The 288,358-nt window shown below is 41.2% G+C and overlaps 11 protein-coding genes across 18 annotated transcripts in view; 7 read left to right on the forward strand and 4 right to left on the reverse strand.

The window, feature by feature from the left end:
• The window catches only part of LOC310870622 (uncharacterized protein), a 441,780-nt gene extending 423,306 nt beyond the window's left edge, over positions 1–18,474 (reverse strand). Inside the window, exons 1-5 of one of the 3 annotated variants that reach the window (XR_014570249.1) lie at positions 18,206–18,474; positions 17,403–17,633; positions 16,190–16,384; positions 15,841–16,008; positions 14,247–15,670 (exon numbers count right to left, since the gene is read on the reverse strand). Coding sequence is in view for 2 of the 3 variants with exons in the window: in XM_083781881.1 (XP_083638007.1) it covers positions 14,543–15,670; positions 15,841–16,008; positions 16,190–16,384; positions 17,403–17,606 (1,695 nt within the window). In the remaining variant the exon portion in view is untranslated. Of the gene's footprint in view, positions 1–11,859; positions 15,671–15,840; positions 16,009–16,189; positions 16,385–17,402; positions 17,634–18,205 lie in introns of those variants that run through there. The other 2 variants (XM_083781881.1, XM_083781880.1) reach the window with 2 other exon arrangements.
• On the forward strand, positions 5,644–12,019 carry nelfe (negative elongation factor complex member E). 2 transcript variants are annotated; one of them, XM_083781904.1, is made up of 11 exons: positions 5,644–5,697; positions 6,539–6,623; positions 7,067–7,136; positions 7,616–7,761; positions 8,745–8,819; positions 8,911–8,948; positions 9,061–9,329; positions 10,029–10,173; positions 10,662–10,716; positions 11,377–11,479; positions 11,672–12,019. In XM_083781904.1, exons 2-11 carry the CDS (start codon positions 6,552–6,554, stop codon positions 11,749–11,751), a joined length of 1,053 nt encoding a protein of 350 aa, XP_083638030.1. In that variant the 5' UTR covers positions 5,644–5,697; positions 6,539–6,551; the 3' UTR covers positions 11,752–12,019. The 2 variants fall into 2 exon arrangements, with proteins under 2 accessions (XP_083638030.1, XP_083638031.1); XM_083781905.1 differs by having other exon boundaries at positions 5,666–5,693.
• Positions 18,475–28,113: 9,639 nt separating the features above from the next.
• Positions 28,114–57,017, forward strand: ehmt2 (euchromatic histone-lysine N-methyltransferase 2). 3 transcript variants are annotated; one of them, XM_083771705.1, is made up of 29 exons: positions 28,114–29,082; positions 30,062–30,207; positions 36,932–37,001; positions 37,674–37,832; positions 38,358–38,596; positions 39,435–39,519; positions 39,675–39,748; positions 40,012–40,155; positions 40,342–40,413; positions 41,188–41,299; positions 42,161–42,271; positions 42,882–43,018; positions 43,728–43,871; positions 44,083–44,390; positions 44,866–45,102; positions 45,630–45,712; positions 46,214–46,320; positions 47,096–47,218; positions 47,931–48,032; positions 48,790–48,894; positions 49,986–50,140; positions 51,297–51,464; positions 52,334–52,478; positions 52,619–52,696; positions 53,128–53,243; positions 53,407–53,493; positions 54,027–54,105; positions 54,669–54,844; positions 56,309–57,017. In XM_083771705.1, exons 1-29 carry the CDS (start codon positions 28,881–28,883, stop codon positions 56,487–56,489), a joined length of 3,945 nt encoding a protein of 1,314 aa, XP_083627831.1. In that variant the 5' UTR covers positions 28,114–28,880; the 3' UTR covers positions 56,490–57,017. The 3 variants fall into 3 exon arrangements, with proteins under 3 accessions (XP_083627831.1, XP_083627832.1, XP_083627833.1); XM_083771706.1 differs by lacking the exon at positions 40,012–40,155; XM_083771707.1 differs by lacking the exons at positions 28,114–29,082; positions 30,062–30,207 and adding an exon at positions 36,290–36,309.
• A 1,230-nt stretch (positions 57,018–58,247) lies between these two features.
• On the forward strand, positions 58,248–88,780 carry slc44a4 (solute carrier family 44 member 4). Its single transcript, XM_083788307.1, has 22 exons — positions 58,248–58,468; positions 65,094–65,142; positions 65,402–65,475; positions 67,947–68,025; positions 70,282–70,381; positions 70,679–70,819; positions 70,973–71,033; positions 71,451–71,577; positions 72,739–72,822; positions 74,010–74,122; positions 75,356–75,478; positions 76,373–76,472; positions 76,849–76,941; positions 77,539–77,641; positions 81,029–81,288; positions 83,429–83,523; positions 83,668–83,771; positions 84,807–84,880; positions 85,479–85,549; positions 85,904–85,998; positions 87,563–87,647; positions 88,463–88,780. Exons 1-22 carry the CDS (start codon positions 58,423–58,425, stop codon positions 88,579–88,581), a joined length of 2,196 nt encoding a protein of 731 aa, XP_083644433.1. The 5' UTR covers positions 58,248–58,422; the 3' UTR covers positions 88,582–88,780.
• A 1,842-nt stretch (positions 88,781–90,622) lies between these two features.
• Positions 90,623–102,047, reverse strand: rnf5 (ring finger protein 5). The gene is made up of 6 exons (XM_083780511.1): positions 101,605–102,047; positions 96,536–96,554; positions 94,398–94,510; positions 94,217–94,274; positions 93,995–94,106; positions 90,623–93,584 (listed from the first exon to the last, which is right to left on the reverse strand). The coding sequence occupies exons 1-6, from the start codon at positions 101,817–101,819 to the stop codon at positions 93,469–93,471; spliced, it is 633 nt and encodes a 210-aa protein (XP_083636637.1). The 5' UTR covers positions 101,820–102,047; the 3' UTR covers positions 90,623–93,468.
• A 24,359-nt stretch (positions 102,048–126,406) lies between these two features.
• Positions 126,407–132,307, forward strand: utp23 (UTP23 small subunit processome component). The gene is made up of 3 exons (XM_083764523.1): positions 126,407–126,807; positions 130,699–130,873; positions 131,777–132,307. Exons 1-3 carry the CDS (start codon positions 126,620–126,622, stop codon positions 132,167–132,169), a joined length of 756 nt encoding a protein of 251 aa, XP_083620649.1. The 5' UTR covers positions 126,407–126,619; the 3' UTR covers positions 132,170–132,307.
• A 1,865-nt stretch (positions 132,308–134,172) lies between these two features.
• Positions 134,173–145,557, reverse strand: rad21b (RAD21 cohesin complex component b). Its single transcript, XM_083764513.1, has 13 exons — positions 145,376–145,557; positions 144,586–144,715; positions 143,452–143,551; positions 142,623–142,729; positions 141,726–141,938; positions 140,887–141,009; positions 140,392–140,520; positions 139,802–140,025; positions 138,112–138,268; positions 137,392–137,537; positions 136,621–136,815; positions 136,445–136,528; positions 134,173–135,321 (listed from the first exon to the last, which is right to left on the reverse strand). Exons 1-13 carry the CDS (start codon positions 145,517–145,519, stop codon positions 135,130–135,132), a joined length of 1,944 nt encoding a protein of 647 aa, XP_083620639.1. The 5' UTR covers positions 145,520–145,557; the 3' UTR covers positions 134,173–135,129.
• A 7,214-nt stretch (positions 145,558–152,771) lies between these two features.
• On the forward strand, positions 152,772–154,267 carry aard (alanine and arginine rich domain containing protein). The gene is made up of 2 exons (XM_083788993.1): positions 152,772–153,277; positions 153,528–154,267. Exons 1-2 carry the CDS (start codon positions 153,056–153,058, stop codon positions 153,648–153,650), a joined length of 345 nt encoding a protein of 114 aa, XP_083645119.1. The 5' UTR covers positions 152,772–153,055; the 3' UTR covers positions 153,651–154,267.
• Positions 154,268–155,641: 1,374 nt separating this feature from the next.
• On the reverse strand, positions 155,642–159,290 carry LOC310875181 (uncharacterized protein; the record flags this gene model as incomplete). Its single annotated transcript, XM_083788317.1, has 2 exons — positions 159,060–159,290; positions 155,642–155,944 (listed from the first exon to the last, which is right to left on the reverse strand). Exons 1-2 carry the CDS (start codon positions 159,264–159,266, stop codon positions 155,642–155,644), a joined length of 510 nt encoding a protein of 169 aa, XP_083644443.1. The 5' UTR covers positions 159,267–159,290.
• A 3,535-nt stretch (positions 159,291–162,825) lies between these two features.
• slc30a8 (solute carrier family 30 member 8) lies at positions 162,826–169,808 on the forward strand. The gene is made up of 9 exons (XM_083773695.1): positions 162,826–162,942; positions 163,687–163,856; positions 164,774–164,920; positions 165,310–165,463; positions 166,309–166,475; positions 167,087–167,199; positions 168,386–168,491; positions 168,952–169,086; positions 169,280–169,808. The coding sequence occupies exons 1-9, from the start codon at positions 162,872–162,874 to the stop codon at positions 169,423–169,425; spliced, it is 1,209 nt and encodes a 402-aa protein (XP_083629821.1). The 5' UTR covers positions 162,826–162,871; the 3' UTR covers positions 169,426–169,808.
• Positions 169,809–172,691: 2,883 nt separating this feature from the next.
• On the forward strand, positions 172,692–227,083 carry med30 (mediator complex subunit 30). 3 transcript variants are annotated; one of them, XM_083765329.1, is made up of 5 exons: positions 173,776–173,915; positions 183,794–184,044; positions 185,835–185,993; positions 196,237–196,344; positions 226,172–227,083. In XM_083765329.1, exons 2-5 carry the CDS (start codon positions 183,871–183,873, stop codon positions 226,265–226,267), a joined length of 537 nt encoding a protein of 178 aa, XP_083621455.1. In that variant the 5' UTR covers positions 173,776–173,915; positions 183,794–183,870; the 3' UTR covers positions 226,268–227,083. The 3 variants fall into 3 exon arrangements, with proteins under 3 accessions (XP_083621453.1, XP_083621455.1, XP_083621454.1); XM_083765328.1 differs by lacking the exon at positions 173,776–173,915 and adding an exon at positions 178,823–178,956; XM_083765327.1 differs by lacking the exons at positions 183,794–184,044; positions 185,835–185,993; positions 196,237–196,344; positions 226,172–227,083 and adding exons at positions 172,692–172,808; positions 174,689–177,158 and having other exon boundaries at positions 173,765–173,915.
• Positions 227,084–288,358: the final 61,275 nt, after the last annotated feature.

Genomic DNA, 288,358 nt, shown 5'->3' on the forward strand with positions numbered 1-288,358 from the left:
ACATTTAATAAATAATTTGGTTTTGTGTTGTTTTTTTTTGTTCGCCTTTCAATACAGGTAGTCTTACTTGCATTACTCCATTCAAGGATATAGAAGTTTGGCCCTCACTATTTCTTTTCTGAGGGCTGTGGGCAGTTCATTAACCCGTCCACCAGTGACATCATCAATGTCAATCCAAGCTAATAGAAACAGCAGGCTTTATATTCCTGAAAAGTTGGAAGCGAAAATGGAAGACATCGTTCTCACGGTGATAAAAATCTAAAATTTTAAATCTTGTTTTAGAAATGAGTTGTTTACACTATAGATTGCCTAGTGTCTAAACCAGGACACAACAATGAAGGTGGGGACACTTTCAGTCAGTGCTTGGTAGACACTGCTCAGGATATTTCTTTCTTTCTGATGCTGACAATTATTTGCTGAGCATTTAGAATAGATCAACACTTAAACCATGAGAAGAAGGAGCACTTGTCTACCTCCTCCTGGCCATGCTGAAGACAAGTAGCTTGACACTCATGAAGTGGGCAAGTGGCACTGTGTCAGAATGATTTTTCAGAACATTATTCTTTTTAATGAGCGTGCTCAGCGTGGGCTGGAGCCAGGCTAGAAGTCAAGTGGCTTTGAAAACAAATGATTGTTCCCCAGGGGAAAATGTATGTGCCCAAGCAAAATGCATGGAGAACCAGCAGAGAAGACCAGATTTGATTTGAAGGGACATGGAGCATAGAGTTATAATTTAAGGCTTGGAGTTTGGGGTAGATTGGCATAGAAGAACTGAACCGTAGGCCCTATTATATTGTACGGCCAACAGGTGGCAGACATTCACCAAATACCAGTTGGCTTGACATGCGCGAATTAAACGTCCACCCGGAACACGGGAACAGTCATTTGTAATATCAGTCTTGTGTTTGCATTTGCAATGCATCATCTCACTCACATCACTCTTGCATTAGCCTCGATACCCAGGCTTTAATTTCGTCTGTGCGAAAAATGAAAACTCTTGCACTGAATGAATGATGTGTGCGTAGTTGGCAAGGAGAGGTTTTGGACATTTGAAATTACAGAAGATGATAATGCCTGACATAGAGACGTTAAGGATGTTCGTCAATCAACGATTAACTGCGGCTGCTGAGGAGATATTAGCTGTATTTGGTAGAACAATAGTACAGTACCAGCAAGAAATCGACCTTCAGCGCAGACAGATGGCTATCCTGAATGTGAATCCTGAAATGAAATGTCATTGTCAAGTATCAGGTTAGTTGATTGATTAATTGATTGATTGATTGATTGATTGATTGATTGATTGAAAATTGTATTAAGAGTTTGCAGAATGGATACAGTTCAAGGAAAGTACAGGTCAACAGTGTTGTCAAGTAACACGTAACTATATAGTAGCCGCTCTCAGAACCCTAGGTAAAGTTTGGAATCTGGAACCAATAATTCTATGCATATTTGATAAGTAATGTGTGCTCATCCTCATCCTGTATGTGGTCACCTACGTGGGTGTCGGCTTGAGACCCTCTTCTCAGGGTGATAGTTTGTTTATACTCCTGGAGCCGAATAACTGTGGCTAGGACTAGAGTTTGTTGACATGAAGAAACCACTAAAATGTGCCTTACCAACAGCTGTTAAAAACATGTGAATCCCTAGACTCCTTCAAGGCCTACTGAACATATTCTCCCTTATTTTCCAAACTGTGTATATGACGCTTTCCTTTTTTCCCTTTGTGTGACAACAAAGTCTAAAGAAACAAAGTCCGAACTGGATCAACACAATGAATATTTCTCATATTTTCTGTCCCTCATTATAAATTAGATTTCCTGCATCTCCCTGTCTGTGAAGAAGACCAGCCCCCTCCTGAACATCAGGACAGGAACCCTCGTCTGAGCCTGGATGTGCCAGAGCCACCACACATTAAACAGGAACATGGGCTTGGTCTAGAGGACGAGGCTCATGTCTCACAGCTAACATTACTGCAAGTGAAAAGTGAAAATGAAGAAGACACACATCAATCCTCACAGCTTCATCAAAGCCAATATTTGGACAACAGAGAAGCAGAGCCTCTTGCCAGTACCTCGTCGTCTGACTCTGATGAGTCTGATCAGATTAAAACTGAAGCTGGGGTAGAGTTTGGCAGGGTCTCAGCCTCTCGCTTGAATCCAGCTAGTGATTTGCTTCAAACTAGTGAGACCCAGCTTCTCTCCTCAGACTGTGGTGAAATTGAAGATTGTAGAATGACCATTGAAGCGCAGGCATATAATAGCAAAACGTCCAAAAGCTCTATAGAACTGTGCCAGGAATTGAAATCAACTGACATTTTATCCGCACCATGTTGCAAAGTGTGTAAACAATCATTTCCCAATAAGCATTCTTTAATGATGCATGTTAAAGTCCATTCAAGTGATTGCACTTTATGCGGAAAACATTTAGAGCTGACAGAGACCTTGGAATTGCACCTTCAAGTTCACCGGACATGTAAAGTTTGTGGTAAAACATTTCCACGAATTTGGGCCCTAGAAACGCATATGAGGTCCCATACCGGAGAGAGACCATTTATGTGTACAATTTGTGGCCAGTGTTTTGGTCAAAAAGGAACTCTGAAGATCCATATAAGAACTCATACAGGAGACAAACCATACAGCTGCTTAGTGTGTAGAAAGACCTTTTACCAAACAGGAGATCTAAATAGACACATGAGAACACATTCAGGTGAAAGGCCATACAGCTGCACAGTTTGTAGCAAGAGCTTTGGTCAAAAGGAACATCTCAAGACACACATGATTAGTCATACAAGGGCCAAACCGTTCAGTTGTTCAGTTTGTGACAAAAGCTTTGGGCTTAAAGAGAACCTCAAAGTGCACATGAGAACACAACATACCATACAGTTGCATGGCTTGACCTTAACTTTTTGAGGCAGTACATTTCCCATTCGCTTGTCTGGGCACAAAAGTAACTTGTCCGGAGTACGAGCACAGACAAATACATTTTAAATCTAAATAAGTTGGTTTTGTTGAATATTAGATGAATATTCTCAGTTTACAAATGAATAGCCCTAGGCTAGGCCTAGATTGTCTGTGATCTTAAATACATTCCATGTATTCCAAATACACAGCCATAGATCGGTCCTATCCACGCACAATTATCAGACTGACCTCGTCGGCATTTAAACTCACCCAATAATTAATTCCTAAGACTTGGAGTAGTTTTGGGGACTAGTTTCATATTAATTTGAAAGTTCTAGCAGAAAATGTGTATTTAGTCAAATATGTCCACTTTTCCACAAGCTGTACACGGATGACATTCTCTCTGGTGAGGGGCTTAGATGAGTGCAGGACTGAACACATCAAAACTTCTTTAGGAAGCACAAATGTATGGGGCCCACACAATAGGTGGTGTGATCAATTACACACCAATCGCAACACACCTGTCAATTGTGTGCCCCATACATCATGTATGCTTCCCAAACATCGACTGTTCCCAGTCCAGCTTTTCCTTGTGGAAAAGAGGCGATATTTTACACACGTTTTCTGCCAGAACTTTCAAATGGATATGAAACTAGAAGACAATATCTGACTCCAATCTTGGGAATTAATTACTGGTTTAGAAAGAAAGAGGGTAGTTGAGGCAGTGTTCCTGTCTGTCTTGGATTATGGGGACATAATCTATAGACATGCAGCAGCATCCACTCTTAAATCCACAGACTCTGTTTATCACTCCTCGATTCGATTTATTACAGGTGATATGGTATACTCACCAACAAGGTTGGATGGTCCTCCCTGACAGAGAGACGACAACTGCATTGGCACCTGTTCTTGTATAAAGCCATGCTTGGAGATTGTCCTAAATACATCTCATAATTTCTGAAATGGGACTCTGAACCCTACCACACCAGATCAAGTCATTTCCCCAAATTCAAGGTACCAAAAGTTAACTCTGAACTTGGTAGATCTGCTTTTAGCTTATGTGGCCCTAATACATGGTGTAACGGCTTGGCTTTGGGGAATGACCTGCAAACTACATTAAAAGTGACCACATTGGTACCCCTGAGTCGTTTTAAAACCTTGGTGAGCATACAGATCCCCACAATACAGTATGTAACTGTTTAGATCGTTTGTTTTAGCTTCTATTTATAATTATGTAATTCATATGTATACCTTTTGTTTTCGTTTTCCTGATCTTCTGATGTATTGTGATGTTTTTTTATATATTGTATTACTCAACGACACTGAAAATGAGTTTAATAGTGTAATTTCAAGAATAAATAAAACTTGAATGAATGGTTAGTAGTGGTTAGGAGTTTGTACTGCGTGTGTACCGTAGATTAAAATAAATGCCAATGTGGTCAGTCTGCCCATATGCAGCAATGCCCATAATGCTTCAGTGCACTTCCCCTCGTGGAGAGTGGGGAAGCTGCATGGAGGTGTGACTTTGTAGTCCAGGAAGGAAGTGAGACCATGTTCGTGACTAAAATATATATTAAAAAAAAAAAACATATTACACATAAAACCCCCAAGAAAGTGTCTGGCTCTGGTTTCAAAAGGGGTGAAGTTGCCCTTTAATGTCAAGCCCTGTAGTTGTGTAGTTTATGATAAAAGCTTTCGTTGGCAATTCAGTATGCAGAAACACATGAAAACTCTAAGTACTACTAAGCATTCACTTGAAGTATTATCCTGAAGCAGAACAACAAATCATAACATTGCTCATATGAATAATAAGAGTCACAAATACATTTGTACAAATACAAAATTAATCAGTAGGGCGAATATTGTCTTGTAATCATCCTTGACATGAAAGGTTTGAGAACTGCTAACTTTTGTTAATTTTATTTGTACTTTTTATATTGCTTTGTATTAATAAAAATGTGTTATTGAAGGGAGTGTAAGTGATATTCTTTTGTGAAAATAATAAATAGCTCTATATTCCTAGAGTGCAGTACAGAGGGAATGAGGGATCTCTGGTCAACCAACCAGACCAAGTGGCTTGAAGCAACAAGCAAGTATGATTTTTGATTGATTGATTGAAATATTTATTAACAGTTTGTAGAATTTACAGTACATTTTTAAGCACAAACTCAATACAAAGACTGTCAACTGTGAGTGGACGACCCAATTAAGCATTACACTTGTTTACAACAGGGTCCACATTGTTCAATTCATCAAAACATTTAAAGACATACAAACATTTAGAGACATACAAATAGACATTTCTATGTAGCTAAATTCATCATATGGGAAGCAAAAAAGGGAAAAGATACAATATACAGTGAGGGAAAATGGGGTGGGGGGGGTGGGGGGGATTCAGATTTTACAGAGGCCAGTTTCGAATTGCAGCCATCCGTAGGTGCCCTTTGAGAGCGGTTTTGAAGGAGTCAAGGGATTCACATGTCTTAATGACTGTTGGTATGCACTCGACAGAGTGCAGTTCTAGTTGAGGACTAAATTGGGGATAAAAAGGGGGTAATTCTAAAATGTACACTCATACCCTTGCTGGAGATTTATGGGGTTCTTCCAACTAAAAAGTCTGAGAACTTGAAGTGAGTACTTCAGCATCCGTCCATAGGACAACAGTACCCAAGACCAACAGCGAGAGGCAGCAATATGCCAACTATAGGCGTATAGTCTGCCGGAAACTCCAAAGAGGAGAATACTACGAAGAAGAAAGAGGAGGAGAGAGTTCCATCATCGGTGGCTGAGCTTGTGTGTAAGAACAGTCTAATATTAAGTTATAAAGTCCTGGTACCTTACGTGTTTTTGATACATCGTTAGAAGTTCTTTTTCGTTCTGGTTTAGAACATTTCAGCTGGTTTTTTTTCTTATTTTCTTCCCCGACTGTTTTAGTCTCAAACTAGCTAACGGTAGCTGGCTGGCTATGGGCTGCTCGAGTGTTGTTGTGGTTGGTGGTGGTTGGTCAACGTTATAAGCCCTGTTTGTTAAAATAAATAAACATTTCCCCTTTTCCGCCCAAACTAGTGATACTTAATTGAAAGTGATTAGTTTAGTGCTATTAATTTTGCTCGTTCTTCCAAATAATTACATTTATTTAAATCCAGGAATCCATGTACAGAATATTTGCATTCCTTTTTATAGTAGGTAAAGCATAGCCCTAGAGGGCCTAGAATGACTGTTAGGTTGCTGTAATTTCATGTAGCCTATAACATGTGCATGAAATGTTATGTAATAATCACAGCCATTCTAGGGCTAGGTAAAACATTAGGAAACCATGAAATGACTGTTCCAGTTCCACTGTGACTTGTTTACAAGAGATGCAATAACCACACCACACCAAATGATCACATCTGTGTCTGTATGTTCATATACTGTACATATTATATCATTACATAGCAAACATTGTTTTTTTCCAACATGGAGGATAAATAAATTGCATTCTATGAATGCAAGAATGCATTCTATGCATTCTGTGAAATGTCTCTATTATGCTCCATCCAACGACGATCTCACTTGGTGAAAAATAACTGATGTTAAGGCTTACAATGTGTTGACTCAGTCATACTAAGTATAAATTAGGCTCTACTCTTCACCAGAGGGATTGTCATCATGGCTTTCCCGAGCGCCTTGACGGAGGAAGAGGAGTCCCTGCAGAAGAAATATGCTAAACTCAAAAAGAAGGTATTGTTGCACTACACACTACCCTAATTGGACACTGTCTATCCATTAAGACCTGGAACGCATCTGTGTCACCTTAGCTTTTAACCACTTTAACTATTATTTTAAACTTTAGCTATTGAAAAATAGCAGATCTGTAAGCTCATAGCGCAGCACAGAATGCCACACTACGAGCTTGTAGATTTGCTATTTTTGAAAAATCATGAAAATGTGTGCAAATCTTTGAATATATATTCTTTAATAGCGAACATTTTTAACTAGAATGCTTCTGGGGGGTCGCTCAAAATATTTTGAGATGGGAGTCTGCGGCCAAATACATATAATTCCAAATACATTAAAAATCCTTGACATTAAATAGTTTGAGAACCAGTGAGAAAACTGTTTTAGAAGACATTTGTAGAATCGGGTGGTCTTTAGCATTCATTTTTGTCTTGTCCTTTGTTCAGAAAAAAGCCATTCAGGCTTTAAAGAAGCAGAGTTCAACCAACCAGAGCAACCAGAGTGGCTTGAAACGAAGTAAGAGGCAATACATTAAGTGAATTGGTTAAGTTGCTCAGCAATTTAACCCATTCTGACCGGGCACCCATTTGGTGTCATGTTATGCTTTAGCTATTGAAAAATAGCAGACCTACAAGCTCATATCGCGCCACCGAGTGGCGCGATACGAGCTTGTAGGTCTGCTATTTTTTGAAAAATCGAAGAACGACTGACATTTTTTAGAATCTGATCTCAGGTCAGAATGGGTTCATCAGACCAGTGTGTGTCCGGCGGAAACCTCGTATGAATCTGATCTCAGGTCAGAATGGGTTAATAAAAGAGACTTGTTGTACTATAATCTCATCCAGGTAATTGTGGTATTGTTAAATCATCATTAGAATGCTTTCTAGTGGGAGGATGAGTCCTAGTTTTCAGTTTTCCCATGACTTGCACTCTTGCAATTATAGCTTGTGTTTCCTTATTGACATGTTATTACATTAAATGTTCCTCCTTTGTAGCGTTGTCCGACCAGCCTGTGGTTGATACGGCAACGGCAACAGAGCAGGCGAAGATGCTCATCAAATCTGGGGCAATTAGTGCCATCAAGTCGGAGAACAAAAACTCTGGCTTTAAACGGTCTCGACAACTAGAGATCAAGCTCAAGGTGAGATTATTTCTGGATTTGTGTGGATTTTATATTCATATTCCATTGTAGGTTTGGGGAATCTATGTCTTGGTGAACTGCCACAAATATATGGATAGCAAATCTATAAAGATGAATAATACAAGTATTAATAATAATACAATAATACAAGCCCCTCCAATGCATGGCTTTTTAAGATTACGTCATAGCCAAATCTATGGGATTTGCTTAGAGCACTCATGACGTATATCGTTTGCCAGCCAAATCTATGGACTTTAATGTTTGTTTATGGCACTAAATGACGACGTACTGTAAGCCAATATAAATACAGTGGGCGACCTTACTTCACATGAGTGTGATTTTTGAGTGGCGCTAGCCCCTCCAAAAAGTGGTTTACATATCTTTTGAAGATTACGTCATTTGGCAGGCATTGGCAGCAAAGTCTATGAGATTTCTAATGTTTGTTTAGAGCACTTATGAGTTATGACGTAAATTGTTTTGCCAGCCAAGTCTATGGACTTTATTTTTTGTTTAGGGCCCTTATAATGTAAATCGTTTGCCAGCCAAGTCTTTAATGTTTGTTTAGGACACTAAATGACAATGTAAGACGTCACATGGCCGGAATAAAAAGTTGATGAGTTGATATGACCTAATTTCTCCTTTCATTGTCAATGGCAAATGTGAGACGTGTGGGGACAAAAGCTGTATATAGGAATCACACCCGTGTGAAGTGAGGGGTGCTCGCCTCTTACCATTATACAGATTCATCTCATGAAAAACTGAATTTGTATAATGACTACATATGACGTAAAGTTTCCCTTCATTGTCAATGGCATTTAATGTTTGTCATATTTGACATATGACCTAATTTCTCCTTTCATTGCCAATGGCAAATATGAGACGTGTGGGGACAAAAGCTTTATATAGGCTAGCGCCCTAATAAAAAAGGCACTTCACACAAGTGTGATTGTATTTGTACTCGCATGGCTCCGCATTCCCCACAGGACCCAGAGAAAGGCCAAGTTCCAGCTTTCCTACCATTCCAAAGGAGCATGTCTACAGATGAAGAACAAGCCGAGGTATGGTAGAACAAATGTAATGCAGCCTGAATAACTGCAGAATATATTGTCACTGCATAAACCAAGAACTTATATTTTTCCACATTTCTAGGCGATCAAGAGGGCCCATAGAAAATCGCTGTATGATAGGTAATGTATCAAATCTTCAATACATAATTGATCACGTTTCATATACCATCTGAAACAGTGTATACGCCTATACGGGTCACTTTATACCATCTCTCGTTTTGTGCTCCTGCAGCTTTGTAACCCCTGGTGAACGGGGTGAACGGCCTCGGGTGGAGGAGGAGGACGTAGGGGGAATGCCGCCCAGCCGTGAACCGGACAGAGACCGCGATAGGGACCGTGAGCGAGAGATGGACAGAGACAGAGAGCGGGATCGAGAGAGAGACCGTGACAGAGGCAGGGACAGGGACAGGGAGCGTGATCGGGAGAGAGGGGAGAGGGACCGCAGCCGAGACAGGGAACGCGAGCGGGACCGAGAAAGAGACAGAGATGGACCATTCAGACGTGAGTAGAATAGATATACACTGTAAAAAGCCTCTGTGTTAGTTTAGCTCTAGCCTGACCTAAGCAGAGACATTTCTGGCCTAGATGGGAGGGTCGCGCCTCAGAAAAACGCGCACCCTGATTGGATCTCATTGATCTGTCCGTCACCCCCGGCCCCTCCTCTCCCCCCTAGTGCAGCGCTACGTCACATCATTTAGAGCGACGCCCACCCGGAAGGGTTGACTCCCACTTTTAGACTGGTTCAGCCCACGGCTTTTTCCAGGCTTTCATCTTTCGCGCAGACGAAATGAAAGCCTGGGTATCGAGGCTAGTTTAGCTCTAACTTCGGATCCCAGACTTGTTGAAGAAAAAAGTGAATAGATAGTGTCTGGGTCACTGACTGAATGGGGCAGGCAGGAGCTGTTCACAAAGGGGAAAAACGACATATATTTTTAGTTACATCAAGGGTTTTGACCATAGGTTTCACTGCTAATGATCACAGAATGTCAGATTTTCTGCCACTCTCCCTTCTGTGTCTCTCCATCTCTAATGGTCTCCCACCCTCACCTAAGAAGTTTTTGTCTTGGAGTCAAAGGTCCAGTAACGTGCAATTGTGTGAATCAGGCATTACAAAACAAAGAGGATTAATATCCAGCAAGACCTTCGTGACTAAATAAAGGTTTTAAAAACGCTTGTCTTTCCCTTCCACTGTCTCTTTAGGGTCAGACTCGTTCCCGGAGCGGAGAGGGGCACGTAAGGGAAATACAGTGTATGTGTATGGCTCTGGGCTGGTGGAGGACAGCCTGCGATCTGCCTTCTCTCAACATGGCAACATCATTGACTTGAGAGTGGACAACCCACGCAAGTACATATCCATCAAAACCGAAAGCAACTGTTGCACATCTGTGATTGCAAATGCATTCATAATATTCACAACTAAATAATATTGCACTGTAAAATAAGATTGCAGACTGCAAAGAGTAATTTATACTCTGTTGCGCACCAGTGTTGGCTGATCTACAACCTCACAACATGTCACAATGCACCGTGAGCTTGGGTATTTTCTGTGAACGACACGCGCAGGCCCGGCGCCACGGGGGGGGGGGTTCACCTTTACCCCTAGTCAAGATTTGTTTTCAAAGGGCGCACGCCACTTACAGTAGCACAGAATGCACCACAGTGCACAGAGTCACAGAGCGCCCATAGGTATGCAAATGTATGGCTGCCCCCTCCCTATAGCATTGTCTCCTCCCACCGGGCCTGGACACGCATTGTGCAACCAAGTATAAATCAGGCAAGAATATCTACGTTTCTTGTATTTTACTTCATGACAATTCTGATTCTGTCTCCCAGCTGTGCATTCATCACCTTTGAGAAGATGGAGTCTGCTGACACAGCTGTAGCTGAGGTTGGTACAGTGGGGCCAGTTCAGCGCAAAGATTCATTCAGAGACAAAAGCGTTGTTGTAGAACATCACAGAGAATAAGTGAACCGTCTCAGAACATCTCATGCCGGGTCATGGTATCTCAACAGGAATATGCAGCCCATGTTGTTATGGCAGAAGTTTAACCCATTCTGACCTGAGATCAGATTCATACGAGGTTTTCCACTGGACACACGCTGGTCTGATGAACCCATTCTGACCCGAGATCAGATTCTAAAAATGTCAGTCATTCTTCGATTTTTCAAAAATAGCAGACCTACAAGCTCGTATCGCGCCACTCGGTGGCGCGATATGAGCTTGTAGATCTGCTATTTTTAAATAGCTAAAGCATAACATGATGCTGACACCAAAATGGGTGCCCGGCCAGAATGGTTTAATGCATGTGTGTAACACCTTTTCTGTTTTCTGCACCAATCTTAGATTTGAACAAGATAGTTTTAGAATGTTTACAATCACACATAAAAAAAAAGGGTTTGCAAGGACTCAGCAATTTCATTTCATGTTGTGACTCTTTGATATAAAATGGCCGTTAGTTACATTGTAAAACAAATGTTGCAAAAAAAATCATTGTGTGATTATGTTTTTGAATATAATAAATCTCTTCTACTTTTGTTTTTATTACAGTTGAATGGAACCACTGTTGGAGACATTCACATCAAAGTTAGCATCGCCAGGAAACAGCCTATGCTGGATGCAGCTACTGGAAAATCAGTGTGGGCTTCCTTAGGTAAAGAAAAGTCCATCAAATTATCATGTCATGTGACCAAACATGCTTAACTGAAAATCCGAATAGCATCAACTTGTTTTTCCAGTTGAATATACAGTACATTGATTTTGTGATACAGTCGTTAGACTATGTGTTAGTGTCACCGTACTTGCTGGTTTAACTTCTTTGCCTTCTTTTGTTTTGTTTTGACAGCTGTGCAGAACAGTGCCAAAGGCTCATATCGGGACAAGAGGAACCAAGTTGTATATAGTGAAGAGAACCTATTTCTATGAGAACCTAATGGTCAACTCGTCTTGTGTGGAATACAGGACATGGTTAAACACAACGACCCCCACCCCCGCATTTAAGTTTGTATACTATTGTGCTAGCTGAGTTAAACATTTTGTGACATTGTTTCATGAGAAATGCAAAATATCTCTGAGGTCCTTTTGGCTACTTTAAGTGACATGGTCAAATAACTGTAACTTTGTATATGATTGCTTTGTATTTGAAGCCAGATATTTTGATTTGTGGAGTCCACTAAAAAACATGTTTTACACACTTTTTTGTGAGACCTGAGAAAAACGCATAAATAGCAACTTACGTCTTACAAATGTAATGTCTCATTGCTTTAACATGTGTACAGCAACCATTTGTTTTCATGGGATACAGCATTCAACGATCTCAACAATTATATAACATGTCGAGTAGTTCTATACAACAACAGTATGTCTGGGAAGAACAAGTGTCATGCATCATTATGCCATCAGTCCAGGAGTATTCTCATAGAGTTGTAGTCTCTTGAGCCACATTGTTGACGGCTCCACACAATTTTCAAATGCTTCCATCTGTGCAACGGAACCGGCAATAATAAGTCTGGTATGACTTCTGTCATTTTGCCCTACTGTAAATAAATGTAGTCTAAGCATAATATAGCTTGCCTTGATGCTTAGCAGAAATGGAAATAAAAAATATATTTTGAAAGATTATAGATACATAGGACGGCTTCATTTCTCTGCTTTCAGGAGGTGTAGTTCCAGACTATATCGCATTCTAAAGATTGTAGGTGAGGTTTGTAGACAGCTTCTGACTCGAGGTTAATTCAGGGCAGATTCACACCGAGTGTTTGATTCAAACTGTTCCAGAATATGATTGTCTGGTCCCCACTGGCCATGATTCACATTAGCGTTGATTCTTCCGCACCCGAGTACACTTCATTCAACTGTATTCATATCCGAGTACACTTCAATCGGTCCCGGGAATGGTTGGGTGATCCACTCCAGGGAACGGTACGCAGCATGCCAAGTGCCGAGTGCCGAGTGCGCACCCGGGACCATATTGTGAATCTGCCCTAAGAATGCAACTGATGGAGGAAAAACCTCTCCTGACACAACAGGTTGGCACTTTACTTTTCTAGGTTCTGCCGTCTGTATACACTTGGCACAGTATAAATAAACACCCCTCACATTTGTCAAAATGGCCATATGGCAAATGTTAATTAATGAATAGTTGCTGTGTGTAGGCCATATGGCAAATGTTAATGAAGTTGCCGTGTACCCTCATGAGGTTTATGTAAAATATGTACACAGTATAGTTTAGACAAGCAGTTCCCAAAAAGATTACTCCAGTTATTTTATTTACACTTTTACATGAGGCACTTAAAAAAAAGATCTGCGCCATTTTAAGTTATTTTTACCCAAACTATGTATTGTCACTACTTGCCAGTCGGTAAGAAAGAGATTGACCTAAACATCTTGTATATTGTGTTTTTGTGACATTTCCAATATAGGACTGAGGATCGATATCTGGACTGACTTTCACTGGCAAAGAAACATGGGATTAACAAACTACTTACGTAAAATGCCAGCCTTGTGTACTGAAGTCTGTGCATCAACATCAAAACCTCTACTTTAGGCCCAAACCGCACCAATGCAACTGCAACAAAACCGTTTTTATTACATGTCATTGATGTCAATGGCAGTTGCAACTCCTTGCAACTGCCTTTGGGGATAATGTTTTCATGCAACTAGCGAATCTGGTGATCTGGTGCAGTTTGGGCCTTAGATTTTGTGTGGATGCCATACACACATTCTAATAGGTTTCTGATCATTTAAATTCCATGGTCCAAATGTATAGAACTTTATTACCTCCCCCAAGAAGGTCATGTATTGACACTTCTTCCAAATTTGTAATTAATTTAGACTATCATTGATTATGCAACGTCATGTTTGTTTTCAGTAACATGTTTCAAGTAGATTTGACTATTGTCTAGCATTTTGATTAGACTGAACCCCATGCTTCCCTGTCGTCACCAAATATATTATGTACACTTTTCAAATTGAATGAAGACTGACTTCAATACTATAAAGTTCATCAATGATAAACTTTATAGTCAATGTTTAGAAGTTGCTTCAGGCCGGGGAGGTAAAAAGTACAAGATATATCCCACTCCTTCAGCTGAAAATATGATCTCTGCTTCAGTGCTAATCCATCACGATTGGAAGTTTCATTCATTTCAAAAGATTTTAAGGTAACAACCTGAGAAGGCAGAAATATTTGACTGGAGGTAGGCAGGTACACTGTCACTGAACTCAATCTTTAGTGCTGCTCAGACCTCAAAGTAGCATTTTTAAGGGGCGCTAGCCCCTCCTATACACAGGTTTAATATTTGTCTTTAGTTCAAAGTTTGTTTTGTAAACGCATTGACAATGAAGGGAAGATTTACGTCATAATGTGTAGTGTACGTCATATTGTCTCTATTGTTAATGGCGTTTGTGTTTTACATCACCTAATCAACATGAGTTAGCACCCCTCACTTCACACGGGTGTCATGTATCGACTGGGTGGAGCTGGAGACTGGCTGCAAACACCCTTTCATGTAGAATAACCTTTATTTCTATTAAACATTTTAGAAGCCTTTTTAAAAGCTGTTCCCAGCACAGCTGTAGTTGATTTAGATTAAATGTCCACATAAATCCTCAGTTGTGGCTGCTTTCTGGTCTAGTCTGGAGTGTTCAAACATTTGGGGCATTCTATTGTATTCTTGTTCTCATTGACCTTCCAGTTGTCCAATGCCACCATGGACTATGATGTTTGCTCAGTGACCAGGCATTCTTGCTCTTCGTCTCTCACTCGCTGTGCAGCCTGTTCTCTTTCCCTCTCTTCCTGCTCGTGTAAGGAGTTCTGACCCGTGGTTTTCCCATGCTGCTCCTTGAGGTGGCGCCTCAAGGCTGGCTTGTGGGCGAACCGTGCGTGGCAGTAGGCGCAGTGGTGCGGGCGCTCGCCACTGTGCAGGTTCATGTGGTCGATCAGAGTGGACTTCTGGGTGAAGGTCTTGTAGCAGAGGGGGCACTGGTGGGACTTGCCGGCTCCGCGGTGGACGGCCATGTGCCGGGTGAGGTTGACAGAGTGGTGGAAGTGCTTGCCGCAGCAGGGGCAAGAATACAGCATGTGGGTGGCGCGAGAGTGTATGGCCAGGGAGCTCACGGAAGGGAACGTCATCCCACAGTGCTCGCAGATCACAGGCCCCGAAACGCTGGAGGTGGACCCCACCACCGCCACAGACTCGTCCCCTCCCTCATCTGTGGGACCCAGTCCAGAACTCCCCTCTCCGGCGTTACTGGACTCGTCCAAGGGGTACTGTCCCATACTGTTTGCAGCCAATGGCGTGACTTCCTCTCCCTGAGCCTCTCCCATACTGAAGTCCATCTGTGGGAGGTCGACCGATAGGTAATTACCCGTCTTTAGCCCTTCTTGGCTGTAGTCCAACCCGAAGCCACCTCCAATCCCGGAGGTGGCTAGGTGCCACATGTCCTGTTGGTTAGCGACGCCTTGAGGCCTCCTCTCCTGGGACGCGACCCACTTCCACCTCTTGAAACCCCTCCCCCTGCCTCTCCCGCGGGCAACTTTAGGCTCCGACGGTCGACGCCTGAAGGCACGAAGCCCTTCCATTGCGAATCCTCCCCTTGACAGACTCGTGTTATTAATATCATGTTCTGAGGGATTCAAGCCACATTCGCCCCCACCACCTCCTCCAACTAAGACGCCGTCTGTCTCCGAGTAACACGCACCCTGAGGCCCGTCCAAGGGACCCCCTCCTGGGTCTCTCCTGTTATCTGCTCTCTGCTCCTCCTCCTCCTCAGGGAGGTACACAGTGTACACGCCATACTCCTCCTGTCTGGAGGACTGCTCCTCCTCATCTGAGCCATTCACCTGGAACAGCATTTGACAATGAAGATGAGTGTGGAGGTTGTTGAGTATCCTCCTGATTCATGTCATCGTTAGAACAAACCACTAAAATAAGCATCGATAATGTTACATACAAAAAATAATCATGTTAATGACTACATTTTGGAATTTACCACCTGCCACACTTTACTTACCTTAATCGTTGTCTCATCCAGCAAGGGACTAGCACACTTGTCAGAGTTATCCTCTACATCCTGGGAACATAATACAGGGCTGTGTGGCTGCACAGAGGGTGGATGGCCAACAGGGGGCGCACTGCCACTAACAATCGCTGGGCGAGACTGGCTCTCTTCTGTCTTCACCTGGAAGAAAATAACACTACAATATTGTTGAATTGCAGTGATAAGCCCGTATCTGAACTGGAACCAAAACAAGGATTAGACAGAGATGTGCCTCGCGTGACATTATGGCACAATTTGTACAAAAATACAATACATTATATCAATACACACTTTTCCACTATTTAGTTAGATAGTGACTGACCCTTGGCAGATTGGGTGTCCTTGGTTGCATGTACTTTTTCAGGGCTCCTCTGCACCGCTCAACGATATGTTCCATCTGCAGATAGCTGGCAGCTGTCAGGTAGTTGACAATCTCCTCAGGGTTGAACTGCAGTACACCGGTGTAACAGGACTGGAGCAAGTCACAAACCACTGTGGAGCTATGCAGCATTGACACCTGTATGTACATATGAAATATGAAAAACATTAAAAAGACAAGTGAGAGGCAGAGGTATAAGACAGATAGATGTCCATCATGGTCTGGCTACATTATCTAATGACGTAACCAACATCAAAACTTGACCTCATACAAATGTCACTGTGGGTGTGTGTCCTGTCTGGTTGACAGGTAGGTATGCTTGGCATTCCTCATGGAAAGCCATTTTATTTCTCAGAGGCTGGTATGTATTATAAAAATGATAAAATACCCTTTTCAAAATTTGTACATTGAATATTAGAGATTACAATTGTCAATTTACAATGAAGGGATTTAGCAGACGCTCTTGATCCAGAGCGATTTACAGTAAGCAAGAACACTTGGTAATACATAAAAATTGTCATCAAGAATCATAAGGAAGCTAAGGGTAGAATATCTGTACAATGAAACTATGCATATACGCTATAGAGTGCTATGTCTACATAAAATGATATCTAAATTACATAAGTTGAACCTTTGCATGCACCTGAAGGTCGTCGAGGCCAGTGCAAGTGCTACGGCAAGTGCTGTGGGCTAAAATGGAACATGAAGAGGTGGTTTTCAGACTATGGCGGAAGATTGTGAGTGAGTCTGCAATTCTTATTGCAATGGGAAGTTCATTCCATAGTTTTGAAGCCAGAAGGGAGAAGAGTCTGGGACGTGTGGAGCGTTGTCCTGGCTTTTTAGTGAATGTTCTGCTTGAGATGCTGTTAACTTGTGACTGGACTGGTTAATCGCAGAGTAGAATATACAGTACATAACAGATGCATTCAACCCGAAAGCCTGAGTTACAGGGTGACAGACCCCCATTCAGAAACACCGCCATTCAGAAACCCGGTTAGGGTTAGGGTTCTGAATGGCGGTGTTTCTGAATGGCGGTGTGTAACCGAGTTACAGTATATCTAGTTGCATTCTTGCTTACCGCTTAGTATAGTTAGTTGCATCTTGTCTGGGGCACTATGCATACATAACATATTAACATATATTATATCATGCCCACCTGTAGCTTGGCAGCAGGGTTTAGCAGGAACTGGTCCCTTAGGAACGGTGAGCAGGCAGCCAGCACCACTTTATGACCTCTGAATGTCTGATTGTTGCTGGTGACAATGGTGACATCACAGAAATGCTGATGGGACCTCAGTGAATTCATGTGATTCAGGGTTGTGTCCCCGTGGCCGGGCAAGCGGAAGCACAGCATCTCCATCTTGTATCTCTATGACTTGGGGCACAACTACAAGAAACAGGTGTAGCAAGTTGGCCTCAGTGAATAAATTGGTAATGACATCAGAAAACCTAACAACACATGAACATCTTATTTATTAGCTGATTTGACGTGTGGGCTTGAGAGATAGTTATCGAGGACTAGTAAGCTAGCAATGTAAACGAAAGAATATCTCCAATGTGAAGTGATGCTGAACTCATGAACTGGACCAAAACAGATCTCAAGCATGCGGCTGACTGCTGGCAGTGCTGGGGTCTTTCCATGCTGATGATGAGACTAGCCCCAACAACACCTTCTGTGCTGCTGATGCTAGCCCAAAGCAAAGCCTCATTTCGAAAATAGGCTTAAATAGCCGATCTACAAACTCCACAACGCGTCGCATCGAGACCAATAATTGAAGACCATCGAGGCGCGTTGTGTGTCAACTTGTGTGAGCTTTTAGGCCGGCTGTTTAGTACAGTACGTTACGTTACTTGGCCCATTGAAGGTTAGCAATTAAGCTAGCTATTTTTTGTTGCTGAACTGCATGGCTGGCTGATTATGAGACAAGAGAAGAACAGTCACATTTTATATGCACTCACCGGCGGTGAACTCTCTCTGATGTGATGTTGTAAATTTATTTTTAAATGATCGACAGACAGCCTTCACCCTTTCAACACTTGGCTGTTAAAGAGTGGAACATCTTTAATACATAGCCGCCACACACCTATCTGTTTACTTCTGGCCCGTCTGGTTTGGTTCGCCTTCCGTCATCATAACACGCACACAACCAAAGGGTTCAGTCGCGACTCGCTGTCCGTCAACTGACTCGGAATCGGTTTTGTGAGCAGAGTCCTGCAACGGTCCCCTGAACAAAACACACGAGCAGACTGACTTCTGATCTGCCTGTCTGGTGTCGCCGTGCTTTCTGCAGTACCCGAGGAAAGCGATTCAATTCAAAATAGCTTTATTGGCATAAGAAAACATTGCCAAAGCAAGTGTCAAAAATATAATAAAACTGTTGAAAATGGGGTAAAGTATATACAGTTGGAGGGCGTCCCGCATTGTAGTGCATTGTATACGTGTGGTGGGGGCGGCTCAGAGTGCGTCCAATAGCGAAAGTAGGCTTTCTTCATCACAAACCCGTCTTTGTATTGGTGAGTATGGAAATCGTTCTTATTTATTTTTCGCAGAAGTCGAGAGACGTAGGCTACTGTGTTGCATGTCATGCGGCGGCAGGAAATGGAGAGTCCTATAGTCCCAGATCGCTACACCACCAAGTTACCCAATACCTTAGTCTAGACTCTAGACTCTAAGCCCAATACCCATGAACATGTACCTCTAAAAATAATGTCAAAGAAGTCCACACTCACAACACCAGAGGGAGTTCAACAAACCACGTGCCACCCAGATTCGGCTCAAACAAGGGATTCATTTCGCTCCTATGCCACTAAAGAACGCCCGTCGCCCTACCAACAACAGCGACATGTGAATCTTGTCACGGCTGGAATTCTAAACTGGCCCACGCACGTACAAAAAAGTCTGGGTCCCCCTACACCCTTTTTCTCCTTAAGGCTATGTACCAGAGCTAGTGTAAACAGAGCATTTGGGGACAAATAGCAGCATTTCTCCTCAAAACTATTTAAATATTATACAAACGAAAAAAGCCTCAAATTTAAAATGTGTGTAAAAGTAGCAGCTCTGCCTCTGTTTACACGTAGGCTACAGTAGACTGTAGAGCTGTCTAGAGGTCTACTCGATACACTGTTCACTGCTTAGTCAGTGCTCAGATCCGGTCTAGAGCCCGCCTACTGGTCACTGGTCACACACACAAGCACACACAGTAGACGTGTGTACTAGGTTGTTTCCGTATCTGCTCCAGACTGGATATGGAAACCGCAAAGTGAACTGAGCCCATAGCATAGAGCAGTGGTTTTATGTATATATGTATATTATTAACACATTTGCTGGGTACCCCCTTGACCTCCTCAAAGACCCCTGTGGGTCCCCGGAACCCACTTTAGTTTGAAAACCAGTTAACCAGTTAACCTGTGTGTATGTGTGTGTGTGTGTGTGTGTGTGTGTGTGTGTGTGTGCGTGTGACTGCGTGTGTGTGTGTGTGTGTGTGTGTGCGCGTGACTGTGTGTGTGTGTGTGTGTGTGTGTGTGTGTGTGTGTGTGTGTGTGTGTGAGTTTAGCAGGAGCTCAGTCAGACAGTCCAGACTCTGGCCCAACAGAGCCTCCATCAGCAATGGCTGACCAGACAGAACAGACCACACTGGTTCCCAACAAAAAGGAGGCCTTTGCACTGGAGCCCATCGACCTGGTCACAGGTCTGTGAGTCACTTTTTGAGCCTCCTCCTATACAGCTTTTGTCCCACCCACACATCTCAATATTAGCCATTGACAATGACAGGAGAAATTGGGTCAATTGTCCGCCAAATATGTGCACCGTGCATGCAGTCAGAGTGATATAGTGGGGGTTCAGAACTTCAGATACATACTGTAGATTAGTGATGGGCTTTTTCTTTTTTTTTCTATTATTAGTAGACAATTTTCAAGACATTACAAAGCTGAAAAGACACACAATTAAAGGACCACTTCACCACTTTACAACCTATCTTCATATAATAGGTCCTCAATAATAATCATGGTAAAATGGCACGATTTTTTTCTACTCAGTCTGTGTCTCATAGGAGAGGGCTGTGGGCAGTTTAGAAACAGTCTTCCAGTGACATCATCATTAGGCAGATATTTTTTAAAACAAGATTATTTTATAAAAATGTTTAGATTTGTATTATCGTGAGAACGATGGCTTCCATTTTCGCATTGCAACTTTTCAGGACTAGAAAGCCTGCAGTTTCTATTAGCTTGCATTCCCCATCGATGATGTCACTGGAAGACAGGTTTCTGAACTGCCCACAGCCCTCCTATGAGACGCAGACCGAGTAGAAGAAAATTGCGCCATTTCTTCATGATTATTAGTGGGGACCTATTATATGAATATAGGTTGAAAAGTGGTGAAGTAAATGATGGCTTCATGTCTGATAGTTCTGTCCAGTTCATCTTGTCGCTCCGTGGTTTTCTCCCCACACACACACACACAGTGAAGAAGAAGAAGGCGAGACAAAGAAGTAAGTGGAAGCTGATCGTGGACAGCGTGAAGGAGCTGGACACCAGGACCTTCCGAGCGCAGCTGTCCGACTACTCGGACATCGTCACCTCGCTGGACCTGGCCCCGCCCACCAAGAAGCTGATGATGTGGAAGGAGACGGGAGGCGCGGAGAAGCTCTTCTCTCTCCCCGCACAGCCGCTCTGGAACGGCAGGCTGCTCAAGGTCATTAACACACTAATTAACACAGCCGCTCTGGAACGGCAGGCTGCTCAAGGTCATTAACACACTAATTAACACAGCCGCTCTGGAACGGCAGGCTGCTCAAGGTCATTAACACACTAATTAACACAGCCGCTCTGGAACGGCAGGCTGCTCAAGGTCATTAACACACTAATTAACACAGCCGCTCTGGAACGGCAGGCTGCTCAAGGTCATTAACACACTAATTAACACAGCCGCTCTGGAACGCCAGGCTGCTCAAGGTCATTAACACACTAATTAACACAGCCGCTCTGGAACGCCAGGCTGCTCAAGGTCAATAACACACTAATTAACACAGCCGCTCTGGAACGCCAGGCTGCTCAAGGTCAATAACACACTAATTAACACAGCCGCTCTGGAACGGCAGGCTGCTCAAGGTCATTAACACACTAATTAACACAGCCGCTCTGGAACGGCAGGCTGCTCAAGGTCATTAACACACTAATTAACACAGCCGCTCTGGAACGCCAGGCTGCTCAAGGTCGTTAACACACTAATTAACACAGCCGCTCTGGAACGCCAGGCTGCTCAAGGTCGTTAACACACTAATTAACACAGCCGCTCTGGAACGGCAGGCTGCTCAAGGTCATTAACACACTAATTAACACAGCCGCTCTGGAACGGCAGGCTGCTCAAGGTCATTAACACACTAATTAACACAGCCGCTCTGGAACGCCAGGCTGCTCAAGGTCAATAACACACTAATTAACACAGCCGCTCTGGAACGGCAGGCTGCTCAAGGTCATTAACACACTAATTAACACAGCCGCTCTGGAACGCCAGGCTGCTCAAGGTCGTTAACACACTAATTAACACAGCCGCTCTGGAACGCCAGGCTGCTCAAGGTCGTTAACACACTAATTAACACAGCCGCTCTGGAACGGCAGGCTGCTCAAGGTCATTAACACACTAATTAACACAGCCGCTCTGGAACGGCAGGCTGCTCAAGGTCATTAACACACTAATTAACACAGCCGCTCTGGAACGCCAGGCTGCTCAAGGTCAATAACACACTAATTAACACAGCCGCTCTGGAACGGCAGGCTGCTCAAGGTCAATAACACACTAATTAACACAGCCGCTCTGGAACGGCAGGCTGCTCAAGGTCATTAACACACTAATTAACACAGCCGCTCTGGAACGCCAGACTGCTCAAGGTAATTAACCCACTAATTAAAGCAGCTGCTTTGGAACGCCAGGCTGCTCAAGGTAATTAACAAACTAATTAAACAGCCACTTTGGAACGCCAGGCTGCTCAAGGTCATTAACAGACTAATTAACACAGCCGCTCTGGAAAGCAAGGCTGCTCAAGGTAATTAACACAAACACTTTTCGTGATAAACGGACGGACGCAGGGTTCCAACCATAGACTGTAAAAAATATGGACAAAGCGTTCGCCGGGTCTAACATGGACGTAAAATGAAGCCTGTTATTCCTGCACTGTAAGTCGCCATCTTTCTAGATCCGTTTGGTACCAGCTGGCCATTGGCTGGCTCCGTTTTGGACCAGCTGGCCATTGGCTGCCCAGACAACGAGGCGGGACTTCCCCCCTTCTTCTCCGTTGGTTTTTATTTTGACTCGAGTGGGAGGGGAATCCCGATCATAGACTGTAACGGTAGCCACGCCCCTCAGAACATACGCGATGGTTTATTTTCTTTATGGTCATTTTTTTAATTAATGGGACCATAATTTTCCAAAAAGAATATTATGACATTAGAAATGAGACTTTAAACTAGTGACTGGAAGAAGAAAGTATTCATGACCATGTTTATTAAGGTAATACAGTCTAGGTGAAGTTGGGCCAAAATACATGGGCCTCTATGGAGCTATGGGGCTTTTTGGGTCCAGTCCAGCGCCACAACAGGCCATTATATGAACTACCGATTTCAAATGAGGCTTCACGAAATATCTGGCTGACTGCCCCCCTGGTTCCAACAGGTCAAGGGATATCTGAGATTTCAGGGAAGGTTTTTGTGTGTCTGTGCATAACTGTAGTCCCAGGTTTACAGGAGATGGCAGAGGTGGCAGATTTTCTTTCCCCCATAGCTTTGTTTGTTAGATTGGCTCAGCAGCAGGTTTTGTTCAAATCTGCCGCCGACTCTGAGCCAATCAAACAAAACTATGGGAAATTAATTTACTTATTTTACATCGGTCATGGAATATCTATATCTTTGATTCTTTTTTAAATGTTATAAAAAAAGGCTTTATACAGTATGTTATGTCTGGTTATGGCATATTTCACTCACAAAGATGAGAAGTAGGGAATGTACATTGGTCATGGAATATCTATATCTTTGATTCTTGTTTAAATGTTATAAAAAAAGGCTTTATATGTTATTTCTGGTTATGGCATATTTCACTCACAAAGATGAGAAGTAGGGAATGTACATTTGTCATGGAATATCTATATATTTGATTCTTTTTTTAAATGTTATAAAAAAAGGCTTTATATGTTATGTCTGGTTATGGCATATTTCACTCACAAAGATGAGAAGTAGGGAATGTACATTGGTCATGGAATATCTATATCTTTGATTCTTTTTTAGATGTTATAAAAAAAGGCTTTATATGTTATGTCTGGTTATGGCATATTTCACTCACAAAGATGAAGTAGGGAATGAGACATTACCCCTAGGGGTCTTGTTCACAACTAAGTGAGGGGAGGACGGAGAGGAAGAACAGCCGGAGAATCGGAGCGGCAGGGGCGGTATTCGCTCTGGATTAAGAGCGTCTGCTAAATGCCTAAATTGTAAATTGTAAATTGTATTGCAGTCACTGTACCGCACCGTTGTGTCGAAAAGAGAGCTGAGCCAGAAGGCAAATAAACCTCTCTGTCTACCAAGCAATCTTTGTTCCTACTCTCACCTGTACTGTGGTCATGAAGTGTGGGTCATGACCGAAAGAATACAAGTGGCCGTGGTTACTGTGGTCTACCTTCAAAAACATTTTGTCCCCCAACCCGACCCTTTGGTGTGGTTTGGGCTTAAGAGCTGACCACACCGTCACGGTTCTCATGGTATTGATAGTGGAATTTCACCTTGCATTTGGGAGCGAGAACCCTTTGTGTTGGCAATGTGCAGCTTTCATTTATTAATTTAACTCTTTCTGTCCCTCCCTACTAGATGTTCACACGGTATCAGTTAGCGTCACCCATAATCCATCTCTCCCTCGCTTTTTTTCCGCCAACCTCACGCCGACCGCTCGGTGCGCCGGTTCATGTATTCTTTATTTTGTTGTACTGAGAATAAAGTTGGAAATACGTTTATCGTTTAGGGTTAGGCATAGTTTTACTGGGGTTAAGTTTAGGAATAGGGTTGTTAGGCATAGTTTTAATAGGTTAAGGTTAGGAATAAGGTTAGGTTTAACCGTTTAAGCATAATTTACTTAGGTTACTTTAGGAATACAGGGCTGAGCAGTTCCGCCAACTGTACGCCCGGGGTGAGTTGGTAAATGGGCGCCACTGGTCCCAGACGAGCTGATTTAACTCTTTCTGTCCCTCCCTAGATGTTCACACGATGCCTGACGCCACTGGTCCCAGACGAGCTGAGGAAGAGGAGAAAAGGCGGTGAAGCCGACAGCCTGGACGAGTTCCTCAAGGACCTGGAGAACCCTGATGTACGAGAGGACAACATGAGCCAGCAGCAGCAAAACACCATTGGTAAGATGAGAGAGAGAGAGAGAGAGAGAGAGAGAGAGAGAGAGAGAGAGAGTGTGTGTGTGTGTGTGTGTGTGTGTGTGTGTGTGTGTGTGTACCTTCTTCATATATATCTATAAATAAATGCACCAAGTCTCTGTATATGTTCGTACGTCTGAAATCCACGTAACTCGGAAACCGGTCGCCCCACTGACTTCAAATTCGACACACACGTTCCACACCACCACAAGTCAGTCGGATCGCCGGTTGTCCAGAAGTTTTGGAAGTTTTGGACCACAGACAGGGCCCGAATCCAGATCACCCCTAGATCTCCATATATGGAGCTGGCCTGTTCTGACATCACAATAATGTTCTGACATCACAGTGTTGCACAACCTCGCCCTTTATTAGCCGATTGATCACACCTGATCACCCCCCAACGGACACTGTGTTCTAGTATCTTCTATCGATCTATCTATCCCACTGCATCCACCTGTGGGCTCTGTTTCCATTAAACCCTTCGGGGTCTGGCCATTTCATCCCCTCTAATATTTATTTTATTTGGCGGATAGCTATTTTAATGCTTACAGATAATTCATACGTGAGAAAGAGCCTTGAAGTTGATGCCAAACTTATGCTTAATAGATATCTATGTTCAAATAATAATATTTATGCTCAATAAATGTGTTGAATTCAGTCCCAATAGTTGTATGAGTCAACTGCTATTTATAGCCTACCAAAAATACCTGTACCTTGTTGGTACTTTCATTCGTTGACAATCCATATTTAAAATCACACTGTCATCTCTCCCCATCATCCTCGTTTCTTCCAATCAGCTTCATCCACCAACCCCCAGAAAGACCCCAACCTCAAGCCTGTCTATCCCCCTGGGGCCACTGGTCTCCCCTCGCCGGACAACATCCCCTCAGTGGCTGAAATAACCGCTTCCTTTGTGGCTCGCAAACAAGAGCATCTCAGACAGGAGTACGAGAAGAAAGAGGCAGAGAGAAGGGTGAGCACTTTCTAATTGTTTTATTAGAGGAGGAAGCAAGTCTATTAGCATTGTTGTACAATTATGACTTCCACATCTTTCTGCTGCAAGAAAACAAAAATGTATAAACATGTGAGAACAAGAGAGAACTGAACTTTTTCCAGCCATTATGCTTTAAAAACATACACATCAGCATGAACTTCCAAAAATCCACGGAACAAATATCGAATCACAACTTTATTCTTATTAACTTAATTATACCCGCTCAGTCAGGCCTCTTTCACGCGTATCAAACACCAATTAAACAAATGTTTGGTCGTTTCTTTGCTTTTTTTAGGCCACCACAATGCTTTTCCAATGGGAGTCACATGGTTTGACTAAACATTTGTGTTTCATTGCTGATTGCTGGTGGTGTTCTGCCCCTCCCCCCGATCAAACAAAAATGTTTGGTCAAACCATGTGACTCCCATTGGAAAAGCATTGTGGTAGCCTAAAAAAAGCAAAAAAGAATGTGTTTGATACGTGTGAATGAGGCCAGAGTCAGCTGAAAGCAACCAATAGTTGCATAATCAACTAAATTAGGATTCATGAACATACACATCTTATTGAATACAAAGGCCTCGGTACAGTTTCACTGTTTGTGTTTGTGACCTTGTCTCTGTAGACCAAGCTGAGTGAGGAGGAGCTGATGTGGGAGGATGCTGGGAAAGGTGGCGGGCCCAAACCAGCAGCCTGGGGAGGATCGTCAAAAGACGAGGAAGAGACCAAAGAAGAAGAGGCCACCACCGATGCCTGGGGCGCACGAGCCGAACTCACGGCCAAAGGCAGCAGCAACCCCTGGGGTGCTCCGGCCAAAACGACGGAAGATCCCTTTACGGCAGCAATGGACGAACCTGATCCGTTTAATGCACCAAAGGACGAAGGCGACCTGGTCCCGTTTGCACCGAAAAATTACTCTGATCCTTTCTGTGTGACTAAGGCTGACGCTTTCCATGCAGCCGAAGATGGTGCTGACCCGTTCGGAGCACCAGACAAGCTGGATCCGTTTGCTGCCCTGAAAGACAAAGCTGACCCCTTCAGTGCACCAAAGGTTGACCTGTGTAAAACCCCAAAGGATGATCCATTCAATACACCTAAAGATGATTCATTTAACACAGCTAAAGATGATTCATTTAACACAGCTGAAGATGATTCCTTTAACACAGCTACAGATGATTCATTTAATACAGCTAGAGATGATCCATTCAGTCGAATGGATCATCTTGTATGGAACGACGCGTTCAATACAACAAAAGATGACCCGTTCAATGCACCCACAACGCCACCTAAAGAAGACCCTTTTGCTGCACCCACTACAACAACACCTAAAGAAGACATGTTTGCGGCACCCACAACATCACCTAAAGAAGACCCATTCACTGCACCCACAACACCACCTAAAGGAGACCCATTCACTGCACCCACAACACCACCTAAAGAAGACCCATTCACTGCACCCACAACACCACCTAAAGCAGACCCATTCACTGCACCCACAACACCACCTAAAGAAGACCCTTTCTGTTCACCGTCAAATGTCCCTCAAGACGAGCCATTCAGTGCACCACTGACAACCAAACCGCTTAAGGAAGATCCCTTCGCGGTGCCGTCCATTCCGCCAAACGACGCCTCCCCGGACCAATTCAACGCGTCCATGGCCGCCTCTTTGTCAAAAGATGATTTTGGCACATGTGGTGGCCCGGCCAGCTCGCCCCCTGCTAGCTCCGACCCCTGGGGAGCGTCGTCGGGAGCGAAAGCACAGGGAGATCCTTGGGGCGACGGGGCCACAGCCGTCTCTCCTACCAACGCCGGTGGCGACCCGTTTGGGGCCACATCCAAACCAGATGGCGACCTGTGGGGTGCTACAGGTAAGAGTGATGAAGTCCCAGCAACAGAGAGAGTAGATGATCCATTCAGTACTCCAAAGAACGACCCATTCAATCCAACAAAAGATGACCCGTTCACCGCACCAGTAGCCAATGCTGATCCTTTTACTGAACCAGCATCAACACCACCCAAAGAAGATCAATTTGCTGCACCCACAAAACCACCTAAAGAAGACCCGTTCGCTGCACCCACAACACCACCTAAAGAAGACCCGTTCGCTGCACCTACTACAACACCACCTAAAGAAGACCTGTTCACTGCACCCACAAAACCACCTAAAGAAGACCCGTTAGCTGCACCTACTACATCACCACCTAAAGAAAACCCTCCCGCTGCACCCACAACACCAACTAAAGTAGACTCATTCGCTACACCTACTACATCACCACCTAAAGAAGACCTGTTCACTGCACCCACTACAACACCTAAAGAAGACCTGTTCACTGCACCCACAACACCACCTAAAGAAGACCCGTTAGCTGCACCTACTACAACACCACCTAAAGAAGACCTGTTCACTGCACCCACAACACCACCTAAAGAAGACCCGTTAGCTGCACCTACTACATCACCACCTAAAGAAGACCTGTTCACTGCACCCACAACACCACCTAAAGAAGACCCGTTCGCTGCACCCACAACACCACCTAAAGCAGACCTGTTCACTGCACCCACAACACCACCTAAAGAAGACCCGTTAGCTGCACCTACTACAACACCACCTAAAGAAGACCCGTTCGCTGCACCCACTACAACACCACCTAAAGAAGACCCGTTCGTTGCACCCACAACACCACCTAAAGAAGACGCGTTCACTGCACCCACAACACCACCTAAAGAAGACGCGTTCACTGCACCCACAACACCACCTAAAGAAGACGCGTTCACTACACCCACAACACCACCTAAAGAAGACGCGTTCACTGCACCCACTATATCACCACCTAAAGAAGAACCGTTCGCTGCACCCACAACACCACCTCAAGAAGACCTGTTCGCTGCACCCACAACACCACCTAAAGAAGACCCGTTTGCTGCACCCACAACACCACCTAAAGAAGCCACGTTAGCTGCACCTACTGCAACACCACCTAAAGAAGACCTGTTCACTGCACCCACTATATCACCACCTAAAGAAGACGCGTTCACTGCACCCACAACACCACCTAAAGAAGACGCGTTCACTGCACCCACAACACCACCTAAAGTAGACCCTTTTTGCTCACCGCCAAATGTCCCTCAAGACGAACCGTTCAGTGCACCACTGACAACCACACCGCCTAAGGAAGATTCCTTTGCGGTGCCGTCCAGTCTGCCCAAAGACGCCTCCTCTGACCCATTTAGCGCGTCCATGGCCGCCTCTTCGTCAAAAGACGATTTGGGCGCGTGGGGTGGCCCGGCCAGCTTGCCCAGCGTTAGCTCCGACCCCTGGGCCCCAGGCTGGGGAGCGCCGTCGGGGGCGAAAGCACAGGGAGATCCTTGGGGCGACGGGGCCACAGCCTCCTCTACCAACGCCTGTGGCGAACCGTTTGGGGCCACATCCAAACCAGACGGTAAAAATTGTATATATAAAATCAGAATTAGACGATCTACAAGCTCAGTGCATGCACTGTGAGCTCAATAATAATATATATATAATAATATTTGCTATTCGTGAAATGGGGCTTACAGCTGCAATCTGTAACTTCCATATCCTACCCGAGATTCGAACCCTGGTCCCCTGCACAAGTGTTTATGTTTCTACCACCGAGATCATCAAGCCCATCTTACTCCGGGTCAAATATAAAAAGAATTAATGGCCCGATACCATACCCATGTACTCGGTATCGGGCCTGATACCCTACCCATGTACTGGTATCGGCTCGATACCATACCCATGTACTGGTATCGGCTCGATACCATACCCATGTACTGGTATCGGGCCCGATACCCTACCCATGTACTCGGTATCGGTAAAGATCCCGACACTCTGACCCGATACCAAAACATTCAATTGATTGATTGATTGATTGATTGTACACACATGGCTGGTAAATTTCAGCAAATGAGTTTCTTTTGAAAGTAGTTGTAAATATTTAGAATCAATGTGTAGCCTATTGATATATGTATATGACAACACAAAATGCATCAAATTCTAAGTGAGTAGGCTATACGCAATATGGCCAATATATTGACATGCATAAACCCATACACATTACATTTACATTGTAATTATATTATCATTTAGAAATAAAATTATCCAAATAGGCTATGAAGCCTATTTCTTTTAAACAAAAACGTTAATTTCAAGCCCTGTAATTGAACATTACAGTATCATTACAAGTACAAGGCATAACTATGACATTAAATTGGTCAACAAAAACAAAGTACTCGTATCGATACTCGGTATCGGCGAGTACTCAAAATTTAATTGTGTCGGAGCATCTCTAATAAAGAGCAGAAAGATCCAATACGAAATACAACACCTGCGGTTGTGTTAGTTATATCTTACTAACATATCCTACCATAATTAAATTTTTTCCCCATCCTCAGACCAGACCATCATGGAGGAACCCAGTGTCCTGCAGGCTTCAGCGATGGAGGGAAGCAGGACCACTCTGGACGAGTCAGCCATGCCCCCTCCATCCACTCAGCGGGGTCTCAAACTCAAGGCCCAGGAAGCAGAGCCCGCCCTGCCTGTAAGTACAGTCATTGGGCCCAATTCATCAAGCAATTTACGCTCATATTTTGAGCGTACCGAGATTTCTGACCATTTCTACGTTACATGCGGGATTTATCATTTTCTTTTTTTTTACCGTGACATTGGGCGTACACTACGTGCATTCTCGATTCTCGCGTCCAGTGGTGTCATGTTCGTAGAACGCAGTACCAGTCATTTTTTTACATGTACGCGCAGGGACGGAATTGGGAGAAGATTACCTTAGGGTTTAGGGTTAGCGTTATAGGTTTATGGTTTAAGCCAGGACTTCAGTGTTTTGTACTATACAATTGTATAAGTACTGAAAACAATTAGTCTGAGTCTGAACAATTATTTTATGCCAGTGTTAAATTTGCCAGTGTAAATCAGAATTTGCTACTAAAAGTAAGACTTTCCAAGATGCACCAACTTCAACTTGTACAGGTCTAGGTTTACTGGGTCCCCCCCTATGGAGTTAGAACAGTCTCAAAAGGTTCACAGTAAATAACACAGATTTGTAACTCACAAGTTCAGATTTGCAACTCACGTGAGTGAATTTGTGTTTCACATTTGTGTTTTGTATCCACAAGTTCAGATTTGTGTTTTGTATCCGTGTTTCGTATCTGTGTTTCGCATCTGTGTTTTGTATTTGTGTTTTGTATTTGTGTTTTGTATCTGTAATTCGCATCTGTGTTTTGTAACTGTGTTTCGCATCTGTGTTTTGTATTTGCGTTTTGTATCTGTAATTTGCATCTGTTTTGTATCCGTGTTTCGCATCTGTGTTTTAAACACAAATAAAAAACACAGATGTGAAACACGGATACAAAACACAGATACAAAACACAGATGCAGATTACAGATACAAAACACAAATACAAAACACAAATACAAAACACAAATACAAAACACAGATGCAGATTACAGATACAAAACACAAATACAAAACACAAATACAAAACACAGATGCGAAACACGGATACAAAACACAAATCTGAACTTGTGGATACAAAACACAAATGTGAACCTGTGAGTTCACTCACGTGAGTTGCAAATCTGAACTTGTGAGTTACAAATCTGTGAGACTTTTGAGACTGTTTTTGAGACTCTTCTGACGTTGGGCGTTAACGAACGTCATCATTGGCTGAGGGAATCTGTCAATCATTCTGATTGACAGATTCCTCTGCCAATCAGATCGGTCCGCCTTCAGCCAATCCTATGGCTCCTTACATTGTAAGGGGGGGGGGGGGCTCCTTTTGCAAGACCCCCCAGTAACTCTGTCATTTCTCAACCGTTTTGGACGGGGGTGGGCTCGTTGGAATCATGTCGACCCCCTGGGGGTGTCTTTGGGGGTCTCAAAGATCGGGGACCCCCAGGGACCCCCTGGGACCCCCCGGGACCCCCAAATGGTAACTGTCATTTCTCAACCGTTTTGAACATGGGTGGGCTCATTTGAATTGTGTCGCCCCCCCTGGGGGCGTCTTTGGGGGTCTCAAGGTTCGGGACCCCCAGGGACCCCCCGGGACCCCCAAATGGTAACTGTCATTTCTCAACCGTTTTGAACGGGGGTGGGCTCATTTGAATTGTGTCGCCCCCCTGGGGGCGTCTTTGGGAGTCTCAAGGTTCGGGGACCCCCAGGGACCCCCCGGGACCCTCAAATGGTAACTGTCATTTCTCAACCGTTTTGGACGGGGATGGGCTCATTAGAATCGTGTCGCCCCCCTGGGGGCGTCTTTGGGGGTCTCAAGGTTCGGGGACCCCCAGGGACCCCTGGGACCCCCAAATGGTAACTGTCATTTCTCAACCGTTTTGGACGGGGGTGGGCTCATTTGAATCGTGTCGCCCCCCTGGGGGCGTCTTTGGGGGTCTCAAGGTTTGGGGACCCCCAAATGGTAACTCTGTCATTTCTAAACCGTTTTGGACGGGGGTGGGCTCGTTGGAATCATGTCGACCCCCTGGGGGTGTCTTTGAGGGTCTCAAAGTTCGGGGACCCCCACATGGTAACTCTTGACATTTTCATGATAGATCTTTATTGATGGGAGGGAGACAGAGAGAACCATTTATATTGATCTGCATATTCTTCTTACTATAGCTCTCTCTCTCTCACACACACTTTTCAGATATCACTTGATATGGACATTTAACCAAGCTATTTCCCTCTGACAAGGCTCGCCGTTACCCGACAAAACTGTGCAATTACTCAATTACTGTGTAATAAACACTCAAGCCACAACGAAAATGTATTTTGTTGCTTTTATATAAAAATAGAAATAAACACATACACTAATGTAAACTGTGGTTACAATAAACTAGACCAGTCCGTACGATGTGTGAGCTAACTAGCATGGTTCGGTTGTTAGCATTCCTCATTGAAGCATGCAGTAGTGCAAAGCAGGTACATTTTACTGTAAACACAAAAATAGACGAAACACACCATTAACAGCAGATATACCAGCCACAAAAGTCTCTGTGCATTTGCACACTTCTTTTTCAAGTCATGATTGATTGATTGGTTTATTAAGTTTGCAGAATTACAGTACATTTCAAGTACAACTCTAACAAAACGGTAGAGAAATGACAGAGTTACCATTTGGGGGTCCCTGGGGGTCCCTGAACCTTGAGACCCCCAAAGACGCCCCCAGGGGGGCGACAGGATTCAAATGAGCCCACCCCCGTCCAAAACGGTTGAGAAATGACAGTTACCATTTGGGGGTCCCTGGGGGTCCCCGAACCTTGAGACCCCCAAAGACGCCCCCAGGGGGGCGACACAATTCAAATGAGCCCACCCCCGTTCAAAACGGTTGAGAAATGACAGTTACCATTTGGGGGTCCCGGGGGGTCCCGAACCTTGAGACCCCCAAAGACGCCCCCAGGGGGGCGACACGATTCAAATGAGCCCACCCCCGTTCAAAACGGTAGAGAAATGACAGAGTTACCATTTGGGGGTCCCTGGGGGTCCCTGAACCTTGAGACCCCCAAAGACGCCCCCAGGGGGGCGACACGATTCAAATGAGCCCACCCCCATCCAAAACCGTTGAGAAATGACAGTTACCATTTGGGGGTCCCGGGGGTCCCTGGGGGTCCCCGAACCTTGAGACCCCCAAAGACGCCCCCAGGGGGGCGACACAATTCAAATGAGCCCACCCCCGTTCAAAACGGTTGAGAAATGACAGTTACCATTTGGGGGTCCCGGGGGGTCCCTGGGGGTCCCGAACCTTGAGACCCCCAAAGACGCCCCCAGGGGGGGCGACACAATTCAAATGAGCCCACCCATGTTCAAAACGGTTGAGAAATGACAGTTACCATTTGGGGGTCCCGGGGGGTCCCTGGGGGTCCCGAACCTTGAGACCCCCAAAGACGCCCCCAGGGGGGGCGACACAATTCAAATGAGCCCACCCATGTTCAAAACGGTTGAGAAATGACAGTTACCATTTGGGGGTCCCGGGGGGTCCCAGGGGGTCCCTGGGGGTCCCCGATCTTTGAGACCCCCAAAGACACCCCCAGGGGGTCGACATGATTCCAACGAGCCCACCCCCGTCCAAAACGGTTGAGAAATGACAGAGTTACTGGGGGGTCTTGCAAAAGGAGCCCCCCCCCCCCCTTACAATGTAAGGAGCCATAGGATTGGCTGAAGGCGGACCGATCTGATTGGCAGAGGAATCTGTCAATCAGAATGATTGACAGATTCCCTCAGCCAATGATGACGTTCGTTAACGCCCAACGTCAGAAGAGTCTCAAAAACAGTCTCAAAAGTCTCACAGATTTGTAACTCACAAGTTCAGATTTGCAACTCACGTGAGTGAACTCACAGGTTCACATTTGTGTTTTGTATCCACAAGTTCAGATTTGTGTTTTGTATCCGTGTTTCGCATCTGTGTTTTGTATTTGTGTTTTGTATTTGTGTTTTGTATTTGTGTTTTGTATCTGTAATCTGCATCTGTGTTTTGTATCCGTGTTTCACATCTGTGTTTTTTATTTGTGTTTAAAACACAGATGCGAAACACGGATACAAAACACAGATGCAAATTACAGATACAAAACGCAAATACAAAACACAGATGCGAAACACAGATACAAAACACAGATGCGAATTACAGATACAAAACACAAATACAAAACACAAATACAAAACACAAATACAAAACACAGATGCGAAACACAGATACGAAACACGGATACAAAACACAAATCTGAACTTGTGGATACAAAACACAAATGTGAAACACAAATTCACTCACGTGAGTTGCAAATCTGAACTTGTGAGTTACAAATCTGTGTTATTTACTGTGAACCTTTTGAGACTGTTCTAACTCCATACCCCCCTCCCTATTTTCACGCTGTGTCAAGTACCGTGCCTACTACTTTGCATAACAACAGGACAGCTGGACAGCTTTAACTGTTTATACCTGAGCGCACGGTAAGCATGCACACTTGCGACAGTAGGCTATGGCTCCAGTAGGCTACTGCTGCTGTGTGGTTACACAATGCCTCCTCCAGAACAGATTAATTTGTCCAAAGCTAACTTTTTTGTTTTGCTAGTGTGCAGTAAAGATGTTTGTCTGACTATTCTAAATCTACTTTTGTGTTTGTGTCTGAAACTCTCATACACTATTTAACAATAGGCTTAGGCTATATCAGCTGTTCTGTGTTCTGTGATGTGCACATGCACGTGCGTGCATGTGGCGTCATTAAAACGCTGTGGTACCAGTAAAAAAAAACACCATGACAGCACTGCTTGCGTCAGCTCCGAGGTTGACTTATCAAGGATCAAAGCTTCCGTAAATGTAATTAGAATGCTTTAGTCTTCATGCTGAATCACTTAAAACCTCAAATTAAATATTTAGGACAACAATGTTCTTCTGCCCCTAATATAGATACATGCAGTCACATGTTTATGAAATTTTACAGTATGCGCAGTTAGAGGGTCATGCCAAATAGCGCTGAACCAGTCTTACTCCAATTAGCAAAAGGGGGGGCTATTATTAGCATGGATTCACTGACGCTTATGTGGGAAGGAAATGTCAGTGAATCCACGCTATGAGTCTGGCCCCACCAGGCTAGTGGGCTATACTTTTTTTTTTTTAAACATATGTTTATTCATTTTCTTTACAGTACAAAAAAGTATTTTCAAAACAATTGACATATATTTTTCCCCCCACATCCCCATGGCAGCACAAATACAAACAAAATCTTATCACGAAATGTTTTGACAATAATAAATACAGAACAAAAATAAATAAATAATAACAAAACGAAAAATAAAACGAAAATAAAACACATTACATATAGTTAAACAAACAAATGCCCAATGTCCGTCACTGTCGTCACAGTTCCCTACCCCCACCCCACAGCTTGGCTAGTGGGCTATACTATAGCAATCGTTTGAAATGTTAAAATGAAACCTTTGAACAGGCATAACTCATGCCTCGTTTGGCCAAAAGCCATGGCACTTATGTGCCTTGCCCTTGACTCATGGGGGACACATCTGTCACTTTGACCAGTAAGCTCCGCCCTCCGATTTTCCACCATTTTGAGCAGTTTGAAAAACGCTTAAACTCCAAAATAATCTGAAAACTGTATGTATGTATATATATATATATATATATATATATATATATATACATATATATATATATATATATATATATATATATATATATATATATATATATTTATATATATATATATTTTAATGAGGACACCTCATATGGGGCCCCTTGACAGACTCTTGATGCCCTGCTAAAGTATGTTGGATTTTTTTAGGGGCCCAAAATAATCTGAAAGCTAGCTGTTTATATAAAACATCATACATTGGGCAGACTCTTTGCCTATATTGCCTTGCCTACAGCTAAGCACGGCCCTGGATCCGTGGATCAAATGCTGAATAAATAACGGACCTTGACATGAAAAGGGTTGACACCCACCGGAATAGAGTTATATTTTATAAATTAATAAAGGACCAGGACCAGGACCTTCTGATCTGCGGTTTCACGATCAAAGGGGGGCGGGGCCCAGCAAAAAACCAAACCACGCACGTTGATCACGTGTCATTACGCCGACGCTCGCTCATTGGAGAAACATGTCGGCATCCGAGACAACGACCAAGGTAGCTCTCTTATGCATCTTTATATTGGAATGTAAAGTACATTTGTGGATAATAATAACCACCACCCCCGGCCTTAATATCACAACATCAACACGGCAAGCGGATGGCAGTCTCTGTGGCAGATTGCGAAACACGTGGACGTTGTATTCTGTTGTAGTCGTTGGCGATTTGAATCTTCTAGCTCGGAAGCGAAGCTACCGTATGCTACAACCGCTAGCCTCTTTAACGTAAAGATGTGTTGAATCAATGGTGAACAAAAGGACATGGTTTTTCTTTACCCCCCGCAACTATTCTGTGCAGAAGCATGCTTGTAAACAGTGCTAGTTCTGGTTCATATCTCTAGTGCCTCTTAGAGCTATGGACATGAGCTACATGGCAAAACAACCAAAAAAGACAGATTTGCAGTTGTAGCTGTGTTTTTTCTTGCATGGACAGGGATTGAAACAACACTTGGAAGTATTTAATTAACTCTGTCTGAGATAAAAATGGCAATGCAAGCCCATGCAGTTAGTTACATTTGTACAAATGAATACATTAAATCATTAACGCTGAGGTTTTATTGTTGATAGCTTCTTTGTTGGATACCATTCCTGCCTGATGCATGCTTGTTTCATCTCATAAGGAGCCTCCTGATGGAAATTCATTGGAATTTCAGGCAGAGCTGATAGCCAGTCCAGGAAAAGTGAAGGAAGGTATGTATGTGTATGTTAGCCCCTTTCGGGACCCTCGGCTACCTTTTCTGAATTTTGGTACCTAGGGTCCCTCGTAGGTTATTCCACTCTAGTCTCCATAGGAGCTTTACCTACTGTTCTGTTCACGAATTTCACGGAGACCCGCGCGGTCGCTTGAGCGTTGATGAGATGTTTCAAAGATGCATACAACACAACAGCTATAGGAGACAGCGGGGCCAGGAACGTGTGCGAAAAGGCACTAATCGGAGTTGCCGTTATTTGAAGTTGTGGCTTCTCTGAAATTCTCTCTTCCTCACTTCACCCCAAGACACGACAGCATTAAAAACATCCTGCATGTCGGCCAATCAGAGGCAGTAACTAGGACGCGCAGCTAGCCAGTCGTCGCTCGGGAGGCGGTACAAGGAGGAGAGAGAAGTTCAGCGAAGCAACATTTCTAAAAAAGATTACAAATACTTAACCGCAACACCGATTAGCGCGAGTTCCCGCTGTCTCCTATAGCTAACTCAACATTTGACACATGAACGGCATATCCTCAGTTGACTGACGAGTAGAGAAGAGATATGGTGGCTGGTTGGAAAACCATTCATGTATGTTCCTGTGTATTTAGTTTGCACATCAACACAATTACCTTTCAATGAGCTGTGGATGTACATTATATTCTACGTATTTCAGGTTACCCCAATACAGTTACCAAGGAGACACATCGTCACATGGGCGGGCTCGCGTCGCGGTCGCTGTTTCAGCAGCCCGGTAAAGATGCTGTCAAAGCAGGAGGGGAGGGTGAGAAACGGCTGTCTCCTGCTGACCCACCACCAGGCAAAGCCGTTGCAGGTGATATTTCAGTCCATACTCCTTACAGAATGGACATTGTGTGGCTGTATGTTTGGCTATCTTCAATCCCATAGTCTCATCATGTAGTCGTGTCATCTTGCCACAGTGGATCATCTTGCCACAGTGCATTTATTTGAGTGCAGGTGATGTTTTGAGTGTCTGCTCTGCTGTCTAAGGATGTCTAAGCATGCGTCTGCCCCATACACACCCATTAATTTCCCCCCTCTCCCCCTCCCATTAATAGTTTGGGGGTGGTGTATGGGGCGGATGCATGCTGCACACAAATGTGTGAGTGTGGCCTAAGAGGGTGTATCCTGGAAATCCTCATCCTCATTTGATGTTAATCATATAAACTATGGACTATGGAAGCATGAACCAGTGTGCAGACTCTGTTTCTATTTTAAATGTGTTTTTCTGTGCAGCACATGTGATTATTTGCTTGTTTGGACAGTGTTTGCTTTGTGAACTTAACTTATTTTATGTAATCCACAGTCCTCTTGAATCTCTTCTGTCCCCTTCTTACAGGACACACAGCAAAGCCCCTTCCATCCTTTCCATCTACATCGTCCTCTTTGCTGTCCTCTCCATCCACTTCCTCAGCGTTGTCCCCTGTCCGAGCCAAGATGAGCGTGTCTGGTCCCGGTAGCAGCAAATTACAGTTGCCACCTGCACCTCTCTCCTCTTCTTCAGGTTCATCCACCTCCACTCCCCCACATAAGATCCACCGGGCCCGTAAGACCATGAATAGACCACCCCCAATGCAGGTAAGCCCGTTCTAGATTCTCAGCAGATCATATCTTCAATTAACAAAGGGGCAGTAATTAGTTGTGTGCCACTGCCAGTGCTGTCTTCTCCACTAGTTTAACCACATGAAAATGCATCCATATTTTGGAGTAAAAATAGCTTGATGATCACATCAGTGGTTTTTGTAAATGTCTGTGTCCACAGAAAGCACCTTTTATTGAGAGAAGGAGCACTGTGGATATCATGTCACATACTATAACGTTCATTTTAAGGCCGCAACATTCAAACCTATCAACCGTTGCTGTGCTCAAACGTCCTGTCGTCATCTGCGTTATTAGCACAAATACCTTCGCTGAAACAACTTTTTCATGGCCGTGGTAACGATTCAAGATCGGCTTGTAAATTACCGGGTTGTCAGACAAAATCAGGAGGATGAAATGCCAGACACTCCTCCAAAACTTGAACTATTGACTGCATGAAGCACACATGCTGCTCCGGCAGCAAAGCGATGGGCACAGAGAGTGCTGCAACGCGATGCTCAGGCGCTGGGAAGGAGGGGCACACCAGACCTGTGCGTCTTTACCATAGATGCATCATGACAGACGGCCACTGTCGGATAAAAAAAACATACTGTGTGAACACAGCCAGTGTTTATGCTGCATGTGTTTATGACAATTGACAATGCTTTGTAACTGTTAATTAACACATGATATGACTTTGTGCTATTCATGTTTGCATCATTCTAGGACATTTTGAAAATGCAATTAATCTACAAATGTATTGAACTAATTAACCTGACACTTTCTCCCCATGGCTGAAAAGTTTTGTAGATTTATTTTTGTTGTTTATGACTTACAGATAAGTCGGATTGAAGCAACACCGGCGATTGTACCCGTCATTCCGTCGGGGCCTTCTGCATGCCTTTCCTCGGACAGTGAAACAGGCGAGTGGCTAAATCTAATATACATGAATGTAATTGTAATATTTAAAGGTGTAATGTTTGTGTGGTTGTACATAACATAATAGGCACATACATCCCTATTTGGTATACCTTATATTGTATCGTTGAGTTTATTATGTTCTCTGTTTTCCTAACAGCAGCGAAAAGGCGAAAACTGGGCCTGTTATCTGACAGCGGTCCCGAGAAAAAAGAGAAAGTTTCAGCACTGAAGGTAATGTTACCTTGGTAATGATTGGGAATAGTGCCAGTGACACAACTCAGTCAACTCAATGATTACCGTAGTTTAATTTCAAAACAAGATTGAGTGGTGTTGTAAGAGATGCATATACAGTACCAGCAAAGTGATCTCTGGCACGATACTGATACATTTTGTGTACTTGTGGTACATTTTATTATTAATAACTATCAATCTCCTGTTCCATCTGAGATCATGAGTACATTTGCTTCTTGTTTGTGATTTATTACAAACCCCAGGCAGAAAGTATTTTCTGCAAGGAGGTGGTACCTATTACCAAGGCAACGCCAGTGAAGAGCAATAGTTGGCAGGGGAACTTGGAGGAGGAGACAGCTGAACAATGTCAGATCTTCAGTTCTCACGTTAGAGATTCAGCTCTCAAGGTCATAAGCTTTGATTGGTTTACTCTCCTTTAATTGACCATTATCAATCATATGCAATAGAAAAGCACTGGTGCACTTGTGCAAATTAACGCAAATGCTGATTGTTTTGTGAAAGCAACTATTTATTACGTTGGTGGTACATAAGTCAACTATAGCTGCATCTCTTCTTTGTTTAAAAATGTACAGCCTGAAGATGGTGGGGTTGAAGCAAGGCTGCATGCTAAAGAGACAGAGGAGTCTATGAACATGGAAGCTGTGGTGAGTTCTCTCAGTTCTTTGGTGCCTTAATGAATGGCAGTATCATAGCTGCAGTGTCTTAAAGGGACACTGCGTTGGTCTGCACCGGGATATTATATGTAGTTTTTGTGAATGGGCGAACAGTCTGGTGGTGAAGATAGCGATCTACAAAGTCAACAAGTTACCATGCGTTTTGTGAGCTTGGGCGAGATATGTCCATTCTTCCTTCGGTCGCCGTTCTGTTGTTTTTTGTACTGTTTTGTATGAGGACTTATTCACTACATTCTTACATAATGAATTACCACAGCAACCAATGCAGATAGGTTAGGTTGACGATGTGTGAATACACAAATCCGATGTGATCACTTACAAATTACAAGAGGTGGTCAAATACAGACCCCTGGGGGACCCCAGTCTACTAAGTACTGTATATATAGGGTGTCTGAGTGGTTATCGCTATGATGAACAGCAGTTGTGGGACAATGTGCTCTGGACAGATTTTAACTTGGGTCCGCAGGACTCACAAAGACCATGTGGTTACTTAGTGCAATAACTAGCTTTGGACACTCATTTAATTAATATTATTATTAATTAATAGACCAGTCGTTAATGTTGACATGAGTATTAATAGTTTTGCATAAATCTGTTGGGAAAAGAGCGGTTTCATGGGGTTACTTATTGTTTCCCAGCAGTTTATTTACAAATTACAACTAATTAAAAGGGGAAACAGGTCTTTGAGAGAGTTTTTTCTGCATAAAGCTTTATTGGGTTTAAACCAACCAATCTCCTTTGCAGAGGACTGATGCACAGAGCCAGGGCCAAGGTAAAATTGGGACCAGCGAGTTGCCGGGGACACAGAAACGGGACAATGAGAGAGACGCAGTCGATAGGGTGGAGACCATTGGTGGTGAGTGAGGCAACAGAAATATGGTACACTCAAGTCACAGTTCTAGGAAATATTTATAATTAATATTTGTAATCGTTCAAGTTAAACTGTGTACTTTGTCAGTGGTATGGAGAGCAAATCTTAATCAAGCCGTGAAGTAGAGAAAATGTCCTACAATCTATTAGGGATTTGCTTGGCTAGTTGGCTCTTCTTTTGCTGTCTTCGTGTTTGAACAAATACAGACAACACGGTTACGGTGTAACGGGGACGATGCTTGCCAATAAGCCTGATTAAAATAAGACTTAGAAAACATACCGGTATTGATTTCAGTTACATATAATCAACTAAGAAATTACAATGTGATTAGAAAAGAAAAATACTTAAGTCGTGACTTGAGAATTGCCACTAATGACTTGAAACAAGACATGTTAACGTCACACCATTTTAAATGCATGTACTCTAAATCTCAGATATTTCACATGTTTAGGTCATGGATTGTTTGGTGGTGGTTGAGGTAACACAAAAGCAACTACGGTAGACAATTGAATAGCTCTGCATAGCATTTTTTATGATTTACAATACATACTATATAATATATATCCATCCATATTATGGATAAAGATACAGTATGTATATGTAGGTATAAATATTATGTTTTTGGATGCTTAACAGGCCATTGAGTTATACAGCTTTTTTGGCTATATGATATCACTATAACTTCTGCAGCTTTGAACATAATTGCATTTCAATCCACAATGCCCAGACCCTTTGACATTGTTATTGTGAAATTGTGGGATGATATAAATTAGATTTTGTAATTCAGTGAATTCTGAGGCTGCATTGTATTCAGTTTAATTTGGGATACTATGTTTTGGACTGTAGAATTAACAGAAACGGCTGCTGCCTCAGGAAGGCCCAGTGAGTACACAGAGATCCCGTTGGGTGCTCTGGACATCGCTGCTGCAGACAGTCTCACACTCTCTCCTAACCACGGTAGGTGTTTGCATTGCTGCGTTCAACCTAGCGGCGACAAAGCAAAAGGCTACAAGTCATATTGCTTCAGGACTAGTCTCGCGTGGCCAGACTGCTGCCTCTCCCAATTTTCAAATGCTTCCTTCATACAGTCTGGAGCACAGAAGCTCTGATCATGAGTAAAATATGAAGCAGAAGTGAAGCCTCCTCCCAGTTCTGTTTCGTCTTTACAGTCGCGCACATTTATCCTAATATAAATCGAAATCATCTAAACATGTATAGCTTGCTGCTTAGCAGAAATGGAAATGAAATAATAAATGTGAACAGAAGTCATTCAGACTTGCTACGTGAGGCAGTGAAGCATCAATCAATCCTATGTTTTTGTTTCACTATCTCCACTCCCCTTCTCTCTCCCCGTAATTCCTGCTCTGTTCCTGAAAAGGAAGAAAAACGATTTACACTCAAAACAGCAAATCCTCAGCTTAAATGTTTTTTTATTGTGTGGGTGGTGGTTATTTATGGCTTTAGCATTTTGTATACCCTCAAACTATATGCAATTAGTATTCTTTGATAATGTAATGAGGTGTTTGACTGGAGTTGGATCTAATCTAGTCGTCTGTGTGTTTTGTAGAAGGAAGTGATGTAGGGGAGACGGACCGGCTAGAGGAGCTGCCTCTGTGCAGCTGCAGAATGGAGGCGCCCCGCGTCGACGGCACCGGTCAACACATCAGCAGGCAATGCATGGCCACTGAGAGCATCAATGGAGAGGTGTGTCAGTGTTGTGGTATTGTACTGGATTGTGAGGTTATACCGTATATATACATTCCTGTTTGAATCCTAATAACATGCAAGTAGAGCTGGGGCGGTATAAATGTTTTGTAATGCCGTAATTAATCACTGTTTGCGGTATTGAGCGACACCTCAAAAAAAAGTTGTTTTGAATTATTTATTTTTCTCAAAATAATAATGTAAGGGGAACGGTGGCCGAGTAAGTGGCCTGCTCACTCCTCATGCATTGAAGGAAGCATGAGCTCGGTTTGGGGCTTTCCTCAGGTTGGCAGAGGAAGAGTAGCGCCCACCGCTCAGGATTACAGCTTAGGCAATTGGCACCGCCACCGATAAAATAAAGTAAAATCACACCTGTTTGAAGTGAGTGGTGCAACTGTACCATGTCTGAAACGGCCGAGAAGTGACAGTAAAGGTGGTTGCACACTGGACACCAGTGTGCAACCACCTTTCCATGCTCGGACGGACACAGGGTCACAGGGACACAGGGACAGACATAGGGAAACACATAGCTGCGTAATGGAGCGGAGCCACCGCTCAAAAAATCACGGTTATGAACTCAATACCGCGGTATTGCGGTTATTGCACCCAGCCCTACATGCAAGTAATGTGTTCTAGTGTTTCTATTAATTGAACGCCAATTGAAGCCACCCGTCTCACCATCATTTTCTTCTGCGTTGTTTCTTCCCAGCTGAGAGGTTGTACCCACTCGACCGTGAAAGGGGAGACCATGCGGCCGTCCAGTCGTGTTCCGCTCATGCTGCTCTGTGACAACCATCGTTCGCACATGGTCAAACACCACTGCTGCCCTGGATGTGGATTCTTCTGCCTTGCAGTAAAGCCATTTTTACGCCATATCATTTAGTCATTAAAATGTAAAGACTTCCATGGTGTGGCTGAACATTCAAATATACTTGATGCGTGTCTATATTGCATAGCTGGCCATTTCCTTTTCACTATTTTGACTACGCAGCATGTTGACTTTACTCACACGTCCTTTCTCTCTCTCTCCGTCTCATCCTCATTTCCTCCCACCCTTCATTCAGGGCACCTTCCTGGAGTGTTGCCCTGACCAGCGCATCGCTCACCGCTTCCACCGCGGCTGCGTGACTGTGCTGGGCGGCAGCCGCAGCAGAGCGAACGGCGGCGGCATGCTCTTCTGCCCCCACTGTGGCGAGGACGCCTCCGAGGCGCAGGAGGTCACCATCCCCTCCATCGCTATGGTCATCACCATGACGGCCTCCTCCACCACCACTCCTTCCCTTCCTCCCCCCGTCCCGTTGAACTTGACACCCTCCCTCACTGCCTCCACGGGAGGGATGAAGAATGGAAAGAGGCCAGAGGGTCCTGTCAGGTAAAGAAAGCGGATAGAGAAATCCCCCAGAATGCTCTATTAGGTGTATCAAATGTGTACCTCTCTGAGGAAAGTCAATTTGCTTTCAAAAGTCAGTTCATTTGTAGTTTCCGTTGCATTATGTGTTGTTTCGCTGCTAGTGCTGCAAGTGTTGGATTGCGTTTGCTTATGGGTTGATTCGTTGTATTGTATGAGATGATCTCTTTCTGATGCAAACATGTAATTAGTTGACTTGAAGTTCAATAGAAAATGTACATGTACCGTACCTGCATAATCCCTTCCATGTCAGCACATTTCAGCTCTGAATGTAGCTTACGGTACTTTGAATGCTGCACAAGGTGTAAGCAATTGCATTACAGATTAAGTATGATTGTAAGAGAGGGGGTCAATGAGAGATGAAAGGGGGATGGAGACAGTGATTGTTAGGTAAGTTTACCTTACCTGTTACTCCTAAACACATTTTTCCCTCTATCAGTGCACGTATGCGCAGTCATGGCGTAGTGATTAGAGAAGCGGAGCAGCAACAGCAGACCCAGCCTGTGGCCTCGGCGGGGCCCCTGGGGGCCACCGTCCCCTCAGCGGAGGAGGGAGTGGACAGCGTGGGGCCCTCCCTGTGTCTGCCCAACGGGAAACACATCTGCCCAAGTGCACTTCCTCTAGGACCCAGCAGGGCAGCGCTACAGAAAGCCATTCTCACACAGGACAGCGAGAGGTGGGGGTTTTGAGTTGGAATTATATTGGCAGAATGGTAACTGAGGCCTCTAGTTTGATGGCATGTTTATTGGCAGTGTGATTGATTGGTTTGGAATTTTGACAATGCAGCAGTGGAATCTATAGTCGATTTTAACGGAACAAAAAAGGTGAGAACAGAACAAGAACACTGGCTTTTATCGCATTTGGTATCGCCATTTCTATTTTTTGTTCCTCACCCTGTACTGTCTACATACGTGGTTCTCTAAATACAGGGGCAGTGGGATTTAATTATGTTTGCCGGTTAAATCCACAGTGCCTGTGTCGAACTCTGGAAGAAAGTCTGCCCTCAAACTAGAATCCTGATCTAACCTGATTTCATCAAACGGAATAAAGCTGAGGTGTTAGATATTGTTTGTGGTAAAAGTTTTAATGTGTATTGGCTGATCCGCTGATCAGCCAATACAATTTAGCTGGACAATTTAGCTGTCATTATTTGAGAATGTAAGAACACCCATTCATTCCCCCTCATTTTTTACAATTATTCAGGAGAAAGAAATTAAGGTTCCATCCTCGCCAGCTCTACCCTGCTGCTAAGCAAGGCGAGGTTCAGAGAGTTCTGCTCATGCTGAGTGAGTTTTACATCAACTTTATTGTATACATTTTCTCATATTTAATCATACGTAGCTATGCGTATTCACTTACACCGACTATACCTTAAACCCAGTAAGACCTGGAACGCATCTGTGTCACCTTAGCTTTGAACTACTTTAACCATTATTTTAAACTTTAGCCATTGAAAAATAGCAGATATACAAGCTCATTCTTTGAATATAATATTCTTTCACAGCGTACGTTTTTAGGCGAATCTTAGCTTCTGGGAGGTCCCTGGAACAAAATGTCTTTAGATAGGGGTCGGCATATATACATATAATTTTGGGGGTCCTTGACATGAAAAGCTTTGAGAACCACTGACATAGAAATGTAGGTTTTTCAGAGAACTGTTAGGATATTAGAAGTTAGTAGAATCGTGACCTCAGGTCTTAATGGGTTAACAGAATTGCTTAGTACTTTTTAAGCACTATTTGTAGATCCGGCCTCAGGTTTTGATGGGTTGAAATGTTGTGTTCCAGTGGAAGGCATAGATGCCACCTACCAACCTGACTCCCAGAACAGACGCTCTGCTCTCCATGCTGCAGCGCAGAGAGGCCTGTTGGAGGTCTGTTACATGCTGGTACAGGTGAGAGATCTTCACTAAACGTTAGGCCTGTTGGAGGTCTGTTACATGCTGGTACAGGTGAGAGATCTTCACTATACGTTAAGCCTGTTGGAGGTCTGTTACATGCTGGTACAGGTGAGAGATCTTCACTAAACGTTAGGCCTGTTGGAGGTCTGTTACATGCTGGTACAGGTGAGAGATCTTCACTAAACGTTAGGCCTGTTGGAGGTCTGTTACATGCTGGTACAGGCGACAGATATTCACTATACGTTCGATGTTCTTTTTCCAAGAAGACTCATGAGACATCTGCCATTATTATTATTTTGCTTTATTTCCAAGATGGTTGAATGATGTGAGATGACAGTTTAAAAGGGGGAAGGGAAGGAAAACCGTATTCAGGCTCTTTCCTTATTGTACGCAAGCAGTTTCATAGGCAGTCTTCTTCGACAAAAGTGCTTTCATATTGGGCCTCCTCCTTGAAGCTGAGTTGTTAAAATCCCCCTACAAATCTCTCTTGTGACACCATGACCATGCTCTGCATAATCTAGTGCCATCATTAGGCCAAAATGTTAATTGCACACCAGATCCTATTGCGAGACAGATCTACAAATGTAATGGGGAGATGTCTTGAAACGAAAACGGCAGTGCATTCATGCGCCACTAAAGTTGGAACCTGCTGAATTTGTTGACCCCATGGAGCCTTTCCTCTAGCATCACCCGTTGGCCAAAAGTTAAGATATTGATGCCATGCACTAGAGTGCAGGAGTGAATATCATATCTTGTTTGGTATACACAGGCAGGTGCAAAATTGGATGCCCAAGACAAAGCCATGAGGACCCCTCTGCTGGAAGCCATCATCAACAACCATGTGGATGTGACCCGCTACCTGGTCCAGAGTGGTGCCTGCGTCTATCATACTGTGAGTATCAACCATGTGGATGTACATACTGCGAGTGTCTATGGAACTTTAAATTAATTCAATGTACAATCCATCACATTAATGTCGTCGTCGCACACTTCAGGAGGAGACGGGTAATTCCGACAATGTCCAAGTTACAATAAAGATGGCGGTGCATCTATCTAGTGTCCAAAACGGGCGCCATCTACTTAAAATAACTTTATTCGACATTGTCAACCAGGAGGTGTCCTTCCCCACACCAGGGTCAATATTTCTCAATGGAATAATAATGAAAATACCTCTGATCACTGCAGATATTCTATTTTTATTAACCCATTTAAACCTGTAAAACCTATACGTTGTTGGACCTTTCACAAGCCATATTTTAAACCCTAGCCAAGGTTAAATCATTCACTAATGAATTAACATTGCCGTTAATCAACTGAAAATATTGTTCTATTTCACTCCAGTGCTCTACAAAGAAACAAATAAGTCATTTCGGTGTAGCTGTCACATACTATCAGTCTTTGATGCTCATTAGCAGTGCTTTGACCATATTTACATGGTGTACATTTTGCTCAAACAGTTTACTGCTGTCCAAAGCTCCAGCAATGAATTTCATGAATCACTAATGAATTTCATAAACTAAACACAGCCAGAGGTTTTGCTGTGTGTTAACATTTACCATTGTGTGCTCGATGTCTCTTCCCTTTATTTCTTTATGTTCCACCAGGAAGATGATGGGTACACTGGTCTCCATCATGCAGCCAAGTTGGGAAACCTGGACATTGTTAAAATGCTACTGGAGACGGGGCAAGTGGATATCAATGCACAGGTGAGAGTCAGACCAGCCTGCTAAAGTGTGTGTGTGTGTGTGTGTGTGTGTGTGTGTGTGTGTGTGTGTGTGTGTGTGTGTGTGTGTGTGTGTGTGTGTGTGTGTGTGTGTGTGTGTGTGTGTGTGTGTGTGTGTGTGTGTGTGTGTGTGTGTGTGTGTGTGTGTGTGTGTGCGTGCGTGCTGGATTTCAGTGTCTGTAGACCACACCTCCTGTAAAGACCTTTTTGTTTTAGTTAGGGTTGTTTGTATGTTTTTTTTTTCTGCTAGTCTTTCTAGTCTATTTTTTTTTTTCTCTCTTTTTGTTTTGGTTGTATTTCTTTTTATTTTATTCAAATGTCTTATATAGCACTCTCAATGTTTAACAGGTTTATTTGTGCAAACCTGTCTTTCCTTGAATTTATTCTTCAGAAATAAATCCTTTTTCCTTGTTGTTCACCTTGACCTTGGTTATTTTGTATCAAATCCCTCATTAATAGCCTGTAGCGTTGCCTCAACTCCTCTGTGGCCATTTCAACAATAATTGACAATGCAATGGCGTGACTGCATTTACTTTTTTTTTTTTTTTTTTAGATATTTTTTTGCGGCTTACGCCTTTATTGATTTTTTAAGGGATAGAAAGTAGGCTGACAGGAAACGGGAGAGAGATGAACATGAGTTCTCTGACTTCAGTGCTTGCTTACTTATTTACTTAGTTTAGATCATTATTAGGGAATTTAACTCTGGACCATGTGTTTTGTGTTTGAAATTGCCATCTCAGGACACTGGCGGCTGGACGGCAATCATCTGGGCTGCAGAACACAAACATTTGGATGTGATCAGAGCACTGTTGAACCGAGGAGCTGATGTTACAATCAAGGATAAGGTCAGTACAATACTGCCCGTTGATGGATGCTGTATTAATTCTGATGTTTACAATCTAAGGATAATGTCTGCCAGAGGAGACTCCTTTTATTTGACCAATTTCTCCTGCGCTGCGCCAGCATTTCTCCTGCGTTTCTACTGCGTTTGGGGGATTTGACCCTTTTTGTGCGTGGTCAACCCGCTAATGTTACTCTTTTACTCTCGCTTTATGTATTTAATTCTGTCTCCAGCCCCACATACAGTGTACACATACACTCATCTGTCTCTAAATTGTAATTTAATGCAATTATAAAGAGATAGTCACTTAGTGTTTATTATTAAATAATAATAAAGATGGCTCTTTATTGCTTCAGTCGTCAAATCAATTTCTGTAGGCCTACTGTAATTTTATGATGGCTTTCCATCTAACCCAAATATCTTTACCAAAAATAGGCTATGTACAAGCTCACGACTTGTACATCGCCTATCTTTTTTTTCCCCAACTTACATTTTATTCATTTTTCATGAACAAGATATTACAGTATGTGTTGCCAACTCAGGAAATAAAAATAAAAGTAGTAGACAAATGCTATGATTGCAGGAGTTCACACACAGACAGGATAATAATAAAATGGAAACAATATGTGAGCGCGCGCGCGCGCGCACACACGCACACACACACACACACACACACACACACACACACACACACACACTGGGACAATAAAGTACCGTATATAAAGAAAATAGATAACAGTTACCATCCCATCTACTGGGTCACTCCCTAGAAATATAAGCATCTATGTATCATATAAACATGGGTAATTGTGTCAAGGATTCAAGCATCATACAACGCCTATCTTTATCTTTTGTTATTCATGTCCTCACTGTATTGCATTACTGTCGTTGCCTTGCTTTTCTTTTATTCTCCATTGTTCTGTAAAGCACTTTGAGCTGCATTTCATGTCATGAAAGGTGCTATACAAATAAAGTTTTATTATTTATTATTATTATCTTTAGTGCATATTTTTCAATTATTTGGCAGGTTTTTCAATCATACTGTAACCTATATATATATATATATATCTCTCCCTTCATCGTGCTTCCCTCCAGGAGACCAACGTATGTCTCCACTGGGCGTCGTTTGCTGGCAGTGTGGACATAGCTGAGCTGGTGTTGAACGCCGGCTGCTCCCTGGCCTCGGTCAACATGCACGGAGACACGCCCCTACACATCGCTGCTAGAGAGGGCTTCCTGGAATGTGTTACGTGAGTCAACCACGTTTGTCCCTGAATGTGCTTCATTACATTTCCATTTTCTTTCTAGTGTAAATATTTATGTTGTATTTATTTGATGACCACAGATTTGGGTATTTCAGGCTAGGGGTACAACGGTTAATTGAACTAATCGATTGTAATGATTATAAAATTAAATCGAGTAGATTCGTTTTTTAATAGTTGAATTTGGGGGACTTTTCTTTTTGCATTTTTCTTTTTTCATAACGTTTTGTATTTTTCAGTGGCAAAACTCTACAAGCTCAGAACGTCTCATCACGATTGCTATTTTTGTGCAACACTGTTGAACAATGAAGTATTAAATAAGGCTTATATGATTAATTGGGCTAATCAATGACGTTGATTAGATTAAAAAAAAAAGATTATCCTAAACTGACAGACCGAAGGACAAATTTGGGCCAAGCTCTTGCGAGGTGTTCATTTAAGCAATATTACAGGAGAGGGTGTGGGTTAACGTGATTATTGCCACGACAGTGATGCGGTCAGGAACGAGACGAAGTCAAGTTCCGCAAGCATCACTGAAATAATCACGTTAAACCACACCCTCGAGTGTAATATTGCAATTCTACAACAGTTACCCTTAAAACTAAGAAAATCGCTGAAAGAATATATATATATATATATATATATATATATATATATATTTTTTTAAAGATATTTTTATGCGGCTTACGCCTTTATTGATTTTTTAAGGGATAGACAGTAGGCTGACAGGAAACGGGAGAGAGATGGGGGGATGACATGCGGTAAAGGCCGTGTCCGGTCCGGGAGTCGAACCCGCGGCACACCGCGACTGGATCACCAGTCCGGTGCCCAGACCGTTACGCTACGGCCTGGGCCAGAATATATTTTTTTAATGACAGATGTAGTCACTACGACCACAAATGTCCCAAGAAACTAGCTAGCCTAGCCACCAAGTTTGCTAGCGCTCTGGGAGAACAGAGCAGCTGAATTCTTTGTTTTGATTAGGTGGTGAATGGTGCTGGTTTAACCCACGGCTAGAAGGCTGTTTCAACCAATCGGATTGCTTCCTCGAAACGACCTGTGGTAGAATGTTCATTCACTTCTCTACACTTTGATTGGTTCATTGTCATAATAAAACTTGTGTATCTGCTATTCTGGTTTCAAGGTTATTCCTCTCCAGAGGGGCAGACATTGACATCATGAACAGGGAAGGAGACACAGCCCTCACCCTGGCACGACCCGACACGCCCGTCTGGGTGGCACTCCAAATCAATAGGAAGCTGCGAAGGGGGGTAGCCAATCGGATGCTTCGAACAGAGAGAATCATTTGCAGGTTGGTCATTAGCGTACTTAGTGGCCGAGATGACGGCTGGTGAATTGCAAAGTGTACCAGCCCTGTCGAGTATTGTATTAACCCATTCTGACCTGAGATCAGATTCATACGAGGTTTCCGCTGGACACACACTGGTCTGATGAACCCATTCTGACCTGAGATCAGATTCTAAAAATGTCAGTCGTTCTTTGATTTTTTCCAAAAATAGCAGACCTACAAGCTCGTATCGCGCCACTCGGTGGCGCGATATGAGCATGTAGATCTGCTATTTTTCAATAGCTAAAGCATAACATGACATAACATGCTAACACCAAAACGGGTGCCCGTTCAGAATGGGTTAAGCAACCACATTTGTAGACTACAATACGACAATCCTAATGCGGTCTGGCTACCTTAAAGCGGACATGAAATAGGAATGTTTGCCTTGATTTGACAAGTGGATTTTTAAACTGCTACTTCTTGTGCTATGTTTGTATTTATGTCGTGCAGTGGTTTTCAACCAGTGGTCCTTGAGGGGGTTCCACTGTTCCAGGTGGTCCCCAGTTAAATGATGGAAAGTTGGTAACCAAATAGACCCTTCAACTCTTGACCGAGTGTAAAATGAAACCAAAGGGACCCTTACGGGTTTTAATTGGTTTATTTGATGGTACCAACATCAATACAGCATGGAATTGTGGACAGAATATTCTTACATTTTGGGTCTGATAGGCTACATTTCATGAAATGGTGGTCTGTGGCTCAAATGACGAATAAATGATGGACCTTGATATGAAAAGGGTTGAAAACCACTGATGTAGTGGAATGCTGCTTTTTGTTCTGATGTTTGACTCGTGGTTAGTTTATCTGAAACATTTCCTCTTGTGTTCCAGTGACATAGCACAGGGATATGAGAACGTCCCCATTCCTTGTGTCAATGCAGTGGACGACGAAGGCTGCCCCTCAGACTACAAATACGTGTCGGAGAACTGTGAAACTTCAGCAATGAACATAGACCGCAACATCACACACTTGCAGGTAGTCGGATGTCGATTGCTCTTCACTCTCTCCCTGATTCTTGACCTCTTTCTGTTTGTTTTTCCCCCTCCCTCCCCCTCTCTTTTGATGTGCAGGACACACACCGCACCTCTCACTCTGTCTTCTCTTCTTCCCCACAGCACTGTAGCTGTACAGATGACTGCTCGTCTAGTAACTGTCTATGTGGACAGCTCAGTATCCGCTGCTGGTACGACAAGGTGAATGAACACTAAATCTTATCTAACATGCCATAATCAGAATATTTGATTGATTTTATACAGGGAGGTTATTTTTACTGCATTACTAGTGGGGAAAAAAAAGTCTACTTCAAACTATTAAAATGTGATCTCAATGCAAGGCCCCCAGTACCTGCTCAGGGGCGCTCAGGTGTCATAGGAGATTAGGGGTTGCATCTGGCTCAGGGTGGGAATCCAGGTGGGGAGGGTGACGTCTGACAGGTTGGTCACTGAGAGTTGAACTGAGTAGAATAGTGTGTATCTGAGGAGACTCGTGCTCACCCTTCCCTAAGACCAAACACTAGGGGTCAGCAGCAACCATGGACTACACTACAAAGGGACTTGGGTATTGACAGAATTACTCAATTGGGAGAAAAGAAGGTCAAATTAATCTCACCACTCTCTCTCACCAGGATCAGCGGTTGCTTCAAGAGTTCAACAAGATTGAACCCCCGCTCATATTTGAATGTAATCTGGCGTGTGCCTGCTACCGGACATGCAAGAACAGAGTGGTACAGGCAGGCATCAAGTAAGAATTTGGCTCAAATGAAAGCACCATTGGCAAAACAAATAGAGACAGTGTTGCACATTGTAGAAGGCAAGGCTACAACTTGGTCATATTTTGAAACTTTTTTTTTTTTTTTTTTGGCTCTTCAAACTATAAACTTGAAATGTCCTGTGTTCTCATTCAGAGTTCGACTGCAGCTCTATAGAACAGAGAAGATGGGCTGGGGAGTAAGAGCCTTACAAGACATTCCCCAAGGCAGCTTCATTTGCGAGTAAGTGTGTGCGTGTGTGTGTGTGTGTGTGTTCTGTGCAAGTACATGTCTATTAGTTTGTCATGCATTAGTACTGAAGAAAATGTGCTCTAATGATGCAATCACACCCCACTATGCATGCAGACATGCACTGCAATTAAGACAAAGCTGTTAGGCTGTATTATAATATTTTTTTTCTGATATTGCTCCTTTGAGTCAAAATGGTTTTCAATCCAAAATGTAATGCTAACCTGTTCATTGGCTACATTGTTAAATGCATTTTTGTTGATTCATTGATAATTGGTATGGCCATTATTTTCAACAAATGTCTGGTAAAACTTAATAATTCCGGACTTTCTGGCCACTCGGCCAGCAGCTTAGAATTCTAGCATTACCGCTGATGCATATGTACTGTATATGTATGTGTTCATATTCACACGCTATTCTCAGTATTCTATCAAGCTAAAATGCAGTCATAGAATTATTACTATGTAAGTGAATTATTATATATGTAATTATTACTGTGTAAGTTTGATTTAACTCCTTTTACACAGATATGTGGGGGAGCTGATCTCTGATGCAGAAGCTGATGTGAGAGAAGATGACTCCTACCTGTTTGACCTGGACAACAAGGTAAGCAAAAGCAACTTCAGCCCCCTTCCTTTACTATAGGGGGACCTCAAAGTTTTTTTTGTTTTTGCTCCAAGAACCACTTTCATATAGTCTATATTTTCAAAAGAAATGTGGTGGTTGGAATGGGAGGTAATGTGCGATCTCCACTGACAGTGAAGCTATGTGATTGTTCCTGTTTGATGATGATGAATCTAACTCACTTTCCAGCTGCTATATTTGTATTAACATATATTAACATATAAACTGGAGTTTAGACACTGGATTGACTGGGAGGTTGTCATGCACAATTGTTTTCTTAAGTACCCAAAACAAAGAAGTAGCTAGATACTGGTCTGAGGGCAGCTGTTCTACAGATGCATCATTGTTGTGAATATTATTTACCAGTATAAAACTTTCCATGTGGTTTACTGTATATTCTATGGTTTCAGATGTTTTCATGAGACAGACAATTCAACAGTCAATTAAATAATGCACTACCATTCAGAGCTACTGGGTGTGTGTGTGTATGCGCCTTTAATTCACTTTATTCAGAGGCCGTTTCTGTTTGCTCCTGTCACTTCTAGGATGGGGAGGTGTACTGTATCGATGCCCGATACTATGGCAACATCAGCCGCTTCATCAACCACCTGTGCGACCCCAACCTCATCCCAGTGCGAGTGTTCATGTTGCACCAGGACTTGAGGTTTCCCCGCATTGCCTTCTTCAGCTCTAGGGATATCCTCACCGGACAGGAGCTAGGGTAAGAAAACACTGAAGTCTCCTACAATCAAGTTTTGTGAATACACCCTTAAAATGATCCCTGGTTAATAAGCCTTATCTTCTATCTATCTATAAATGCACCAAGTCTCTGTCTGTCTGTCTGTCTATACGTACGTGTGTAATCCACGTAACTCGAGAACCGTTCGCCCCACCGACTTCTATTTTTGACACACGCGTTCCACACCACCACAGGGGGTGCAGTGGTCGGTGTTGAATCGGTCTGACCCACGGGTTGGTCAGAACCGCCCCAAAAAGGCCTCTGCACGGGACTGGACAGGGCCCCTGCCCAGTGTCCATATATGGAGCCAGGCCTGTTCTGACATCATTCTGACGTCTGCATTGACTCCATACCTGCATGCCTGACAAAGAACTCCATATATGGGCATATAAGGGACACAGACAAAATATCTGGGTAGAGCATGCATATCCAACTGGCATCGTTCCAAGTAGGCCAGTCAGTGCCCAATGGGCACCGCTGTAGAGGCCAAATGGGCACCGCTCTAGTATATAGAAAAAGAAGAAAAAGGCAGCACACTCATAGCCACGATGCTGTTAACACAATCAGCCCCGGGATTCCTTCAAAATAGGAGCTCTGGGGTGCCGGGAAGACATGGCCGCTTTTACTCTGAATAAAAAAAGGAAAACATTCAGAATATTCTTCTCTCGTTTGATATCATTGAAGATGCGCTAGGAGGACGTGTACACGCGTCATTGCAACCCGTCGGTTGGATTGCTTATGATGTGTGGACACGTCGGATGGACGGAACGTTTTGTTTGTCTTATGATGTGTGGACACGTCGGATGGACGGAACGTTTTGTTTTTATGGGGACTGCTGATGTAAACTAGCATCTTTGCTATATCCAGTGTATTTATGTTGCATTCATATGTAATGTCCATTAATATGCAATGTCCCGTTTAAATAAAGTAAAGTAATTATGAATGATTTTTCCCACTCTTTACGGGAACAGTAAACAATCCTACTTAACCTAAATATAACAAAAGAAACGTAATACTTCCTATAAGGTTAACATACTTTTTTAAGGTTTTCTTTTTAAACTTCACTTTTTTGTGTTTTTTTAAGATTTTATTTTGAAGTTAAGTTTTTTCTTTTTCATTTTAAGTTAAGTTTTTTTTTTAAGTTAAGTTGTGTGTGTGTGTGTGTGTGTGTGTGTGTGTGTGTGTGTGTGTGTGTGTGTGAGAGAGTGCGTGCGTGTGTGTGTTTTGTGTGATACAGCTGCGCCCTCTGGTGGCGGGCGGGTGGTGTAACAGCGGGACACACACACACACACACACAGACATTCAGCCCTTGCTGTCATAGTTAGTGCTCACTGAATTCGCAATCACTGCGTTCGCAATCACTGCGTTCGCAAATACTGTATGTATTGTATACACACCACCAGGTATTTATGTTGAATATGACACCCTATTCGTTTTCTTCATCAGGTTTGACTATGGTGATCGCTTTTGGGACATCAAGAGCAAATATTTCACCTGTCAATGTGGGTCAGAGAAATGTAAACACTCGGCGGAGGCCATCGCCTTGGAGCAGAGCAGGCTCGCTCGGCTGGACGCCTGCCCAGAAGGAGGGCCTGATCTTGGGATGCCCATGCTAGGAAACTCTTAGGCCTTGATGGACTCTGGGTCTGAAACATTTTACATACACAAAGGACCATATCGGAAATAAACTGTCGGGGTGTATTGTGTCATCCTGACATGTTGTCTTTTGTCAATATATACAGTATCATTTTTTTATTACTATGTGGTGAATTCACTCAATCTTCAGTCAGTCTTTAAAATGTTGCATTGGATCGTAGCCCTTACAAGTTTTGTTCCTCTTTATATGATATTTTTTGTACTGTACAGTATGTGTTTACTGTAATGTCAACATTCTCTTTTGCCATAAAAGAAATAAATTATATGCACTAGGAATCAGCTGTGGAATTTCAACGGTACTCATTCATTGACTACTGTGCCAAGAAGAGACGGTTCATGTCAACAGGATAATAGGAATAGGTCAAACTGAAGAGGGTAGCATTCATATCTGAACCATGTTTTCTGTAAGCTTTGTTTTGTCTAACATTTATATACTGTAATTGTTCTGTTTAGCACATATTCGATTTAATAAATTTGTTCATGCTTTTTAGAATTATCAGTCCGAATTTTTCATTCTAATTTAAGAATCAAATTATTGCCCTTGTTGAAAAGTTTATTTTGGGCTTTCCACTAGATGGATAAAATAAGATATACTTTAAGTAAATCAGATAGGCGTATTGTCGGTTGGCAGCCAGTATCAGACTTTAATGCCCCCAAAGGAAAATTAGTTGTGGATTGTCGTACAAATCGTTTTTATGTAACTGTTTGCACACAAACACCTGACAATGGTGCCATATTACACAACCCTCGTGGCCAACATCTTACATTACCTGATACTGATGTAACATTACAAAACCCCCATGGCCATCAACCTACATTACGTGTTGTATTGAGATGCTAATTTACATGGACATGATTGAATATTTATAACCGTTCATTCTGTTCTGGGGAGCCCTGAATCTTCTACCACAGCAGCAATTCCCAACCTGGAATAGGCTACATGAAACCAAGGATGGGCTGTATCATCATCTGAGAACTTTGACAGGGTCAAAGGCTGGATAGCCGGAAATGCCTATGTGCAAATGGACTCCTTTGTCAAACAAAAATAATACTCAAAGATTTATCAAATGATAGGTTCTGTGACAGCTTTGATTTCTTATTTATTTTACATCAACATGGGGTCCGGAGACCCCCATAGGCCTTTGGGGGGTCCCCAGCTAAATTATTGATACTTATTGAAGGAACATATAAATTGACCCTTCGTTATATGTAGGCTATGTAACTCCCAAGAGTGTAGCCTTCAAATGGAACCGAAGGCAGGCACCCTTGGTGGGTTAATTTGTACACAGAGACACATGCACCTGCTGTAACTCCCAAGAGTGTACAAATGGAAACGCAAAATGGTTTATATGCATATACCATTTGGTTTTGTACACTCTCAGAGTTAAATTAACTGTGTAGATTGTTAAATGGTTCTTTTGTCTCAACTCTGTTCAGACACTTATGGGCCTGTATGAGTGTGGAAGATTGGGGTCCCAGAGACAAAAAGTGTATATAGTGGCCTAATGCAGTGGTTCCTTGGGGGGTGTTGGGGTTCCAAATGGACCCCGACCCTTTATAGTTCGAGGACCACTGGCCCATATCAAACTGGTGTTCGTTGAAGGAAAAGGAATCACAGACTGAGGCTGGGCGTGGTTTCAGAGCGCACAGCACAGGTGCCTCGTCCATCCATCCCCCAGCAGGTGCGTCTATGACGTCACCGCCTAGTAACAAACGCCAGGAAGAAAGATTGACGAAGTTTGTCCTCATGTCTGTACAGCAGCTCTGTTCATTGCGATAGCTGGTTTAAAATCAATAGCCGGGGTCGTAGCTACTCGTTTTTCAGTTTTAAAGAACGGTTTAGTCAAGGTTTTTTGTACATTTAGAAGTAATTAAGTAACGACGGTGGAGGGAAGCTGACAAACATGGGGAAAAAGAAGGAGGACACTAGTTCGGAATCGGGCGAATACGGTGAGTTTTGACAACCGTTACCTGGGCAAACTGTCCCCCCAGTAATTGTAATAGGTTAATTAATTACACAGTCATCATTCTCAAATGGTTCACTGGTAATTACGGGTATTTTTTGTCAAACGGTGAATTAGGACAAATAGGCTTGTTTTTAATGCGACGAACCTTGGTTTGATCATTTGGAATTATTTAAATTGTGTGTATTTATTAAGTGATGGTTGTAGCCTATCTGACTGCATCTGTTCTCGTCTCAGTAGGCCTACAAACTACATTTTCAGCATCCCATCTAATTTGTCAGCTAGCCAACCCATAGTAAACGGTAGCAGACCAGTCAACACAGACTAATCTACACCAGTTTTCAAATATTAATATTTTTTTCCGATTTTATTTTATCTTTTGTAAACTATTACAATCACAAACACTGAGGTATAGGCTATATAATATATTCAGGTCTCCATGTCATGTTATAGAGGCCCATGGTTCTTTAATGTTGTTGTTTACAGTTTTAATTTGCATGAACTTGAAGCAGACACTGTGTGGCCAGGCCTTGGTGGCTGGTTGCTGTTGTTTTTGCTGAACAAATCTACCTACATGAATTTGCATGTGCATGTATAGTTCAGCACTCAGCAGAATGTGCCATGTAAGGTCAGATCTCAGTCTTTGAGGATCCGAGACTGTACTGTTTGCTTTCTGACATTGTTGTACTGGCTTGAGCCACGAGTCTATTGACTGTCTGGGAGTTTTCGGGAGGCAAATGTGCACACGTCCTCACTCCTCCCCAGAGGTAAACAGCTTTACCATTGTATACAAGGGGGGTCCCCACCAGGACACGCTTCAAGCACACATTCGCAAGGATTAATTTAAAAAGCCTTTATTACTAGACAGGGCTATACATTTAAAAAATAATAATTATATAGCCATGTCTAGTAATAAAGGCTTTTTAAGTAAATCCTTGCAGGAGTGTGCTTGAAGCTTTCCCTGGTGGGACCCCCCTTCTCCACATATACAAGATGTTTTAACTTAAAGCATCCTCGTTATCACGGACTGGAGTCTTCATTTTTTGATATCTCGGCCTCTATTCCATGAATGAGCTATTCCATTGTCTTCTCAATACGTTGTAAATAAGAACAATGGGTTCAAAGACCACCACCAGTGTTTACATTTTTGACTAAGGTATTCAAAAGACCCACTTCATCAAAATGTAATTTCCACTTTGGCATAAACTTGTTTTCTAGGGAAGATGCTCTGTTTCCGGCATTTTACATCCTTTGGAAATCTCCATCCACCTGTTCGTTCTCTCCATCTCTGAATATTTTACATACAGTTTGTTTGTCTGCATCTCTCTCTCTCTCTCTCTCTCTCTCTCTCTCTCTCTCTCTCTCTCTCTCTCTCTCTCTCTCTCTCTCTCTCTCTCTCTCTCTCTCTCTCTCTCTCTAAGGAGCTGTATTGGCATGAGAAAACATACTATACATTTGCTGAAGTGGTCTCTCTCTCTCTCCCCCACTCCCAATCGCTTACTTTGGCTTAGTCTCTGAAGGACTATGTGTATGTGTATAGCAGTGGCGTATCCAGGAATTACGTTTTGGGCAGGCAAGATGTGTTAATTGTCGTCTCCCTGCGCACAATCGTAGCACTAAAGGTTTTCAAAGAGATATACCTGCCAGTCCCAGAGTAGGATGCAGAGGCTGAAAGGCATGCATTTACATTCCAATGGGTGATTGAGGGCCGTGCTCTACCGCAACCGCCAATCAGCTGTCCACTAATAGCTCTCAGGTGTCAGGTCTTGTTTTTGTCCTTTTTTTTCTCATTGTATGGATTTTGGCCAGGCCAGAATGGATTTGGACAGGCGGACACCTGCCCTCGCCTTATTGTAGATACGCCTCTGGTGTATAGGTCACCAATTAACCATGCCTGATCTGCAAAACCTAAACCTTAAACTGAGTAGACTATAAAGGCTTTTGACTTGTTTTGACTTCCTTGTTTTAGAAGAGGGTGTACTGTGTAGGCCTACTCAAAATCATACCGTTCGCGTCACTCTTAATTTACAGCATCCTTGAGGCTCAAGGAAATGTTTACTTTGTTTGAGATTTCGTAACCAGCCAGTAGCTCTTGCACTCTCCCACAATGTGTAAACAACCATTGATTTTTATTTCCTTCTCATTTTTTGTCAACTGTGATAATAGAAAGTCGTTCACGCTTTTAAATCACTCCTCTTCCTCCAAGGTCAAGTTAAGACTTGCAGTCGTCACAGGTTTTCAGTGTTTGGCCAATCTGAGCCATAAAATTGCTAAAACGCCTGGGGTTCAAAGTTTTATAGGGATAATTACCTCTGTCAGCCTATACGTGCAGAATACTAAAACTTTTCATTGTGTTTGGAAGAGGTCAGTTTCAGTTTGAGTCCGTTTCTTCAGTCATTTACTCCAAACAGACAGCACGTTGTCGGGACGGGTAGTGCTGAAACCTGACCCTATCTTGGCATTGAGGGGCAGACAAACAGGTTCTAAAATGATGGGAAACATTCACATCTCACCTCCCTGGTTGACTCTCAACTTTGCTGCGGTCAAAGAATGGATTGAAAAACGGCTGACCTAGTTAAATTGTAATGCCTTCTATTCATGCAACAGCAGTAATGTTTGGTTTGTAACTCTTAACACTGTCTATATTGAGACTCACTTTTCAAATCTAGCTTTAGTATCTAGCTGCTGAAATAAGGAATGCCCATTATGCCCATTACATGTGTGAACAATTTGTAATAAAATAATGTGCTGGTTTGATTGAATAGTTTATTATGTAAAAACTGTTCAAAAGGGATAGCACCAAATCCCTGCGGTCTTGTTTCCATTTAGGCCCTATGCAATCAATTCATATACATGACATGATGAAGAATAACAACACAATTCAATATCGTCACAGGGACAAATAAAACACTGTACAATTTACGATTACAATTTAGACATTTAATCAAGAGCGATTTACATTAAGCAAGAACAAAAAGCATGGCAGTACATTACATACATAAAAGTAGTTATTATGGGTGCAGTCTACCGTATATAGCTAAGTGGAAGGACATCGAGGTAAAAGGGTTTACAATCCCGATTCAAACAAGTGTAGGAGAGCGAGGGATCCAAACGAACGTGAAGAGTGAATTAGACTTGGACCCAATAACATCTTTTACTTTAACTACATGGTACTCTATAGTGAAACAATTGACGGTTGGAAAGGAACTGGGTATGTTGAAATGGATTTCATATGATAAGAAATTTGAGCCAGGGAGGTCTGATTCGAGGTTTAAGCAATGGAGGGATCTGGGTGTGACAGCCATATATGCCTATTGACTCAAAGAGGAGAAATGAAAAGCCATATCTGTTTTGTACTCATGTTTGATGGATTCCAAAAAGTTTTCCACAGTATATGTAAAAAATAAATGGGGAAAAAGAGTTTGGTGAGGACATTCCAGAACAGATGTGGGAAAAACACCAGACAACGACCCAGTCAATGGAGTGGAGGGAATTTGTATGGAAAAACCAAATATCTGGTCAAAATCCTTCTAGCTGCCGGAAAGAAAGCAATCACAAAAGATTGGCTCAAGACTGACATACCAGGCTATAAACAATGGCGAGCCATCATGGACAATATTGAAGACATGGAAAAGTTGACATTCAAGATAAGAATAAGACCTCTATAAGACCGCTATGAAAAAAGATGGGAAAAGTGGTCGTTATAGAAATGGACAAGAGGTGAAACATAGTAGAATGATGGAAAGGAAAAGTTAAAAGGTATTTCCAAAGTAAGGTTCTAATTGAATTTTCTTTATTCTGTAACTTCATTTATATGATCCGTTTGTTTTATTTTATGTCTTTATTTTATTTATTTTTGATTTCTATGTCTATGTGGTCGTTGTGAAGTTTGTCTTTGTACTATGTTGTTGTTGTTGTTTCTGTTTGTTTGATTATGTGTCAAACCCTAAATAAAAACAAAACAAACAAAAACAAAACAAAACAAGGAGTTATTATGAACATGCGTAAGCTAAGAACGTAACCATGGAACATCTATATAATGAAATTATACATAAACTATACTATACTATACTATACTATACATATATACTATAAAGTGTTATGACTACATAAAATTCAATTCTAGTGCTGTCTATGTAACATGCTAAAAGTCTGTATAAAATGTGCTTATCTAAGGGGCTAGGGCAAGTGCTACGGGCCATGATGGAGTCTGAAAAGGTGGGTTTTCAGACTACGGCGGAAGATTGGGAGTGATGCTGCAGTTCTGATTGTAATGGGAAGTGCATTCCATAGTTTTGGGGCCAGAAGGGAGAAGAGTTTTGGACGTGTGGAGCGTTGTCCCGGCGTTTTTATGTACAGAGTTGGAAAAAAATGACACAGCACCACCTGTTTAAGGAAGGAAAAAGACTAAGTTGCTACGTAGTCAGTCATAGACAGAATCTGGGACTGGCTCTCATATTGCCTTATGTATAACCAGAGTCATATTGCATCCTATTTTAAACATTGCTCCAAATCGTCTTGTGTTTAGAAAGCCTAATGGACAAAAGCTATTCAGCTACCAATCCGGTACCAACCCCAGCATTAACCTCTATTCACAGTCTGGGTCATGAGGACACATTTCACTTGGCTAGTCTAAGAATTACAACTGGCATGTTGGTAGCTTTTTCCTCTCCAGTGGCTGTGATGCAAAAAGCATATTCAACATTGAATATTTGTCCAACATAATCCATACGTCTGTATTTTAGCCTCTTGTTAATGGTTATTTGTAGTGCTTGTAAGATCAAAACAAGAAGGTCTATAGTCTCATCATTTCAGCGTGAACTGTGTCACATTTCCTTCCCCGCAGGGCAATATAAAGGAAGTGACAATGGCAATTCATCTTGACTTTTACAAGTGGAATGTTTGGTTGTTTTACCTGTTGGGAACATGACTAGCAGGTTACTTAATAATGTGGTGCACTTCCTCCATAATTACGAAACCACGACGGTCCCTTTTTAATGCAGATCCGTTCCAAAAGTTTTATGACTAATATCCCATCCAATGTGTTCCCACTGCCTCAACTCTTATGTATGTCATTCACTCTTTCCTATAGCCTATAGCCGAGTGTAAACATTACCCTTACGGCTCAGAGTTTTGCAGTGCACCATAAACCAATTATGTTACGACTCTGAGTGATTACCTCACACCAAAAATGGACAGCCTGTAAAAAATAAAACGGTTCCTCGTTCCTGTCCCTTTTGCAAGAGACTGGTTTCTCTCTGTTCCAGGAAACAACTCTCAGACATTAAGTTCCTGTAATCTTCTTTTAAGATGCTGATTACAGGCAGCAGCACATACTTTTACATGGTATAAAGGCCATATATGACGATTCTGTCATTTTTCTGCATCAGTTCCTCATCCACAAGCAGTCAAGCAGAGTTGCGCTGACATTTATTAACTCTGCAGCAGCATAACAAGGCTCCCACTCAATGCTTAGCAACAACTCAAGTTGTACACACACACACATACACACACACACACACACACTCACTCACTCACTCACTCACTCACTTACTTACTCTTAGAACCTTCAGTCCATGTAACCTGAAATCTAACCTCAATCCTCACCACTGCAAGGCTAAGCTTAACTCTTACCTTAATTATGGAGTTATAACTAATCCATATGGACCATTACCAAACTTAACTTAAGGGCTTCACACACCGTCTGCGAACGCCGCACGTCAAAACAGCCGCCTCCGTTATTTTCAATGAACCTATCCCACACCGCGTCCGACGCGCGCTGACGCCTCGAACATCATACCCCTTACTCAGGCGACCCAGCCGGGGTGATCAAGTCCCGACTTACGTCCCAGTAGCTACCCTCAATCAGTCCAACTAGGCCAAAACCAGGGCCACACAATCCTTTGGAACTACTACAACTCTGCCAGGGCTGGGAGGTACGCTTCTGGCGCATGGAAGGACTAGGCTCTGTGGGTTGACTCCTGTCCGGGCCCCTCCTATACGTCTCACCAGGCCCAGGACCTGTGCGTTGCACCAGAGTCCCTGTACAGCACCAGTGTCAGTACAGCACCAGACACTTCATTCAGGAGTGGTGGACAATGGTTCCCGCAGACTCCACCCGAGTGAGAAGGTGGTGCTGCGGGCTCCGCTTGATGCTTGAATGGCCCTCCTAAAGGCCTCACAGAGGGTTTGTTGAGCTTCCTCCTCACGGAGGACACAGGCTGGGGCGCTAACCCATACTGCTCACCCGGGTGCCATCTACATTCCGGCTGTCACCTGTCTCTCTGGTGGTCACTGGTCACCAGACTATACCTGGTTGTCACATAATCTATTCCTATGAGTCACTATAAATAGAACTATAAGAAAAAACATTGTCCAAAAGACTTCTAAAGAATGTACACTGTCTGTAATCTATGTTAATGTGTAGACAAACAAGGTAGTTACAAAGAAGGATGATTGCTCTCCTCAGTATGTCAATAACGGCTATTATTTAATGTGTGACTTCCTGCTGAATATCAAGTAGGTTGACATTTACTTAGTTTCAATCTGTAATTAAGGCCCTATGTATTATCAGGAGACAGGAGCTAACTGTCGATGCCTTTTATTCCCAGGTGAACCTGCGCAGTTTGACCCTACTTTCTACGGCCCCATACATAAAAGGTAATCCCTCTTTTACTTCAGGCTGTATATCTGTTCCCTGCCTGCACATCTTTGAGTCATTGTATGGTCCCATTCCCAAACCCTAGCCTAGCTAGAAAGACTCTCTGTCCCAGTGTCTGTCTTTTAGCCTTCTGCATTTGTCAAGTTCCTGTTTAATGTTTACTGACTGAACCATACAGTATCTACTGTATCTTAACCAGCAGCGTCGATTCATGTGAGACTCAAAGCACTTTGTTTTCCTCTCTCTTTTCATCTCCAGAAGCTGCACTGACATCATATGCTGCATTCTGTTCATGGCAGTTATTGCCGGCTACATCGTCGTGGGGGTTATAGGTAAGACCGCCGAGCCATATAGTGATCCCAATCCAGACTCGTCGTGTATTATGTTTTTCATTTATGATTGATTTTAATTTGGTGACATAAAAAGAGCACAGAAAAACAAAAACGCTAAACAACATGACAAGACATCACCACAACAATACATAACTATTGTTATGTATTGTTGATGCTTTGCTTTCATCCAAATTAATGCATGGTGACTAATCAGGTTGGGTCCTGTGCCTTGCGTATGGGCGATCTGGCTCTGAGGGCATATTGGCAGGTGTAGGAATCTAATGTGTGACCAAAAATACAGGCTAAGAGCTACCTTTAATCCTATGTATTGCATTAATGTTAGGGTTAATCGTTTTGCTTGTAGTCACTGAGGCCAGCAATGCAAACGCATATATGCACATATATATATATATATATAGTCACTTTGAATAAAACAAATCAGTTATGAAACAACACATTGGTAGGGCCCATCTATGATGCTTTATTATTCCCATAATTTATATTTTTTGACCCACGATTTTGTAACCCATTTTTCACCCCTGTGTCAATCATCCTGTGATGTGATCCTGGGCTCTACACACCCTCCGCCAACCTAGGGAGAGCAACGGACTTAACTCATGCTTCCTTCATGCTTGAGTGTCCAAGTTGCTCCTTTACACCTGACAGGGGGGAGTTTCCCTGGTTGGACGTAGCGCGTGGAAGGAACATGTTATTCCAACCAGTTCTATGATGCTTTATTATTGTCACACACACACACGCGCACACACACACGCGCGCACACACACACACACACACACACACACACACACACACACACACACACACACACACACACACACACACACACACACACACACACACACACACACACACACACACACACACACACACACACACACACACACACACACACACACACACACACACACACACACACACACACACACACACACACACACACACACACACACACACACACACACACACACACACACACACACACACACACACACACACACACACACACTCTCTCTCTCTTCCACATCTCCTGTTCATATGGGAAGTCATTCGGTAAAAAGTTCCCCATTGTTTCTGCCTCTGGGGGCACACCCACATCCCCCGGGTGCTTCTGTGTTTATGTCTAGGAACAACAACATCACATGTTTAGGGCAGTGGTGTTGTCTGGAGAGATTACCTGTTCATCAGCTTGGCTCTTCTTTAACATCACATGTTTAGGGCAGTGGTGTTGTCTGGAGACATTACCTGTTCATCAGCTTGGCTCTTCTTTAACACCACATGTTTAGGGCAGTGGTGTTGTCTGGAGAGATTACCTGTTCATCAGCTTGGCTCTTCTTTAACATCACAAGCCCCATGCAGCTGTGCCACTGTATCAGCTGGAATGGAGATGACATTATATAGCATTAGCCCTGGTCTGTACAATCACTCTTTAAAAGCACAACAACCCGTAACTCCTTTCTTCTCTGTGGTAGTTCTTTAACTATTGATTTCTTAAAAGTTAAAAAATGAAGAGCCTGACAAATCTTGCTTTTTAACCGGTATATTAAAAAAAAAAAGCGTGTAACAATAAAGTCCTGATTCTTCACAGCACTCGTGGAGCTACTTGTTTGCCATCAGAGAAACATACAATTATGCCATGATTAGTAAATAAGGGTGTGGAAAGCTGGTCAGAGTATTGCGCTGTCATCAAACACACAACAACACAGAAAGCCCTTGCTCTTATCTAGAGTCAATAGAACAGCCTGATATGGAGTGAGGTCACAGGATATGGCCAGCACAGTGTCTAATCTACAACTAAGAATGCTGTAAATGTGATCAGTAGCCATTTAACACATTATAAATCATATTGCTGACAATTATGAGATAGCAATAGTGGGCTTTATTGATTTTGTGTGCTTGGCAATGATCAGAGTGATTGTAATAGTATACAAATCATAATAATGTACAATCAATGTAAAGGAATTTGTACATGGACATAGCTATTACCAATTTACATACACACCGGTACATGTATAGTTCAGGTTCCCACAAAGATGCATCACAGTACTTGCCACGTCTTGATTGATTGAAGACTTTATTAACAGAAAGTTCTACAATCTGCTATAAAACCAGAAGAAAGCACAGACTTGTTTACATAATGGTCCAGCATTTCCAATTCATCAGAACATTTAAAGACATATAAATAATACAAATATACACTTCTATGCAAGTACACGGTAAAAACAATTGAAAACATGTACATTATAGAAATATGGGGGGGGACTTAAACTTTTTTACAGGGGCCAGTTTCGAATTGCAGCCGCCTGTAAGTGGTCTTTGAGGGCAGTTTTGAAGAAATGTATCATTGGTTGAATTTAAAACATGCACTATGACCAAATGAAAAGCAGCCTTTTTGTCTCTACCCCAGTTGATCAGTCTGGTTAATGTGTCCGTCTGTGTGTGTTTTCCATCAGCATGGCTCTATGGCGATCCCCGCCATGTTCTTTATCCTCGAAACTCGACCGGATTCTTCTGTGGCATTGGGGAAAATAGGTAAGGCCTGGCCCTTCCTACAGGCAGAGCACGCAGCCGCCATGGGGGGAGGGGGGTGCCACAAAAACCTTCCCCAGTACCTCCCCAATAGGGGCTTTAAGCAACGATGGCTAACGCGCGACGGGGTGTTTAAAAAAAAGTGTTAAAGGGATTGTGACATTTAAAACACATTTTTGTAGATTTTTTGGCTTTTTTGGCTTTTCTTGACATCAATGTCACCAAAAAAAAACGAAGTTTGAACATTCAGTGTATTCTCTGCTTTCTGGACTTCTGTGAATAATTATGCAAAAATGTCTCATCTGGTTGGACGGCAGAGATATACGTAGATCTCCGCTAAAGCTCCGCCCCCTCCCCTCTGCTCCCTGCCTAGTGCCTACCCTCTCTTCTCCACTTCCTCATTGTGATCGCGACTTTTCTTTGTAATATTTACTAATAATGGCTTCTAGAGAAAAATCAATCTGCTCTGTTGTTGGCTGTGTCAATCAACACAAGTCCTTACACTGGATACCAACTGGCCTAGATGACTCTTTTATTTTTGACGATGACTTCCTACCAAGTTGTCAAAGTAGCGCATCTTGGGTTGACAGGAAAGGGGGAATTACCGACATCTACAGGCTAAAATAATGTGTTTTTCCATGGCTTTTCAGGATGAAGATTAGACATACACAAAAACGAGAAAAAAATAAATACTGGAGTGGAGTTGAGTGTTCAAACTTTTTAGACACGTTTGAAGGACCATGGCCAAGACTTTTAATGTTGTTAAAATTATGTTATAAATCATGTCATAATACCTTTAATGTTTGACACATGGGAACCAATGTCGCCGTTGCCGACAGCTGTTTACTTAACGATTTTGACAGCTACGGTGATTGCGTCATAGCCGCCGTACTTCCGCCTAGCGGAGCCGTCCTGAAAACAGTCGTTGCTTAAAGTCCCTATTGTCTGCCCAGTGCCTCCCCAGTACTTCTCCAATGTCTGCCCAGTGCCTCCCCTGTGTCTCCCCAGTGCCTCCCCTGTGTCTCCCCAGTGTCTCACCAGTGCCTCCCCAGTGCCTCCCCAGTGCCTCCCCAGTGTCTCCCCAGTGTCTCCCCAGTGTCTCCCCAGTGTCTCACCAGTGCCTCCCCAGTGCCTCCCCAGTGCCTCCCCAGTGTCTCCCCAGTGTCTCCCCAGTACTTCTCCAATGTCTGCCCAGTGCCTCCCCTGTGTCTCCCCAGTGCCTCCCCTGTGTCTCCCCAGTGTCTCACCAGTACTTCTCCAATGTCTGCCCAGTGCCTCCCCTGTGTCTCCCCAGTGCCTCCCCTGTGTCTCCCCAGTGTCTCACCAGTGCCTCCCCAGTGCCTCCCCAGTGCCTCCCCAGTGTCTCCCCAGTGTCTCCCCAGTGTCTCCCCAGTGTCTCCCCAGTGCCTCCCCTGTGCCTCCCCAGTGTCTCCCCATTGCCTCCCCAGTGCCTCCCCAGTGTCTCCCCAGTGCCTCCCCAGTGCCTCCCCAGTGTCTCCCCAGTGCCTCCCCAGTGCCTCCCCAGTGTCTCCCCAGTGCCTCCCCAGTGTCTCCCCAGTGTCTCCCCAGTGCCTCCCCAATGTCCCCCCATTGCCTCCCCAGCGAAAAATCCTGCCTAGGGCGCCAGATTGCTCAGGACCGGACCTGAGTAAGGCTGCTATATTTATGTTGACTTTGTGGCCGTAGCTGCTGAATTAATAAGTTATGTAACATAGTTACTACTTACAATCGTACATATATTTCAGGTTCAGACAACGTAAATCACAATGTTCTCATTTGTTATTCATATTAGAGGATATTCAAACAGTTTAAATCACTAAATAATAAATATGTGTTATTCATCTTATAAGAGGGAACCTCAGCCTACCAATGTGTACTACATAGATAGTACTGTATATTTGGTATGTACTGTATGTATTCAAATTATGTCAATCCTCAAATCTATCTTGTCGTTTGTTATTCATATTGTACTTACAACTCAACATTTAATCATGAGATTGTATCCATGTGTCAACATTTAAAAATAAAAACAAGAATATAACCTCATTAAATGTTGAGCGCCATTTATACAATGAATAGCTAATGAGAACAAGGCATGATTTACATTGTTTTAAAACGTGATGTGTATGTATGTTACGTATGGAGAGACAACTTACTATTATGTCTAACAAGAACAGACTCCTCAATATGTGTGACTCCAATGCTTTGATTATTTTCACTCTCTGAATCTCTCTCTCTCTCTCTCTCTCTCTCTTTTAGAGACAGGCCCAATATATTTTACTTCGACATTCTGAAATGTGCCACGTCTATCAATATAATGGCAGCTGCCCTTGATGGCTTTCAGTGCCCTACCACACAGGTACAGATGCTGTTCTGATGATCTACTTTACAAAACTACTGGTCCATTTACATGTGTTTTAAATGATACTGTAGGCGATATTGTATTAGTCATCTGCGTTCAACACAGTCCTTTGCTGTCAAAATCGCAGAGGCATTGTTTATAATATAAAGTATACATTTTAGTGATTATTCTGGCCAATTTAGTGTTCATTGTCAATATTCACATGGTGGCCATGTTGCTCTTACTTCATGGCAGGACAGATAGTGGGGTTTGAAGTGTTAAGTAATTGTTTACTCTTTCATTATTCATTCATAGGTGTGTGTGGAAGAATGCCCTAATGACTTTTGGGCACTTAAACTAGAAGCCTATTTGCCAACAGCAACAAGTGATGCTAGTAAAAACCTTTTCAATCAAAGCCTATGTGTGCCCTCATTTGACCTTGCAACAACTACGTTGGTAAGTCTCATTCTGTCAGTACTGTACACTCATTCTGTCGTGTGTGTGTGTGTGTGTGTGTGTGTGTGTGTGTGTGTGTGTGTGTGTGTGTGTGAGACGTCTCATAAATGTGTTTACATTTGTATCACTGATTGAACTATGATTATTTCCCAGCCTCCTTCAGAAATTGTGGATAAAGGTTTTTGTCCTTTCTTCCACACTCCAACTACATCTGGTGAGTGGACCGGCTCATTCCATAGACTTGATTCATATCTTCTGAAGCATGTTATTGTTTGATAATGTCTGATATATATAAAGAGATCAGTATTATTGTTAACACATGAGATCAGTATTAACACATGGTATATTTCCACAAATGTACATTGAACCAACCTATATAAATGTAATATGGTTACTGTTCTTAAGTACCGGTGTGTGTGTGTGTGTGTGCATGTGTGTGTGTGTGTGTGTGTGTGTGTGTGTGTGTGTGTGTGTCGTGTGTGTGTGTGTGTGTGTGTGTGTGTATTTTGTCCTTTTCCCTATTACACATGCAATATGAATAATGATCTGTGATGCAAAACAAATGTCAGAAAGAAATTACAAAGTCTAGTCTAACCTGTTTCACAATGCTTTGAATTCTCACTGTATTCAGTGCTAGGAAGATGTTTACCGGATATATTAAAGCTGGATACTATCCCTGACTACTTCGTTGGAACTCAGGTTCCAGGCTTGCCCTCCAGCCTAAATGACACAATGAATATCATTAAAAATGGAACTGGGTAGGATATATATATAAAGTGTTTTTACATGATTATTGTAAAGTCTTTACAAGTCTAATTCTACAATAGTTGAAATCATGTAATGAAAGTTCTTCTACATATCCACATTGGCAAATTGAAAACTGTGTTTACAAACGTAATGTGACATACCCTTCCCAAGCTGATTGTGTTCGAATGCCTGCTCATGCACACTTGCATATAAGCATGATGTGTACACACACACACACACACACACACACACACAGACACACACACGCTTCAATGACCCTTTTTGTCTTTCTCATTGCCAGCTCAGGGTCTGCGACAGCGTGAGTTTCTGTACTGACCGCTACCGTCTCTTGGCTATTTGTAGATGTAGTTCTTCTGTGCTACTCTAGTTGATCTATTGTAGACATGTGTAGCTGCTTAATTATACTTCGTCGTTAGGCTTTAGATGTTTTTTTGGGGTAACTTGCAGACTTAGTGCATTGGTTGGGTGTTGCTGTCTTGCATAGGAAAAAAACGGGATGACATCCCTTTCCCCAACACACACAGACACAGACACAGACACACACACACACACACACACACACACACACACACACACACACACACACACACACACACACACAGACACACACACACACACACACACACACAGACACACACACACACACACACAGACACACACACACACACACACACACACACACACACACACACACACACACACACACACACACTCACTTTAATAATTTTAGCTTAACCTAGTGTCTAATTGTTCTTGTAGTTTTAGTCTGGTACATTATGCCTGTTTATTTTGTTGCTGTCGGGAGGAAACCAACTAACTCCATTTTTGTTTGTTTTAGTTTTTGCATAAATCAGTGCTTTACTTCTGTGTGTTGGTTAAAATAAATATTGAACCAATGGAAAGTATTAAAGCGCATTAATTGGACAAAACCTCTTAACTCATTGGACCCTCAATCTGAGTAAAACCGCTAAATCCACCACCTCTCCCCCTCTCATGCAAGTAATTGACAATATATAAAGTCACAATATCAACTATGATGAGGCAGTATTGCTTTGTTGGGTGCATGGTTTCTTCCTGACAGCGCGTGTGTGTGTGTGTGTGTGTGTGTGTGTGTGTGTGTGTATGTGCTAACATCCCTTTGTCTCTGGCAGGGACATTGTCAATGGCTTCAATGCTCGAGAGGTCGGCGTCCGAATCTTTGAGGACTTTGCGTCGTCATGGCCCTGGATCCTCCTGTGAGTACCCTAGCCTGGTTAATAAACCAGACCGAATCAGCCGTTGGCAAAAAAAAATTGCCTACCGGCGGATTTCGGTCTGGAGAGGCTCAATTGTACGCCCATTTTCTACACACGAGAACGTGTGCGCCCAATAGGGACACGGTATGCAATATGGGCGGGCTTTGGTACAGTGACGTTCAATGCTTGAGACCTTTGACTGACAGTAGCTCTGACCAATTGCGTCAAAGAGAAAATGTTTCCCTGGAAATTAAATCCAAGCTGAGCCTCCCCAGACTAATATCCCGCGGATCCGTGCGATATTAGTCTGGTTTATTAACCAGGCTGTGAGTACCCTACCCTGCATCGCTGTGCTCCAGACTGCCTCATGTAGGCCACTTTACAGAATTACAGTATATCTATGCACAGAAGATGCGTACGCTTCGTGAGCATCATTTATTTTCAGTAATGTTTTTTATTTTAAGCATTTCCCTCTGCCTGTTTTAGTTGCTCTTAAAGGACCACTTCACCACTTTTCAACCTATCTTCATATAATCGGTCCTCACTAATAATCATGACAAAATGGCACGATGAGTCTGTGTCTCATAGGAGGGCTGTGGGCAGTTTAGAAACCGTCTTCCAGTGATCATCATTAGGCAGATTCTTTTTTTTAATGTTTAGATTTTCATTATCGTGAGAACGATGGCTTCCATTTTCGCATTGCAACTTTTCAGGACTAGAAAGCCTGCAGTATTTATTAGCTTGTATTCCCCATCAATGATGTCACTGGAAGACGGTTTCTGAACTGCCCACAGCCCTCCTATGATACACAGAGTAGAGAGTAGAAAATAATTGCGCTATTTCTTCTAGATTTTTAGTGAGGACCTATTATATGAAGATAGGTTGAAAAGTGGTGAAGTGGTCCTTTAATATAGAATTCCGGACGAGTGCTTTTCTTACCGAAATCTGATGTTGGTGGTAGAGGCGAGAAAAAAAGAAAAACTCCACCCAGAAAGCAGCATAGCTGGAATTCTCCTTAAAATCTGAAGTGTAGTTATTAACATAACTGAGATGTTTTCCGTGATGGTATTATGCTTAGGTCTAGATATGATATTCAGTGAATGTAGGATCAAACTTTATGTATTTAATTATTGTCTTCTTACTCACTAGAGATTACATTTTCAGTGTTTAATGCTCTCCTCTTCCAGTGGTCTGTTAATAGCCATGGTGGTCAGCATGCTGTTCCTGTTGCTGTTACGGTTCACAGCTCCAGTCATGGTGTGGTTGCTGATCATAGGAGTGCTGGCAGCAGGGGCCTACGGTAAAATCATCCACTGAGAAGTGCAATTACGCTCTTGGCGCTCCAGTTTGAGCTCAAAAAATTACTCTAGCCCAGGGGCCTCAACTTCTATAACTCTGGCACTGCTAAAGTATATTAAAAAGGTGTGCCAATTGAAATCTACCGCAACAGCTCTAGTGGTTGTTGTGTCCACCTGTCCACTCTACCTGGTTCTCCAAATTAAAGGGAAGTAAAGAGAAACCTCAGGGACTGTGTTGTTGACAGTCAAATGCATCAGTTAGTAGAGATACATTAACACAGAGGATTTACACCAGGCAGTGGCTTACTGCCTGGTGTACTCTCATGCTAAATTGCTGGTTAAACAAACAAAATATATATTTTTATATAATGGAGTATTGTTTCATTAATTGCGCAACATCACTTGTTGTAAACAAGGCGGCCACCGTCGCCATTTTACAATACCATGACATCATCCGTATGTTCCAAATGTTCCATTTGAAAAATGTCTATGCAGTAACACAAACTGCAACTACAATTCAAATTTGATAAATGTATTTTAGTCTCTTCTCAGCAGTGTGACTACACAGTAAAGTAATTTAATCACAATGGACCCATTTGGTTCCCTTTGTATTAATAATAGCTTGAATTGATATAGCGCCTTTCATGAACCCATGGACACTTTACAAAATGAACAACCAACAAACAGACAAAACACAAAACAACAAACAAAGCCATAAGCCTGAGAGAATATGTGTATTTTAAAAGAGTCCAGTGTTAATCCAGTCCAGTTTACACAGTTTTCAGTGTGTAGTTTCACTTGTGTAGAGAAACTCCAGTCTCAATTATAATACTTTTGTTTATACAGTACAGTGAGATTATTATACTGTATATGTCACCTGATAGTTAATGGCTGCATTGTGTATTTTGACTGTTAATGAAATGGTAGACGATAACTTGTCCTTTGTGGCTTGAGTAAATAATGTTATTAGCCTATAAAACAAAGCGGAGATCCGGGCACACTTGATGTTAAAAGGAGGAAAACTTTATTAGGTTCAATAAAGTTTTCCTCCTTTTAACATCAAGTGTGCCCGGATCTCCGCTTTGTTTTATATCGATGTGTTATCCCGATTGATCCCAGGAGCACCTTTTTACAATTTTTATACCTGAGCACCTTGGTTGCCTCCTTGTCTCTGCAATGTTATTAGCCTGTGGGTGTTTGTTGCCGTCTCTGAAATGTTGCTTTTCTTTGTTTAGGAATATATCACTGCTACTGGGAATACGATAAGTACAAGACAGGCTCTGCCACCATTACGGACGTTGGCTTCACAACCAACCTTAATGTTTACCTGCAGGTCCAAGAAACCTGGCTGGCCTTTTGTGAGTCACTCAATACAATCCAAAGCACAATACTGTAATTTATGAGTTGCTTAAATATCACAAAATAAAACCATGCATACCACTTTACCTTTTTATATTTTAAAATATCTTGGCATTTTACTATAGGATCTATGTAAGCTTGTCCAGGTCTATGGCCTGCACAAGACTAGGGTAACGTACAAAATTTATGTTTTGAATAAAAGCAGTATTTGTTGATGTGCCCACGCCTGAGCTCATTTTAGAGAAAGACAATCAAATGCACATTGACTGTAACCAAACTCCATTAATTAAACCCTGTTTAATAATCTTTTTCCACAGATAATAATAATAAACCTTATTTATATAGCACCTTTCATACATAAATGTAGCTCAAAGTGCTTTACAGAGCAGAAAAGATAATGAAAACAAAAGCAAAACAAAACGGTATTAAAACTGATTTAAAACGGTATTAAAAAAAGATGCCATTTTTACATAGAATAGTCGTTATCAGTTACAGTTATACTAATTAAGATCATGTTCCATTCAGGTCAAACAGAGTCAAGATGCTGCTATTTTTAATGGTTCACTGGAAAGTCTCTGCTACACTAAATGGAACGGAACCTTAAATAGTAGCATAACTAACGTCCATATGTTTTGTAAAAGGCCACTTAGTGGTTTGCACAGATTGAGAACCACTGGGTCTTATGTCCCTCTGCCATCCAGTGATAATCATATCTATTATGATGTTCTCTATGTCCCTCTGCCATCCAGTGATAATCATATCTATTATGTTGTTCTCTATGTCCCTCTGTCATCCAGTGATAATCATATCTATTATGTTGTTCTCTATGTCCCTCTGCCATCCAGTGATAATCATATCTATTGTGTTGTTCTCTATGTCCCTCTGCCATCCAGTGATAATCATATCTGTGGCGGAAGCAATAATCCTGCTGACCATCATCTTCCTGCGGACTAGACTCCTCATTGCCATCGCCCTCATCAAGGAGGCCAGCAAGTGAGAACTCACTCACTAGAAATACAGACTTAAATATGGTGTTAATTTATTTTACATTATTAGATAATTCCTTAGAATTGCAACTGCTTTGTTGTATTGCACAGTATATGTGTCTATTTGTTATTATTGTAATTTACAGTACATAACCTTATTTAAACAGGCATTATATTGATATGAACTGCCCTGCATGAAACATGCTGTTATCGGCCCATTGGAATGTAACGGTCCCGCTTTCTGCAAGTTTATCTCTTTTCTTTGAACCTGATTTAATTCCATTCGGTCAGCTTTGCAAGCTTCTTTTTATACATTTGTAGGAATGAAGCATTGGAAGTTATCAGTCCAGGAAATGACTTTGTGATCTGCGTGTCTTCTACAGGGCCATAAGTCACATGATGAGCAGTCTCGTATACCCTCTGATTACCTTTGTACTCGTGGTGGTGTGTGTGGCTTACTGGGGCATCGTTGCTTTGTATCCTTTCAAAAAACTATTTCTAGGCCCAGGCCGTAGCGTAACGGTCTGGGCACCGGACTGGTAATCCAGTCGCAGTGTGCCGCGGGTTCGACTCCCGGACCCGACACGGCCTTTACTGCATGTCATCCCCCCATCTCTCTCCCGTTTCCTGTCAGCCTACTGTCTGTACCTTCAAAAAAAAAATCAATAAAAAGGCGTAAGCCGCAAAAAAAAAAAAAAAAAAAAATTCTAAACAAATTAATTGTATTGGCATTATTCAGTAGGCCGTCAGGATTTTTATAATTGACTAAATCGATTAGACTGATTAACGACTTAAGCTTTATTTTATACTTTGTTGCACACAAATAGAAAAATAGCCACCTGGTCTGCTATTGTGGCTATTTCTGCTACTGTATAACAAATAACAAAAAAGGCTTATTTTATTATTCAATAAAGATTATACTCGATCGAATATTATTATATTACATTGAATTGTTTGAATAACTGTTGCACGCCAATTTCACAATTTCTGTTTCCCCTATTCGTTGGTGTTGGCAAGCACTTCTCCTGCACAGCACAACGATATCAGTACTTCACTTAACAGGGCGTGTGTAGATATCTGGCCACGTCGGGGAACCCAGTGTATAAAGTGGTGGCTCTCAACGACACACAAGAAGGCTGTGTCAGTGTCAATGGCACTGAGGACTGCGACCCTTTGGTGAGTGGACAAGCAGAATATAATTAATGTGGGCCTAGTGTGACTGAGCAGTCAATGGTAAATGGTGCATTTATATAGCGCCTTTATCCAAGGCACTTTACATAGGTTGTGCATCACATCCACCCATTCACACACACATTCATACACCGATGGCGACGGAAACCATGCAAGGCACCAACCAGCACATCAGGAGCAATTTGGGGTTCAATGTCTTGCTCAAGGACACTTACTTACTTATGCCTATCGCTACTTTTCATGGAGCATATAGGCCGTTGACTACAGTTCGCCAGAGTCCTCTATCCTGGGCCGCCTTTTTCAGCTGTTTCCATGTCAGTCCACACTGCTTGTCCAGGTGTTCTTCGACCTCCTTCTCTTTCTTGTGCCTTGGGAGAGCTTGTCTTGTGATGCTGGTATGGGGCTTCCGGAGTGTGTGGCCGATCCATCCCCACCTTCTTCTCTTAAACTCCTCTTCCACTGGCGGTAGACTCGCTCTATGCCAGAGGTCATTATTGCTGATGGTATCTGGCCAGCGGATGCTCAGAATTCTCCTCAGGCAGCTGTTGATGAAGGTTTGCACCTTCATCGTTGTAGCCTTTGTTGTCCTCCACGTCTCTGATCCGTACAATAGTACTGGCTTGACGTTTGAGCTGAAGAGTCTGAGCTTTGTCCCCTGGCTGATTTGTTTCGAGCTCTGAATGGTCTTGAGTTGGATGAATGCGGCTCGTGCCTTGCCGATTCTGGCTCTGACATCTGCATCCGTGCCACCCTGTCTTTCTTTCAATCATTTTATTTTTCATTTTTGCACAAACTGATACGTGGGTCAGTGACGTGACACCCCAAAAAAAGTGTTTTTTTAAAACCTTTAAATAACAGGAATAAAAATGATTTACTTTTGTTCTACTCACTCTCATCTTTATGGAAACATATTTTGTTTTTAGATATTTTATTGGAATCAGAATTTATTCAGCATTTTGTTGTACTTGTGCCTAAAATCGTCATATGGTGTGACATGACAATAATTGTTTATAAAATGAAAATGGAGTACAACTTTCTTAAGTTGCTCACTTTATCAAAGTCCTTTATCATAACTAACCTGTGATCCACTATAGTTTTGTGAAAATGTATTAAATCTGTATATTATTTTCGTAATCAACACTCAATGTGAGGCCCATGTTATCGGTCTTTCAATATATTTTGCATTTATTGTGACAAAACTTTCTCTAAAATTACACAAATATTTGTGACTCTTCCTTAGACTATTTGCTATGTAATCCATAAACATTAATGGTTTCATCATTAATAAAGGTATGATTTTTTCACTATTTGGAACGTCACACCAAATTATTTAGTGTCACACCGTATGATCATATCTTCATTTTTCAAAGCAAACTGTGTTTTAACCTACTTATTAGTGAGTACTGAACTTTACAGATTGATTAAACAATTACTCAGGAAAAACAGCAACAGGAAAATTGCTTTAACATTGAATAACATGGCAATGACTGAATAAAACGAAATTAAACACAATTTATTGTGGATAGTTGCAGATTTTAGGTGAAAATGTTTAAAACAAATGTTTAAATGGACAAAAGAAACATGGGACTTTGTTATTTATTGCTATATCTGTAGGAAATTACAGTTTGTATCATATGGTGTGACAAAAAAGTCATATGGCGTGACAGGAAAACAGTCACACCATTATGATAAAGTGTCACACCATATTACGTTTTCTGCACTTAACATAACCTTGAGGCTACTAGCTACACATTAGCATGCTAACAACATGCTAGCTATAACAAAGCAACATAGATTTACATGTAATTATGACCAAAAACCTAATACCTTAAGCTTTTTTAATGAAAAAGGTGTCACACCCACAGACACTTGGAAGAGTCGCATTTGTCAGCGTTCCAACAAGATCGTATTTTATGAAAATGTTAAAATGATAATTCACCACAGACACCTGTCATGCTATTGTAATGCAAGTGCTGAACAGCCTTACTGAAGAAGTACCTCTCTATCCCAATGGGTGTGTAAACAATTGCCTGTTGAAATTTCCCAAAATGGTGTCACACAATATGATTTTGGTTTGGGGGACAAAATATTTTTGATCAGAAATGACTGAAAACATTATGCTTGGACTTTGAAAAGATTAGGCTCACAAATAGACATCTATATTATATTTATGGATTTAAAAAAATAATTTTAGCATTTTTTTCCTTTTTTATTTAAGTTCCTACTTTGAGAAACAAGGCCAGGACAGTCGCACCATATGAGTTTTGCTGTGTTTGGTTGACAATTCTGAAGAAATGAGGAATGAAATGTTTTAATCTTGAGTATGTTCACATGGACCATTATGTCCTGCACAATATTCAGAAGGTTTTTGACAAATATATTTCTTATTTATACATGAGTGACACTAAGGACAGCCAGGAACACCATGTCACGTCACCCACCCACATACAGAATCGTAGAAAAGGACTCTTTGACAGTCATTGGACAGTCATTGGAACTCCATGTAGAGGTCCCCAACATCGCTTGGCAGCCAAGGCAGAATCAGCCTCTTTAGCTCGATACCTAGCCTCCTTGAAGGTCCTTACCTCACCATGAGAACATAAAATCACAAAGAAATCACTAAATAATCGAGGGATCTCTAAAAAATCACTAAAAATCTATAGAAAATCAAAAAAAAAAAAAAAAAATCACAAAAAGATCTCGATACCTAGCCTCCTCGAAGGTTCTTACCTCACCATGAGAACATAAAATCATATATAAAATCATTACAAAAATCATAAGAAAATCATAAAATCATTTAAAAAAATCATAAAAGAATCATATAAAAAATCACAAAAAAAAGATCTCGATACCTAGCCTCCTCGAAGGTCACCATGAGAACATAAAATCATATAAAAATCATATAAAAACTCACTAAAAAACCACTAAAAACCACTAAAAAATCATAAAAATCTAAAAACATCTATTTATTACAGCTTCTAACAACTTATATATTCATGTATTCATGTAATCATAAAACCTTTGTACTTAACAGGAATGTTTCCTTAATTTGCAAAACCTCTTGATAATATTTCTGCGTATTCTCCTCCCATGTATTCCACAACTGGGCCCCAAGAAAAATCCATCCATGTCTCCTTGGAGAACATGTGTGAGCCGTGGGAGCAGTTGTAGAATATTATGGCCTGACTGTCTATGACACTGCCTAAGTATGTGAAGGCTTTTACTTCCTCAAGTGCTGTTCCCTCTAGTGTCACTGGATCTCTGTGTGTTGTGTTGACCTTGAGGACTTTTGTAGTCATCAAGTAGTCATATATTGCTGTATTGATACTTTTACTTAAAGTAAAAACTTTTAGTACTTTTTCCACTACTCAGGGCTTCAACAACACGGAGTATCCCGGCTGCCCGTCGGCCCGCTGTGTCTTCATCAAGTACAACAACGAGGGTCTCATTCAGAGGAACCTCTTCAACCTGCAGATCTACAACGTGGTGGCTTTCCTCTGGTGTGTCAACTTTGTCATCGCCCTGGGACAGTGCACCCTGGCTGGGGCCTTCGCGTCCTACTACTGGGCCTTCAGCAAGCCTGGCGACATCCCTTTCTTCCCCGTGTCGGCTGCCTTCATACGCACACTGAGGTAAGGCGATGAGCCTCCGTTAAACCTTGTCATTGTCACAGGTCCCGAAGGCGTTCCAGGGCCAGTTTAGCGAGATAATCCTGACTACGACTACGGATAAGTGGTTGAAGATGGATGGATGGATTGTCACATGTTAAGTAGTCTGCCCCAGTCTGCATGATTTCTGGTCTAGAGGGGTGGGTGCCAGTTGAAAACAGGCGGTGGATTCTATTGGTTCACCCATCTGATCGCCCGCCCGCCCCCCTCCTCCCCTCCCCTCCCCTCCCCTCCCCTCCCCTCCCCTCCCCTCCCCTCCCCTCCCCTCCCTGGTTGAAAACAGTGGAAAACATTGACGTCACCAAATTTGTAGCGACGCGCCTCTACACTGTTATTGGTTAACAAAATAAAAGTTGACTCCCACTCCCGATGCGAGATTATCCAATGAATTTCCCCAGGCTTTTTTTTTTGAGCCGAATGCGAATGAAATCAAAACGCTGGGTCACAGGTTAAGGAGTTCCAGTGGCTGAAGATAATGGGGTTTGATCCATGTGGCGGTCAGAATTTCCTTCCTGGCTGCTCCTGAAGGCACATGCATGACTGCAGAATACCTAATTACACCATATGTGATATGATACTTGGGCGAGCTCTACTATTTTATGTGCGACGTGTATTACATAATGTATATGTAAATGATGATCCGATCAAAAGGCCATGTCTAAAATACACTGACCCAGAGTGTGGGTCCATTTTTACATTGGCACTTGGATTCAAATATTAGTGATTGAAACCATATAGAATTGACCTATAGCTAAGACCCGGCCTCTCTCTCTTAAACACTCCCACTTGGACACTTTCCAGCCGGGATCATTCATTCCAATGTAAATATCATGGATTTTACACATTAAATACTGGTTCATTTTTGGAACCAGACCTTCAAAATATCTTCCAAATACAACAAGGCCTGCCATATGCACTGGAAAAGTGTGTGGACATATGTGCGTGGCATTTCTTTTTTAAAACAATGTTTTATCATATAGGAAAACTATTGGTGGAGAGGTTTGTCTAACCCATGTTATGCTTAGCTGTGATTGGACCATAGCAGTTTGGGGAGGGGCTTGGGATAGGTCAATTTATTGTAGAAATGGCAGTATGTGCTGCCTAGTTTTTCTGTCATGTGGATACGCTGTTTTTAATGGCTTGGTGATCTTTCATATACTGACTGCTAGAGGGCGTACTTGAACACACGGTCACGTTGTGTAGGCTACTATTCTACATACAATAACATTCTCAAATAATGTTATCATCTCATATCATTGATGCTTTATAAATGTGACAGAGATGGAATTTTAATTATAATGAACTGATTCAACTGGTTTCATTATTATTGGTTTATTACCCACGTGCTTGCATCTGGAAATTCCTTTCTAACCCTGAAGGAGCATTCATTTATCGTCACAGCTTCAAAGGTATCCTTGACAATTCAGTTTGTAAATACATCAAAGATGCGAATATAATCCATTTCTGGATGCCTTGGCCTGGAGGAGAGGTCATCAGGTGGTCTCCAACCTTCCTAGAATGTTTCAACCCTCAACCACTACTCTCTCCAGTTGGCGGGTCAGCAGTGATTGGCCAAGTCACTGCTCCTCTCCTCCAGGCCACCTGCTACAGACAAGTCCACGGAGGGGCGCCCCGGGCGCAGCCATCACCGAGGCGCAACCAGCACCGGGAGGGCGAGCCACCCCCGGCCAACAGGCTGTGTTTCGAAACCTGCCGGCCAGGTGCAGCAAACCAGTGCTGACCACACCTCAGCAACCGCCGCGCCCAGGGCACCCCCCGCGGACCCGCCCACTGTCCTTTCTCCCCTGCCAGAACTAGTAGGAAGCCCTCTCTGCCTTGTGTGTTCTTGGGGGACATCAGGCACCGGGAGGTCTCTAGGACTATGGTTTGCCTCCTGCCTAGTTTCCTCCTACGTCTCACCAGACTGTTCATCTGTGCGGTGTGCATGTGTCCGTCCCTGTCCACACTTGGCCTTACTCTGGTGTATTTGAGTCAAGGGAGCGTCTGTGTCACTGTCATAGTGGTTGTCGTTGAATCAAGTACTCTTGAGATTTGCAAACAATTCACTCTGCTCTTTATTTTGATGGCCATCTCTGTGTTTCAGGTACCATGTGGGCTCCTTGGCGTTTGGCGCTCTGATTCTCACCTTGGTGCAGATCATCAGAATGATTCTGGAGTACATTGACCACAAAACCAGAGGTAAGGCTGGTAACACAAACATCTCTTATTAGTCATTTCATTCCCTGGGTCTTGTGCCTGTGCTTGCTCATTTTAATTAAAGCCATTATGATAAGTCGTGGTCTCAAACAAAAGAAGTATAATCTTTTCCCTTCCCCTCCCCAGCTGCTCAGAATCCCTGTGCTCGGTTCCTTATGTGCTGTCTAAAGTGCTGCTTCTGGTGTCTGGAGAAATTCATCAAGTTCCTCAACAGGAATGCATACATTATGGTCAGTAACCGTGCAATGCCATGGAAGTGTTTGTTCTCCACAAGAGAATCTTATACCTACTGAAGTGTGTTAGAGAGTAAGGCACTGGCTAACCTGGCATTCATTGCATCCAATCGAAGGACAATGGCCATTTTGGCCAAACAAAAATGCTAACAAGGCTGAAGCCTTGTTGGCCTTCACCAGAGCATGCTGTGATGATGACAACAAGGCTCAACTATTGGCATTTAATAAATTGGTGAAGTTGTGGCACTGTACCCATTTTCTTATATATATTCATACATCCTTGGCCACCACAGAAGTGTCTCATTCTAGGAATCCCAATCCCTCCATTACAATATAAATTACATGTTACTTTAGTAATAGATAGAAATGCAGTCTCTGTCAGTCATGTAGGCTCTGGCTTCTTCTTAAAGGTTTTATGACATTCATTTTCATTTCTTTTTCTTTTTTCTTTTAGGTTTTATGACCTCAATTACACCCAAAAAACCTGAACTTTGAACATTCAGTGGATTTTCTGTGGTCTGAAGTTTACTTTGGGGTTTGGAGCTACTTTTGAGCTACAATGAAAACAGGCAACACAGTGAAACAGTGACATCTGCTGGCAAATCCCATTGACATATATGGGATTTGCAGTAAGTGATGTCACTTACTGCCAGCAAATCAGAGCACCTGTTTGAGCCAGAAAACCCCAGATCACAGAAAATCTACTGAATGTTAAAAGTTAATGTTTTTTGGGTGCAATTGACCCTAAAAAAAATAAGAACAATTCCAAAACCTTTTTTTTAATGTCACAATCCCTTTAAGCTGTTTTTTCTGGATAGACAAAATAATTTTACTGCCTGCATGACTTGTAAACGTGCACATGTCTAATAATACGAAAGGCATCATACACAGTAGAGAAAGGTATTTCTTTTACATTATGTAAGTTTGATCATTAAGCATTGAATGGTTTCTGCCACTGTAAAATCTTACTTGGTATGAGCAGGTATTCTGTTTTAATTTCACAAAAACATGTTGATCTCCCGTTCCTGACAGATCGCCATATATGGGAAGAACTTCTGTGTCTCGGCCAAGAATGCTTTCAAGCTCCTCATGAGGAATATAATCAGGTTAGTTGCTGAAGTCACATGACATGTGGCATGTCAAAGGCCTTGTACAGCGTTTGTTTTCTATACTGAACTTTGACGCTAGTTTACCTGTAAATGTTACTGACACATCCATAACAATGTATATACAAGTAAGACGCGCAAACGCGTAAAGCGAACGCAGCTCGTAAATTGCAATAACAACAATTAGAATAAATTACGTACTTTTTTTTTCTTTTTAGTTAGTACTTTTTTTAAGTTTTCTACTGTGTGTGTGTGTGTGGTTGTTTGTGTGTGTGTGTGTGTGTGTGTGTGTGTGCTACAGCTGCGCCCTCTGGTGGCGGGCGGGTGGTGTCACAGCGGGACAGACACACGGACACACAGACAGACAGACATGATCTGCAGGGTCTCATAGTTAGTGCTCATTGCGTTCGCAATTATAGCGACCCCGCAAAAGAGTCGCCCGTAACTTGCCATTATGTTACCTGCCGGTCTGCCAAGCTGGAGACCGGGCGGGGTTTTGATTTCAGCTTGGTGCGTGGAATGTTACTATATGGTTGTGGGAACCAAGACTTGGTAGCCGGGGAGATGTTTCCATGACATGCTGTGTGTCTTCCCACAGAGTGGTGGTGCTAGATAAAGTGACTGACCTGCTGCTGTTCTTTGGGAAGCTGCTGGTGGTTGGAGGAATAGGTAAGAGAGGAGGAAAAAAGGCTATTCTTATGATTTAAAGTTGAGTTCAGATCTTTATTGTCCCACATGGCATTTGTTTTGTAGCATGACTTAAACACAAACAGTATGTCTAACTAACAGTATGTCTAAACTCTGAATAGTATACAGGATAAATGCAGTTGGCAGATGGCCAGCTATATAAATGTTATTAAACACACCTGTTGTTTTTTTTAAAAAGAAGAAGAAATAGAGTAAAAAAGCCAATCTTGTGAGCTTGTAGATCTGCTATTTTAGAATATTTGCGAATGTTTTGGAAAAAGTGTTTTAAGTGAGTTTATTTGGATCAACTTCAATGAGCAAATCTTTGCTTTTCAGGTGTCTTGTCCTTCTTTTTCTTCTCTGGCCGAATACCGCTGCCGGGCAAGGTCTTCCGTACAGAAGTACTCAACTACTACTGGATGCCAATCATTGTAAGATTCAAATAATTCATGAGCCTAATGGAAATATGTTGCCATCAGATCTTTTCTTTTCTTTGTCAGAGCCAATTTACGGGGCGGCGGTGGCTCAGGGGTAGAGTGCCTGGATGGTAACCTTAAGGTTGCCAGTTCGAACCCGGGCTCCCCCAGAGTTACTGTCGAAGTGTCCTTGAGCAAGACACTGAACCCCTAATTGCTCCCGATGTGCTAGTTGGTGCCTTGCATGGTTTCTGCTGCCATCGGTTTATGAATGTGTGTGTGAATGGGTGAATGTAATGCACAATCTCTGTAAAGCGCCTTGGATAAAATGCGCTATATAAATGCACCATTTTTTTGTCAGAGCCAATTTACATTTAGATTATCAGCTGGACATTTCTTGTTGCCCAAAGTCTTACAGTGGCCGGCATAACAGTCCTAGACTCTGGTGTTGAGTGCTTGCAACCATCTATTATTTTCTTACTGATTATTCTATAATATATATATAGAATATATATAATATTATTAATATCTTTAATATATTTATCAACATATCATTGTGAAATATAATCAACTAAATGTGTTTTATAATGTGATAATTTGTTTATCACATTACCCATACCCTTATTTCTGTCAGGAATCATTCACATCACTATTTATTGCATAATGGAGATGGCAGTCTGTAAATTATTTCATGTTCTGGCTACTCCGGTATAGCTTCAGCGGTTAATTCTCAGTTTCTACGTCGAGGTCACTCGAGGTGATAATTCGGCGCACAGAGGCACTTGTTTGGTCATTAGCTGTTACTTACTTACGAATCACTCCCCTCACCCAGGGCAAATAAAGGCTGGGTAAGTGATAAGAGGTTTTATTTATGTTGAGAGGACGGCTTTAGAGATCAAATCTGTTACTCTAGACTACATAATATGTATGTCTCATATTATAAGAGGGCGTGTCAGTACTGTATGATGTTTGGACAAATTCCTGGATGCAGCGCACAAAAGGAATTATAAACCTATAATTTCTCTAACCTCGTGTCACAAGGCTTTCCACCTTGGAGGAAAGCCTGGCCTGTGTTACTACATCGCCTTGTGATAGTCTAGGCGTGGATGTTAAAAAATAAAAATAAAAAAATAAACTCATAATCTGGTTTGGGGGTTCCAGCTATTTTGTCTTTGCTTTGTTATGGTTTAAACTCGTAGCGACTAGCTGGCGAGACTAAAAACAAACACGGGGGGCTGTTTTGTTTTTGTCTCGCCAGTCGCTGAGAGTTTAAATAAACGATGGATATACCAAACTATTCCAAGACGTACTTGAAGAAACTTGTCGGATTCATACGCCACATCAAGGCTTTTATTGGGTAGGCCCGAAAATGATGATGCCCTTGATCACTGGGAATGTTGGGTAATACGGACGCTCCTGTCAGGGATTGCTGTCTGATGACTACAAACAGCTACTAGAACATGACATAAGATATCATCTGCTCCCGACCGGATCACCCAAAAAGGAATGCTTCCCAGGTTATCATTTCCCAAATAATGTCTTACTTTGTTTGTTTTCTGTCTGTTACGTGTTCCTCCAGACAGTGGTGGTTGGAGCATACCTCATTGCTCATGGTTTCTTCAGTGTGTACAACATGTGTGTCGATACACTCTTCCTCTGCTTCTGTGAGTATTTATACTGTACCATATCTCTGACAATCTTTCTGCTATTATCTGACACATTCACTTCTTGCATACCCGTGCACAGTCAATACCTCTGCACTGGCTATGTATCATACAATACAATACATACATACTGTACATTTCTATATTCTCTTACTCTCACCAGACTGGAAGTCTGAGATGATATTTTCACATGTGCGTGCGTGCGCGTGTGCGTCCATGTACACGTATGCAATTAATCTTGGCCCCTCTTGACCAATTGGTGTCAAGCTGTGCACATATTCCCAGTAGGCCAAGGAAGAACCTCCATTACATATGAGACCTATAGTTCTTGACCTGTACACCTCCATTACATTTTGACCTATAGTTCTTGACCCGTACAATAAAATAATGTCTTGGTTTCCTTGTATCATGAGACACAACTCCCCATATACTGTAGGCCAGACCCATTTAGATTGTCTGCCACACCCACTTTCTAGATTGATGTCATGAACATGTAGAATACAGATTTTTCATATTCCATTCCAATTGGCTCTGATTCCCTTAATAACGTTTGCGGGAGGGACCCATATGACGATAAAAAATAAAAAAAGACTTCTAAACAACACAGAGCAAAAAGTAATTTTTTACCACCAAATTGAAAAACACCATCCGGCACGAGTCACACGACACACATTATGCACTCTGAATTTGTGCTATTCCATACCAGCATACATTACCCTGTTCTCATTCTCCCTCATTCAGTGTCGGCCTGTTTGTCAGCCTTGAAGGTCCACTCACATTAAATGTATACACTTACACACACATCTCTCTTACAGTGGAGGACTTGGAACGCAATGATGGATCACAACAGAAGCCATACTACATGTCCAAGAGCCTGATGAAGATTCTCAACAAATCCAACAAGGCACCAAAAAAGGCTAAATCAAAAGACTAAGTAGTTCAAAACTCCTTAGTAATCTAAGACTGTACTCTACATACCGGTAGGCCTATACAGTACATACTTTAACACTGTTGGGTGGAAACCTTCTACATATCTCCAAAATCGTTTACTTTTCGGGAAATTTAAAAAAGGGATAAGGAGAAAATGTGTTCAGTCACAAGCTCTTAATGTTTTATTAGACAGACTTTCACTTTATTTTTTATACTTTTGCATGACACTCTTGGATGACAAAGTAGGGTATTCATTTACAGAGAAAAAAAGAAGAAAAGAAATATGGAGATACAAGGTTTGTTCCCAACAGCAGCGATACTGTATGATCTCGGTGTGATGTGTCACGGCGCCCATTCTACACCTAGCAGAGGTGGCATGCAGAAACACGGTATCACACTTTGATATCATTATCTGCAAATATCACCAAAGTTTACACACTTCACAGTTTCTGCACTTTTATTGAACTTTGGATTGAATGTGTGTGAGCGTGCATGTGGTGTTAATGATTGTATAATGTGAGGTTTTTGAGCTTGAGCCACTGAAGAATGTGAAGTGTTGCTACAGTAGGTATCCTTCATATATATATTTTTTATTGACCATAGAATGATTTGATTTAATATTCCTGCTGTGTTGGCCAAAGCAATACTTTTATTAGATTTTAAAGAAATTATGTTTGTGTCAGGAAAAAGCCTCTCGCTACAATGTTGACGAACCGTATAATAAATAATATAATAAAACTTGAACATGTCATGTTCATGCCAAACCTCAGTGTGAGTCAAAATATAAAAAAAACATATCAAAGCAACTTGAGTTCTTTAAAGTTGCCATTTTATCATGAGTTGAGGCGATGTGAAGAAAAAAAAAACACTTTAACTGAACACCCAGTAATGGCTATCAGATTCTAGGTATTGATGCTTAGACTATTTGACTATTTGTGTAGTGATTTATAATTTGTTTGTAATTAAAGTTTGTTTTATAACTGCAAATATTTTGATTAACACAATTCATTACATATTTATCAAAATAATAAAATTGTAAATGTCTGTGGAGGTACGTGTCCTTTTCAACAAATATCAGTTTGTTGACAGGCTCATTATTCCGACTCACGCGTTACTAACCCTATCCCTAACTGCATGCCACGTAGTCGGAGTAATGGGATATCGGAGTTATGGGCAGTCCCCGACATCAGTGGCCTGTTGAGATCCATACTGTGTACATACCGTACATGCAAGAAATGCATTACTTTCTCTTCAGTTTCTTGTTCGTCTGTAGTCCCTGTACATCTAAGCTGAGTTGATAACGTCGTCAACTGATATTGGATTTAAACAGTCACATTGCCTCAGCAGATCCACCATAATTCTAGTTGATATCCGGCTTCTTCCACATTAAATTGTCACTGCACAGAACATGCACTTCAAGCCTAAAACTAGTGAAGTATGGAGTAATGAATGTGATGTTGACTCTGTACAAGGTCACATCACAGCATGCATGTGTTTAGCAGCCACGTGCATTTTGTCCGAGGAGACGACAGGTTTGAGGAATGTGGAGGAATGACTCAAGTGAGGTAAAGTTGGTAGAGGAGAGTATTGTCATTGTTTTAAACATCGGTATCGGCGCATCCCTAGTTCTTATGTTAAGGACGAGGTTCCCCTTGAGTTTTAGATTATGAGTTGGGCGTAGCCGTAGAGTATCTAATGCATTCTAAAGTAGCCCTGTTCACTGCTTATGTAGGCAATGTGACATCATGCCGTGATGTCACTCCGCCATCCATTGCAGTGGCAACAAGAACCAACTGAAGTCCATTTAGTTCTTGCTAGAATTTAGCTGGTGTGACGGTGTCCCCCACACCACACGTTACCAACCATGCTGTTTAGTGGATTTGAGTGAGTGCTGTTATCACTTGCCTTATATAGGATAAACAGGTGTGCAAATACTTAAAGAGCTCTAAACAATTACCACTTGAGAGCTCCACAATCCACATATGATTTTAAAAATATTTTTTAATAAATAATGTAGAGATGTGAAAAAACACATTACAAGTATATTTTATTAAACATCTATTTATTCAGATTGCAGAAGACATCTCTCACTGACAGTTTCATCAATCTCCTACACCAATTTGGTTTTGCACAATGTCTTCATGTTGATCTGCCAAAAGAGACATATGGGTGGCATTTTGTGTCACAAAAAGCCTCATAATACAAATGTGTAGCTTGATCAGACAATGGTATGCAAGAAATGACAAGCCCCATTGCTCGTCCTGTCTGTGCCACAGAGATGACCCTTGTTCCCGTCTCTCACCATTGCATGATATTAGATAAAGTGCGGTTTGACACTAAATAGGATCAGTTTAATGGAACACCTGTCAAGTGAAGCCGTAAACTGAACTACATTTATGTACATTAACGGAGTTGTCTACAAAGAACCTAAAATGGCCCTTGGTCTTTAAAGTCTGAATCAGCCATTCTTATTCTAGTTCTTAGTATTTCAAGCAATTAGAGGCAGGAAAGGATGAACTAATGGTAATGTTTTGACTCCAGGACCTTTTAAAAACCCATTTAGACCTGAGGCCGATTCCACGAACGCCTTCGAAATCCTGATTATCTGGGAAAACTTTAATTTAATTATTCAAAGTTTTCAACAAAAATGCAGTTATAGCAACAGCTAATGTGAGACAGGTGTTCCTGGTTTGAAAGGTATAACAACATACAGGTGTTCCAGATCTAAATGGGTTACGTTCTTGTATTTTATGGGGCAAAAGTGTTTGCAAGTCGCCGATGGCATGTTTAGGAGACACAGGAGACAACCAAGCATGTCAGGAACTTGTCAGATCGTTGCTTGCTCGAAAGGATAAAGAACTCATTTAGCCATTTCTCACACATTTACACCTAGTCTTATTTCCCAAAGCTGTCCATCCATTCAGAAAGAAGTAAAAATGGCATTTACAATATTCATATATACAAATATATATATATACACACACACACACACACACTCACCCATAGACACACAAACGGACAAAGTACAATCAGGAAAAATCAATCAAAAAAACAAAACAATCGCAATAGAAAGAAGAGTGCTCCTTATCACACTGTGGCAGTTCTCTGAACTGTAGCACATCATGTAGGTTAGGCTGCAGACTACTACATCATTGAGAATTAAAAGGATTCTAACCCACGTTATCAACTCTTACATGTTATTACTGATTACCGTGTAGCACCTTTGTCTAGCTACTCTGCCTGGGGTTCTCCTCTCCCACAGACTGCAGAAGCCTGAGTTTTACTTCGTTACACACCGGTCAGTGTTGTGTTGCATACCGGAATTCCAACACGTTGGATGTTGTGAGCTTATTATTTTCAGTGTACAACACCGGCGTGCAACCAAGTATTAACTTAGGCAGTAAATTAATATTGTTATAGTGCGCACGTGAAGGATTGACTTTTACTTTCTGTGCTCCATGTGCGAATCCTGTACAGTCTGTACGGAGCACACATGGCAGCTGAGCTGGGCAAACCTCACACTTTTACAAATTGTAATATCCCATCCCGAGTATGAAGTCTAGATTTATACTTTTTCGTATGACTGCATCGTACAATGAAGTATAAGTTAGACTTAAGACATACAGAGTTACTTAACAGGTACATCTATAGGATAGTGAAAAGGAACAAAGAATGAAGGGCAGGCTCTCAACACCAACGTCCAATCTATGTTAGGATAGGTCTTGTCTATAAATGACTTCACAGTGCAATGGCAGTATTTGTTAAGACAAATATATAAAACGCGTAACCATCTGTACTATCGCTACTTCCTACTTAGCCATCTGTGTTAAAAGTCCTACTTATCCTTGCGTATTCCTAAAATCTGCAAGATTTTGATCATTACATGAGAGGGAAATTGTAAACAGGACTCTGTCCAGATATGTTTTTTTTCCCCCAAGATCGTACATGTTGATCTGCTACTCTTTGGCCTTTTGGGAAAAAATAAAAGTTGCTATAGCAATGACGTGTTTCCACAGGATTCACATTACCCTGTTTTATTTTTTATTAGCCCCAGTTTGCTTTTCTGGTTCTGTCCTGACCTGAATTATGCTTGCCTGTAGCTCTGCTCTTCTATGCTTATGACATTACAGTGGTGCAGCACTACACCAAATTCATTTGTTTTTACTTATTTAATACCGTCTCTAATGACACCTTCAAGACAGAGTCTTGCATTTCCATTGTGAAACCCTAAAATTAGTCCCCTGAACCCTCATATATTTTATCTACAAGTGCACACAGAGGAAAGAGTACAATGATTTTTGACTGTTTTTGAGACCCTTGTTTTCAGGAGTAACAACACTGCTGATGAGCGTACGATCTTATTTGCCAAGTGGGTTTTGCACAAGACACAGACTACAGAGGACAGGGGGCGGTGCAGGGCTTGAACTCAGCATCCTATCCATAGTACTCTCATGTCATGTTCTGTCCTACTACATGGGCACAACGCCACAGGTCATTCGCCATGGTTCTCATTTAACGATAATCATCTCTTATTTGATTACAATCACCTCTTTGCTACCGAGACGTCTGTGACCGAATACTATGCATATCGAATCTCCCCTTTTAGAAACTACTTTATTTCCATTAACATAAATTGACGAGGCAATTAACATCACAGATCAACCTTATATGAACCTCCCTTTGCTAGGAGAGACAATGTAACACCCTATCTCTCATGTAAAACACTGTTGTTGCTCTCCCATTTAGTACCTGCGAGGTAAGATAACTGCATTGTGTGTGTGTGTGTGTGTGTGTGTGTGTCTGTCTTCAGTGTGTGAATTTTTGGAGCTCATCCCTCCCTAGCACATCTATCCGTCTGTCCATCTTTTCATGCATGCTATCCGGCTGCCTCTCACACACTCAGGAGCCAGAAGAAGAAAAAGATGGCCACAAACAGGAAGAGAGAGTCCTGCCAGTTGTTGCCATTGTTCGGGTTGACGTTGCCTTGGTGATCACCTGCATACTGATCTGTTGTGGGGATAAACGTACCACAATTTAGGTATTTAGCAGACCCACTTAATCCAGCGGGATTTATAGTAAGCATGAAGTTAACACATGGTAATATATCAAATACATTAGAAATAGTCATCAAGGATCAAGTAAGAACCTAACATCTAACAGTAGAATATCTGTACAATGAAATCACAAGTATACACTGTAGAGTGCTATGTGACTGTCTAAGTTACATATGTTTAGCCTTTGCATACGCCTGCGAGGCTAGTGCAAGTGCTACGGGTTAAGATGGAGTCTGAAGAGGTGAGTTTTCAGACTATGGCAGAAAGTCGGGAGTGAGTGTGCAGTTCCGATTGCAATGGGAAGTTCATTCCATAGTTTTGGAAGTGCATACCAGTGAGTCCTGTTTCTTGTGTTTTCCTTACCTGCCCTGTGAAAGGGGTCATTTGTGTTGAAGACTGTGGTGAAGAAGCCAAAGGGGAATGCACCGATGCCAAAAGACATGTGAAAGCCGGTGTCACCAAAACCCTGGAATGGCTGTTGAATGAAAAACACAAGTCATGGACACATTATATCCACTCTCATACAGCAGATAACCATTTTGCGGAGTCCTTCAGTGCAATTATCAAGAGATAGAAGAGACTCACCCCGCCTCTACTCTCTGGCTCTGTTCTCTGTCCCTGAGGCCGAGGTGGAGTTTTCAACCTGGAGACAAAGAGGAACCGCACTCAGCTATTACAGTATCACTGTCGCACCGAACTCAAATGTGATTTTCCCCTTTCTTCCACAGACAAAGTATTGGTCCATTTGGTTCCATGTGTACAGTACCTGGGGTCCTCCTGACTGGAGCTTCCTCTGCCATATAGTGGGATGACTTTCTCTCTGCTGATGCCTGCTTTGCACACAGGACACTGCTGTCTGCTAGGCCGTGTCTCCAGCCACTGAATGAAAACAGACAGACAATCAATTAACTGCTTTATCTTTTTTATACAAATAACTATAACAAATACTTTTTTTAAATCGTTCTAACTCAAGTGGATGGTAGACTAGTGATATAGTTCTAGTAATCAGTTATAGTGTTCAGTGTGAACTGCCAGACCAGGCATGCAGCCTGGTCTTATAGGGCGGTTAATCATTTACCTTTAAGAGACATTTATCAGTGAAGTCTTCAATGGAAATATATTCTCCTTTGTTTTACAGTAACCCATCCTCTTTAAGGACAGTCCTTTTCTTTGGAATTTTGATCAGTCAGCTGCTCTTTGTTTTGTGTTTGTTCCCTGTTTATTTGTTGTTTTGGCCATGACTCAATCAGAGGCCCGTACTACAAAGCAGGATTGGGGTTAGTGAGAAGTCCAGTGGGTCACTTCATATACAGTATGTTTGTGATAATGATCAACATGTAGCACCTCCTAGTGAACCATCAATTACCTTGGAAAATGTTGATATTCATGGTCATTTAGACATTTATTTTATGGTGTATGCCAGTTTTATTCTATTTCAGTTGAAACCCAGTCCTAGGCGTAGTAAAACTTGGGGGCAAATAAAACAATTATAATTCAAAGCATTAAGCAGGCTTAGTTTGAGTTCCGTGTCCTAAAAGCACAAGAGTGCTTTGGGGTGTTTCTGCTTTTGTGACTTTTGTGATCTGTACTGTAATGCCATACATAAGCATATGTATAGGATATACTTTTGATCCTGTGAAGTTCTCCTAGGTTGCTCTCCTGTCCTGCCTGTCCAAAGCTTCCAGACGCCAGCTAGTTCGAGGCGGATGCAAATGGCAGTGGGGCCACAGCTATTGTGGGAGGATAAAACAAGGTATTGACCAAACCATCTGTTACTAAAGAAAAAGATAATAACAGTAAAGTGGGATCTAAACCCGTTATCCAATATGTTTTGATCATAATCCTCTGGTCTTTTTAAGACAAATTAAAAACTTGACTCGAAGACTTATGTGATGGTCAGTCATTGCTGGTACAGGATTATAACTTGGAATTTTGTCAAGGGTTGGAGATGCCTTTGCAGATGTCCTTTCTCATGTTTTTGAGTTCGTTTGTTTGCTCTTGTAGGATAGCCTCGGACAGCACACTTATACCAAAGTATACCAAAAAAAATGAAATGGCTGAGCCTGTGATACTGCTTGCAACCAACTGCTCACAGCTCAAGAGGCTGAAACAGATAACCAGCTTATCAAGTTAGTTACACATTCACGCAGTTGAATTGAGTTTTTTGTTTGCTATTATAGTTTTGTTTGAAATATGCCGCTCTGCTGTCTGTCAGAATTGCTAATGTTTGCAATTGGTCATGTCATATGCTCAAACACACATGGCTATTGGCTAAATGGGAAAATCCTGGGTTGACATACCGGGTTGATAACCACATTCTTCCAGCTTAACATGATTACGGTCGTTTGGGGTTAGTAAATCCAGATAACAAAAGATATCTTGGGTATGTTGAACTTGCTTGGCAGTACATGACCCTGGAGTCCATAGCAGTGCTAATGGTTCCATATTAATGAACAATACACTTTTGCCCTCAATCCTTACCCTAATATACCACTGTTACGTTACCTACATTGGTTACTACTTACTGTAACACTTTCAATGAGACAATCTGAAAAGTTGTATGAAAAATAACTACCACTCTTACTCTGAATCTCTTTTTCTTTTTTAAGTTCGCCCATGACTGCACCATGCATGAGCAAATGCCCCTTAAAATGGTTGCACTGTACAACTGACCTTACATTGAGATTAAGAAATATATTATTAACCCATTCTGACCGGGCACCCATTTTGGTGTCGGCATCATGTTATGCTTTAGCTATTTAAAAATAGCAGATCTACAAGCTCATATCGCGCCACCGAGTGGCGCGATACGAGCTTGTAGGTCTGCTATTTTTGAAAAATCGAAGAGCGACTGACATTTTTAGAATCTGATCTCAGGTCAGAATGTTTTGTGTGAAGTCTCACCTGATGAAGACATGGCCAGCTGTGTGTGTGTGTGAGAGAGAGAGAGAGAATAGATTAATAAGACAGATCACATTAGCTCCATTTTCTTAAAGGTTGTCTGCTAGTTGTGATAACATAGTAATGACATTCCAATTTGGCAATCGATTAGTCTCCAATGATGTAGATAAATCCCCCCCCCCCCCCCCCCCCCCCCCCCCCGAGACCACCTAACCAAATTATATGAACAAGGTGAGTGATTCATCTCATTCTAGCTCCTTCGTTACAGCTAATTAGCTTAGCACCATCTGTCATCTCACAGTCTCACCTTTGCTTTGCTCATGCTAGTGGTCAGACAGCTCAGTGCATTCTGCGAGTGCAGCGTGGTGCAGACTGCAGAGCAACCACATTTGTTGATTGGCTTCAAAGACCATCATTGCAACAGAGACAACAGTAACATGGTGCACAGAAAAAAGGTTTCTATTCCTATTGTAACCACTTAAACCCTATATACTTTTGACCAATGAAAATGGCTACAAGGCAAGCTCACGTGTGCAAGTCTACAAGCGCACCTGTTGCGTTATGCATTGTGAACTTGTAGAGCTGCTATTTTCAGTCAGGCAGGAAACGAATTGATTTTTTTCCAGCAGCCACAGAGGCTGAGGGGTCCCAAAATGTACCAGCCACATCCAGGTCTTTACAAGCCAAATGTGATTTGTAGAACAGGACTTCTGAATAATTTCTGTTTTGTTTACCTGTCTCACAACTCGCAGTTAATATTTAACAGCGTATGTCTGGGGGCTAGACTAGTTAATTTCACACCCTGGAAGAACATTTCTAGATTTCACTTGGCCTGGGTTCTGCTTTACAGTCTCGTGTAGCCAGACAACTATTCCACAAACTCCGTATGCTACCGTATATAGTCTGGAACTACACCTCCTGAACTCTGAGTAATCGGTTTGTCATTTCTGTTCAGAGAAATACATTTTAAAATATCTTTAGAGCTTATTTTTTTATTTCCATTTCTGCTGAGCAACAAGCTATATATGCTTAGATGATACATTTGCGAAACTGTAAAGATGAAAAGGAAGTGGTGATAAGGCTTCCCTTGCGCTTTATCGCTTACTCAAGTCATGGTCAGAACTTCCGTGCTCCAGACGGTATGACAGAAGCATTTGGAAATTGCGACAGGAAACTGTCTTGCCAAAATGCTGAAAAGTAGAGCTCCTCTTAGACTTGATACCAGAATGTATAGTAATGCCGTTACTAGTACTTTCATAGGAACAAGACCCACATGATACAACATAGATCACATGAAAACAGTGGTATAGTGTATCAAATTCAGCTTAACGGTAAAATGTTTGACTTCATTGTGCTCATAGGTCACAGTGTCAGAAATTGCTCATGTGCCCTGGCATAAACCTCCAGAGAACTGCACATATTTTGGAACGAAGCAGGACTAATTATGGAAACGTTCGACTCATAACTGATGAAATGTTCCAATCTCTGGTGACCAAGTAGACTCTCATACAACTACACTGTAAAGATGGCAACCATCTGACCTAAACCAACACTTAATCTAGGTATTGTTTCTTCTTTCTTTTTTTTATATATTTTTGTCCCACGATTTTGTAACCCATTTTTCACCCCTGTGTCAATCATCCTGTGATGTGATCCTGGGCTCTACACCCTCCACCAACCTAGGGAGAGCAACGGACTTAACTCATGCTTCCTTCATGCTTGAGTGTCCAAGTTGCTCCTTTACACCTGACAGGGGGGAGTTTCCCTGGTTGGACGTAGCGCGTGGAAGGAGCACGTTATTCCAACCAGTTCCTTTCCCCTCCATCAGGCGTCCCGGCTGGCCAGGGGGAGGCAGTTTAGAGACCAGGATTACTGCATGTTTTTTGTGAGGGTACCTACCCTAGGGGACACGGGGAGAACATGCAACTCCACACAGAAAGGCCCTTTCGCCAACCCCGCCTTCGGGTATGGGCACTGATGACGCGGAGGAGGAAACACGCCGCCAGCACCCACAGCGCCCCGAGCGGGAATCGAACCCAGGACCTTCTAGCTGTGAGGCGACAGCACTACCAACTGTGCCACCGTGCCCCTAGGTATTGTTTTCAGTCTAAGCCAAACTTGTTTTGAGTATGCCTCACATGCGTATAATGGCCTAATACCAACTATCAAATCTACTGCTGAGAATTGCATTCCTTTGGATGAAAACAACTTTTAACAAAGGGGGGCTGAGCTGGCATATCAAGCCATTCAACTCTGATTTAACATGTGGCCACATGTATCGCCTATTATTCACCTAGTCTCTGTAAAATGACGAACTTCCATTTTAATTACCATGGCTCAAATATCTGTTGTCAGAGATTTCACAGACCCAATTATGTAAGCTTAATATCATTCTGGTTAATAGGATGCACAATCCTAGATTCAGACAACATAACATGATAAATGATGAGTTATAGTCTAACTAGTTACTAGTTAAATTAGTCTTAAATCACACATTGGCAAGACAAAAGGAAAGAAATAAGGGACAGTAGATTATGTGCAGTTTTGTGACAGCTTTGCCAAAGTGAGACATCATGCCTGAAATCTCCAAACTTCAATGTTACATCATTATGGTTATTATGGTACTGTAAAATACAATGGGAAAGCAAAACACCAGTGTTCTTAGAAAACACACTAAAAAAGCTGATTATATCAGACGAGGAACAAGGATGCAACCAGACACCGACCTATTGAAAATCTGGTTCATATGACAATCTCATTCTCCTGCATGCAGGCCCTCCATACTACATTCATATTTAAATAGGCCCAGTGCCTGCCTATTCGGCGCACCCCGAGTACCCCGAGTATGACATAAGAGCAAAATGTCCACCATATGTATATCGCGGTCAAAAGCCTGGTCTTGCTCTATGGAGGATACTATTTTTACTCCAAGTTTACCCCAATATCATGGGCCTAAAAAAAACAACAACCCAGTTTCCATGTCTACTGGCCATTTGTTTAATAGATGCTTAATCAGTCCATGAGAACTTTGGTTCAAATAGAATAATTAAATATAAATTGTTTTAACCACTGACTACGCGTAGTAGAGCAGGGCCATAAGCCATGTTAAAACGATTCTATTCTAAATGAAGTTATGTTTTGGATTCTTTTTGGATTTCTTTACTTTTATTTCAAATGGACAATTTGAACATCCACATCATAAAGTAATCTGTGGTGCCGCTCCTATATGTATATACACAGCACTCAAGGCCAAGTGTAGCCCAGTTAGAAACAGGCATTACTATCCCAGCTGTGCAGTTCAACTAAGTATTTCCACTCAAATAACCTACTTTAGCAAGCAAGGGTCCAGATAAAATCCCACTTGACCACAAACACAAAGTCTTTATTTGCAATTGAATAGTGATTGTTTACTACTTGTTGGGTGTGCGAATTCTATGCTATGGATCTCACTGTAACGCCTATACAGGTTTAACCCCAATCCTACACTCATGGCCCTAATCTCACATTAGCCGAACCACATTGTCCACACTATAGTCTCTGGAGCGGTGAGTAAACAACACAGAATTGCATGAATGAGACACTGCTGACATGGCCTGCGTGAGTTGTTTACGTTCTACACTGCCTTTGTAAAAAATACTTTTTACTGTGTAATACTTTTACACACCATTTAAGTGGTATAAATGTCAATCAGATATATAATATTGTTTTGCATCTTTGTGACAGGCCTAAACATTCTCCCCTTCCTCACACAGGGACGGTTTTGACATGCCGGTATAATCATTTTGGAAATATTCAAATTTTCCCCTTTTACGCTCGGTATCGGGCCAATCATGAGAAAAACAATCTGTGATCGATCCCAAAAAACCTGATCGGAGGTGGGAGTTCTGGTCTTGTTTTGGTGAACATCAAGTAGTTCCGGTCATTTGGCGGGTGTCTGGGGGCCACACAATAAAACTAATCCACAAAACTATATCGTCATTTGTATTTTTTTTTACCCATTTCTACCATATAGTGCAACCTTTATTCAACTTTGACCCCTCCGTCACATGGCTTTGTGCCGCTACTGGCGTAGTAATACTGGGGTGGACACAAAGAAATGTGTCCAGTAATGTTGCACTATATTGTAGAAGTAGGTCAACAATATAAATGACACTAGGCTAGTTTTATGGATTCATTTATTTTTGGCCCTCGCCAGATGACTGGAACTACTTCATATTCACCAGAACCAGACCAGAACTCCCACCACAGAAACGATAGGCAATCAATTAATACCTTTGCAACCACTATATTAATGGCAAGTATTTCCTACATATTATTAATAGTATTTCCGACAACTTTAGGTCCAAAAATCTGAACTAACCCTTTAAGGTCAAGCTTTGATAAAAAAAATAAAAATAAAATTAGGCTCACCATGGTTAACTGCAAACACATTTAGGTTGTAGACTTGTAGTGGGCACTGCATGGTGAGGGAGCTGCATTTTCAGGCCAGAGCAGTTGTATAATATATACAGGACAGGACATATACAGTGTATATGTTTCACCGATTCACACAGAAAGCCAACCACACATACCTGGTCTGTTGGCTTTCTGTGTGAATCACATGAATGTGATTCTTCACGACCATGTCTTTTGATAGCTATGGTTCACATGACGCTCGTTATGACAGTCATGTTTCAGGACTATAGTCTTTTGACAAAGTTGTACCCACTTAGCATTCATTACAAACGAAGGGAACCCAACACTAGAAATAAATAATCTTCTAATGCTGTAATAAACAGCCGTCATAGTTAACAGTATATGCACCTCGGTCCTCGGGCAATCCAAACCAGTTGGCCATCTTGTCTAACAACACACAAGCCTATATGCATACATAACCTGTATATGGGACCTTTCAAATGAAACTGGACTATATAGACAAATATAAAGCCACAACACAAAAAAGCAAAACAAAAATGTATCCATCTACAACTCTGAGCGTGTGCAAAGGCAACCAATTGGTTCCATTTGTACACTCCCAGAGAGTTCTTAATATACACATGATCTGGTAGTATAGGTTCGTATAGTTTTCGTACCAGAACAAGTGGCCGCACAGACTGATGACAGCGTCCCTTGCCGAGTCCAGACAAATGTTGCATTCAAACGTGGCCCGGTCGCGTTCCCGTTGTTCGCCTTCTCCTCCCGGTCCGGGTCCGCCGCCTCCCGGTCCCGGACCTCCGTCACGGCCGCTGTTGCTCTCCCGGCTGGCCGGTCCACCGTCACTCGAGGACCGGGGATCTGCGGCCGCCATAGCTGCCTGTGCCCTGTGTGTGTGTGTTGTTGTCGAATGGGGGGGCAGAAGAAATGCGGCCCACCCACCTACTATAGACCTCCTGATCTCCACGAAACCCACCAGACGTCTCCGCTGTCACTGTCAGCCTACTCGGCCTACTACTGTGACTGTCTGTCAACCGTGAACTATAGTCTCGCGTAGCCAGACAACTCCTCCACAATCTCCCAATGGCAACAGTCTGGCCACGCGAGACCTCTAACCGTGAAGTGAGCCGTCGGGCTCCGTCTTTTGAGCTAATTTAGAACTTCCTGTCTGAGAGCTAGCTAATTTAAGACATCCGGTTGCCTTCAGAATAAAATAAGGCTATTTAATTAATAATTATTACATTACATTATTAGTATTATTATTACATTACAGTTATTGTAAAGACACACATTATGTTTCTGTGTAAAAATAAGTAATTAAATAACATCAAAAAGTTATCTAAATGGATAAATGCTATTCACTGGAGTGAATATTCTATTATATTCTAAAAACGACTTATAAATCCTAAAGCCTTGTTTATACTTCACTGTGCAACGGTCCTATGCTGGACAATAGCAGATATGCAAACTCACAGCACATCTCATTCAAGACACTGAACTTGCAGATCTGCCATTTTTGAACACACTATAAAGTTAACCATTTATCATGCTGCTCTACGTGGCACTGCATTCTGTGACATTAAACCAAATGGCATTTTCCACATGACACTACTGTTCTACATTTTTGTCTAATAAAATAGGCTATTAATTTAATCAATCAAACTGCATTAACTAACAGAGATACTACTAACCAAGCTATCCATGTCAACATGCTCTATAGGAGTCTCAATAACAGGTATAAGTAACGTTTAATGTTTAGTAATGTTTAATGTAGCAGAAGAGGCCATTCATTGAACAGAGTTTTGCACAATTTTAACATCCCAGATCGATTGAAATATGAATCTACTGTGCTGTGCTACACCATGATATATTAAGAGTACAATAACATTCCATTGTGAATAAAAACCTATTAACCACAGTGTAATGCTAAAGGTTTCATCACAGGGCTGTCTGCTTCATGTAATATCATTAAAAGTGTTGTTGGTGACAGTTATATGAGTTGGAAGCATTAAGACCCATTTTAACCCTCAATGGCTTCCTTTCTGACAAATAACGTTATTGTAAAAAAAAAAAAAGATTCACGCGTTCATATGTAGCTATTTTGCATTAGAAGCGGATGGGACCAAGGGACCCGGATGTAACGTAATGACTACAATAGATTTGCGGTTAAATCTCGCGGGCGTGGCCTCACACCGGAAGGAAGTGCCGCCGCCCTCAAATACGGAAGAGACGCGTGGAGGTAGGTTTGGTCAGTGTTTGTTTGGAACGTGCCACGTCACCATCGCGGGTCCGTCTTCGGAGCAAGTAAGTGATTAAATGTTATTTAATACTTAACGCTGTTGTTGTTTGTGTGTTCAAACGTCTATCACTTGAAGTTACTTGTTATGATGTTTATATATGATGTTTGTACGAAACTGTAAAACAGTGTTTCAGTAGCCGAATGGTTAGTGTCGAAGGTTTATAAACAACTATGCCCGGCCTCAATGTTTACTAACCGTCGACAGTACCCACTCGACTACCGAAACACGGCTTTAAAGAGTAGTATTTACATATCTAAACACAACAAGTAACTTCAAAAGTGATAACATGTTTGAGCCACGGACCACCATTTCACATTAATAGACTCTCACAATGGTGGTCAGTGGCTCAAATGGGTCTGAGAGACTAGATGGCCTCAAATGGTGGTCCGTGGCTCAAACGCTGAATAAATAATCGACTAGAGGTGAAAATAGTATTGTTTGGTAGGTAAAAGGACAAACATTCTGTGAAAATTGGCACGAAGCAACAAACATTCTTTGAAATTGGTGGGAAACGATCCCGGGCACTCATGTTAACAAAGCTCAGTCACTAACCACTATGCTACAATCAGCATTATATAATCAAAGGATCAAAAGTAGCAATCTTCTACATTCTCTAATTGTGTAGTTTTTTTGGAAATTAAGCAGATGCTTAACAACAATTGAACTATTGAGAGTGTAAAGATCTACTATTGGGGTCAATTTGGTTACCTAAATTAAATTGCTCTGTATTGTGACAGTAATCATTGCTATAGTGTGTGTTCAGTAACAGTGTTAAATAGCTCTATAGTGTGACAGTAATCATTGCTATAGTGTGTGTTCAGTAACAGTGTTAAATAGCTCTATATTGTGACAGTAATCATTGCTATAGTGTGTGTGTTCAGTAACAGTGTTAAATAGCTCTATATTGTGACAGTAATCATTGCTATAGTGTGTGTGTTCAGTAACAGTGTTAAATAGCTCTATATTGTGACAGTAATCATTGCTATAGTGTGTGTTCAGTAACAGTGTTAAATAGCTCTATAGTGTGACAGTAATCATTGCTATAGTGTGTGTTCAGTAACTTGCAACACAGCAGCCAAGTATATGCAGAACACATATACACGCATTTGACATAACACAAACAACAAGACAATTTACATACATAAAGACATGAAGAAAAGAGCAATATCCACCGCTTAGATTATCCTGTGGCTACTACAACTCCTGATTAAACCCTTTTCTATTTATTAAAGAGCTGGAGAGACAGGAATATTATATATATATATTACTGAACACACACTATAGCAATTATTACTGTCACAATAACTTTGTACTTTTGCTACTGATGTTTGTGTGCAACATTTGAGCTGGTGTCAAGTCACCTTAATTCAAGTGATAGATTATATACAGGGGCATGCCATATGGTCTACCTGCACAGCCTTTGTGATTACTGGTAGATCACGATGTACCTTTTGGGCACCCCTGCAATACAGGATTCCTGTCCAGAATTGTTTTTTATTAAATATAGAGGGTTTAAGTGTAGGGTTTGTCATGTTGGTGTTCTCAATAACTTTTCGTCCTGGGCATGACGTTAAACTGTCCAGTGTAACTCCAAGTTACATGGGGTGGGTATGGTTTGAGAGTTTGTGATGCTCAGTTCTTTTTTTGCGTCTCGGTTCCTCAGGTGGAAGCTGCATAGTTGGGTTTTTGATGGGTTGGGTTTCAAGTGGCTGGTCGTTTGTTTAGATATTGAAAAGGAGGGGGGCGAGCGCGCTACCTTGTGGGAGGCCGTTCTTTTCGGCTTTCCATTTACTCCTCTGGTCATTTAACTGAACATAGAAGCGCCTGTTGTTGAGGAGGCTTTTCCTGACCATTGTGCGGTGTTGGACAGTGTCGTAGGCAGCAGAGAGATCTCTGAATGCTGCTCCAGTTATTTGTTTCCCCTCAAACCCATCCTCAATGTGTTGGGTGAGGTTGAGCTCTGTCCAGCACAGGAGCGGCTGGGACGGAAACCAGCTTGGTCTTTAGTCAGCTTGGTATCTATGAGTGGCAACAAGGCGTTGGAGTAGCAGCTTCTCATATAGCCTTGTAGGTGATGCAGAGGGAAATGGGTCGGTAGCTCTTTGTGGATAATGGGTCTATGCCAGGTTTAGGGATTGCAACCACGTTGGCCTTTTCCCAGACAGAAGGGATGGTTTTCTGTGCTATGCATGTGTTCAGCATCCCCACAAGCCAGGTCTTTGCGTTGGGTCCCAGGTGCTGTAACATTTCTGCCAGTAGGTCATCAATCCCTGCTGCTTTTCCGGGTTTCAACTTTCCCATTGCAGTTTCAAGTTCTTCTAGGTCGAAGGGTTTGGTTTGAGGGCTGGCTGATTGTGGTTGGTCTGATACCACTGTGCGATGGTATTCTCCTGTGGGTCGGTGGCGGTCTTGGTCACAACTGGTGGCCAACAGTTGTAACCAACACCGCCACCGACCCACATAGAATACCATCGCACAGTGGTATCAGACCAACCACAATCAGCCAGCCCTCAAACCAAACCCTTCGACTTAGAAGAACGTGAAACTGCAATGGGAAAGTTGAAACCCGGAAAAGCAGCAGGGATTGATGGCATACTGGCAGAAATGATACAGCACCTGGGACCTATCGCAAGGACCTGGCTTGTGGGGATGCTGAACACATGCATAGCACAGAAAACCATCCCTTCTGTTTGGAAAAAGGCTGGAGTAGTTGCAATCCCTAAACCTGGCAAAGACCCATTATCCCCGAAGAGCTACCGACCCATTTCCCTCCTCTGCATCACCTACAAGCTCTATGAGAGGCACTACAATTTCTGAACAGACTATATTTACATCAATATGTCTGGGTCCCCACCTACTCACTCAGGGTTGACGTGTCACACCTGCAGTGATGGGAGGGGCACCAAAATGTGGTATTTTGATTGTTTAATGGGGGCACTCCCTTAGTATAAAAGTGTATGTTTTGTGTACACATGACCTGATGAAGATCAAATGGATCGAAACGCTGTCAGTATTTCAACAAAGAACGTCTTTCTTATACCTGTGGTGTGCGGGCTCCATCCAATACCTACACCAGTTGTGATGCAACAGAGTTTGCTGTGACCGTTGTGAATTATGGGTGGTGTGGTTTTTGCCAAGACGGTGGATTGTGGCCCATGCCTTCCTGCTGTTATTTGACATGTTGGTGTTCTCTATATCTTTTCGTCCTGGGCATGACGTTAAACTGTTCCGTTCGAGAGGACCAGCGACCCTCGAATGTAAACGGCCACGAAAGGAAATTATGTGTGTGTGAGGTGTTCTCTATAGGTTGGGTTTCAGGTGGTTGTATTGTAGTAGCTTGACATTTCTTGGAGGGCACTTTCAAGGACAGACTCAATCTTCTGGAAGTCTGCTTGTTGGGTCGTAATGCAGAGGTTGTCGGCGTAGATGAAACGCTGGCATTAGGCATTGGGTAGTGGCTGGTCGTTTGTGTAGATATTGAAAAGGAGGGGGGCGAGCACGCTACCTTGTTGGAGGCCGTTCTTTTGGGCTTTCCATTTACTCCTCTGGTCATTTAACTGGACATAGAAGCGCCTGTTGTTGAGGAGGCTTTTCCTGACCATTGTGCGGTGTTGGACAGTGTCGTAGGCAGCAGAGAGATCTCTGAATGCTGCTCCAGTTATTTGTTTCCCCTCAAACCCATCCTCAATGTGTTGGGTGAGGTTGAGCTCTGTCCAGCACAGGAGCGGCTGGGACGGAAACCAGCTTGGTCTTTAGTCAGCTTGGTATCTATGAGTGGCAACAAGGCGTTGGAGTAGCAGCTTCTCATATAGCCTTGTAGGTGATGCAGAGGGAAATGGGTCGGTAGCTCTTTGTGGATAATGGGTCTTTGCCAGGTTTAGGGATTGCAACCACTTTGGCCTTTTCCCAGACAGAAGGGATGGTTTTCTGTGCTATGCATGTGTTCAGCATCCCCACAAGCCAGGTCTTTGCGTTGGGTCCCAGGTGCTGTAACATTTCTGCCAGTAGGTCATCAATCCCTGCTGCTTTTCCGGGTTTCAACTTTCCCATTGCAGTTTCAAGTTCTTCTAGGTCGAAGGGTTTGGTTTGAGGGCTGGCTGATTGTGGTTGGTCTGATACCACTGTGCGATGGTATTCTCCTGTGGGTCGGTGGCGGTCTTGGTCACAACTGGTGGCCAACAGTTGTAACCAACACCGCCACCGACCCACATAGAATACCATCGCACAGTGGTATCAGACCAACCACAATCAGCCAGCCCTCAAACCAAACCCTTCGACTTAGAAGAACGTGAAACTGCAATGGGAAAGTTGAAACCCGGAAAAGCAGCAGGGATTGATGGCATACTGGCAGAAATGATACAGCACCTGGGACCTATCGCAAGGACCTGGCTTGTGGGGATGCTGAACACATGCATAGCACAGAAAACCATCCCTTCTGTTTGGAAAAAGGCTGGAGTAGTTGCAATCCCTAAACCTGGCAAAGACCCATTATCCCCGAAGAGCTACCGACCCATTTCCCTCCTCTGCATCACCTACAAGCTCTATGAGAGGCACTACAATTTCTGAACAGACTATATTTACATCAATATGTCTGGGTCCCCACCTACTCACTCAGGGTTGACGTGTCACACCTGCAGTGATGGGAGGGGCACCAAAATGTGGTATTTTGATTGTTTAATGGGGGCACTCCCTTAGTATAAAAGTGTATGTTTTGTGTACACATGACCTGATGAAGATCAAATGGATCGAAACGCTGTCAGTATTTCAACAAAGAACGTCTTTCTTATACCTGTGGTGTGCGGGCTCCATCCAATACCTACACCAGTTGTGATGCAACAGTTTGCTGTGACCGTTGTGAATTATGGGTGGTGTGGTTTTTGCCAAGACGGTGGATTGTGGCCCATGCCTTCCTGCTGTTATTTGACATGTTGGTGTTCTCTATATCTTTTCGTCCTGGGCATGACGTTAAACTGTTCCGTTCGAGAGGACCAGCGACCCTCGAATGTAAACGGCCACGAAAGGAAATTATGTGTGTGAGGTGTTCTCTATAGGTTGGGTTTCAGGTGGTTGTATTGTAGTAGCTTGACATTTCTTGGAGGGCACTTTCAAGGACAGACTCAATCTTCTGGAAGTCTGCTTGTTGGGTCGTAATGCAGAGGTTGTCGGCGTAGATGAAACGCTGGCATTAGGCATTGGGTAGTGGCTGGTCGTTTGTGTAGATATTGAAAAGGAGGGGGGCGAGCACGCTACCTTGTTGGAGGCCGTTCTTTTGGGCTTTCCATTTACTCCTCTGGTCATTTAACTGGACATAGAAGCGCCTGTTGTTGAGGAGGCTTTTCCTGACCATTGTGCGGTGTTGGACAGTGTCGTAGGCAGCAGAGAGATCTCTGAATGCTGCTCCAGTTATTTGTTTCCCCTCAAACCCATCCTCAATGTGTTGGGTGAGGTTGAGCTCTGTCCAGCACAGGAGCGGCTGGGACGGAAACCAGCTTGGTCTTTAGTCAGCTTGGTATCTATGAGTGGCAACAAGGCGTTGGAGTAGCAGCTTCTCATATAGCCTTGTAGGTGATGCAGAGGGAAATGGGTCGGTAGCTCTTTGTGGATAATGGGTCTTTGCCAGGTTTAGGGATTGCAACCACTTTGGCCTTTTCCCAGACAGAAGGGATGGTTTTCTGTGCTATGCATGTGTTCAGCATCCCCACAAGCCAGGTCTTTGCGTTGGGTCCCAGGTGCTGTAACATTTCTGCCAGTAGGTCATCAATCCCTGCTGCTTTTCCGGGTTTCAACTTTCCCATTGCAGTTTCAAGTTCTTCTAGGTCGAAGGGTTTGGTTTGAGGGCTGGCTGATTGTGGTTGGTCTGATACCACTGTGCGATGGTATTCTCCTGTGGGTCGGTGGCGGTCTTGGTCACAACTGGTGGCCAACAGTTGTAACCAACACCGCCACCGACCCACATAGAATACCATCGCACAGTGGTATCAGACCAACCACAATCAGCCAGCCCTCAAACCAAACCCTTCGACTTAGAAGAACGTGAAACTGCAATGGGAAAGTTGAAACCCGGAAAAGCAGCAGGGATTGATGGCATACTGGCAGAAATGATACAGCACCTGGGACCTATCGCAAGGACCTGGCTTGTGGGGATGCTGAACACATGCATAGCACAGAAAACCATCCCTTCTGTTTGGAAAAAGGCTGGAGTAGTTGCAATCCCTAAACCTGGCAAAGACCCATTATCCCCGAAGAGCTACCGACCCATTTCCCTCCTCTGCATCACCTACAAGCTCTATGAGAGGCACTACAATTTCTGAACAGACTATATTTACATCAATATGTCTGGGTCCCCACCTACTCACTCAGGGTTGACGTGTCACACCTGCAGTGATGGGAGGGGCACCAAAATGTGGTATTTTGATTGTTTAATGGGGGCACTCCCTTAGTATAAAAGTGTATGTTTTGTGTACACATGACCTGATGAAGATCAAATGGATCGAAACGCTGTCAGTATTTCAACAAAGAACGTCTTTCTTATACCTGTGGTGTGCGGGCTCCATCCAATACCTACACCAGTTGTGATGCAACAGTTTGCTGTGACCGTTGTGAATTATGGGTGGTGTGGTTTTTGCCAAGACGGTGGATTGTGGCCCATGCCTTCCTGCTGTTATTTGACATGTTGGTGTTCTCTATATCTTTTCGTCCTGGGCATGACGTTAAACTGTTCCGTTCGAGAGGACCAGCGACCCTCGAATGTAAACGGCCACGAAAGGAAATTATGTGTGTGAGGTGTTCTCTATAGGTTGGGTTTCAGGTGGTTGTATTGTAGTAGCTTGACATTTCTTGGAGGGCACTTTCAAGGACAGACTCAATCTTCTGGAAGTCTGCTTGTTGGGTCGTAATGCAGAGGTTGTCGGCGTAGATGAAACGCTGGCATTAGGCATTGGGTAGTGGCTGGTCGTTTGTGTAGATATTGAAAAGGAGGGGGGCGAGCACGCTACCTTGTTGGAGGCCGTTCTTTTGGGCTTTCCATTTACTCCTCTGGTCATTTAACTGGACATAGAAGCGCCTGTTGTTGAGGAGGCTTTTCCTGACCATTGTGCGGTGTTGGACAGTGTCGTAGGCAGCAGAGAGATCTCTGAATGCTGCTCCAGTTATTTGTTTCCCCTCAAACCCATCCTCAATGTGTTGGGTGAGGTTGAGCTCTGTCCAGCACAGGAGCGGCTGGGACGGAAACCAGCTTGGTCTTTAGTCAGCTTGGTATCTATGAGTGGCAACAAGGCGTTGGAGTAGCAGCTTCTCATATAGCCTTGTAGGTGATGCAGAGGGAAATGGGTCGGTAGCTCTTTGTGGATAATGGGTCTTTGCCAGGTTTAGGGATTGCAACCACTTTGGCCTTTTCCCAGACAGAAGGGATGGTTTTCTGTGCTATGCATGTGTTCAGCATCCCCACAAGCCAGGTCTTTGCGTTGGGTCCCAGGTGCTGTAACATTTCTGCCAGTAGGTCATCAATCCCTGCTGCTTTTCCGGGTTTCAACTTTCCCATTGCAGTTTCAAGTTCTTCTAGGTCGAAGGGTTTGGTTTGAGGGCTGGCTGATTGTGGTTGGTCTGATACCACTGTGCGATGGTATTCTCCTGTGGGTCGGTGGCGGTCTTGGTCACAACTGGTGGCCAACAGTTGTAACCAACACCGCCACCGACCCACATAGAATACCATCGCACAGTGGTATCAGACCAACCACAATCAGCCAGCCCTCAAACCAAACCCTTCGACTTAGAAGAACGTGAAACTGCAATGGGAAAGTTGAAACCCGGAAAAGCAGCAGGGATTGATGGCATACTGGCAGAAATGATACAGCACCTGGGACCTATCGCAAGGACCTGGCTTGTGGGGATGCTGAACACATGCATAGCACAGAAAACCATCCCTTCTGTTTGGAAAAAGGCTGGAGTAGTTGCAATCCCTAAACCTGGCAAAGACCCATTATCCCCGAAGAGCTACCGACCCATTTCCCTCCTCTGCATCACCTACAAGCTCTATGAGAGGCACTACAATTTCTGAACAGACTATATTTACATCAATATGTCTGGGTCCCCACCTACTCACTCAGGGTTGACGTGTCACACCTGCAGTGATGGGAGGGGCACCAAAATGTGGTATTTTGATTGTTTAATGGGGGCACTCCCTTAGTATAAAAGTGTATGTTTTGTGTACACATGACCTGATGAAGATCAAATGGATCGAAACGCTGTCAGTATTTCAACAAAGAACGTCTTTCTTATACCTGTGGTGTGCGGGCTCCATCCAATACCTACACCAGTTGTGATGCAACAGTTTGCTGTGACCGTTGTGAATTATGGGTGGTGTGGTTTTTGCCAAGACGGTGGATTGTGGCCCATGCCTTCCTGCTGTTATTTGACATGTTGGTGTTCTCTATATCTTTTCGTCCTGGGCATGACGTTAAACTGTTCCGTTCGAGAGGACCAGCGACCCTCGAATGTAAACGGCCACGAAAGGAAATTATGTGTGTGAGGTGTTCTCTATAGGTTGGGTTTCAGGTGGTTGTATTGTAGTAGCTTGACATTTCTTGGAGGGCACTTTCAAGGACAGACTCAATCTTCTGGAAGTCTGCTTGTTGGGTCGTAATGCAGAGGTTGTCGGCGTAGATGAAACGCTGGCATTAGGCATTGGGTAGTGGCTGGTCGTTTGTGTAGATATTGAAAAGGAGGGGGGCGAGCACGCTACCTTGTTGGAGGCCGTTCTTTTGGGCTTTCCATTTACTCCTCTGGTCATTTAACTGGACATAGAAGCGCCTGTTGTTGAGGAGGCTTTTCCTGACCATTGTGCGGTGTTGGACAGTGTCGTAGGCAGCAGAGAGATCTCTGAATGCTGCTCCAGTTATTTGTTTCCCCTCAAACCCATCCTCAATGTGTTGGGTGAGGTTGAGCCCTGTCCAGCACAGGAGCGGCTGGGACGGAAACCAGCTTGGTCTTTAGTCAGCTTGGTATCTATGAGTGGCAACAAGGCGTTGGAGTAGCAGCTTCTCATATAGCCTTGTAGGTGATGCAGAGGGAAATGGGTCGGTAGCTCTTTGTGGATAATGGGTCTTTGCCAGGTTTAGGGATTGCAACCACTTTGGCCTTTTCCCAGACAGAAGGGATGGTTTTCTGTGCTATGCATGTGTTCAGCATCCCCACAAGCCAAGTCTTTGCGTTGGGTCCCAGGTGCTGTAACATTTCTGCCAGTAGGTCATCAATCCCTGCTGCTTTTCCGGGTTTCAACTTTCCCATTGCAGTTTCAAGTTCTTCTAGGTCGAAGGGTTTGGTTTGAGGGCTGGCTGATTGTGGTTGGTCTGATACCACTGTGCGATGGTATTCTCCTGTGGGTCGGTGGCGGTCTTGGTCACAACTGGTGGCCAACAGTTGTAACCAACACCGCCACCGACCCACATAGAATACCATCGCACAGTGGTATCAGACCAACCACAATCAGCCAGCCCTCAAACCAAACCCTTCGACTTAGAAGAACGTGAAACTGCAATGGGAAAGTTGAAACCCGGAAAAGCAGCAGGGATTGATGGCATACTTGCAGAAATGATACAGCACCTGGGACCTATCGCAAGGACCTGGCTTGTGGGGATGCTGAACACATGCATAGCACAGAAAACCATCCCTTCTGTTTGGAAAAAGGCTGGAGTAGTTGCAATCCCTAAACCTGGCAAAGACCCTTTATCCCGAAGAGCTACCGACCCATTTCCCTCCTCTGCATCACGTCTTTCTTATACCTGTGGTGTGCGGGCTCCATCCAATACCTACACCAGTTGTGATGCAACAGAGTTTGCTGTGACCGTTGTGAATTATGGGTGGTGTGGTCTTTGCCAAGACGGTGGATTGTGGCCCATGCCTTCCTGCTGTTTTTGTCATTATGGTGTTCTCTATATCTTTTCGTCCTGGGCATGACGTTAAACTGTTCCGTTCGAGAGGACCGGCGACCCTCGAATGTAAACGGCCACGAAAGGAAACTGTGTGTGTGAGGTGTTCTCTATCATTTCATTCCAGACTTCACTGTCTATCTCCTGTGTTTTCCATTCATCTTGAGCGTTACACAGTCGTCTGATGTGCGGGGGGAGGTGCCGGCTAGCGCATAAAGGCACGGACGGGACAGGTGTTGTCTTGACCCATCCCGTGATGATGCGACAGGTGTCATTTAGGGCTGTGTCGACCAATTTGGTGTGACGTGATCGGCTCCAGCTTGAGCAGGCATACTCTGCTGTAGAGAAAGACAGGGCCATGGCAGTTGCACGGATTGTTTGTGGGTCTGCGCCCCACTTGGGAGTTCACTAGTTTTCACAGGATGTTATTGTGGGTGTTGACCGTGGCTTTTGTGTTCTCCAGGTGTTTTTTTGAAGAAGAGTGTCCTGTCCAGTGTAACTCCAAGATACATGGGGTGGGTATGGTTGGAGAGTTTGTGACCATCCCAAGTGACGCTCAGTTCTTTTCTCGCGTCTCGGTTCCTCAGGTGGAAGCTGCATAGTTGGGTTTGTGTGTCTTTCTTTTTCTGTCTTTCTTTCTTAGGACGGAGATCAAGGTAGACGCCATAGGAAGGCTCAACACTAGCCGATGCCCCTAGAGATCCATCCCAAAGCTTCCCTCAGGGAGCACAGCAAGCCAGCTAGCCAGCAAGCCTGCCCAGTCAGCCAACGCAGCCAGTCAGCTCCGCCAGTCAGCCAGTGTAGAAAGTCAGGCTGCCAAGCCAGAGCATATCAGCCCTTGCAGTCAGCCATTGCAGCCATACCAGCCTTGCTCAGTCAGCTCAGCCAGGCCTCTCTTGAGGCCTGGCTCTCTGTCTGCCTGGCCCGGTCTGCCCTGCCCTGCCTTGCAGCAACAGAACCAGCCTTTCTGGAAAGCCAGCCAGCTCAGAATGCGAGCTGAGCAAGCCAGTGCAGCAGCAAGCCCAGACTAGGTTACCGCAGCCTTACTGTGCAGCCACAGCCACTCAGTCTAGACCAGCAGGAGCTGGCCAGGCTCCAACCCTTGCAGCGCAGCCTTAGGCCGGACAGTCCCCCTGCCTGCACTTTGTTGCCTTCCTGGCCTGTCTGCCTGCCTAGGCGCCTCGGTCTTCCTGTCTGTCTGCCTTGGCCTGCCAGTCTGAAACTGGTTTAGACTAACTGCGTGCTTGCCAGCTGCGCTGGCTTGCTGAGCTCGTATTCTGAGCTGGCTGGCTTGCCAGCAAGGCTGGTTCTGTTGCTGCAAGGCAGGGCGGGGCAGACCGGGCCAGGCAGACAGAGAGCCAGGCCTCGAGAGAGGCCTGGCTGAGCTGACTGAGCAAGGCTGGTATGGCTACAATGGTTGACTGCAAGGGCTGATGTGCGCTGGCTTGGCAGCCTGACTTTCGACACTGGCTGACTGGCGGAGCTGGCTGGCTGCGTTGGCTGACTGGGCGGGCTTGCTGGCTAGCTGGCTTGCTGGACTCCCTGAGGGAAGCTTTGGGATGGATCTCTAGGGGCATCGGCTTGTGTTGAGCCTTCCAACGGCGTCTACCTTGATCTTCGTCCTAAGAAAGAAAGACAGAAAAAGAAACACACACACAAACTCAACTATGCAGCTTCCACATGAGGAAGGCAGGCAGGCACGCAGGCAGGCACAAGCTGCCTGCGTGCTTGCTTCGCCCTCCAGTTGCTGCTCCAGTTATTTGTTTTCCCTCAAACCCATCCTCAATGTGTTGGGTGAGGTTGAGTTCTGTCCAGCACAGGACGGGACGGAAACCAGCTTGGTCTTTAGTCAGCTTGGTGTCTATGAGTGGTATGAGGCGTTGGAGTAGCAGCCTCTCTTGTAGGTGATGCAGAGGAGGGAAATGGGTCGGTAGCTCTTTGAGGATGATGGGTCTTTGCCAGGTTTGGGGATTGCAACCACTTTGGCTTTTCTCCAGACAGAAGGGATGGTTTTCTGTGCCATGCATGTGTTCAGCATCCCCACGAGCCAGGTCTTTGCGTTAGGTTCCAGGTGCTGTATAATTTCTGCCAGTATGTCATCAATCCCTGCTGCTTTTCCGGGTTTCAACTTTCCCATTGCAGTTTTGAGTTCTTCTAGGTCGAAGGGTTTGGTTTGAGGGCTGGCTGATTGTGGTTGGTCTGATACCACTGTGCGATGGTATTCTCCTGTGGGTCGTGGCGGTGTTGGTTACGACTGTTGGCCACCAGTTGTGATGCAACAGAGTTCGCTGTGACCGTTGTGAATTATGGGCGGCTCCCTGAGGTCCTTGATCGCCATTGGGTCCAACAGTGGTCATTGAAGCGTGCACACACATGCACACATGCACCTACACACACAGGGGCACATGCGTATGCACACCTGGACCTTTAAATGAACAACAACACAAAAACTAAGGCACTGGTGTCGGACTTCTGGTTTACCGGAACGGGGTTCAACTCCCTGCAGTGCCCTGCTCAATGTGTTGTATTTCATTCATTGGTCCATGGTCTCAGGTCATTGAGCGGCGCGCTATAGTGTGCGATTCTTCATCATTGTTGAGGATTTTTTAAAGGTGAAAATCAAGGAAAAGCAAAAGGCTATAGTCCATGGTCACGGACCGCATACTGGTCAAGGTCATTTATACTGGTGAAGATCATTTACTAGTCTTCTAAAGGTCATTTATACTGGTGAAGATCATTTACTAGTCTTCTAAAGGTCATTTATACTGGTCAAGGTCAATTACTAGTCTCATGAAGGTAATTTATACTGGTCACAGTCATATACTGGTCACGGTCATTTCTACTGGTGAAGGTCATTTATACTGGTCAAGGTCATTTGTACTTGTCAAGGTCATTTATACTGGTCAAGGTCATTTACTAGTCTTATTGAAGGTAATTTATACTGCTCAAGGTCATTGATATTGGTCAAGGTCATTAAGTGGCACGCTATAGTGCACGATTCTTCATCATTGTTGAGGATTTGAAAAAAGGTTAAATTGCAGAAAAGCGAAAGGCTAAAGTCCATGGTCACGGAGGGCATACTATAGTATGTTGTTTTTCTTTTTTTTGGTGGTGTGCGGGCTCCATCCAATAACTACACCAGTTGTGATGCAATAGAGTTTGCTGTGACCGTTGTGAATTATGGGTGGTGTGGTCTTTGCCAAGACGGTGGATTGTGGCCCATGCCTTCCTGCTGTTATTTGTCATGTTGGTGTTCTCTATATCTTTTCGTCCTGGGCATGACGTTAAACTGTTCCGTTCGAGAGGACCGGCGACCCTCGAATGTAAACAGGTGTTGGGACAGGGTCAGGTGTTGTCTTGATGCATCCTATGATGATGCCACAGGTGTCATTTAGGGCTGTGTCGACCAATTTGGTGTGACGGGATAGGCTTGTAGGTGATGCAGAGGAGGGAAATGGGTCGGTAGCTCTTTGGGGATAATGGGTCTTTGCCAGGTTTAGGGATTGCAACCACTTTGGCCTTTTTCCAGACAGAAGGGATGGTTTTCTGTGCTATGCATGTGTTCAGCATCCCCACAAGCCAGGTCTTTCCGTTAGGTCCCAGGTGCTGTATCATTTCTGCTAGTAGGTCATCAATCCCTGCTGCTTTTCCGGGTTTCAACTTTCCCATTGCAGTTTCACGTTCTTCTAGGTCGAAGGGTTTGGTTTGAAGGCTGGCTGATTGTGGTTGGTCTGATACCACTGTGCGATGGTATTCTCCTGTGGGTTGGTGGCGGTCTTGGTCACAACTGGTGGCCAACAGTTGTAACCAACACCGCCACCGACCCACATAGAATACCATCGCACAGTGGTATCAGACCAACCATAATCAGCCATCACTCAAACCAAACCCTTCGACCTAGAAGAACTTGAAACTGCAATGGGAAAGTTGAAACCCGGAAAAGCAGCAGGGATTGATGACCTACTGGCAGAAATGATACAGCACCTGGGACCTAACTCAAGGCCCTGGCTTGTGGGGATGCTGAACACATGCACAGCACAGAAAACCACCCCTTCTGTCTGGAAAAAGGCCAAAGTGGTTGCAATCCCTAAACCTGGCAAAGACCCATTATCCCCGAAGAGCTACCGACCCATTTCCCTCCTCTGCATCACGTCTTTCTTATACCTGTGGTGTGCGGGCTCCATCCAATACCTACACTAGTTGTGATGCAACAGAATTTGCTGTGACCGTTGTGAATTATGGGTGGTGTGGTCTTTGCCAAGACGGTGGATTGTGGCCCATGCCTTCCTGCTGTTATTTGTCATTTGTCATTATGGTGTTCTCTATATCTTTTCGTCCTGGGCATGACGTTAAACTGTTCCGTTTGAGAGGACCGGCGACCCTCGAATGTAAACAGCCACGAAAGGAAACTGTGTGTGTGAGGTGTTCTCTATCATTTCATTCCAGACTTCACTGTCTATCTCCTGTGTTTTCCATTCATCTTGAGCGTTACACAGTCGTCTGATGTGCGGGGGGAGGTGCCGGCTAGCGCATAAAGGCACGGACGGGACAGGTGTTTTCTTGACCCATCCCGTGATGATGCGACAGGTGTCATTTAGGGCTGTGTCGACCAATTTGGTGTGACGTGATCGGCTCCAGCTTGAGCAGGAATACTCTGCTGTAGAGAAAGACAGGGCCATGGCAGTTGCACGGATTGTTTGTGGGTCTGCGCCCCACTTGGGAGTTCACTAGTTTTCACAGGATGTTATTGTGGGTGTTGACCGTGGCTTTTGTGTTCTCCAGATGTTTTTTTTAAGAAGAGTGTCCTGTCCAGTGTAACTCCAAGATACATGGGGTGGGTATGGTTGGAGAGTTTGTGACCATCCCAAGTGACGCTCAGTTCTTTTCTCGCGTCTCGGTTCCTCAGGTGGAAGCTGCATAGTTGGGTTTGTGTGTCTTTCTTTTTCTGTCTTTCTTTCTTAGGACGGAGATCAAGGTAGACGCCAGAGGAAGGCTCAACACTAGCCGATGCCCCTAGAGATCCATCCCAAAGCTTCCCTCAGGGAGCACAGCAAGCCAGCTAGCCAGCAAGCCTGCCCAGTCAGCCAACGCAGCCAGTCAGCTCCGCCAGTCAGCCAGTGTAGAAAGTCAGGCTGCCAAGCCAGAGCATATCAGCCCTTGCAGTCAGCCATTGCAGCCATACCAGCCTTGCTCAGTCAGCTCAGCCAGGCCTCTCTTGAGGCCTGGCTCTCTGTCTGCCTGGCCCGGTCTGCCCTGCCCTGCCTTGCAGCAACAGAACCAGCCTTTCTGGAAAGCCAGCCAGCTCAGAATGCGAGCTGAGCAAGCCAGTGCAGCAGCAAGCCCAGACTAGGTTACCGCAGCCTTACTGTGCAGCCACAGCCACTCAGTCTAGACCAGCAGGAGCTGGCCAGGCTCCAACCCTTGCAGCGCAGCCTTAGGCCGGACAGTCCCCCTGCCTGCACTTTGTTGCCTTCCTGGCCTGTCTGCCTGCCTAGGCGCCTCGGTCTTCCTGTCTGTCTGCCTTGGCCTGCCAGTCTGAAACTGGTTTAGACTAACTGCGTGCTTGCCAGCTGCGCTGGCTTGCTGAGCTCGTATTCTGAGCTGGCTGGCTTGCCAGCAAGGCTGGTTCTGTTGCTGCAAGGCAGGGCGGGGCAGACCGGGCCAGGCAGACAGAGAGCCAGGCCTCGAGAGAGGCCTGGCTGAGCTGACTGAGCAAGGCTGGTATGGCTACAATGGTTGACTGCAAGGGCTGATGTGCGCTGGCTTGGCAGCCTGACTTTCTACACTGGCTGACTGGCGGAGCTGGCTGGCTGCGTTGGCTGACTGGGCGGGCTTGCTGGCTAGCTGGCTTGCTGGACTCCCTGAGGGAAGCTTTGGGATGGATCTCTAGGGGCATCGGCTTGTGTTGAGCCTTCCAACGGCGTCTACCTTGATCTTCGTCCTAAGAAAGAAAGACAGAAAAAGAAACACACACACAAACTCAACTATGCAGCTTCCACATGAGGAAGGCAGGCAGGCACGCAGGCAGGCACAAGCTGCCTGCGTGCTTGCTTCGCCCTCCAGTTGCTGCTCCAGTTATTTGTTTTCCCTCAAACCCATCCTCAATGTGTTGGGTGAGGTTGAGCTCTGTCCAGCACAGGACGGGACGGAAACCAGCTTGGTCTTTAGTCAGCTTGGTGTCTATGAGTGGTATGAGGCGTTGGAGTAGCAGCCTCTCTTGTAGGTGATGCAGAGGAGGGAAATGGGTCGGTAGCTCTTTGAGGATGATGGGTCTTTGCCAGGTTTGGGGATTGCAACCACTTTGGCTTTTCTCCAGACAGAAGGGATGGTTTTCTGTGCCATGCATGTGTTCAGCATCCCCACGAGCCAGGTCTTTGCGTTAGGTTCCAGGTGCTGTATAATTTCTGCCAGTATGTCATCAATCCCTGCTGCTTTTCCGGGTTTCAACTTTCCCATTGCAGTTTTGAGTTCTTCTAGGTCGAAGGGTTTGGTTTGAGGGCTGGCTGATTGTGGTTGGTCTGATACCACTGTGCGATGGTATTCTCCTGTGGGTCGTGGCGGTGTTGGTTACGACTGTTGGCCACCAGTTGTGATGCAACAGAGTTCGCTGTGACCGTTGTGAATTATGGGTGGCTCCCTGAGGTCCTTGATCGCCATTGGGTCCAACAGTGGTCATTGAAGCGTGCACACACATGCACACATGCACCTACACACACAGGGGCACATGCGTATGCACACCTGGACCTTTAAATGAACAACAACACAAAAACTAAGGCACTGGTGTCGCACTTCTGGTTTACCGGAACGGGGTTCAACTCCCTGCAGTGCCCTGCTCAATGTGTTGTATTTCATTCATTGGTCCATGGTCTCAGGTCATTGAGCGGCACGCTATAGTGTGCGATTCTTCATCATTGTTGAGGATTTTTTAAAGGTGAAAATCAAGGAAAAGCAAAAGGCTATAGTCCATGGTCACGGACCGCATACTGGTCAAGGTCATTTATACTGGTGAAGATCATTTACTAGTCTTCTAAAGGTCATTTATACTGGTGAAGATCATTTACTAGTCTTCTAAAGGTCATTTATACTGGTCAAGGTCATTTACTAGTCTCATGAAGGTAATTTATACTGGTCAGTCATATACTGGTCACGGTCATTTATACTGGTCAAGGTCATTTGTACTTGTCAAGGTCATTTATACTGGTCAAGGTCATTTACTAGTCTTATTGAAGGTCATTTATACTGCTCAAGGTTGACCCCAAGGTCATTAAGTGGCATGCTATAGTGCGCGATTCTTCATCATTGTTCACGATTTGAAAAAAGGTTAAATCGCGGAAAAGCGAAAGGCTATAGTCCATAGTCTCGGAGGGCATACAAAAATGTGTGGTGCTATACAGGCCGTTCTGGAAAATTTGGGACAGAGGTTCATCGTTGGCATCCAGGGAGTGTGTGTGCAAAATTTGGCATCGACCGGGTTAATGGTGCTGGAGATTAGCTGTTAACAAACTGACGGACACACACACACACACACACTCACTCAGAGTGCAAAACATACTCTATCCCCATGGCTTTGGCCTGGTGCCATACCGTTATTAATTATTGCCTACAATGTCAATTGTGAAATTACTTTACCGTTGCAATGCAAAATTTACATTTCAACGAATGGACCTCGTAAAACAAAACAAAAACCAAGGCACTGGTTGTGGTACTTCTGGTTTACCGGAATGGGGTTCAACTCCCTGCAGTGCTCTGCTCAATTTGTTGTATTTACATGGTTGTCTCCACCAGGCCGAAGGCATGGGGAGAGAGTATGTTTTGCACTCCGTCCGTCCGTCCGTCCGTCCGTCCGTGAACAGCTAATCTCGGCCACCGTTAACCCGGTCGATGCCATATTTTGCACACACACTCCCTGGATGCCAACCATGAACCTCTGCCCCAAACTTTCCAGAACGGCCTGTTATAGCGCCACCAGGAGGCCGCTTTGTGCAAAACAAGTTTTTCAATGCCATATTTTGCACACACACTCCCTGGATGCCAACCATGAACCTCTGCCCCAAACTTTCCAGAACGGCCTGTTATAGCGCCACCAGGAGGCCGCTTTGTGCAAAACACGTTTTTGCACAGTACACCTACAGATTTTGTCCAAACATCACGCAAATTGCTACACAGTCTCTCTAGAGCCATTCAACGAAACGGGTCTTTCAGATTTATCAGACTCCATCCTGATTGGTTAAGATTGGCTTCCAAAGTTCACAGGAGTGCTCAGTTTCAAACAAAATGCTGCAAATCATGAACACATCGCGTGATTTCCGTGAAATTGTGCACCCACATTCCCACTAGGCCGAGGACGAAATGCCACATGAACAATTTCAACTCAGCCTCAAGGTGGCGCTATAACTGGCCAAAAAGTGTTTTTACCTCTAACTGCACGGATCTGTGGATAACCTGGTGGAGACCTGTGCCCGGAAGGGCACTTTTTCTAGTTCATTTTTATTTTCTGCTCATTGTGTTGCCTTTTCATAGATGATAACCCCCAGGTTCTTTAATGTGTTTGCACTCCCTACAGTTAGGTTACCAAGTCTATTTATTTATTATTTCTGTTCACTAGAACTAGAACCAATTACCAAAGTAGGCTTTCTAATGACACAACTCGCCTTTGTTTTTATGTGTAGCAAAAACGTTCTTTTTATTTACGCCAAAGAGTAGAGGCTGGTCTGCATTCATGCGAGCGGGGAAGTTTAGAGTAACATAGCTCTAAATGAAACGCATTAGAGCTATGGACCAGAGCTAGTAGTCATAGCACTTCATGGTATATGCATAGTTTATATAGTTTCATTATAGATATATTAAACAGAGAGGACTGGAGTCAATTGGGTTATATTATGTTTAACACTAATTTGAAGCTGTCAAAATCTGACAGACTTCTGGCGGCCATGGCCACGCCCACCTTTTGGTAACGCCCACTTTCGGCCAAGCCCACAAAAAGGACCCCCCATGTCATTTGCCAGGCAGGCTCCACTCTCAGACAGATATTTGGCTCCGTCTTATGAGCTAATTTAGAACTTCCTGTCTGAGAGCTAGCTAATTTAAGACATCCGGTTGCCTTCAGAATAAAATAAGGTTATTTAATTCGTTAATTAAATAATTGTCAATGCCCCAAGGCACAGCACTTTTTTGAGCGTTGACCTCAGTAGAAGGTCTGCTGCCGTGAATTTTACACCTCTCCCACTTAGCGGAGAGTGGGGTGTGGTACAGGACATCTCCCCGAACGCGTGGGTATACTGCATCTACAAGTAGTACAAGATAAATTGAAACCATTGACACCTACTTCGATGGTTCAGTTGTCATCTATGCCGGGGAATTTAGCAGCTCTCATTCAAGCGTTTTTTCAAAATCCAGGTCACACATTTGATTGCAAAACAATCTGTGGTGTCACTCAACAACTAGTGAATAGCATCTTACTTGGCCTTAGGAATGCACAATGACCCATTAGATTTTATACACAAACTAGTAGTTTGGTTGAGTATGTGTGGTGTCCACACAGTTGTTCAAGCAAAACATACAGACATCTGTACATTCTGTGCCTGGACAGTTGAAAGCAATTAACAGAACAATAACGGAGGACAATTTGGAAGAAGATGATGATGATGTGGTTTTATGCAATGAAAGTCTAAATGACAATATGTGTGAAGCTATACCATTACCAATTCTAACATTTCTACAACAGACATCTGCTATCAAAAAATGTCACACACGGCTTGAAGAAGCAGCAGCGCAGGACTCAACATTTAGACGGAAACTTGAGAAATTCAATCTAGCCAACACATCAGTGTCATTAGTGTCTCAGAAATGTTCTAGGACAGAAGAATGCACCATATTAAACAGCTTTGTAGAATACACACTTCGGTCTCCTTTCCTTGGAGATGACCTGCTTTGCCTGAAAAGTCTTAGTCTGTATAGTTGTACTCAATGTGGTGACAAGGCCTTACCATCTACAAAGAACATGTCACAATTCATAGTGCAGCCACTTGACGTGTCACAAAAAGGCATCTTAGACACTATTGCACAAATATTACCTGCTCAATCTGAACAATGTGAAACATGTCAGCAGGAAAAGAGCTTATCAACATATGAAGTAATTAACAGCCCACAGACCTTACTTCTCCTGTTAAGAGCTGGCACAAAAATTCCAAAAACGTTCAATTTATCCTGTCTGTACCACCAAAATGAGTATGCTTTGACCAGTATGTGTGTATTTTTCGACAGGCCACCATACATCCTTAAAGATCATAAATGGCATATCTGGACAAATGAATCGAATGACACAGCAGGCTATACCTTTGATGCAAAGAACATCCGCTCGACAGCACACAAAGACAGTAGTCACAAGTAGTTTCTATGTCGTGTCATACGAGAAAATAAACAGTCGAGAAATAATCAAGTTTCGTCAGGACAAACAAATGCATAAATGCACAGACAGATGCAATCAACGCACACAAGTGACACCCATTCCAAAGCTAGAGGTAACTCCTTGACCTGACTTAGCTTGCGTAGAGAAAGTGATTTCAAGGCACAGCACTTTTTTGAGCGTTGACCCCAGTAGAAGGTCTGCTGCTGTGAATTTTACACCTCTCCCGCTTAGCGGAGAGTGTGGTGTGGTAGAGGACATCTCCCCGAACGCGTGGGTATGTCCAGATAGTTGCCTCGCGGAGGCCTCTTTGTCCAGTGTCCATTCTGGGTCCGGAAACGGTACTTTTTTCAGCGTTGACCACAGTAGAAGGTCTGCTGCTGTGAATTTTACACCTCTCCCGCTTAGCGGAGAGTGGGGTGTGGTACAGGACATCTCCCCGAACGCGTGGGTATGTCCAGATAGTTGCCTCGCGGAGCCGTCTTTTGTCCAGTGTCCATTATGGGTCCGGAAACGGTACTTTTTGTCAGCCTTGACCCCAGTAGAAGGTCTGCTGCTGTGAATTTTACACCTCTCCCGCTTAGCGGAGAGTGTGGTGTGGTAGAGGACATCTCCCCGAACGTGTGGGTATGTCCAGATAGTTGCCTCGCGGAGGCCTCTTTGTCCAGTGTCCATTCTGGGTCCGGAAACGGTACTTTTTGTCAGCATTGACCCCAGTAGAAGGTCTGCTGCTGTGAATTTTACACCTCTCCCGCTTAGCGGAGAGTGTGGTGTGGTAGAGGACATCTCCCCGAACGTGTGGGTATGTCCAGATAGTTGCCTCGCGGAGGCCTCTTTGTCCAGTGTCCATTCTGGGTCCGGAAACGGTACTTTTTTCAGCGTTGACCACAGTAGAAGGTCTGCTGCTGTGAATTTTACACCTCTCCCGCTTAGCGGAGAGTGGGGTGTGGTACAGGACATCTCCCCGAACGCGTGGGTATGTCCAGATAGTTGCCTCGCGGAGCCGTCTTTTGTCCAGTGTCCATTCTGGGTCCGGAAACGGTACTTTTTGTCAGCCTTGACCCCAGTAGAAGGTCTGCTGCTGTGAATTTTACACCTCTCCCGCTTAGCGGAGAGTGTGGTGTGGTAGAGGACATCTCCCCGAACGTGTGGGTATGTCCAGATAGTTGCCTCGCGGAGGCCTCTTTGTCCAGTGTCCATTCTGGGTCCGGAAACGGTACTTTTTGTCAGCATTGACCCCAGTAGAAGGTCTGCTGCTGTGAATTTTACACCTCTCCCGCTTAGCGGAGAGTGGGGTGTGGTACAGGACATCTCCCCGAACGCGTGGGTATGTCCAGATAGTTGCCTCGCGGAGCCGTCTTTTGTCCAGTGTCCATTCTGGGTCCGGAAACGGTACTGTTTGTCAGCCTTGACCCCAGTAGAAGGTCTGCTGCTGTGAATTTTACACCTCTCCCGCTTAGCGGAGAGTGTGGTGTGGTAGAGGACATCTCCCCGAACGTGTGGGTATGTCCAGATAGTTGCCTCGCGGAGGCCTCTTTGTCCAGTGTCCATTCTGGGTCCGGAAACGGTACTTTTTGTCAGCATTGACCCCAGTAGAAGGTCTGCTGCTGTGAATTTTACACCTCTCCCGCTTAGCGGAGAGTGTGGTGTGGTAGAGGACATCTCCCCGAACGTGTGGGTATGTCCAGATAGTTGCCTCGCGGAGGCCTCTTTGTCCAGTGTCCATTCTGGGTCCGGAAACGGTACTTTTTTCAGCGTTGACCACAGTAGAAGGTCTGCTGCTGTGAATTTTACACCTCTCCCGCTTAGCGGAGAGTGGGGTGTGGTACAGGACATCTCCCCGAACGCGTGGGTATGTCCAGATAGTTGCCTCGCGGAGCCGTCTTTTGTCCAGTGTCCATTCTGGGTCCGGAAACGGTACTTTTTGTCAGCCTTGACCCCAGTAGAAGGTCTGCTGCTGTGAATTTTACACCTCTCCCGCTTAGCGGAGAGTGGGGTGTGGTATAGGACATCTCCCCGAACGCGTGGGTATGTCCAGATAGTTGCCTTGCGGAGCCGTCTTTTGTCCAGTGTCCACTTTATAAAGTCCATGCACTCCAGTGAATAGCATTTATCCATTTAGATAACTTTATTATTATTATTATAAGGATTTAATTACTTATTCTTACACAGAAACATAATGTGTGTCTTATAGCATCATATAGCATCATTTAAATGCTTAATTTGTAGTTTTAATGTGCAAATTAAACTTTTTTTCAATACTCTAGAGGGTACTCTTATTTTGAAGAGATCGTCCACCGGAAGTCTTAAATTAGCTCACTAGATTAGCTCACTAGACGCTGCCTGCTTTGAGCACTTCCGTTTCCGCCGAAAACGACGAACGCGTTGTACCATGGAATTGCCCCCCTGCCCCTGGAAAGGCCAGATTAGTTAACTAAACTAACTCAAGTCTTAATCCATTTGATTTTCATATCAATTCATTTAATATAATGCATCAGTTATACCGTAACTGCACCACAATAAAACATTAACTGCTGTGTAATAGTGCAACATTAAGTGACATTCAGGCTGGGGGCGGGACTGTGAGCACTCACTGACGTTATTGAAACATGACATCAGATTAAATCATTACATTGCATGATACAATACTGTATAAAGCAATACCTACTTCAAAGGTAGGATATCGGTTCTCAATTTTTAAATGGCTAATTAGTAATTATCGTTACGTGCTTCTTTCCAATGGTTCTTATAGAAAACAAAAGATGAGTTGGAACAAACATCTCAATCTTTGTTTCCATCCGGACTCAATATCAATGGCACCGCCATCAGCAGCAGCGCCATGTTGAATGTTTACCCTGCCATGCTGGAGCAGTTGTGTTGTGGTGTATCAACTGAGTTTAATTAATACAGATGTTTTTTTGTTCAAATTAGCGATCAAAACCTTACACGTGAAATAGCTTTTTTGATTAATTACATAAGGTTTGTTGTAAGTCGGATTGTTATTATTTAGTTAGCATTCTGCTAGTGTTGCTGTCCAGGCACCATGAAAATCAAACGACAAAAGCAAGCCAAGAAGAATATAAGCTTCTACAAATACAACTTTAACTTCAGACAACCCTTTCAAATTCTCATCGACGGGACCTTTTGTCAAGCGGCACTGAAGAACAAGATTCAGATCAAGGAGCAAATGCCAACATACCTGATGGGAGAGGTGCAACTCTGCACCACGAAGTGAGTATACACTGAGTAAACATGGCTTAAAGGTCTACTAATAGTAGGCTACGTGATTTTCTAGGTTAAAATAAGTGTTAAATAGCTCTATATTCTGATACCAAGAACTATGTTTGTTCAGTAACAAACAAACACCTCCTGTCTTCAGGTTTAGTTAACAGCAAATGCATTTTAATGTCGGACAGTGGACACCAATCCCAGATCCAGGAGAGAGTTTTTTGATTGATTGAAATATTTATTAACAGTTTGTAGAATTTACAGTACATTTTAAGCACAAACTCAATACAAAGACTGTCAACTGTGAGTGGACGACCCAATTAAGCATTACACTTGTTTACAACAGGGTCCACATTGTTCAATTCATCAAAACATTTAAAGACATACAACCATTTAGAGACATACAAATAGACATTTCTATGTAGCTAAAGAACAGAACAGGAATTCATCATATGGGAAGCAAAAAAGGGAAAATATACAAGCACTGGGAAAATATACAATATACAGTGAGGGAAATGGGGTGGGGGGGTGGGGGGGATTCAGATTTTACAGAGGCCAGTTTCGAATTGCAGCCATCCGTAGGTGCCCTTTGAGAGCGGTTTTGAAGGAGTCAAGGGATTCACATGTCTTAATGACTGTTGGTAGGGCGTTCCACATTTTGGTGGCATAGGAGCGAAAAGAATTTAGTCCCTTGTTTGTGCCGAATCTGGGTTGTACATGGTTTGTTGCACTCCCTCTGGTGTTGTGGGTGTGGACTTCGTTTACATTAAGGAAGTATTTAGACAGGTACATGGGTATCTTGGTGGTGTATCGAATCTTGTGGACCAGACCCATTGCAAGATGCTGTACTCTGTCGACGACCCTAAGCCATCCCAGCCTGTCAAAGTGGGCAGGGGTGAGGTGGGTTCGGGGGGTGAGGCCAAGTAGGAGCCTGACCAGTTTGTTTTGGGAGGTCTGGAGCCTTGTTTTAAGGGCCTTTGAGGTGCTGTGGTACCAAGAGGTGGATGCATAGTCAAAGAAACCTTGTACGAGGGCTCCTGTTAAGGTCTTCAAGGTGTTTTTGCTGACCAGTGAGGAGATCCTGTAAAGGAATCTTGTTCTTTGATTGACTTTTTTGATTACGTTGGTGGCCATTTTATCACCGGAAAGATTAGCCTCCAGGATGGAACCTAGGTAGGTAATTTGATCTTTTCGTGTGATAATATTGTCACCCACTCTAACCAAGAAGCCATCTGCCTTGCTGAGTTTACTATTTGATCCGAAGAGGATGGATTCAGTTTTTCCCAGGTGTAAGGATAGTTTGTTATCAGCGAGCCAGGTGCAGATTCTACCGAGTTCAGAGCTGAGGGTCTTTTCAACCTGCAGTTTGTTCCTGTCCGAGACCAGCAGTGCTGAGTCATCTGCGAACAGGAACAAGTTGCAGTCACAAGCTGAAGTCATGTCGTTAACATAAATTAGGAACAGTAAAGGCCCTAGTATGCTTCCTTGTGGGACACCACAGCTCACTGGGAGGGGAGGGGACAGTGTTCCGTTCACCTCCACCATCTGTTCTCTCCCCTCCAGGTAGGATTGCATCCAGCTCACTGATGTGCTATCAAAACCAATAGCTTTAAGCTTGTTAACCAGTATGGAGTGGTTCACGGTGTCAAAAGCCTTTTGGAGGTCCAGCATGACCATGCCGCAGTATTTTCCAGCATCCACCTCGTGTTTGATGTGATCGCTCAAATAGAGGAGGCATGTGTCAGTGGAGTGGGATGTTCTGAAGCCAGATTGGAACTCGTACAGCAATTTATTAGTGGCAAGATACTTTTCAACCTGTTCATAGACTATTTTTTCCATCACTTTCGAGATGGAGCTTAGAATAGAAATAGGGCGGTAGTTGCCGGGTTCTAATTTACTCCCTTTTTTGTATAAGGGGGTTACTTTGGCCAGTTTAAAATCTTGGGGGACCTGTCCCTGTTTGATGGAGAGGTTAACTATGTGGGTGATGACTGGAGCTATGGAAAAGGCTGAGTCTCTGAGAAATTTGGAGGGAATATTGTCATGGCCAGTGGCCTTGTGGGGTTGGAGGGCACTCAGTTTTTTAAGTACCTCCTCGGTTGTTACCATTGCCATTTTAAAATCATCTTTACAAACACCAAGGTTTTTGTAGAAGGCTTTGATGTGCTCTACACCAAAACGCCCAGAGTGGGAGGGCAGTTTGCTAACCAGCTTTGTTGCAATGTTTGTAAAGAAGATGTTCAAGTGGTTGGCTACATCGAGTTTGTCAGTGATGAGGGTGTTATTCGATTTGATGTTTATGTTAGTAAACCTGGTTTTTAGTTTCCGACCACAGCCTAGTTGGTTGTTTAGTAACTTCCATAGCTCCCGAGGATTGTTTTTGATTTCCTCGGCTTTATCATTGATAAAGTTACATTTGGCTGATTTGGTCATGGCAATTACACCGTTTCTTAGCTTGTTACACTGGGCTTTTAGGTTGTGCAGTTTGGTTTGGAGATCACTGTCGAAGCGCTTGCACTTGGCTAGTTTGGACTTGCATTTAAGAAGTTCAGAGCATTTGTTGTCTCTGGCTTTCATTGCAGTCAGTATGTCCGAATTCATCCATGGCTCCGAGCGGGTTTTGACCCTGACGGTTCTCAAAGGAGCCATGATGTTTAGTACTGATGTAAATTTGGTTTTAAAGCCAAGCCATGCTTCTTCGACTAGTGAGCTCCTGAGCACATCGGACCAATCCAGATTCTCCAGTTCCAGGTTAAAGGCCTCACTAGAGTAGGTTTTGAGGTCCCTAGATATGACTGTTTTGTGACAGTCAAACTTTAGTTTTTGTATTTTGCGGGTACAGAAAATCATAAAATGATCACTGAGCCCACATACAATAACCCCTTTCTTTGAGATTCTGGATTTGTCCGAGGTCAGAATGAGATCAATGACAGTTTGAGTAGAATCACACACTCTTGTGGGTTGGGTAATTAGCTGACTGACACCATGCAGATCACAAAACCGACTAAATGACTTGAACACAGGAGCTTCCTTACGACGCATATCCGTATTGTAGTCGCCAATCAGGATCTTCTCTACACATTCCTCCCCAGCTAAGCACCCCTCAAGTATATCATAGAACTCATTCTGATCAGGGGGTCTATAGACGGTGCCCACTAATACTGATTTAGCATTTTTGAAAATTAATTCAACCCACACAGTTTCAATTTCATCATGCTGCAAGTCAGTACGAGTAATGTATTCAGTATCTTGGTGAATATACATGCACACGCCACCACCATGTCTGTTTCTGTCATTTCTAATGACTGAGTAATTTTCTAATTCAATCTCTGGGTCTTTAGTAGACTCATCAAGTTTAGTTTCAGAGAAACACAGTATGTTTGACCTTTGATTGATTGAAGAATGTATTAACAGTTGGGAGAATTACAGTACATTTCAAGCTCAATACAAGACTGTTAACTGTGGACGACACCATAAACATAAAGTCTTTACACTTGTTTACAATAGGGTCCACCATGTTCAATTCATCATAACATTTAGAGATGTACAAATATACACATAGCCAAAAACAGGAAGTCATCATAGAGGTAAAAAGGGAAAAATAACATATACAGTGAGGGGAAAAGGGGCATTCAGATTTGACGGGGGCCAGTTTCAAATTGCAGCCATCCGTAGGTGCCCTTTGAGAGTGGCGAGGATAAAGGATAAACAATTGGAAGTTATGACAAAGAAATGGCCAGGCAAATCTTAAACTGATAAAAGGGTACTCTCTCCCGATTGGACAAAATTGGTAAAATCTTTCACAAAAACACGTAGAAGTTGTTATGTTATGTGTATCAATTAAACTTGTGTCATTGTAGGCAGCATATTGATTCAATCTCTCGTGCACTACAGTTGTGCACTGAAGGAACTGGAAACTCTGGGCTCTGAACTGTATGGAGCCAAAATGGTCCTTCAGAGGTTTCAAGTCAGGAACTGTGGTCACCTCAAGAATCCCATTCCGGCCTCGCAGTGCCTGCTCTCCATGTTAGGAGACACAAACCCACACCACTACTTTGTTGCAACACAGGTATGTATCATTTCACAATTAATCAAACTCAAAGGTTTATTCTCTTTAGCACTTGTAGGATATGAAGAACTTTCAGGCTTAGTGTGTTGTACATTTAAAATATATTATAATAACGTCTTCTCTTCAGGGAATGCACTCATGTGTTGCTCTCAGGACTGAAATTAGGCGGCATTAGAGTACTACATTTGTTTTATAGGCATTTGGCCTATGTACTTATACACACTAAACAGTAGGGGGATAATATGGAAAAACATAGCCAACGCAAAATGTATGCTTATCAACAACAGATTCATATCGGCTAGGCTACTGCCATCGGTTAATGTCAGTTTTATTTGACGATACCGATATTAATCGATTACAACAAATATCGGCTGATACCGATATGGCCGATACATCTGTGCATATTTAAACAAGTACAGCAACAGAATAGCCTCCTGTTCCTAGCTTACTCACTATCCAGACAAAGCTTTTTTAACTGTAAAGAATGATCACATTACATTAGAGAGAAGTGGCAGGATAATGAGAGACAAACACTACACATGGTTGCAGTTTTCAGATTCTACAATGTCTTCTAAATCCAAACCGTTCTGTGAAAAACCTATGTTGCTTTATCAGTGGTTCTCAAAACCTTTTCATATGGAGGAAATTATATGTTTTTGCCACCGACCCCACCTCAAAATATTTTGTTCCAGGGACTTCCAGAAGCAAAGACTTGAGTTAATATGCAATGTAATATACTGTATACACCGGTATATAAACTAAAATCTAAAATCTTTCGTGTTTTCTTTTTCTTTCTCATTAAAAAAATATTGATTTTAAACAAAACAAAACCTAAGCATTTGTTTCAAAATGGTACAAATCTACTCAACTGATCTGGGTTTTAATGAATTGGTCAATATGCAGGACTACATGGTAACCGAGCGCCTGAAGATGATCCCAGGCGTGCCTCTGCTATACATCATCCTCAACACCATGGTCCTGGACAAGCCCAGCAAGGTGTCTCTGGACCAGGTCCAGAAGATCCAGATGGGAGAGTTGGTCAGCCCGGCGCAGCAGCAAAGCATACGCAGCATGAAGGAGGAACGGGGCATTGTCCAGGAGGGGGAACGGCGGGGCAAGAGAGGGCATAAGAGGAAACAGAGCAACCCCAACCCTCTGAGCTGTCTGAAGAAGAAAAAGAAAGGGCTACCCACACCGCCAAAGAAGACCTCTACTGAGGGAGAGCAGAGTAAACGCAAACGGCCTAAGAAAGGGAAGGTGGAGGGTACGGCTGCTCTCCCGACGACAAATCCCTAATATACCTACCAGGCAACCTGAGACTTATGTGTGAAAGCAGCTATATATTTATATTTAACCCATTTAGGCCTGATGTCGAAATAAAAAAAAACGTTCTCTCTGAAAGAATATATATTCAAAGATTTGTGCCGCATTTTTACGATTTTTCAAAAGCTAAAGTGTAACAATGCTTAGTTAACCCACTTTGGGTGGGAACCCCTTTTGGTGTTTTAAACATTATGTTATAATTTAGCTATTGAAAAAAAAAGCAGATCTACAAGCTCATACGAGATTGTAGGTCTGCTATTTTTGAAAAATCATAAAAATGTGTCACAAATCTTTGAATATATATTCTTTCAAAGTGAATGTTTTTAACTCTGGTCTAAAGGGGTTCCCGCCCAGAATGGTTTAAAACCTTTTCTAAAATGTATATAGCCTTACCTACAGTATATCTTATAATTACTGATTACAGACCATAAATACAATCCATATCCTTAGTTTGCTGTTTTTAAGTCGGCATAAAAAAAAGCAATTTACTCCAAACAATGATAGCCACAGAAGAATACTGTTTGAGACGGTATTTTTTATTTTATTTAAAAAAAGGTTCCATAACAGTTGTTTCATAACAGGCTTCATAACACTTTGACATTAAACATTTTTGTATCTACACTACATTTGTACTTGGATTTTATACAAAATAAAAAAGCAAGTTTACAGGCACATATTTTAAAATATAAGATGCACTGGAACATTACATGATATACAATTTCAAAGGGAAAGGATATCTATGTAAAACAATGCATTCAGCTGTCTTTGGAAAAGGGGACAGAGATAAAAGGTGTAGCTTGAACGAGCCGCATATTTGTCTTAATTGATTTGTGCGGTATGACAAGCTACTGTATAGCTTATTCACTTTCAAGATTCCATTTAAAATCAGTTTAGAGTCCAAACAACGCATAAGTGATTTCAGACTTAAATGTATACTATATAGTGGTGCTATGTGACATTCTTTATATTATAAAAATGCATTTTGTTTTTTAAACCAAATGATTTATAAATATATAATGCTGAACAGAATGCCGAATATTTAAATGCATAACAGCAGTTTTACAGTCAAGGATAATATGGATGTACACCTGTAGAATACAGCTGTACTAAATTTCAAAACATGGTTTCAGTAAGTCCAGCTGTAAAACCACTCTACAAGGGCGATCGGATAAGACATGTCAGAATGAAACTTGGATTGAAGTCAAAGGGAATTCTAGTAGTAACGCAGTTAAAAGGCAGTATAAAACGCAGTTCCTTGGAGTAGCTTATTTCCTAATATAAAACATTTCAAAATGGATGCATGCAACTATGATAGCTTATACTGTCAAGAAATACACGCTGATCCAACTACAGAGACCCATTTTGTAGTTCCACTGATTCTTGGGGTGGCATAAACGGACGATAACAAAACAAAAATAATTCAGATCTTATATGCATCTGGAATGCTTAAGGCGGTGACACTACTACTAGTACTACAGTATGTTTGGTAAACCAATAAATTGCTGATGGAGTTTTCAAACCACTACCTTTTCAGCTAAACAGTACGTTGCAGATGAATACACAACATGCTCATTTTTGCTAACTGGTATAATATACTGTAGGTGTTTATTTTTTTATTTTATACCAGCAACGGGTGGTAAATTAATTAATCCCTCAGTACCAGAGTTGAATGAATTACTTTATGTATGCATTATTATTATCTTATCTCACCACAAAACTGTTACTGAGACGTCACATCTCCCATCACATTAAAACAAAAACATTAAAAAAGAATGCATAAAAGTACATAAGAATACACATATACAAACGACAACCAAAGGTAAATAAAATAAACAGCCAGTGTCGAGTTGACCAGGAGTAGGAGTTTCTTTTGGGATTGGGAAAAGTGCTGCAGTTTATAGTCCTAAAACTTGGAAGTGAGTTGCAATGGGTTGCCTCACCATATTTCCAATGTATTTAAAATTTTAACCATTACATTTATCCTGAAAATGAGGTATATGAGCCCAGTATAACGCGGTCAGACCCACCGCCTTAAATTCATTCATAAATTCCAGCGATGAAGGGTCTGAAATAATGTAAATACTGACAGAAAAGGTCAGGAAAAGCCCCTGACTGTAATTAAAGTTCATCTTATTTTTTTTGGTCTTAACTTCTTTTCCATAGTAACATCACAGATTATCCAATCGTCTGGGCCCAGGAGTTCAAAACCAAATATCTAGATTAGATATAAGACTCTGTTGTAATATACAAGATGGATTCAATCTTGAAAATGGGTATTTTTCAAAACAAAACTTATTGGGATCAGCTTGGAGAAGAAAAACAAATGCATTACCGTAATCCTACTATAGGGCTGGATTCGCTGTGGATTACCAAAGCAAAACGCACTACAATTAATTTCAAATAAGATGGTAAAATGGTAATTTGAAATAATACATAATTTGTACCACTTTTATGATTGATAAAATTGCCGCTTATGCAGAGGGCTCTTTGCCAACCTCAGAAAAGTGTATTCAACCAAGTTGTTTGGGATCATAACATTATGATTGAAATCATTAAAAAAAACAAATCCTTAATACATGACTAACTTTCTATACTGTCCGGCTCTGGCTGGATTGTCTGATCAAGGATAACAAAATATAGGATTTCAAAATCTGATCCGATCAGATAGGGATTCAAAGTTTTGAACTCCTGGGCCCTGGCTACTGTGAGACTATTATGAGCCATGAGCATAATGTTTTGTTCTATGACAAATCGCATCTATTACTACCTTAACTATTATGAGGTACCGGTAATAATAGATTATTTTCTTTATTTATTCCAATCAATGCAAAGATTCCACTGGAAATCTTTGATAATGGGAAGTGGGAACCCATTGGAGGTAATGTCTGGGTTGTCTTCCTTATATTATGGGGCGAGTGGTGAGAGGAACCTCTCTAGATGATGTTGAATCGAGGTCCAGGCGTGGCAATGATGTCACTGTAGGGCCCTTCCTGGCTGAGCTCCACCGCCTGCTGTTTCTTCAGAACCAGGAAGCTGTAGAACTTGGCAGCTGCCTGTTTCTTGTTGTTGTCCTTGCATAGGTCCAGCAGGCCGAGGGACTCGGCACCCGTCTTGGCCATCACCCTCTGGATAGAAGAGAGGACAGTTAAAGATGGAGTGCCATGACTTTTTTTTTCACCCTATAATATGATCATCAGGTATAATCAGGTGTAATATAAGGAGGAGGATTTCTTTTTTAAGTGTACAATATTTGTTTTGTTAATACATTCTGGGCGGGAACCCCTTTTGGTGTTTTAAGCATTGTGTTATACTTTAGCTATTGAAAAATAGCAGATCTACAAGCTATAGATATTGTGATCACTATATCACTGTTTTTGTCATTGGCACGTTTGACTGTCAAGGTTTCGGCCTCCAGGAAGAAACCCTAAATACAAAGTGAAGACAAGACCAAGGGGTCTAATGAAGTACTGTCTCCTCATAAACACATAAATCACAGCACTCCATCTTTAAGGAGTTCTTGTGTAGGTCACAGGAGCATTGTTTTCATATTCATAACCCATGCAAAGATTTTGTTAAAATCTTGCTTTTAATCCATGTCTGTTGTTTCGTTTTCTTCTGACCAGAATCAAGATGGCTTCAATAGAAAGTGATAGAAAAAGGGATTTCCTAAAACCTTTAAAATGAGAGACATTTCTTTCTAACACTATTATTTGAAACTGTCAAAATAGGTTTCATTGAGTAGTAGTAACTAAGTAGGTGAAACTAACTTGATGGGAGAAATTAACCAGCAACAATAGGATCAATATCGAATCAAATAACCGAAGGGTCTCCCGACCCGAGTGATTACTCAAATTCTCGTTTGTAATCAGGGGGCAACCGTAGTGGACAACATGCAGTTTTGCAGTGTTTGAGCTGAGCTAGCAGTAGACACCAAAATACATATATACAATTATCATTTCAGGAGCACCTACCAAGTTTGCAAAAAACTAAATGCTAGACAAATAATAAAATAAAGTTATAAAGTGCCCTCAGTAAGAGGAATGTTCACATGGGGAGAAAGCGCCAAGTGACTGCAATCAAACTTGAAATCTGGCTACCAACCAGACCAGAGCTGCACGTGTCGCAGGTGTAAATGTAATGTGGAGAAATCCTACTTGGCTACAACCTGTGTAGTGTATACTGTACAAGCTACATAGAATTATCAGGTGTAAATGGGGCATGTCTAACCCAAGATTGCATGTGACCTACCTGAAGGCCATGGAGCATCTGCTGGGTCCTCTTGTTCCACCTCCTCTCCTCCTGGTCCTGGTCCCCTGTCTGTCCATCCGCTTCCTGGGAGAGATAAAAACAGCCTTAAACATCTAATGGAGGGCAAAACTTGCATGTATGAAACTGTGCATGATGACACAACTGCCCGTCCCGACCTCGTCATCTGAATCATCGTCCGCCTTCTTCTCCTTGACCTTGTCGAGCATCTCCTCTTCAAACATCTGGCTCATGTTGGTGGTACTGGCGTTCTCCTCTGGAGGGAGATCCACAGCAGATGTCTCCAGCTGCTCGGGCACCGCAGAAGAACTGGCTTCCAGTTGCTGTGGCTGAGACTGGTCCAGAGTGCCCATCTAGACAGAAGAGGTAGACGGGTAGTAGAGAAGGACATGTATGAATGTTCCCTAGCCTATGGGTTGTCTATTTATTCCGTATGGCCTACAGACATACAATAATAATATGAAAAACATAACTCATTTCATATCAACATGACATGATGGAGAGGTTGACTTTCAATGAAGCACGGTTCTGGTCTAAATGCAGCGAGATGTATGGGGGGGAGACAAGGCAGGGAATGGAGTAATGGGAGATGGCTACGTGGCTGGTTAAGACTTATATGAGGTTAGGGGACTTAGGTGGCCGGTTAAGACTGAGGTTAGGGTTAGATTTTGTGTTTGTGTTAGTAATGTCGGACAACAGCTACAAACAGTAGCTGTGATCAATGCAGATTGCAGCCTACTTAATTTCTCCAAAATGTCACAATATTACGTTTCGCGCTGGAGACGGTTGCGGTAGGTCAGTACTATAGTAGATGCGTCTTTTGTCCCTTTCAATGCATTGATTCATTCATTCGAATCCGCTATAAAATAGTGCACTGTGAGCAAGTCATAAAATAACGACACGATGGTGTGAGAGTAATGACTACTTACAGGCAGGGCGGGCTCTGCTTCCCCGGCCTTGCGTTTGAGACCCCGCTGAGTGGATGGAGGGGGCATGGCTGACTCGTCCAGAGTGGTCCTGCTTCCCTCCATCGCTGAAGCCTGCAGGACACTGGGTTCCTCCATGATGGTCTGGTCTGAGGGTCAGGCGGGTGGGGTATTGTTGGTAGTGGTGGAAAAAGTACTTAAGTAAAAGTATCAAGACTGTAATGTAGAAGGTCTCCGTTACAGCTAAAAGTCCGCTATTCAAAATGTACTTGAGTAAAAGTACTAAAGTATTGGCATGAACATCATGTACCAAAACAACTAAAAGTACTCATTGTGCATGTTCCGTTTCAAGTTTTCAAATGTATGAAATAATCTTTAGAAAATAGCCAATCTACAAGCTCACAATATCCGATCTACAAGCTTACAATATCTGATCTACAAGCTTACAATGCGTCGTGTGATCCCCGATTCCCCATCATTTAGCTGGGGACCACCTGGAACCCCCTCAAGGACCACTGGTTGAAAACCACTGATATAGTATGAAAAGGGATATCAAGTATGCATCTATTCTCCTTCTTAAAATATCAAGAAGGCCCACCTCACATACATGCACAGTGCTCTCTCTCTCTCTCTCTCTCTCTCTCTCTCTCTCTCTCTCTCTCTCTCTCTCTCTCTCTCTCTCTCTCTCTCTCTCTCTCTCTCTCTCTCTCTCTCTCATCTTACCAATGATGTTTTGCTGCTGCTGGCTCATGTTGTCCTCTCGGGGTACATCAGGGTTCTCCAGGTCCTTGAGGAACTCGTCCAGGCTGTCGGCTTCACCGCCTTTTCTCCTCTTCCTCAGCTCGTCTGGGACCAGTGGCGTCAGGCATCGTGTGAACATCTAGGGAGGGACAGAAAGAGTTAAATCAATGAATGAAAGCAATCACATTGCCAACACAAAGGGTTCTCGCTCCCAAATGCAAGGGGAAATTCCCTGACTGGGGTCAGCTCTTATGGTGCGTTCGCACGGGCAGATGTAAAAGATGCACTGATGCAGTCTACCATTCATTGTCAACTGAAGCCAGCAACATGAGGATGCAAAGACAATGATGCATGTAGCTCAGCTGCTCCAAAATTGACAATGAATGGTAGAATCCATCTTTGCGTCTGCTCGTGTGAACGCAACAATAGACTTTCCATCTTTGTGATTGAAATATGCCTTAACTAGACATAACATAAAAAGCTGCTTCTTCTTTTCTTTTTCTTTTTTTCTTAAAAAAATATATAAAAAAAGAATCAAAGGGGGTCGGCGGCCGAATACATTACAATACATTTTGGGGGTTCTTGACATGAATTGGTTTGAGAACCACTGATATAGAAACATTTCGTTTTTTTCAGAAAACTCAGGTCCTCAGGTCTTGGTGTGTTAATTAGTGTGTTAATGACCTTGAGCAGCCTGCCGTTCCAGAGCGGCTGTGTTAATTAGTGTGTTAATGACTTTGAGCAGCCTGCCGTTCCAGAGCGGCTGTGTTAATTAGTGTGTTAACGACCTTGAGCAGCCTGCCGTTCCAGAGCGGCTGTGTTAATTAGTGTGTTAATGACCTTGAGCAGCCTGCCGTTCCAGAGCGGCTGTGTTAATTAGTGTGTTAATGACCTTGAGCAGCCTGGCGTTCCAGAGCGGCTGTGTTAATTAGTGTGTTAATGACCTTGAGCAGCCTGCCGTTCCAGAGCGGCTGTGTTAATTAGTGTGTTAATGACCTTGAGCAGCCTGCCGTTCCAGAGCGGCTGTGTTAATTAGTGTGTTAATGACCTTGAGCAGCCTGCCGTTCCAGAGCGGCTGTGTTAATTAGTGTGTTATTGACCTTGAGCAGCCTGCCGTTCCAGAGCGGCTGTGTTAATTAGTGTGTTATTGACCTTGAGCAGCCTGCCGTTCCAGAGCGGCTGTGTTAATTAGTGTGTTAATGACCTTGAGCAGCCTGCCGTTCCAGAGCAGCTGTGTTAATTAGTGTGTTAATGACCTTGAGCAGCCTGCCGTTCCAGAGCGGCTGTGTTAATTAGTGTGTTAATGACCTTGAGCAGCCTGCCATTCCAGAGCGGCTGTGTTAATTAGTGTGTTAATGACTTTGAGCAGCCTGCCATTCCAGAGTGGCTGTGTTAATTAGTGTGTTAATGACCTTGAGCAGCCTGCCGTTCCAGAGTGGCTGTGTTAATTAGTGTGTTATTGACCTTGAGCAGCCTGCCGTTCCAGAGTGGCTGTGTTAATTAGTGTGTTATTGACCTTGAGCAGCCTGCCGTTCCAGAGTGGCTGTGTTAATTAGTGTGTTAATGACCTTGAGCAGCCTGCCGTTCCAGAGTGGCTGTGTTAATTAGTGTGTTATTGACCTTGAGCAGCCTGCCGTTCCAGAGCGGCTGTGTTAATTAGTGTGTTAATGACCTTGAGCAGCCTGCCGTTCCAGAGCGGCTGTGCGGGAAGAGAGAAGAGCTTCTCCACGCCTCCCGTCTCCTTCCACATCATCAGCTTCTTGGTGGGCGGGGCCAGGTCCAGGGTGGTGACGATGTCTGAGTAGTCGGACAGCTGCGCTCGGATGGTCTTGCTGTCCAGCTCCTTCACGCTGTCCACGATCAGCTTCCTCTTTCGCTTCGCCTTCGTCTCCTTCACTGTGTGGGTGGGGAGAAAACGCGAAACGCCAAGATGAACTGGACAGTGTATGACAAGTTAAAAGCAACTGTCAAGACATGAAGCCATAATTTTTGGCTTAATTGTGTGTCTTTTCAAATATATTGTTTTAGTTGAGCAGCTTTGTAATGTCTTGAAAATTGTTTACTAATAATACTACTGGGGGGAAAAAAACATCACTAATCTGATGCATCTGAAGTTCTGAACCCCCACTATCACACTGACTGCATGCACGGTGGACTGCACACTAGACATCCATCCAAGCCAAATGAAAAGCTTCTGCATTGCTACATTGGGACTACATTTTCACTGATGGAATACGTTCATTTAAAAAGTGACTCACAGACCTGTGATGTCGATGGGCTCCAGTGCAAAGGCCTCCTCCTCGTTGGGAACCAGTGTGGTCTGTTCTGTCTGGTCAGCCATTGCTGGTGGAGGCTCTGTTGGGCCGGAGTCTGGACTGTCTGGAGCTCCCGCTAAACACACACACACACACACACACACACACACACACACACACACACACACACACGCGCGTTAACTCGGTGGTTTTCAAACTAAAGTGAGGTCCCGACCGGGACCAATTTCAGTTGGTCCCCAGTGAAATGTGTTGATTTACCATCATCAGTTTAACCACTTTACCCCTATTTATACTTGGCAATTCAAAGATAGCAGATCTACAAGCTCACAACACAACACGTCTAAATAAATTACCCGGGCACAAAACGTTTTAGTACCCATACACTGCAACACAGCAGGGACAACATGCCCCGGCTTACACAAACAAACAATGTTTTATTTTTCAGGCTTGACCGACAGGGTAAACCGTGCAGCGTGTGTACCTGACAGCGCGTCAAAATCGTCTTCGTCGTCTCCATGATCCTGTGGCATCAGCACGCTCTCCGTGATGGCAGGAGGGTCATCAAAGATGCCACCTCCATCCTCGTTACTCAGCAGCTTGTCCACTGCAGAGACAGCAAATACACTCGACTGTGAGTCACCTACATATCAAACGGCTTCGTCTTCACCGTTCATTCACATCCGCACTACTAGTTGTTAACTGACAAACTGACATTACAGTTATTATTACGACTTCCATATCGTCGCTGTCAGGCAGAAACCTGGTTAAAGTCCTACTATTTGTCACATACATTGCTGTATGCGAAATTTGCTCTCCGCATTTGACCCATCTCTTGGAGTCGCAGCTGTGCCACACTCGGGAATCCAACCCTTGATGCTGAGTGCCAAGCAGGGAGGCATTGGGTCGAAGCCCGACCCCCCAGTTTCAGGGCGGACACTCTTAACTGTTAAGAGTGTCTAACACCAACCACAAGGCCAACATTAATGTTCTGGAAATGGAAAATAGAACCTGTGTTCCAAAGGATCCAATCAATGTAGTTACTATTTAGTCACAGGCTTTCCTTTCAACGGTTAGAAATGTATAAAACCTTTCAATTTCAAAAGTTCTCAAAACAGCGACAGTAGCCGATCTACCGTAGATCGGTTTGTAGACCGGGCTTACTTTTGTGCTACACTCTTGTACCCCAAAAGGCCTATTTATACTCCAGTTTTAGGCGATAAGGTGACCACCGAAAACTACAACATGACTTCACTCTGCGGTGGTAAATGACTCACCTACATTCATACTCAACTAGAGTATGAATAGGCCTTAAGTAATTACCCAGCATGCCTCCCTCGGTGCTCTCCATGGGGTTGTCTCCAAAGTCGTCTTTGTACTGGTCGTCATACTCCAGGTGGTTGGACTTGTCAGTCAACTGGTTGGCTACGGCCGGCTCCGCCTCCAGCAACAGGTTGGAGGCCGACGCCCCCATGATGTCCACCTCAAACGCACTCTCCTCCCGCATCATCTCTCGGTCGTCCATCCCAAAGTCGGCTGCACAGGGACAATGGCACGCGTTATACACTGTTTACAATACGCGTTTCACATTCTGTTTGTGATATGAACCACGTCGTGAACCCTAGCGTTCCTTTTCCCGGGGCTATTTCATTGAGTAAAAGTAGCCAATCCACAAGTTCATGACGTGTCACGGGTTGTGAGCTTTGGTGTAGAAGAGGAACAAACGGAGAGGACCAAGTATAGAGCCTTGGGGGACCCCGGTCACTTATATAGGGCATATAAGTGGTTAAACTATGGTACCAATACCAATATTATAGTTATAATAAAACAGTAAGTCGTCATAAGGATTTTGCCAGAAAAGAATGGATGAGGTGACAGGAGGAGTGGAGGTGGGTGAGGTGCCAGGAGAAAACGGAAGTGGTGAGGAGGCTTCACTTCCGCTTTATTGCTTACTCATGATCGGAGCTTCTGTTGCTCCAGACTGTAACCACGGCAACGGCAACACAAGACTAGGTGACGGGAAGAGATGCTTACCAAAGACTAGGTGACAGGAAGAGATGCTTACCAAAGACTAGGTGACAGGAAGAGATGCTTACCAAAGACTAGGTGACAGGAAGAGATGCTTACCAAAGACTAGGTGACAGGAAGAGATGCTTACCAAAGACTAGGTGACAGGAAGAGATGCTTACCAAAGACTAGGTGACAGGAAGAGATGCTTACCAAAGTCGGTGTCTTGCAGCAGACTGATGTTTCCCACCTCCTCCCTCATGGTGATCTCCTCCACTCTGCTCTGGTTCAGAGTGAACTGTGCGGCCACATCAATGTCGCTGTGGTACAGAAACATAACTTATACCAGTGGTTTTCAACCCTTTTCATATCAAGGCACATTATTTATTTGGCATTTGAGCCACGGACCACCATTTGCGATTTAGCCTCTCAGGCCCAAAACTTAGAATGTTTTGTTGTCGGATAAGATTGTGTCCACAACTCCATGCGGTGTTGATGTTGGTACCATAGGAGAGATAACAGGAAAACTTTGATCAATATAACAAATATTTTACATTCTCTAATTGTGTAGACTTGTGTAGACACTAGAATTTAGTGATGCAGATGTTTAACAATAAGCGTAAAAAAAAGTTAAAGATCTATAAGGGTCCATTTGGTTACCAACATAACTTAGCTGGGGGCCACCTGGAACCCCCTCAAGGACCACTGGTGGTCCCTGGACCGCTGGTTGAAAACCACTGATTTATGCCGTTTTGCTGCGCCAACACCAGTGGTGGAAAGTAATTAAGTACATTTACTTAAGTTACTAGTTACTTTGATTATTATTACAAAACATACATTATTAAACTGTTCAGCCCTATATACTATATATTTGTTTCGGCCATTTGAAAATAGCTGATCTACAAGCTCACAATGCGCCGTGATGCGACGCATCAAAACACATCTCTCACCCAAACACATCTCTCTGTTTTTCCTAACCACTGGTGACAAGGTTGTCACCTTATCACCTAAAACTGGAGCATGAATAAGCCTAAACACTCACTCTAGGTCAGGGAGTGGCTGGTCAAAGTCATGGAACTCTTCAGGTAGAGTGATGGCGTTGTATGCTGCTTCTCTGTTCTCCTCTGGGAGATCAACCACACCTACAGGAATGCAACACAGTGAAGATGGGACCGCTTAGTGTATATTCCAACTCAGGATAAGCAAAATCTTTTAGTCTACTTTCCAGCCCATAGAGCCCCATTGTGAACCCGGACATTTTGAGTACCCTAAAGTTTTATGCTAGAAATGTCGAGTATGGGTCCCCACACTCGGCCATACTCATCACATTTGTGATGACGGCTATGGCCGTTTTTAGCCCAATGAGTGTTTTTGTGCAAAACATACATAAAGCATAATACATTTTAGAATGCATTGTCTTGTTAATGGTATGGTCACATATTATGGCAATTATTAATTTGCCCAACATATGCAAGTTAGCATCCGGCAGTTTCTAAACACTGGGGACCCACTAGCCAGGATCACATTACTGGCGGTTCGCGAGTGTAGGATAGCGTTACTGCAGGTAAATTCAGGGTACATTGCGTTATTAAAATGGCACAAAGTGCATTTTAGAGATAAACTGGGGACCTGAGACGCTTCCCATTTACGAGAATAGACTTTTACCAAGGTCTAGCAGGCTTTGTTTCGGTGAGTGGTTACGTCGTTTTGTTTATTTGCTGGTATTAGAAAAACAGCGCACGGGAGTGGAAATATGACCAGAGGGCTGTGGAAGGTACTTCCACAAGGCGTCAGAGAGAGACTCGCTGTAAGTCTTAGACCAGGGCTAGGGACCCACACTCAACATTTCTAGCATAAAACTGTAGGGTACTCAAAATGTCTGGGTTCACATTCTGGCAAGTGGACTATTTGAGAACCACTGCTCTAAAACCAGGTGTTGAGCTGCAGCACCCTCTGGTGGACAGCCTTACAGAGTTGCATTCATAGCTTCACAGTGGCTCAACTATCTAACATTAACTCCATATTCAACAACTAAGGATACAAAGATAGCTTTGTGACACATCATTGTGCATTGTATGAATTCATGTCATGTCTTAACCAGTCTTAACCGGCCACGTATGTCGGACTATTAGTACGTCGGACAAACGTATACCCTTACCCCCCCGCTCTACTGTACCTGGTCGGAAGGCCATCTTAATTTTGATGAATGCCTCGTTGCAGTCAGCCAGCAGGTACTTGGCCTTCCTGTGGTAGATCCTCACCACCCCCAGGAGCAGATGACCTGATGTGCGCAGGGCCATCTTCACCTAGAAGGAAATAACCATGGTTTATAGCTGAATAGAGCATGAAACCAACAACATTTCTGTCCACCTGTCTCATTTGATGATGGATGGTTTCTGTATGAAGGAGGTGTATAGGGAGAGTGTACTCTCCCAGTAGAAATAAAGTTAACCCATTCTGACCGGGCACCCATTTTGGTGTCAGCATCATGTTATGCTTTAGCTATTTAAAAATAGCAGATCTACAAGCTCATATCGCGCCACCGAGTGGCGCGATACGAGCTTGTAGGTCTGCTATTTTTGAAAATTTGAAGAGCGACTGACATTTTTAGAATCTGATCTCAGGTCAGAATGGGTTCATCAGGACCAGTGTGTGTCCGGCGGAAACCTCGTATGAATCTGATCTCAGGTCAGAATGTGTTAATTATGCTCTGTGCATAACCTAAGACAACAAAAAACGTCCACGTATCTGCGTGGACAAGGTGGTCGCTAGGAGACCCGGAAGCAGGTTGGAGTATTATTTCCAATGTAAGAGTGAACGTGAACACAGCTTCAGAACGATTTTTTTAGCCCCATGGTCACTGAACAATATATTGGACACAATCGCCACAAGACATATTCCCAATATATTCCTACCAAACCTGTGTTGATGTGAAAATGACGTTGAGCTGATTGGGTTCTTCTTACCTTAGGTGAGATGATACTCTCCACACTGCTTTCCAGGTTGCACTCAAACACGTGGGCTTTGGTCAGCTTCTTATCCCAGTGGGCCGCCAGCCAGATTTTGGCCAGCGGCCCACGTTTGCTGAGGACGAAGTGGGCATAAAACATTGTCCCAGCTCCTTCTCACAAACGAGGGAAGGTGGCAGCTGGGCGCCAAGCCTGCATGGATGATGGAGGAGAGACAACTTAAGACAACCAACCAGGCAGGCAAATGAAGTGATGAACGAAGCATCATGAAATGAAAGGCACTGGTTTTCAATGACACAAAGGGGTTAGACTACAGATTTTGTACACCCAAGTTAACTGAACATTGAGGATTTTACTTTGGGACCCCAGAGAGATGCATGCATAAAGTGAGTGGCAAAGTGAATGGCATTCATTTGGAATTTAATTGAATGAATGGCATTCACTTGGAATTTAATTGAATGAATGGCATTCACTTGGAATTTAATTGAATGAATGGCATTCACTTGGAATTTAATTGAATGAATGGCATTCACTTGGAATTTAATTGAATGAATGGCATTCACTTGTATTTGAATGGCAAAGTGAGTTTTAACATCGCTTAACGCAAGTTTTTTGACACTCAGTCAGTAGGCATTCTTCCTGCATATATTCGGGTATTACAATGATGATGTCTTTAAAAACTTTAAATACATTTCATGATAACAGTACTTAAAAATTGTCAATTTTGAATACATGGGCCTATATCATTATAACAAGATATAAACTAACTGCACAACTCAACTAGGGCATTTTCCTAAATCTGATGGCCTGCATGACAGTAGCAGAAGGGGGCGGGGGCTTCACTGACAGCCAGGTTTCCCGGCACATCATTCTAAAGCTCAAGCTGATATCTACAGTAATGCTACAAAGAAAAAGAAAACCACACACGGAAACCCCATAACGTGTTAACACACCAGAATAGTAACGGTGAATGTGAAAATACATTTATTTTAGATTCAGCAGAGAAACAGGATCGTCGCAATTAACTGATACATTTCTCTGTGCTGTTCTAGGACGTCTCATCATCTGCGACAAAACGACCGAAAACCGCATTAGGTTGTTGTCGTACCAAATGGAAGCATTATCGCACCAGGCGATAGATCAAAGATATACTGATCATACCGATCTATGCGATATTTAGTTATTCAGCTTGCAAACATAATATATAAATAATAATAAAAAAAGCACTACAAGGCGGCCCGATATTTTCCTGCGCGTAAATAAACGCGAAAATGCAGTCAGCTGAGCGGCCGTGCAAAGGTGTATACCTATCAACTCACCAAGCGCAATTATTGTGGTTTTCCCGTTTTGGCAGCTGTTTTTTGGCTATTTCTACTCCCTCCTCCTCCTCTCCTCCCTCCCTGCCTGGTGCCTGCCTCTTCCCACTCAAACAAACAAGATGGCACCGTTTCCTTCCAGTCGTCTTCCGCCTGCCCAAAGCAGCGATTTGAATCTCACGCTGCTGCTGCTGTCGGCCAGGTCAGAGTGGTGCTGATGCTGCTGGCTGCTGCGAGGATGATGCCACTTACGGACACAAGTGCTGTAAGTGTTGTTGTTGTTGACTCCCAAAATGTACTTGGCCGCGCAGAACCCCCCTCCCCATCTGAAAATCTGTTGTTCCACTAGGGACCCCCAGAAGCAAAGATATGAGTTAAAGACGTTCACTGTGAAAGAATATAGCCTATATATTCAAAGATTTGCAGATTTGTTTTCATGATTTTTCAACAGCTAAAGTAAAGGGAGCCTCCCTTATTTCATTTCCCCATAAACATGTGACTATAAATTTGACTGAGGGACTGATCATCAGGTAGGCCTATACTATGATTATACTAGGAGGAAGTTTTTTTTTCTCAAAACAGTGTGCAGAAAGTGTTAAAATTATCTTTTATGTGGCCACACCCACCAGTTCATTAAGTATACCTGGTTTTCACCTTAGCACCACGCACCTGAACGTACTGAACGGTGCTAAGGTGAGAACCACGTAGGCCTATACTTAATTAACTTTAAGTATGATAATGTGGGAGGGGTTAGGGTTATATGATCACTAAAACGCTGTTATTTCGATTGTCCCGCCCTATATCTCTCCACATTTAATAAACTAGAGCAGTGCCCGTTGGAGCCTCTACAGCGGTGCCCGATGGGCACTGGCCTACTTGGCGGCGGTGGCTCAGGGGTAGAGTGCCTGGCTGGAAACCGCAAGGTTGCCAGTTCGAACCCGGGCTCCCCCAGAGTTACTGTCGAAGTGTCCTTGAGCAAGACACTGAACCCCTAATTGCTCCCGATGTGCTAGTTGGTGCCTTGCATGGTTTCCGCTGCCATCGATGTATGAATGTGTGTGTGAATGGGTGAATGTAATGCACAATCTCTGTAAAGCGCCTTGGATAAAGGCGCTATATAAATGCACCATTTACCATTTACCATTTAACAATGCAAGTTGGAAATGCATGCCCCACCTAGATATTATGTCTGTCCCTTTTATGCCCATATATGGAGGTGACACCCCTGTGGTGGGGTGGAACGCGTGTGTCAAATTTAAGTCGGTGGGGCGAAGGGTTCTCGAGTTACGTGGATTACAGACATACTGTACGTACACGTAGACTTGACTTGGTGCATTTATAGTTAGATATATTAGGCCTACTACATTTTAAGATTGGGATACCAATTTCAAAGAGAGAACAACACAAAGATAATTTATCGGCCTGTGTTCCAATTCCAGTTTAACTTTCTTATGGCCTGTATCCTATCGGTTATATTATTTTTCCTGATTGGATGAAACCTGAACAAGTATTGGCATCAATATAATATATACTTACAGTAAAGGTAAGCTACTCATTATGCAGAATGGCCAATTTACACAATCATGATCGGATTGCAATTGTAATACAGTAATGTTTTCATCACTTTAAAGGTATATTATGTAATAGTTTTTAGTGAATAAAATGTTATTTTGTCCAATCTGTATGCTATAGAGATTGTTACAATATAACTTATACAAATGGATTTGGTCACCCTGAAACATGGATCCTGTGTCTAGGTTGAACTTGACACAATCTGGGAACCCATTCAGTAAAAAAAGAAAAGAAAGGTTTCGCCTCTGGGGGCACCACCTCCTTTTTGCGTAGTAACAGGGACTCATTTCTCTGGGGGCACCACCTCCTTTTTGTGTAGTAACAGGGACTCATTTCTCTGGGGGCACCACCTCCTTTTTGTGTAGTAACAGGGACTCATTTCTCTGGGGGCACCACCTCCTTTTTGTGTAGTAACAGGGACTCATTTCTCTGGGGGCACCACCTCCTTTTTGTGTAGTAACAGGGACTCATTTCTCTGGGGGCACCACCTCCTTTTTGTGTAGTAACAGGGACTCATTTCTCTGGGGACACCACCTCCTTTTTGTGTAGTAACAGGGACTCATTTCTCTGGGGGCACCACCTCCTTTTTGTGTAGTAACAGGGACTCATTTCTCTGGGGGCAGCACCTCCTTTTTGTGTAGTAACAGGGACTCATTTCTCTGGGGACACCACCTCCTTTTTGTGTAGTAACAGGGACTCATTTCTCTGGGGGCACCACCTCCTTTTTGTGTAGTAACAGGGACTCATTTCTCTGGGGACACCACCTCCTTTTTGTGTAGTAACAGGGACTCATTTCTCTGGGGGCACCACCTCCTTTTTGTGTAGTAACAGGGACTCATTTCTCTGGGGACACCACCTCCTTTTTGTGTAGTAACAGGGACTCATTTCTCTGGGGACACCACCTCCTTTTTGTGTAGTAACAGGGACTCATTTCTCTGGGGACACCACCTCCTTTTTGTGTAGTAACAGGGACTCATTTCTCTGGGGGCACCACCTCCTTTTTGTGTAGTAACAGGGACTCATTTCTCTGGGGACACCACCTCCTTTTTGTGTAGTAACAGGGACTCATTTCTCTCGAGAGATTAGGTTGAACACAACCTTTGACACCATCCTGTTCATGGTTTGACACAAATTTGTATCTAAATTCTATTTCTTTCCAAAGCAAACAGGCAGGCTCTATTAGCTCAGTGGAAAACATCTCAGCATTTGTGCAGGAGACTCGGGTACAACTTCGGGGGTAGATCAGGAGTGCAGCTTTAATGCTTTGAATTACTTTATGTGCTGCTGGGTAGGTTAACGTATGATAGTGATTAGTGAATACATCATGATTTTTCAGTTAATTGTTTTCTATTAATCTAAATGTACAAACTAAAGCTGGAGTAAAGTACAATATTTGCCTCTGAGATATGGTGGAGTAGAAATGATTTTTTTTTAAAGGAAAGGACCTCAACATTGTAAGCACAGTACAAAAGTAAACGTACTTTGTGGAGGCTTAATAAACTTTCAGGATGTTGTTGAATGATTAGAGATTTAGTGACATATCAAAATAATAATAAATAACACCATGATTATCCGTCGCCATTCAGACGTACCGCAATACTCGTTGCTTAAGTTGGTCCTGGTGGGAAGAATTATTGTGTTCTCTTATGTTCTGCTCTCATGGCTGCAATGCATTGTTGGTGATACCCAAGCCATGCGTGTGTTTACATGGGACACTAGGTGGCAGATGTGAACACAATAATGTTCAATGCTCTCTCTCTCTCTCTCTCTCTCTCTCTCTCTCTCTCTCTCTCTCTCTCTCTCTCTCTCTCTCTCTCTCTCTCTCTCTCTCTCTCTCTCTCTCTCCCTCCCTCTCTCAGTTCAATTTAAAAGGGCTTTATTGGCATGAGAAATGTCTTTACATTAATTGCCAAAGTGGGAAAGTGGGAAAAAACTAAACATATATGAGCAATTAGGCATAATACAAAGAAACATTAGAAATGCTAATATATTTAGTAAACATAGATAAGTAAAGATATATTTATTTTTAAGTTTTCCAAATGTATGAAGGTAGCTGCTCGTTTGTCTTTACAGTGATTGTACTCCTTGGACATGGCTGTTCTTCCCCCAGCAGATATGGAAATGTGTATGTGTTAGTCATGTTTTCAAAGTAATTTAATCTGCTGGAAGTGTACGTCTCTGATGTCTATATAGTTGGTACAGGTTGTTAGAAAGTGCAGGTCAGATTCCACCTCATCTTGTCAGTCTCTTCTTGGGAGCCTGTTGCTGCGGCCTTTCGATGGCAAGGAGCCTGTGATCACTGGGTCTTTGCATCAAGGATTTGCTTAAAGGATTTGCTTGGGGACAACCTATAGCTCCATGAGACAACAGCGATATCCAGCGCTGACATCAGACTAGTGTGGAAACCTCATATATGGATATACACGCCTGGCATCGTCATGGTGATACGTACTCAGTTGGCTGGCATCGTCATCATGACACACATCTAGTGAACCATAAGAAGAATCCGAGGTTTAGGGAGCTAGCAGCATTTGCTATGCTCCTCACGAGAGACTCCATTGCCTTCCGAACGAGACAGGATATTTGGCCTTACAACCCAAATGTCCTCAGTGATTAGGTGACATGACAAAGTGACGGGAATTGTTGTGAGTGACGTGACAAAAACGGCAGGTTACAGAGACTTTAGTTGTCACTGTAAACTACTTTAAACAGTTTTTGCACTGCTCTCACTGAAAACAATGTATTTAAAACTATCACTCTCCAGCGCAGCACTCTGCTTTGTGCAAACCATTTTAATAAATCAATGTCTCCAAGGCTTCTAAGCTTTTCACCACAATCGGTAACACCACCAGTGGCATTCCACAGCACTGTGTGTGGATAGTAATATTTAGTCAATTTAAGCCCAATCTTTTCTTGCATTTTAAATGTCGAAGCTACAGTACCTAACCATTTCAGGATGTCATGACTCATCCATTCCAACTCTTATACAGCTAGCTAGCTAAGGTGCGAATTTAGAATGGAAAGCAAAAACTAGCAAACCATTAGTCATGAAAATGTTTTTTCGTCTAGAATAGATCAAAGAGCAGGATAAGTCGGTCTGTCACTTACTCATGCACAAAAACACATTTAATTGCTGCACATAGTCACGCAAGAAAATCCACTACCACTCTCTGTCCATCACACTAAATGTGAACGGAGCCTCAGACATTGTGGGTCATTTGTGCGTGTCATTGTTGTCATGTGTTGCCCTGCTTCCTTGACCTTCAAGACTGAATGGCCAATCCCGCCAAGCTCTTCTCACGCTCCAGAGACCACTGCACAAATGGAGTCATGGCTTGCCTTGGACACTAGTGCACTTCTCTGTGTCCATAACACATCCATCTTGCTGCTCACACTATGACAGAAGCACATTAAACCCTTGAACCACTTGAACCCTATAGCGTCCATGATTATGGGCATGTGAACATTCTTTGAAAAATAGGTGAACATTTGGCAAAGATATGAAGACATTCACAAATAGCTGAATGCTGAAGCTCAATGCGTGACTCTATGCCAGTTTTTTTTAAAGGCTTTGTTTCGGATGGCATGTAAAAGAAAATAAGACAAAAATACCTCCACTAAGTAAATAATTACCTTGGGAGAATGCTGCAGGCTTGAAAGCATTCACTGTCTGATTGCCCCTCTAAATGTGCCGGCACAAGTCCTAATGCCAGTCCCATATGTCAGGTAGGAGACTACACTAGACCCCTGTCTTATCTGTACAGAAATAAGGGGAACAAAACAACATAAATGCCACAAAGAAAAACATCCCAGAACAGAAACCCCATGGGGAATGGACTTACCTCGGACACAATAGACCTGGTTATATTTCACTGTTGGATGGCCTTTATGCCAGTGAATCGGCTAACACTGAGGCTGTGTCTCTCTCTCTGCACCCAACCTGGCTGTCTGTCACCTAAAGCTGACAAGCAGGTCTTATTTAGGGAGGTGTTGAAAAGTCGGCTGGGGCTTCGATGAAAGTTCATAAGACATGTGCACAATCACATATACAAACACACACACACACACACGCGCACACACACACACACACACACACACACACACACACACACACACACACACACACACACACACACACACACACACACACACCACACCGGTTTTTACATTGCCACTCTGTCCAACTGAGAGCTCACTCACACCACGTTTCTCACACTGGAATTGTATGGGGGCGGGATAGATTGAGAGTGAGAGAGAGAAAGAAAATGGGAAGGGGGGTGTGGTGGTTGTGGGGTGGGTGGGGATGTGGGGGGGGGTCTTCAGTTCCTTTCGGAGGCAACAATGGTCTTTGTCTGAGATCTTCCAGATTCCACCATTCTCATTGGGGTTACAAAGGGGAGGGGTCTGCAGGCAGAGGGCTGCTTCTCCATAGTAACATGACAAAACAGGCCGGTTCCACACCAGTCACTGCATGGGCAGGCAGGCAATGGGATGGGATGAGTGAAGCTGCTGAACAGAGGCACAGAAAGTTCTGCTGTGAATCTGATGAGGAGTCCTAGTCACGCGCAGGGAGACCGAGAAGCAAGGAGAGGGGAAGAAGTGGAAGGACACGGGGGGAACCGTTGATCCAGTGTTGTGGAACAGAAGAGGAGGAGGAGACCCTTCAAATTTAGTCCAAAGAAGTGTACGGTTCTGCCTGCCGCGAAGAGTGTTCTCTCTACAAAGCAGGGAAGGATTCAAGGCTACACACACCTGCTCACACACGCACACACCTCCCTTGAAAGACAGCATGAACCGGGACAGTCACAGCGAGGACACTTTGTCCACTATGGTCCTGGAGAACATCAAAAACAAACTGATTCATGCCTTCAGGACAACAGGGGAGCCCAGAGAAGCCCAGGACTCTGGCTCCACTGTCCAACCGGTCAGCATTGGTAGGAGTTACCAAGCCAACGAGGAACTACGGAGAGCAAAGATAGATGGAGCAATAACCTGGCTTAGAACTGAACTGGTGAGTTCTTTGTTTACTGGAAAACTATTAATTGTTGGTTTATATCATTTGCTTTTACAGTTTCTTTCTCTTTTAAATGGGAACTGTTGCTCACAACCGTTTTATTTTAGAGCACAAAAACTGTGGTCGGTTTATGCAGGTTTTTGTTACACAGGTTATGTGGCATTGTGCTTCAGTGAGCAGGTGTATGTAATGTGATGCTCAGTCAGAATGGTTGATCTGATTGTCTACCCTCGTCATTTCCTTGCAGCTGGAGATGCGCTCGCAGGACCGTCAGCTGGCTCAGACACTGCTGGGGCTCAACGCAGAGATCCAGAGACTGCGAAGGGAGAGTTACGGAGCTCTGGAAGCAGAAGGAGATGAGCAGCAGTGACCCAATGGCGACCCTGGGAACCGGGTCGAAAACAAAAAACAAAATCTGTCTTGAGAGATTAGCAGTGACCTTACGGAGCAGAGTCCTTGTTCTTCTGGGGAAGCCTTGAGATGGAGTGGCATGACAAAGAAAGTGAGCAGGAAGAATGTTTCTTTCCTGACATGAGCTGATGAAAAACCTAAGCAGTGGTTTAATTGTTTATTATTTCAAGGAGTGATGTGTGCACGGTGCAACAGAACCTTGTCAGATGGAATTAATAACTCGTGGTCGTTAAAAATGCTGGTGGCGGTTTTTAACCACCTGTCTTGTGAGGAAGACATTGTGAAAGAAATCACATTTTTTGCATTTCTCTGTTGCATCTAGTATGCAAATACTTTTCAGTATTGGTTTCCGATTCTTAAGATTCAATACAGATTCCGTATAACTTCACCTTTTGTGATGCCTTTCTTTCGATTACTGTAAGTCACATTTCTTTGCCGACCTGAATTATATTCTTCCCTTTCTTTTTTCTAAATGAAATCAGAATATTTGCATTGATTTCAATGAAATGCAATTTTAGGATTTTCCCAAAATGTTGATGCCTAAAATCAATATTGATGTTAAAGGTTTGTGTGGTACTAGTGGGCGTTGTTTATTTTTATTTTTTTATACACAGCCCTAGTTATATTCAAGTGACTGGCACTTATGCTGAGGTGTAATGTATTTAGCTCTGTTTCTGTACTGGATAGAGAAACAATATGTAGTGAATGGAAATGGAATGTAAATTAAGAAATTCAGATTGTAGTCTGAACTGTAGTGTTTTGTGCCAGTGATTTCAGTTGTGTCTACTAAACATTATGCAATGCCATGAATGTTTTGGGATTTGCAACAAAAAATAAAATGTGCACAATATTATGATTGTTTTAATGTCTTTCTTTATTGTACTGGCATACTGTAGCTGTCTCTAATGTAGCGGAACGATGAAGAATGGTTAATAGATGGCTCTCTCTCACACACACACACACACACACACACACACACACACACACACACACACACACACACACACACACACAGAGAGAGAGATAGAGTCGTAACTTATTCATTTAACACTTATTTTACAGTGATATCGCACAATTCACTTTTGATTAACAAACACAAATTTACATAGTGACATCAATCTCAATTACCAGTCAATCAAGCAGTGAAATTGGCTTTGAGGTCCTCAGCCAGGGCTATATATACTAGTCTACAACAACAATCTGCATAATGGATTTGTGGTGAACTTTAGAATGTCCAGCCGGACCATTGAATCAGATTTATGTAAATTTCCAGTTGCAGTCAGTCAGGAAAATGTCAATGAGCTTTTATCAGATATACAGTCTTGGGTATGAGTTCAGTATTAAGAGATAAACTTAAGCTGATCACACAATATATTTGTGTTGTAAATAATGTTTCAAGTGTTGACATGTGTGGGTTGGTACACAAACACACACTACCACAGACATAATAAAAAATCCTAGTTCTAATAGATACAAGGCAACAATGTCCTCAAGTCTTTACAATGTAGGACATTTACTGTCCACAGTCACATGATCTTGGCTTCACACGTCAAACGATTTTTAATTTATTGCAGCCATATGGCTTTGTCTGAAATCATCATGTGACATTTGTATGAATACACAAGTGATGACAATTGATACAGTGAAGGCATTAGAACACCCAAGACTTTGTGTGTGATGATTCTAAATGGTCGCAGTACAGTACAGTTAGTAACTGCAGCATGAGTGGATGTAATCTACTCTATTCTATTCAGAAATGTTCAACACAAGGGTACATGTACAGCCAAATCCTTATTGTTCATTTAAATGAACACTTTCTTCGTCATCAACTCTTCCCACCCACTCCTATTACATTTAATAGACCAGGAAACATATCTGTGGCCTTCGATAAGAATCACAGTCGATAGGGATGTCAGGTAGAGATTTGGGGTGAGTTTCGTTTTTAAGCGTTCAAGGCACGGAACTTCTCCTGTTGAACATCCTCTTGGGCCAAGACCCAGAGGCAGAGGGTGGCTTCATCATCCTCACACAGGATACGGAGAACCCAGCTTCGCCTGAACTGGAGTAGACACTATTACCGCTTCCCTGCTCACTCGCAGAGGCCCAGTAGCTCCCGTCATCTTCGTTGATTGGCTCCTCATCCTCTTCTGACTCCTCTTCCTCATCTGACAGCTCCTGCTTGAGCTCCTGGATGCCAGTGTGAAGGTCCATCAACTGTCGGATCAAAGCTTGGTCCTGGGAACGCATCTCCATCTGCACACATATAGGTAGTAGGCACGTTTATGTATTGTATTTAATGGAGGAGACAGACAGAAGGACAGACAGGCACGTAGGAAGATTATTTGTACTTTTGTTTCAACTTCTACAACAATCGTTTTTCAGACAACGATGGCTGTGAAACACGTTGTTAGATTGCTTTACACTGCATGTAACAACATTATTTTATTGAACATAGCAGTCAGCAGACAAAAGCTGTCAGTGAGAAGAAAGCTAAGCATGTCCTTATACAAAGAGACCCTTTCAAGTTGTCAGGTTCATGTCCTCAGTGTGAAATATTGTGTGCTGTTCCAGCCGTTCCATTTGAGCACCATCTTCTTTCAGATGCAAATGCATTTTTCCTAGTCTTTCCCTTTCTTGTCTCTTTTACGAGAGCGGCTGTCTAATTGCATGCATTGTAAAAACTTTTGGCATTCCATCAAATGTGGAGTCCAAATTTGTCCAAAGGAGTGTGGTATAGTCCGAAACAAAAACACATCACGGCCAATCTGCATTTCTTTTCTTTGATGATTACTGCACCAGGCTGGGACTGGGCTCTCAGGCTGGAAGATGCTGGGTTTCGTTGTCTTTGTTAGCACAGGGGGAATGAGAGAAGAAACATGAACTTTCCTTTGAAATGGTTGAGCCTAAAGGCTTCCTGGGGTCCCACCCCTACACGCACATGCATGAATGCGCGCGCACACACACACAGTCACACACACACGCACGCACATTTGGCATGCATGTGTAAATGCCATTTGCTTTGACTAGTTCAGGACATGGAATGAATCTTACCTATAGTGGTATGAATCTAGCCCTTGTGAATCACAGAACACCAACAACCATTTACTGCCCCTTCAGAGCTTCTTTCCTACTCCTTTATGAGGAACCACTGAATACTGGGCCTTGGCCGTTGATAATAAGGCATGATCATAACTGATGTAGACTACCTCTTTTGTGCCTATTTGATGCCACAGGCACACGAATAGAGAGGGGCCATTTCAGCTCAAGTGACCGAAACCCTCTTAAGCGAGCAACTTGCATTCATTTGTTGATCACCATGAAGTGGAAGTAATAGGTTTTTTTTGAGCAGCAGATGTCTATGCACTAAATTACTAATACATTATTTAGGTGGGTGTTTGTAAATTGTCTAATCTAAATTAAGGTTAAACTTTACGATACAGCTGTGGCAACATTGCAAGCAGTGATATTCTTGTACTTAGATCTTCCTTAACAGCTAAATACTGAGAATAGCATATGTTCCAAAATAGAAACAAATAAAATTAAGGTGAAAATAAAGTTTAATTTGCATAAATGTAGATTGAGAGATTATGATCACGTACAGATACTAGTGTATAGTGTATGTATTCATTTATCTGGACCTTATTAATCCAGAGGGGGGAATTCAGTTTGAGCGGATGGCTGTTCAGATGGACATGATGAACGCACTGGAGGTCCTGTTAGGGGTTAAGCATCTTGCTCATGCAGGGACACTTCAACATATGATTAGGATTACCAACGGCCTCTACCACTAAGATACAACTTCTGCATGGTGATGAAGTGAACAGAGCCGTATAATATTGAATGCCTTGATGGCGTTGAATGAAATGCCTGATTTGTACTCTGCTGTGTGGCGAAAATAGCAGATCTACAAGCTCACAACATGTATACTGGATCTCCTCTCCACTAGTCCCTCCCTGTCATTTTAGTCTAGTTTTTATTTGTTGAAGAAATTGTCATATTTAGTCATAGTTTTAGTCCTCATATCTTCGTTTTTATTTCGTTTTTGTTCTTTTTAAGAAAGGCAGTCCACGAGCATTTTTCATCATAGTTTTATTCAATGACATTAACACTGTATCACAGGATATGGGATGGCTTGCTTGCTGTCTAATAACTAAAGTCCATCAGACAGTGGTGCAACATTGTAAGAATGATCAATTTGTGAAAATGGCATTGCTCCATATGTTTTATTCAGCCCATATTATGTTTGTGTGTGTCTATTGTCTAACCATCTAATCATTAGCATTAGCATGAACAACTTTTCGTGATTGACCAACGGACAGACAAGAGACAGACGGATCTCAACAATGTAGTCTGAAGGCCTTCATGTCAACAGGCTCGTTTGAACACCTTGCGTTCTAAAGCTTTCTGTGTGCTTGACACTTGGTTACCATGACAGGCTGCTGTAAATGCCAAGGCCCAAGACGTACTGTATATCAATCAATGACAAAGGGCCTATACAACTGCTCGCTCTCTCACACACATACACACGTGCACACGTCTTTCTTTCTTTCTTTCTGAATTTATATCTATCACACGTCATATCATATGCGCACACATGTACACGCACGCATGCACACACACACGCACTTACGAAAACACACACACACACACACACACACACACACACACACACACACACACACACACACACACACACACACACACACACACACACACACACACACACACACACACACACTATTTAACTGGGGAGGATGTTAGACACGGTGACAGTGTGATAACATGACCTGCACACATCTTAGACAATAAAAGGGGCCTCCCACACAATAACATTCTGAATGAGCTTGAGTCGTAGGTCATTTTGTTAGGATGACAAATGTCTTGACCTTGGGCCTTAACGTGGCCAATAAAAATGCATCTTCTGTAGTCACTGGAACCCTACTGTCTCCACAGGACCACACACACAGGAGGCTTCATGGCTTGGGTGTATTGGCTTTGTTTGGCTATATGAAAAACATCTAATACCATACCTAAATGTGACAATTACTGGATTATTATTATTATTGCCAATTTCAGTGTAGGTCTAGATATTTACCTATACCATCCCATCACTCAATTATAGTCAAAAGCTATCCCTTTCTTTTTGGAATCTTATTGCGCTTGTTTTGATCATAAAAGATAATCAAATTGTTCCTTATTCTTTAGTTTCAAGTGAAATTTCAATAAAACTGTTTTGTAAATCACATACTGTATAGGCCTACTACGGCATCATAGGTATTCAAAAAAAGCCATAAAAACATTTGAAAAGAAAAAGAAAACAACTGAATCCCTGAGTGAGAGCATTGTGAGAATGTGACTCCAGTCTTACCAGTTCCTCACGTAGCCATGCCAGTGCACTCCCAATGTCCAGTTTGCAGGGGCTGCCCGCTGGGACCCCATCCCCGAAGCAGCCGCCTGACGTTCGAGGGTCCCGGGCCCCAGTATGCGGAGCACTCTGCCCTGCTGACATGCAGTTCTGGAAGGTGGTGGTCTTACAGGAGAAGTCTCGCAGCCTGGTGAGGACCACTTCCATCATGGTATAGGCTCAGCTTGATCTGTTATAATTTAGTTAGTTGTTTAATGATGTAACTGTCTGTACTATGAGCTGATCGTCTCGGCTGTGCTAAGATCACAGCGTCGTCTGAAGAATGCTCTCTCTACCCTCTCTCTCTCTCCACTCCTTCTGTCTTGAGTTCCCTGGATGCTCTGCTGTGGACTATCAGATTTATGAGGACCCCCCCCCCCCCCACCTCCCCCCCCCCCACACACACACACACACACACACACACACACACACACACACACACACACACACACTCCGATCCATGTCTGCCTTTCTGTCTGTCTGTCTGTCTCATTTAGATCGACACTTTGTCTCATTCTCTCTAATTCCCTCCCTCTCTCTGTCTTTCAGTCTCTCTCTCTCTCCCTCTGTGTCACACATACCCTGCCTGGTTGACATGGTCGCCTGGCGTCCAGTGCGAGTGTGACGCCACAGCAGGGCTAACGTCACTACTTTGGTATTGAGTGACCACATGCAGGGGGGCTGTTGTTTATGACTTTTCTAGCTGTTTTTTAACGAAGACACACACACACACACACACACACACACACACACACACACACACACACACACACACACACACACACACACACACACACACACACACACACACACACACACACACACACACACACACACACACACGTACACACTGTTCAGCAGAAGAACCGGGAGGTGGGAATGGGGGGTATAGTTTCTAAGGATACCGTCATTGTGTACCCAAGGACTTGCCATGTGATGTTCTTGGCTTGTAGTCATGCTACAACCGTTAGAAGAAAACCTATATTACTTAATACTGATTTGCTCAATTATTCATTCAGTGACACCGTATGTACACATGCATCCACACATGTGCACACCCACGTGCACACGTGCACCCGCGCACGCACACACACACACACACACACACACACACACACACACACACACACACACACACACACACACGCTGTAACTGAGGTCCCCTGTGTTGGAGTCTAACAAACAGTGTGAACACTGACTATTTCCTTGTTTCTTTCTGCAGCACCTAGCAACCCTTGCAATAGGCCTAAGCCATTAGAAATGTTAACACTTGGCCAGTCAACCCACGGGCTCAGATTCTAAAGTCTATCAACAATACAACAATATAGGACTAAAATAGAGCCTCCGGTGACGCACTGGAGGCTATTTTTAGAGTAAAATCCGTTCCACTTTTAGATCACTTTGAAAAAGACTGACAGGCTGTTTTAGAGGCTCCTGTGATAAAAAAAATCTTCTTTATGTTGATAAAAACATAAGAAATTAGAATAACAGTGTAAGCTGAATCTATACATCATTGGTAGTTTGGTTGGCAACTGTGTTCTCAATACATTCTGAAAAATATTGTTTGAGATGAGCCCACTAGCCATTTTCACGAGCCTTCTAGTTACACACCTCCTGTATCCATTCTCTCAGACTAGCAGTGGGTGTGGTTTTCTGGTTCCACTGTGTGTGTGTGTGGTGTGTGTGTGTGTGTGTGTGTGTGTGTGTGTGTGTGTGTGTGTGTGTGTGTGTGTGTGTGTGTGTGTGTGTGTGTGTGTGTGTGTGTGTGTGTGTGTGTGTGTGTGTGCTTTTGACTGATACCTGTCCATTTAAACTCTAGACGGGCCTGCCCCAAAGTTATTACCCCCCAAAGATCTTACCCCCCATGCCAAAGTGCCAGCACTCGCCCAGCAGTCTGCTGTCACCCAGGCAGATATGTTGAATTTATTGATCTGACCCCCCCATTCCAAAGCGCCAGCGCTCGCCCAGCAGTCTGCTGTCACCGAGGCGGATGCGTGCACAAAGGGCGAGGTCGCTTCTCGCCCCCAGGGGTCTCACTGGTATAATTAAATATTATTTATTTTCACAGAAGGTTTTATGGCCATGATTCACACCAGCATACTGGATGGCTTTATTATAGGCTTAAAACAATTGATACAAATATTTCTGTAAATCTCTATGGGAAAAAAATGAATGGCCGATTTTTCAGTGGAACCAGAAAACCACGCCCACTGCTATGCCCTATTGGCCTATTCTCTCAGACATCAGTTCACTCAGTTGCCTGACAATAACGCACCTGTTTCCATTTCACTAATCAGCTTGCAGCCTATAAAACTAACTTAACTGCAAGATCCTATTTGATGTGTCGTGTCTTTGTTTGTCCTGGTCTCAGTGGTCTGCCTGTTCTTCACTCATTAAACTGTCTGGCCACTTAGATGGCCTGTTAGGATGTTAATGGCATGTTGGTCACGTATAGACCCCTAGCCTATACAAAGAATTGCTCAATGCTGACAGCCGGCCAGAATGTATACTGTATATATAGACAATATTTTAGGCCAATAAAAAAGACTATATGCCAAATGTCGCACTTTAAACAAAAGAAGCCTGTTGACTGTCTGCCAAAAAGTATTATTGGACTTGATCAGTTTGTTTTGTCGTCTGCTACGGGGTCATCCTCACGCCTCACCAGAGCCATAGAGTATAGACAGAGTTACGCAAAGTCGCAAACTATTAGATGGCTAGTTTGAAATTATAAATTTAATTACCAGTATTAATAATATATTTTTTAAATCACACCCGTGTGAAGTGAGGGGTGCTAATATATTAAAGTCAATGCATGTTGATTAGGTGATGTAAAAGTTAACAAATGGTGCCAACACAAACATTAAATTCTCTTTATTGTTAATGGCATTTGATGTTTGTGTTAGGAACAAGAAGACTTACAATTTCCCTTCATTGTCAATGGCATTTTTAAAACAAACATTAAACCCCTCAAAACATGTATCAATAGATTAAACTGTAGATTAAATAATTTGTCCTCCCATACCCATATAAAAGTAGCCCAACTGTATTTGTGGTAACAATGTTCATTTTTCTGACTATTCAGAAGAACTTTTGACTGCAGAATCCTGTCCTGGAATGATGTATGTGTGAATGTTGCCACCGTGTGGCAAATATTGGAATATAGTCCGAGGGAAAATGTTGTTTCAAACTTTTGTGTATATTAATTGAGCAAACGTTTTTATAATCTTTCTGCTTCATAAACCAAAATATACTAGGCTATATACAGGCTACATCTGTCATCATATATTAGTATTAGTATTAGTCCCATGGCCATCATCCCCAATTTCCCATGACCTTGTAGGTAGGCTATACTATAGGATAATGGTTTGATCTTTTCATGATGAATCACACGTCACGTCGACCCTCCGAAGGTGCTGCTGCTGCATTCTGCAAGCGGCTTTGTTGAGGTTGAGGGCGGCCTTGTGACTTCTTGCACACGACACAAAGGCTTCATGAAATGTGAAGGGTTTGCACCCTTGGTATTTATTGCACGTCCTTTAGTTGAGAATGATAGTCAACATGGTGATGATCTAGAGTAGACATGCATATGGCATAGGGGTCCGTCTATTCGCTGGTGAACTTTCAAAATGAACTGCAACAGAAGTTTATATGCATAGGATTTCTAGGCTATGGGATTATTTTATCCATTTCATTTCTTAGATCGCGCTTAAAATTCTAATCTATTTGAAAGGATTTCTTTAAATTCGATTCGGATACTTTAGTGGGACTTCATAATGTTCAAAAAGAAGAACCCAGAAAGAGTGCTCCTGGTGACCGAAGAAAAGAAAATGTACAGCATGGACAGGTAAAGAAAACGTGTTTGTTTCCCCAATACGAAATGTTATTGCTTGAGTGTGTCTGTCTGTCTGTCTGTCTGACAGACACCCTACACAAACATAATTTAACCATAACAGGTCTACTTAAAAGTACTAGTGTAGCCTATATCTGTCAGAATGGTTAAGTGTCTATTTAACAGCTCACTCACACAATGATTAGCCTAAATCCACACCTTGACTATTTGTGTGTCGATAGAAATCGATTTACTCCCTTTCTTTGTCAGTGTTTCTTTGCTCACGGTCTCCTTCTCCCCCACAATATTTTATACACACGGGCCGGGGGTCTCCCTCTCTCATTCTCATAGCAGTGCGCAAACATCTCCCCATCAGCTACAATAAGCCTCGTTGTCTTCTAATCACATCACTGTCCATCCTTGTACAGTAGTACTGACTTACAGCTCTCGCCTGCTGCATGGTGGGCCACACACAACTGTTAAAACGATAGGTTTGAAAATGTCAATTTATTGTATTAAATAAGCAACTCATTATAGATACATAAACAGAAAGCCTGGGAACTGTATTTTTGGGCTATATTGAAAGATATTCCCCTGCAGCAAGCAACTCATAGCCAAACAATTCACTATAACTATAACTATAGCCTGCTCCATACATATCCAACCATACAAATAATACACCATTTCGAATTTTAGGATGACCCACCCTTACTTAAACTTCTTTCCTGAATTGTATTTTTTCATTTATCAACTGACCAGTGTGTCCACTAGTGAAGATGGCATTCAGAAAAACGGCAATGGTGTAATCAATCATTGCCATGACAACAGCCATGCCAAGGAGGACCGTGAGAGAGAGAAGAAAGTTGCCAGGAAGAGGCTGTATGTTGTCTCTGTCATCTGCCTCATTTTCATGGTCGGGGAGATCCTGGGTGAGTCTTTCCTTCAATTCTGCTTCCTCCTCCTCCTCGTCTATGCCTGACTGCTGCATAACTATCCTACACCAGTGGTCCTCCAAATGAACATGTAATTGGCCGCAGAGCCCCATCTGAACATATTTTGAACCAGGCAAGCATCCCATACAACATTTGTGTTTTTAAATATGGCACATTTACACTTTTACAATCTCACAAAGTGTTGCATCACGACACGTTGTGAGCTTGTCGCTTGTCTAAATAAAAGAGGTTAAACTCATTTTAACTTATTATGTTGGTGACCCCTCGCTGTCGGAGCCCCCCCAAGGACCCATGGGGGTTCACATTGAACCACTGGTCTACACAGTAACTCCTCAGTGCTATTTTAAGGATTCGATCTTCAGAGGATTTTATCTACAGTAGGCCTACTTCAGTTCTGTGACTGCCTTTACCTTTAAAGAGCTAACCACACCAGAGGGTTGCCATGCAACTCCTTGCAACATGCAACTACTTGCAAAAACTATTATTCCCAATGGTAGTTGCAAGGAGTTGCATTGGTGTGTTTTGTTTTGTTGCGAGTAGTTGCAAGGAGTTGCAGCTGGTGTGGTTTTGGCCTTACAGTCTATGGTCTTCACTGAATCTATCAAGGTATATAGTTCATCAGATCAGATCACTATACAGCAGGACAAGTAAGATCTCAGACAAATCTCTGATGTCAGTTTTTGAAGGTTCGCTCATAAGGGTGGCTGTTTGGAAATGTATCAATAACTAACTTGTCACACATTCTCTCCTCCCCATATCTCAATCCTTGCCATCTCACAACTTTCTTCATTTTATACATCCTTCATCTGCACCTCCTTATGCCATGTGACCCACCTACCTACCTCTCTCTCCTTTCCGTCTTTCTCTCTCCCATCCTCTCCATCCTACTGCAGGTGGGTACTTTGCAGGTAGCCTGGCGGTGATGACGGACGCTGCTCACCTGCTGGTGGATTTCACCAGCTTCCTCATCAGCCTGTGCTCCCTGTGGCTCTCCTCCAGACCCGCCACGCACACACTGAACTACGGCTGGCACCGTGCAGGTGGAGGCCCACAGTTACAGGCTTTTTTTGTTGTTATTGCTGCTGTTATCTTGATAACCAGGATGTTCCATTCACCAAAGAACAAGGTAGAAATAATGCATGATCAAAGATAAGTCACGCACAGCCGGCCCCTTGAAGGTAGGTGCTGGCCACAAAGTGAACCGAGATCAAAAAGGAAGTAGTGCCAGACACTAGCTGCCTTTGAAAAACATTATTTACCGGTACTTAATCAACCACAGTGACATTTCTAGCCCATGCTCTTCTTTAGACTCAACAGAAGTAATGGATCCGTATGCACCTCATTTCTTGTTTCTCATTCCCTCTCTCTCCTCCAAATCGTCCACGTTTCGTCCCTCTCTAACCTACTCTCCATTTCTGTGCCCATACAGAGATCCTGGGTGCTCTTCTGTCAGTGTTCACAATATGGCTGGTAACAGGTGTGTTGGTTTACCTGGCTGTTGAGCGCCTCATCAGTGACGATTACACCATCGACGGAACTGTCATGCTCATCACTTCTGGCTGTGCTGTTCTGGCCAACGTTATGTAAGTCAAACAGATGTAACTTCATCGCCAGTACAGGCTTACAGTATAACTTCAAGGATCATTAAGCATGACATAAGAACAACCATTTTAATTTATTTATTTTTAACTTACCCTAAACATGCTACCACAAGAAAGGGGTTAATACTACTGTATGAAGAAATGATCAACCAAACCTCTACTGTGAGGTGTGAACGACAAGGTGAACGACAGATTCTCAGTGAGAGCAGATTAGAGAGCTTCGCCACTACAACCTTTTTCAACAAAGGCAAAACAAAAATAATACAATTATTCCATGACAGCACCCTTAAAAGCCCCCCCAGCCCCTCTGTGTGTGTGTGTGTGTGTGTGTGTTCCATCATGACAGCACCCTTAAAAGCCGCCACAGCCCCAATTTGTGTGCGTGCGGTTATCAGTTATTATTGTGTGGGTGGGGCTTACCTAATCTTTATTTAAGGTTGATACCTTCTACTTAAACCCATTCTGAACGGGCACCCATTTTGGTGTCAGCATCATGTCATGCTTTAGCTATTGAAAAATAGCAGATCTACAAGCTCATATCGCGCCACCGAGTGGCGCGATACGAGCTTGTAGGTCTGCTATTTTTGAAAAATCGAAGAGCGACTGACATTTCTAGAATCTGATCTCAGGTCAGAATGGGTTCATCAGACCAGTGTGTGTCCAGTGGAAACCTCGTATATGAATCTGATCTCAGGTCAGAATGGGTTAACAGTCCTGTGTTTTTGTCACTGCAGCAGGAGCGTGTGTGTGTGTGTGTATACTGTGACTTCATCTACAAAAGAGATTTGATAATGAACTTGTACTATTGTTTTGTTCTCTCTGAGCAGCATGGCCCTCACTCTGCATCAGTCTGGACATGGTCACAGCCACGGCGGGCTCAGTTCACATGGGCATGGTCATAGTCACAAGAAGGGCGAGGGTCATGCCCTCAACCCTACGGAGGAGAAGGACTGCACCCCAGGCCCAAACCAGGCCAAGGATGATGCCGGGCAACGTAGCAGGGATGTGGAACAACAAGTGGTGGAGCATGGTATGGTGTAAAACTGTTTCCAAAACAGTGTGTCAAAAGATTTAGTTTTTAAAATATATCTTTTAAAGAATTGTATACATTTTAAAACAACAGAACAAATTAATCTAAGAAAGTCCAGTGAGTAAATAAAATCACATGAACTGAGTGGTGCAACTCCTCTCTCTCTCTCTTTCGCTCTCTCTCTCTCTCTCTCTCTCTCTCTCTCTCTCTCTCTCTCTCTCTCTCTCTCTCTTTCGCTCTCTCTCTCTCTCTCTCTTTCTCTCTCATTAGCAGGCAACAGTGCAGCACTATCTCTCTCTCTCTCTCTCTGTTTCTGGCACAACAGCACCACTTTTGCCCCTACTGGTACTCATAGTAACATAGTCACATACATAGGTTAACACGGACATTGCTGTTCCTTGGAGTGGTTGCACCACTCAAAAATAATAATTAAGAAGTAGTGAAAATAGCCGATCTACAAGTACTTGTAGAAGTACTACAAGTACTTTGAGCTTCAGATGATTGTATACATTTCATCATGAAGTTGACAAAACTTTAACTATCATTATTTATGTATTATATATATTTGCCTTCAGGAGGGAGGGCCAAGCAGGAAAATGCCAGCGTCCGTGCAGCCTTTGTTCACGTGGTGGGAGATCTATTGCAGAGCGTCAGTGTGCTGGTCAGTGCTATCATCATCTTTTTCAAGGTAAGCGGTCACTGTGCATTTAGTAACCGTTTAAAAAAGTAATAACAAATGAGGCACATGAAGCCATAGATTATAGTGATTTTAGAAGAGCTAAGAGGGGTCATTCGTAACGCCCCATAGCTGTTCGAAACACAGCCGAAAGCCATACAACAGCTTGTAGTCCAAAATGTTGTATCAAACCATGTGACTTCCATTGGAAATGCATTGGGGCGGCCATGACACTTACATCTTGCTTACATCTAGCATGCATCAATGTTGTATGCTAGATCGAAAGGTGTGAGTGAGGCCTGAGGCTAGCCTTTTTGCTTCCCTCCCTTTTGTGTGCTTTGTTTTTATTTCAGTTTAGGCAACTTCACAGAAGTATACATTTTTCTTACAACTGATTTTTTTCTTTTTTTCACAACCTCAGCTTTTTCATACTTTCACAGGATATACAAATTATACACACATACACACAAACTTCACATACATTTACAAGTATTCACAAAAAAAACAAGGAAATAAAATGCAGGTAAATAAATATATTTTGGCTCTACTCTCCAGACCTTCCGGTATCATTCCCAACAACATTACTATGGGATCCTCTTTATTCAAAAGTTTTCTTTTTTTTTTACACCAAATGATAATAAATGATCGAACACAAGTAAAACATACAAATCAATACAAACAAAAAACAGAAGAAAGAAACAAAAAACATACACAAAAAAGAAAAAAAAACCCTCTGGGATGTTTTGACCAAAAACTTATTTTAGTGCTTCAGAAACCTCTCTCCAGAAGGGTCTCAATTTGGGGCATATCCAAAATATATGAGTATGATTCCCAATATGTGCTCCGCAGTCCCTCCAGCATCTATTCGAGTGATTTGGACCCATTTTGGCCACTATTTGAGGCGTCCTGAAAAATCTAGATATTACTTTCCATTTAAATTCTCTCCAGGTAACCAGGTGCGCTTCAACTACATATTTTGTGTGCTTTTGAAGTCCTCACCATGTGCATGACATAATAACCCAAGGCACTCAGTAATGCTGTGTTATGGCCATCCATCGGTCACGGGAAATACCGAAACTAGACTATTTATTCTCCCTGCCCCATGCTGTGATGCTGCGCCGCCAGGACCATTAAAGCAACTCTTAGTATTCATTGTTCCCGCTTGTGTGATTTCACAAAGTCTATCTGTTTCTTTCAGCCGGAGTATAAGATAGCTGATCCCATCTGTACCTTCCTCTTCTCTATATTTGTCTTGTGCACCACTTTCACCATCATGAGGGACATCCTCCTTGTTTTGATGGAAGGTAAGGCAGGAATCCCACACGCCTGATTTATGTCCACAAGTCAAACAACTCTCACACCTTTTAAAATGGTAAAATACTGCTATGTTAGTTATGCAATTTTTGTCAAGACCTACCTCACCCGACTCTTTGTTTTGCTGAAACGTATATCAGGCTTTATAGGCTACACTTTTAAAATAACAGCCTGTGGAAGCAGGTAGAGCAGCAGGATAGGAACCATGATGTTCCCAGTTCGATCTCAGGCTCCTCCAGAGTTAGTGTCGAAGTGTCCTTGAGCAAGACTCTGAACCCCTAATTGCTCACGATGTGCAGGTAGGTGCCTTGCATGGTTTCCTCCACCATCGGTGTATGAATGGGTGAAATTAATGCATCTATGTAAAGTGCTTTGGATAAAAGCGCTATTTACTAACACAAATATACATATGCATACCTAACTGTCTCTTTTTCTCTCTCTCTACCGCAGGCACACCGTCAGGGGTGAAGTACAGTGAAGTGCGAGAGGATCTGCTAGCAGTGAAAGGTGTGACCGCGGTCCATAATCTCCACATTTGGGCCCTCACCATGAACCAGGCTGTACTGACAGCACACGTAGCCATAGGTGAGAGGAAAAATGGCCACACAAAAACATCCAGTTCAGTTAAATTCACGGGAGCACGCACGATAAAACCCTGTTTTTAATTTAACCCAAACAATGCACCTGTAAAGATCAATTTTTACTGTGTCAATGTGTGAGGCAATGGACTATCACTGTCCTGTGTTTCACATCACTTTCATCTTGCCCCCCCCCCCAGATGACTCACAAGATGCCCAGTCTGTCCTGAGGGAGATGACACAGGTCTGCTTCTCTGCTTACAACTTCCACTCCGTTACCATCCAGATGGAGAGGCAAGCAAACCTCAAGCCTGGCTGTACCCTGTGCGAGGACCCCAAGATGTAGGCCTCTCTGTGGGGCGTTCTTTTTAAATGGAGCCCCTCTGAGAGGTGGCTAATAATATGCCACTTTAAAGAAGGCTACGCTACTAACAGGACACCTCTTTAACTGGTGTGACCTTCGTGGTGATAAAGTTAACTGGGCGTTCTGAACTGGCGCTGAACTTGTTGTGCAGGGGCGACTCGATAGTCTGTGACAGTGTGTTAATCCTCCAAAATAAGTTATTTACATGATAATGGGGAATCTGTCAAATGACCATAGCTTTTGGGTTGACTATTTTGAATGTCAAAGAAAGTAATGTTTTGTGGAAAAGTGGCTATCCTTTCCCCCATGCTGTATTTTGCCTGGAATGTAATTAGCTTGACTTTTTAAAGTGCACTCTGTTGTGAATCTGCACATGATAGCTGATCATCAAGTGCTATCAAATATTCCTTATTTGTAGCTATTTATCAGTGACCTCGCCAGAGTAAATGTTTTAAGCATTGTTTGTCTATTGTTAGTTCATTTGTGAAAAATGTTGGATGGTGTTGCAGTTCAGTTCAACGAATGGACCTAAATCATTCATATTACAAATTCTCATGGGCTCAACAGAAGCAATAAGTTGAACACATAACATGTGAAACACAAATCAATTGTCTTGGCAAAGAACACTTAGTTCAAATGTAAGTGTGTTGGACAGTAACAAATGAACCAATCATTAGGAAAAATAAACACTGCTCAGTGCTCGTGCTCAGCTGCAGCAGTTTTATAATATTCATTCATTCATCTATTCCATAAAAGATTCTGGTTTGAAATGCCATATATATCTATGATGCTCTCTCTTTGATCTTATTATAAAAATGTATATAAAACATGTATAATTATTGATTAAAAAAAGAAAATATGACTGGCCATACTGTCTACCTCAGCTCTACTATCTAACTATAGGATTTGAGTTTCTGGGCAATAGGGACACAATGGATCCATTGTATTGAGGTTCACATTGATCTTGCTAATACGTTTCCCAGTCCATTTCTTGACCTTGTGCTGGTCTGCTGCAGCTATGGGGTTTCAGTCTAACTAGTCAGCAATTGTGGGGCAACAAGAGACTCTTATATCTTACTGTATTGACCCTGTAATATTTACTGCTGTTGAGACTTGGCCTCCCTCTCCCATGTTTTTATGAGTGCAGACTCGGTCTACTGACATTCAATTTGATAAAACAAAACATTGGGCAAAGAGAAAACTTAAAAATGGTCCTTTTCTAAGTGTTAACAATATCCTGTCAGTAATTGTCCTTCCTGTTTATAACTATCAACACATTCTATTTCTAATATTAGTTTAGCAGATTATAACTTGTTACTGTTTAAACTTAGCTACATATTAACTGGTGCTGTGGGAACCAACAGATGGGCACCGGTCATGAGGACGTCCCATAATAACATATGTGGATGTACTCAAGAAAGATGCAGATGACATATTTAGCTTTTTTGTGGAATTATTACCCCACTATGAATATTCAACCAATGGCTTAGCAGTGTCCATTTTACTGAGAGATCAGTGGAGTGCATTCAGTTCATGATCACCAGACTTACATTTGCCACATTGAGTTTTTGTAGGCTGACCTAGAGCTACGTGTGTTTGTGTGTGTGTGTGTGTGTGTGTGTGAGAGAGAGAGAGAGAGAGAGAGAGAGAGAGAGAGAGACAGACAGAGACAGACAGAAGGGAGGAGGTGTGTGGGGTTAGGGGTGCAGAGACTCGTGAGCAGGATAGAGTGGCGTGCAAAAAGAGGAAGGGGTGAAAAGGAGTTGGTGGAGCAAGAAAGGCATGCACTCATGACCACACACACACACAAACACAAACTGGTGTCCAGAGAATCCAGAGAAGTCAAAGATGCTACTAGCCTGGGTCCACACCATAGACCCTGCCCACTCCACTGTGAACTGTAACTAAACATTTTAAAAGTTGTCAAACTTTTTCAAAAATAGTACATCTGCTTTTAGATCAACTATTTTTTTTATATCCAAACTGTTAGACTGATTCTCTTTAGACCCCCTCCCCCCGCTGTTGCCCCTCTCTGAACGAATCACACAATAACCAGTAAGGCCACCTAAAAGGTTGCGTGCATGCATCCGCCTGGGTGGCGGCAGATGGCAGACTGCTGGGCGAGCGCTGGCACTTTGTCATGGGGGTCAGATCAACATATGGAATGAATTCCGTACTGGCCATATATGGAGCATGTCTTGACTCTTCAGTGTACAGGGTTTGATGAGGTCAGATCAACATATGGAATGTCAGAACAGGAAGGACGGGTGGGGACGGATCAACATATGGAATGTCGGAACTGGTCAGCTCCATATATGGAGATCAAAGGGTTTGAGGTCAGATGTAGAATTGCTGGCCGATATATCCAGTCCAGTCTTCTCCTCACGAGGCGTGATGTCACAAGGCGTGACCATATAGGAGGTGTGATGTCACGAGGCGTGACCATATATGGAGGTGTGATGTCACGAAGCATGAACATATGGAGGCGTGGGGTGACTGACTGACGGATGGGAGATGCAGGTTTTCATAGTAAATCAGTAGGTCGCAATAAAAATCAATTTGAAATGTATTGTGATGATATGATATATATTGATTGATTGATTGAAAATGTTATTAACAGATTGCACAATGGGTAAAGTTCATGGAAGATAGGTCAATAAAAAAACTGCTAAGAGACTAAAACCAGAAAAAGCACTGGTGGTCCTCCATTTTCAATTCATCAAAACATTTAAAGACATACAAATATAAAGAATAAATAGCCTACATCAAATCAAATACACCGTTAGAAAAAAAGGGAATACGTGTACAGTAGGCTATAAAGTGGGGGGTGGGGGGACTATTTTACAGGGGGCATTTTTGAATTGCAGGCACCCGTAAGTGCTCTTTGAGAGTGGTTTTGAAGGAGGCTAGTAGGGATTCACATTTCTTAACGGCTTTTGGTAGGGCGTTCCATATTTTTTAGACTAGGAAGGTTAAGGTAATGGGGTTGGTTAGGCTTAGGGTTAAGGTCGATATAGAACATAATAGGGCTGAAGAACCAGCTAGCCTACCTCCCCCATCTGAAATTATTTTGGACCCCCAGGGACGATAACAGAAGATTTGGGTTTAACTGATGTTGATGCCATATTATTAACTCACCCCCACTTTGAGAACAGGCGGAACGAAAGTGTCTCAGCAGCATTGCATTCCACCAGTCGGATCGCTTAGAGCGGTACACAACACTACTGACTACTCTGTACTCCACCAAACTCGGCTCGCGACGATGATGATAAACACGCCTGATCTGACCAGGAGAAATATACAAATAAAAACTAAACATTAGAGACTGAGCAAAACTATTTTACTACTACTATACAGGATACAAGGTAAGTCTTCTGTTCTGGTTGTGCTATTGTTGATGTGACGCAAACAGACCCCGGCGCGCTCCTTGTAAAGTTTTAGCCTGGAGTTGACTTGATGATGACGTTAGTGTCCAACAACTGTCCATAGGTTTTGCTAATATATCTATAGTTGTGCAATAATATACGCCCAAAGGCTACCACGAGTCGAGTCGACACATAATAAAGCAAGATGCATGATAAGTGTTGTGGATTCCATTGTGACCTAGCCCAAACACGAGAATCTAAATGTTTGGGCTAATTTAGCCCCTTTCGGGACCCTACATAAAGCTTTTCTGAAATTTTGATGAGTTTGGGTCGAACAAATGTCAGAAACTTCAGTAGCATTGGGTTCTGCTTGGAGGGCTAGGGCTAATTGTGACCGTGTGTTAATTAACTCTACAGTTAATCATACTAAAGAGGGAAAAGTGCATTGTGAGTCGTGACCCCGTTATGAGTTATGACCTATTTAGCCATTTAGGCTTCCTTCGGACCCCCCAACTAACTACCACAGTCATCCCAGCTGTGTCAACAGTGTGTAGCGCCCAAACAATGTGTGGCCCTACTATACTGGACTGGTTTCCGACAGTCAAGTCGTGTGCTCCAGAAACTGATGTACAGTCCAAACGTTCCATAGAGTTGGTATAATAATTATTATTCTCTGTAACTGTAGGCCTATATAACTACAGCCTTCCACAAAAGTGTCTGAAAAACTGTATGCCTCCTTTCAGCAACACCTGCTGTTTGATTGAGACCTGATTAAATACCTGGGCTGGCCTTGACACTGACCACGCCCTTCAGTGGACATCATTGAAAACAATTAGGAGGCTCAAATGGCTCTTACAACATGTCTATGAATTTATTTTTGTGTACCTGTCTGTGTCGTTGACTGTTTTTAGAATGAACCTGTAAATAATCTCTCTCTCCCTCTCATATTGCGACAGATCTAGGTGTTGACCTGAGCCGAGGAGAAAGCACTGAAGCAGGAAGTGGAGAGCACCACAGAGATGAAGCCAGACGCCTTGTTGTCAGTTGGAGAGAGACTGAAAGCAGGAAGGAGAGTCATGAAGACGTGGCCGAGCACTGGAAGATCAGGTTTGTGATACTGCTTGTAAAGCAGTGATGGAAGAAGTAAAATAATCAATACTGAAAATGTAGAAATACTCTGTTACATAAAAGTCCCGACTTAAAAATGTACTTGATTAAAAGTACAAAAGTATTGGCATCAAACTATACTTATAGTATAAATATAATTATGAAATAGTATAAAATAAAAATAAAATACTATAACATATACTTATAGTACCAAAAGTAAAAATTTATTAAAGTCTTTTGAAAATAGCTGATATACAAGCTACAATGATCTATATATATATATATATATATATGGCTGTAGTATAGTCTTCAGACTCCACCTAGCCGTGACTGTCTTTGCAGACTAAAATGTAACTTAGATAGCATTTTATGTAAACGGATGCCAGGTCATTGTTGAACTTGTAGACCTGGCATCCTATAGTGTGTATAATCTCAATGTACAGATTATTTTTCTCCTTGATATTATACTGTTTACTGAGAATAGGTTTTGTTTACCCATGATCCTAGATCACTTTCTATGCATCTGATGTATTACCTTGTTTTTTTCTTGCTTACTGTAATGTGACATACATTCGTCATACGTATAAGAGCTCTGGATTAAGAACGTCTGCTAAATACGTTAATTGTAAATCTGTAATTGTAGTAAGTAACTAAAGCTGACAGATAATTCTAGTCAATAAAAAGTACAATAGTTGCCTCCGACGTGTAGTGGAGTCTATGGAACGTATTGAAAATTGTAAACGCTGAAGTAAAAAATACCTAAAAATCCACAGGTATCGCCAAGCGTAAAAAAGGCCCGTCGGTGCAACCAAAATGGAAACCAGTGACCTTGATGGGGGACATGAGAAGAAGGTTCAAGGCGGCCTGGTGCAACATTCACCCCTGGCTCGAGTATTCTCAGTTATCAGACTCTGTGTATTGTTATGCCTGCAGGCATTTTAGCCCCCCTAATGGTGCAGATGCGGTATCTGACCCGCTGTCTGGATTCAAAAACTGGAAGAAAGCAACCTACAAACAGGGGGGGTTTGCAATGCATGCCAAGTCTGAGCAGCACAAACGGGCAATGATTACATGGAGGGACCACCAGAGAGCTGTAGCAACTAATCCGGCACTGACAAATGTCCTAAAAACGAAACGTGACAAACAGGTTAGGAAGAATCGGGAATATATGCAACATATAGGGCGAATGCTACGGGTTACTGCCATCCAAAACCTTGGAGACACAGGCTTCATGGCACTTCTAAAGTTCGCTGCTTCATTAAACAAAGCTGTTAAAAAAAGGGTGAGTTCTGTCAATAATGTGTTGTATACAAGCAAAGCCATTCAGAATGAGGTTCTGGATTGTCTTGCAGCCATGGTTCAAGCCGAAATTGCAGAAGAGCTGAGACAGAGTGAAGTGTTCAGCATCATGGCACGTGAAGCAAATGAGCAGATTTCTCTAGTACTCAGGTATTATTTCAATGGAGCTGTCCAGGAGAGTTTTCTCCATTTTGAATCCTCTGAGGGGCTAAGTGAATCAGGGCTTGCTGAAAAAATTATCCATATATTGGAAAGTCATGGTCTGGAACACAGAAACAACCTTGTAGCCCAAGCACACACTGGTGTTGAACTCTTGAGTGTTGACTATCATTCCGGGGTCCAGGCTAGAATCAAAGAGCAAGCAAAATATGGATTTTACATCCATAGCAATGCCCAATGTCTAAATGAAGTTTTAGTAGATGCGGTCAAAGCTGTCACAGAGGCAAGTATCTTCTTCGACTTGCTAGAAAAACTGTGTGAGTTCACATCTCGGTCACATGTCCATTCTAAATGGCTGGATATGCAAAGAGACATGTACGAAGGAGCACCAAGGGAACTCCAGCAGTTAACTGACATCCAAGGAGCATGTAGCTTTATAGCTCTACAAAACATTATGGATAGATTGCCTGCTCTTATGAGAGTACTGCAAGAGCTATATGATCGTGAAGAATTCAACTCTTTCACAATTATTGCGGCTGGAGGTCTGCTGGAACAGATAGATCTTCAATTCATCGTGCATCTTGTCGCACTCTGTAAAGTCTTTGGAGAAACAAAACCTCTCTCTGATGTGCTACAGGCTTCAGCACCTGACTTTTCAAAAGTTGCCGAATTAGTTGAAGCTTTAGTTCAAACACTGACTGACTTCAGACAAGAGTCATTCTTTGATGGCTTGTGGGATGAAATGTTGAACATTTCTGAGAAATGCAACGCTACAATAGAGTCAGCTGAAAAACGTGAAAAAAGGCTGAGCTCTGAGCTCTACGACGTCCCGCACGACGTCCAGGACCTCCTCGGCGGCCTCAGTCTCGGTGACCTCAATGATCTTGGTGACAATCACAGAATAGTTACTACTGTTCATCAAAGAGAGAGGTTTCGTACAGCCTTTTTCTACCCCGTAATTGATCAGATGGTCCATGAGCTTAACAGACGTTTTTCAAAGACAACCTGTGACATAATGAACAGCATCCAAGCTCTAAACCCCAAAAGCGACGCATTTCTTCAAAATGACGCTCTGCTTTCATTTGCTCGATTGTATGATTCAAACATTGAAGACTTGAGGAACGAGCTACCTATGTTCATCCGATATTTGGAAAGGAAAACGCAGGCCGGGATGCAGACTCCTTCTAGTACGGCAGAGCTGACACTGATCCTTGAGCCGTTCAAAGAAGTGTTTGTTGAGCTCTTCAGACTTGCGAAGATAGCAGTCGCAATCCCACTGAGTGCTGCTTCTTCTGAGAATATCTCTAAGGTGAACCTCATGACAAATCATCTCAGGTCCTTAGGTCATTTTAATAATGATGAGATTGAGCTGCAGAGTTTGTGCAATAAGGATGTACTTTGTATTGAGTCTAGGAGGGCAAATGCTTTGTGTTTTGATGCATTTGTTGATCGTTTTGCCAAAAAACACCAAAACCGCAGAATTATGTTGGTGTAAGTTGAAAATCTACAAAGAGAACTACAGACAGGGTAACCGAGCTGGTACTGTTCATTGAGCCTTGTGAAGTGTTGTTGCAACAAAGAATGCATGTAACTTGAGCTGTAGAAGTGTCTCATGTCTCATTTCATTTTCAATGTTTTAATTTAATAGAATTATTTCTTTGTGTGCTGTTATTTTATATACTGAAAAAAGTTTGAACACTGAAGTTTTGTCTAAAAAGAAGCATTTTGTGTCTAAATTTGGAAAAGCAATAAAGTTTAATCAACACAAAGTGGAGAACATTGTTTGTTTCTTGTTTCGTTTCAGGTCAAATGTGTCCCCTTGACAAAACTAGCCACCCCAACCCCCCACCACCAAGAAGTTAAGAACCACTACTATGGGACTACTAATGTTCAGCAACTAGTAACTAGATTATCAATATTTTGATGGAAAAAATGAGAATCGTGATCTCAATTCTTGTGGAGGAAAATCGAGATTCACATTTGAGCAAGAATCGTGCAGCACTAGAGCGTAACATCGGCGTCAAGGTCATTTGTATTGCTTGATGCTTTGTTAGCTGGAGGGCTAAACATAGTAAATGTTGTGGTGGGACATGCACAGGGGTAATGAGATACTGTATTATTGTCTGTCTGCTCAATAATTCATTTGGACTTTGCTTGTTTGTGTTTGAGAGATCCATAGAATATGGTTACAGTTGTAAAAGTGATGCTAATGCTGATGTCTTCCAAAAAGGAATTCTAGTCTTTGATGACATTACCCGTACTGTGTGCCAAATAAGTGTAATTGATTTTGTTTCTTCACTGCCATGTTTTACAATCCGGCTCGACAACATTAATATGAATAAAGTAATCCGAAACCGACACATTTGTCATCAACTTGTTGACAGCATTCAGTGAAGGCATAATTTGAAACCATCTGAGTTGTTGATTTAGTATCTCATCCACTAAATCAATACATTTTTTGTTTGTTTCTCGACATACTTTGATCATTGATGATAGATGGGCTGTCATGTAAGGGCCTGCAGACAATTGGTATCACTGGCGTGTACACACACACACACACACACACACACACACACACACACACACACACACACACACACACAAGCATGAGGGTTCATTCAATATGGCAACATAACCAGCACACTATGCAATTAAGAAGTTGTAGGCAATCACTTTGACCTTGACTTGTGTTTTCTCTATCAACTGATTGGACTTAGGGGGGCTTTTAGAGGAAACTCAGACACGAAAAGAATATCTCTAGGTTATTATCACACAAAGGATGCTCCATATAAATGTAAATTGAAATCCAGACTGTAACCACCAAATTAAATGGATAATGGAAATTAAGTAATAGGCATTCTAATCTACTTTTTCAGTTTCGCTCAAGCCTGAAGGCACAGCCTTTCATTTACCCCAAATAGAGCTTTTATTTCCATGCAATGTCAGTCAGCAGGGCAATTTTGCATGGTGGAGCGCACAGAATGAGTATACAGCTCAGACTATTTCAGGGACCTCTTGTATTTCACAGTTTATAATTTGAATTCTGGTTGCTCACAAAGTAGGCTAAGCCAAGCGTGTGTATAATACAATACAAGTAATGTATATATTTTAATTTAAAGCATTTAATTCGAGCACAGCTCGATTATGTTTACTTGACCATAAGTGGTGACAAAAAACAGATTATTATTATGGAACTGTGATACTAATAAATCGGTTAGTTAAATTGGTTGTTATGCAGGAACTGTGAAACAGATGGCGCTGTGGACATAGGCATTTACCGTAATGTTTAGCTATAATTTAAATTAAGGCAATGATTCATTCTTTACTTGATCTGTGGGCTCTTTCTGGCGTGAATGAATGATGATTTCCACTGCACCAGAGTAGTAGAATTCTCTTTAACACCGGAATTAAGAAAACCGTAAAATAATTATTTCAGGAGGCGCTTGCACTTCATTCTTTACTGTAGGCAGCAGGCGTAGCAAGGGCGCAAATCTCGCGACGTTTGTGCAGCAGCTGAGCTCTGAAGAAAAGCAAGGGGCTTTTGACATAATGTCAACAAAATAGATAAATTAACACGACACAGGTAATGAGACCTAAATATTATATTGTTTACCATTGTAATGTGATTGATAACAGCGATGCAAAGGCATTCCTTATGTCCCAGAATAGATATTGAATGTATAAAGTGGCTTAAGAGGCAGTTACAGTTGGAAGTGTCGCGGTGCGTGTCATGTCTGCAGCCAGCCAGTGACTGTACTTTTGCATGTGGACAGTTATGCTGCCTTTTGCGGCACCGAAAATAGCAGACCTACAAGCTCACAACGCCTCGCGGGCAGACGGCTTGTGAGCTTGTAGATCTGCGACACACGTGACCGGCGGCGTGCAAACAGTTATAAATCAGCTGCTAATCATCATCATCATCTATATTACTATTTATATTAACCTATCATACACTATTTTGGATACGTTTACTTTGCGTATATATATATCTATCATGTCCAAATTGTGTCGCAAATAGAACACTATTACATTCCATTCCGATCTCCTAAAGTCCTAAGATATAATTGAACGCTAAAAGACGAGTGTTTATCATATAATAACAGTCATAGCAGTAACTACCTTCAGGCTTCAGTGCATCAGGACATGGTTTTCAACAGTGGTCCGATGAGGGTCCAGGTGGTCCCCAGCTAAATAATGAGAGAGTTGGTAACCAAATGGACCCTTATAGACCTTTAACTCTTGAGAGTGTAAAATGAAACCAAATGGACCCTTACAGGTCCATTTGGTTTCATTTTACACTCTCAAGAGTTACATTATTTCTTAAACATCTGCATAACTTAATATACAAGTTACACAATTAGAGAACGTAGAAGAATTGTTATTTTTGACTGTTATCTCTCCTACAGTATACCTATGGTACCAGTGCCACATCAATAAACCATGGAATTGTGGACGAAATCTTCTCCAACAATTTAGAAATAGTCTTTAGTTTGGGTCTGAGAGGCTAAATTTCATCCAATGGTGGTCCGTGGCTCAAATGTCGAATAAACAATGGGACTTGACATGAAAAAGGCTGAAAACTGAACACTGGACACCAGCATGTACACCAGGGTTCCCCAATTAATTTTCCTCAAGGGCCATATTTTGACTAGCGTACCAGGCTGGGGGCCGAGTCTGCACGCGCGAGGTCGAGGTCTTGCCCTGAAAATTCATTTTCAGGGCAAGACCCCATTTGAAAAGGATGCCCAGTTTGACATGCATAGGCTACTGACCCCCATTTAATGCCATTTATATCTGGGACCCTTTTTTCTTGGGAAATTCTTTCATGGGCCACAAGGGGGCGCTCTGTGGGCCGCAAATGGCCCGCGGGCCGCCTATTGGGGTACCCTGATACACTGTGCAATATAAAGCATCATAATATTATCATAAAATAATAAATAAACACTACTCTTTCCTCCATGGAACACATTTATATTGCAGTAGAGGAAAACTAAACCTTACTGTGACACTGCTGGGTATCTATCTATCAGAGGTGTCAAGTTGTTCCTGTACTGCTTTTATTTGTATTATAAAATGGTAAATGGTGCATTTATATAGCGCCTTTATCCAAGGCGCTTTACAGAGATTGTGCATTACATTCACCCATTCACACACACATTCATACACCGATGGCAGCGGAAACCATGCAAGGAACCAACTAGCACATCGGGAGCAATTAGGGGTTCAGTGTCTTGCTCAAGGACACTTCGACAGTAACTCTGGGGGAGCCCGGGTTCGAACTGGCAACCTTACGGTTACCATCCAGGCACTCTACCACTGAGCCACCGCCGCCCCGGCGTATTTGTATTGTTTGTATTTGTATTGTTGGCATGGTACAGTTAGAGTTTAGGTTTAGGCTTAGGGTGGGTTGGTTAGGCCAGTGGCCCCTAACTTTTCACTATAACAACACTTTATAGGTCACATTTTACATAACAGGATGGTTGGCCCTACTAGTACTTGTATCATTCTAATGATTTATAACTATTCTTATTATAAGGAAAGGAATGAGCACAGTACATTCACTCTCTTTCATCTTGTGATTTAAATCCCTTAAAACGGGGTTTCAACCCTTTTCATTTCAAAGACCCATTATTTATTCTGCATATGAGCCACGGATCACCATTTGTTGAGATTTAGCCTCTCAGACCCAAGACTAAAGAATATTTTAGTAGGATTTTGTGCACAATTCCCTGCTGTATTGATGTGGTACCATAGAGAGAAAATAGGCGTTGACAAAATAACAATTCTTCTACATTCTCTAATTGTGTAGACTTCGTGTAAATTAAGTAATGCAGCTTTTTAACAATAATTACGGGTCCATTTTGTTTCATTTTACACTCAAGAGTTAAGGATCTATAAGGGTTCATTTGGTTACCAACTCGCCATTATTTAGCTGGGGACCACCTGGAACCTCCCCAAGGACCACTGGTGGTCCCCGCCCCCGGACACTGCCTTAACCCATTCTGACCGGGCACCCATTTTGGTGTTGGCTGGCATCATGTCGTGCTTTAGCTATTGAAAAATAGCAGATCTACAAGCTCATATCGCGCCACCGAGTGGCGCGATACGAGCTTGTAGGTCTGCTATTTTTGAAAAATCGAAGCACGACTGACATTTTTTTAATCTGATCTCAGGTCAGAATGGGTTAATAATGAAACTGTCAGGATGTAATAGACATTTTTTTAATCTGATCTCAGGTCAGAATGGGTTAAAATATTGAATGTCTTTGGACTTGTATCCTGACTTGAGAGAAAGAGAATATCCGTTTTGCTTTGAATGCTTCAATTAACTTTGTTTGAACTTGATGTTGGCTATTGTTGTACTTGTATGTTTGGATGTTCAAACTCATATAAAATAATCTTATTCAGTGATTGGTAAATTCCAAATATTATCAAAGTATTCCATGGCGCCACCCGGATTAGCTTTGTGGCACATAGGCACCCACTTAAAGAAACCCTGTTAGAAACAGCACAGTGGTTAGCAATTAGTGTAGCAGAGACTGAAGAACAGAAAACCTATTATATCCTCCTGCCAAGGGTGTATTCCCTCTTATAGGCTATTGGATTAGATGTTTGGCTTCAGTGTCCCTTCTCTCACGCAGGAGACCCAGGTTTGAATCTACAATACAGGGCGGCTGTGGCTCAGGAGGTAGAGCAGGTCGTCCAATGATCACTGAGTTGGTGGTTCGAATCCCGGCTCCTCCTGTCCACATGTCGAAGTGTCCTTGGGCAAGACACTGAACCCTACATTGCCTCCAATGAGTTGGTTGGTGTGAGCTTGCCACCATTGGTGTGTGAATGTGGGAAGTGAGGACGCTGGCGTCGACTGTTCGCCGCTTCACCTCCCAATGTATGAATGAATGAACCATTGTAAAGCGCTTTGAGCACTTGGAAAAGCGCTATTATTAGCGCTTCATTATTATTATTAGCAACAAGGTCCTGGGTTTGAATGTGACACGTCCATTTCTGAATATGAATCTAATAAACAGGCTCTATGAACAGCAGCCATATTGGAAAAATGGAAATTAGGTCTCGTACTAATTGAGGCTCTGTTAGTGTAGCACAATGGTTCTCAAACCTTTTTAATTTCAAGCACCCCCATGACTCCCATGAGTACTTGTGAGGGGCTATTTGGAATCCCCTCAAGGAACCACGAGGGGACTTGCCTGGACCACGCTTTGAGACCCATTGGTGTAGCACAGTTTTTCCAGCGAACCAACATGCACAATATCATCCTGATTCTTGTTACGACTGCAGCTCGCATTTACTATGCAATCGTGCATTTCCCGTCATTTGGTTGGTTGGTTGACTGGTGGTCACCCCAGTGACATCACATGATATCATCAGGGATGGAGATCCCTCATCAATATTAAGCCCATATATGGGAATGCCCATATATGGAGATCCCTGATGTCATCAATATTGGCCAGCAACTCTAGTCTACATCTGACCTCAAACCCTTACATCTCCATACATGGACTGATACCTGTCCATTTTAAACTCTAGACGGGCCTGCTCCTGCGCCCGGCAGCCGGCGAAAACTATAGTTCTCAACAGATTAAGGCCCGGCCCTAACTGGGCCCTCATCAAACCCTGTACACTCAAGCCACTGCCCCCGCTGCCACCCTTAGATCTCCAGATATGCAACTGACCTGTTCCGACATTCCATATGTTGATCTGACCACATCGAACCCTGGGCTGTACACTCAAGACACGCTCCAATATATGGTCAGTTCAGAATTCATTCCATATGTTGATCTGACCTCCCATGCCAAAGCGTCATCGCTCGCCCAGCAGTCTGCTGTCACCTAGGCGGATGTGTGCACTTGACGTCGCCCTTTAGGGAGGTCGCTTCTCGCCCTCAGGCGTCTTACTGGTTTGACCACAATGGAACAGTCATTTAATTGGTAAGACCTGGGAAGGAAGTAAAGTGAGATCCTCGTCATCCCAAGCCCTGTTGGTTGTTCCTCCCGCAAAACTAAAGCATAGAATAGTTAGTCGAATAGTTTCGCCCCCAGGCTATGGAACGACCTCCCCTACCACCTGAAATCTGTGGCCTCTGTGGAACTTAAAAAAAAACCTTTAAAGACCCACCTTTTCAGACAGGCCTTTGTAACATAGTCCCGTATTGATTTCTTGATTTTCACCAGGCGCCAATTGTTCCTTGCTTTATTGTTTTATTGTTATGTTTTGCTTTTATTGTTGTGAAGCACTTTGTGACTCAGATGTCTGTGAAAGGTGCTCTATAAATACAATGTACTTACTTACTTACTTACTAAAGAATTTCTTACTAATGTACAGTAGCTGCTGTGCATAGAGTCTCTATTAGAGCCTATTGCTTACCTCTTCTGTACGTGTTTATTCCACCTCACTGTCCTCCAGGCATGTAAAGGTGTACCAGTGTGGAATAGCCTGACAGGTAGCTCCGCCTACACCTTCCTTCTCTACCATCTGTCACCATGACCACGCCTCCCCTGGTTACGCCTTTTGGCGGGCAACAGCAGCAGCAGCAACAACAGGCTCAGGCAGCGCGTGATGTCAACACGGCCTCGCTATGCCGCATCGGCCAGGAGACGGTCCAGGACATTGTCCTTAGAACCATGGAGATCTTTCAGCTTCTCCGCAACATGCAGGTTAGCTAGTGGGTTGTCCGGAGTCTGTAGGTCTGTCTCACTGTACCTTTGTCTGTTTTGTGGTTCTGCTGCAATGTTGTCTAACTCCTTCAATTTATAGTTTTCACTGTCCCATCATACTTGTGTGTGCCTGTGTGTGTGTGTGTGTGTGTGTGTGTGTGTGTGTGTGCGCGCGCGCGCAGGGAGAGAGGAGTATGTAGAATACAATACTATTCCCTTTTCCCCACCATGGAATTAGATAACTGTAACGCGACATGACAAGCCTTTTCTCTGTCATTGTGGTAAGAATTGCTTGGCAAGCTTTTTGTTTTTCTTGCCTTTGCAGTGATTCCTCCTAGATAGCTGGACCACTATTGTTTTCTTTGTCACTCATAAGGTGACCGTAATCACTCAAACCCTATTTACTGAGTGACCATATTGTTCACCCAGGGATCTGTACTCTGTCCCGTCGTAAAAGCTCACAACACATTGAGTTGAGGGCTTGTAGAATTACTATTTTCGACAATTTTTCTTTGAATGTGACATGCCCAATGCCCATAATAGAGACCCTAAGACAGCCAACTCTAAATAGTCATTCACTATTATTATCACTAGATATAGCAAACTTTGCTATAGAATGCAAAACACCAGAGCTGTGACTTGTAGTTCCAGATCAAAGACTTTCCATAATACCGATGATACTCTTGGCTTTACTCCAATTCCCACTCACTCACTCACTCACTCACTCACTCACTCACTCACTCACTCACTCACTCACTCACTCACTTTCCTCTCCCTTTCTTGTTTTTCACCCTCTTGTTATATCTCTGTCTCTTGTTTAGTAGTCTCTCGAGACAGACTGTTGACTCGCATCAATAAAAAGACGCTGTTTTTCCTTTATTTTTTGAAGATGGGTTCTCAGATTGCTTGTTTAGGTATGCATGCCTGAAAGACATTGTTTTATGCTTCTTTTACGTTATGAAGGATGTTTAAAATCAGACGGTGCATCCCTAGAGGCTTTCTGTTTCTGATCCTCTCGATCGTAATGAGCCTGGTTATCTTTAAGTAGTGTAGTTAAACCCAATTATTTTTGGCGTCGTGCAGCGAAAATAGCTGACAGTGCATTGCATTGCAATTAGTTGTGTTCTTGTAGATCTGGTGTTTGAAGATTTTTGTCTAGATTTGTCCTATAATGACCAATGTTTCATGTTAATAGCAAGGTTTTGTTTTTACTAACTAGGATACATTACATTCCCATGAAAGTTGGGCCTTTTCATTGGTTTTAGTTGGAAAGCAGAGCTCTGTAGGTCCTGAAGATTCTCCCACCTAGAGCTGGCTAAATGTAGAAAGCAGTTCCAACGTTTATAGCATTGTACAAGCATTAAAAAAAACCAATGGGCTTTGTATTTTATTTTTTAACCCATTTTGGGCGGGAACCCCTTTTGGTGTTAGCATTATGTTATGCTTTAGCTATTGAAAAATAGCAGATCTACAAGGTCATAGCGCACGCGACGAACTTGTAGGTCTGCTATTTTTGAAATTTGACATTTTTATCTCAGGTCAAAATGGGTTAATAGCAAAATTTGTGATTATTTTGTATAAACTCATGTCCTATGTAAAATGTACTGTATATTGGCCACTAGCTGAAACCTACTGTTTGCCTTGTCAACCAGCTGCTTGTGCAGATAAACCTGCCACTGTTTGGAGGTTTCCGTTGTAAATGTACCAGCCCACAGCGACCTTTAGATGAAAGATGTTCGTTTCCAGGCCTGTGTCAACGTGACCTCTCCTCTCTCTGTGTTCCCTCCCAGCTGCCTAACGGGGTGACATATCATCCCAACACCCATCAGGACAGGCTGGGTAAACTCCAGGAACACCTGCGCATGCTGTCCGTGCTCTTCCGTAAGCTACGGCTCGTCTACGACAAGTGCAACGAGAACTGCACCGGGCTGGACCCCATACCCCCCGAGGTGAGACTCCAATGCATATATATACAGTGAGACTCCAATGCCATCTATACCAGTGGTCCCCAGACCTTTTCATGTCAAGGAGGACCCCCACATTGACAATAATTAGCCTGCCAAAGACAGAAGAAGACTTTTTTTTACAGCTCTAGCAGTGATTTTCATTTCAAGGACCCCCAGTTTGATATGCAACAGGCTACGGAACCCCATTTAATGGCATTTCTATGAGAACCCAATTTATATTGTTAATTTAACTCTGAGAGTGTACAAATGGAACCAAGGGTCCATTCGGTTCCATTTGTACACTCTCAGAGTTACAGACCCATAAGGGTCCATTTAGCTGTGGACTCCCTCAAGGAACCACTGATATATACAGTGAGACTCACTCAATGCATACAGTAACTGGATTTGATTTAACAAGGTAAATCCAGGGCCAGTTCATTGCAGCATGCCTAGGCTCAAAGGTAGCCTAAAGACAGAGAAGCAGATGTGTTGGCGGAAGTTTGGCGGTTAAAAGAAAACAATCGGAGCAGCAGAAACAGTCTGGGCAAGGAAAGTAAATAAGTTTACTTTCTTATTCCTCAGCATTCTTCTGTTATGTTGGCCCCGAGCAAGGAACATAAGCCCTAATTGTTCTATAGCAGCACAGCAGTGAACAGCAGAAGTCTGCGGTTGTACCGTTAGGGTCCCTGGCCTTCTGAGCAGTGGTGGAAAGTAACATTTTTGAGTCTTTACAATTCCCAGTACCTTTTCTTCTACTCCACTACATTTATTTGGAAACTTTAGTTACTAACGTATATTAACCACTACATTTCAGCTATTTGAAAATAGCCGATCTACGCATTGTGAGCTTATAGATCTGCTATTTTCAAAGGATCTTTATACATTTGACTTGTGCAATGGGAAAATACTACATAATGAATACTTTTACTTTTAGTACTTTAAGTACATTTGTATGCCAATTCCTTTGTACTTTTACTCAAGTACATTTTGAATTCCAGATTTTTACTTGTAACGGAGTATTTCTATATTGCAGTATTGGTACTTTTACCTAGGTAAGAACTTTGAGTACTTGTTCCACCGCTGCTTCTGAGAATGCAGTGCATCTCTGTGAACATGAAGCAGGAGGACATGGTTGAAAGATTACTGTACATGCTAAAAAAACCCCCAAAAAAACAACCACAACCCTGACCTGAATTAATACAGGTTAATACCCCTGTTCCCTTTAGGATAATATATTACAAAGCAACCTTTTTTCAGTTGAAAATAGATCAATCTTTTTGGTTGACACCAGTTTAGGCTCTGAGTGCCAGATCTCCCATTATAAAAAAAAGAGGGCGTTTTAAAAAAAATGTAAAAAAATAAAATTGTAAAAAAAAAAGACTCTGCTTTCATAAGAAAAAAACTAATACTGTAATAATAATAAAAATCACACCCCTGTGAAGTGAGCAGTGCAACATTGCACTGCTCACTTCACAGGGGTGTGATTTTTATTATTATTACAGTAGAAGTATTTTTCTTATGAAAGCAGAGAGTCTTATGTTTCATACGTTATATAGTATGTATATGTCGCTATAGGCCTTATTTTGTGAATATTGAGCAGTTCAGGTCCATGTCTTAGTCTTAGTTATCTCTGGTGGGCACAAGCTGAATTCAATGACCAATTACTGTCAAACTGTATATGTGTACAATGTGTACTGTTTTCCTCCTAAAAGTAGACATTCAGGGCTTTCATTCGGTGTATGGTATGTATAGGATAGTATTTGAGCTAATTTTTATATCGGTCTGTTGAACTGAAAAAAAAAAGAACTGAACTGAAATGAACTGGTGTTTTTTCAAGCGAGCAGCGTGCAGGCAAAAGCAGGTGTTAGAAAAAGGTCAATATCTCCAGAATGGAAGATGGTAAAATCATATATTTTTTTAAATTGAAGTGGACAAGTTGGGCTTTCTTTTGATTTATGCGGTGTGATTCTCGCTATAAGACGCCCCTTGCTGTGGGCCCCGAAAAAGTTCAGAAGTCCAATGTTAATCGCTCAGCACCACCAAGCCTGAGAAAATTGAACACTGTAGCAATCAATGTGTTTTAAACTAACCTCAAACCAACCCCCTGCACATATAATATATCATATATTTTTGCCTTTTGAAACTCCACCGTTGATATCCAAGATGTAGCATTGATTCTTGATTCTTTATTTAACATGGATCATGTGACTTTTGCAGTAATTTAAAGTAGAACAGAAGTGCAGAACACACACTGCTGTATATTTTTACAAGATTCCAGCAAAGACTAAATCCAACATAACATTAAGTCGCTGCACATTTGTAGCAGCTTTAGTGTAATCCTTTTATGCAGCACGATAAGAAATTCTTTGAAACATATAGTATGTCTTTTGGAAACAAATCCCAAACGTATTTGGTTTGCTTGGGTTTCTGTAAAGCCCGATTTAGAATTCCTTGCACGCAAGTGTCGCATCCAGAAAATAGCTGATCTGAAAGCTCACAACGTGCCGCGGTGTGACGGCGCATTGTGAGCTTGTGGTTCGGCTGTTTTCATGTGTGACACCGAAACGCAACCAACAAATCTGGCTTAGGGATTCTTGCGTAGGGCGACTTTGTGGTCCGAGACCAAGCACTGCCACACATGATGCATCACAGCTTTTCCCACAAACTGCCTGACTTTAGAGGTGGGAAACTGTTAGTTTAAAGGAAGTAGGTCATTGGTAGCCCCCTGCTTCACACGCATGCATGCACGCACAGTCACAGTCACAAACGCACACACACACACGCACACGCACACACATGCACACCTCAACCCAGGGGGACTCTTACCGCCTCCACTCCCTCCAGGTCTGTTTCATCTCAGCTCAGAGCAGATTCATTGGCTGCTCCAGGTTTGTCTCTAGGGCCTTTTTACCGGTGGTTACGGTCACCCACCACCTCTAAAGCGGCTGTCAAATGCCAACGCACACACACGCACACACGCAGCTTTAGTGTATATATGCCTGCCTGACTTCACATAAACCACATGCGGCAATGAATATGCACACAGTACACTAAACCTTATAACAACTGTATGATTGTACACATGCGCAGTATACAGTACATCCATACAATCACACACACACACACACACACACACACACACACACACACACACACACACACACACACACACACACACACACACACACACACACACACACACACACACGCACACACACACACGTACACACACCAACTGGCACCTATCTCACAATTCGATTTTGAGCACAATTCGATAAGATCATGATTCTTCTATATCCTGTATTGAGATTCAGTCAGTCTTATGTGTCTATATTAGAGGGCCAGTCTGTGTGTCTGTATGTGTGACCGGAGCTAATCTCACGAACCTGCCTGACTGATAAGCCCCAAATGTCTTGTGCACTACCTCCACTAATTTATTTTCACGTGTTAAATTATTTATGAAATTTACGAAACTTCAAATCTTTTATGGAAGTCAAAGGCAAATTTGGAGTCCATACATCTTATAGATACATTATAAATGACTGATGTTACAGTCTATTGATGATTCGTGTCACAGGCTAGCCGAGATCCACAGGATTCTATTATTTTAAATAACTACGGTACTCTAAAAAGTTCTGACTGCCGTCCTTCCTTGAGCATGCAGCGTGCCATGCCTCATGCAGGGCTGCAGCGTGCCATGCCTCATGCAGGGCTGCAGCTTGGCTATTCTCTACTGTTTGATTGGATTTATGGCTGCAGTGGTCCCTTCCCAATTTATACAGATTGACTTGGAGCTAATCTCTTTCACCAGACTCCTACTGAGGATAAAGGAGCATGTGGGAGGAGAGACACCACTCTTAAATTTGAACAAATCTGAAATGGCTGCTAGCACAGTATAAGCTTTCCACATTGAATTAGACGGCTATTCGGAAGCAGTTGCGATGAACACGCATTTACGGGTTATTAAACAATTATACATGGCCATAGCTTAGGTTTTAACCACTTAAACCCTCTATACTGAGTAAACCTGACCTGAGTTGGCTCTGTACTCATTTTTCCCTCTACACCAAATCTCTTTGCCGAAAATGTTGCCACCACATGGAGATGGTTAAAATCTCCATGTGGGGCGAAGGTGACATTTCCATTTGTTACTGTGCTTGTATACTGTTAACTCATCATTGAGTCGTTACACCATACAGTGTTTTTGTTTAGCCTTTTGTGCGCCATTCCACTTTAGTCAGATGTTTATACCTCTGCCCCTCGAGGCAAAGACTCAGTATGCTGCTGACCGGCCAATATTCCAGCTCGCCATGTTTTGTCTGGGCCGGGAGGGTTGTTGATGTTGGCCCCGGCTCCGCTGCCATTTATCATCGGCGAGAATTCAGGTTGCCTGACAGCCGCTTGCTATTGGCTGCCCCGAAACAGGAAGTGGAATCGATGACTCAGGCACTGTGACCTCATTGCAGCCTAGTAATTAGCAACAGCCTCATTTAATGAACAGCTGGGCCCCCGATGCCCACGTCAGCACTCGTCAGCCGGGCCCCTGCAGTTGCTACCATGTTCACTCTTTCTTTGCCTCTAATTCGGTCTTTTCTCTGCTGCCCCTTCTCGTACGGCACAGTATGTCTCCTCCCTTTCTCTAAACGTCCTCCGGTCTATCTCCCTCGCTGTCATTTCCTGCTTTGGACGGACATGCCTTTTCATTTACTTCTGGAAGTCCTTTTCTCCTCATTGTTCTCGCCTGTCTCTGCGAGGCAACATGGAGAACTTCATTAAGCCATTCTTCTCTGTCAAACAGGAAACCACATCCATCTTTGTGCAGAGGAGGAGGAGGAGGCAGGGGGTTGTGACTCTCTCTCTCTCTCTCTCTCTCACACGCACACACACACACACACACACACACACACACGCACACGCACACGCACGCGCACGCACACGCACACTCACACCGACCAAACACCATCCATCCATCTTTCCCACCATGCTTTGCACATTTCATTTTCCACCCTCAAGCTGCCAAAGTCAGCTCGCCGCCTCTAAAATTCAATATGCCGTTGGCCCGGGTCTGGAATTATCAAATGAAAACACTTTCTTCATTTTTCTGCATTGAATATTCCGTGACCCCTTGTGACAAGAACCAGAGTTTGTCTAATATAATATCCTACACATGTCTCTGTCTTCTTATCCCCCCCGAGAGCCACATAGCTTTGAGTTTGGCACCAAACCCTGCCCGGAGATGGATGAGAGCACGAGAAAAATCAATAGCGTTTAATTTAACCCATTCTTACCGGGCACCCATTTTGGTGTCAGCATCATGTTATGCTTTAGCTATTGAAAAATAGCAGATCTACAAGCTCATATCGCGCCACCGAGTGGCGCGATACGAGCTTGTAGGTCTGCTTTTTTGAAAGATCGAAGAGCGACTGACATTTCTAGAATCTGATCTCAGGTCAGAATGGGTTAATCAGACCAGTGTGTGTCCAGTGGAAACCTCATATGAATCTGATCTCAGGTCAGTCAGAATGGGTTAACCCAGAGAGAAAACCAATGTAACCGAACGGACCCACACAGGGTCCGTTCGGTTACATTGGTGCACTCTCACCGAGTTAAATTAACACTCAGGGAACACTGTGGGGAATGCTGCTCAGGTTTCTCTATCTCAGATCTCTCTCTCTCTCATTCTTCCCTTATGTCTTTTTCACTCCCATCTTCTACTCCCATCTTTGTCTCTCTTCATCTGTCTCCCCGTCTCTCTCACTTTCTCTCCGTGTCTCTCTACGTCTCCTTTACTCTTAAATTGTTCCCTCTCTGTCTCAGACAGATCTGTCTCTCTCTCTCTCTCTCTCTCTTGCTCTCCCTCTTCTTCTTTCCCCCTTCCTGGTCTATCCTTTGCATCCCCATTTCTGTACTGTACTAACAGTCTGACAGGCATTTGTCCGACACCCTACACAAAACCCAACCCTAATCCTAACCTCACAGGAAGCCACAGGTTTTTTCTTTTTTATAATATTTGTTTTATTTGGAAAGAGCAGTACAATACAGATAGCATTTTCACATATGACACACGAGCAATTCCCAAGATTTCTTCCCTCCCTCATCCCCCCTCCATGTGGCTCCAACTCCAATGTCTCTGTATAGTCCTTTTTCATATGACATCAAGTCCACAATTAAACAGGGCAATATCACTTCGGGTTGAAACATTTCAGGAGGACAAGCCACAGGTTAGTTTTAACCTGCCACACGACACCAGCGGGAACGACGGGAACGACTAATGCTTGTCGGACTGTTAGTATGTCTAACCAACGTATGCACCCCCCCCCCCCCCTCTCTCACTGTGCGTCTGTCCAACTGTACTCTGTCCAACAGTTCCAACCCCAACATAATATTTGCAGTAAATGGGAGCCGTGCCTCCAGACGAGGCAGCCTGCTCTAATCATTCCATAGTGCCTGTAGAGACCTCCGCCAGCTGCTGAACCGATGGGGCAAGCGCTACAATTGAAACAGAATTAGCCCTAGATCTTCTCCACTGTTTAGAATAGCACGGTGCCAGATCGTTGCTGGAGCGTGCAGTGGCGTTTTCACTTGTTTTCCCACCTGGCGGCAGCTTTCATTGGCTGGTAATTGTTCGGAGGTCTCAAATCTAATCTGTGTTTAGGATCTGAACCTGTGCAATGTTTGTTTTTTTGCTTTGGCAAGGATGCCTCAGAGAGAGATGATAGTTTTCCTTTGCATAAGTACTCCCTGCCAGACGGGCTCAAAAATGTTTTTTTTTTTCTTTTTACACCGGGTGCCAGGAGATTAGACCTGATTTATACTGTTGTGCAGAAATAGCAGATCTAAAAAGCTTGTAGATTTGCTATTTTCGGTGCATGACGTTATAGTGCATGACATCTATCTATCAATGTGCCTGTTCTGACATCACAATGATGTTCTGACATCACAATGATGTTCTGACATCACAATGATGCGGGCGAGGTGGCATCATTGTGACTACTGTTCTAGTAGTATGAATGAAACATTTAGATTGAGTAAATTCTCCCAATGTAGAAACACTTCACTGGGGAGACACTGGGAAGGCACTGAACCCGAACCATCTGGTCGCTCCTTCAAGGAGATGAAAACAAACTATCAATTAATTCCGTTTAACCAAGGCCTGCTTGTCACGACAGTGTGCTAATTATGGCAGCTTCCCTCAGTAGGCAAAACCCACTATGCAACTTCATTACATCAGTATCATTTGGATTGATAGCCAGAAAAAAATATTGACAAAGATGAACTTGAGGTTGTAGACTCTAGAATCTAGAGTATAACCTCAAGTCCTTCTTTGTATACGGAACTCGTCCTGACTGCATCACTGCTGTGCCAGTAATGATGGCACACCCTCTCCTAATGTGATATTTACTTAAGTGCCAAGGCTGGGAAACAATAACCACCTACCAAATTCTGGTCACCTTCTCTCCTCTATCTGGGATGTTAGTCAACTCTAGCAGCCTATTTGACAACTGAATTGATGACCATTACCATTTTGATGTTCTAAAAAAACGTACATGACTGGTACAAGAGGTACACTCCCAGTGCATGGCTGACAAAAATGCACCCACCCTGGCCAAGGCAGTTGCCAGTTCTAGACTGCCTGCCTGTAGCTCACGTTGTGACTGTATAGCACACAATTCTGCATTGTTGTTGTTGGTATGCTGCAGATTAATGCACCAGGCACTTCTAGTATGGGATCCTGTGTGGGGTGACAGGAACAATGTGTTCCCGGGTGACTGTGTGTGTGTGTGTGTGTGTGTGTGTGTGTGTGTGTGTGTGTGTGTGTGTGTGTGTGTGTGTGTGGTGTGTGTGTGTGTGTGTGTGTGTGTGTGTGTGTGTGTGTGTGTGTGTGCGCATGAGCGCGTGTGTGACGGCACTAGCCTCCAGCCCCGATCCCCTCGTCCCCCCTGTTCCCCTCATTGCCCAGCTTACCACTAGGGGGCAGTGTGCATCTGAAGGAGGGCTCTCAGGAATGGCTCACTGTGAGAGCCTCACACATCAGCCTCACTGTTGTGTCAAGCAGACAAGGTCAAGCACACAGAGCGTTTAAAAATGAATTAATCTCCCACTCCCTCTCTCTTTCTTTCTCTCTCTCTCTCTGCATTAAAGAGAAGAGGGGTAAGATAGTACAAGGCGGGGGTCCAAGAGCTTACACAGAATACCCATTTTCACCACTCCATGGAAACAAGATTATAATGCGGAACAAAGATAGGCAGCATGTATAAAAAAGAAAATCCAGTCATGTGAAGGGATTGTTCATTGGCACGCAATCCAGAGTATGAGTGCACTCAGCAAGTAAGGGCCTAGGTACAATATGTACTGTATACAGAAACAATTAAGAGACCACTGCAACATGTTCTTAAGCATCTCCACATGTATGTTATGTTAGCCATTCCATTATCTGTTGAATTCCAACGCAAGAAGCAACCTGATTTTACTATTTAATTACATACTGATAACCTGAAAGTTGAAACAAATCTTATTTTAAGAGGAAAACTATAATTGCAGTAAGAACAGCTGGATGTAAAAAAGAAAACCTGTGCTAGTAGTTACCTGTAATTCGTTACAGAAATTATGTTTATTTCACCAAATAGTTCTCGCTAGTATACTCTCCCATAATTTAAAACGAATTCACATTTTGCTGTTTAAAAATGAATATGAACTGTCTGAAAACACATTTTCTGTTCATATGGGACCTGTCCTGTTGTCATTTTCATCTTCTTCAGGAAGAATTTGGGAAACATTTTGTCAGTATATTTAATGCAATCAACATAAATAATCTTTACTCACAACACATACCTATGAATGCTGGTAATTTTGCCGTGGCCTCTTAATGTTTTCCAGAGCTGGTATGTTTCATGGAGTGAAAACTGGGATAAAGTACAATGTTTTTGTACTCGTTTCCAATATAGATGAAGTAAGAGAGGCACAAGACAAGAGGGAGACGCTTCTTAAGTTTCAAACTAGATTAACTTGCGAACAACAGAACCGCTTTGTTTGAATCAGACAAGAAAAAGGCAACACCCTATCTTGTAAAATCGATTCCAGAAAATAAAAACAAATTACCGTATGGAATGGCTTTGAAGGCAACGCAAGGCACTAGATGATGAAATGATAACGAGTTTTCAAACTGTCTCCACTCCTAGAGCAAGATTTAAATGACGTCTGATTTAATGAAGTAATCATTCAATGGGCTATTGCAGATTCACACTGTTTCTCAAACACTGGTCCACAGATCACTATGGGGTCCATTGGCATAATTTCAGGTGGTCCATAGGATTTTGTTTTTATGTTTACATTTTATTTTTTACCTTTGTTAAATGGTAGCCTGGCTAATAAGCCAGACTAATATCACACAACACTGCCGGCAGGCAATGTTTTTTTTGCCAACGCCTGATTCAGTCTGTATTATTAGCCAGGCTAGTTAAATGGTATTTACAATAGATCCATGTATCAAAATATGTAATATTTCAGTATATTAGGCGTACTGTGGGAAAAACACTGCGATGCGTTGTGAGCTTGCAGATCTAATTTTGGTGTGCGACACTAGTAGCGCTAAACTAACTAAAGCTTTCAGATCATGAAATAAATAAAAACTTGAAAATTGTGATCCTCGGAGCACAGGTCTCCGCCAGGCCGGTTGCCTACCCTCTTGAACCTACGCCAAAACATGGAAAGGAATATGAGAAATGTGATCATAATGTGTACAGAGATAAAGTATACCGATTCGCGTGAGGTTTGGACAGAATCTGTAGGGGTAATAACAAAATATGTGTTTCGCAAAAAATCTGTCTCATGGTTGCACTATAACAGGCCGGTGAAACATTAAGGTAGGTTTTTCCTTGGCCATGTTTCATGTGAATTGGTCCAGTACGCCAATAATACAAATAAATTCTCTGGCCTCTGGCCCCGGGGAGTGTCGTTTCCCACAGATTGGTCCAACAGTGTCGGAGAAGGACGGCTGGAAAGGGGCAAAACCATCGTCTTCGACCTGGCAGAGACATGAAATATTCCTTCTTATACAGTTATATATTAACTATATATCCTACAGTTGTTTTGCGGAGATGGGGTGGGGTAGTCTTTGAGGATTGTTCGAGAATATGCTGGTGGTCGAAATATGCCAGTGAGAGAACCTCTGGTTCTTTCTGACACTATCTGAGATTTCACTTCCAGTAACTAACCTGTGTTCACTGTTCCTCTCTCAACATTCCAGCAACTGATTCCCTTTGTGGAGGATGACAGCTCTAAACACGAGGACCGTTCAGCCAGCCAGAGCCGCCCTGCCACGGAGGAGAGAAGAGAGATACTGGAGGTTAACAAGGTAAAACTAAAGACAACGAGCCGCATGTTGGATGTTCACATTGCACAATGCACATTCATATCAAAACCACAGGATTTTATCACAGCCATCTTTACATATTTGGCTGTCACCACTAGAAGTAGGTCAGGAGCAGGGCAGGAATTTCACGGCGGCCATGGCCGTCGTTGCCCCTCTCTTTGGCCGTGTGCCCCTCGAAAGATTATATGCCCAGATGGCCACAGTGGCCGTTGTGCCCATGTGCCCTGACCGGTGCCCACAGCAGTTAATTTGACCGTTTTTCCTCTGCGCAATCTTCCAGTCATTACGGTAGTTACCGTAATGACTGGAAGATTGCGCAGAGGTAACCAATGTTCCCCAAACGTCCCGCGCAGAACAAATCTGTGTAGCGCACATGAAAACCAGAGATATATTTGTATATATTTACACACACACACACACCCGCGCAGCCCCTCCTCCTCCGCGCCATGCATACACGCACTGACAGAGTAAACAGAGGGCATTCAGCCCACACGCTGCCTACTAGTGTAGCTAATCTAGCTATCCGGTCAGACTGCAACTATCACTCAAAACAAAATAATGTTTTCTACCGTCGCGACCGTGTGGCAGTCCTTACAATGTGCTAGACCCCTGGGAGATGGATTGCTGAGGTGGAGCGCCACACCTACCATGATCAGCTCCCACTACTTCCTGCACGACTTGCTGCACCCAAGGCATGCTACACATACGTTGAGTTGGCGGTGGCCGGGATCGAACCCATGAATTTGTGGTCCAAAGTTGAGAGCTCTACCGACTGAGCTACCTGGACAATAGCAACAGATAGAGCTAAATAAATATACATTCAACTATACACACCTATACAGCACAGACAACGCACGCATGCACACACACACACACACACGCACACGCACACGCACACGCACACGCACACGCACACGCACACGCACGCACACACACACACACACACACACACACACACACACACACACACACACACACACACACACACACACACACACACACACACACACACACAGTCAGATGGACGAGGCAAATCTGTGGTAGCTGAACATGCTCCGAATAGTAAGAAAGCAGTATTGTACCTTGTGTTTGAACTCAGTACAGGCCAGGGGGAGAAAGCTGACATGAGCAAAATAGTAGCTGACTGTGTTTAAAATGTTAAAGAATGAGATGACTTTATTTCTCAAGGCAGTGATATATGATGCACTCACTTTAGAGCTGTTTCGGTTGTCTGACATCAAGCGCACCTAAAGCACTTTCGCAATTTATTCACTGTCAGGCGGGTTTTTAGCCCGGCTCTGATAGAGAGCCTCTTTTCTGATACTGACGCATAGAAGGGTAGTTATTTTGACACTGACGCGCCACACTGTCAGTCAACGGGGGAACCGTCACTGGAATAAAAGTGTTTAATCTTGACCAGGTTTTGTTACAGAGCTGCAGAGGAGCAAGGTAAACGGAGTGCTGCATTAGTCAGGGTACTAATCCTGCAATAGAATCACACTTAATTCAGTAGAAACGTATCCGTTGGACATTTCTGGAGCACGCTTTCAGCCCACATAATGCCATAGTTGAACTCTGCAGTGCTTCTGTTCATTGACTGGCCCTTGATGTTGTGGCATACTACCATAGATAATTCTGAGTCGAGGATTAGGCCTAATCTCTCTCTCTGCAAGAGGTGGCCCTGGCCCGTCAAGTTGACATTTCCATGTGGTGAGTAACAGGGATGGGGGCGCGTACATGGATACCCGTAGGCTTCATGAAAACACATCACACTGCATTTACGACTGGGAGAAAAAATATAGAAAAAACATATACTATTAAAATATTGCATTCAATTGTAACTCTTACAATACTCTAGCAGTCTGTTTAACATTGTTCTGTTTTTCAAAGTGACCATTCCTAGACTGGAATTACAGTTTAAACATTAGTTAGTCTGAAAACCCACCACTTCAGACAGACTCCATCTTAGCCTGTAGCACTTGCTAGCACTTGCTAGTCTATCTATACGCATAGTTTCATTATATATAGATATTCCACGGTTAGACGGGTGTTAGGTTCTTAGCTTACTTACGTATTTGATGTTGTTCTTGCTTACTGTAAATTGCTCTGGATTAAGAGCGTCCGCTAAATGCCTCCTAAATTGTAAATTGTGATGAGTGGACCACTCTGTCCAGAGTCGCAGACCGATAAGGAGCACCATTTTCAACCTTATCTTCAAATAATTGGTACTCAATTGTAGGGGCCAGGGCTATAGAGCGTCGCAGTCCCGCCCCCTTTCATGACGACGCCAGGCCCAGGAAATAGTTTCCAATGCATTTTTCCCATAGACATTTCAAAACATATTTATTTAAAGACCTTATAAGCGTCGTACAGAGCCAACTCTTGTCGTGACAAATCATAACAACAAACACAATATTTTGGACCAAACAAATAATTACAAAGAAGAAAAACAACAAAAAAAAGTGTTGTAACCTGCCGTTTTCTCCTTCTTTCAAATTATTTGTTCAGCCCGAAACATTGTGTTTGTTGTCATGATTTGTCACGACAAGAGTTGTCTTTGTCCGCGGCGTAAACGTCTTTAAATAAATACTTTCTGAAGAGTCTATGAGGAAAATGAACGGGGATTTATTTTACGGGTCTCTCGAGGGGGCGGGACTGCTGTATCGATCAGCTGTCTCCGGCTTCAGACAGCAGCCATAAATGTAACTTTGAAAGGTTAATCTGTGTAATTTAACTTTAAGTAAATATTGTTTACTATGTCGCTAGTACCACTGAATATATATTTCTTCCTCCAAAGTCAACGCGACATAACTGCCGGTATTTAACGAGACAGCTTGCTTGACACTGCAGGTTTCTGGGCATATTTTACTCCCAGAAGACATTCGTTCTGAGTTATATGTTGTTACATTTTGTTTTCTGCCTCAAAGCCAAATGAGGCATACTGTAGTATACCTGTGAGAAGTGATTGGCATTTAACGTTGTTTTATCCCTCATCAGAACAGAAGTAAAATCCTCAGTGTTCTTATCGGCTATCCATTTTACACCCGAGAGTGAGTGTACAATACATGTAAACATTTCCTAAACCCTGTTTTTCTGCCTCTAAACCAAACGTGTAGCCAACATGTGAGGTGTGACTGGCATTGCAATTTGTATCCATATTGTAAATACCAATACAAATGTTACAAATGTTTATGTTTATTAAAGGATCCCCATTAGAGACACATGAAAGAGCCTCTAGTCTTCCTGGGGTCCTAAATAACACAAATACAATACAGATGTACAAGTAAAAATTCACATTAAAACAGGAAAAACTAAATTAAAAATACAAAAACAAATTCACATGATAAAAACTATTAATAAACTCAAATACTCAAATCAGTTATATACTTGACAAATTGGCAAGGTATCGTTTGACATTTCTTTTGAAAGTAGTTTTGTTATTTATTGTCGATAAGATGTTTTTGGACAGAGCATTCCAGAGAATTATTGCCCTATATACCAGTGTTTTTGAGACAGTTTGATTTTGGTGTTATTCTTATTCTTATGTTTCCAGAGGCTGCTCCTCTAGTGTTGTGACCATGTTCAGCAGTCTGTGTGTGTGTTTGTCCGTGTCCGTGTCCATGGGCATGTGTGTCCTGCCCCCTAGGATCCCTACAGGCATGCTCAGTACAGAGCAGTGCTGCTATTTTCAAAATATCTTTATACATTTTCCAGATTTGAAAAGTTGTGGAAAATGGGACATTCTGCATAATGAGTACTTTCTATACTTTTGTAACCAATTAATTTTGATACCAATACTTTTGTACTTTTACTCAAGTAAATTCTGAATTCTGGACTTTTACTTGTATAACAGAGCGTGTGTGTGTGTGTGTGTGTGTGTGTGTGTGTGTGTGTGTGTGTGTGTGTGTGTGTGTGTGTGTGTGTGTGTGTGTGTGTGTGCGTGCACCTTGTCTTGTCTTGACTGCTGCGGTGATGATAATGGTCCAAGGTCAGATAGAGGCAGAGATGAGCGCTGGTTATTTTTTAAAGATGGCTGTATTGGCTGGCTCCCCCGGCTGCCTTTAAATGTTAACACTACAGTAAGTGAAACATTGCAGTGAACCGTGCCACTCCACCGCACTCTGCCCAGTCTGAAACACACTCATCACACCTCTCTCACAAACCACCTCACACACCACGCAGGGAGGGCCCAGGGATGCTTAGCGCAGGAACCGTGAAGAAAAGAACAACAGTTTATTATTCATGTTAAGGCATATACCAACACACCTATACAGCACAGACAACACACGCACGCACACACACACACACACACACACACACCCACACACACACACGCGCACACAGATATACAAACATGGAGATGGAAGTGTGCAAGAGACAACACAGCCTTCGCTTGTCTCATTAGAAACCTGAACAGAGAAATGGTATATTATTATCACACAGACCTCGTTTGTTTTGCATCAATCCCCCAATTCGGATTCTCCGCTGTGTTCGCGTCATCCTTACTGCTACGACATGTGGATGATACAAAGATAAAGAGATTGAGACAATAAGCTTGTTAAATAGGATTAATGCCAGACTGGCTTTCCATCTTTAGGTTTTTTAGCACAGCACAACATTGCACACCTATACCTATGGTTCAAGCTTTAGCAAACAAACAAAAAAACGAAACAAACCGATATATAGGCTACTACTACACATACGCATTACGCACATACTGTACAAACCTTATTCCAATTATATTAACACATTGTTGATATCATTTGATTAACCCATTCTGAACGGGAACCCATTTTGGTGTCAGCATCATGTTATGCTTTAGCTATTTAAAAATAGCAGATCTACAAGCTCATATCGCGCCACCGAGTGGCGCGATACGAGCTTGTAGGTCTGCTATTTTTGAAAAATCGAAGAGCGACTGACATTTTTAGAATCTGATCTCAGGTCAGAATGGGTTCATCAGACCAGTGTGTGTCCGGCGGAAACCTCGTATGAATCTGATCTCAGGTCAGAATGGGTTAAAGCTGCAATCAAATTCCTGTTTGGGAATTTAGTCCCGGTCTCCTGAATGACGGACCATGATCCTACCATTCTACCAATAGGGCCTTCTGCTTGGACAGGGGAGATGTTACGTTATGATATATATATATATATATATACCTCTCAACTATTAGGTGTGTTATTATGGTCGATGCATAGTACAATGTTAAGGTATTCTGACCTGAGATCAGATTCTAAAAATGTCTTCTACATCCTGACAGTTTTCTGAAAAAGCTATGTTTCTATGTCAGTGGTTCTTCGATTTTTCAAAAATAGCAGACCTACAAGCTCGTAGCGCGCCACTCGGTGGCACGCTATGAGCTTGTAGATCTGCTATTTTTCAATAGCTAAAGCATAACATAATGCTAACGCCAAAAGCGGTATACCCGCCCCAAAATGGGTTAAGGCATAGTACAATGTTCGGGAGGGGTTAGCCGACCTGATTTTATTTCGGCTCTATAAAGGTTATTTCATACTAATGTGGCTCGTGCCGTCTCCATTATGAAGATCACAACACTGACCTCATCAAAAATCACACCAGTGTGGACCAAGTGGTGCAACTCCCGTCTATTGGTTCTCTGTATCGTTCCAATTTGTATCGTTCCAATTTCTTCTCTGTATCGTTTGCGTCCAGCAGGTGGCAGCCATGTCACATACTTCTCTCGTTCCAATTTCACGCATGCGCACACCACTCGTGCTCATGATACATGATACATGATACATGATACATGCGGACATTGCTGGATGTAGAAGTGGTTGCACCACTTAAAAGTGAGAAACCAACACCGAATACAACCTATTTAAAAGTCAAAAGTACCAGTCAATCTGGTGTGTTAGCTCTCTACTCTTATGGTAGTCATTTCCTTTTAGAACAAGCCTTTTCCTTTTATACTACAAATATCACCTGGAAGACTATTCCATAGTACAATTGACCAGACATATAAATTACAGCCCTCTTTATTGAATTGGACTCATAAGTAGACTTATAGGTTATTAGTCCATCTCTCACCGAGTGGAATATGTATGCGTATTTGATGTGCTAGCTTTATTGTATTAACCCATTCTGACCTGAGATCAGATTCATACGAGGTTTTCCACTGGACACACACTGGTCTGATTAACCCATTCTGACCTGAGATCAGATTCTAAAAATGTCAGTCGTTCTTTGATTTTTCAAAAAATAGCAGACCTACAAGCTCGTAGCGCGCCACTCGGTGGCGCGCTATGAGCTTGTAGATCTGCTATTTTTCAATAGCTAAAGCATAACATGATGCTAACGCCAAAATGGGTGCCCGCCCAGAATGGGTTAACATACTCTACCATACAAATTGGTTAAAATAACATTTCATCCATTAAAATAAGTTCCAGATTGCAGATGTACTCTAAATAATTTAATTCTCTGGATGTAAAAATGTAATTAAGTGTTTCCCATTATACACATACTACTACACATGTAAGTCACATGGATGGACACATTAAAAACCACCCATACACATGCATAATATGTGAACCCCGAGGCTAACAAACCAATTAATTAGATACGCTTATTTCCAATCTGGCCGTGGGCCTTTCCGATGCAGTCCGCAAGTATTTGTAGCATATTTAGCCATGATTTCTGCCCAGGATGCACAGCTGCATATTAAGGCGGCAATAAGGACAGCATGCGTTGGGGAGTTGTGATCAGCAGAGGAGACGTGCGTACGTACAGCAGGACAGGGGGGGGGGGGGGGAAGCAGATGTTAGCGGTGGCCACAGTCTGCACAAGCAGACAGGACTGTCCTGGAACACAGTCTGCACAAGCAGACAGGACTGTCCTGGAACACAGTCTGCACAAGCAGACAGGACTGTCCTGGAACACAGTCTGCACAAGCAGACAGGACTGTCCTGGAACACAGTCTGCACAAGCAGACAGGACTGTCCTGGAACACAGTCTGCACAAGCAGACAGGACTGTCCTGGAACACAGTCTGCACAAGCAGACAGGACTGTCCTGGAACACAGTCTGCACAAGCAGACAGGACTGTCCTGGAACACAGTCTGCACAAGCAGACAGGACTGTCCTGGAACACAGTCTGCACAAGCAGACAGGACTGTCCTGGAACACAGTCTGCACAAGCAGACAGGACTGTCCTGGAACACAGTCTGCACAAGCAGACAGGACTGTCCTGGAACACAGTCTGCACAAGCAGACAGGACTGTCCTGGAACACAGTCTGCACAAGCAGACAGGACTGTCCTGGAACACAGTCTGCACAAACAAGCAGACAGGACTGTCCTGGAACACAGTCTGCACAAACAAGCAGACAGGACTGTCCTGGAACACAGTCTGCACAAGCAGACAGGACTGTCCTGGAACACAGTCTGCACAAGCAGACAGGACTGTCCTGGAACACAGTCTGCACAAGCAGACAGGACTGTCCTGGAACACAGTCTGCACAAGCAGACAGGACTGTCCTGGAACACAGTCTGCACAAGCAGACAGGACTGTCCTGGAACACAGTCTGCACAAGCAGACAGGACTGTCCTGGAACACAGTCTGCACAAGCAGACAGGACTGTCCTGGAACACAGTCTGCACAAGCAGACAGGACTGTCCTGGAACACAGTCTGCACAAGCAGACAGGACTGTCCTGGAACACAGTCTGCACAAGCAGACAGGACTGTCCTGGAACACAGTCTGCACAAGCAGACACACAGTCTGCACAAGCAGACAGGACTGTCCTGGAACACAGTCTGCACAAGCAGACAGGAATGTCCTGGAACACAGTCTGCACAAGCAGACAGGAATGTCCTGGAACACAGTCTGCACAAGCAGACAGGACTGTCCTGGAACACAGTCTGCACAAGCAGACAGGACTGTCCTGGAACACAGTCTGCACAAGCAGACAGGACTGTCCTGGAACACAGTCTGCACAAGCAGACAGGACTGTCCTGGAACACAGTCTGCACAAGCAGACAGGACTGTCCTGGAACACAGTCTGCACAAGCAGACAGGACTGTCCTGGAACACAGTCTGCACAAGCAGACAGGACTGTCCTGGAACACAGTCTGCACAAGCAGACAGGACTGTCCTGGAACCAGAATTCATGACGAAAAATGTTCGTCGACCACATTTGTTCACTGACGAAAATCAGAATAACCGATCTACAAGCTCACGAGCTCTTGTTTATCGGAGTGTAAACAAGTGTAAGATCAGGCATTATGACACCATCAAGGCCTGCTGTAGATTTAGTCGACTAAAATTGTATGATATTTAGTCACTAAAACATTTAAGCTGAATAAAATGTGACTACAACTAATGTAATTTTATTCAAAAGACTAACTAAATCAAAAATTGCTGTCAAATCAACACTGCCTGGAACACAGCAGGGCCCGGCCGGGCGATATTATGTCAAATCAAGAACACGGTTATTTAAAACTAACTTTAGCCTCGATTACAATTACTAAACAATTAGCCTATAAAAATAGCAGACATACAAGCTCGTAGCGGGTCTCATCGCGATGCGTTGTGAGCTCGTAGAAAGGCTATTTTCTCACGTGACGATACGATACCATTGTCCAATGAAGTATAATACAGTGGTTAATCTGACTAATCAATTTAGTCGATTCATATAAAATCCATTCGAACATTTTTATGTGGATCTGTTGATATATTAAGGAGAAAAAACGTGCTTCTCGGTTATTTAACCAAGCAAGATTAAGTTTCAATATATTTTCGGATAGAGAAGGATGAAGGACTGGGATGGATGGATGGATGGATGGATGGATGGATGGACAGAAAGGTAGGGAGGGATGGATAACGGGAAGGAAAGATGGTTTTATGAAAATAGAAGGATTGAGAGAAGGCTCATACATACTCCAGTTTTTGGTGATAGGTTATCACCGCGTGTAGTTTTTTAAAGGGTTGGAAAACTACACCATTACGTCAGTCGCGGTGATGATCAGCTATCACCGTGGACACAGACCCATCTCTCTGTTTTTACTATCAGACAAGTCTTTTCACTCTGGAGCTATCACCCCGTTCACTGATTGGTCTAGAAGTTGGGTAAACCACAGGGAGGGCGGGGACATCACCGCGAGTATGATGGCCTCAACTCTCAAACTATCACCTAAAACGGTATGGAGTATGTATGAGCCTTTAGAGAGAGACAGGGAAATGAATGGAGGGATGGAGCGGGAGATGGATCGAGAGAGGAAAAGAAAGGAGTAGACATGGAGATAGCAGAGGAGAGGAGAGAGGGGTGACGGACAGACAAGACCCCAATGAGGGATAGGGGTTAACAAACGGCGGTATAGAGACATGGGAGGAGATAACGTGAAGATAAGAGTGAAGGAGAGCTATGAATTCTATAAAACTGCATATTTTGCTTTTTTTTTTGTATCGTTCAGATTCGTTTTTATTACTTCTATTACTGTAGGACATCAAGTCAAAGTGTTGACATATGACATTTACGTAGGATAACCAACCCCCCTCCCACCCCCGATTTGTGAATGTCAGATTTGTAATAGAGAAAACAACATTAAATATAACAGAGGATGAGGGAGATTGAAAGCATTCTGAAAGATGAAAAAAGGGTAATTCTGTAGTCTGCGGAAGAGATGGATGGATGACCAGACGCAGACAGATAGCTGTGTTGTCAAGAAAAGGTACCGGTAGATGGGGGAAGTGGAGGGTAAAGAATGAACGAATGTTGGCAGCAAGGGGAAAAAAAGATAGTCAAAGAAGACCACTTGATGCACACAGTGAGTCACACACATGAAAGGAAAGAGACGATGGCTGGAAGACGGATGAAAGCGGCATGGTTTGATAGATGTGGAGACAACAGTGGATTGTCACAGTTAAGCATCACGATATGGGCTCTAGAATGCAATAGCAGGAGACACCTGCGCGTGACAGAGAAAATATGATGCCTGCTCTGAGAACATGCACATAGAGAGAAGAGATTGATGCGTGAGTGGATAGATAAAGTCCAAATGCGCATTTTGGCTGACATGTTACAGTAGCTCAAGATTGTTGGCCCCCATATTTCCCCCTCCATAGAATAGATAAAAGATTCCATGAGATCCAAGATTCCATTCCGTTCCATGGAGTGCATGATCGTAATTTAAGATTCTCTCTATTATTGGGACGATGATAAACTGCGGCTGAACACATATTGATGGAAAATAAACGGGTGATGGAATGGTTGGATGTTACCAACTTGAACCCTACCCTGTGTGTGTGTGTGTGTGTGTGTGTGCGCTCTGCAGTGGTCAATGGGCCTGTGGCTGCTCAACAGTGACACTTGGTGGTCAAGCAACGCTATTGCCGTACTCATTTGGACACACACAGTCAGGGACAGACATACATAGGGATAGACACGTACATTGTCATTGGAGTGGCTAGCACCACTCAAAAAGGTAGTCGACAAACATTTTTCGTATTAGTTTTAGTCGAAGAAATTAACACACTGGCCCGAACACCAACACCACTGCAGGACTTACCCACCACCACCAGCCCAGAATGAACAGGTAGCAGTGGTAAAGAAGAGTTTAGACTAGAGAAGTGGGGTGTGGGGGCCTGGGGGGGGAGAGAGAGACAGATGAATGACTCTCTCCATGGTAATGTGTGGCTGCTTTATGGGCCATCTTGGCTGTGAGTGATGGCCTTGCTCTCGTTATCTGTCGATTGGGGTAATTGCTGTTTGTCGGAGTCTGGCTGACTGATGGTGATGCAATCTGCCCCGCCGTTCCGGGGGGGGGGGGAGGGAGGAGGCAGGAGGCATCCCTCTCATCACTCTCCACAAGTGTGTCCTCACTAGGAAGCACGCTGTGTGTGCGTGTGCGTGTGCATGCGTGCGTGCGTGCGTGTGAATGGTTCCCTTCACACGTGACCGTGACAGTGTGCTTGCCTATGTCTTTGTGTCCTTGCAGACAATGCAACGGATGGCACAGGCATGTACTACATCACGTATGCACGCGTGTCGGTGCATATCTATGTGTTCTCTGAGCTGCTCCTGTGTGCATTGGAGATAGAGTATGGACAGTCTAGCCGCCGCGAGAGCTGTTTGTGTACGTATCCATGAGTGGGATTGTGTGCATGTACAGAAATTAATCCATGTGTGCGCTCGCATGTAAACTAAAAGTAAGTGGTGTTTGCATACATGTTTAACCCATTAAGACCATGAAGGCATCTGTGTTGACTTTATAGCTTTACATTTTTGGCTATTCAAAAATAGCAGATACAAGCGTATCGTAGATCTGCTATTTTAAGAACATTTTTAACTCAAATCTTTGCTTCTGGGGGTCCCTGGAACAATATATTATTTTGAGATGCAGGTCGGCGGCCAAATACATAATTTAGGGGGAACTTGACATGAAAAGGTTTGAGCACCGCTAATATGGAAACATAACTGTTAGGATTCAGAAGACATGTGTAGAATCGGCCTCGGGTCTTAATGGGTTAAAATGCATTATCCAATAATAGGCGTAATAATTAATTGTTGCATAATGGGCTGCGATTGCTCAGTGTTGTTGCGTGCAGACCTTTGGTGCCATCCTTTGGATGTGATGGTGCATATCAATTCAACGGACACAGTCAGTGGCGCTGCTTAACTTCCAATGAGAAACACAACGCTGAGCGAGACCCCAAGTGACCGCAGAGTTCATTCATAATGAACACCCCACATTACTGGTCACACCCCAATTAATGGGGACGGGACGGGACAATGCATAATGACAAAACAGATGCGCCCTCTGAATCCCTTACTGATCGTTAACACTTCTTTTTTTATTTTATTTTTTTATTCCCACGATTTTGCAACCCGTCTTTTCACCCAGTGTCAATTATCTAACGCAGTGATTCTCAACCTGTGGTACTAGTACCACTAGTGGTACCAAGGACCTCCTCTGGTGGTATCAGAAATCTTCCTGGACATGACAAAGGTGGGGGTGTGGGGGAGGCGAGTTTTGTTGTTGGCTTTGTGCCGAGCTGCTCTGCTGACGATGCTGATCACAACAAACTAAACGGTGGCAAACTGGCAATGCAGTGGCTTGAAATGGAACTAAAGTGTTTAATTAAGGAGAATATTTTGACCGGCAGCAGCTGCACGTAAAAACTGCAGTGGTGGACGTCTCGGAGTCTCGGGCAGTGGACTGACCTCATGCTTCCTTCAATGCATGAGGAGTCCAAGCTGTTTCTTTTCACCTGACGGCGTGGAAGGAACTAAGGCTGTACCCTAGCCCTGTTTTTAGGACTCGAACTTCGGCAGGAATTTTCGAGCGAACATCCGAACCATTAGTTTCTAATTAATTAATTAGATTCTTTTCCTATTCTTTCTTCATTTTTATATTTTTGTTGTTGCTGCGCAGCAGTTGAGTAGAATGCAACTATGCATTCCTTTAAGCAACACAACTTCTGCAGCTGCATCCATATGTTTAGAATTTGCATCAATGATCAAATCCCAATAATAAAAAATAAACTTTATTTTGTAAACAACTAAACTGAAGGAGCAGCGGCGCTATCGGCTTGTCCCAACTCTGAAGTGTCTGCAGCCTGTCACGAGCCCCGTAATGAACTGATACGGGACGCACGTTGTTCCGTATTCTAATGTCGGGTCGGGGAATAAATACAGTATGAATGACGGCGGGATTTATTTGACATCTCTGTCCTGCTTTCTTCACGAGAAGAGAAGAGCGCTCACTGCTGCTTGCTAATATGGTAGCAGACCTGTGGATGTCAATTCACTTTACGGCATGTGTGAGTTGAAATGAGATGTGAACCTGGGTCTGGGAAGCTCAGAGCTGCAGCCATTGGCTCATGATACGAGAACACGACCAATGGGACAGATCATTCAGTGTTGCTAAGATACCACCACCCCCCCCCCCCCCCCCCACACACACACACACACACACACACAAACACCCTTGGACGATGGGGTCTATTCTCAAACTTAGCTCTGCTCAAAGTTAACTTGTATGTGACGAGCGGCACTGACAGGTGCTCAAAATAATAATACAAATAAAAACGATTTTTCGACTCATACGTTTTGAGTCGCGGGAGGCATGAGTCATAATCGAGTCGATTTTCAACTTTTTTCAACATCCCTACTCGTTAGCTGTCTCTCTTTCATTAATTTGTTCCACCTGTGTAGGCTACTCTCAGAAGCACATTGAGTGTGTGTGTGTGTGTGTGTGTGTGTGTGTGTGTCACTGTGTTTGTCTCTTCTGCCGTCTGCAGGACTTTCAAATAATTGTAAACACAACATGAACATAGTACTCTTATTATGCATATCGCATTCTCGCCGAGATATATTTCTGAGTAAAAAAAAAAGAAAATTATAATATATATTTTTTATAATAATAATAATAATAAAAAACGAATGGTTCAAGGCCATAAATCGAGTGCCAACCTTAACGAGCGAACATTCGAACCCTGAATGTTCGGGGACAGCCTTAGAAGGAACACGTTATTCCGACCAGTTCCTTTCTTGTATTATTTATTTATTTCTCACCAAGGAGTAACCTCGCATTAGACTATCCAGCATATCTAACTCGGAGGAAACTCTGGTAAGGCCGGAGGTCGGTCTATGGTGTCGGTAGGCCAATCACAGGCAGGCTGGGCGTTACCGTGTCTATGCTCGGACGTAGAATAGATATACACCTCCCGGACATGTCACTTCCTTGTTTACGGGCAGACACATCTTGCTATTATCTCTGAATCTACGGTGCTGTCCATGGTTTTGATCAGAACGCTGGGGGAAATGGAAGGCGGAGCTTTTCAGAGTAAAATCTGCCTCATCTGCTTGGCACTCTAGAGCCTTTATTCTGAAGAACTCTGGCAGCATCATAAGTGTTCATTTCACTCGAGATTTTTGTTTCTTTTTTCTGTTTTTGTTTTTAACGAGCCAATTACATTCTGTTTTCACCAGCTGTCTGTTGCATGAATGGTATAAAGGCATCCTGTCTGACTGACTTACTGACTAATTGTCTGACCGACTGACCGACTGACCGACTGACCGACTGACCGACTGACCGACTGACTGACTGACTGACTGACTGACTGACTGACTGACTGTCTGACTGACTGACTGATTGACTGACCGACTGACTGACTGTCTGTCTGACTGTCTGACTGACTGACTGACTGACTGACTGATTGTCTGACCGACTGACCGACTGACTGACTGACTGTCTGTCTGACTGACTGACTGACTGACTGTCTGTCTGTCTGACTGTCTGACTGACTGACTGACTGACTGACTGACTGACTGACTGACTGTCTGTCTGACTGACTGACTGACTGACTGACTGTCTGGCTGACCGACTGTTTGTCTGACCGACTGACTGACTGACTGACTGACTGACTGACTGTTTGGCTGTCTGTGTGGCCTGAGTGACAGCTCATATTCATGAATAAAAATGGACGGATGATTCATTATGAGTCAGTCAGGATTGCTTGATAATCATTCCATCTGGGCTGTGGGAGCGGTGACGACATCACTCATCCCTTCTTCTCTTTATATAGCGACCGGGCCGCTCCCAGCGCTCCCGTCAATCCAGGCGTGGTGTGGTGGTGATGGCGGAGGTATGAGGGGGTACTTTGCCGATGGCCGTCTCCCTCAATGTGTCATGGGAGTCGCCGTGGACAGTGTGACAGGGGAGACACCCTAAACTCGCCCACCCCCACCCCTACTCTCTGCCACCAACCTCCCCCCGCTGCTGCAGCCTGCCACCGCCACTCGCTCTGCGTTTGATTTAATACCAGCCTAAGTGTGAATAAATTCCTGTCACAGCCTGTTAAGGAGGCCTTGGAGAGATCTGGCCTGTTATTAATTCACCACAGCTCTCTCTCTCTCTCACACCCTCTCTCACACACTCTCTCTCGTGCTCCCTCTCTCTCTCTCTCTCTCTCCCCACCTCTCTCTCTGCGCTGTCTTTCTGTATCTTTGGTACGTCTTCTTGCCGCCGCCGCCCCCTTCCCCTCTTTTCTAAGACCCTGTTAATTACCGCGTCTGTCCTCTTTATTCAAATGAGAATGTGAGAAATTAAAAGCAGGGAGAAAGGCAGGTAGGCGGGCAGGCAATGCTAATGGCCGTTTCTCTCCTAATCCTGTGCTGGCGGCTGCCAGTTTGGCGTGTTTAATGAATTCCAGTGGCATTGGTGGTTAGTGTTGTCTGAAGAGCAAAGCGGGGAGTCCGCCGCGCCCTGCCGATAAACAAAACACAACCTCCAAAGCGGTAATGAGAGCGGGACAGAGGGACACATACAGCCTGGTCGGCAGATGCTCCCCTCCTCTCTCTTGCATATCAGCCTCGTTCCCCTTCTCTCATTCTGTCGTCCTGCTGGACTGTCTGTCTTAATCTCTCTCTCGCGGTCCATTCCCTTCTGCTCTCGGACCCCACCCCGCCCCCCCCTGTCTTCCTCCTCCTCTCCGTCTCGGTGTGTTTACACATCTCTTGGCGATTAGTAGGCTGTGCACAGGAGGTGGGCATACCGCCGTCTTATTAGCCGCCACATGTGTACCCCATTAGAAGCTCTCTGCATGCCAGGGACTTTTTAATTGGGTGGGCAGGGGTCAAGGGGTAATTGGGCAGCGGTGGCCGAACGGTTTGCGGGAGCGGTCTTGATATCGGAAGGTCGCTAGTTCGTATCCCCGGACTGACACGTTAAAACTTTTTTAAATATAGTAACTTTGCTTTGGGGGTGGTCTCAGTAGTGGCACAGCGGTGGACTGAGGCTGTATTGGGGAGAACACGCATGTTTTTCACCCCTGATTATTCCTGCTCTGCTGTGTTGCGTGTTTGACGTCTTTGTAAGAAATTAAAGGTGGGATGCTTCGGGGCGTTCCCTGTCCCCCTCTTACCTGTGCCTGACTGGATTTATGTACAGTAAGGATGTTGCAATGTTTTCATATTTCTTGTTCCAGTGGTTCTTGTAGCAGAAAGCAGAAATCGGCCGTCAAGGGCGTCTGCCAGAAATATCCACGGCCGGGTGAGGCTTCCCCTCCCCTACTGGGCGGGGCTTCTTTAGTTTTATAGTAGTTGGGCGATCAAACAAAATATATTTACTTATATACACATAAGTGTATATAGCTGGTAAAGTTTGTAGGCTACATGAGGTTCGACATATACAGTATACACTAGTATACATTAATTCAGCCACAGTCAGCTATATCTTGCGCCACCCCCTTACCCCCCTGTGATGTCACAAAAAAGAAACACTTTTCGGGGGTCCGCGGTAGTCCGCGGATACACTCGGATATGTTACCCATTCAATCAGGTCTGCTTGTGTCACGGCAGAGAGACACCACTGCTCCGCTGCGTTGTACTGTTTTCTTTTGTGGCTTTCGCCTTTATTTTATATTTTTTATGGAGGGACAGACAGTAGGCTGACAGGAAATGGGGAGAGAGATGAGGGGGAAGACATGCAGTAAAGGCCGTCGGGATCGGGAGTCGAACCCGCACCCACATGAGCAACAGATAATGATATACAAAGCGACAGATATGCTATGATCTTTGCATCTTTGCTTCTTTTGCATATCCCCATGTGAACACAGCAAGACAGCATGAGCGGTCTGGAGCAGAATGATCAGACATGTATTTAGCCCTAAACCATTTAAAGCTTTATAGGCCAACAACAGTGGCATCAATTCTTTGACACCCATGTGTACAGGGAGCCAGTGTAAGGATTTAAGAACTGGAGTGATATGCTCCACTTTCTTAGTATGTAAGGAGTCGAGCAGTATGCGTTCTGAATCAACTGCAGTCGTCTGATTGATTGGAAGCTGCTCATAAATAATAAACCTTCCGGTCTTGGGCCGTGAGTTCATCCAAACTGATCAAATCACATATCTCTAACTCAACCATTATCAATTAATGTCATCTTGCCAGTCATGACCATTTACCCAGAATGCATTCAATAGACAAATTCTCTCTCTCTCTCTCTCTCTCTCTCTCTCTCTCTCTCACGCTCATATATCCATATCTGTCCACCAATAATATGCAGTTCCAAACCGATGACGAAGATTCTGATATGTTGTCATTATCAATAGTCTACAATACATATTATCAAGTGATGGCTATGAAGTACCCTGTTCATAAGGACTGTTGTTGTTTGGACTGAACCATTATGTCTAACTTGAAAAAAGGAGCTGAAAATTTCAGAAGGAATGTTATCTAAATCTAGTATTTCGACTATGACTGATTTCTTTAATGCCTGCCTGGTATTATCATTAAAGCACGTTGGGGAAGAAGTGTGTAGAAATGTGTGCCGTTGTGATCGCCCCCCCCCCCTAGGAGTCATGGTGGGGGTGTGAGTACCTAGAGTGAGAGTTCAGAGTTTCAATGGTTCTTATTTCTTTCTTCAGAGCAACACCTCTCATCCTCCTCTGTGTCTACCAAAGGGAAAACCGCTATATCAGATGCCGAAGGAAAATTAAATTTGTGGATGTTACCGCAAGTGCTTCTCACTCCCTTAAGGATATATGAATCGTAGATTAGGCCTTTGACTGGGATGAAAAACAAGACAGTGCCTGCTATCTTTCTAACCTGTAAATCTGCATTTCACACCCTCTGCATATGTAAGGGAGGATAAAGAAGGGTGCTGTGCTGTGCGTTAGCAGGTAATACTGTAAGGTGGAATTGCATTGCTTTCAGTTTTGATCTTTCCAGAAATCTGCTTGCCAGACCGGATTCCACTGTTAACCCTCTAAAAAAGGGTAGATGGTAATTGGAATTTTCTTAGCAGTCCAGTCAGATTATAGAAACTGATGAGATGCTTTGATATTACGAAGAATCAAAGCTGCCACCTGACCTGAAAAACCTTTGAAATTATTCAAAGTTGTTGCTTTTTTCCACCAGGAGCCTAGCCTGGCTCCAGCCCTGAATCGCTAGCCATGCATTAAAAAAAGAATATGTTCTGGCGATTCAGTGAGTCTGCTATGGCAGTGTCAGTTTGCATCGAAAATCCTATGCAGTGGCTGATTGTCCATCAGCGACGTCAAACAACAAACATGGCTGCCCCCACTGTAGTAACTTGCGACCGTATCGCTCTCGCCCTATGATAAATAGTTTCTTTACAGAAATGACAGGTTTTACATCTGTCGTTCATCATCATCCGACATATTTTACAGTATTTGTTTACATACCAGTAGCCCTCGTTGACTGTGTTTGTTTAGTTAGCAATCAGGTTAGCCATAGCCATATGATTGACAACGACGTCATCTGCTTTCCTGCAAATCAACGTCTAAGCTAAGCCTAGACCGCTAAAGAAGTTTCCCTTTTTTTCACTGTTTTAGACAGACGTCTAATAGCCGACTATTGCTCAGTGATGGCTTCCTATAGAAGCTCTTCTTCACTACCATCTATAGCCCTTCAGCGTTGACCATATCTCATGCACTGCCTTTATTCTACGGCCATGCCCACTGTGTCGCTGGCTGCCCTTAAAGGAGAATTCCGCCCAAGCAGTTTTATTTTATTTTTTATCCCACGATTTTGTAACCCATTTTTCACCCCTGTGTCAATCATCTAATGTGATCCTGGGCTCTACACACCCTCCAACAACCCATGTCCCATATATGGGGGACAAGGGGAGAGCAACGGACTTGAACTCATGCTTCCTTCATGCCTGAGTGTCCAAGTTGCTCCTTTACACCTGACAGGGGGGAGTTTCCCTGGTTGGACGTATAGCGCGTGGAAGGAACACGTTATTCCAACCAGTTCCTTTCCCCTCCATCAGGCGCCCCGGCTGGCCAGGGGGAGGCAGTTTAGTGACCAGGATTACTGCATGTTTTTTGTGAGGGGGGTACCTACCCTAGGGGACACGGGGAGAACATGCAAACTCCACACAGAAAGGCCCTTTCGCCAACCCCGCCTTCGGGTATGGGCACTGATGACGTGGAGGAGGGAACACGCCGCCAGCACCCACAGCGTCCCGAGTGGGAATCGAACCCAGGACCTTCTAGCTGGGTTCGAGGACCTACCAACTGTGCCACCGTGACCCCTGCTAGTGGGATTCTTGACATTATTCCAATAGAGTTTCTCAGCCCTAGCGGTCGCTTTACCACCTTTAAGGCGTATTACTGGTTATTATTATTATTATTATTTGTTAATATACACATTATCAAAAGTTCTCTAATTAAACCGTGAGAGTGGGAAGCCTCAACCGTTTGACACTTTGTGACCCGTGTTGGGAATTTAACCCGTAACTCTGTCCGTTCATCGGTAATTACCCTCTCCCACCAGCACAGCTCCTTCCAGGGAATCTTAAATGTGTGCAGCTAATCCAACCGCAGACCCAGAAGCAGGTTTGGGATTCTAATTCCAGTCTGCCAATCAATTCCCAAGTTGCCAATCAATTCCCAAGTCGCCACTCGCCGGAGCTCTTTACTCTTTACTAATCAACTCGCCATGCTTAAAGCATGAGTGCTGCTTTGAAGATGTGCTGAACTTTTCAACCTGATGGATTAGGTATTTACTTAAAACACGCCCCCACACATTACACCCCATGGCTAAGCAATTCCGTCCGAAGTGTGGAGGTACTGTACTGTATATATATCAATCTTTTTTCATTTGTTTTTGTTCCACAGTCACTAAGTAGGTTATCATTGGATGTACAATTCTTGAGACAGCTCAGCCATTTGCTTGGCCACCCTTCGTTGCTTTTAAGGTAACAGCATCCAAACCCTCTAACCCCTCGTTTAACATCACTGGGAACCAAATCACAAAGGAAGGTCCAATCAATAGGGCTACCTGAAAGAGAGTCAGGTGCTTATGAGAGAGAGAGAGAGAGGGGTGGGGTGTGTGTGTGTGTGTGTGTGTGTGTGTGTGTGTGTGTGTGTGTGTGTGGGGGGGGGGTCTGTACGGGCCATGCCTAGCCTCCTGCCCAGATGGTTCTTAAAAAGAATAAATCGATGGCAACTGTTCTGACTGCAACACTTGGCTGACACTGCAGGCTTTCCAGCTCAGTACTGACGATGTACCGAACGGGCCCAGTCAGTAGGTGTATGCAGGGATGACAACATTGCTATTGTATTTCTGCCACCTTCAGCGTAGAAGGCTTTATTTGTCTTCAAATCCATGTTAAAGGTCTTACTTCCCTCAGTAGGGCCCACACCGGACAGTGGACACTACTGGCAGACAGTTAAACTTAACTCTCCTATTCAGAAAAAGCTATAAAGTTTATCAAGTCAATTACGGTGTTTTCAAGCGATGTCAGGCAAATTAAGGCTGCTTGGTTGGTGCAGGTCCCTGTGGGTTTACTGTCCATCGTTTGTATATAGTCCATTTACATCCCAGAGTTGTTCAGGTGGGACACAGAGACTAATTAAGGATAACTTGCTTGCCGCTGCTTATCTTCTCCTTTATTTTTTTTATTAGGTTTTCTTAAAGGACAACTTTAGTTTTTATCAACCAAGGTTCATGTTTTAGGTTGTCATTAGAGAAACTAAAAGGTGAGAGTTCATTTTCTTTCATTTGCTGCTTTCTTTCGTTTTAGGGATTTTAGCTCTTTTTGACAGGGGGGCGGGGGCATTTGAGCATGGGCCTAAATATGTATTTTTTTTACAACATTTTATGGTGATTTATTTTTGTATTATTTACTATAGTCCTACTAGATCCCAGGAAATTACATCTGGCCACAGCAGATCACAGGATCTACTGAATGTGAAGGTAGCCTACTGGGAGAAGGCTTATACTGTGTGTATAGGCTCAATATGTCAGTTTGTCACATTCAGTGACAGAAGATTCTAACCATCATGATTGAGTTCTTGTTAGGTGCACTGGTCAAATAAAAACGACAGAAGGACTTACACCACACAGCCATGTGTCACCAGACCAGTGGACCACCGGTGTCCCTTTCTGTAAGCTCAGCTAGTGAGTTACCTTTTCAACCTGTACTCCAAGCCTTGACTCTCAAAATCAGATTAACTGATTAACAGCGGAGTTCGTACCTTGGACACACAAAACAAGGTCCTTAACCCACTGCACTACATGCTGCTGTTAAAGCACAGTGTTCACTTTGACATTTTCCACTTTTTTGACTTTTTTTAACGTTCAAGCTTTTTCTTTCTGTATGCTTTTTATTACAGATCATTAGAGAGAGAAATGAAACTAAGGGAAAGGAGAGATATGATGATGATGTTGCGAAAGGATGATGATGATGATGATAATGTTGATATCATCATCATGATTAAAGTATTCTATCCGCATATGTCTTAACACCTCATACTGCCGAGTAGACAGTGTCCTTTTACTGATTGTGCAATATATATTCTGAGGATCAAGGCAGTTTGTACACGAGGGGAGTCTGTTTAAACACAACTCTTTATTTTATTATCGTCTGCTAAAGTTGATCCAGATAAGACATCCAGAAAGTCAAACACTGCACACACCGGATGTTCGGATGTTTGTTCACACACACACACACACACACACACACACACACACACACACACACACACACACACACACACACACAGTATCTGAAGCCTCTTTCTGCTACCTGGGAGTGACAGAAATGTGTGCCCTCAATCTTGGAGAAAAATACTGTGGTCCCAAGCAGCCTATTTTATCAGAATTCCCCACAAAGACAACAACAACGATCCTATGTCTTTTGTTTTCGTGTTGATCGTGGACATACTGTATTATGCAGGACGCAACAAAGGCATTTACTTCTAAACTAGGTACAGTAAGACAATGAATGACACATTATACAGCCACTCCACTGAACTACAGTCAGTACTGTGTAACTATATGCAGCTGTGCATACTAATTTGGATCAGTAGGCTGTGCTTCAGTTGTGTGCGCTCACGTGTGTATATATATATATATAAACTATGAAAAGCAAATAACCTATATACTGTATGTATGTGTGACAGATAGTGGTTTATCACTGTCTTGAGTCACTGTATTGTATATGGGATAATGGCAGAGTCTGGCACAGTAAATTGTATTTGTATTTGTATTTGGTACACACTGTAAATGTGGACTTAGAGCAGCAATACATGCAGTCTTTCTTTTCTATTCCCTTTTGTGTTCGCCACTATGAATAAGATGTGCAGTACTTAAAAGTAATAAAAAACATGTTTCTGCGCAATGCTGGCGCTGCCTCCCCGCCAGAGCAAATGTGAAACTCTATGTTGAGGTGTGTCCCTGACTGTGCACTTGTTGGGATAGATGTGACACACAGATGAGGTGGACCCGATTAGCTGCGTAGCACCATAGGAAAAAGTCTAATTGTTCACCAAACCACATCATTTTGATTCCCAGCTTCTTTGAAAATTCAGCTGCTGGGAATCACAAATGTTTGCAGATGATCATGCGGGTTTGTGACTTCATTAGTTAACATTTTAACAATGATACTTTATTCCTTTAAAGTTCTGCAAAGGTAATCATGTCCACGTCTGCTATATATCACATCTTTCCCAGTACAGGGACACACATGTACTGTACCTCAGTACAGGAACACACATGTACTGAGTAAGGACACGCATGTACTGTACCTCATCCATGGTACGTTACAGAAAGCAGATTTTAGAAAGTGAGTTTTTTCTCTCCCCTCCTCCTTTGTGTCTTTTGTCCTCATTCCGTTTTTGTGTGTAGTGTAGGTGATGTTTACTGTCCTTGTCTTAACCCTTTGTGTGTAGTGTAGGTGATGTTTACTGTCCTTGTCTTAACCCTTTGTGTGTAGTGTAGGTGATGTTTACTGTCCTTGTCTTAACCCTTTGTGTGTAGTGTAGGTGATGTTTACTGTCCTTGTCTTAACCCTTTGTGTGTAGTGTAGGTGATGTTTACTGTCCTTGTCTTAACCCTTTCCGTCCCTAGGACGTGTCCACACGTCCTAGGGGTCCCAATCGACGTGTCCATAGGACGTGCATCCTTAATGATACCAGGCGAGATTAGAATTTTTTCCTTTTTTTTAAAATTTTTAGTTCGCCTTTTGGCTACCGATATAACTAGTTTTGACCAATTCATCCTTTAAGTCCCGCCCGTGGTTGTGCCCCTGTTCGCACCCATTGGTTGCAGTTTCGTGGTTGGACAAAAATCCTCTCTCTACATCCACTACCATAACATGTTTTTCAGTTGCTTCATATTGATATTCAATTGTTGATGTAAACTTGGTGTCAGTAAAAAGGAACATCACAGGTGCAGCACGGTGACTCGGCATATCATGTTTGAAATGATGTTTTAGCAAAAGCTGGTTAGTCACTCAGGGACCAATCAGAAGGCTGTCACATTGTGAATTGATATCTTTAGTCACGTGTAGTCCCTGTTTGTGTGTTTGGTTGATGGACAAGGCCCCTCTGCCTTGATGGACAGAAGAGCCCTGTGGCTGGAAGGAGAGGAGGAGAGAAGCGGCCTCATCCTTGAATCATCCAATGACAGCCTGGCAGTGATGGATGATAAGAGGATGTATTGTCACCGTCTCTCCTCTCTGGTCCTCTCCTCTCCCTTCCCATCTCCCTAATCCCCTCTTCTCGCTCACAGACACTTACACTTGTAATTCCCAGCCAGATCCGTTGGCATGAAAGCAGTGATTTGAGTTGCCAGAGACAGGGCGGATTAGCAGTGAAGAATCCTGAGTGAAGCCATGGTTTAGCTCAACTCGCTGTATTGCTGTTCTTTTCTCCATTCCTGTTCCTCTGTTCTTTGTTAAGAAAGACCGACTTCGTTTTTTCCCCTTGTTTAGTATCCTCTGATCAAAAACCAAGAGTTCATAACATGCTGAAGTCAGTGTAGTAATGTTTCTAATCATAGACAGAATGGGATAATTCACAATCTGTTCTGTTGTTCATATATATATACATATCACAAGCTTATATTGCTATGTTTTTACAGCATGGCTCCTAGGAGGCGAGTCATCTAGAAGAGGGTCTGACTTTTTTTTTTTTTTTTTTTTTTACTTATTAGAGAGAGACAGAAAAGGCAGACCGAGAGCGGGGAATAACACAGCAAACATGCGGACATGTTGAAAAGGGTATTTTGGGCCCATGTGGTATGCACTATGGACCCTAACCACCCTGTGATTAACAGACTTGATAAGCTTGGAATTACTTTGTTTTGTTGTTTCATAGCCTACATTTGGATCTCTTTGAGCTGTCTCTGGTTGTCTTGCAGCCGTTCCAGATGTGAAAGTCTACTCACCTTTAATTGACTGCAGTTTTCCAAAAGGCTGGGGATATGAATATATGAATAATACTGTGACTAATGGCGCTCGGGTCACACAGTCCTTTTTGGAAGGTTTAGCCATGATCTTTCCTGCCACTTTGCACTAGGTAGACTGGATTTTTTAAAATTACTTTCTAATAATTCTCCCTACTACTTCAGTGTCTCTTTTCCATCCTAATATCAAGGACAGCTGCTTTGATCTGACTTGGAAAGGTGTACAGGGAGAGCCAGATGAAGTGAATATGAGAAAGCAGGAGAGTGAGAGTCGGAGGGAAGGAGGAGACTGCTTTACAGCCCTTCATCCATCTGTTCTCATTGTGTCTGTGAAACGCAAACCATTGCCGGTATCAGAGATCTCCTTCTCCTCATCCACCCCCCTGTTTAAAAGGCTTTGGCTTAATGACGGAGAGACTGCCTCGTCTTTAAAGTGTGTCATGTGTGTTCAGCTAATCAGCTCTCAGATTTGCACAGCTGCCTTACTGTAATCTTTGGCTATTTTACCACTATGATCATATGTTTCACTTATCACTTTCAGGATAAAAGAAAAGGTTATTAATGAGTCATGGCTATCATCTGGTATATCTTTCTATAACTCATGAAGATCTAGGGTCTTTTCTTCTGCTGATTCAGAGGGTAAGGAAATATAGATTGACATGGACGATCTGGGTGCCTATGGCGTACAGCTAATTCACTGCCAAACAGTGTTGACAACTTGACATTGATAACTATTTGGAGTATTTGGACTACGAGTGATGAATTGACATACGGTATACACTAGCCCCACACACAGACAGATGCATACTGTATGCACATACTCACGGCGCATTCCTTCCATAGTCTTAGGCCCCTTTTCCACTATGGGGTGGAACCAGAACTATCCAGAACCTGAACCTATTTTTTTTAGTTCTGGGTTTGTTTCCACAGCGCACAGCGCGGTACGGCACGGTTTCAGACCAGGTTCTCAGAACCTTTTTTCGGCCCTGCTTTTGAGGTAGTACTAACGCTGAGTTCTGGGAACCTATGGGCGGGGCCAGCAGCGCTGCTGCTCTCGATTGGTCGAGCTGAGGTGACAGCACTCTGAGCATCTGAGGAGACCGGAGCGAGGAGAAGCGCACACAACACAACAGCGCACATTTTAAACTCCTAAGTGCGACACAGCGACAGCGGACACACAGAAAAATAACCTGGAAAAGCACACAGAAACACTATGGCCACGAGAGAGGGAGAGACAGAGCTTGTGTGTGCGTGAGGGAGAGAGAGAGAGAGCCATAAAGCTGTCGCGACGAGTTGTTTGCTTGCAGTTGTTGTTCTACACTACAGCTATAAGCTAGGCTAACTGCAGATGTGTGTGTGTGTGTGTGTGTGTGTATGTGTTTGCGTTTGCGTGCGTGTATGTGTTTGCGTGCGTGTGCTCGCGCGCGAGAGCGCCATATAATCTATTCTAAATTGCCAGAACAGAATTTTCTTTCTTTTTCAGGGCAAGGCATTAGGCATATCATTACTAGAAATGTGCTACAATACAGTACACAATACTACACATTGGAAGAATTAAATTCAACTAGCACAACGGTTAAATGATTTGTATTTGCACATTTCTTGATATTGACATTACAACTGGACTGGATGTTATGGCACAATTTGCTCAATCTGCTCAAGAGGCACTATATTTGCAACCCACACAATGTTAAATGCTATATTCAAAAGGTGGGTTATCATTTATCATCATATGAGCTATAGCCCATATGAGATATATTTTTCTCTTGCAGTTTAAGCAAAATATTGTAGACAGGTAAAGAACAACTGGTCGAATGCATTTAAAACGGGTGTTTTACTGTTGTCCCACTCCCCACATGGAAAGGAAATCCATATCGGCAAATATAGCCTATATATAATGTATTCTGCATATATCCATGTTCATATAAACTACAGTATGTGCATATACAGTATATCTATTATGTATAAGAAATATATGTGACAGCTGTGGCATGTGGCTGCCACAGCTGTGGCACATGTGGCATATAAAAATATGTTCATATTATTGGTTTAAAAAAGTACAATAAAGCAAATAAATTTGAAAATAGACAATCTACAAGCTCACGTGTCTCATCGAGCTTGTAGTTTGTCTATTTTCAAATGGCCGAAATGTATTTAAGTAGAATACTATATACATAGCTACTTTCCACCACTGTTGAATAATAACCAGTCATTATTTAAACATGAATATCTCTGTATTCCGGGACCCCCCCGGCCGTGCCAAGGGGGAGGGGGCCCTGCCGGCCAAGCTACTCAGCAGTGGGGGAATAGGGGGGGGGGGGCAGACTTAACAGGTTCTGGGTTCTGGTTATATGGAAACGGAAGCAGAACTTGGTTCTGGAACTACACATGGTTCTTGGTAGTTCTGGGTCCTGGAAAGTTCTGGTTCTGGTTCTGGTTCCACCACATAGTGGAAAAGGGGCCTTAGGCAGCAGTGTATATGACTAAAATCATTCAAATCAAATCTCAGTCTCCGATTGCTGATTCCTCCCGCTCTGCTCGTGTCTCCTGGCTGTGTTTTTTATGGTCCTACAACATGAAGTGCAACTTTTACCATTTCATTCTGGGCTCCCCCATGTGTCTTCTATCCCCACCAAATACCAATTTGCTGGGGAACAATCAGGCTTTCTCGTCATATGTGGATTTTTATTGGTGCTACTTGTGATGTCATACTGTAGGTATCCCTACTTTGTATAATCCACCCCACTCTTCAGTTCCACATTTCGTCTTTGGAGACTGTGGGAGGATTGGTGGGCCTTATTATAATGAGTCAAAGATGTTGGAGGGGAGGTGAGCTCCATGCAAAACACAAATAACAAACAAACAGACAGAAATAAGCCTCCACCGTCATGCTCATGTGTATGGCACTGGTTCTTCATTCCACAGTCCTGGGGAGCCAGTGTTCTACTGGTTTTCGTTCTCGCTTGTCTAAACCAGGGACCAATTTAGATACTGATACTGACCGTGATATTGACATGATAGACACATCTAAAATGACACATATGCTGTTCTGGTTTAACAGTAAAATGAGGTATAGTATGGCTCTCCACCTCCAGGCAAATCTCAACTTTGAGCACATGGTATTTTGCGGGTAATTATCAATTACATATTTTCTTTTTCTTTCATGGCACCAGTGGTAATTACTTTAACAATTTACTGCAACAAATTCCTTGTATTCAAACAACAACTCTGTTCAAAGCCAGATGTAGAAAAACCACATCTTCACTTGTATAAGTGTGCAATTCTCGGTTTCACAAGCTTAAAGTGTATAAATGTAATTAGAAAAAGGCTTGAGTATCATCTCATCAATTCAGAGTAAATGACAGTTATTTAAAGACTCACTAGTCGGAGTAATGAGGCATGTAGTTGGTAGACACAGACGCACACATGCGCACGCACGCACGCACGCACGCGCGCGCGCACGCACGCGCGCGCGCACACACACACACACACACACACACACACACACACACACACACACACACACACACACACACACACACACACACACACACACACACACACACACACACACACACACACACACACACACACACACACACACACACAGTCTCAGAATGGAACTCTTAGACAGGGTGGAAGGCAGGGCGAGAAAGCATGAAAGGACCTCAAGAGAGAGAGGGGTTGAACGAAAGTAGTAAAACCTAATTCATATGTTGTTGTATGATGGTGAAACCCAAAGACAGAATAAAAACTAAAAAACAGTTTCAGCCTAGAGACACCGGCGTATGGTATACGAATTAGGCTGAAGAGAGATCCCAACGCAGGCAGCATGATGGCCCCCGGAGAGAGCCGATGGAGCCGTTCCAAATGTTCCACTCCAGAATATCTTCAAGGACAATCAGCTAAACAGTTGATAATAAGAGGGCCGTGTGAAATCGATTACTCAAGGTGTTATCTGTGCCGCGAAAAAATGGCTGGTAATTAGTCACGGCTAAAGGAGTGTTACTGAGAGAGTGAGATGGGATTTAATCTTAATAGATTTCCCTGCACGACACATACTGTACTCTGTAGCTATACTCCTGAGTGAACTCTCTCATCTGACTCCCCCCCGCCCGCCCCTCCTTCCTCTGTCTCTCTAGGCCAGTTATCATTTTGAAAGATAAAAAAATAAATACATCACATTTTCAGAAAAACTAAAACTATTTATTTTTCAAAAGTACATCATACATACATTCCTGCTGTTTTAGAGAAATTTGAACAGTTTAGTTCAATATCAGGCTATCAATTTAGGCAATTTGCAGACGCTCTTAATCCACAGCGATTTACAGTAAGCAAGAACTACACAAGGTAATACATCAAATACATTAAAAGCATTGTCATCTAGTATCATAAGGAAGCTTGAGTTGAGTAGGCTTTACGATTAATTCATAGAAATCAGCTTTACTACTGTACCATTAAATAAGGCAATGTTAGACACTTAGATAGACACCACAATCCCTACAGTGCAGTATTCTTTGCAACCAAAGGTCGCAGTTAACTATGGAATCGTGCATTTCCTGTCAATGTGTGTGTTGATTGGTCGGGGTGAGAGAGCACGTGACATCAGGGATGGAGCGTGTGACATCACATGACATCATCAGGGATGGAGCTCTTGACATCACGTGACATCTCCATCCCTGATGTCATCAATATTAAGACCATAATGGAGATCCCTGATGTCATCAATATTGGCCAGAAACTCTACATCTGACCTCAAACCCTTAGATCTCCATATATGGAGCTGACCTGTTCTGACATTCCATTTCCATATGTTGTCAAATCTCCAAAATATTGTTGCATGGTATGAGTTATGCTCAAAGATGCATTTATGTTCATGTTTGGCAGCTGTTCTGGCCTTTTTTTTTGTCGTGGCAGCTTCTGAGACCTTATTTGCTTATGCATAAACCTTATTCAACGAGGTACTGGAGTTCAACGGCCACTTGTTGACTAAGCAGACTGAGAGTAGAGAGTGTATTCAGGGGTAACCGACAGACAACAAAAACCCTCTGGGCGATTGACAATGGCGGTGGAGTGTTTGCTCCTTGGAGAGACAGACATATGTGTTGGTTTAGCGATTAACCGGCTCCCGGATTGATAAAGTCAACTGCCGTGGTCGCTGCCTCTCTGTACATACATACTGTAGGTAAAGAGACCCGGTGGGAGGACTAAAGACACTTTTCCGAGGTGCCTTTTTGCTTCAGCCCACACAGATTCTTTGCATAACCACTAATGGCCACGAGCTGTTTGCGTTCTGCTCAGTGTCTGATTGTTTGGTCTGCTCGACTCTCCGTGGGTTGTTTGAACACCTGGTTTTCTAATATCTTGCTTCGTGCACCTGTAATAGAGAAATTGGCTTGTTAGGTCTTTGCTGGAAATGTGATTGGTTGGGGTGTTTCTCCTTGTTTATTCGCATGCTACACCAGCAAAAACAATCTTTATATCTCTTATTATTACCTGCAATGTAGAAGTCGAAGTTGCTCTGAAGTGTCTGATATTAATGTCTCAAATGTGCTACACAGTATATGCTGACTGGATGATACTGCTTATTGATTTGTTCTCATTCTCAATTTGAATTTCCGTTGCTCTTGCAGAAGCTGAAACAGAAGAACCAGCAGCTAAAGCAGATAATGGACCAACTCCGCAACCTCATCTGGGAGATCAACTCTATGCTGGCTGTCAGAACCTGAAGCATGCCGAGCGCGCGCACACACACACACACACACACACACACACACACACACACACACACACAGCAAAATGGACTGGACGTCATGGTTATTAACCGGAGATGTGAGTAGGTGTGCTACAGTGGAAATTAAGATGGCGTGGCAACGATAGAGACGGATGGGAGTGAAGAAATGGGAAAGATGGGGGTAGACACTAACATTTTCGGTGTTAGCAGTAGAATCTCTGGGCGGGTTAAGGCGCGTACCATAGCCTACTTATGTATCTGATGCAGCTTGACAGCAAGTCTTGTGTTCGATTCCTGAGCCACGCCTACACTCTTTCCCAGTTTCCTGTCAAGTCTCTGCTGTACAGTACTGTCAATAAAGGCAGAAAAGCCCCCAAAACAACAACAGTAGAATCTTTGAGTATTCATTTAACCCTAGTGTCCCATTTTGGGCATGTCATTATAGGTAGAAAAAAATGTAGTCTCTATTAAGATTACATTTTAAAAGCTCACAACGCACTGCAGTGCGATGCGTTGTGAGCAATTTTTTAAATAATTTAGAATTTGTGGTGAGGATTTTAATGTGCAGAGAAAGTCATGTAAGGGCATATACTGAAGAGATTTTTGAAGATGAATTTAACTGATTTTGATAATATATTAAGTAGATGCAATAGATGGTACATGATGATGTACTACTGTATGTGTTATGATCTTGATTTGATCTCTCCATTTTGGTAGAATCTTTTTGTTTGTGTGTGTACAGCTTATTTAATGTAAAGGCAACAATATACCACACCCACTGGATTCTTAACAGTCATGATGCTTTGGGAGTTCTGCTGATCTATAAATGTTGCTTTGATACAATATTTTGGAGTCTGTTTTGTGTTCTCATTCCGTTTATCGTTTTCGACGTATGTCGTTTTTTATGATTTTCGGCTATTTAAATAATAATAATGAAAAAACGACAGGCATACTATAGTTCATGGTTTTCGACGACACACTACAGTATGTCGTTTTTCATAATTTTCTGCTGTTTAAAAAAAAAGATGAAAATCATGAAAAAATGACATACTATAGTTAATGGCTTTCTTCGTTTCATGTCGTTTCATGAAAAACATTATGCAAAATACGATAAGGGTATCGCAACAGGCCCACCTTTGCAGGTACTCCCTCCTGCACCATCGTTTATTATTATCGATGTAGAGCAGTAGACTGTACTAGGATTCATTTTCTCAGTAATTGTCTGTTGAAGCCATTTGACACACTGTCAGAGCCAGGACGTGAACCTGCAGCCTCCTGATTCCCAGGCAAGCTCTGTACCCAGTGAGCCACTGTGCTTGCTGTGTACATACATACAAATCTCCTGTTAGTTTTTGTATCCTTGTTACTCAAAGGCAAAGGAAGACTATGTTGTGTCAGGTTGTAAGCAGCTCAGTGAGTTAGCACGCTGACAACATGATCTGGAGGTTGTGGGTTCAACCCCCACTCAAGTCTTTACTTTCAAGACTGATTTCCAGAAGAACAACTTCAAAACTAAAAAAAGAAAGCATTGTGACTTGGCTGATACCAATGGCGAATTGGTTAGTCATACAGGACACCACAGTAATCAGGATGCTTTGATGGTTCCCACGTGTCGGGAACTAAAAAAATCCCACCTGTGTGAATTGAGGGGCACTCTTATAATCTTACAACATCGAGGACAAAACAAACAGACAAAACCAAGTGACAAAACCAACATTAAACTGTCTATTGTCAATGGCGTTTTTAATGTTTTGTCTAAGAAAAAACAAACCTGTATAATAAAGGCAAAAAAGCCCCAGAATATCTTTAATAAAATAAAATTCATTTTCAGGCAAATGTCCACTGTAAGATGAACCTAATAAAGTTTGAATGGGGTTTACTTTCTAGGTGTAAGTATGTAGGACTAGTAGCATGCCAAAGTTTGTGCTATAGCCTTTGAGAATGCATTGGGCGTTCAATGTTAAAGGCCTTGCTAGAGTAGGTTTTGAGGTCCCGACTCCCTAGACATGGCTGTTTGGTGACCGCCTGACTTTTGTTTTAGTTTTTTGTGGTGTCATGCACTCTAGGGCAATACATGACAAAAAGGGAGTCCACGCACAAGGCAAACCTTTTATATTATATATTTATTATTCTAAATTAAAATAAGTGAAGCAATAATCAAATAAACTGGTATGAGATGTGACAATGTCAGTAATCAGTCATGTATGCAGTGTATGGATGTATGGAGTGTGCTGTGTGCGTGTTGTAAAAGGTGTGCAACTGCTTGAAAGGAAGGAAAGAGAGCTGGCTTGAGAGCATGGAAGGAGAGGCCCTTATATACTCTCCCAGAACACACCCCACTCAGGTGTACACAGTTGGCCTGACGGCCTGCTCCACTCTGCCCTAATCACCCAGGCTGCCGGATATCCTGCTGTGCAGAGGCAGAGGGGGCAGGGCCGTCACATGCAGGTACAGAAAATCATAAAAAAAACAGTCAGCCCAGTACAGTATTTACAAATCCCTAATTGATCTAAAAATGAATCCACTATATTCACCAAATCACCAAGACAGCAAGCCAAAACTAAGGCACTGGTGTCGTACTTCTGGTTTACCGGAACGGGGTTCAACTCCCTGCAGTGCCCTGCTCAATGTGTTGTATTTATATGGTTCATTGGTCCATGGTCTCAGAGGTCATTGAGCGGCGCGCTATGGAGCATCGCAGTCCCGCCCACTCGAGAGACCCGGAAAAGAAATCCCTGTTCATTTTCCTCATAGACTTTTCAGAAAGTATTTATTTAAAGATGTTTACGCCGCGGACAAAGCCAACTCTTGTCGTGACATATCAGGACAACAAACACAATTTATCGGGCCAAACAAAGAATTAGAAAGTAGAAAAAAAGGTTTGTAATTATTTGTTTGGTCCAAAATATTGTGTGTGTTGTCATGATTTGTCACGACAAGAGTTGGCTTCGTACGACGCTTAAAAGGTCTTAAATAGTTTTGAAATGTCTATGGGAAAAATGCATTGAGATTCATTTCCTGGGCCTGGCGTCGTCATGAAAGGGGGCGGGACTGCAACGCTCTATAGTTACGATTTCGGAGGATTTGAAAAATCGCGGAAAAGCGAAAGGCTATAGTCCATGGTCACGGACCGCATACTGGTCAAGGTCATTTATACTGGTCAAGGCTATTTATACTGGTGAAGGTCATTTATACTTGTCAAGGTCATTTCTACTGGTCAAGGTCATTTATACTTGTCAAGGTCATTTATACTGGTCAAGGTCATTTACTAGTCTTATGAAGGTCATTTATACTGCTCAAGGTCATTGAGCGGCATGCTATAGTGCATGATTCTTCATCATTGTTGAGGATTTGAAAAAAGGTGAAAATCAAGGAAAAGCTAAAGGCTATAGTCCATGGTGTCGGAGGGCATACTATAGTATGTCGTTTTTCACGATTTCGGAGGATTTGAAAAAAAATTGAAAATCGCGGAAAAGTGAAAGGCTATATAGTCCATCGTTTTTTACGATTTCGGAGGATTTGAAAAAAAGGTGAAAATCACAGAAAAGCGTCCGATATGGGCTATAGCCCATGGTAAAAAAAGATGAAAAACGAGGATAAAAAAAGACGAAAATCACTCCGAGACGATGGGCTGTAGCCCATGGTCTCGGAGTGAATGTCGTCTCTTTTCTTTTTCTTCAAATCCTCAAAAATGATGAAAAACGATATGGGCTATAGCCCATGGTCAAAAATGATGAAAAACGAGGATAAAAACCCCCCGAAAAAACACTCCGAGACCATGGGCTATATGGCAATAGCACAAACTTTGGCATGCTACTATAGTCCTACATACTTACACCTAGAAACCCCATTCCAACCTATTTAGGTTCATCTTACGGTGGACATGTCTGCCTGAAAAGCAATCTTTGAAATGTTTCATAGTTTTAGAAATATGAGGCTTTCAAATTTGAGACATTTATAATGGGGCTCAATGGCAGCTCTATAGGAACGTCAAAAATCACTTTCACATAGAAACTCCATTCACACTTTTTATAATTCAGCTTACTGAGGGCACACATGCTGGAACTTTTTACTTTGAAATGTTTTGTAGTTTCTGAGTTATTTAACTTAAACGCCCAATGCATTCTCTATGGCAATAGCACAAATTTTGGTATGCTACTAGTCCTACATACTTACACCTAGAAACCCCATTCAAACCTACTTAGGTTCATCTTACGGTGGACATGTTTGCCTGAAAAGGAATCTTTGAAATGTTTCATAGTTTTAGAAATATAGTGCTTTCAAATTTGAGACATTTAACAAGGGGCTCAATAGCAGCTCTATAGGCACGTCAAAAGTCACTTTCACCTAGAAACTCCATTCGCACTTTTTATTATTCAGCTTACTGTGGACTGTGGAGACATGCTGGAACTTTTTTATTTTTAAATGTTTTGTAGTTTATGAGTTATTTAACTTAAATGCCCAATGCATTCTCTATGGCAATAGCACAAACTTTGGCATGCTATTTATTTTCTCCAAAAATAAAAAAACGATGGGCTATAACCCATGTTTTTTTTTTCTTCATTTTTTTCAAATCCTCAAAAATGATGAAAAACGGCATGCTATAGTATGCCGTACGATATGGGCTATAGCCCATGGTCCAAAATGATGAAAAACGAGGATAAGAAAAAAAAAAGAACGATGGGCTATAACCCATCGTTTTTTTCATTTTTTCCAAATCCTCAAAAATGATGAAAAACGGCATGCTATAGTATGCTATAGCCCATGGTCCAAAATGATGAAAAACGAGGATACATGCTTTTCAAAAATTCAAAAAACGATGGGCTATAACCCATCATTTTTTTCATATTTTCATATTTTCCAAATCCTCAAAAATGATGAAAAACGGCGTGCTATAGTATGCCGTATGGTATGGGCTATAGCCCATGGTCAAAAATGATGAAAAACGAGGTAATCTTTTTTTCAAATTTTTAAAGAAAGATGGGCTATAACCCATGTTTTTTTTTTTTTTCATTTTTTTCAAATCCTCAAAAATGATGAAAAACGGCATGCTATAGTATGCCGTACATATAGCCCATGGTCAAAAATGATGAAAAACGAGGTTAATTCTTTTTTTCTTCAAAAATTCAAAAAACGATGGGCTATAACCCATGTTTTTTTTTTTGTTTTTTTTTTCAAATCCTCAAAAATGATGAAAAACGGCGTGCTACAGTATGCCGTATGATATGGGCTATTAGATGAGCGTCTAAAAATGGGATAAAAAACGTCAAAAAATAGACGTCTAAAACACGTCTATTTTTAGACGTTTTTTAGACGTCTATTTTTAGACATTTTTTATCCAATTTTTAGACACACGTCTAATAGGGCTATTGCTCAGTGGGATGGTCAAAAATGATGAAAAACGAGGATTCAAAAAGAAAATCTAAAAATCTAAAAACGATGGGCTATAACCCATAGTTTTTTCATTTTTTCATTTTTTTCAAATCCTCAAAAATGATGAAAAACGGCGTGCTATGGTATGCCGTAAGATATGGGCTATAGCCCATGGTCCAAAATGATGAAAAACGAGGATACATTTTTTTCAAAAATTCAAAAAACGATGGCCCATCGTTTTTTTCATATTTTCATTTTTTTCAAATCCTCAAAAATTATGAAAAACGACATGCTATAGTATGCCGTACGGTATGGGCTTGGTCAAAAATGATGAAAAACTAGTTTTCGTCTAAAAATAGATGTCTAAAACACGTCTAAAAATAGACGTGTTTTAGACGTCTATTTTTAGACGTCTATTTTTAGACGTTTTTTAGACGTCTATTTTTAGACGTCTTTTATCCCATTTTTAGACGCTCGTCTAATAGCCCATATCGTACGGCATACTGTAGCACGCCGTTTGTCATCATTTTTGAGGATTAAAAAAAAAAAAAAAAAAAAAAAAAAACATGGGTTATAGCCCATCGTTTTTTTATTTATTTTTTATTTATTTTAATCCTCGTTTTTGATCATTTTTTACCATCCCACTGAGCAATAGCCGGCTATTAGACGTGCGTCTAAAAATTGGATAAAAAACGTCTAAAAATAGACGTCTAAAACACGTCTAAAAATGGGATACAAAACGTCTAAAAATAGACGTCTAAAACACGTCTAAAAATAGACGTGTTTTAGACGTCTATTTTTAGACGTGTTTTAGACGTCTATTTTTAGACGTTTTGTATCCCATTTTTAGACGCTCGACTAATAGCCCATATCGTACGGCATACTGTAGCTCGTTTTTCATCATTTTTGACCATGGGCTATAGCCCATACCGTATGGCATACTATAACATGCCGTTTTTCATCATTTTTGAGGATTTGAAAAAAATTGAAAAAATAAATTAATATGGGTTATATTATAGCCCATCTTTTTTTGAAAAAAAAAAAAAAAAAAAAAAACATGGGTTAGGCCTATAGCCCATCGTTTTTTTTTTTTTTTTTTTTTTTTTTTTAATCCTCGTTTTTGATCATTTTTGACCATCCCACTGAGCAATAGCCGGCTATTAGACGTGCGTCTAAAAATTGGATAAAAAACGTCTAAAAATGAAAAAGAAAAAAAAACATGGGTTATAGCCCATCGTTTTTTGAATTTTGAAAAAAAGAATTAACCTCGTTTTTCATCCTTTTTGACCATGGGCTATAGCCCATACCGTATGGCATACTATAACATGCTGTTTTTCATCATTTTTGAGGATTTGAAAAAAATGAAAAAATATAAAAACATGGGTTATAGCCCATCTTTTTTTGAAGTTTTGGAAGAAAAAAAAAACCCTCGTTTTTCATCATTTTTGACCATGGGCTATAGCCCATACCGTATGGCATACTATAACATGCCGTTTTTCATCATTTTTGAGGATTTGAAAAAAATAAAAATAAAAACAAAACATGGGTTATAGCCCATCGTTTTTAGATTTTTTTAGATTTTTTTTTAATCCTCGTTTTTGGTCATTTTTGACCATCCCACTGAGCAATAGCCGGCTATCAGACGTGCGTCTAAAAATTGGATAAAAAACGTCTAAAAATAGACGTCTAAAACACGTCTATTTTTGACGTGTTTTAGACGTCTATTTTTAGACGTTTTTATCCCATTTTTAGACGCTCGTCTAATAGCCCATACCGTACGGCATACTATAGCACGCAGTTTTTCATCATTTTTGAGGATTTGAAAAAAAATGAAAAAAATAATAACGATGGGTTATAGCCCATCGGTTTTCTTTGTTTTTTTTTATTTTTTCAAATCCTCAAAAATGATGAAAAACGGCGTGCTATAGTATGCTGTACGGTATGGGCTATAGCCCATGGTCAAAAATGGGATAAAAAACGTCAAAAAATAGACGTCTAAAACACGTCTATTTTTAGACGTGTTTTAGACGTCTATTTTTAGACGTTTTTTAGACATCTATTTTTAGACGTTTTTTTCCCATTTTTAGACGCTCGTCTAATAGCCCATACCGTACGGCATACTATAGCACGCCGTTTTCATCATTTTTGAGGATTTGAAAAAGAATGAAAAAAAAGTAACGATGGGTTATAGCCCATCGTTTTTTTTTTTTTTTTAATCCTCAAAAATGATGAAAAACTGCGTGCTATAGTATGCTGTACGGTATGGGCTATAGCCCATGGTCAAAAATGGGATAAAAAACGTAAAGAAATAGACGTCTAAAACACGTCTATTTTTAGACGTGTTTTAGACGTCTATTTTTAGACGTTTTTATCCCATTTTTAGACGCTCGTCTAATAGCCCATACCGTACGGCATACTATAGCACGCCGTTTTTCTACATTTTTGAGGATTCGAAAAAAATGGAAAAAAAATAACGATGGGTTGTAGCCCATCGTTTTTTTTTTTTTTTTTTTTTTTTTAATCCTCAAAAATGATGAAAAACGGCGTGCTATAGTATGCCGTACGGTATGGGCTATAGCCCATGGTAAAAAATGGGATAAAAACCGTCAAAAAATAGACGTCTAAAACACGTCTATTTTTAGACGTGTTTTAGACGTCTATTTTTTTACGTTTTTATCCCATTTTTAGACGCTCGTCTAATAGCCCATACCGTACGGCATACTATAGCACGCCGTTTTTCATCATTTTTGAGGATTTGAAATTTTTTTAAAAAAAATAACGATGGGTTATAGCCCATCGTTTTTTTTTTTCTCTATCGCTCTCTCTATCGCTCTCTCTATCGCTCTCTCTATCGCTCTCTCTATCGCTCTCTATCGCTCTCTCTATCGCTCTCTCTATCGCTCTCTCTATCGCTCTCTATCGCTCTCTATCGCTCTCTCTATCGCTCTCTATCGCTCTCTCTATCGCTCTCTATCGCTCTCTATCGCTCTCTCTATCGCTCTCTCTATCGCTCTCTATCGCTCTCTCTATCTCTCTCTATCGCTCTCTATCGCTCTCTATCGTTCTCTCTATCGCTCTCTCTATCGCTCTCTATCGCTCTCTATCGCTCTCTCTATCGCTCTCTCTATCGCTCTCTCTATCGCTCTCTCTATCGCTCTCTATCGCTCTCTATCGCTCTCTCTATCGCTCTCTATCGCTCTCTATTGCTCTCTCTATTGCTCTCTCTATCGCTCTCTCTATCGCTCTCTATCGCTCTCTCTATCGCTCTCTATCGCTCTCTCTATCGCTCTCTCTATCGCTCTCTATCGCTCTCTCTATCGCTCTCTCTATCGCTCTCTATCGCTCTCTATCGCTCTCTCTATCGCTCTCTCTATCGCTCTCTATCGCTCTCTCTATCGCTCTCTCTATCGCTCTCTATCGCTCTCTCTATCTCTCTCTATCGCTCTCTATCGCTCTCTCTATCGCTCTCTATCGCTCTCTCTATCGCTCTCTATCGCTCTCTCTATCGCTCTCTATCGCTCTCTATCGCTCTCTCTATCGCTCTCTCTATCGCTCTCTCTATCGCTCTCTCTATCGCTCTCTATCGCTCTCTCTATCGCTCTCTCTATCGCTCTCTATCGCTCTCTCTATCGCTCTCTCTATCGCTCTCTATCGCTCTCTCTATCTCTCTCTATCGCTCTCTATCGCTCTCTCTATCGCTCTCTCTATCGCTCTCTCTATCTCTCTCTATCGCTCTCTATCGCTCTCTCTATCGCTCTCTCTATCGCTCTCTATCGCTCTCTATCGCTCTCTATCGCTCTCTCTATCGCTCTCTCTATCGCTCTCTCTATCGCTCTCTCTATCGCTCTCTCTATCGCTCTCTATCGCTCTCTCTATCGCTCTCTCTATCGCTCTCTATCGCTCTCTCTATCGCTCTCTATCGCTCTCTATCGCTCTCTCTATCGCTCTCTCTATCGCTCTCTCTATCGCTCTCTATCGCTCTCTCTATCGCTCTCTCTATCGCTCTCTCTATCGCTCTCTCTATCGCTCTCTATCGCTCTCTCTATCGCTCTCTATCGCTCTCTCTATCGCTCTCTCTATCGCTCTCTATCGCTCTCTCTATCGCTCTCTATATCGCTCTCTATCGCTCTCTATCGCTCTCTCTATCGCTCTCTATCGCTCTCTCTATCGCTCTCTCTATCGCTCTCTATCGCTCTCTCTATCGCTCTCTCTATCGCTCTCTATCGCTCTCTCTATCGCTCTCTCTATCGCTCTCTATCGCTCTCTATCGCTCTCTCTATCGCTCTCTATCGCTCTCTATCGCTCTCTCTATCGCTCTCTATCGCTCTCTATCGCTCTCTCTATCGCTCTCTCTTTCGCTCTCTATCGCTCTCTCTATCGCTCTCTCTATCGCTCTCTCTATCGCTCTCTATCGCTCTCTATCGCTCTCTCTATCGCTCTCTATCGCTCTCTCTATCGCTCTCTCTATCGCTCTCTCTATCGCTCTCTATCGCTCTCTATCGCTCTCTCTATCGCTCTCTATCGCTCTCTCTATCGCTCTCTCTATCGCTCTCTATCGCTCTCTCTATCGCTCTCTCTATCGCTCTCTCTATCGCTCTCTCTATCGCTCTCTATCGCTCTCTATCGCTCTCTCTATTGCTCTCTCTATCGCTCTCTCTATCGCTCTCTCTATCGCTCTCTCTATCGCTCTCTCTATCGCTCTCTATCGCTCTCTCTATCGCTCTCTCTATCGCTCTCTCTATCGCTCTCTATCGCTCTCTCTATCGCTCTCTATCGCTCTCTCTATCGCTCTCTCTATCGCTCTCTCTATCGCTCTCTCTATCGCTCTCTCTATCGCTCTCTCTATCGCTCTCTATCGCTCTCTCTATCGCTCTCTCTATCGCTCTCTCTATCGCTCTCTATCGCTCTCTCTATCGCTCTCTCTATCGCTCTCTATCGCTCTCTATATCGCTCTCTCTATCGCTCTCTATATCGCTCTCTCTATCGCTCTCTCTATCGCTCTCTATTCTTTGACGTTTTTATCCCATTTTTAGACGTGTTTTAGACGTCTATTTTTAGACGTTTTTATCCCATTTTTAGACGCTCGTCTAATAGCCCATACCGTACGGCATACTATAGCACGCCGTTTTCATCATTTTTGAGGATTTGAAAAATAATGAAAAAAAAGTAACGATGGGTTATAGCCCATCGTTTTTTTTTTTTTTTTAATCCTCAAAAATGATGAAAAACGGCGTGCTATAGTATGCTGTACGGTATGGGCTATAGCCCATGGTCAAAAATGGGATAAAAAACGTAAAAAAATAGACGTCTAAAACACGTCTATTTTTAGACGTGTTTTAGACGTCTATTTTTAGACGTTTTTATCCCATTTTTAGACGCTCGTCTAATAGCCCATACCGTACGGCATACTATAGCACGCCGTTTTTCTACATTTTTGAGGATTCGAAAAAAATGGAAAAAAAATAACGATGGGTTGTATAGCCCATCGTTTTTTTTTTTTTTTAATCCTCAAAAATGATGAAAAACGGCTTGCTATAGTATGCCGTACGGTATGGGCTATAGCCCATGGTAAAAAATGGGATAAAAACCGTCAAAAAATAGACGTCTAAAACACGTCTATTTTTAGACGTGTTTTAGACGTCTATTTTTTTACGTTTTTATCCCATTTTTAGACGCTCGTCTAATAGCCCATACCGTACGGCATACTATAGCACGCCGTTTTTCATAATTATTGAGGATTTGAAAAAAATTGAAAAAAAATAACGATGGGTTATAGCCCATCGTTTTTTTTTTTTTCTATCGCTCTCTCTATCGCTCTCTCTATCGCTCTCTCTATCGCTCTCTCTATCGCTCTCTATCGCTCTCTCTATCGCTCTCTCTATCGCTCTCTCTATCGCTCTCTATCGCTCTCTATCGCTCTCTCTATCGCTCTCTATCGCTCTCTCTATCGCTCTCTATCGCTCTCTATCGCTCTCTCTATCGCTCTCTCTATCGCTCTCTATCGCTCTCTCTATCTCTCTCTATCGCTCTCTATCGCTCTCTATCGCTCTCTCTATCGCTCTCTCTATCGCTCTCTATCGCTCTCTATCGCTCTCTCTATCGCTCTCTCTATCGCTCTCTCTATCGCTCTCTCTATCGCTCTCTCTATCGCTCTCTCTATCGCTCTCTATCGCTCTCTATCGCTCTCTCTATCGCTCTCTATCGCTCTCTATTGCTCTCTCTATCGCTCTCTCTATCGCTCTCTATCGCTCTCTATCGCTCTCTCTATCGCTCTCTATCGCTCTCTCTATCGCTCTCTCTATCGCTCTCTATCGCTCTCTCTATCGCTCTCTCTATCGCTCTCTATCGCTCTCTATCGCTCTCTCTATCGCTCTCTCTATCGCTCTCTATCGCTCTCTCTATCGCTCTCTATCGCTCTCTCTATCTCTCTCTATCGCTCTCTATCGCTCTCTCTATCGCTCTCTCTATCGCTCTCTCTATCGCTCTCTATCGCTCTCTCTATCGCTCTCTCTATCTCTCTCGATCGCTCTCTATCGCTCTCTCTATCGCTCTCTCTATCGCTCTCTCTATCGCTCTCTCTATCGCTCTCTCTATCGCTCTCTCTATCGCTCTCTATCGCTCTCTCTATCGCTCTCTCTATCGCTCTCTCTATCGCTCTCTATCGCTCTCTATCGCTCTGTCTATCGCTCTCTATCGCTCTCTCTATCGCTCTCTCTATCGCTCTCTATCGCTCTCTCTATCGCTCTCTCTATCGCTCTCTATCGCTCTCTATCGCTCTCTCTATCGCTCTCTATCGCTCTCTCTATCGCTCTCTATCGCTCTCTATCGCTCTCTCTATCGCTCTCTATCGCTCTCTATCGCTCTCTCTATCGCTCTCTCTATCGCTCTCTCTATCTCTCTCTATCGCTCTCTATCGCTCTCTCTATCGCTCTCTCTATCGCTCTCTATCGCTCTCTCTATCGCTCTCTCTATCGCTCTCTCTATCGCTCTCTCTATCGCTCTCTATCGCTCTCTATCGCTCTCTCTATCGCTCTCTCTATCGCTCTCTATCGCTCTCTATCGCTCTCTATCGCTCTCTCTATCGCTCTCTATCGCTCTCTCTATCGCTCTCTATCGCTCTCTCTATCGCTCTCTATCGCTCTCTCTATCTCTCTCTATCGCTCTCTATCGCTCTCTCTATCGCTCTCTCTATCGCTCTCTATCGCTCTCTCTATCGCTCTCTCTATCTCTCTCGATCGCTCTCTATCGCTCTCTCTATCGCTCTCTCTATCGCTCTCTCTATCGCTCTCTCTATCGCTCTCTCTATCGCTCTCTCTATCGCTCTCTATCGCTCTCTCTATCGCTCTCTCTATCGCTCTCTATCGCTCTCTATCGCTCTGTCTATCGCTCTCTATCGCTCTCTCTATCGCTCTCTCTATCGCTCTCTATCGCTCTCTCTATCGCTCTCTCTATCGCTCTCTATCGCTCTCTATCGCTCTCTCTATCGCTCTCTATCGCTCTCTCTATCGCTCTCTATCGCTCTCTATCGCTCTCTCTATCGCTCTCTCTATCGCTCTCTATCGCTCTCTCTATCGCTCTCTCTATCTCTCTCTATCGCTCTCTATCGCTCTCTCTATCGCTCTCTCTATCGCTCTCTATCGCTCTCTCTATCGCTCTCTCTATCGCTCTCTCTATCGCTCTCTCTATCGCTCTCTATCGCTCTCTCTATCGCTCTCTCTATCGCTCTCTATCGCTCTCTATCGCTCTCTATCGCTCTCTCTATCGCTCTCTATCGCTCTCTCTATCGCTCTCTATCGCTCTCTCTATCGCTCTCTCTATCGCTCTCTATCGCTCTCTCTATCGCTCTCTATCGCTCTCTATCGCTCTCTCTATCGCTCTCTCTATCGCTCTCTATCGCTCTCTCTATCGCTCTCTCTATCGCTATCTATCGCTCTCTCTATCTCTATCGCTCTCTATCGCTCTCTATCGCTCTCTCTATCGCTCTCTATCGCTCTCTATCGCTCTCTATCGCTCTCTCTATCGCTCTCTCTATCGCTCTCTCTATCGCTCTCTCTATCGCTCTCTATCGCTCTCTCTATCGCTCTCTCTATCGCTCTCTATCGCTCTCTATCGCTCTCTCTATCGCTCTCTATCGCTCTCTATCGCTCTCTCTATCGCTCTCTCTATCGCTCTCTCTATCGCTCTCTCTATCGCTCTCTATCGCTCTCTCTATCGCTCTCTCTATCGCTCTCTATCGCTCTCTCTATCGCTCTCTCTATCGCTCTCTATCGCTCTCTCTATCTCTCTCTATCGCTCTCTATCGCTCTCTCTATCGCTCTCTCTATCGCTCTCTCTATCGCTCTCTCTATCTCTCTCTATCGCTCTCTCTATCGCTCTCTATCGCTCTCTATCGCTCTCTATCGCTCTCTCTATCGCTCTCTCTATCGCTCTCTCTATCGCTCTCTCTATCGCTCTCTCTATCGCTCTCTCTATCGCTCTCTCTATCGCTCTCTATCGCTCTCTCTATCGCTCTCTCTATCGCTCTCTATCGCTCTCTATATCGCTCTCTATCGCTCTCTATCGCTCTCTATCGCTCTCTCTATCGCTCTCTCTATCGCTCTCTCTATCGCTCTCTCTATCGCTCTCTATCGCTCTCTCTATCGCTCTCTATCGCTCTCTCTATCGCTCTCTCTATCGCTCTCTCTATCGCTCTCTCTATCGCTCTCTCTATCGCTCTCTATCGCTCTCTCTATCGCTCTCTATCGCTCTCTCTATCGCTCTCTCTATCGCTCTCTATCGCTCTCTCTATCGCTCTCTCTATCGCTCTCTATCGCTCTCTATCGCTCTCTCTATCGCTCTCTATCGCTCTCTCTATCGCTCTCTCTATCGCTCTCTATCGTTCTCTCTATCGCTCTCTCTATCGCTCTCTATCGCTCTCTCTATCGCTCTCTCTATCGCTCTCTATCGCTCTCTATCGCTCTCTCTATCGCTCTCTATCGCTCTCTATCGCTCTCTCTATCGCTCTCTATCGCTCTCTATCGCTCTCTCTATCGCTCTCTCTTTCGCTCTCTATCGCTCTCTCTATCGCTCTCTCTATCGCTCTCTCTATCGCTCTCTATCGCTCTCTATCGCTCTCTCTATCGCTCTCTATCGCTCTCTCTATCGCTCTCTATCGCTCTCTCTATCGCTCTCTCTATCGCTCTCTATCGCTCTCTATCGCTCTCTCTATCGCTCTCTATCGCTCTCTCTATCGCTCTCTATCGCTCTCTCTATCGCTCTCTCTATCGCTCTCTATCGCTCTCTCTATCGCTCTCTCTATCGCTCTCTATCGCTCTCTATCGCTCTCTCTATTGCTCTCTCTATCGCTCTCTCTATCGCTCTCTCTATCGCTCTCTCTATCGCTCTCTCTATCGCTCTCTATCGCTCTCTCTATCGCTCTCTCTATCGCTCTCTCTATCGCTCTCTATATCGCTCTCTCTATCGCTCTCTCTATCGCTCTCTCTATCGCTCTCTCTATCGCTCTCTCTATCGCTCTCTATCGCTCTCTCTATCGCTCTCTCTATCGCTCTCTCTATCGCTCTCTCTATCGCTCTCTATCGCTCTCTCTATCGCTCTCTCTATCGCTCTCTATCGCTCTCTATATCGCTCTCTCTATCGCTCTCTATATCGCTCTCTCTATCGCTCTCTCTATCGCTCTCTATTCTTTGACGTTTTTATCCCATTTTTAGACGTGTTTTAGACGTCTATTTTTAGACGTTTTTATCCCATTTTTCTATCGCTCTCTCTATCGCTCTCTCTATCGCTCTCTCTATCGCTCTCTATCGCTCTCTCTATCGCTCTCTCTATCGCTCTCTCTATCGCTCTCTATCGCTCTCTCTATCGCTCTCTCTATCGCTCTCTCTATCGCTCTCTCTATCGCTCTCTCTATCGCTCTCTATCGCTCTCTCTATCGCTCTCTCTATCGCTCTCTATCGCTCTCTATCGCTCTCTCTATCGCTCTCTATCGCTCTCTCTATCGCTCTCTCTATCGCTCTCTATCGCTCTCTCTATCGCTCTCTCTATCGCTCTCTATCGCTCTCTCTATCGCTCTCTCTATCGCTCTCTATCGCTCTCTATCGCTCTCTCTATCGCTCTCTATCGCTCTCTATCGCTCTCTCTATCGCTCTCTATCGCTCTCTATCGCTCTCTCTATCGCTCTCTCTTTCGCTCTCTATCGCTCTCTCTATCGCTCTCTCTATCGCTCTCTCTATCGCTCTCTATCGCTCTCTATCGCTCTCTCTATCGCTCTCTATCGCTCTCTCTATCGCTCTCTCTATCGCTCTCTCTATCGCTCTCTATCGCTCTCTATCGCTCTCTCTATCGCTCTCTATCGCTCTCTCTATCGCTCTCTATCGCTCTCTCTATCGCTCTCTCTATCGCTCTCTATCGCTCTCTCTATCGCTCTCTATCGCTCTCTCTATCGCTCTCTCTATCGCTCTCTATCGCTCTCTATCGCTCTCTCTATTGCTCTCTCTATCGCTCTCTCTATCGCTCTCTCTATCGCTCTCTCTATCGCTCTCTCTATCGCTCTCTCTATCGCTCTCTATCGCTCTCTCTATCGCTCTCTCTATCGCTCTCTCTATCGCTCTCTATCGCTCTCTCTATCGCTCTCTATCGCTCTCTCTATCGCTCTCTCTATCGCTCTCTCTATCGCTCTCTCTATCGCTCTCTCTATCGCTCTCTCTATCGCTCTCTCTATCGCTCTCTATCGCTCTCTCTATCGCTCTCTCTATCGCTCTCTCTATCGCTCTCTATCGCTCTCTCTATCGCTCTCTCTATCGCTCTCTATCGCTCTCTATATCGCTCTCTCTATCGCTCTCTATATCGCTCTCTCTATCGCTCTCTCTATCGCTCTCTATTCTTTGACGTTTTTATCCCATTTTTAGACGTGTTTTAGACGTCTATTTTTAGACGTTTTTATCCCATTTTTAGACGCTCGTATACGGCCCATACCATACGGCATACTATAGCAAGCAGTTTTTCATCATTTTTGAGGATTTGAAAAAAATGAAAAAAAAAATAACGATGGGTTATAGCCCCAGTTTTTTTTATTTTATTTTATTTTTTCAAATCCTCAAAAATGATGAAAAACGGCGTGCTATAGTATGCCGTACGGTATGCGCTATAGCACATGGTCAAAAATGGGATAAAAAATGGGATAAAAATAGACGTCTAAAACACGTCTAAAAATAGACGTTTTTTAGACGTCTATTTTTAGACGTTTTTATCCCATTTTTAGACGCTCGTCTAATAGCCCATACCGTACGGCATAGCACGCAGTTTTTCATCATATGATGAAAGTATGCCATCCGATATGGGCTATAGCCCATGGTCAAAAATGATGAAAAACGAGGATAATTTTTCTTTTCAAAAATTAAAAAAACGATGGGCTATAACCCAACTTTTTGAAATTTTGATTTTTTTTCAAATCCTCAAAAATGATGAAACACGGCGTGCTATAGTATGCCATACAATATGGGCTATAGCCCATGGTAAAAAATTATGAAAAACGAGGATAATTTTTTTTTTCAAAAATTCAAAAAACGATGGGCTATAACCCAACTTTTTGAAATTTTTAATTTTTTTCAAATCCTCAAAAATGATGAAAAACGGCGTGCTATAGTATGCCATACGATATGGGCTATAGCCCATGGTCAAAAATGATGAAAAACGAGGATAAAAAATAAATTCAAAAATTCAAAAAACGATGGGCTATAACCCAACTTTTTGAAATTTTGAATTTTTTTCAATTCCTCAAAAACGATGAAAAACAGCGTGCTATAGTATGCCATATGATATGGGCTATAGCCCATGGTCAAAAATGATGAAAAACGAGGATAATTTTTCTTTTCAAAAATTAAAAAAACGATGGGCTATAACCCAACTTTTTGAAATTTTGTTTTTTTTCAAATCCTCAAAAATGATGAAACACGGCGTGCTATAGTATGCCATACAATATGGGCTATAGCCCATGGTAAAAAATTATGAAAAACGAGGATAATTTTTTTTTCAAAAATTCAAAAAACGATGGGCTATAACCCAACTTTTTGAAATTTTTAATTTTTTTCAAATCCTCAAAAATGATGAAAAACGGCGTGCTATAGTATGCCATACGATATGGGCTATAGCCCATGGTCAAAAATGATGAAAAACGAGGATAAAAAATAAATTCAAAAATTCAAAAAACGATGGGCTGGCTATAACCCAACTTTTTGAAATTTTGAATTTTTTTCAATTCCTCAAAAACGATGAAAAACAGCGTGCTATAGTATGCCATATGATATGGGCTATAGCCCATGGTCAAAAATGATGAAAAACAAGGATAATTTTTTTTTCAAAAATTCAAAAAACGATGGGCTATAACCCAACTTTTTGAAATTTGAATTTTTTTCAAATCCTCAAAAATGATGAAAAACGGCGTGCTATAGTATGCCATACGATATGGGCTATAGCCCATGGTCAAAAATGATGAAAAACGAGGATAAAAAATTATTTCAAAATTTCAAAAAACGATGGGCTATAACCGATCTTTTTGAAATTTTGAAATTTTTTCAAATCCTCAAAAATGATGAAACACGGCGTGCTATAGTATGCCATACGATATGGGCTATAACCCATGGTCAAAAATGATGAAAAACGAGGATAAAAAATAAATTCAAAAATTCAAAAAACGATGGGCTATAACCCAACTTTTTGAAATTTTGAATTTTTTTCAAATCCTCAAAAATGATGAAACACGGCGTGCTATAGTATGCCATACGATATGGGCTATAGCCCATGGTCAAAAATGATGAAAAACGAGGATAAAAAAAAATTCAAAAATTCAAAAAACGATGGGCTATAACCCAACTTTTTGAAATTTTGAATTTTTTTCAATTCCTCAAAAACGATGAAAAACAGCGTTCTATAATATGCCATACGATATGGGCTATAGCCCATGGTCAAAAATGATGAAAAACGAGGATAAAAAATTAATTCAAAAATTCAAAAAACGATGGGCTATAACCCAACTTTTTGAAATTTTGAATTTTTTTAAAATCCTCAAAAACGATGAAAAACAGCGTGCGATAGTATGCCATACGATATGGCCATGGTCAAAAATGATGAAAAACGAGGATAATTTTTTTTTCAAAAATAAAAAAAACGATGGGTTATAACCCAACTTTTTGAAATTTTGATTTTTTTTCAAATCCTCAAAAACGATGAAAAACAGCGTGCTATAGTATGCCATACGATATGGGCTATAGCCCATGGTCAAAAATGATGAAAAACGAGGATAATTTTTTTTTCAAAAATAAAAAAAACGATGGGCTATAACCCAACTTTTTGAAATTTTGAATTTTTTTCAAATCCTCAAAAATGATGAAACACGGCGTGCTATAATATGCCATACGATATGGGCTATAGCCCATGGTCAAAAATGAGGAAAAACGAGGATAAAAAATAAATTAAAAAATTAAAAAAACGATGGGCTATAACCCAACTTTTTGAAATTTGGATTTTTTTTCAATTCCTCAAAAACGATGAAAAACAGCGTGCTATAGTATGCCATACGATATGGGCTATAGCCCATGGTCAAAAATGATGAAAAACGAGGATAAAAAATAAATTCAAAAATTCAAAAAACGATGGGCTATAACCCAACTTTTTGAAATGTTGAATTTTTTTCAATTCCTCAAAAACGATGAAAAACTGCGTGCTATAGTATGCCATACGATATGGGCTATAGCCCATGGTCAAAAATGATGAAAAACGAGGATAAAAAATAAATTCAAAAATTCAAAAAACGATGGGCTATAACCCAACTTTTTGAAATTTTGAATTTTTTTCAATTCCTCAAAAACGATGAAAAACAGCGTGCTATAGTATGCCATATGATATGGGCTATAGCCCATGGTCAAAAATGATGAAAAACGAGGATAATTTTTCTTTTCAAAAATTAAAAAAACGATGGGCTATAACCCAACTTTTTGAAATTTTGTTTTTTTTCAAATCCTCAAAAATGATGAAACACGGCGTGCTATAGTATGCCATACAATATGGGCTATAGCCCATGGTAAAAAATTATGAAAAACGAGGATAATTTTTTTTTCAAAAATTCAAAAAACGATGGGCTATAACCCAACTTTTTGAAATTTTTAATTTTTTTCAAATCCTCAAAAATGATGAAAAACGGCGTGCTATAGTATGCCATACGATATGGGCTATAGCCCATGGTCAAAAATGATGAAAAACGAGGATAAAAAATAAATTCAAAAATTCAAAAAACGATGGGCTGGCTATAACCCAACTTTTTGAAATTTTGAATTTTTTTCAATTCCTCAAAAACGATGAAAAACAGCGTGCTATAGTATGCCATATGATATGGGCTATAGCCCATGGTCAAAAATGATGAAAAACAAGGATAATTTTTTTTTCAAAAATTCAAAAAACGATGGGCTATAACCCAACTTTTTGAAATTTGAATTTTTTTCAAATCCTCAAAAATGATGAAAAACGGCGTGCTATAGTATGCCATACGATATGGGCTATAGCCCATGGTCAAAAATGATGAAAAACGAGGATAAAAAATTATTTCAAAATTTCAAAAAACGATGGGCTATAACCGATCTTTTTGAAATTTTGAAATTTTTTCAAATCCTCAAAAATGATGAAACACGGCGTGCTATAGTATGCCATACGATATGGGCTATAACCCATGGTCAAAAATGATGAAAAACGAGGATAAAAAATAAATTCAAAAATTCAAAAAACGATGGGCTATAACCCAACTTTTTGAAATTTTGAATTTTTTTCAAATCCTCAAAAATGATGAAACACGGCGTGCTATAGTATGCCATACGATATGGGCTATAGCCCATGGTCAAAAATGATGAAAAACGAGGATAAAAAAAAATTCAAAAATTCAAAAAACGATGGGCTATAACCCAACTTTTTGAAATTTTGAATTTTTTTCAATTCCTCAAAAACGATGAAAAACAGCGTTCTATAATATGCCATACGATATGGGCTATAGCCCATGGTCAAAAATGATGAAAAACGAGGATAAAAAATTAATTCAAAAATTCAAAAAACGATGGGCTATAACCCAACTTTTTGAAATTTTGAATTTTTTTAAAATCCTCAAAAACGATGAAAAACAGCGTGCGATAGTATGCCATACGATATGGCCATGGTCAAAAATGATGAAAAACGAGGATAATTTTTTTTTCAAAAATAAAAAAAACGATGGGTTATAACCCAACTTTTTGAAATTTTGATTTTTTTTCAAATCCTCAAAAACGATGAAAAACAGCGTGCTATAGTATGCCATACGATATGGGCTATAGCCCATGGTCAAAAATGATGAAAAACGAGGATAATTTTTTTTTCAAAAATAAAAAAAACGATGGGCTATAACCCAACTTTTTGAAATTTTGAATTTTTTTCAAATCCTCAAAAATGATGAAACACGGCGTGCTATAATATGCCATACGATATGGGCTATAGCCCATGGTCAAAAATGAGGAAAAACGAGGATAAAAAATAAATTAAAAAATTAAAAAAACGATGGGCTATAACCCAACTTTTTGAAATTTGGATTTTTTTTCAATTCCTCAAAAACGATGAAAAACAGCGTGCTATAGTATGCCATACGATATGGGCTATAGCCCATGGTCAAAAATGATGAAAAACGAGGATAAAAAATAAATTCAAAAATTCAAAAAACGATGGGCTATAACCCAACTTTTTGAAATGTTGAATTTTTTTCAATTCCTCAAAAACGATGAAAAACTGCGTGCTATAGTATGCCATACGATATGGGCTATAGCCCATGGTCAAAAATGATGAAAAACGAGGATAAAAAATAAATTCAAAAATTCAAAAAACGATGGGCTATAACCCAACTTTTTGAAATTTTGAATTTTTTTCAAATCCTCAAAAATGATGAAACACGGCGTGCTATAGTATGCCATACGATATGGGCTATAGCCCATGGTCAAAAATGATGAAAAACGAGGATAAAAAATAAATTCAAAAATTCAAAAAACGATGGGCTATAACCCAACTTTTTGAAATTTTGAATTTTTTTCAATTCCTCAAAAACGATGAAAAACAGCGTTCTATAGTATGCCATACGATTTGGGCTATAGCCCATGGTCAAAAATTATGAAAAACGAGGATAAAAAAAGAATTCAAAAATTCAAAAAACGATGGGCTATAACCCAACTTTTTGAAAATTTGATTTTTTTTCAATTCCTCAAAAACGATGAAAAACAGCGTGCTATAGTATGCCATACGATATGGGCTATAGCCCATGGTCAAAAATGATGAAAAACGAGGATAATTTTTTTTTCAAAAATAAAAAAAACGATGGGTTATAACCCAACTTTTTGAAATTTTGATTTTTTTTCAAATCCTCAAAAACGATGAAAAACAGCGTGCTATAGTATGCCATACGATATGGGCTATAGCCCATGGTCAAAAATGATGAAAAACGAGGATAATTTTTTTTTCAAAAATAAAAAAAACGATGGGCTATAACCCAACTTTTTGAAATTTTGAATTTTTTTCAAATCCTCAAAAATGATGAAACACGGCGTGCTATAATATGCCATACGATATGGGCTATAGCCCATGGTCAAAAATGATGAAAAACGAGGATAATTTTTTTTTCAAAAATAAAAAAAACGATGGGCTATAACCCAACTTTTTGAAATTTTGAATTTTTTTCAAATCCTCAAAAATGATGAAACACGGCGTGCTATAATATGCCATACGATATGGGCTATAGCCCATGGTCAAAAATGAGGAAAAACGAGGATAAAAAAAGATTAAAAAATTCAAAAAACGATGGGCTATAACCCAACTTTTTGAATTTTTGAATTTTTTTCAATTCCTCAAAAACGATGAAAAACAGCGTTCTATAGTATGCCATACGATATGGGCTATAGCCCATGGTCAAATATTATGAAAAACGAGGATAAAAAATAAATTAAAAAATTAAAAAAACGATGGGCTATAACCCAACTTTTTGAAATTTGGATTTTTTTTCAATTCCTCAAAAACGATGAAAAACAGCGTGCTATAGTATGCCATACGATATGGGCTATAGCCCATGGTCAAAAATGATGAAAAACGAGGATAAAAAAAATAATCAAAAATTCAAAAAACGATGGGCTATAACCCAACTTTTTGAAATGTTGAATTTTTTTCAATTCCTCAAAAACGATGAAAAACAGCGTGCTATAGTATGCCATACGATATGGGCTATAGCCCATGGTCAAAAGTGATGAAAAACGAGGATTTTTTTTTTTTCAAAAATAAAAAAAACGATGGGCTATAACCCAACTTTTTGAAATTTTGAAATTTTTTCAAATCCTCAAAAATGATGAAACACGGCGTGCTATAGTATGCCATACGATATGGGCTATAGCCCATGGTCAAAAATGATGAAAAACGAGGATAAAAAATAAATTCAAAAATTCAAAAAACTATGGGCTATAACCCAACTTTTTGAAATTTTGAATTTTTTTCAAATCCTCAAAAATGATGAAAAACAGCGTGCTATATTATGCCATACAATATGGGCTATAGCCCATGGTCAAAAATGATGAAAAACGAGGATAATTCTTTTTTTCAAAAATTTAAAAAACTATGGGCTATAACCCAACTTTTTGAAATTTTGAATTTTTTTCAAATCCTCAAAAATGATGAAAAACGGCGTGCTATAGTATGCCATACGATATGGGCTATAGCCCATGGTCAAAAATGATGAAAAACGAGGATAAAAAATAAATTCAAAAATTCAAAAAACGATGGGCTATAACCCAACTTTTTGAAATTTTGATTTTTTTTCAATTCCTCAAAAACGATGAAAAACAGCGTGCTATAGTATGCCATACGATATGGGCTATAGCCCATGGTCAAAAATGATAAAAAACGAGGATCTTTTTTTTTTTCAAAAATTCAAAAAACGATGGGCTATAACCCAACTTTTTGAAATTTGAATTTTTTTCAAATCCTCAAAAATGATGAAAAACGGCGTGCTATAGTATGCCATACGATATGGGCTATAGCCCATGGTCAAAAGTGATGAAAAACGAGGATTTTTTTTTTTCAAAAATAAAAAAAACGATGGGCTATAACCCAACTTTTTGAAATTTTGAATTTTTTTCAAATCCTCAAAAATGATGAAACACGGCGTGCTATAGTATGCCATACGATATGGGCTATAGCCCATGGTCAAAAATGATGAAAAACGAGGATAAAAAATAAATTCAAAAAACTATGGGCTATAACCCAACTTTTTGAAATTTTGAATTTTTTTCAAATCCTCAAAAATGATGAAAAACAGCGTGCTATATTATGCCATACAATATGGGCTATAGCCCATGGTCAAAAATGATGAAAAACGAGGATAATTCTTTTTTTCAAAAATTTAAAAAACGATGGGCTATAACCCAACTTTTTGAAATTTTGAATTTTTTTCAAATCCTCAAAAATGATGAAAAACGGCGTGCTATAGTATGCCATACGATATGGGCTATAGCCCATGGTCAAAAATGATGAAAAACGAGGATAAAAAATAAATTCAAAAATTCAAAAAACGATGGGCTATAACCCAACTTTTTGAAATTTTGAATTTTTTTCAAATCCTCAAAAATGATGAAAAACAGCGTGCTATATTATGCCATACAATATGGGCTATAGCCCATGGTCAAAAATGATGAAAAACGAGGATAATTCTTTTTTTCAAAAATTTAAAAAACTATGGGCTATAACCCAACTTTTTGAAATTTTGAATTTTTTTCAAATCCTCAAAAATGATGAAAAACGGCGTGCTATAGTATGCCATACGATATGGGCTATAGCCCATGGTCAAAAATGATGAAAAACGAGGATAAAAAATAAATTCAAAAATTCAAAAAACGATGGGCTATAACCCAACTTTTTGAAATTTTGATTTTTTTTCAATTCCTCAAAAACGATGAAAAACAGCGTGCTATAGTATGCCATACGATATGGGCTATAGCCCATGGTCAAAAATGATAAAAAACGAGGATCTTTTTTTTTTCAAAAATTCAAAAAACGATGGGCTATAACCCAACTTTTTGAAATTTGAATTTTTTTCAAATCCTCAAAAATGATGAAAAACGGCGTGCTATAGTATGCCATACGATATGGGCTATAGCCCATGGTCAAAAGTGATGAAAAACGAGGATTTTTTTTTTTCAAAAATAAAAAAAACGATGGGCTATAACCCAACTTTTTGAAATTTTGAATTTTTTTCAAATCCTCAAAAATGATGAAACACGGCGTGCTATAGTATGCCATACGATATGGGCTATAGCCCATGGTCAAAAATGATGAAAAACGAGGATAAAAAATAAATTCAAAAAACTATGGGCTATAACCCAACTTTTTGAAATTTTGAATTTTTTTCAAATCCTCAAAAATGATGAAAAACAGCGTGCTATATTATGCCATACAATATGGGCTATAGCCCATGGTAAAAAATTATGAAAAACGAGGATAATTTTTTTTTTCAAAAATTCAAAAAACGATGGGCTATAACCCAACTTTTTGAAATTTTTAATTTTTTTCAAATCCTCAAAAATGATGAAAAACTGCGTGCTATAGTATGCCATACGATATGGGCTATAGCCCATGGTCAAAAATGATGAAAAACGAGGATAAAAAATAAATTCAAAAATTCAAAAAACGATGGGCTATAACCCAACTTTTTGAAATTTTGAATTTTTTTCAATTCCTCAAAAACGATGAAAAACAGCGTGCTATAGTATGCCATATGATATGGGCTATAGCCCATGGTCAAAAATGATGAAAAACGAGGATAATTTTTCTTTTCAAAAATTAAAAAAACGATGGGCTATAACCCAACTTTTTGAAATTTTGTTTTTTTTCAAATCCTCAAAAATGATGAAACACGGCGTGCTATAGTATGCCATACAATATGGGCTATAGCCCATGGTAAAAAATTATGAAAAACGAGGATAATTTTTTTTTCAAAAATTCAAAAAACGATGGGCTATAACCCAACTTTTTGAAATTTTTAATTTTTTTCAAATCCTCAAAAATGATGAAAAACGGCGTGCTATAGTATGCCATACGATATGGGCTATAGCCCATGGTCAAAAATGATGAAAAACGAGGATAAAAAATAAATTCAAAAATTCAAAAAACGATGGGCTATAACCCAACTTTTTGAAATTTTGAATTTTTTTCAATTCCTCAAAAACGATGAAAAACAGCGTGCTATAGTATGCCATATGATATGGGCTATAGCCCATGGTCAAAAATGATGAAAAACAAGGATAATTTTTTTTTCAAAAATTCAAAAAACGATGGGCTATAACCCAACTTTTTGAAATTTGAATTTTTTTCAAATCCTCAAAAATGATGAAAAACGGCGTGCTATAGTATGCCATACGATATGGGCTATAGCCCATGGTCAAAAATGATGAAAAACGAGGATAAAAAATTATTTCAAAATTTCAAAAAACGATGGGCTATAACCGATCTTTTTGAAATTTTGAATTTTTTTCAAATCCTCAAAAATGATGAAACACGGCGTGCTATAGTATGCCATACGATATGGGCTATAACCCATGGTCAAAAATGATGAAAAACGAGGATAAAAAATAAATTCAAAAATTCAAAAAACGATGGGCTATAACCCAACTTTTTGAAATTTTGAATTTTTTTCAAATCCTCAAAAATGATGAAACACGGCGTGCTATAGTATGCCATACGATATGGGCTATAGCCCATGGTCAAAAATGATGAAAAACGAGGATAAAAAAAAATTCAAAAATTCAAAAAACGATGGGCTATAACCCAACTTTTTGAAATTTTGAATTTTTTTCAATTCCTCAAAAACGATGAAAAACAGCGTTCTATAATATGCCATACGATATGGGCTATAGCCCATGGTCAAAAATGATGAAAAACGAGGATAAAAAATTAATTCAAAAATTCAAAAAACGATGGGCTATAACCCAACTTTTTGAAATTTTGAATTTTTTTAAAATCCTCAAAAACGATGAAAAACAGCGTGCGATAGTATGCCATACGATATGGCCATGGTCAAAAATGATGAAAAACGAGGATAATTTTTTTTTCAAAAATAAAAAAAACGATGGGCTATAACCCAACTTTTTGAAATTTTGAATTTTTTTCAAATCCTCAAAAATGATGAAACACGGCGTGCTATAGTATGCCATACGATATGGGCTATAGCCCATGGTCAAAAATGATGAAAAACGAGGATAAAAAATAAATTCAAAAATTCAAAAAACGATGGGCTATAACCCAACTTTTTGAAATTTTGAATTTTTTTCAATTCCTCAAAAACGATGAAAAACAGCGTTCTATAGTATGCCATACGATTTGGGCTATAGCCCATGGTCAAAAATTATGAAAAACGAGGATAAAAAAAGAATTCAAAAATTCAAAAAACGATGGGCTATAACCCAACTTTTTGAAATTTTGATTTTTTTTCAATTCCTCAAAAACGATGAAAAACAGCGTGCTATAGTATGCCATACGATATGGGCTATAGCCCATGGTCAAAAATGATGAAAAACGAGGATAATTTTTTTTTCAAAAATAAAAAAAACGATGGGTTATAACCCAACTTTTTGAAATTTTGATTTTTTTTCAAATCCTCAAAAACGATGAAAAACAGCGTGCTATAGTATGCCATACGATATGGGCTATAGCCCATGGTCAAAAATGATGAAAAACGAGGATAATTTTTTTTTCAAAAATAAAAAAAACGATGGGCTATAACCCAACTTTTTGAAATTTTGAATTTTTTTCAAATCCTCAAAAATGATGAAACACGGCGTGCTATAATATGCCATACGATATGGGCTATAGCCCATGGTCAAAAATGATGAAAAACGAGGATAATTTTTTTTTCAAAAATAAAAAAAACGATGGGCTATAACCCAACTTTTTGAAATTTTGAATTTTTTTCAAATCCTCAAAAATGATGAAACACGGCGTGCTATAATATGCCATACGATATGGGCTATAGCCCATGGTCAAAAATGAGGAAAAACGAGGATAAAAAAAGATTAAAAAATTCAAAAAACGATGGGCTATAACCCAACTTTTTGAATTTTTGAATTTTTTTCAATTCCTCAAAAACGATGAAAAACAGCGTTCTATAGTATGCCATACGATATGGGCTATAGCCCATGGTCAAATATTATGAAAAACGAGGATAAAAAATTAATTAAAAAATTAAAAAAACGATGGGCTATAACCCAACTTTTTGAAATTTGGATTTTTTTTCAATTCCTCAAAAACGATGAAAAACAGCGTGCTATAGTATGCCATACGATATGGGCTATAGCCCATGGTCAAAAATGATGAAAAACGAGGATAAAAAAAATAATCAAAAATTCAAAAAACGATGGGCTATAACCCAACTTTTTGAAATGTTGAATTTTTTTCAATTCCTCAAAAACGATGAAAAACAGCGTGCTATAGTATGCCATACGATATGGGCTATAGCCCATGGTCAAAAGTGATGAAAAACGAGGATTTTTTTTTTTTCAAAAATAAAAAAAACGATGGGCTATAACCCAACTTTTTGAAATTTTGAAATTTTTTCAAATCCTCAAAAATGATGAAACACGGCGTGCTATAGTATGCCATACGATATGGGCTATAGCCCATGGTCAAAAATGATGAAAAACGAGGATAAAAAATAAATTCAAAAATTCAAAAAACTATGGGCTATAACCCAACTTTTTGAAATTTTGAATTTTTTTCAAATCCTCAAAAATGATGAAAAACAGCGTGCTATATTATGCCATACAATATGGGCTATAGCCCATGGTCAAAAATGATGAAAAACGAGGATAATTCTTTTTTTCAAAAATTTAAAAAACTATGGGCTATAACCCAACTTTTTGAAATTTTGAATTTTTTTCAAATCCTCAAAAATGATGAAAAACGGCGTGCTATAGTATGCCATACGATATGGGCTATAGCCCATGGTCAAAAATGATGAAAAACGAGGATAAAAAATAAATTCAAAAATTCAAAAAACGATGGGCTATAACCCAACTTTTTGAAATTTTGATTTTTTTTCAATTCCTCAAAAACGATGAAAAACAGCGTGCTATAGTATGCCATACGATATGGGCTATAGCCCATGGTCAAAAATGATAAAAAACGAGGATCTTTTTTTTTTTCAAAAATTCAAAAAACGATGGGCTATAACCCAACTTTTTGAAATTTGAATTTTTTTCAAATCCTCAAAAATGATGAAAAACGGCGTGCTATAGTATGCCATACGATATGGGCTATAGCCCATGGTCAAAAGTGATGAAAAACGAGGATTTTTTTTTTTCAAAAATAAAAAAAACGATGGGCTATAACCCAACTTTTTGAAATTTTGAATTTTTTTCAAATCCTCAAAAATGATGAAACACGGCGTGCTATAGTATGCCATACGATATGGGCTATAGCCCATGGTCAAAAATGATGAAAAACGAGGATAAAAAATAAATTCAAAAAACTATGGGCTATAACCCAACTTTTTGAAATTTTGAATTTTTTTCAAATCCTCAAAAATGATGAAAAACAGCGTGCTATATTATGCCATACAATATGGGCTATAGCCAATGGTCAAAAATGATGAAAAACGAGGATAATTCTTTTTTTCAAAAATTTAAAAAACGATGGGCTATAACCCAACTTTTTGAAATTTTGAATTTTTTTCAAATCCTCAAAAATGATGAAAAACGGCGTGCTATAGTATGCCATACGATATGGGCTATAGCCCATGGTCAAAAATGATGAAAAACGAGGATAAAAAATAAATTCAAAAATTCAAAAAACGATGGGCTATAACCCAACTTTTTGAAATTTTGAATTTTTTTCAAATCCTCAAAAATGATGAAAAACAGCGTGCTATATTATGCCATACAATATGGGCTATAGCCCATGGTCAAAAATGATGAAAAACGAGGATAATTCTTTTTTTCAAAAATTTAAAAAACTATGGGCTATAACCCAACTTTTTGAAATTTTGAATTTTTTTCAAATCCTCAAAAATGATGAAAAACGGCGTGCTATAGTATGCCATACGATATGGGCTATAGCCCATGGTCAAAAATGATGAAAAACGAGGATAAAAAATAAATTCAAAAATTCAAAAAACGATGGGCTATAACCCAACTTTTTGAAATTTTGATTTTTTTTCAATTCCTCAAAAACGATGAAAAACAGCGTGCTATAGTATGCCATACGATATGGGCTATAGCCCATGGTCAAAAATGATAAAAAACGAGGATCTTTTTTTTTTTCAAAAATTCAAAAAACGATGGGCTATAACCCAACTTTTTGAAATTTGAATTTTTTTCAAATCCTCAAAAATGATGAAAAACGGCGTGCTATAGTATGCCATACGATATGGGCTATAGCCCATGGTCAAAAGTGATGAAAAACGAGGATTTTTTTTTTTCAAAAATAAAAAAAACGATGGGCTATAACCCAACTTTTTGAAATTTTGAATTTTTTTCAAATCCTCAAAAATGATGAAACACGGCGTGCTATAGTATGCCATACGATATGGGCTATAGCCCATGGTCAAAAATGATGAAAAACGAGGATAAAAAATAAATTCAAAAAACTATGGGCTATAACCCAACTTTTTGAAATTTTGAATTTTTTTCAAATCCTCAAAAATGATGAAAAACAGCGTGCTATATTATGCCATACAATATGGGCTATAGCCCATGGTAAAAAATTATGAAAAACGAGGATAATTTTTTTTTTCAAAAATTCAAAAAACGATGGGCTATAACCCAACTTTTTGAAATTTTTAATTTTTTTCAAATCCTCAAAAATGATGAAAAACGGCGTGCTATAGTATGCCATACGATATGGGCTATAGCCCATGGTCAAAAATGATGAAAAACGAGGATAAAAAATAAATTCAAAAATTCAAAAAACGATGGGCTATAACCCAACTTTTTGAAATTTTGAATTTTTTTCAATTCCTCAAAAACGATGAAAAACAGCGTGCTATAGTATGCCATATGATATGGGCTATAGCCCATGGTCAAAAATGATGAAAAACGAGGATAATTTTTCTTTTCTAAAATTAAAAAAACGATGGGCTATAACCCAACTTTTTGAAATTTTGTTTTTTTTCAAATCCTCAAAAATGATGAAACACGGCGTGCTATAGTATGCCATACAATATGGGCTATAGCCCATGGTAAAAAATTATGAAAAACGAGGATAATTTTTTTTTCAAAAATTCAAAAAACGATGGGCTATAACCCAACTTTTTGAAATTTTTAATTTTTTTCAAATCCTCAAAAATGATGAAAAACGGCGTGCTATAGTATGCCATACGATATGGGCTATAGCCCATGGTCAAAAATGATGAAAAACGAGGATAAAAAATAAATTCAAAAATTCAAAAAACGATGGGCTATAACCCAACTTTTTGAAATTTTGAATTTTTTTCAATTCCTCAAAAACGATGAAAAACAGCGTGCTATAGTATGCCATATGATATGGGCTATAGCCCATGGTCAAAAATGATGAAAAACAAGGATAATTTTTTTTTCAAAAATTCAAAAAACGATGGGCTATAACCCAACTTTTTGAAATTTGAATTTTTTTCAAATCCTCAAAAATGATGAAAAACGGCGTGCTATAGTATGCCATACGATATGGGCTATAGCCCATGGTCAAAAATGATGAAAAACGAGGATAAAAAATTATTTCAAAATTTCAAAAAACGATGGGCTATAACCGATCTTTTTGAAATTTTGAATTTTTTTCAAATCCTCAAAAATGATGAAACACGGCGTGCTATAGTATGCCATACGATATGGGCTATAACCCATGGTCAAAAATGATGAAAAACGAGGATAAAAAATAAATTCAAAAATTCAAAAAACGATGGGCTATAACCCAACTTTTTGAAATTTTGAATTTTTTTCAAATCCTCAAAAATGATGAAACACGGCGTGCTATAGTATGCCATACGATATGGGCTATAGCCCATGGTCAAAAATGATGAAAAACGAGGATAAAAAAAAATTCAAAAATTCAAAAAACGATGGGCTATAACCCAACTTTTTGAAATTTTGAATTTTTTTCAATTCCTCAAAAACGATGAAAAACAGCGTTCTATAATATGCCATACGATATGGGCTATAGCCCATGGTCAAAAATGATGAAAAACGAGGATAAAAAATTAATTCAAAAATTCAAAAAACGATGGGCTATAACCCAACTTTTTGAAATTTTGAATTTTTTTAAAATCCTCAAAAACGATGAAAAACAGCGTGCGATAGTATGCCATACGATATGGCCATGGTCAAAAATGATGAAAAACGAGGATAATTTTTTTTTCAAAAATAAAAAAAACGATGGGTTATAACCCAACTTTTTGAAATTTTGATTTTTTTTCAAATCATCAAAAACGATGAAAAACAGCGTGCTATAGTATGCCATACGATATGGGCTATAGCCCATGGTCAAAAATGATGAAAAACGAGGATAATTTTTTTTTCAAAAATAAAAAAAACGATGGGCTATAACCCAACTTTTTGAAATTTTGAATTTTTTTCAAATCCTCAAAAATGATGAAACACGGCGTGCTATAATATGCCATACGATATGGGCTATAGCCCATGGTCAAAAATGAGGAAAAACGAGGATAAAAAATAAATTAAAAAATTAAAAAAACGATGGGCTATAACCCAACTTTTTGAAATTTGGATTTTTTTTCAATTCCTCAAAAACGATGAAAAACAGCGTGCTATAGTATGCCATACGATATGGGCTATAGCCCATGGTCAAAAATGATGAAAAACGAGGATAAAAAATAAATTCAAAAATTCAAAAAACGATGGGCTATAACCCAACTTTTTGAAATGTTGAATTTTTTTCAATTCCTCAAAAACGATGAAAAACTGCGTGCTATAGTATGCCATACGATATGGGCTATAGCCCATGGTCAAAAATGATGAAAAACGAGGATAAAAAATAAATTCAAAAATTCAAAAAACGATGGGCTATAACCCAACTTTTTGAAATTTTGAATTTTTTTCAAATCCTCAAAAATGATGAAACACGGCGTGCTATAGTATGCCATACGATATGGGCTATAGCCCATGGTCAAAAATGATGAAAAACGAGGATAAAAAATAAATTCAAAAATTCAAAAAACGATGGGCTATAACCCAACTTTTTGAAATTTTGAATTTTTTTCAATTCCTCAAAAACGATGAAAAACAGCGTTCTATAGTATGCCATACGATTTGGGCTATAGCCCATGGTCAAAAATTATGAAAAACGAGGATAAAAAAAGAATTCAAAAATTCAAAAAACGATGGGCTATAACCCAACTTTTTGAAATTTTGATTTTTTTTCAATTCCTCAAAAACGATGAAAAACAGCGTGCTATAGTATGCCATACGATATGGGCTATAGCCCATGGTCAAAAATGATGAAAAACGAGGATAATTTTTTTTTCAAAAATAAAAAAAACGATGGGTTATAACCCAACTTTTTGAAATTTTGATTTTTTTTCAAATCCTCAAAAACGATGAAAAACAGCGTGCTATAGTATGCCATACGATATGGGCTATAGCCCATGGTCAAAAATGATGAAAAACGAGGATAATTTTTTTTTCAAAAATAAAAAAAACGATGGGCTATAACCCAACTTTTTGAAATTTTGAATTTTTTTCAAATCCTCAAAAATGATGAAACACGGCGTGCTATAATATGCCATACGATATGGGCTATAGCCCATGGTCAAAAATGATGAAAAACGAGGATAATTTTTTTTTCAAAAATAAAAAAAACGATGGGCTATAACCCAACTTTTTGAAATTTTGAATTTTTTTCAAATCCTCAAAAATGATGAAACACGGCGTGCTATAATATGCCATACGATATGGGCTATAGCCCATGGTCAAAAATGAGGAAAAACGAGGATAAAAAAAGATTAAAAAATTCAAAAAACGATGGGCTATAACCCAACTTTTTGAATTTTTGAATTTTTTTCAATTCCTCAAAAACGATGAAAAACAGCGTTCTATAGTATGCCATACGATATGGGCTATAGCCCATGGTCAAATATTATGAAAAACGAGGATAAAAAATAAATTAAAAAATTAAAAAAACGATGGGCTATAACCCAACTTTTTGAAATTTGGATTTTTTTTCAATTCCTCAAAAACGATGAAAAACAGCGTGCTATAGTATGCCATACGATATGGGCTATAGCCCATGGTCAAAAATGATGAAAAACGAGGATAAAAAAAATAATCAAAAATTCAAAAAACGATGGGCTATAACCCAACTTTTTGAAATGTTGAATTTTTTTCAATTCCTCAAAAACGATGAAAAACAGCGTGCTATAGTATGCCATACGATATGGGCTATAGCCCATGGTCAAAAGTGATGAAAAACGAGGATTTTTTTTTTTTCAAAAATAAAAAAAACGATGGGCTATAACCCAACTTTTTGAAATTTTGAATTTTTTTCAAATCCTCAAAAATGATGAAACACGGCGTGCTATAGTATGCCATACGATATGGGCTATAGCCCATGGTCAAAAATGATGAAAAACGAGGATAAAAAATAAATTCAAAAATTCAAAAAACTATGGGCTATAACCCAACTTTTTGAAATTTTGAATTTTTTTCAAATCCTCAAAAATGATGAAAAACAGCGTGCTATATTATGCCATACAATATGGGCTATAGCCCATGGTCAAAAATGATGAAAAACGAGGATAATTCTTTTTTTCAAAAATTTAAAAAACTATGGGCTATAACCCAACTTTTTGAAATTTTGAATTTTTTTCAAATCCTCAAAAATGATGAAAAACGGCGTGCTATAGTATGCCATACGATATGGGCTATAGCCCATGGTCAAAAATGATGAAAAACGAGGATAAAAAATAAATTCAAAAATTCAAAAAACGATGGGCTATAACCCAACTTTTTGAAATTTTGATTTTTTTTCAATTCCTCAAAAACGATGAAAAACAGCGTGCTATAGTATGCCATACGATATGGGCTATAGCCCATGGTCAAAAATGATAAAAAACGAGGATCTTTTTTTTTTTCAAAAATTCAAAAAACGATGGGCTATAACCCAACTTTTTGAAATTTGAATTTTTTTCAAATCCTCAAAAATGATGAAAAACGGCGTGCTATAGTATGCCATACGATATGGGCTATAGCCCATGGTCAAAAGTGATGAAAAACGAGGATTTTTTTTTTTCAAAAATAAAAAAACGATGGGCTATAACCCAACTTTTTGAAATTTTGAATTTTTTTCAAATCCTCAAAAATGATGAAACACGGCGTGCTATAGTATGCCATACGATATGGGCTATAGCCCATGGTCAAAAATGATGAAAAACGAGGATAAAAAATAAATTCAAAAAACTATGGGCTATAACCCAACTTTTTGAAATTTTGAATTTTTTTCAAATCCTCAAAAATGATGAAAAACAGCGTGCTATATTATGCCATACAATATGGGCTATAGCCCATGGTCAAAAATGATGAAAAACGAGGATAATTCTTTTTTTCAAAAATTTAAAAAACGATGGGCTATAACCCAACTTTTTGAAATTTTGAATTTTTTTCAAATCCTCAAAAATGATGAAAAACGGCGTGCTATAGTATGCCATACGATATGGGCTATAGCCCATGGTCAAAAATGATGAAAAACGAGGATAAAAAATAAATTCAAAAATTCAAAAAACGATGGGCTATAACCCAACTTTTTGAAATTTTGAATTTTTTTCAAATCCTCAAAAATGATGAAAAACAGCGTGCTATATTATGCCATACAATATGGGCTATAGCCCATGGTCAAAAATGATGAAAAACGAGGATAATTCTTTTTTTCAAAAATTTAAAAAACTATGGGCTATAACCCAACTTTTTGAAATTTTGAATTTTTTTCAAATCCTCAAAAATGATGAAAAACGGCGTGCTATAGTATGCCATACGATATGGGCTATAGCCCATGGTCAAAAATGATGAAAAACGAGGATAAAAAATAAATTCAAAAATTCAAAAAACGATGGGCTATAACCCAACTTTTTGAAATTTAGATTTTTTTTCAATTCCTCAAAAACGATGAAAAACAGCGTGCTATAGTATGCCATACGATATGGGCTATAGCCCATGGTCAAAAATGATAAAAAACGAGGATCTTTTTTTTTTTCAAAAATTCAAAAAACGATGGGCTATAACCCAACTTTTTGAAATTTGAATTTTTTTCAAATCCTCAAAAATGATGAAAAACGGCGTGCTATAGTATGCCATACGATATGGGCTATAGCCCATGGTCAAAAGTGATGAAAAACGAGGATTTTTTTTTTTCAAAAATAAAAAAAACGATGGGCTATAACCCAACTTTTTGAAATTTTGAATTTTTTTCAAATCCTCAAAAATGATGAAACACGGCGTGCTATAGTATGCCATACGATATGGGCTATAGCCCATGGTCAAAAATGATGAAAAACGAGGATAAAAAATAAATTCAAAAAACTATGGGCTATAACCCAACTTTTTGAAATTTTGAATTTTTTTCAAATCCTCAAAAATGATGAAAAACAGCGTGCTATATTATGCCATACAATATGGGCTATAGCCCATGGTCAAAAATGATGAAAAACGAGGATAATTCTTTTTTTCAAAAATTTAAAAAACGATGGGCTATAACCCAACTTTTTGAAATTTTGAATTTTTTTCAAATCCTCAAAAATGATGAAAAACGGCGTGCTATAGTATGCCATACGATATGGGCTATAGCCCATGGTCAAAAATGATGAAAAACGAGGATAAAAAATAAATTCAAAAATTCAAAAAACGATGGGCTATAACCCAACTTTTTGAAATTTTGATTTTTTTTCAATTCCTCAAAAACGATGAAAAACAGCGTGCTATAGTATGCCATACGATATGGGCTATAGCCCATGGTCAAAAATGATAAAAAACGAGGATCTTTTTTTTTTTCAAAAATTCAAAAAACGATGGGCTATAACCCAACTTTTTGAAATTTGATTTTTTTTCAAATCCTCAAAAATGATGAAAAACGGCGTGCTATAGTATGCCATACGATATGGGCTATAGCCCATGGTCAAAAGTGATGAAAAACGAGGATTTTTTTTTTTCAAAAATAAAAAAAACGATGGGCTATAACCCAACTTTTTGAAATTTTGAATTTTTTTCAAATCCTCAAAAATGATGAAACACGGCGTGCTATAGTATGCCATACGATATGGGCTATAGCCCATGGTCAAAAATGATGAAAAACGAGGATAAAAAATAAATTCAAAAAACTATGGGCTATAACCCAACTTTTTGAAATTTTGAATTTTTTTCAAATCCTCAAAAATGATGAAAAACAGCGTGCTATATTATGCCATACAATATGGGCTATAGCCCATGGTCAAAAATGATGAAAAACGAGGATAATTCTTTTTTTCAAAAATTTAAAAAACGATGGGCTATAACCCAACTTTTTGAAATTTTGAATTTTTTTCAAATCCTCAAAAATGATGAAAAACGGCGTGCTATAGTATGCCATACGATATGGGCTATAGCCCATGGTCAAAAATGATGAAAAACGAGGATAAAAAATAAATTCAAAAATTCAAAAAACGATGGGCTATAACCCAACTTTTTGAAATTTTGATTTTTTTTCAATTCCTCAAAAACGATGAAAAACAGCGTGCTATAGTATGCCATACGATATGGGCTATAGCCCATGGTCAAAAATGATAAAAAACGAGGATCTTTTTTTTTTTCAAAAATTCAAAAAACGATGGGCTATAACCCAACTTTTTGAAATTTGATTTTTTTTCAAATCCTCAAAAATGATGAAAAACGGCGTGCTATAGTATGCCATACGATATGGGCTATAGCCCATGGTCAAAAGTGATGAAAAACGAGGATTTTTTTTTTTTCAAAAATAAAAAAAACGATGGGCTATAACCCAACTTTTTGAAATTTTGAATTTTTTTCAAATCCTCAAAAATGATGAAACACGGCGTGCTATAGTATGCCATACGATATGGGCTATAGCCCATGGTCAAAAATGATGAAAAACGAGGATAAAAAATAAATTCAAAAATTCAAAAAACTATGGGCTATAACCCAACTTTTTGAAATTTTGAATTTTTTTCAAATCCTCAAAAATGATGAAAAACAGCGTGCTATATTATGCCATACAATATGGGCTATAGCCCATGGTCAAAAATGATGAAAAACGAGGATAATTCTTTTTTTCAAAAATTTAAAAAACTATGGGCTATAACCCAACTTTTTGAAATTTTGAATTTTTTTCAAATCCTCAAAAATGATGAAAAACGGCGTGCTATAGTATGCCATACGATATGGGCTATAGCCCATGGTCAAAAATGATGAAAAACGAGGATAAAAAATAAATTCAAAAATTCAAAAAACGATGGGCTATAACCCAACTTTTTGAAATTTTGATTTTTTTTCAATTCCTCAAAAACGATGAAAAACAGCGTGCTATAGTATGCCATACGATATGGGCTATAGCCCATGGTCAAAAATGATAAAAAACGAGGATCTTTTTTTTTTTCAAAAATTCAAAAAACGATGGGCTATAACCCAACTTTTTGAAATTTGAATTTTTTTCAAATCCTCAAAAATGATGAAAAACGGCGTGCTATAGTATGCCATACGATATGGGCTATAGCCCATGGTCAAAAGTGATGAAAAACGAGGATTTTTTTTTTTCAAAAATAAAAAAAACGATGGGCTATAACCCAACTTTTTGAAATTTTGAATTTTTTTCAAATCCTCAAAAATGATGAAACACGGCGTGCTATAGTATGCCATACGATATGGGCTATAGCCCATGGTCAAAAATGATGAAAAACGAGGATAAAAAATAAATTCAAAAATTCAAAAAACGATGGGCTATAACCCAACTTTTTGAAATTTTGAATTTTTTTCAAATCCTCAAAAATGATGAAACACGGCGTGCTATAGTATGCCATACGATATGGGCTATAGCCCATGGTCAAAAATGATGAAAAACGAGGATAAAAAATAAATTCAAAAATTCAAAAAACGATGGGCTATAACCCAACTTTTTGAAATTTTGAATTTTTTTCAATTCCTCAAAAACGATGAAAAACAGCGTTCTATAGTATGCCATACGATTTGGGCTATAGCCCATGGTCAAAAATTATGAAAAACGAGGATAAAAAAAGAATTCAAAAATTCAAAAAACGATGGGCTATAACCCAACTTTTTGAAATTTTGATTTTTTTTCAATTCCTCAAAAACGATGAAAAACAGCGTGCTATAGTATGCCATACGATATGGGCTATAGCCCATGGTCAAAAATGATGAAAAACGAGGATAATTTTTTTTTCAAAAATAAAAAAACGATGGGTTATAACCCAACTTTTTGAAATTTTGAATTTTTTTCAAATCCTCAAAAACGATGAAAAACAGCGTGCTATAGTATGCCATACGATATGGGCTATAGCCCATGGTCAAAAATGATGAAAAACGAGGATAATTTTTTTTTCAAAAAAAAAAAAAACGATGGGCTATAACCCAACTTTTTGAAATTTTGAATTTTTTTCAAATCCTCAAAAATGATGAAACACGGCGTGCTATAATATGCCATACGATATGGGCTATAGCCCATGGTCAAAAATGATGAAAAACGAGGATAATTTTTTTTTCAAAAATTCAAAAAACGATGGGCTATAACCCAACTTTTTGAAATTTTGAATTTTTTTCAATTCCTCAAAAACGATGAAAAACAGCGTTCTATAGTATGCCATACGATTTGGGCTATAGCCCATGGTCAAAAATTATGAAAAACGAGGATAAAAAAAGAATTCAAAAATTCAAAAAACGATGGGCTATAACCCAACTTTTTGAAATTTTGATTTTTTTTCAATTCCTCAAAAACGATGAAAAACAGCGTGCTATAGTATGCCATACGATATGGGCTATAGCCCATGGTCAAAAATGATGAAAAACGAGGATAATTTTTTTTTCAAAAATAAAAAAAACGATGGGTTATAACCCAACTTTTTGAAATTTTGAATTTTTTTCAAATCCTCAAAAACGATGAAAAACAGCGTGCTATAGTATGCCATACGATATGGGCTATAGCCCATGGTCAAAAATGATGAAAAACGAGGATAATTTTTTTTTCAAAAAAAAAAAAAACGATGGGCTATAACCCAACTTTTTGAAATTTTGAATTTTTTTCAAATCCTCAAAAATGATGAAACACGGCGTGCTATAATATGCCATACGATATGGGCTATAGCCCATGGTCAAAAATGATGAAAAACGAGGATAATTTTTTTTTCAAAAATTCAAAAAACGATGGGCTATAACCCAACTTTTTGAAATTTTGAATTTTTTTCAATTCCTCAAAAACGATGAAAAACAGCGTGCTATAGTATGCCATACGATATGGGCTATAGCCCATGGTCAAAAATGATGAAAAACGAGGATTAAAAAAAAATTCAAAAATTCAAAAAACGATGGGCTATAACCCAACTTTTTGAAATGTTGAATTTTTTTCAATTCCTCAAAAACGATGAAAAACAGCGTGCTATAGTATGCCATACGATATGGGCTATAGCCCATGGTCAAAAATGATGAAAAACGAGGATAAAAAATAAATTCAAAAATTCAAAAAACGATGGGCTATAACCCAACTTTTTGAAATTTTGAATTTTTTTCAAATCCTCAAAAATGATGAAACACGGCGTGCTATAGTATGCCATACGATATGGGCTATAGCCCATGGTCAAAAATGATGAAAAACGAGGATAAAAAATAAATTCAAAAAACTATGGGCTATAACCCAACTTTTTGAAATTTTGAAATTTTTTCAAATCCTCAAAAATGATGAAAAACAGCGTGCTATATTATGCCATACAATATGGGCTATAGCCCATGGTCAAAAATGATGAAAAACGAGGATAATTCTTTTTTTCAAAAATTTAAAAAACGATGGGCTATAACCCAACTTTTTGAAATTTTGAATTTTTTTCAAATCCTCAAAAATGATGAAAAACGGCGTGCTATAGTATGCCATACGATATGGGCTATAGCCCATGGTCAAAAATGATGAAAAACGAGGATAAAAAATAAATTCAAAAATTCAAAAAACGATGGGCTATAACCCAACTTTTTGAAATTTTGAATTTTTTTCAAATCCTCAAAAATGATGAAACACGGCGTGCTATAGTATGCCATACGATATGGGCTATAGCCCATGGTCAAAAATGATGAAAAACGAGGATAAAAAATAAATTCAAAAAACTATGGGCTATAACCCAACTTTTTGAAATTTTGAATTTTTTTCAAATCCTCAAAAATGATGAAAAACAGCGTGCTATATTATGCCATACAATATGGGCTATAGCCCATGGTCAAAAATGATGAAAAACGAGGATAATTCTTTTTTTCAAAAATTTAAAAAACGATGGGCTATAACCCAACTTTTTGAAATTTTGAATTTTTTTCAAATCCTCAAAAATGATGAAAAACGGCGTGCTATAGTATGCCATACGATATGGGCTATAGCCCATGGTCAAAAATGATGAAAAACGAGGATAAAAAATAAATTCAAAAATTCAAAAAACGATGGGCTATAACCCAACTTTTTGAAATTTTGATTTTTTTTCAATTCCTCAAAAACGATGAAAAACAGCGTGCTATAGTATGCCATACGATATGGGCTATAGCCCATGGTCAAAAATGATAAAAAACGAGGATCTTTTTTTTTTTCAAAAATTCAAAAAACGATGGGCTATAACCCAACTTTTTGAAATTTGATTTTTTTTCAAATCCTCAAAAATGATGAAAAACGGCGTGCTATAGTATGCCATACGATATGGGCTATAGCCCATGGTCAAAAGTGATGAAAAACGAGGATTTTTTTTTTTTCAAAAATAAAAAAAACGATGGGCTATAACCCAACTTTTTGAAATTTTGAATTTTTTTCAAATCCTCAAAAATGATGAAACACGGCGTGCTATAGTATGCCATACGATATGGGCTATAGCCCATGGTCAAAAATGATGAAAAACGAGGATAAAAAATAAATTCAAAAATTCAAAAAACTATGGGCTATAACCCAACTTTTTGAAATTTTGAATTTTTTTCAAATCCTCAAAAATGATGAAAAACAGCGTGCTATATTATGCCATACAATATGGGCTATAGCCCATGGTCAAAAATGATGAAAAACGAGGATAATTCTTTTTTTCAAAAATTTAAAAAACTATGGGCTATAACCCAACTTTTTGAAATTTTGAATTTTTTTCAAATCCTCAAAAATGATGAAAAACGGCGTGCTATAGTATGCCATACGATATGGGCTATAGCCCATGGTCAAAAATGATGAAAAACGAGGATAAAAAATAAATTCAAAAATTCAAAAAACGATGGGCTATAACCCAACTTTTTGAAATTTTGATTTTTTTTCAATTCCTCAAAAACGATGAAAAACAGCGTGCTATAGTATGCCATACGATATGGGCTATAGCCCATGGTCAAAAATGATAAAAAACGAGGATCTTTTTTTTTTTCAAAAATTCAAAAAACGATGGGCTATAACCCAACTTTTTGAAATTTGAATTTTTTTCAAATCCTCAAAAATGATGAAAAACGGCGTGCTATAGTATGCCATACGATATGGGCTATAGCCCATGGTCAAAAGTGATGAAAAACGAGGATTTTTTTTTTTCAAAAATAAAAAAAACGATGGGCTATAACCCAACTTTTTGAAATTTTGAATTTTTTTCAAATCCTCAAAAATGATGAAACACGGCGTGCTATAGTATGCCATACGATATGGGCTATAGCCCATGGTCAAAAATGATGAAAAACGAGGATAAAAAATAAATTCAAAAAACTATGGGCTATAACCCAACTTTTTGAAATTTTGAATTTTTTTCAAATCCTCAAAAATGATGAAAAACAGCGTGCTATATTATGCCATACAATATGGGCTATAGCCCATGGTCAAAAATGATGAAAAACGAGGATAATTCTTTTTTTCAAAAATTTAAAAAACGATGGGCTATAACCCAACTTTTTGAAATTTTGAATTTTTTTCAAATCCTCAAAAATGATGAAAAACGGCGTGCTATAGTATGCCATACGATATGGGCTATAGCCCATGGTCAAAAATGATGAAAAACGAGGATAAAAAATAAATTCAAAAATTCAAAAAACGATGGGCTATAACCCAACTTTTTGAAATTTTGATTTTTTTTCAATTCCTCAAAAACGATGAAAAACAGCGTGCTATAGTATGCCATACGATATGGGCTATAGCCCATGGTCAAAAATGATAAAAAACGAGGATCTTTTTTTTTTTCAAAAATTCAAAAAACGATGGGCTATAACCCAACTTTTTGAAATTTGATTTTTTTTCAAATCCTCAAAAATGATGAAAAACGGCGTGCTATAGTATGCCATACGATATGGGCTATAGCCCATGGTCAAAAGTGATGAAAAACGAGGATTTTTTTTTTTTCAAAAATAAAAAAAACGATGGGCTATAACCCAACTTTTTGAAATTTTGAATTTTTTTCAAATCCTCAAAAATGATGAAACACGGCGTGCTATAGTATGCCATACGATATGGGCTATAGCCCATGGTCAAAAATGATGAAAAACGAGGATAAAAAATAAATTCAAAAATTCAAAAAACTATGGGCTATAACCCAACTTTTTGAAATTTTGAATTTTTTTCAAATCCTCAAAAATGATGAAAAACAGCGTGCTATATTATGCCATACAATATGGGCTATAGCCCATGGTCAAAAATGATGAAAAACGAGGATAATTCTTTTTTTCAAAAATTTAAAAAACTATGGGCTATAACCCAACTTTTTGAAATTTTGAATTTTTTTCAAATCCTCAAAAATGATGAAAAACGGCGTGCTATAGTATGCCATACGATATGGGCTATAGCCCATGGTCAAAAATGATGAAAAACGAGGATAAAAAATAAATTCAAAAATTCAAAAAACGATGGGCTATAACCCAACTTTTTGAAATTTTGATTTTTTTTTCAATTCCTCAAAAACGATGAAAAACAGCGTGCTATAGTATGCCATACGATATGGGCTATAGCCCATGGTCAAAAATGATAAAAAACGAGGATCTTTTTTTTTTTCAAAAATTCAAAAAACGATGGGCTATAACCCAACTTTTTGAAATTTTGAATTTTTTTCAAATCCTCAAAAATGATGAAACACGGCGTGCTATAGTATGCCATACGATATGGGCTATAGCCCATGGTCAAAAATGATGAAAAACGAGGATAAAAAATAAATTAAAAAATTAAAAAAACGATGGGTTATAACCCAACTTTTTGAAATTTTGAATTTTTTTCAAATCCTCAAAAATGATGAAACACGGCGTGCTATAGTATGCCATACGATATGGGCTGTAGCCCATGGTCAAAAATGATGAAAAACGAGGATAAAAAATAAATTCAAAAAACTATGGGCTATAACCCAACTTTTTGAAATTTTGAATTTTTTTCAAATCCTCAAAAATGATGAAAAACAGCATGCTATATTATGCCATACAATATGGGCTATAGCCCATGGTCAAAAATGATGAAAAACGAGGATAATTCTTTTTTTCAAAAATTTAAAAAACGATGGGCTATAACCCAACTTTTAGAAATTTTGAATTTTTTTCAAATCCTCAAAAATGATGAAAAACGGCGTGCTATAGTATGCCATACGATATGGGCTATAGCCCATGGTCAAAAATGATGAAAAACGAGGATAGAAAATAAATTCAAAAATTTAAAAAACGATGGGCTATAACCCAACTTTTTGAAATTTTGAATTTTTTTCAATTCCTCAAAAACGATGAAAAACAGCGTGCTATAGTATGCCATACGATATGGGCTATAGCCCATGGTCAAAAATGATAAAAAACGAGGATCTTTTTTTTTTTCAAAAATTCAAAAAACGATGGGCTATAACCCAACTTTTTGAAATTTGATTTTTTTTCAAATCCTCAAAAATGATGAAAAACGGCGTGCTATAGTATGCCATACGATATGGGCTATAGCCCATGGTCAAAAGTGATGAAAAACGAGGATTTTTTTTTTTCAAAAATAAAAAAAACGATGGGCTATAACCCAACTTTTTGAAATTTTGAATTTTTTTCAAATCCTCAAAAATGATGAAACACGGCGTGCTATAGTATGCCATACGATATGGGCTATAGCCCATGGTCAAAAATGATGAAAAACGAGGATAAAAAATAAATTCAAAAATTCAAAAAACTATGGGCTATAACCCAACTTTTTGAAATTTTGAATTTTTTTCAAATCCTCAAAAATGATGAAAAACAGCGTGCTATATTATGCCATACAATATGGGCTATAGCCCATGGTCAAAAATGATGAAAAACGAGGATAATTCTTTTTTTCAAAAATTCAAAAAACTATGGGCTATAACCCAACTTTTTGAAATTTTGATTTTTTTTCAAATCCTCAAAAACGATGAAAAACAGCGTGCTATAGTATGCCATACGATATGGGCTATAGCCCATGGTCAAAAATGATAAAAAACGAGGGTCTTTTTTTTTTTCAAAAATTCAAAAAACGATGGGCTATAACCCAACTTTTTGAAATTTGAATTTTTTTCAAATCATCAAAAATGATGAAAAACGGCGTGCTATAGTATGCCATACGATATGGGCTATAGCCCATGGTCAAAAGTGATGAAAAACGAGGATTTTTTTTTTTTCAAAAATAAAAAAAACGATGGGCTATAACCCAACTTTTTGAAATTTTGAATTTTTTTCAAATCCTCAAAAATGATGAAACACGGCGTGCTATAGTATGCCATACGATATGGGCTATAGCCCATGGTCAAAAATGATGAAAAACGAGGATAAAAAATAAATTCAAAAATTCAAAAAACGATGGGCTATAACCCAACTTTTTGAAATTTTTAATTTTTTTCAAATCCTCAAAAATGATGAAAAACGGCGTGCTATAGTATGCCATACGATATGGGCTATAGCCCATGGTCAAAAATGATGAAAAACGAGGGTCTTTTTTTTTTTCAAAAATTCAAAAAACGATGGGCTATAACCCAACTTTTTGAAATTTGAATTTTTTTCAAATCCTCAAAAATGATGAAAAACGGCGTGCTATAGTATGCCATACGATATGGGCTATAGCCCATGGTCAAAAGTGATGAAAAACGAGGATTTTTTTTTTTCAAAAATAAAAAAAACGATGGGCTATAACCCAACTTTTTGAAATTTTGAATTTTTTTCAAATCCTCAAAAATGATGAAACACGGCGTGCTATAGTATGCCATACGATATGGGCTATAGCCCATGGTCAAAAATGATGAAAAACGAGGATAAAAAATAAATTCAAAAATTCAAAAAACGATGGGCTATAACCCAACTTTTTGAAAATTTTAATTTTTTTCAAATCCTCAAAAATGATGAAAAACGGCGTGCTATAGTATGCCATACGATATGGGCTATAGCCCATGGTCAAAAATGATGAAAAACGAGGATAATTTTTTTTTTTTTTAAATTAAAAAAACGATGGGCTATAACCCAACTTTTTGAAATTTGAATTTTTTTCAAATCCTCAAAAATTATGAAAAACGGCGTGCTATAGTATGCCATACGATATGGGCTATAGCCCATGGTCAAAAATGATGAAAAACGAGGATGAAAAAAAAATTAAAAAATTAAAAAAACGATGGGCTATAACCCAACTTTTTGAAATGTTGAATTTTTTTCAATTCCTCAAAAACGATGAAAAACAGCGTGCTATAGTATGCCATACGATATGGGCTATAGCCCATGGTCAAAAATGATGAAAAACGAGGATCATTCTTTTTTCAAAAATAAAAAAAACTATGGGCTATAACCCAACTTTTTGAAATTTTGAATTTTTTTCAAATCCTCAAAAATGATGAAAAACGGCGTGCTAGCCCAGGCCGTAGCGTAACGGTCTGGGCACCGGACTGGTAATCCAGTCGCAGTGTGCCGCGGGTTCGACTCCCGGACCCGACACGGCCTTTACTGCATGTCATCCCCCCATCTCTCTCCCGTTTCCTGTCAGCCTACTGTCTGTCCCTTCAAAAATCAATAAAAGGCGTAAGCCGCAAAAAAAATATCTTAAAAAAAAAAAAAAAAAAAAAAAAACGGCGTGCTATAGTATGCCATACGATATGGGCTATAGCCCATGGTCAAAAATGATGAAAAACGAGGATAAAAAATAATTTCAAAATTTCAAAAAACGATGGGCTATAACCCATCTTTTTGAAAATTTGAATTTTTTTCAAATCCTCAAAAATGATGAAACACGGCGTGCTATAGTATGCCATACGATATGGGCTATAGCCCATGGTCAAAAATGATGAAAAACGAGGATAAAAAATAATTTCTAAATTTCTAAAAACGATGGGCTATAACCCATCTTTTTGAAAATTTGAATTTTTTTCAAATCCTCAAAAATGATGAAACACGGCGTGCTATAGTATGCCATACGATATGGGCTATAGCCCATGGTCAAAAATGATGAAAAACGAGGATAAAAAATAAATTCAAAAATTCAAAAAACGATGGGCTATAACCCAACTTTTTGAAATTTTGAATTTTTTTCAAATCCTCAAAAATGATGAAACACGGCGTGCTATAGTATGCCATACGATATGGGCTATAGCCCATGGTCAAAAATGATGAAAAACGAGGATAATTCTTTTTTTCAAAAATTAAAAAAACGATGGGCTATAACCCAACTTTTTGAAATTTTGAATTTTTTTCAAATCCTCAAAAATGATGAAAAACGGTGTGCTATAGTATGCCATACGATATGGGCTATAGCCCATGGTCAAACATGATGAAAAATGAGGATAAAAAATAATTTTAAATTTAAAAAAAACGATGGGCTATAACCCATCTTTTTGAAATGTTGAATTTTTTTAAATTCCTCAAAAACGATGAAAAACAGCGTGCTATAGTATGCCATACGATATGGGCTATAGCCCATGGTCAAAAATGATGAAAAACGAGGATAATATTTTTTTTCAAAAATTAAAAAAACGATGGGCTATAACCCAACTTTTTGAAATTTTGAATTTTTTTCAAATCCTCAAAAATGATGAAAAACGGCGTGCTATAGTATGCCATACGATATGGGCTATAGCCCATGGTCAAAAATGATGAAAAACGAGGATAATTCTTTTTTCAAAAAAAAAAAAAAAATATGGGCTATAACCCAACTTTTTGAAATTTTGAATTTTTTTCAAATCCTCAAAAATGATGAAAAACGGCGTGCTATAGTATGCCATACGATATGGGCTATAGCCCATGGTCAAAAATGATGAAAAACGAGGATAAAAAATAATTTCTAAATTTCAAAAAACGATGGGCTATAACCCATCTTTTTGAAAATTTGAATTTTTTTCAAATCCTCAAAAATGATGAAAAACGGCGTGCTATAGTATGCCATACGATATGGGCTATAGCCCATGGTCAAAAATGATGAAAAACGAGGATAAAAAATAATTTCAAAATTTCAAAAAACGATGGGCTATACCCAACTTTTTGAAATTTTGAATTTTTTTCAAATCCTCAAAAATGATGAAAAACAGCGTGCTATAGTATGCCATACGATATGGGCTATAGCCCATGGTCAAAAATGATGAAAAACGAGGATAATTCTTTTTTTCAAAAATTTAAAAAACGATGGGCTATAACCCAACTTTTTGAAATTTTGAATTTTTTTCAAATCCTCAAAAATGATGAAAAACGGCATGCTATAGTATGCCATACGATATGGGCTATAGCCCATGGTCAAAAATGATAAAAAACGAGGATCTTTTTTTTTTTCAAAAATTCAAAAAACGATGGGCTATAACCCAACTTTTTGAAATTTTGAATTTTTTTCAAATCCTCAAAAATGATGAAACACGGCGTGCTATAGTATGCCATACGATATGGGCTATAGCCCATGGTCAAAAATGATGAAAAACGAGGATAAAAAATAAATTAAAAAATTAAAAAAACGATGGGTTATAACCCAACTTTTTGAAATTTTGAATTTTTTTCAAATCCTCAAAAATGATGAAACACGGCGTGCTATAGTATGCCATACGATATGGGCTGTAGCCCATGGTCAAAAATGATGAAAAACGAGGATAAAAAATAAATTCAAAAAACTATGGGCTATAACCCAACTTTTTGAAATTTTGAATTTTTTTCAAATCCTCAAAAATGATGAAAAACAGCATGCTATATTATGCCATACAATATGGGCTATAGCCCATGGTCAAAAATGATGAAAAACGAGGATAATTCTTTTTTTCAAAAATTTAAAAAACGATGGGCTATAACCCAACTTTTAGAAATTTTGAATTTTTTTCAAATCCTCAAAAATGATGAAAAACGGCGTGCTATAGTATGCCATACGATATGGGCTATAGCCCATGGTCAAAAATGATGAAAAACGAGGATAGAAAATAAATTCAAAAATTTAAAAAACGATGGGCTATAACCCAACTTTTTGAAATTTTGAATTTTTTTCAATTCCTCAAAAACGATGAAAAACAGCGTGCTATAGTATGCCATACGATATGGGCTATAGCCCATGGTCAAAAATGATAAAAAACGAGGATCTTTTTTTTTTTCAAAAATTCAAAAAACGATGGGCTATAACCCAACTTTTTGAAATTTGATTTTTTTTCAAATCCTCAAAAATGATGAAAAACGGCGTGCTATAGTATGCCATACGATATGGGCTATAGCCCATGGTCAAAAGTGATGAAAAACGAGGATTTTTTTTTTTCAAAAATAAAAAAAACGATGGGCTATAACCCAACTTTTTGAAATTTTGAATTTTTTTCAAATCCTCAAAAATGATGAAACACGGCGTGCTATAGTATGCCATACGATATGGGCTATAGCCCATGGTCAAAAATGATGAAAAACGAGGATAAAAAATAAATTCAAAAATTCAAAAAACTATGGGCTATAACCCAACTTTTTGAAATTTTGAATTTTTTTCAAATCCTCAAAAATGATGAAAAACAGCGTGCTATATTATGCCATACAATATGGGCTATAGCCCATGGTCAAAAATGATGAAAAACGAGGATAATTCTTTTTTTCAAAAATTCAAAAAACTATGGGCTATAACCCAACTTTTTGAAATTTTGATTTTTTTTCAAATCCTCAAAAACGATGAAAAACAGCATGCTATAGTATGCCATACGATATGGGCTATAGCCCATGGTCAAAAATGATAAAAAACGAGGGTCTTTTTTTTTTTCAAAAATTCAAAAAACGATGGGCTATAACCCAACTTTTTGAAATTTGAATTTTTTTCAAATCATCAAAAATGATGAAAAACGGCGTGCTATAGTATGCCATACGATATGGGCTATAGCCCATGGTCAAAAGTGATGAAAAACGAGGATTTTTTTTTTTTCAAAAATAAAAAAAACGATGGGCTATAACCCAACTTTTTGAAATTTTGAATTTTTTTCAAATCCTCAAAAATGATGAAACACGGCGTGCTATAGTATGCCATACGATATGGGCTATAGCCCATGGTCAAAAATGATGAAAAACGAGGATAAAAAATAAATTCAAAAATTCAAAAAACGATGGGCTATAACCCAACTTTTTGAAATTTTTAATTTTTTTCAAATCCTCAAAAATGATGAAAAACGGCGTGCTATAGTATGCCATACGATATGGGCTATAGCCCATGGTCAAAAATGATGAAAAACGAGGGTCTTTTTTTTTTTCAAAAATTCAAAAAACGATGGGCTATAACCCAACTTTTTGAAATTTGAATTTTTTTCAAATCCTCAAAAATGATGAAAAACGGCGTGCTATAGTATGCCATACGATATGGGCTATAGCCCATGGTCAAAAGTGATGAAAAACGAGGATTTTTTTTTTCAAAAATAAAAAAAACGATGGGCTATAACCCAACTTTTTGAAATTTTGAATTTTTTTCAAATCCTCAAAAATGATGAAACACGGCGTGCTATAGTATGCCATACGATATGGGCTATAGCCCATGGTCAAAAATGATGAAAAACGAGGATAAAAAATAAATTCAAAAATTCAAAAAACGATGGGCTATAACCCAACTTTTTGAAAATTTTAATTTTTTTCAAATCCTCAAAAATGATGAAAAACGGCGTGCTATAGTATGCCATACGATATGGGCTATAGCCCATGGTCAAAAATGATGAAAAACGAGGATAATTTTTTTTTTTTTTAAATTAAAAAAACGATGGGCTATAACCCAACTTTTTGAAATTTGAATTTTTTTCAAATCCTCAAAAATTATGAAAAACGGCGTGCTATAGTATGCCATACGATATGGGCTATAGCCCATGGTCAAAAATGATGAAAAACGAGGATGAAAAAAAAATTAAAAAATTAAAAAAACGATGGGCTATAACCCAACTTTTTGAAATGTTGAATTTTTTTCAATTCCTCAAAAACGATGAAAAACAGCGTGCTATAGTATGCCATACGATATGGGCTATAGCCCATGGTCAAAAATGATGAAAAACGAGGATCATTCTTTTTTCAAAAATAAAAAAAACTATGGGCTATAACCCAACTTTTTGAAATTTTGAATTTTTTTCAAATCCTCAAAAATGATGAAAAACGGCGTGCTAGCCCAGGCCGTAGCGTAACGGTCTGGGCACCGGACTGGTAATCCAGTCGCAGTGTGCCGCGGGTTCGACTCCCGGACCCGACACGGCCTTTACTGCATGTCATCCCCCCATCTCTCTCCCGTTTCCTGTCAGCCTACTGTCTGTCCCTTCAAAAATCAATAAAAGGCGTAAGCCGCAAAAAAAATATCTTAAAAAAAAAAAAAAAAAAAAAAAAACGGCGTGCTATAGTATGCCATACGATATGGGCTATAGCCCATGGTCAAAAATGATGAAAAACGAGGATAAAAAATAATTTCAAAATTTCAAAAAACGATGGGCTATAACCCATCTTTTTGAAAATTTGAATTTTTTTCAAATCCTCAAAAATGATGAAACACGGCGTGCTATAGTATGCCATACGATATGGGCTATAGCCCATGGTCAAAAATGATGAAAAACGAGGATAAAAAATAATTTCTAAATTTCTAAAAACGATGGGCTATAACCCATCTTTTTGAAAATTTGAATTTTTTTCAAATCCTCAAAAATGATGAAACACGGCGTGCTATAGTATGCCATACGATATGGGCTATAGCCCATGGTCAAAAATGATGAAAAACGAGGATAAAAAATAAATTCAAAAATTCAAAAAACGATGGGCTATAACCCAACTTTTTGAAATTTTGAATTTTTTTCAAATCCTCAAAAATGATGAAACACGGCGTGCTATAGTATGCCATACGATATGGGCTATAGCCCATGGTCAAAAATGATGAAAAACGAGGATAATTCTTTTTTTCAAAAATTAAAAAAACGATGGGCTATAACCCAACTTTTTGAAATTTTGAATTTTTTTCAAATCCTCAAAAATGATGAAAAACGGTGTGCTATAGTATGCCATACGATATGGGCTATAGCCCATGGTCAAACATGATGAAAAATGAGGATAAAAAATAATTTTAAATTTTAAAAAAACGATGGGCTATAACCCATCTTTTTGAAATGTTGAATTTTTTTAAATTCCTCAAAAACGATGAAAAACAGCGTGCTATAGTATGCCATACGATATGGGCTATAGCCCATGGTCAAAAATGATGAAAAACGAGGATAATATTTTTTTTCAAAAATTAAAAAAACGATGGGCTATAACCCAACTTTTTGAAATTTTGAATTTTTTTCAAATCCTCAAAAATGATGAAAAACGGCGTGCTATAGTATGCCATACGATATGGGCTATAGCCCATGGTCAAAAATGATGAAAAACGAGGATAATTCTTTTTTCAAAAAAAAAAAAAAAATATGGGCTATAACCCAACTTTTTGAAATTTTGAATTTTTTTCAAATCCTCAAAAATGATGAAAAACGGCGTGCTATAGTATGCCATACGATATGGGCTATAGCCCATGGTCAAAAATGATGAAAAACGAGGATAAAAAATAATTTCTAAATTTCAAAAAACGATGGGCTATAACCCATCTTTTTGAAAATTTGAATTTTTTTCAAATCCTCAAAAATGATGAAAAACGGCGTGCTATAGTATGCCATACGATATGGGCTATAGCCCATGGTCAAAAATGATGAAAAACGAGGATAAAAAATAATTTCAAAATTTCAAAAAACGATGGGCTATACCCAACTTTTTGAAATTTTGAATTTTTTTCAAATCCTCAAAAATGATGAAAAACAGCGTGCTATAGTATGCCATACGATATGGGCTATAGCCCATGGTCAAAAATGATGAAAAACGAGGATAATTCTTTTTTTCAAAAATTTAAAAAACGATGGGCTATAACCCAACTTTTTGAAATTTTGAATTTTTTTCAAATCCTCAAAAATGATGAAAAACGGCATGCTATAGTATGCCATACGATATGGGCTATAGCCCATGGTCAAAAATGATGAAAAACGAGGATAAAAAATTAATTCAAAAATTCAAAAAACGATGGGCTATACCCAACTTTTTGAAATTTTGATTTTTTTTCAATTCCTCAAAAACGATGAAAAACAGCGTGCTATAGTATGCCATACGATATGGGCTATAGCCCATGGTCAAAAATGATAAAAAACGAGGATCTTTTTTTTTTTCAAAAATTCAAAAAACGATGGGCTATAACCCAACTTTTTGAAATTTGAATTTTTTTCAAATCCTCAAAAATGATGAAAAACGGCGTGCTATAGTATGCCATACGATATGGGCTATAGCCCATGGTCAAAAATGATGAAAAACGAGGATTTTTATTTTTTCAAAAATAAAAAAAACGATGGGCTATAACCCAACTTTTTGAAATTTTGAATTTTTTTCAAATCCTCAAAAATGATGAAACACGGCGTGCTATAGTATGCCATACGATATGGGCTATAGCCCATGGTCAAAAATGATGAAAAACGAGGATAAAAAATAAATTCAAAAATTCAAAAAACGATGGGCTATAACCCAACTTTTTGAAATTTTGATTTTTTTTCAAATCCTCAAAAATGATGAAAAACGGCGTGCTATAGTATGCCATACGATATGGGCTATAGCCCATGGTCAAAAATGATGAAAAACGAGGATTAAAAAAAAAATTAAAAAATTAAAAAAACGATGGGCTATAACCCAACTTTTTGAAATTTGAATTTTTTTCAAATCCTCAAAAATGATGAAAAACGGCGTGCTATAGTATGCCATACGATATGGGCTATAGCCCATGGTCAAAAATGATGAAAAACGAGGATGATTTTTTTTTTCAAAAATTCAAAAAACGATGGGCTATAACCCAACTTTTTGAAATGTTGAATTTTTTTCAATTCCTCAAAAACGATGAAAAACAGCGTGCTATAGTATGCCATACGATATGGGCTATAGCCCATGGTCAAAAATGATGAAAAACGAGGATTTTTTTTTTTTCAAAAATAAAAAAAACTATGGGCTATAACCCAACTTTTTGAAATTTTGAATTTTTTTCAAATCCTCAAAAATGATGAAAAACGGCGTGCTATAGTATGCCATACGATATGGGCTATAGCCCATGGTCAAAAATGATGAAAAACGAGGATAAAAAATAATTTCAAAATTTCAAAAAACGATGGGCTATAACCCATCTTTTTGAAAATTTGAATATTTTTCAAATCCTCAAAAATGATGAAACACGGCGTGCTATAGTATGCCATACGATATGGGCTATAGCCCATGGTCAAAAATGATGAAAAACGAGGATAAAAAATAATTTCAAAATTTCAAAAAACGATGGGCTATAACCCATCTTTTTGAAAATTTTAATTTTTTTCAAATCCTCAAAAATGATGAAACACGGCGTGCTATAGTATGCCATACGATATGGGCTATAGCCCATGGTCAAAAATGATGAAAAACGAGGATAATTCTTTTTTTCAAAAATTAAAAAAACGATGGGCTATAACCCAACTTTTTGAAATTTTGAATTTTTTTCAAATCCTCAAAAATGATGAAAAACGGCGTGCTATAGTATGCCATACGATATGGGCTATAGCCCATGGTCAAAAATGATGAAAAACGAGGATAAAAAATAATTTCAAAATTTCAAAAAACGATGGGCTATAACCCAACTTTTTGAAATTTTGAATTTTTTTCAAATCCTCAAAAATGATGAAAAACGGCGTGCTATAGTATGCCATACGATATGGGCTATAGCCCATGGTCAAAAATGATGAAAAACGAGGATAAAAAATAAATTCAAAAATTCAAAAAACGATGGGCTATAACCCAACTTTTTGAAATTTTGAATTTTTTTCAAATCCTCAAAATTGATGAAAAACGGCGTGCTATAGTATGCCATACGATATGGGCTATAGCCCATGGTCAAAAATGATGAAAAACGAGGATTTTTATTTTTTCAAAAATAAAAAAAACGATGGGCTATAACCCAACTTTTTGAAATTTTGAATTTTTTTCAAATCCTCAAAAATGATGAAACACGGCGTGCTATAGTATGCCATACGATATGGGCTATAGCCCATGGTCAAAAATGATGAAAAACGAGGATAAAAAATAAATTCAAAAATTCAAAAAACGATGGGCTATAACCCAACTTTTTGAAATTTTGAATTTTTTTCAAATCCTCAAAAATGATGAAAAACGGCGTGCTATAGTATGCCATACGATATGGGCTATAGCCCATGGTCAAAAATGATGAAAAACGAGGATTAAAAAAAAAAATCAAAAATTCAAAAAACGATGGGCTATAACCCAACTTTTTGAAATTTGAATTTTTTTCAAATCCTCAAAAATGATGAAAAACGGCGTGCTATAGTATGCCATACGATATGGGCTATAGCCCATGGTCAAAAATGATGAAAAACGAGGATGAATTTTTTTTTCAAAAATTCAAAAAACGATGGGCTATAACCCAACTTTTTGAAATGTTGAATTTTTTTCAATTCCTCAAAAACGATGAAAAACAGCGTGCTATAGTATGCCATACGATATGGGCTATAGCCCATGGTCAAAAATGATGAAAAACGAGGATTTTTTTTTTTTCAAAAATAAAAAAAACTATGGGCTATAACCCAACTTTTTGAAATTTTAATTTTTTTTCAAATCCTCAAAAATGATGAAAAACGGCGTGCTATAGTATGCCATACGATATGGGCTATAGCCCATGGTCAAAAATGATGAAAAACGAGGATAAAAAATAATTTCAAAATTTCAAAAAACGATGGGCTATAACCCATCTTTTTGAAAATTTGAATATTTTTCAAATCCTCAAAAATGATGAAACACGGCGTGCTATAGTATGCCATACGATATGGGCTATAGCCCATGGTCAAAAATGATGAAAAACGAGGATAAAAAATAATTTCAAAATTTCAAAAAACGATGGGCTATAACCCATCTTTTTGAAAATTTGAATTTTTTTCAAATCCTCAAAAATGATGAAACACGGCGTGCTATAGTATGCCATACGATATGGGCTATAGCCCATGGTCAAAAATGATGAAAAACGAGGATAATTCTTTTTTTCAAAAATTAAAAAAACGATGGGCTATAACCCAACTTTTTGAAATTTTGAATTTTTTTCAAATCCTCAAAAATGATGAAAAACGGCGTGCTATAGTATGCCATACGATATGGGCTATAGCCCATGGTCAAAAATGATGAAAAACGAGGATAAAAAATAATTTCAAAATTTCAAAAAACGATGGGCTATAACCCAACTTTTTGAAATTTTGAATTTTTTTCAAATCCTCAAAAATGATGAAAAACGGCGTGCTATAGTATGCCATACGATATGGGCTATAGCCCATGGTCAAAAATGATGAAAAACGAGGATAAAAAATAAATTCAAAAATTCAAAAAACGATGGGCTATAACCCAACTTTTTGAAATTTTGAATTTTTTTCAAATCCTCAAAATTGATGAAAAACGGCGTGCTATAGTATGCCATACGATATGGGCTATAGCCCATGGTCAAAAATGATGAAAAACGAGGATAAAAAATAATTTCAAAATGTCAAAAAACGATGGGCTATAACCCAACTTTTTGAAATTTTGAAATTTTTTCAAATCCTCAAAAATGATGAAAAACAGCGTGCTATAATATGCCATACGATATGGGCTATAGCCCATGGTCAAAAATGATGAAAAACGAGGATAAAAAATAAATTCAAAAAACGATGGGCTATAACCCAACTTTTTGAAATTTGAATTTTTTTCAAATCCTCAAAAATGATGAAAAACGGCGTGCTATAGTATGCCATACGATATGGGCTATAGCCCATGGTCAAAAATGATGAAAAACGAGGATGATTTTTTTTTTCAAAAATTCAAAAAACGATGGGCTATAACCCAACTTTTTGAAATGTTGAATTTTTTTCAATTCCTCAAAAACGATGAAAAACAGCGTGCTATAGTATGCCATACGATATGGGCTATAGCCCATGGTCAAAAATGATAAAAAACGAGGGTCTTTTTTTTTTTCAAAAATTCAAAAAACGATGGGCTATAACCCAACTTTTTGAAATTTGAATTTTTTTCAAATCCTCAAAAATGATGAAAAACGGCGTGCTATAGTATGCCATACGATATGGGCTATAGCCCATGGTCAAAAGTGATGAAAAACGAGGATTTTTTTTTTTTCAAAAATAAAAAAACGATGGGCTATAACCCAACTTTTTGAAATTTTGAATTTTTTTCAAATCCTCAAAAATGATGAAACACGGCGTGCTATAGTATGCCATACGATATGGGCTATAGCCCATGGTCAAAAATGATGAAAAACGAGGATAAAAAATAAATTCAAAAATTCAAAAAACGATGGGCTATAACCCAACTTTTTGAAATTTTTAATTTTTTTCAAATCCTCAAAAATGATGAAAAACGGCGTGCTATAGTATGCCATACGATATGGGCTATAGCCCATGGTCAAAAATGATGAAAAACGAGGATAAAAAAAAATTTAAAAAATTAAAAAAACGATGGGCTATAACCCAACTTTTTGAAATTTGAATTTTTTTCAAATCCTCAAAAATGATGAAAAACGGCGTGCTATAGTATGCCATACGATATGGGCTATAGCCCATGGTCAAAAATGATGAAAAACGAGGATGAAAAAAAAATTCAAAAATTCAAAAAACGATGGGCTATAACCCAACTTTTTGAAATGTTGAATTTTTTTCAATTCCTCAAAAACGATGAAAAACAGCGTGCTATAGTATGCCATACGATATGGGCTATAGCCCATGGTCAAAAATGATGAAAAACGAGGATCATTCTTTTTTCAAAAATAAAAAAAACAATGGGCTATAACCCAACTTTTTGAAATTTTGAATTTTTTTCAAATCCTCAAAAATGATGAAAAACGGCATGCTAGCCCAGGCCGTAGCGTAACGGTCTGGGCACCGGACTGGTAATCCAGTCGCAGTGTGCCGCGGGTTCGACTCCCGGACCCGACACGGCCTTTACTGCATGTCATCCCCCCATCTCTCTCCCGTTTCCTGTCAGCCTACTGTCTGTCCCTTCAAAAATCAATAAAAGGCGTAAGCCGCAAAAAAAATATCTTAAAAAAAAAAAAAAAAAAAAAAAAACGGCGTGCTATAGTATGCCATACGATATGGGCTATAGCCCATGGTCAAAAATGATGAAAAACGAGGATAAAAAATAATTTCAAAATTTCAAAAAACGATGGGCTATAACCCATCTTTTTGAAAATTTGAATTTTTTTCAAATCCTCAAAAATGATGAAACACGGCGTGCTATAGTATGCCATACGATATGGGCTATAGCCCATGGTCAAAAATGATGAAAAACGAGGATAAAAAATAATTTCAAAATTTCAAAAAACGATGGGCTATAACCCATCTTTTTGAAAATTTGAATTTTTTTCAAATCCTCAAAAATGATGAAACACGGCGTGCTATAGTATGCCATACGATATGGGCTATAGCCCATGGTCAAAAATGATGAAAAACGAGGATAAAAAATAAATTCAAAAATTCAAAAAACGATGGGCTATAACCCAACTTTTTGAAATTTTGAATTTTTTTCAAATCCTCAAAAATGATGAAACACGGCGTGCTATAGTATGCCATACGATATGGGCTATAGCCCATGGTCAAAAATGATGAAAAACGAGGATAATTCTTTTTTTCAAAAATTAAAAAAACGATGGGCTATAACCCAACTTTTTGAAATTTTGAATTTTTTTCAAATCCTCAAAAATGATGAAAAACGGTGTGCTATAGTATGCCATACGATATGGGCTATAGCCCATGGTCAAACATGATGAAAAATGAGGATAAAAAATAATTTTAAATTTTAAAAAAACGATGGGCTATAACCCATCTTTTTGAAATGTTGAATTTTTTTCAATTCCTCAAAAACGATGAAAAACAGCGTGCTATAGTATGCCATACGATATGGGCTATAGCCCATGGTCAAAAATGATGAAAAACGAGGATAATATTTTTTTTCAAAAATTAAAAAAACGATGGGCTATAACCCAACTTTTTGAAATTTTGAATTTTTTTCAAATCCTCAAAAATGATGAAAAACGGCGTGCTATAGTATGCCATACGATATGGGCTATAGCCCATGGTCAAAAATGATGAAAAACGAGGATAATTCTTTTTTCAAAAAAAAAAAATATATATGGGCTATAACCCAACTTTTTGAAATTTTGAATTTTTTTCAAATCCTCAAAAATGATGAAAAACGGCGTGCTATAGTATGCCATACGATATGGGCTATAGCCCATGGTCAAAAATGATGAAAAACGAGGATAAAAAATAATTTCTAAATTTCAAAAAACGATGGGCTATAACCCATCTTTTTGAAAATTTGAATTTTTTTCAAATCCTCAAAAATGATGAAAAACGGCGTGCTATAGTATGCCATACGATATGGGCTATAGCCCATGGTCAAAAATGATGAAAAACGAGGATAAAAAATAATTTCAAAATTTCAAAAAACGATGGGCTATACCCAACTTTTTGAAATTTTGAATTTTTTTCAAATCCTCAAAAATGATGAAAAACAGCGTGCTATAGTATGCCATACGATATGGGCTATAGCCCATGGTCAAAAATGATGAAAAACGAGGATAATTCTTTTTTTCAAAAATTTAAAAAACGATGGGCTATAACCCAACTTTTTGAAATTTTGAATTTTTTTCAAATCCTCAAAAATGATGAAAAACGGCGTGCTATAGTATGCCATACGATATGGGCTATAGCCCATGGTCAAAAATGATGAAAAACGAGGATTAAAAAAAAAATTCAAAAATTCAAAAAACGATGGGCTATAACCCAACTTTTTGAAATTTGAATTTTTTTCAAATCCTCAAAAATGATGAAAAACGGCGTGCTATAGTATGCCATACGATATGGGCTATAGCCCATGGTCAAAAATGATGAAAAACGAGGATGAATTTTTTTTTCAAAAATTCAAAAAACGATGGGCTATACCCAACTTTTTGAAAATTTGAATTTTTTTCAAATCCTCAAAAATGATGAAAAACAGCGTGCTATAGTATGCCATACGATATGGGCTATAGCCCATGGTCAAAAATGATGAAAAACGAGGATAATTCTTTTTTTCAAAAATTTAAAAAACGATGGGCTATAACCCAACTTTTTGAAATTTTGAATTTTTTTCAAATCCTCAAAAATGATGAAAAACGGCGTGCTATAGTATGCCATACGATATGGGCTATAGCCCATGGTCAAAAATGATGAAAAACGAGGATTAAAAAAAAAATTCAAAAATTCAAAAAACGATGGGCTATAACCCAACTTTTTGAAATTTGAATTTTTTTCAAATCCTCAAAAATGATGAAAAACGGCGTGCTATAGTATGCCATACGATATGGGCTATAGCCCATGGTCAAAAATGATGAAAAACGAGGATGAATTTTTTTTTCAAAAATTCAAAAAACGATGGGCTATAACCCAACTTTTTGAAATGTTGAATTTTTTTCAATTCCTCAAAAACGATGAAAAACAGCGTGCTATAGTATGCCATACGATATGGGCTATAGCCCATGGTCAAAAATGATGAAAAACGAGGATTTTTTTTTTTTCAAAAATAAAAAAAACTATGGGCTATAACCCAACTTTTTGAAATTTTGAATTTTTTTCAAATCCTCAAAAATGATGAAAAACGGCGTGCTATAGTATGCCATACGATATGGGCTATAGCCCATGGTCAAAAATGATGAAAAACGAGGATAAAAAATAATTTCAAAATTTCAAAAAACGATGGGCTATAACCCATCTTTTTGAAAATTTGAATATTTTTCAAATCCTCAAAAATGATGAAACACGGCGTGCTATAGTATGCCATACGATATGGGCTATAGCCCATGGTCAAAAATGATGAAAAACGAGGATAAAAAATAATTTCAAAATTTAAAAAAACGATGGGCTATAACCCATCTTTTTGAAAATTTGAATTTTTTTCAAATCCTCAAAAATGATGAAACACGGCGTGCTATAGTATGCCATACGATATGGGCTATAGCCCATGGTCAAAAATGATGAAAAACGAGGATAATTCTTTTTTTCAAAAATTAAAAAAACGATGGGCTATAACCCAACTTTTTGAAATTTTGAATTTTTTTCAAATCCTCAAAAATGATGAAAAACGGCATGCTATAGTATGCCATACGATATGGGCTATAGCCCATGGTCAAAAATGATGAAAAACGAGGATAAAAAATAAATTCAAAAATTCAAAAAACGATGGGCTATAACCCAACTTTTTGAAATTTTGAATTTTTTTCAAATCCTCAAAATTGATGAAAAACGGCGTGCTATAGTATGCCATACGATATGGGCTATAGCCCATGGTCAAAAATGATGAAAAACGAGGATAAAAAAACATTTCAAAATTTCAAAAAACGATGGGCTATAACCCATCTTTTTGAAAATTTGAATTTTTTTCAAATCCTCAAAAATGATGAAACACGGCGTGCTATAGTATGCCATACGATATGGGCTATAGCCCATGGTCAAAAATGATGAAAAACGAGGATAATTCTTTTTTTCAAAAATTAAAAAAACGATGGGCTATAACCCAACTTTTTGAAATTTTGAATTTTTTTCAAATCCTCAAAAATGATGAAAAACGGCGTGCTATAGTATGCCATACGATATGGGCTATAGCCCATGGTCAAAAATGATGAAAAACGAGGATAAAAAATAAATTCAAAAATTCAAAAAACGATGGGCTATAACCCAACTTTTTGAAATTTTGAATTTTTTTCAAATCCTCAAAATTGATGAAAAACGGCATGCTATAGTATGCCATACGATATGGGCTATAGCCCATGGTCAAAAATGATGAAAAACGAGGATAAAAAATAATTTCAAAATGTCAAAAAACGATGGGCTATAACCCAACTTTTTGAAATTTTGAAATTTTTTCAAATCCTCAAAAATGATGAAAAACAGCGTGCTATAATATGCCATACGATATGGGCTATAGCCCATGGTCAAAAATGATGAAAA

Source organism: Protomyctophum parallelum (genome assembly GCF_964188405.1).
Source record: "Protomyctophum parallelum genome assembly, chromosome: 1".
NCBI classification, from domain to species: Eukaryota; Metazoa; Chordata; class Actinopteri; order Myctophiformes; family Myctophidae; genus Protomyctophum; species Protomyctophum parallelum.

Bases quoted from the DNA above. Each gene is read 5' to 3' on its own strand.
- nelfe (XM_083781904.1), top strand. From the start codon at position 6,552: ATGGCTTTCCCGAGCGCCTTGACGGAGGAAGAGGAGTCCCTGCAGAAG. The intron at 8,820-8,910 runs GTATGGTAGAAC...CCACATTTCTAG, and splicing joins CAGATGAAGAACAAGCCGAG to GCGATCAAGAGGGCCCATAG. The intron at 8,949-9,060 runs GTAATGTATCAA...GTGCTCCTGCAG, and splicing joins AGAAAATCGCTGTATGATAG to CTTTGTAACCCCTGGTGAAC.
- ehmt2 (XM_083771705.1), top strand. From the start codon at position 28,881: ATGGCCGCCTCTTCGTCAAAAGACGATTTGGGCGCGTGGGGTGGCCCG. The intron at 37,833-38,357 runs GTGATATTTCAG...CCCTTCTTACAG, and splicing joins ACCAGGCAAAGCCGTTGCAG to GACACACAGCAAAGCCCCTT. The intron at 45,713-46,213 runs GTGAGTTTTACA...GTTGTGTTCCAG, and splicing joins GAGAGTTCTGCTCATGCTGA to TGGAAGGCATAGATGCCACC.
- slc44a4 (XM_083788307.1), top strand. From the start codon at position 58,423: ATGGGGAAAAAGAAGGAGGACACTAGTTCGGAATCGGGCGAATACG. The intron at 65,143-65,401 runs GTAATCCCTCTT...TTTCATCTCCAG, and splicing joins TACGGCCCCATACATAAAAG to AAGCTGCACTGACATCATAT. The intron at 65,476-67,946 runs GTAAGACCGCCG...GTTTTCCATCAG, and splicing joins CATCGTCGTGGGGGTTATAG to CATGGCTCTATGGCGATCCC.
- rnf5 (XM_083780511.1), bottom strand. From the start codon at position 101,819: ATGGCGGCCGCAGATCCCCGGTCCTCGAGTGACGGTGGACCGGCCAGC. The intron at 94,275-94,397 runs GTACTGTACACA...CTTTGTCTCCAG, and splicing joins TCCAGTCAGGAGGACCCCAG to GTTGAAAACTCCACCTCGGC. The intron at 94,107-94,216 runs GTGAGTCTCTTC...TTCATTCAACAG, and splicing joins AGCCAGAGAGTAGAGGCGGG to CCATTCCAGGGTTTTGGTGA.
- utp23 (XM_083764523.1), top strand. From the start codon at position 126,620: ATGAAAATCAAACGACAAAAGCAAGCCAAGAAGAATATAAGCTTCTAC. The intron at 126,808-130,698 runs GTGAGTATACAC...CGTGCACTACAG, and splicing joins GTGCAACTCTGCACCACGAA to TTGTGCACTGAAGGAACTGG. The intron at 130,874-131,776 runs GTATGTATCATT...GTCAATATGCAG, and splicing joins ACTACTTTGTTGCAACACAG to GACTACATGGTAACCGAGCG.
- rad21b (XM_083764513.1), bottom strand. From the start codon at position 145,519: ATGTTTTATGCCCACTTCGTCCTCAGCAAACGTGGGCCGCTGGCCAAA. The intron at 144,716-145,375 runs GTAAGAAGAACC...ATTTCCTTCTAG, and splicing joins AGAGTATCATCTCACCTAAG to GTGAAGATGGCCCTGCGCAC. The intron at 137,538-138,111 runs GTAAGATGAGAG...CCTGACCCTCAG, and splicing joins GCAGCAGCAAAACATCATTG to ACCAGACCATCATGGAGGAA.
- aard (XM_083788993.1), top strand. From the start codon at position 153,056: ATGAACCGGGACAGTCACAGCGAGGACACTTTGTCCACTATGGTCCTG. The intron at 153,278-153,527 runs GTGAGTTCTTTG...ATTTCCTTGCAG, and splicing joins CCTGGCTTAGAACTGAACTG to CTGGAGATGCGCTCGCAGGA.
- slc30a8 (XM_083773695.1), top strand. From the start codon at position 162,872: ATGTTCAAAAAGAAGAACCCAGAAAGAGTGCTCCTGGTGACCGAAGAA. The intron at 162,943-163,686 runs GTAAAGAAAACG...TCAACTGACCAG, and splicing joins AAAATGTACAGCATGGACAG to TGTGTCCACTAGTGAAGATG. The intron at 165,464-166,308 runs GTAAGTCAAACA...CTCTCTGAGCAG, and splicing joins GCTGTTCTGGCCAACGTTAT to CATGGCCCTCACTCTGCATC.
- med30 (XM_083765327.1), top strand. From the start codon at position 173,828: ATGAAGCCAGACGCCTTGTTGTCAGTTGGAGAGAGACTGAAAGCAGGA. The intron at 173,916-174,688 runs GTTTGTGATACT...AAAAATCCACAG, and splicing joins GCCGAGCACTGGAAGATCAG to GTATCGCCAAGCGTAAAAAA.